The sequence below is a fragment of the Saccoglossus kowalevskii genome, chromosome 2 (assembly GCF_978046115.1).
Source record: "Saccoglossus kowalevskii chromosome 2, keSacKowa6.1, whole genome shotgun sequence".
NCBI classification, from domain to species: Eukaryota; Metazoa; Hemichordata; class Enteropneusta; family Harrimaniidae; genus Saccoglossus; species Saccoglossus kowalevskii.
In genome coordinates, this window is record NC_140642.1 from 22,254,842 (window position 1) to 22,534,782 (window position 279,941).

The 279,941-nt window shown below is 39.4% G+C and overlaps 1 protein-coding gene, 193 non-coding genes and 1 pseudogene across 195 annotated transcripts; all 195 read right to left on the reverse strand.

Moving 5' to 3' along the window:
- Positions 1-10,725: 10,725 nt before the first annotated feature.
- LOC144342583 (uncharacterized) lies at positions 10,726-12,676 on the reverse strand (annotated as a pseudogene).
- A 2,746-nt stretch (positions 12,677-15,422) lies between these two features.
- Positions 15,423-15,496, reverse strand: TRNAI-AAU (transfer RNA isoleucine (anticodon AAU)). The gene has a single exon. It is a non-coding gene; the product is annotated as a tRNA-Ile (tRNA).
- Positions 15,497-16,776: 1,280 nt separating this feature from the next.
- On the reverse strand, positions 16,777-16,850 carry TRNAI-AAU (transfer RNA isoleucine (anticodon AAU)). Its single transcript has one exon. It is a non-coding gene; the product is annotated as a tRNA-Ile (tRNA).
- A 4,144-nt stretch (positions 16,851-20,994) lies between these two features.
- On the reverse strand, positions 20,995-21,068 carry TRNAI-AAU (transfer RNA isoleucine (anticodon AAU)). Its single transcript has one exon. It is a non-coding gene; the product is annotated as a tRNA-Ile (tRNA).
- A 1,316-nt stretch (positions 21,069-22,384) lies between these two features.
- Positions 22,385-22,458, reverse strand: TRNAM-CAU (transfer RNA methionine (anticodon CAU)). The gene has a single exon. It is a non-coding gene; the product is annotated as a tRNA-Met (tRNA).
- A 1,786-nt stretch (positions 22,459-24,244) lies between these two features.
- On the reverse strand, positions 24,245-24,318 carry TRNAI-AAU (transfer RNA isoleucine (anticodon AAU)). The gene has a single exon. It is a non-coding gene; the product is annotated as a tRNA-Ile (tRNA).
- Positions 24,319-25,994: 1,676 nt separating this feature from the next.
- TRNAI-AAU (transfer RNA isoleucine (anticodon AAU)) lies at positions 25,995-26,068 on the reverse strand. The gene has a single exon. It is a non-coding gene; the product is annotated as a tRNA-Ile (tRNA).
- A 1,617-nt stretch (positions 26,069-27,685) lies between these two features.
- On the reverse strand, positions 27,686-27,759 carry TRNAI-AAU (transfer RNA isoleucine (anticodon AAU)). The gene has a single exon. It is a non-coding gene; the product is annotated as a tRNA-Ile (tRNA).
- Positions 27,760-29,867: 2,108 nt separating this feature from the next.
- On the reverse strand, positions 29,868-29,941 carry TRNAI-AAU (transfer RNA isoleucine (anticodon AAU)). The gene has a single exon. It is a non-coding gene; the product is annotated as a tRNA-Ile (tRNA).
- Positions 29,942-30,805: 864 nt separating this feature from the next.
- TRNAI-AAU (transfer RNA isoleucine (anticodon AAU)) lies at positions 30,806-30,879 on the reverse strand. The gene has a single exon. It is a non-coding gene; the product is annotated as a tRNA-Ile (tRNA).
- Positions 30,880-31,743: 864 nt separating this feature from the next.
- TRNAI-AAU (transfer RNA isoleucine (anticodon AAU)) lies at positions 31,744-31,817 on the reverse strand. The gene has a single exon. It is a non-coding gene; the product is annotated as a tRNA-Ile (tRNA).
- A 395-nt stretch (positions 31,818-32,212) lies between these two features.
- Positions 32,213-32,286, reverse strand: TRNAI-AAU (transfer RNA isoleucine (anticodon AAU)). Its single transcript has one exon. It is a non-coding gene; the product is annotated as a tRNA-Ile (tRNA).
- Positions 32,287-32,681: 395 nt separating this feature from the next.
- TRNAI-AAU (transfer RNA isoleucine (anticodon AAU)) lies at positions 32,682-32,755 on the reverse strand. Its single transcript has one exon. It is a non-coding gene; the product is annotated as a tRNA-Ile (tRNA).
- An 864-nt stretch (positions 32,756-33,619) lies between these two features.
- Positions 33,620-33,693, reverse strand: TRNAI-AAU (transfer RNA isoleucine (anticodon AAU)). Its single transcript has one exon. It is a non-coding gene; the product is annotated as a tRNA-Ile (tRNA).
- A 1,074-nt stretch (positions 33,694-34,767) lies between these two features.
- Positions 34,768-34,841, reverse strand: TRNAI-AAU (transfer RNA isoleucine (anticodon AAU)). Its single transcript has one exon. It is a non-coding gene; the product is annotated as a tRNA-Ile (tRNA).
- Positions 34,842-36,014: 1,173 nt separating this feature from the next.
- Positions 36,015-36,088, reverse strand: TRNAI-AAU (transfer RNA isoleucine (anticodon AAU)). Its single transcript has one exon. It is a non-coding gene; the product is annotated as a tRNA-Ile (tRNA).
- An 864-nt stretch (positions 36,089-36,952) lies between these two features.
- TRNAI-AAU (transfer RNA isoleucine (anticodon AAU)) lies at positions 36,953-37,026 on the reverse strand. The gene has a single exon. It is a non-coding gene; the product is annotated as a tRNA-Ile (tRNA).
- Positions 37,027-37,421: 395 nt separating this feature from the next.
- Positions 37,422-37,495, reverse strand: TRNAI-AAU (transfer RNA isoleucine (anticodon AAU)). Its single transcript has one exon. It is a non-coding gene; the product is annotated as a tRNA-Ile (tRNA).
- A 395-nt stretch (positions 37,496-37,890) lies between these two features.
- Positions 37,891-37,964, reverse strand: TRNAI-AAU (transfer RNA isoleucine (anticodon AAU)). The gene has a single exon. It is a non-coding gene; the product is annotated as a tRNA-Ile (tRNA).
- An 864-nt stretch (positions 37,965-38,828) lies between these two features.
- On the reverse strand, positions 38,829-38,902 carry TRNAI-AAU (transfer RNA isoleucine (anticodon AAU)). Its single transcript has one exon. It is a non-coding gene; the product is annotated as a tRNA-Ile (tRNA).
- Positions 38,903-39,976: 1,074 nt separating this feature from the next.
- TRNAI-AAU (transfer RNA isoleucine (anticodon AAU)) lies at positions 39,977-40,050 on the reverse strand. Its single transcript has one exon. It is a non-coding gene; the product is annotated as a tRNA-Ile (tRNA).
- A 1,333-nt stretch (positions 40,051-41,383) lies between these two features.
- On the reverse strand, positions 41,384-41,457 carry TRNAI-AAU (transfer RNA isoleucine (anticodon AAU)). The gene has a single exon. It is a non-coding gene; the product is annotated as a tRNA-Ile (tRNA).
- Positions 41,458-42,790: 1,333 nt separating this feature from the next.
- TRNAI-AAU (transfer RNA isoleucine (anticodon AAU)) lies at positions 42,791-42,864 on the reverse strand. Its single transcript has one exon. It is a non-coding gene; the product is annotated as a tRNA-Ile (tRNA).
- A 394-nt stretch (positions 42,865-43,258) lies between these two features.
- Positions 43,259-43,332, reverse strand: TRNAI-AAU (transfer RNA isoleucine (anticodon AAU)). Its single transcript has one exon. It is a non-coding gene; the product is annotated as a tRNA-Ile (tRNA).
- Positions 43,333-44,195: 863 nt separating this feature from the next.
- Positions 44,196-44,269, reverse strand: TRNAI-AAU (transfer RNA isoleucine (anticodon AAU)). The gene has a single exon. It is a non-coding gene; the product is annotated as a tRNA-Ile (tRNA).
- A 394-nt stretch (positions 44,270-44,663) lies between these two features.
- On the reverse strand, positions 44,664-44,737 carry TRNAI-AAU (transfer RNA isoleucine (anticodon AAU)). Its single transcript has one exon. It is a non-coding gene; the product is annotated as a tRNA-Ile (tRNA).
- An 864-nt stretch (positions 44,738-45,601) lies between these two features.
- On the reverse strand, positions 45,602-45,675 carry TRNAI-AAU (transfer RNA isoleucine (anticodon AAU)). Its single transcript has one exon. It is a non-coding gene; the product is annotated as a tRNA-Ile (tRNA).
- Positions 45,676-46,069: 394 nt separating this feature from the next.
- Positions 46,070-46,143, reverse strand: TRNAI-AAU (transfer RNA isoleucine (anticodon AAU)). Its single transcript has one exon. It is a non-coding gene; the product is annotated as a tRNA-Ile (tRNA).
- A 395-nt stretch (positions 46,144-46,538) lies between these two features.
- Positions 46,539-46,612, reverse strand: TRNAI-AAU (transfer RNA isoleucine (anticodon AAU)). Its single transcript has one exon. It is a non-coding gene; the product is annotated as a tRNA-Ile (tRNA).
- Positions 46,613-47,007: 395 nt separating this feature from the next.
- Positions 47,008-47,081, reverse strand: TRNAI-AAU (transfer RNA isoleucine (anticodon AAU)). The gene has a single exon. It is a non-coding gene; the product is annotated as a tRNA-Ile (tRNA).
- Positions 47,082-47,945: 864 nt separating this feature from the next.
- Positions 47,946-48,019, reverse strand: TRNAI-AAU (transfer RNA isoleucine (anticodon AAU)). The gene has a single exon. It is a non-coding gene; the product is annotated as a tRNA-Ile (tRNA).
- A 2,739-nt stretch (positions 48,020-50,758) lies between these two features.
- On the reverse strand, positions 50,759-50,832 carry TRNAI-AAU (transfer RNA isoleucine (anticodon AAU)). Its single transcript has one exon. It is a non-coding gene; the product is annotated as a tRNA-Ile (tRNA).
- Positions 50,833-52,164: 1,332 nt separating this feature from the next.
- On the reverse strand, positions 52,165-52,238 carry TRNAI-AAU (transfer RNA isoleucine (anticodon AAU)). The gene has a single exon. It is a non-coding gene; the product is annotated as a tRNA-Ile (tRNA).
- Positions 52,239-52,634: 396 nt separating this feature from the next.
- On the reverse strand, positions 52,635-52,708 carry TRNAI-AAU (transfer RNA isoleucine (anticodon AAU)). Its single transcript has one exon. It is a non-coding gene; the product is annotated as a tRNA-Ile (tRNA).
- An 864-nt stretch (positions 52,709-53,572) lies between these two features.
- Positions 53,573-53,646, reverse strand: TRNAI-AAU (transfer RNA isoleucine (anticodon AAU)). The gene has a single exon. It is a non-coding gene; the product is annotated as a tRNA-Ile (tRNA).
- A 2,270-nt stretch (positions 53,647-55,916) lies between these two features.
- TRNAI-AAU (transfer RNA isoleucine (anticodon AAU)) lies at positions 55,917-55,990 on the reverse strand. Its single transcript has one exon. It is a non-coding gene; the product is annotated as a tRNA-Ile (tRNA).
- Positions 55,991-56,385: 395 nt separating this feature from the next.
- Positions 56,386-56,459, reverse strand: TRNAI-AAU (transfer RNA isoleucine (anticodon AAU)). Its single transcript has one exon. It is a non-coding gene; the product is annotated as a tRNA-Ile (tRNA).
- A 395-nt stretch (positions 56,460-56,854) lies between these two features.
- Positions 56,855-56,928, reverse strand: TRNAI-AAU (transfer RNA isoleucine (anticodon AAU)). Its single transcript has one exon. It is a non-coding gene; the product is annotated as a tRNA-Ile (tRNA).
- Positions 56,929-57,792: 864 nt separating this feature from the next.
- On the reverse strand, positions 57,793-57,866 carry TRNAI-AAU (transfer RNA isoleucine (anticodon AAU)). The gene has a single exon. It is a non-coding gene; the product is annotated as a tRNA-Ile (tRNA).
- Positions 57,867-60,137: 2,271 nt separating this feature from the next.
- On the reverse strand, positions 60,138-60,211 carry TRNAI-AAU (transfer RNA isoleucine (anticodon AAU)). Its single transcript has one exon. It is a non-coding gene; the product is annotated as a tRNA-Ile (tRNA).
- Positions 60,212-60,606: 395 nt separating this feature from the next.
- Positions 60,607-60,680, reverse strand: TRNAI-AAU (transfer RNA isoleucine (anticodon AAU)). The gene has a single exon. It is a non-coding gene; the product is annotated as a tRNA-Ile (tRNA).
- A 395-nt stretch (positions 60,681-61,075) lies between these two features.
- Positions 61,076-61,149, reverse strand: TRNAI-AAU (transfer RNA isoleucine (anticodon AAU)). The gene has a single exon. It is a non-coding gene; the product is annotated as a tRNA-Ile (tRNA).
- Positions 61,150-62,013: 864 nt separating this feature from the next.
- On the reverse strand, positions 62,014-62,087 carry TRNAI-AAU (transfer RNA isoleucine (anticodon AAU)). The gene has a single exon. It is a non-coding gene; the product is annotated as a tRNA-Ile (tRNA).
- A 1,802-nt stretch (positions 62,088-63,889) lies between these two features.
- On the reverse strand, positions 63,890-63,963 carry TRNAI-AAU (transfer RNA isoleucine (anticodon AAU)). Its single transcript has one exon. It is a non-coding gene; the product is annotated as a tRNA-Ile (tRNA).
- A 395-nt stretch (positions 63,964-64,358) lies between these two features.
- TRNAS-ACU (transfer RNA serine (anticodon ACU)) lies at positions 64,359-64,432 on the reverse strand. Its single transcript has one exon. It is a non-coding gene; the product is annotated as a tRNA-Ser (tRNA).
- Positions 64,433-65,764: 1,332 nt separating this feature from the next.
- Positions 65,765-65,838, reverse strand: TRNAI-AAU (transfer RNA isoleucine (anticodon AAU)). Its single transcript has one exon. It is a non-coding gene; the product is annotated as a tRNA-Ile (tRNA).
- A 1,333-nt stretch (positions 65,839-67,171) lies between these two features.
- Positions 67,172-67,245, reverse strand: TRNAI-AAU (transfer RNA isoleucine (anticodon AAU)). The gene has a single exon. It is a non-coding gene; the product is annotated as a tRNA-Ile (tRNA).
- Positions 67,246-67,640: 395 nt separating this feature from the next.
- Positions 67,641-67,714, reverse strand: TRNAI-AAU (transfer RNA isoleucine (anticodon AAU)). The gene has a single exon. It is a non-coding gene; the product is annotated as a tRNA-Ile (tRNA).
- A 1,332-nt stretch (positions 67,715-69,046) lies between these two features.
- Positions 69,047-69,120, reverse strand: TRNAI-AAU (transfer RNA isoleucine (anticodon AAU)). The gene has a single exon. It is a non-coding gene; the product is annotated as a tRNA-Ile (tRNA).
- A 395-nt stretch (positions 69,121-69,515) lies between these two features.
- TRNAI-AAU (transfer RNA isoleucine (anticodon AAU)) lies at positions 69,516-69,589 on the reverse strand. The gene has a single exon. It is a non-coding gene; the product is annotated as a tRNA-Ile (tRNA).
- Positions 69,590-72,328: 2,739 nt separating this feature from the next.
- TRNAI-AAU (transfer RNA isoleucine (anticodon AAU)) lies at positions 72,329-72,402 on the reverse strand. Its single transcript has one exon. It is a non-coding gene; the product is annotated as a tRNA-Ile (tRNA).
- Positions 72,403-74,673: 2,271 nt separating this feature from the next.
- Positions 74,674-74,747, reverse strand: TRNAI-AAU (transfer RNA isoleucine (anticodon AAU)). The gene has a single exon. It is a non-coding gene; the product is annotated as a tRNA-Ile (tRNA).
- Positions 74,748-75,142: 395 nt separating this feature from the next.
- TRNAI-AAU (transfer RNA isoleucine (anticodon AAU)) lies at positions 75,143-75,216 on the reverse strand. The gene has a single exon. It is a non-coding gene; the product is annotated as a tRNA-Ile (tRNA).
- Positions 75,217-75,611: 395 nt separating this feature from the next.
- On the reverse strand, positions 75,612-75,685 carry TRNAI-AAU (transfer RNA isoleucine (anticodon AAU)). The gene has a single exon. It is a non-coding gene; the product is annotated as a tRNA-Ile (tRNA).
- Positions 75,686-76,549: 864 nt separating this feature from the next.
- TRNAI-AAU (transfer RNA isoleucine (anticodon AAU)) lies at positions 76,550-76,623 on the reverse strand. The gene has a single exon. It is a non-coding gene; the product is annotated as a tRNA-Ile (tRNA).
- Positions 76,624-78,425: 1,802 nt separating this feature from the next.
- Positions 78,426-78,499, reverse strand: TRNAI-AAU (transfer RNA isoleucine (anticodon AAU)). Its single transcript has one exon. It is a non-coding gene; the product is annotated as a tRNA-Ile (tRNA).
- A 395-nt stretch (positions 78,500-78,894) lies between these two features.
- On the reverse strand, positions 78,895-78,968 carry TRNAI-AAU (transfer RNA isoleucine (anticodon AAU)). The gene has a single exon. It is a non-coding gene; the product is annotated as a tRNA-Ile (tRNA).
- A 1,332-nt stretch (positions 78,969-80,300) lies between these two features.
- TRNAI-AAU (transfer RNA isoleucine (anticodon AAU)) lies at positions 80,301-80,374 on the reverse strand. The gene has a single exon. It is a non-coding gene; the product is annotated as a tRNA-Ile (tRNA).
- A 395-nt stretch (positions 80,375-80,769) lies between these two features.
- TRNAI-AAU (transfer RNA isoleucine (anticodon AAU)) lies at positions 80,770-80,843 on the reverse strand. Its single transcript has one exon. It is a non-coding gene; the product is annotated as a tRNA-Ile (tRNA).
- Positions 80,844-81,238: 395 nt separating this feature from the next.
- TRNAI-AAU (transfer RNA isoleucine (anticodon AAU)) lies at positions 81,239-81,312 on the reverse strand. Its single transcript has one exon. It is a non-coding gene; the product is annotated as a tRNA-Ile (tRNA).
- A 395-nt stretch (positions 81,313-81,707) lies between these two features.
- TRNAI-AAU (transfer RNA isoleucine (anticodon AAU)) lies at positions 81,708-81,781 on the reverse strand. Its single transcript has one exon. It is a non-coding gene; the product is annotated as a tRNA-Ile (tRNA).
- Positions 81,782-83,113: 1,332 nt separating this feature from the next.
- TRNAI-AAU (transfer RNA isoleucine (anticodon AAU)) lies at positions 83,114-83,187 on the reverse strand. Its single transcript has one exon. It is a non-coding gene; the product is annotated as a tRNA-Ile (tRNA).
- A 395-nt stretch (positions 83,188-83,582) lies between these two features.
- TRNAI-AAU (transfer RNA isoleucine (anticodon AAU)) lies at positions 83,583-83,656 on the reverse strand. The gene has a single exon. It is a non-coding gene; the product is annotated as a tRNA-Ile (tRNA).
- An 864-nt stretch (positions 83,657-84,520) lies between these two features.
- TRNAI-AAU (transfer RNA isoleucine (anticodon AAU)) lies at positions 84,521-84,594 on the reverse strand. The gene has a single exon. It is a non-coding gene; the product is annotated as a tRNA-Ile (tRNA).
- A 395-nt stretch (positions 84,595-84,989) lies between these two features.
- Positions 84,990-85,063, reverse strand: TRNAI-AAU (transfer RNA isoleucine (anticodon AAU)). Its single transcript has one exon. It is a non-coding gene; the product is annotated as a tRNA-Ile (tRNA).
- Positions 85,064-86,864: 1,801 nt separating this feature from the next.
- On the reverse strand, positions 86,865-86,938 carry TRNAI-AAU (transfer RNA isoleucine (anticodon AAU)). Its single transcript has one exon. It is a non-coding gene; the product is annotated as a tRNA-Ile (tRNA).
- Positions 86,939-87,333: 395 nt separating this feature from the next.
- On the reverse strand, positions 87,334-87,407 carry TRNAI-AAU (transfer RNA isoleucine (anticodon AAU)). The gene has a single exon. It is a non-coding gene; the product is annotated as a tRNA-Ile (tRNA).
- A 395-nt stretch (positions 87,408-87,802) lies between these two features.
- TRNAI-AAU (transfer RNA isoleucine (anticodon AAU)) lies at positions 87,803-87,876 on the reverse strand. The gene has a single exon. It is a non-coding gene; the product is annotated as a tRNA-Ile (tRNA).
- A 1,802-nt stretch (positions 87,877-89,678) lies between these two features.
- TRNAI-AAU (transfer RNA isoleucine (anticodon AAU)) lies at positions 89,679-89,752 on the reverse strand. Its single transcript has one exon. It is a non-coding gene; the product is annotated as a tRNA-Ile (tRNA).
- A 394-nt stretch (positions 89,753-90,146) lies between these two features.
- TRNAI-AAU (transfer RNA isoleucine (anticodon AAU)) lies at positions 90,147-90,220 on the reverse strand. Its single transcript has one exon. It is a non-coding gene; the product is annotated as a tRNA-Ile (tRNA).
- A 395-nt stretch (positions 90,221-90,615) lies between these two features.
- TRNAI-AAU (transfer RNA isoleucine (anticodon AAU)) lies at positions 90,616-90,689 on the reverse strand. The gene has a single exon. It is a non-coding gene; the product is annotated as a tRNA-Ile (tRNA).
- A 1,332-nt stretch (positions 90,690-92,021) lies between these two features.
- On the reverse strand, positions 92,022-92,095 carry TRNAI-AAU (transfer RNA isoleucine (anticodon AAU)). The gene has a single exon. It is a non-coding gene; the product is annotated as a tRNA-Ile (tRNA).
- Positions 92,096-92,490: 395 nt separating this feature from the next.
- Positions 92,491-92,564, reverse strand: TRNAI-AAU (transfer RNA isoleucine (anticodon AAU)). Its single transcript has one exon. It is a non-coding gene; the product is annotated as a tRNA-Ile (tRNA).
- Positions 92,565-94,834: 2,270 nt separating this feature from the next.
- Positions 94,835-94,908, reverse strand: TRNAI-AAU (transfer RNA isoleucine (anticodon AAU)). Its single transcript has one exon. It is a non-coding gene; the product is annotated as a tRNA-Ile (tRNA).
- A 1,774-nt stretch (positions 94,909-96,682) lies between these two features.
- TRNAI-AAU (transfer RNA isoleucine (anticodon AAU)) lies at positions 96,683-96,756 on the reverse strand. The gene has a single exon. It is a non-coding gene; the product is annotated as a tRNA-Ile (tRNA).
- A 1,306-nt stretch (positions 96,757-98,062) lies between these two features.
- On the reverse strand, positions 98,063-98,136 carry TRNAI-AAU (transfer RNA isoleucine (anticodon AAU)). Its single transcript has one exon. It is a non-coding gene; the product is annotated as a tRNA-Ile (tRNA).
- Positions 98,137-98,531: 395 nt separating this feature from the next.
- TRNAN-AUU (transfer RNA asparagine (anticodon AUU)) lies at positions 98,532-98,605 on the reverse strand. The gene has a single exon. It is a non-coding gene; the product is annotated as a tRNA-Asn (tRNA).
- Positions 98,606-99,937: 1,332 nt separating this feature from the next.
- On the reverse strand, positions 99,938-100,011 carry TRNAI-AAU (transfer RNA isoleucine (anticodon AAU)). The gene has a single exon. It is a non-coding gene; the product is annotated as a tRNA-Ile (tRNA).
- Positions 100,012-102,281: 2,270 nt separating this feature from the next.
- Positions 102,282-102,355, reverse strand: TRNAI-AAU (transfer RNA isoleucine (anticodon AAU)). Its single transcript has one exon. It is a non-coding gene; the product is annotated as a tRNA-Ile (tRNA).
- A 2,739-nt stretch (positions 102,356-105,094) lies between these two features.
- TRNAI-AAU (transfer RNA isoleucine (anticodon AAU)) lies at positions 105,095-105,168 on the reverse strand. The gene has a single exon. It is a non-coding gene; the product is annotated as a tRNA-Ile (tRNA).
- A 2,740-nt stretch (positions 105,169-107,908) lies between these two features.
- TRNAI-AAU (transfer RNA isoleucine (anticodon AAU)) lies at positions 107,909-107,982 on the reverse strand. Its single transcript has one exon. It is a non-coding gene; the product is annotated as a tRNA-Ile (tRNA).
- A 158-nt stretch (positions 107,983-108,140) lies between these two features.
- TRNAI-AAU (transfer RNA isoleucine (anticodon AAU)) lies at positions 108,141-108,214 on the reverse strand. The gene has a single exon. It is a non-coding gene; the product is annotated as a tRNA-Ile (tRNA).
- Positions 108,215-109,078: 864 nt separating this feature from the next.
- On the reverse strand, positions 109,079-109,152 carry TRNAI-AAU (transfer RNA isoleucine (anticodon AAU)). The gene has a single exon. It is a non-coding gene; the product is annotated as a tRNA-Ile (tRNA).
- Positions 109,153-110,016: 864 nt separating this feature from the next.
- Positions 110,017-110,090, reverse strand: TRNAI-AAU (transfer RNA isoleucine (anticodon AAU)). Its single transcript has one exon. It is a non-coding gene; the product is annotated as a tRNA-Ile (tRNA).
- A 395-nt stretch (positions 110,091-110,485) lies between these two features.
- On the reverse strand, positions 110,486-110,559 carry TRNAI-AAU (transfer RNA isoleucine (anticodon AAU)). Its single transcript has one exon. It is a non-coding gene; the product is annotated as a tRNA-Ile (tRNA).
- Positions 110,560-111,891: 1,332 nt separating this feature from the next.
- TRNAI-AAU (transfer RNA isoleucine (anticodon AAU)) lies at positions 111,892-111,965 on the reverse strand. Its single transcript has one exon. It is a non-coding gene; the product is annotated as a tRNA-Ile (tRNA).
- Positions 111,966-113,766: 1,801 nt separating this feature from the next.
- On the reverse strand, positions 113,767-113,840 carry TRNAI-AAU (transfer RNA isoleucine (anticodon AAU)). Its single transcript has one exon. It is a non-coding gene; the product is annotated as a tRNA-Ile (tRNA).
- Positions 113,841-115,642: 1,802 nt separating this feature from the next.
- On the reverse strand, positions 115,643-115,716 carry TRNAI-AAU (transfer RNA isoleucine (anticodon AAU)). The gene has a single exon. It is a non-coding gene; the product is annotated as a tRNA-Ile (tRNA).
- A 158-nt stretch (positions 115,717-115,874) lies between these two features.
- On the reverse strand, positions 115,875-115,948 carry TRNAI-AAU (transfer RNA isoleucine (anticodon AAU)). Its single transcript has one exon. It is a non-coding gene; the product is annotated as a tRNA-Ile (tRNA).
- Positions 115,949-116,812: 864 nt separating this feature from the next.
- Positions 116,813-116,886, reverse strand: TRNAI-AAU (transfer RNA isoleucine (anticodon AAU)). Its single transcript has one exon. It is a non-coding gene; the product is annotated as a tRNA-Ile (tRNA).
- Positions 116,887-117,750: 864 nt separating this feature from the next.
- Positions 117,751-117,824, reverse strand: TRNAI-AAU (transfer RNA isoleucine (anticodon AAU)). Its single transcript has one exon. It is a non-coding gene; the product is annotated as a tRNA-Ile (tRNA).
- Positions 117,825-118,219: 395 nt separating this feature from the next.
- On the reverse strand, positions 118,220-118,293 carry TRNAI-AAU (transfer RNA isoleucine (anticodon AAU)). The gene has a single exon. It is a non-coding gene; the product is annotated as a tRNA-Ile (tRNA).
- Positions 118,294-119,626: 1,333 nt separating this feature from the next.
- Positions 119,627-119,700, reverse strand: TRNAI-AAU (transfer RNA isoleucine (anticodon AAU)). The gene has a single exon. It is a non-coding gene; the product is annotated as a tRNA-Ile (tRNA).
- Positions 119,701-119,858: 158 nt separating this feature from the next.
- Positions 119,859-119,932, reverse strand: TRNAI-AAU (transfer RNA isoleucine (anticodon AAU)). Its single transcript has one exon. It is a non-coding gene; the product is annotated as a tRNA-Ile (tRNA).
- An 864-nt stretch (positions 119,933-120,796) lies between these two features.
- TRNAI-AAU (transfer RNA isoleucine (anticodon AAU)) lies at positions 120,797-120,870 on the reverse strand. The gene has a single exon. It is a non-coding gene; the product is annotated as a tRNA-Ile (tRNA).
- Positions 120,871-121,734: 864 nt separating this feature from the next.
- TRNAI-AAU (transfer RNA isoleucine (anticodon AAU)) lies at positions 121,735-121,808 on the reverse strand. The gene has a single exon. It is a non-coding gene; the product is annotated as a tRNA-Ile (tRNA).
- A 395-nt stretch (positions 121,809-122,203) lies between these two features.
- TRNAI-AAU (transfer RNA isoleucine (anticodon AAU)) lies at positions 122,204-122,277 on the reverse strand. The gene has a single exon. It is a non-coding gene; the product is annotated as a tRNA-Ile (tRNA).
- A 3,208-nt stretch (positions 122,278-125,485) lies between these two features.
- Positions 125,486-125,559, reverse strand: TRNAI-AAU (transfer RNA isoleucine (anticodon AAU)). Its single transcript has one exon. It is a non-coding gene; the product is annotated as a tRNA-Ile (tRNA).
- Positions 125,560-127,361: 1,802 nt separating this feature from the next.
- Positions 127,362-127,435, reverse strand: TRNAN-AUU (transfer RNA asparagine (anticodon AUU)). The gene has a single exon. It is a non-coding gene; the product is annotated as a tRNA-Asn (tRNA).
- An 863-nt stretch (positions 127,436-128,298) lies between these two features.
- On the reverse strand, positions 128,299-128,372 carry TRNAI-AAU (transfer RNA isoleucine (anticodon AAU)). The gene has a single exon. It is a non-coding gene; the product is annotated as a tRNA-Ile (tRNA).
- Positions 128,373-130,642: 2,270 nt separating this feature from the next.
- On the reverse strand, positions 130,643-130,716 carry TRNAI-AAU (transfer RNA isoleucine (anticodon AAU)). Its single transcript has one exon. It is a non-coding gene; the product is annotated as a tRNA-Ile (tRNA).
- A 2,271-nt stretch (positions 130,717-132,987) lies between these two features.
- Positions 132,988-133,061, reverse strand: TRNAI-AAU (transfer RNA isoleucine (anticodon AAU)). The gene has a single exon. It is a non-coding gene; the product is annotated as a tRNA-Ile (tRNA).
- A 158-nt stretch (positions 133,062-133,219) lies between these two features.
- Positions 133,220-133,293, reverse strand: TRNAI-AAU (transfer RNA isoleucine (anticodon AAU)). Its single transcript has one exon. It is a non-coding gene; the product is annotated as a tRNA-Ile (tRNA).
- An 864-nt stretch (positions 133,294-134,157) lies between these two features.
- On the reverse strand, positions 134,158-134,231 carry TRNAI-AAU (transfer RNA isoleucine (anticodon AAU)). Its single transcript has one exon. It is a non-coding gene; the product is annotated as a tRNA-Ile (tRNA).
- Positions 134,232-135,095: 864 nt separating this feature from the next.
- Positions 135,096-135,169, reverse strand: TRNAI-AAU (transfer RNA isoleucine (anticodon AAU)). Its single transcript has one exon. It is a non-coding gene; the product is annotated as a tRNA-Ile (tRNA).
- A 394-nt stretch (positions 135,170-135,563) lies between these two features.
- On the reverse strand, positions 135,564-135,637 carry TRNAI-AAU (transfer RNA isoleucine (anticodon AAU)). Its single transcript has one exon. It is a non-coding gene; the product is annotated as a tRNA-Ile (tRNA).
- A 349-nt stretch (positions 135,638-135,986) lies between these two features.
- On the reverse strand, positions 135,987-136,060 carry TRNAI-AAU (transfer RNA isoleucine (anticodon AAU)). Its single transcript has one exon. It is a non-coding gene; the product is annotated as a tRNA-Ile (tRNA).
- A 1,309-nt stretch (positions 136,061-137,369) lies between these two features.
- On the reverse strand, positions 137,370-137,443 carry TRNAI-AAU (transfer RNA isoleucine (anticodon AAU)). The gene has a single exon. It is a non-coding gene; the product is annotated as a tRNA-Ile (tRNA).
- A 349-nt stretch (positions 137,444-137,792) lies between these two features.
- On the reverse strand, positions 137,793-137,866 carry TRNAI-AAU (transfer RNA isoleucine (anticodon AAU)). Its single transcript has one exon. It is a non-coding gene; the product is annotated as a tRNA-Ile (tRNA).
- Positions 137,867-138,260: 394 nt separating this feature from the next.
- On the reverse strand, positions 138,261-138,334 carry TRNAI-AAU (transfer RNA isoleucine (anticodon AAU)). The gene has a single exon. It is a non-coding gene; the product is annotated as a tRNA-Ile (tRNA).
- A 395-nt stretch (positions 138,335-138,729) lies between these two features.
- TRNAI-AAU (transfer RNA isoleucine (anticodon AAU)) lies at positions 138,730-138,803 on the reverse strand. Its single transcript has one exon. It is a non-coding gene; the product is annotated as a tRNA-Ile (tRNA).
- Positions 138,804-140,118: 1,315 nt separating this feature from the next.
- On the reverse strand, positions 140,119-140,192 carry TRNAI-AAU (transfer RNA isoleucine (anticodon AAU)). The gene has a single exon. It is a non-coding gene; the product is annotated as a tRNA-Ile (tRNA).
- An 857-nt stretch (positions 140,193-141,049) lies between these two features.
- Positions 141,050-141,123, reverse strand: TRNAI-AAU (transfer RNA isoleucine (anticodon AAU)). The gene has a single exon. It is a non-coding gene; the product is annotated as a tRNA-Ile (tRNA).
- Positions 141,124-141,518: 395 nt separating this feature from the next.
- On the reverse strand, positions 141,519-141,592 carry TRNAI-AAU (transfer RNA isoleucine (anticodon AAU)). The gene has a single exon. It is a non-coding gene; the product is annotated as a tRNA-Ile (tRNA).
- A 388-nt stretch (positions 141,593-141,980) lies between these two features.
- On the reverse strand, positions 141,981-142,054 carry TRNAI-AAU (transfer RNA isoleucine (anticodon AAU)). Its single transcript has one exon. It is a non-coding gene; the product is annotated as a tRNA-Ile (tRNA).
- A 394-nt stretch (positions 142,055-142,448) lies between these two features.
- TRNAI-AAU (transfer RNA isoleucine (anticodon AAU)) lies at positions 142,449-142,522 on the reverse strand. The gene has a single exon. It is a non-coding gene; the product is annotated as a tRNA-Ile (tRNA).
- An 857-nt stretch (positions 142,523-143,379) lies between these two features.
- On the reverse strand, positions 143,380-143,453 carry TRNAI-AAU (transfer RNA isoleucine (anticodon AAU)). Its single transcript has one exon. It is a non-coding gene; the product is annotated as a tRNA-Ile (tRNA).
- Positions 143,454-143,848: 395 nt separating this feature from the next.
- Positions 143,849-143,922, reverse strand: TRNAI-AAU (transfer RNA isoleucine (anticodon AAU)). The gene has a single exon. It is a non-coding gene; the product is annotated as a tRNA-Ile (tRNA).
- A 388-nt stretch (positions 143,923-144,310) lies between these two features.
- Positions 144,311-144,384, reverse strand: TRNAI-AAU (transfer RNA isoleucine (anticodon AAU)). Its single transcript has one exon. It is a non-coding gene; the product is annotated as a tRNA-Ile (tRNA).
- Positions 144,385-145,716: 1,332 nt separating this feature from the next.
- TRNAI-AAU (transfer RNA isoleucine (anticodon AAU)) lies at positions 145,717-145,790 on the reverse strand. The gene has a single exon. It is a non-coding gene; the product is annotated as a tRNA-Ile (tRNA).
- Positions 145,791-146,654: 864 nt separating this feature from the next.
- Positions 146,655-146,728, reverse strand: TRNAI-AAU (transfer RNA isoleucine (anticodon AAU)). The gene has a single exon. It is a non-coding gene; the product is annotated as a tRNA-Ile (tRNA).
- Positions 146,729-147,591: 863 nt separating this feature from the next.
- On the reverse strand, positions 147,592-147,665 carry TRNAI-AAU (transfer RNA isoleucine (anticodon AAU)). Its single transcript has one exon. It is a non-coding gene; the product is annotated as a tRNA-Ile (tRNA).
- An 857-nt stretch (positions 147,666-148,522) lies between these two features.
- On the reverse strand, positions 148,523-148,596 carry TRNAI-AAU (transfer RNA isoleucine (anticodon AAU)). Its single transcript has one exon. It is a non-coding gene; the product is annotated as a tRNA-Ile (tRNA).
- Positions 148,597-149,459: 863 nt separating this feature from the next.
- TRNAI-AAU (transfer RNA isoleucine (anticodon AAU)) lies at positions 149,460-149,533 on the reverse strand. Its single transcript has one exon. It is a non-coding gene; the product is annotated as a tRNA-Ile (tRNA).
- Positions 149,534-150,396: 863 nt separating this feature from the next.
- On the reverse strand, positions 150,397-150,470 carry TRNAI-AAU (transfer RNA isoleucine (anticodon AAU)). The gene has a single exon. It is a non-coding gene; the product is annotated as a tRNA-Ile (tRNA).
- Positions 150,471-151,327: 857 nt separating this feature from the next.
- Positions 151,328-151,401, reverse strand: TRNAI-AAU (transfer RNA isoleucine (anticodon AAU)). The gene has a single exon. It is a non-coding gene; the product is annotated as a tRNA-Ile (tRNA).
- A 1,801-nt stretch (positions 151,402-153,202) lies between these two features.
- Positions 153,203-153,276, reverse strand: TRNAI-AAU (transfer RNA isoleucine (anticodon AAU)). The gene has a single exon. It is a non-coding gene; the product is annotated as a tRNA-Ile (tRNA).
- Positions 153,277-153,670: 394 nt separating this feature from the next.
- Positions 153,671-153,744, reverse strand: TRNAI-AAU (transfer RNA isoleucine (anticodon AAU)). The gene has a single exon. It is a non-coding gene; the product is annotated as a tRNA-Ile (tRNA).
- An 857-nt stretch (positions 153,745-154,601) lies between these two features.
- Positions 154,602-154,675, reverse strand: TRNAI-AAU (transfer RNA isoleucine (anticodon AAU)). The gene has a single exon. It is a non-coding gene; the product is annotated as a tRNA-Ile (tRNA).
- Positions 154,676-155,529: 854 nt separating this feature from the next.
- TRNAI-AAU (transfer RNA isoleucine (anticodon AAU)) lies at positions 155,530-155,603 on the reverse strand. Its single transcript has one exon. It is a non-coding gene; the product is annotated as a tRNA-Ile (tRNA).
- An 863-nt stretch (positions 155,604-156,466) lies between these two features.
- On the reverse strand, positions 156,467-156,540 carry TRNAI-AAU (transfer RNA isoleucine (anticodon AAU)). Its single transcript has one exon. It is a non-coding gene; the product is annotated as a tRNA-Ile (tRNA).
- Positions 156,541-156,935: 395 nt separating this feature from the next.
- On the reverse strand, positions 156,936-157,009 carry TRNAI-AAU (transfer RNA isoleucine (anticodon AAU)). Its single transcript has one exon. It is a non-coding gene; the product is annotated as a tRNA-Ile (tRNA).
- Positions 157,010-157,863: 854 nt separating this feature from the next.
- On the reverse strand, positions 157,864-157,937 carry TRNAI-AAU (transfer RNA isoleucine (anticodon AAU)). The gene has a single exon. It is a non-coding gene; the product is annotated as a tRNA-Ile (tRNA).
- An 863-nt stretch (positions 157,938-158,800) lies between these two features.
- Positions 158,801-158,874, reverse strand: TRNAI-AAU (transfer RNA isoleucine (anticodon AAU)). The gene has a single exon. It is a non-coding gene; the product is annotated as a tRNA-Ile (tRNA).
- Positions 158,875-159,269: 395 nt separating this feature from the next.
- Positions 159,270-159,343, reverse strand: TRNAI-AAU (transfer RNA isoleucine (anticodon AAU)). The gene has a single exon. It is a non-coding gene; the product is annotated as a tRNA-Ile (tRNA).
- A 1,331-nt stretch (positions 159,344-160,674) lies between these two features.
- Positions 160,675-160,748, reverse strand: TRNAI-AAU (transfer RNA isoleucine (anticodon AAU)). Its single transcript has one exon. It is a non-coding gene; the product is annotated as a tRNA-Ile (tRNA).
- A 1,332-nt stretch (positions 160,749-162,080) lies between these two features.
- Positions 162,081-162,154, reverse strand: TRNAI-AAU (transfer RNA isoleucine (anticodon AAU)). The gene has a single exon. It is a non-coding gene; the product is annotated as a tRNA-Ile (tRNA).
- A 395-nt stretch (positions 162,155-162,549) lies between these two features.
- On the reverse strand, positions 162,550-162,623 carry TRNAI-AAU (transfer RNA isoleucine (anticodon AAU)). Its single transcript has one exon. It is a non-coding gene; the product is annotated as a tRNA-Ile (tRNA).
- Positions 162,624-163,485: 862 nt separating this feature from the next.
- On the reverse strand, positions 163,486-163,559 carry TRNAI-AAU (transfer RNA isoleucine (anticodon AAU)). The gene has a single exon. It is a non-coding gene; the product is annotated as a tRNA-Ile (tRNA).
- A 388-nt stretch (positions 163,560-163,947) lies between these two features.
- Positions 163,948-164,021, reverse strand: TRNAI-AAU (transfer RNA isoleucine (anticodon AAU)). The gene has a single exon. It is a non-coding gene; the product is annotated as a tRNA-Ile (tRNA).
- An 863-nt stretch (positions 164,022-164,884) lies between these two features.
- Positions 164,885-164,958, reverse strand: TRNAI-AAU (transfer RNA isoleucine (anticodon AAU)). The gene has a single exon. It is a non-coding gene; the product is annotated as a tRNA-Ile (tRNA).
- Positions 164,959-165,352: 394 nt separating this feature from the next.
- On the reverse strand, positions 165,353-165,426 carry TRNAI-AAU (transfer RNA isoleucine (anticodon AAU)). The gene has a single exon. It is a non-coding gene; the product is annotated as a tRNA-Ile (tRNA).
- An 856-nt stretch (positions 165,427-166,282) lies between these two features.
- TRNAI-AAU (transfer RNA isoleucine (anticodon AAU)) lies at positions 166,283-166,356 on the reverse strand. The gene has a single exon. It is a non-coding gene; the product is annotated as a tRNA-Ile (tRNA).
- Positions 166,357-166,744: 388 nt separating this feature from the next.
- TRNAI-AAU (transfer RNA isoleucine (anticodon AAU)) lies at positions 166,745-166,818 on the reverse strand. Its single transcript has one exon. It is a non-coding gene; the product is annotated as a tRNA-Ile (tRNA).
- A 394-nt stretch (positions 166,819-167,212) lies between these two features.
- TRNAI-AAU (transfer RNA isoleucine (anticodon AAU)) lies at positions 167,213-167,286 on the reverse strand. The gene has a single exon. It is a non-coding gene; the product is annotated as a tRNA-Ile (tRNA).
- Positions 167,287-167,680: 394 nt separating this feature from the next.
- TRNAI-AAU (transfer RNA isoleucine (anticodon AAU)) lies at positions 167,681-167,754 on the reverse strand. The gene has a single exon. It is a non-coding gene; the product is annotated as a tRNA-Ile (tRNA).
- Positions 167,755-168,602: 848 nt separating this feature from the next.
- TRNAI-AAU (transfer RNA isoleucine (anticodon AAU)) lies at positions 168,603-168,676 on the reverse strand. The gene has a single exon. It is a non-coding gene; the product is annotated as a tRNA-Ile (tRNA).
- An 863-nt stretch (positions 168,677-169,539) lies between these two features.
- On the reverse strand, positions 169,540-169,613 carry TRNAI-AAU (transfer RNA isoleucine (anticodon AAU)). The gene has a single exon. It is a non-coding gene; the product is annotated as a tRNA-Ile (tRNA).
- Positions 169,614-170,008: 395 nt separating this feature from the next.
- TRNAI-AAU (transfer RNA isoleucine (anticodon AAU)) lies at positions 170,009-170,082 on the reverse strand. The gene has a single exon. It is a non-coding gene; the product is annotated as a tRNA-Ile (tRNA).
- A 2,260-nt stretch (positions 170,083-172,342) lies between these two features.
- Positions 172,343-172,416, reverse strand: TRNAI-AAU (transfer RNA isoleucine (anticodon AAU)). Its single transcript has one exon. It is a non-coding gene; the product is annotated as a tRNA-Ile (tRNA).
- An 856-nt stretch (positions 172,417-173,272) lies between these two features.
- On the reverse strand, positions 173,273-173,346 carry TRNAI-AAU (transfer RNA isoleucine (anticodon AAU)). Its single transcript has one exon. It is a non-coding gene; the product is annotated as a tRNA-Ile (tRNA).
- Positions 173,347-174,209: 863 nt separating this feature from the next.
- Positions 174,210-174,283, reverse strand: TRNAI-AAU (transfer RNA asparagine (anticodon AUU)). The gene has a single exon. It is a non-coding gene; the product is annotated as a tRNA-Ile (tRNA).
- Positions 174,284-175,140: 857 nt separating this feature from the next.
- Positions 175,141-175,214, reverse strand: TRNAI-AAU (transfer RNA isoleucine (anticodon AAU)). Its single transcript has one exon. It is a non-coding gene; the product is annotated as a tRNA-Ile (tRNA).
- An 863-nt stretch (positions 175,215-176,077) lies between these two features.
- On the reverse strand, positions 176,078-176,151 carry TRNAI-AAU (transfer RNA isoleucine (anticodon AAU)). The gene has a single exon. It is a non-coding gene; the product is annotated as a tRNA-Ile (tRNA).
- A 395-nt stretch (positions 176,152-176,546) lies between these two features.
- TRNAI-AAU (transfer RNA isoleucine (anticodon AAU)) lies at positions 176,547-176,620 on the reverse strand. Its single transcript has one exon. It is a non-coding gene; the product is annotated as a tRNA-Ile (tRNA).
- Positions 176,621-177,477: 857 nt separating this feature from the next.
- Positions 177,478-177,551, reverse strand: TRNAI-AAU (transfer RNA isoleucine (anticodon AAU)). Its single transcript has one exon. It is a non-coding gene; the product is annotated as a tRNA-Ile (tRNA).
- A 1,304-nt stretch (positions 177,552-178,855) lies between these two features.
- On the reverse strand, positions 178,856-178,929 carry TRNAI-AAU (transfer RNA isoleucine (anticodon AAU)). Its single transcript has one exon. It is a non-coding gene; the product is annotated as a tRNA-Ile (tRNA).
- Positions 178,930-179,324: 395 nt separating this feature from the next.
- On the reverse strand, positions 179,325-179,398 carry TRNAI-AAU (transfer RNA isoleucine (anticodon AAU)). Its single transcript has one exon. It is a non-coding gene; the product is annotated as a tRNA-Ile (tRNA).
- Positions 179,399-179,793: 395 nt separating this feature from the next.
- On the reverse strand, positions 179,794-179,867 carry TRNAI-AAU (transfer RNA isoleucine (anticodon AAU)). The gene has a single exon. It is a non-coding gene; the product is annotated as a tRNA-Ile (tRNA).
- A 395-nt stretch (positions 179,868-180,262) lies between these two features.
- Positions 180,263-180,336, reverse strand: TRNAI-AAU (transfer RNA isoleucine (anticodon AAU)). The gene has a single exon. It is a non-coding gene; the product is annotated as a tRNA-Ile (tRNA).
- Positions 180,337-180,731: 395 nt separating this feature from the next.
- TRNAI-AAU (transfer RNA isoleucine (anticodon AAU)) lies at positions 180,732-180,805 on the reverse strand. Its single transcript has one exon. It is a non-coding gene; the product is annotated as a tRNA-Ile (tRNA).
- A 395-nt stretch (positions 180,806-181,200) lies between these two features.
- TRNAI-AAU (transfer RNA isoleucine (anticodon AAU)) lies at positions 181,201-181,274 on the reverse strand. The gene has a single exon. It is a non-coding gene; the product is annotated as a tRNA-Ile (tRNA).
- Positions 181,275-181,669: 395 nt separating this feature from the next.
- Positions 181,670-181,743, reverse strand: TRNAI-AAU (transfer RNA isoleucine (anticodon AAU)). Its single transcript has one exon. It is a non-coding gene; the product is annotated as a tRNA-Ile (tRNA).
- Positions 181,744-182,135: 392 nt separating this feature from the next.
- TRNAI-AAU (transfer RNA isoleucine (anticodon AAU)) lies at positions 182,136-182,209 on the reverse strand. The gene has a single exon. It is a non-coding gene; the product is annotated as a tRNA-Ile (tRNA).
- Positions 182,210-183,514: 1,305 nt separating this feature from the next.
- Positions 183,515-183,588, reverse strand: TRNAI-AAU (transfer RNA isoleucine (anticodon AAU)). The gene has a single exon. It is a non-coding gene; the product is annotated as a tRNA-Ile (tRNA).
- Positions 183,589-185,386: 1,798 nt separating this feature from the next.
- On the reverse strand, positions 185,387-185,460 carry TRNAI-AAU (transfer RNA isoleucine (anticodon AAU)). The gene has a single exon. It is a non-coding gene; the product is annotated as a tRNA-Ile (tRNA).
- A 395-nt stretch (positions 185,461-185,855) lies between these two features.
- On the reverse strand, positions 185,856-185,929 carry TRNAI-AAU (transfer RNA isoleucine (anticodon AAU)). Its single transcript has one exon. It is a non-coding gene; the product is annotated as a tRNA-Ile (tRNA).
- Positions 185,930-186,324: 395 nt separating this feature from the next.
- Positions 186,325-186,398, reverse strand: TRNAI-AAU (transfer RNA isoleucine (anticodon AAU)). The gene has a single exon. It is a non-coding gene; the product is annotated as a tRNA-Ile (tRNA).
- A 395-nt stretch (positions 186,399-186,793) lies between these two features.
- Positions 186,794-186,867, reverse strand: TRNAI-AAU (transfer RNA isoleucine (anticodon AAU)). Its single transcript has one exon. It is a non-coding gene; the product is annotated as a tRNA-Ile (tRNA).
- An 861-nt stretch (positions 186,868-187,728) lies between these two features.
- On the reverse strand, positions 187,729-187,802 carry TRNAI-AAU (transfer RNA isoleucine (anticodon AAU)). Its single transcript has one exon. It is a non-coding gene; the product is annotated as a tRNA-Ile (tRNA).
- A 395-nt stretch (positions 187,803-188,197) lies between these two features.
- TRNAI-AAU (transfer RNA isoleucine (anticodon AAU)) lies at positions 188,198-188,271 on the reverse strand. The gene has a single exon. It is a non-coding gene; the product is annotated as a tRNA-Ile (tRNA).
- An 861-nt stretch (positions 188,272-189,132) lies between these two features.
- On the reverse strand, positions 189,133-189,206 carry TRNAI-AAU (transfer RNA isoleucine (anticodon AAU)). Its single transcript has one exon. It is a non-coding gene; the product is annotated as a tRNA-Ile (tRNA).
- Positions 189,207-189,598: 392 nt separating this feature from the next.
- TRNAI-AAU (transfer RNA isoleucine (anticodon AAU)) lies at positions 189,599-189,672 on the reverse strand. The gene has a single exon. It is a non-coding gene; the product is annotated as a tRNA-Ile (tRNA).
- Positions 189,673-190,977: 1,305 nt separating this feature from the next.
- On the reverse strand, positions 190,978-191,051 carry TRNAI-AAU (transfer RNA isoleucine (anticodon AAU)). The gene has a single exon. It is a non-coding gene; the product is annotated as a tRNA-Ile (tRNA).
- Positions 191,052-192,380: 1,329 nt separating this feature from the next.
- TRNAI-AAU (transfer RNA isoleucine (anticodon AAU)) lies at positions 192,381-192,454 on the reverse strand. The gene has a single exon. It is a non-coding gene; the product is annotated as a tRNA-Ile (tRNA).
- A 392-nt stretch (positions 192,455-192,846) lies between these two features.
- TRNAI-AAU (transfer RNA isoleucine (anticodon AAU)) lies at positions 192,847-192,920 on the reverse strand. Its single transcript has one exon. It is a non-coding gene; the product is annotated as a tRNA-Ile (tRNA).
- Positions 192,921-194,250: 1,330 nt separating this feature from the next.
- On the reverse strand, positions 194,251-194,324 carry TRNAI-AAU (transfer RNA isoleucine (anticodon AAU)). The gene has a single exon. It is a non-coding gene; the product is annotated as a tRNA-Ile (tRNA).
- A 1,801-nt stretch (positions 194,325-196,125) lies between these two features.
- TRNAI-AAU (transfer RNA isoleucine (anticodon AAU)) lies at positions 196,126-196,199 on the reverse strand. Its single transcript has one exon. It is a non-coding gene; the product is annotated as a tRNA-Ile (tRNA).
- A 1,801-nt stretch (positions 196,200-198,000) lies between these two features.
- TRNAI-AAU (transfer RNA isoleucine (anticodon AAU)) lies at positions 198,001-198,074 on the reverse strand. The gene has a single exon. It is a non-coding gene; the product is annotated as a tRNA-Ile (tRNA).
- A 394-nt stretch (positions 198,075-198,468) lies between these two features.
- Positions 198,469-198,542, reverse strand: TRNAI-AAU (transfer RNA isoleucine (anticodon AAU)). Its single transcript has one exon. It is a non-coding gene; the product is annotated as a tRNA-Ile (tRNA).
- Positions 198,543-199,403: 861 nt separating this feature from the next.
- TRNAI-AAU (transfer RNA isoleucine (anticodon AAU)) lies at positions 199,404-199,477 on the reverse strand. Its single transcript has one exon. It is a non-coding gene; the product is annotated as a tRNA-Ile (tRNA).
- Positions 199,478-201,270: 1,793 nt separating this feature from the next.
- On the reverse strand, positions 201,271-201,344 carry TRNAI-AAU (transfer RNA isoleucine (anticodon AAU)). Its single transcript has one exon. It is a non-coding gene; the product is annotated as a tRNA-Ile (tRNA).
- Positions 201,345-201,739: 395 nt separating this feature from the next.
- TRNAI-AAU (transfer RNA isoleucine (anticodon AAU)) lies at positions 201,740-201,813 on the reverse strand. The gene has a single exon. It is a non-coding gene; the product is annotated as a tRNA-Ile (tRNA).
- Positions 201,814-202,207: 394 nt separating this feature from the next.
- TRNAI-AAU (transfer RNA isoleucine (anticodon AAU)) lies at positions 202,208-202,281 on the reverse strand. Its single transcript has one exon. It is a non-coding gene; the product is annotated as a tRNA-Ile (tRNA).
- Positions 202,282-202,675: 394 nt separating this feature from the next.
- On the reverse strand, positions 202,676-202,749 carry TRNAI-AAU (transfer RNA isoleucine (anticodon AAU)). Its single transcript has one exon. It is a non-coding gene; the product is annotated as a tRNA-Ile (tRNA).
- Positions 202,750-203,606: 857 nt separating this feature from the next.
- Positions 203,607-203,680, reverse strand: TRNAI-AAU (transfer RNA isoleucine (anticodon AAU)). Its single transcript has one exon. It is a non-coding gene; the product is annotated as a tRNA-Ile (tRNA).
- Positions 203,681-204,075: 395 nt separating this feature from the next.
- On the reverse strand, positions 204,076-204,149 carry TRNAI-AAU (transfer RNA isoleucine (anticodon AAU)). The gene has a single exon. It is a non-coding gene; the product is annotated as a tRNA-Ile (tRNA).
- Positions 204,150-206,875: 2,726 nt separating this feature from the next.
- On the reverse strand, positions 206,876-206,949 carry TRNAI-AAU (transfer RNA isoleucine (anticodon AAU)). The gene has a single exon. It is a non-coding gene; the product is annotated as a tRNA-Ile (tRNA).
- Positions 206,950-207,813: 864 nt separating this feature from the next.
- On the reverse strand, positions 207,814-207,887 carry TRNAI-AAU (transfer RNA isoleucine (anticodon AAU)). The gene has a single exon. It is a non-coding gene; the product is annotated as a tRNA-Ile (tRNA).
- Positions 207,888-210,927: 3,040 nt separating this feature from the next.
- On the reverse strand, positions 210,928-211,001 carry TRNAI-AAU (transfer RNA isoleucine (anticodon AAU)). The gene has a single exon. It is a non-coding gene; the product is annotated as a tRNA-Ile (tRNA).
- A 2,519-nt stretch (positions 211,002-213,520) lies between these two features.
- Positions 213,521-213,594, reverse strand: TRNAN-AUU (transfer RNA asparagine (anticodon AUU)). Its single transcript has one exon. It is a non-coding gene; the product is annotated as a tRNA-Asn (tRNA).
- A 1,117-nt stretch (positions 213,595-214,711) lies between these two features.
- Positions 214,712-214,785, reverse strand: TRNAN-AUU (transfer RNA asparagine (anticodon AUU)). The gene has a single exon. It is a non-coding gene; the product is annotated as a tRNA-Asn (tRNA).
- Positions 214,786-215,522: 737 nt separating this feature from the next.
- Positions 215,523-215,596, reverse strand: TRNAI-AAU (transfer RNA isoleucine (anticodon AAU)). Its single transcript has one exon. It is a non-coding gene; the product is annotated as a tRNA-Ile (tRNA).
- Positions 215,597-215,991: 395 nt separating this feature from the next.
- Positions 215,992-216,065, reverse strand: TRNAI-AAU (transfer RNA isoleucine (anticodon AAU)). The gene has a single exon. It is a non-coding gene; the product is annotated as a tRNA-Ile (tRNA).
- Positions 216,066-217,740: 1,675 nt separating this feature from the next.
- LOC102800800 (uncharacterized) lies at positions 217,741-227,882 on the reverse strand. 2 transcript variants are annotated; one of them, XM_006812989.3, is made up of 3 exons: positions 227,725-227,882; positions 222,836-222,994; positions 217,741-221,330 (listed from the first exon to the last, which is right to left on the reverse strand). In XM_006812989.3, the coding sequence occupies exon 3, from the start codon at positions 221,320-221,322 to the stop codon at positions 220,534-220,536; it is 789 nt and encodes a 262-aa protein (XP_006813052.1). In that variant the 5' UTR covers positions 221,323-221,330; positions 222,836-222,994; positions 227,725-227,882; the 3' UTR covers positions 217,741-220,533. The 2 variants fall into 2 exon arrangements, with proteins under 2 accessions (XP_006813052.1, XP_085349067.1); XM_085492941.1 differs by lacking the exon at positions 227,725-227,882 and having other exon boundaries at positions 222,836-223,053.
- Between the last annotated feature and the right edge of the window lie 52,059 nt (positions 227,883-279,941).

A 279,941-nucleotide genomic window follows, 5' to 3' on the forward strand; every position in this document is an offset into this window, starting at 1 on the left:
TGTGGTTATATGTGAATGATTAAAAAGTTGACAAAACAGTTAAATTACAATGACAGGAATGTATTATTGGTAGTATGAATTTTGGGAAAGCCCATATCCTGGAATTTATTTATCAAATTGATTCATATTTGGATTTTTTTAAACGACGGTGGTCGTCGCGCTGCGCAACATTTATGTTGATAAACATTGATTTTCCCACAATCCAATGCGCTCTTCTATCGGAACCACATGTATGAGGTTTGTCCTGGGCACGACTTTCACTAAACACCGCTGGTGACTCCTTCGATACCTTCCAATCACCGGAAAACACCTAACCTAATCTTCGTAACGTCTCGGTTTATACTCGTTGATCTAGGCAACACTCAAAGTCGCCATCATTGTTTATATCTCGCGCATGCGTGGGTGGCGCAACGACTACCGTCCTATAATAGAATTTTTTTAAATCAAATGTATATATTTTCAAACTTCATATATATAATATTATTCAAAACAATTTGGAATTGTAATAATTGTTTTAAACTGTGGAGGAAAATCCAGCCAGGAAATGAATCACATATATTTCATTTCTGAGATACACAAATAATAAATCGTACATGCAAATACAGCATGAATCACAAGATTCATATTTTTTCAAAGTTATCTTACAGGATGCATCCTCACCATTCAAGATTCATTTATTTGGCCATCACCCTCACACCTTGGCAGGCAGATTCTTTTCAGCGAGTGCGTATTTAAGTTTTTTGGCAATGTTAACATCCTACCGTTTTGTTTCATAACCATCGCCACGCGTTATGGTAACTCTGATTAGCCACTCATTTTTTAGGTTATATCATTCAGTTGTTATATCATTCCACAAAGGTAAAATTAATGCCCTCTAGTTAGAACCATGCATGACTTTCTGTGGTGTGTTGTTTGTGATTTCAGCAATGTAGATGAGAACGAAAACCTTGATTTATTTATGATTATATGGATTCACAACATATTAAATGGCTGGGCAGTAAGTGGTGAACGAGAGTGGATTTGTGATAACCACTACACCAGAAGTGATTCAGTAATCCCACATACCTATTTTTATAGTTCCGACCAAGAAAAAAACTGCACTTATGTACGATTTCAAGTGTTATATTCTCTCAAGCATTCCCAGAGTGTGAAGATGTTCATAGTCTGCATATGTACACACTATAAGTGGCTGGTTAATTACACAAGAAAAAAATCAAACAAATCATGATTGAGAGTGAAGGCAGCCTGGTGTCTTCACTATCTAATTTTATCTGATAATACAATTTTCAACCAATGCCTAAATCTATCCAACTCAAACCTGTTGGTGTCTCTAATCTGTACTTCAAACATGCATTTTGAATATCATAAAGCTTTGATAGTTTGAAAACTAAAGTTTTATATTCTTAATTTTACGTATACTGCTATGTTCATATATGATACATATTTTACTAGCATTTGAAAAAGTGGAAAATTAATGCACGCAAGTAAATTTTAAAATATAATTAAACTGCAAATCATTTGCAATTTGTAATGTTCGCTAGCCCCAAAACACAAATAAACAGTTACTGGTTATTTATTGATTAGCAGCAACAATGTGATTGCATGTGTGCACACAAGATAGCAAACTGTGAAAACACGGTGGACCAAAAGTAACTAATAAGTATGCAGACATGAGCTCAAACTGAATAATAATTTATTTAACACATAAATGCCACAAAACAATTTGAGTTGTTTAGTTGCGTTGCAATTACATTTGCATTTCAGATTATTTGCAAAATATAAAACTGCTTTAAAATACACACAATCAAGTATAAATGGTGATTGCATTTCATTGACTGAGAATAGTAATCGTAAATTTAGATGTAACAGTACAGTGTCAGTGCGTTGATGATCTGTGTAGCGCCTGTCTATCCCACCATATGTTCTAGCTTGAGCATATTTTATTAGCATGGGCCTTATTTACAAAATACTAATGGTACGCTTGGATTTGTGTCAAAATCGTAATGACATTTGCCACACTTGCATTCGTCACTCAATTCAGTAGAAGCGCTTCTTCCAAAACGAGAAATTATTGTGTTTGTGAAAGTGCTCTAGTAATAATGTGTAATTCCGCATTGCCCAGCTATCAACAGTTATTTTCCTCAAAATTTCAGGAATATTACTGATACAAAAATTGTTGACTCTTCCTGTAGTATGCCATGCTATACTGGACGTAACTAAGTTGACTTCGTATTGTTTCTTGTCAAACGTTTGCTGCTTAACTTAACAATATTACTGCTATGTGTAAAATTAACCACTATTACGTGAATAATTCATTCCCATAAAGTTATATATTGATTAAGTGGTTAATTTCACCGCTTTTTTTAGACGTTTTGCTCATTTAGTTTCTAGCTTTTTGATCCAAATTAATAATAAAATAAATTCAATTGAACTTAATCAGCGAAAGCGTGATTCTGGTTAAGGTAGAATAGTGACTGATATATATGAAACACAACAGTTAGTTTTTGAAAATATGATTTGACCATTGTGAGAGTAGGGCAGAAGAGATTCAGTAGCTTAGAAATAACTATACAACAAGGCAGTGGTAAGGTCAATCTGATTAAAATAATGATGTAGTGAACGGGCTTTTATTACTTTTGTTATTAATGCCTTTTTATTTTTTTTATTTTGTGTTTTTTTTAATTCCGCCCTACATACATCTGACCCGATGCCTATGTAATGAGATTTCAACGAGACCCGCTATCGACGATTTTAGTCAACGAATCACATACCTCCTTCTATAGCGCACATGATGACGTCACCGGGAACAGTCAGGTGGTAAACACACTCAAATAAAATGGCGGATTATACCGACGTTAGCGACCGGCAAAAACACGGCTTTTCGGTAAGTTTATCATTGTCAAATGGCGAAAATAAGAGATCGGCTAATTTGTCCATAGTAATATGGAAATTATGCTCCAAAACAATTGTATAAAAACATATAAAAACATAAAAACATATATAAAAACATATATATATATATATTCTCAACTCGTTTACCTTAAATTTTCCACTGTATCTCCAAACTTGATCTAAAATATCTTGTACATTTACAACTGATGTGAATAGGAGTGACTCTACACTCATTCTAAGATTTTCCTTTGTATAATGTATCTTATTTCTATGCTGGCAATCACCTGCAAGTTTGTCATTTGGCCACCTGAGAGTAGATTACGAATGTCTGAAAGTAAAACAACAAATGATCATCTTACACTGTTAAACTTACACTGATTATTTTCCCTTATGAAATTCACAACAAAATTGAAGGCAGTTTACAGTAAAAGTTGTAATGTGGATTGCAATCATTGCACCTCTGCATTAATTTTGGATTTATACACATTTTTCAACATTTGGAAAAATCAAAATAACCTTACCTTTTTGCTAAAAGTAGAGCTACTGTAGAATAGTGTGGCGAGAGAAGGAGATGATATGTGTTCTTTCTGTTAAATATTTCTCAAATGTGCAATTTATAGCGTATAGAGTATTCTTAAATAATAATTGTCCCAGTTTTTTTAAAAATATAAGCTAGTATACTCATTTTGTTCTCCATTGAATGAACAAATACCCAATAAAAGGTTACAATTGAACTAATATAGACATCACATATTGCCATTAAAATAATATAAATATTTCAACACTGAGTATGTATTTGTTTTATTAGCAATTGAAAATTTATAAGTGTTTGTTATGCCTGTGTTGTATGTAAAAAAAATATTATACATTACCATATATTCAGCAAAGTTAAGAGTAGATTGCTTAAATGGCATTCTCCGTACAACATATTTTGGTATCAAGATTTCATCAATGACATTTTGGTTTGGAAATTAATCAATTGTTAATGCTTTGCGTGAAGGAAATTTAGTTGGACGTTTAGTTCAGGCATTTTCATCATAGCTGAATATGATTGATATGAAATAAAATATGTTGGAGAAAACAATCTAAGATTAATATGTACTGATAGAGCTTAGATTTTGAAGAAGGGACTAAAAACCCCGGGACAATTCTGAATGTGAACTATGAGCCTACAAACTCTATAAAGTATAATAAAGTAATTCGAGCACTGATTATCAATATATGAAATATTCTCCAATAAAATGAGAATTGTATATATTTTTTATGATATTCAAGTAAACGACCATGAACAGGGTTAATCAAGTATAGCAAACAAACAATTATATGATTTTATATACCCCAGACCATTCGTCCCGGTGTTATCGCTATCGCCACACGAGACTCCAGCTTGTCTCCTATACAATTTGACTGCGCACATCCAGAAAGTAGATGTAGCTGTGATTGGTGGAATACTAATGAGTTGAGTGTCAATCAAACGCCCACGCTATCTTTAGTAAACAAAGTCACGTGACACGCGCCATTTTAGTTTTGATTCGTTCATCGGATCGGAGTGTCGGTGCTCGCCATCCATAAATCAAATCAAAATGATTTCTAAGGAAATTGTCGCGTCAGCAGTGGACAGTGTCTTAAAACACATCGATGGCATCAACTCTATCAAAGAAGAACAATTGTCCGCAATTGAAGCTATATGTAACAGGAAAGATACTGTCGCTTTTTTGCCGACTGGTTTCGGAAAATCGCTTATTTTCCAAATTCTTCCACTTGTCATCAAATAACTAGGGTTAGATCCAAACCCAATAATACTGGTAATTTCACCGCTAGTTGCGCTAATTGAGGATCAGGTGAATGCGGCAACGAAACTTGGAGTTAGTTCCAGTACACTGACAGTGAAAGCCGAACATAGAATTATTGAGGGGAACTACTCATTGTTGTTTGCCAATGCGGAAACGTGGTTAAACGTGCCGCCGGCGCAATTTTTCACCCAACTCGCGATTCTGTTTTGCAACATTTTATCAATATTCCCTTTGACAAAATCGCCGACAAAAGCACCGCTTTGCTGATCTTTTGTTCTATAATTCTTAATGCAAACACCGACCCTAGTAGTAATTAGTAACGTCGCCTAGTACATATGAACGGTCGTCATTGCAAATCGAACATCCTTTTGAAATTTGGACGTCGGGCAGGCGATTTCAAGGCACCGCACTTAAATATTAGCAACATATTTTTCTGAGCGGTTGTTTATTCTCTTTCAAACGAGACATAAATGTGACGACATAGTCGATCCCTTATCCACCGCTAAGAATGCCGCAATGTTTCGTTCGTTTTGCAACATGCCACAAATCGTCGAAAAAAACACCACTTCGACGGAAGCTTGCGTAATAAGGGGGTTAAAACAAGAAAACAAATGCCATGTTTAATACATATCGACCTGTTTTACTTGCGAAAGATAACGGAACATGAACTCGTTTCGTGCGACTTCGGAACCCGAAGGAACACACCAACAACGTTGAATTTACCCGCTATCTTCCAAATATGGTATATTAATTTATTCAGTTGTTTATTTAGAGTGACGTCCGCGGTCGAATGCGATTGGCTATCGATGTCAGTGCAAAGGTCATATGAATATTAAAATTAAGTGGGCGGAAGGAAAATTGTATAGGAGACAAGCTGGAGTCTCGTGTGGCGATAGCGATAACACCGGGACAAGTGGTCTGGGGTAGATTTTATAAAATATTTTGAAGAAAACTGAATTACAAAAAAAAAATATTTTTGATGAACACAAATTGGTATCAGTTAAATAGGTCACCTAATTATTGCTATTAATCATGCAACTTCAAGTTTTTAGCTCGACTCACAAGTCGACTAGTGTTTTTGAATGTACACAAGATGTAAAGACATTAAATTAAAGACCATTTAAAGATCAGTCGACTTGTGAGTCCAGCTAAACATTTCTTAGCTCCATGGTCCATGCCATCGCGCGATTCACATGACCTAAAACCGAAAACGGCATCCTTAATTATTCTCAAACTGGTAAATGAAAGAAATATACTATATTTAGGCACAATGTAGAAGAATTGAGACTACTACGAACCACGAGAAAATTGTGTTTCCCCTGAGTTGTCTAATCCCGGCTAATGAAAATCGATCTATAAAATGGTTCAACAGTTAAAGTCGACCACAAAACTTAACGTATCGCAATAAATATTCAATATCATCATCATCAGGACCCGGGTAGGTCGTTGGTGCGCCCATGACTTAACATACTTGTGCCAAGTCTTTTAGCTACTGAACTGTCATACCATAATACCGCCATTTTCGCTTTGGTCTCAATTGATCGAATTGTGAATCCATTTCAACAGGAAACATTGTTTCTGGGGTTGAAGCTGTCAATGCTTTATGTAGCCATATACCGACATTAATCTTATTAATCTTTGTTTTTTTTTGTGTTTAATCTTGAACATATACCACGAAGACATTAAATTAAGATTTGTCTCAGTAAATATACATTAAATACAGTAAATACAAGTAAATATGTCTATGTTTGATTATAATTGTCACATTTGGGTAATGCGTATCGAAATCAAACATTTACCCAAAATTAAACATTTCGTCAACAATATTTCCTCAATGATGAAAAGAAAACTAATTGTCTCTAAATAATGTGTCGGTCGTGGCGTCATCGGTAGAGTTGATTAATGTACCACGGCCAGGAAACAAATATTTTATATGTTATTTGATAATTCATCATACTATGAGTTTATTACGAGGATACCTCAAAGTATGCACGAAGACAGTACAGTAGTATCGACCGACGTGCTGCGGTTTAGAACAGAATCAGCGAACTTCTCTGTGTGGAGTCCGGTAAAACCCTGGAGGCAGCCATGTTTGTTTTTATTATTAGAAAACGCTTACGCGCGTAATCATTTCATATTTGGAATTCGCATTTCCTAATATGGTAGGATGAAAATATCCCGTAAAATACTGCAAAATTACGGCACGCTGTAACATATGGCGTTACGGTGACAGATGTATAATAATATATTGTATAATATAGTTCATACTTGTTGATGATGGATATGTTTTTTGTGAATATTTGTCCTACATTAACATATTAAAGGTTCAAATGTTAAATGAAATCACACGTTCATACATAATAAAGTCAGCTGAATGTTTCAAATTAGAAAAACATTTCTGATCTGAAACGGTTTATTTTTCAAATTTACATATAGAAATTGAGGCAATAAATACACCAATGTAATCTTAGTTTCGTGTTTGTAGTCACCTGATTACAACACTGTTCTCAAACATTCACTTCATTTATGATACGTTGCAAATGTTGGAAGCTACAATTAGAAATGTAGTTATGGTATTTATTTTAAGAGGGGGTCCTGACCCCCAAAGAACCCAGTAGTTCGTTAATTTACTTTTATTCATTTTAAATTGATTCAACTAGAACAAGATGTCGAAGCTGGTGAGACCCCAGCACCACTAATAATATATTTAAAGTGTAGTTCTTATAATTAAAATGTTACTAGTTGAGGCGATTTTGGTAATCCTTTAATAATTTTGACTTGTTTCTCTGCAAGATCGTATCCCGTGTGGTAGGCGAGATTATAGTCACACTTATGTTTGAAAACGACGCATGACCATGTTCATACAATTTGAAGTGAATTCCCAGTAGTAGTTGAGGATGATGCATTCGTGCAATGAATAACATTGCAGTTACTACAATGAGAAAGAGAAAAAGTCCTTTTTTTTGGATGAAAAAAGCTAGTATGTCTGCAAATATATTGGATGCCATTTCCATGCCAGGTAAGATATGACCCCACATCGAGAGGGCAACTGGACATAAATGTGGATGAAGTATTTCATGTGCGTTCCATCATAATAGACGACAGCAAATTGCAACAGATGGGGTTATCCATAGTAACTGATTGTCGAACATGGAAAATTAGTGTTTCCTTCCTAACATATGACATATTATACGTTTGAAAGTTTAAATGCTAAAGGTCGGTCGACTGAACATAAATGTTGACGCAGTATTTCGTGTGCGTTTCAACAGAAGGGGTTATCCACAGTGACTGTGTGTCGAACACGGGGATTAGTTTCCCCATCTGGTTTGAGTGGCAATCTGTGAATTTTTATCAGTGAAGATATTAACCCGTGTCGTCGAGTGACATATTATATCCTTGACAACAGTAAATTTCGAACTTTGACTATTCGATTATTCTCATTAAAGAGAGTTTTACAACATTTGTTCCCCACACTCTTGTATCATCCTGACGTTGTATGTTGATAACAGAAAAGTATATACATTTTCACCGCAGAATAATGAATTCCTTCATTTTCTAGAGTTATGTAAAACAGCACATTTGGTCGGCAGATTCGGTCTCACGTAAATTACAAAGAATGTTGGCAGTAGCAGCATTTCACGGCTGCTATGGGAAAGACGGTTATTCAGTGGCACTATAATACATTATAACATTTATTGCTTGCAAAATACAATACTTAGTGATTTTACATCCTGTAAAAATTCGATACCACAATCTTAGTTTTTTCCAAATTTTTGACGGTGATAAATTTACAGAATATTGTGTTCACATGCTTCACCATTATTGACTGTTCACGTAATATGACATGGTGACGGTATTGTAATTTCATATCTGCTACATACTGTTTTGAAAATGTACTGGGTGAACCAGTACAATAAAACGAAACACGTCTGTAACGTCAAAATGATTATACTATTATACCCCTTGACTATCTCCATAGTAATATTACATGGTGACTATATTGTAACTTCATATCTGCTAGTTCTGACAATGTAATGGGTGAAATATTCCTGTAAGTCGCTTCCCAGTGATGGTACGCGTCTGTGACGTCATAATTATGTATATGGTGAAGGTAATGGCGTGTTTGGTTGTGTAGTCATTTAACATCTAAAATACAGTAGAAACTTACAACATACAATTTGAACTTAAATTGCTGAACAAATGTGTATTGAGGACCGCATATACAGAATATTGGTAAAGCTTAACTTTGGGAAACATAGTTTTATTGAAAAATACTTGTGTTACAGGATAACATTTTATGTTCAAGAAAGCCCCCATCAATGGTTAACCAATATAGAGCGGCTTCGGTCAATCTGACAATAATGTGGCATATTTTTATGAATCCTTATCATGGTTAGAAAAGAAAGAATATTGGTAAGGGCACAGTTTCGTGTGGGTTTGATAACTTCGAGGGTGTCAAATTACGCATGTTCTCGCCAAAATAATGTTTTTTACCACAAATTATTGATTGTAACAACATCTATAACGTGCTACATCACATAAAAGGTATTTGAATGTAGACCCCAAAACTGAAATAAAATCATTTATAAGTAATACATTTGAGATAACATTCGTACAAACTCATATTTCTGCTCAAACACTTGATATCTCAATTTTGGCTTGTATAGGAGCAAATATTAGACCCAGTGTGACAAATATTAGACCAAATGTTACCAATTCTATACACAACCGATGTATCCATTTATATAGACTAAATATACTAAAACACGTAAACTAAAACCAAATCTTATATTAACTATGACCAATATTAGGGATATAAATATGTGAACTAAATATGTTCAATCCTGTACACAACCAATGTGTCCATTATATAGACAAAATGTGACAAATAGGAAGGTAAATATGGCCACCCCCACACACAACGAACGGGTGCAATCCTAGATACATTTTGCCACACTCGACAGCAGCGTGTCTTTATTGGTGATACTATATTAATGTCACAAAGACATTTGTGGTAGTAGGAAATTGGTTTGTAAGTATAGCCACTGCATAATGTAGCAGGGACAATAGCGTAGACTGTCGTTTATTCAATGGTCAAACAGGAAACACTTGAAAATGCATCGCTACCTTGTTTCTCATGACCTGTGACCCTATAAACTATGATCTTGATGTGTGATACGTCAATTTGAGAGCCTATCAATTTCTTACTTGACGTCACATAAAACCACACAATTATAACAAACATAAGTTACTGTTATGTATTTTATTATGTGTGAATAGTTCATGAATAAACCCAAGATGATGATCCTAATCAAATTGTTACATCAGATGTGGATGGTGGAGGCAGGTCCCGCAAGAGAAAAACAAGGAAGAGAAAATTGAAAGGTACCCCAAGAAGTTACATGATTAATAGCAATACTACTGTAACAAAGATATTTTCATAAGGGGACTTTTCAATAAATTGTTACAGTGTTACTTATGTATGGTAAACACTTCAATAAACTCGACTACTGTAAAAAATATTTTCAATTATTGTTCAGTGTTATTCTCTCGGGTGGGGCTTACTCGTGTATGGAACATATTTTATGAGGGCTGTACTAGGAAGATATTTTGCGTACAGGGAAAACATTCTGTTCCTCGTTTCATGGAAATTTTTGTTTTTAATACTGACCTAAAATTTAAGACAAGTGCGAGTACAAGTGCATTTTGGAATGCATTAGAAGGGGAAAAAACGAGAAAAAGATATTTTTCTCGACCTAATTTATATACAATTACAATAGAGATTAATTTACTTGTATCACTGTGTTTATTTACAAAAAATGCCAGCAATAAATAAAACTATCCTGAGCAGTACAGATTCCAATGCCTGTCAAGCACAGAAAAAAATCAGACTGTTTACTGTCAAAATTGCACATAATTAGATTCATTCCAGTTAGAGTGAAAACAAGATCCATCATAACAATGCCTAAACATTATTATGTGAAGTATTTTACAATCTGTTGTACGTCCCAGTGAAAGTGTTCAATTAGCAGCATCACCCTCAACGGCGTCCTTTCGGTAAAGGTGTATGGTCAACTTCAGCATCAGCAACTGGCCCCCTGACGTTACTTCCATGCACTCTGAGCAGATTTTAAGTTTGCATCCTTAATGCATTGGCACAATATCCAAACTGAAGAACTGATGGGGCTTCATTACCACCTTTCATCTGCCTCTGTTTTTCAAAGTAGCTCTCCAAGGGATCCTGGTTAAATTTCTCAGATAATATAAAAAAACACGCCAGGTTGACTCAGTAGGTACTTTGTTACATCAACAAAGGAGTTCACTGTGAAAACAAAAAAGAAAAAAAAGTGTAATAGTCAGCCCACATAAAGGGTCTAGGAAATTACGGTAGGAGTAAAAAAAAACTCTCAGTACCCTTGGTCATGCCAAGCTGAAATTTTTACATTTTAGATTTGTAGGCACCGAATTATATATACCCATGTAATAAAACACGAATCTGAGTCTACTCTACCATCAGGAACAATAATGTCAAATCCCAATGTTGGTACAACTTGAAAATAGTAAAATATTTGCCAACTAAAATGGTAAATTGCATATAATGGGGAAATACAAAAAAATCATATACTAGTATCTTTGTGATATATTAATAACTACACTGTCAGCAAACTGAAATAAAAAAAATCACCAATCCAACAAAAACTCTCTTAGTTACTGACAACACTCACCTGTCATGAAAACGCCTTCATTGGTCTGACTACTAAGTTTCATTTTGTTTTTCTGACTCCGAGATAATCCATCTCTGTTATCAACTCTTTCAGACCATTCTTTCAAATACCCCAGGAAGTCCTCTTTCAACCACTGTTTTAAAAGTAAAATACATTTGAATGAGGTTATAAAATGCTTCCCTGCCATGTGAAATTGCGGTACTTCCCCTGATTTATGTTTCTAACCCTCTTTTAGAGGGTATACAGTTACACTTAAGTATATTATTAAAACTATTTATGAAGCAGTACAGATATGATGTCTCACATTATTCTGATTTTTATCCAGGAACTGAAAACAGGGCTGCGGACAAGTAAGCAAACTTATAAGTGCATCAGCATGTCCAGCTGAACTTGTATAAATGTATTTACAACATTACTGAAATTCATGATAATTTTGGTAATGAATCAGGGATATATTTTGTTAATTACCTGTAATCTTGGATCATCAGGAGATCTGTAAGGCATCAGGTTTGGTTTTCTTTTTCTCACACTTTCGGTCATGCTTCTAACATTCAAGCAGTCGAAGAATTTATCAAAATTTCGAATAAATTCAACAGTAGGGGCTACATGTGGACCTTTTTGTCCAAAAAGTGACACAGCATTTGCCACAGTGGAACTCAAAACCTGAAACAGACAAAAAATAACAATGCATTGTAATTCCAAAAGGGCTGGTCCCAGTAAAAACTGTCAATAATATTCTCCCACTTCAAAGCCATGTTATTAGCACCGCGCTCTATCCAACTGAGCTAACCGGCCTTTGCGACACGCTCAAATTTCGGTAATCGAGTTTTGAAAACAAATGCAATAGCACATTATAAAATCTGTGCGTTTCGAAGTGCTTATTGAAGGCTGTTGTTACGTAATTTGAAATTCGCTGTTTTATTCAAACTATTTTAAAGTCGCATAACTAAGTGCTTGCAGAATGCAACGTCTATTACCCACAAGATGCTGGTAGTAGAATCAGCTAATAGCGTTCAAGAGTACGCAAAGCATTTTGAGTGACCTACATGCAGATGATTCCCATGATGCCATTCGTCGCACAATTCTCACAATTTTACACTCGAGCAACAGCGGATTTCAAATTTCAATATCCAAACGTTGATGCAACCAAATGCCGCCAATGGTGTTCAACAGACACACAAAATAAAGACTGGCCGATATGGGGATCGAACCAACGACCTCAGCATTATTAGCCCCGCGCTCTAAACGACTGAGCAAACCGGTCATTACGTCATGCTATAATTTCGGTAATCGGGTTTGGAAAAAACAAATGCAATAGCACATTATTAAATCTGTGCGTTTCGAAGTGGATATTGAAGGCTGTTGCTTCGTAATTTGAAATTCGCTGTTTTATTCTAACTATTTTAAGGTCGCATAACTAAGTGCTTGCAAAATGCAACGTCTATTACCCACAAGATGCTGGTAGTGAAATCAGCCAACAGCGTTCAAATGAACGCGAAGCATTTTGAGTGACCTATATGCAGATGATCCCCACGATGCCATTCGTCGCACTATTCTCACAATTTTACATTCGAGCAACAGCGGATTTCAAATTTCATTTTTCAAACGTTGATGTAACCGAATGCCGACAATGGTGTTCAACAGACACACAAACTAAAGACTGGCCGATATGGGGATCGAACTCACAACCTCAGCAATATTAGCACCGCGCTCTAACAAACTGAGTTAACCGGCCAATACGACATGCTAAAATTTCGGTAATCGTGTTTTGAAAACAAATGCAATAGCACATTATAAAATCTGTGCGTTTCGAAGTGGTTATTGAAGGCTGTTGTTTCGTAATTTGATATTCGCTGTTTCATTCTAACTATTTTAAGTTCGCATAACTAAGTGCTTGCAGAATGCAACGTCTATTACCCACAAGATGCTGGTAGTAAAATAAGCCAATAGCGTTCAAGAGAACGCGAAGCATTTTGAGTGACCTACATGCAGATGATTCCCACAACGCCATTCGTCGCACTATTCTCACAATTTTACATTCGAGCAACAGCGGATTTCAAATTTCATTTTTCAAACGTTGATGTAACCGAATGCCGACAATGGTGTTCAACAGACACACAAACTAAAGACTGGCCGATATGGGGATCGAACTCACAACCTCAGCAATATTAGCACCGCGCTCTAACAAACTGAGCTAACCGGCCATTACGTAATGCTAAAATTTCGGTAATCGTGTTCTGAAAACAAATGCAATAGCACATTATAAAATCTGTGCGTTTCGAAGTGCTTATTGAAGGCTGTTGTTACGTAATTTGAAATTCGCTGTGTTATTCTAACTATTTTAAAGTCGCATAACTAAGTGCTTGCAGAATGCAACGTCTATTACCCACAAGATGCTGGTAGTAAAATAAGCCAATAACGTTCAAGAGAACGCAAAGCATTTTGAGTGACCGACATGCAAATGATTCCCACGATGCCATTCGTTGCACTATTATCACAATTTTACACTCGAGCAACAGCGGATTTCAAATTTCAATATCCAAACGATGATGCAATCAAATGCCGCCAATGGTGTTCAACAGACACACAAAATAAAGACTGGCCGATATGGGGATCGAACTAACGACCTCAGCGTTATTAGCACCGCGCTCTAAACGACTGAGCTAACCGGTCATTACGTCATGCTATAATTTCGGTAATCGGGTTTGGAAAAAACAATTGTAATAGCACATTATTAAATCTGTGCGTTTCGAAGTGGTTATTGAAGGCTGTTGCTTCGTAATTTGAAATTCGCTGTTTCATTCTAACTATTTTAAGGTCGCATAACTAAGTGCTTGCAGAATGCAACTTCTATTAACCACAAGATGCTGGTAGTAAAGTCAGCCAATAGCGTTCAAGAGAACGCAAAGCATTTTGAGTGACCTTCATGCAGATGATTCCCAGAATGCCATTCGTCGCACTATTCTCACAATTTTACATTCGAGCAACAGCGGATTTCAAATTTCATTTTCCAAACGATGATGCAACCGAATGCCGCCAAAGGTGTTCAACAGATACACAAAATAAAGACTGACCGATATGGGGATCGAACTCACAACCTCAGCAATATTAGCACCGCGCTCTAACCAACTGACCTAACCGGCCATTACGTCTTGCTAAAATTTCGGTAATCGTGTTTTGAAAACAAATGCAATAGCACATTATAAAATCTGTGCGTTTCGAAGTGGTTATTGAATGCTGTTGTTTCGTAATTTGAAATTCGCTGTTTCATTCTAACTATTTTAAGGTCGCATAACTAAGTGCTTGCAGAATGCAACTTCTATTAACCACAAGATGCTGGTAGTAAAGTCATCCAATAGCGTTCAAGAGAACGCAAAGCATTTTGAGTGACCTTCATGCAGATGATTCCCACAATGCCATTCGTCGCACTATTCTCACAATTTTACATTCGAGCAACAGCGGATTTCAAATTTCATTTTCCAAACGTTGATGCAACCGAATGCCGCCAAAGGTGTTCAACAGATACACAAAATAAAGACTGACCGATATGGGGATCGAACTCACAACCTCAGCAATATTAGAACCGCGCTCTAACCAACTGAGCTATCCGGTCATTACGTCATGCTATAATTTCCGTAATCGGGTTTGGAAAAAAACAAATGCAATAGCATATTATTAAATCTGTGCGTTTCGAAGTGGTTATTGAAGGCTGTTGTTTCGTAATTTGAAATTCCCTGTTTCATTCTAACTATTTTAAGGTCGCATAACTAAGTGCTTGCAGAATGCAACGTCTATTACCACACAAGATGCTGGTAGTGAAATCAGCCAATAGCGTTCAAGAGAACGCGAAGCATTTTGAGTGACCTACATGCAGATGATCCCCACGATGCCATTCGTCGCACAATTCTCACAATTTTACACTCGAGCAACAGCAGATTTCCAATTTCATGATCCAAATGTTGATGCAACCCAATGCCGCCAATGGTGTTCAACAGACACACAAAATAAAGACTGGCCGATATGGGGATCGAACCCACGACCTCAGCGTTATTAGCACCGCGCTCTAACCAACTGAGCTAACTGGCCATTACGTCATGCTAGAATTTCGATAATCGTATTTTGAAAACAAATGCAATAGCACATTATCAAATCTCTGCGTTTCAAACTAGTTATTGACGGCTGTTGTTACATAATTTGAAATACAGAGTTTAAGTCTAACTAGTTCAAGGTCGCATAACTAAGTGCTTGCAGAATGCAACGTCTATTACCCACAAGATGCTGGGAGTGAAATCAGCCAACAGCGTTCAAGAGAACCAAAGCATGTTGAGTGATCTACATGCAGATGATTCCCACAATGCCATTCGTCGCACTATTCTCACAATTTTACATTTGAGCAACAGCGGATTTCAAATTCCATTTTCTAAACGTTGATGCAACCGAATGCCGCCATTGGTGTGCAAAAGATACACAAAATAAAGACTGGCCGATATGGGGATCGAACCCACGACCTCAGCGTTATTAGCACCGCGCGCTAACCAACTGAGCTAACCGGCCATTACGTCATGTTAAAATTTCGGTAATCGTGTTTTGAAAACAAATACAACAGCACACTATTAAATCTGTGCGTTTCGAAGTGGTTATTGAAGGCTGTTGTTTTGTAATTTGAAATTCGCTGTTTTATTCTAACTATTTTAAGGTCGCATAACTAAGTGCTTGCAGAATGCAACTTCTATTACCCACAAGATGCTGGTAGTAGAATCAGCCAAAAGCGTTCAAGAGAACGCAAAGCATTTTGAGTGACCTACATGCAGATGATTCCCACGATGCCATTCGTCGCACTATTCTCAAATTTTACATTCGAGCAACAGCGGATTTCAAATTTTGTTATCTAAACGTTGATGCAACCGAATGCCGCCAATGGTGTTCAACAGATACACAAAACAAAGATCGAACCCACGACCTCAACCGGCTATTACGTCATACTAGCATTTCGATAATCGTGTTTTGAAAAGAAATGCAATAGCACATTATCAAATCCCTGCATTTACAACTGGTTATTGAAGGCCGTTGTTAGAAAATTTCAAATACAGAGTTTTATTCTAACTAGTTCAAGGTCGCATATATCAGTGCTTGCAGAATGCAACTTCTATTATCCACAAGATGCTGCTAGTAAAGTCAGCCAATAGCGTTCAAGAGAACGCAAAGCATTTTGAGTGACCTACATGCAGATGATTCCCACAACGCCATTCGTCGCACTATTCTCACAATTTTGCACTCGAGCAACAGCGGATTTCCAATTTCAATATCCAAACGTTGATGCAACCAAATGCCGCCAGTGGTGTTCAACAGACACACAAAATAAAGACTGGCCGATATGGGGATTGAACCCAAGACCTCAGCGTTATTAGCACCGCGCTCTAACCAACTGAGCTAACCGGCCATTATGTCATGCTAGAATTTCGATAATCGTATTTTGAAAGCAAATGCAATAGCACATTATCAAATCTCTGCGTTTCAAACTAGTTATTGACGGCTGTTGTTACATAATTTGAAATACAGAGTTTTATTCTAACTAGTTCAAGGTCGCATATCTCAGTGTTTGCAGAATGCAACTTCTATTATCCACAAGATGCTGCTAGTAAAGTCAGCCAATAGCGTTCAAGAGAACGCAAAGCATTTTGAGTGACCTACATGCAGATGATTCCCACAACGCCATTCGTCGCACTATTCTCACAATTTTGCACTCGAGCAACAGCGGATTTCCAATTTCAATATCCAAACGTTGATGCAACCAAATGCCGACAGTGGTGTTCAACAGACACACAAAATAAAGACTGGAAGATATGGGGATCGTACCCACGTCCACAGCGTTATTAGCACCGCGCTCTAAACGACTGAGCTAACCGGCCATTTCGTCATGCTATAATTTTGGTAATCGGGTTTGGGAATAAACAAATGCAATAGCACATTATGAAATCTGTGCCTTTCGAAGTGGTTATTGAAGGCTGTTGTTTCGTAATTTCAAATTCGCTGTTTCATTCTAACTATTTGAAGATCTTATAACTAAGTGCTTGCAGAATGCAACGTCTATTACCCACAAGATGCTGTTAGTGAAATCAGCCAATAGCGTTCAAGAGAACGCGAAGCATTTTGAGTGACCTACATGCAGATGATTCCCACAATGCCATTCGTCGCACAATTCTCACAATTTTACACTCGAGCAACAGCGGATTTCAAATTTCAATATCCAAACGTAAATGCAACCAAATGCCGCCAATGGTGTTCAACAGACACACAAAATTAAGACTGGCCGATATGGGGATCGAACCTACGACCTCAGCGTTATTAGCACCGTGCTCTAACCAACTGAGCTAACCGGCCATTACGTCATTCTATAATTTCGATAATCGTATTTGGAAAAAACAAATGCAATAGCACATTATTAAATCTCTCCCGGTTTCAAACCGGTTATTGAACGCTGTTGTTACATAAGTTGAAATACAGAGTTTTATTCTAACTAATTCAAGTTCGCATAACTCAGTGCTTGCAGAATGCAACTTCTATTAACCACAAGATGCTGGTAGTAAAGTCAGCCAATAGCGTTCAAGAGAACGCAAAGCATTTTGAGTGACCTACATGCAGATGATTCCCACAACGCCATTCGTCGCACTATTCTCACAATTTTTGCACTCGAGCAACAGCGGATTTTAAATTTCAATATCCAAACGTTGATGCAACCAAATGCCGCCAATTTTGTTCAACAGACACACAAAATAAAGACTGGCCGATATGGGGATCGAACCCACGACCTCAGCGTTATTAGCACCGCGCTCTAACCCACTGAGTTAACCGGCCTTTGCGACACGCTCAAATTTCGGTAATCGTGTTTTGAAAACAAATGCAATAGCACATTATAAAATCTGTGCGTTCCGAAGTGCTCATTGAAGGCTGTTGTTACGTAATTTGAAATTCGCTGTTTTATTCTAGCTATTTTAAAGTCGCATAACTAAGTGCTTGCAGAATGCAACGTCTATTACCCACAAGATGCTGGTAGTAGAATCAGCCAATAGCGTTCAAGAGTAGGCAAAGCTTTTTGAGTGACCTACATGCAGATCATTCCCATGATGCCATTCGTCGCACAATTCTCACAATTTTACACTCGAGCAACAGCGGATTTCAAATTTCAATATCCAAACGTTGATGCAATCAAATGCCGCCAATGGTGTTCAACAGACACACAAAATAAAGACTGGCCGATATGGGGATCGAACCAACGACCTCAGGGTTATTAGCACCGCGCTCTAAACGACTGAGCTAACCGGTCATTACGTCATGCTATAATTTCGGTAATCGGGTTTGGAAAAAACAAACGTAATAGCACATTATTAAATATGTGCGTTTCGAAGTGGTTATTGAAGGCTGTTGCTTTGTAATTTGAAATTCGCTGTTTCATTCTAACTATTTTAAGGTCGCATAACTCAGTGCTTGCAGAATGCAACTTCTATTAACCACAAGATGCCGGTAGTAAAGTCAGCCAATAGCGTTCAAGAGAACGCAAAGCATTTTGAGTGACCTTCATGCAGATGATTCCCACGATGTCATTCGTCGCACGATTCTCACAATTGTACATTCGAGCAACAGCGGATTTCAAATTTCATTTTCCAAACGTTGATGCAACCGAATGCCGCCAATCGTGTTCAACAGACACACAAAATTAAGACTGGCCGATATGGGGATCGAACCTACGACCTCTGCGTTATTAGCACCGTGCTCTAACCAACTGAGCTAACCGGCCATTACGTAATGTTAAAATTTCGATAATCATGTTCTGAAAACAAATGCAATAGCACATTATCAAATCTCTGCATTTCAAACTGGCTTTCAAAGGCTGTTTTTACATAATTTGAAATACAGATTTTTATTCTAATTAGTTCAAGGTCGCATAACTAAGTGCTTGCAGAATGCAACGTCTATTACCCACAAGATGCTGGTAGTAAAATCAGCCAATAGCGTTCAAGAGAACGCAAAGCACCTTGAGTGACCTACATGTAGATGATTCCCACAACGCCATTCGTCGCACTATTCCCACAATTTTACATTCGAGCAACAGCGGATTTCAAATTTCATTTTCTAAACGTTGATACAACCGAATGCCGCCAATGGTGTTCAACAGACACACAAAATAAAGAACCCACGACTTCAGCGTTATTAGCACCGCGCTCTAACCAACTGAGCTAACCGGCCATTAAGTCAAGCTAAAATTTCGGTAATCGTGTTTTGAAAATAAATGCAATAGTACATTATTAAATCTGTGCGTTTCGAAGTGGTTATTGATAGCTGATGTTTCGTAATTTGAAATTCGCTGTTTTATTCTAACTATTTTATGGACGCATAACTAATATAAGTGCTTGCAGAATGCAACGACTATTACCCACAAGATGCTGGTAGTAAAGTCTGCAAATAGCGTTCAAGAGAACGCAAAGCATTTTGAGTGACCTACATGCAGATGATCCCCACGATGCCATTCGTCGCACAATTCTCACAATTTTACACTCGAGCAACAGCGGATTTCAAATTTCAATATCCAAACGTTGATGCAATCAAATGCCGCCAATGGTGTTCAACAGACACACAAAATAAAGACTGGCCGATATGGGGATCGAACCAACGACCTCAGCGTTATTAGCACCGCGCTCTAAACGACTGAGCTAACCGGTCATTACGTCATGCTATAATTTCGGTAATCGGGTTTGGAAAAAACAAATGTAATAGCACATTATTAAATCTGTGCGTTTCGAAGTGGTTATTGAAGGCTGTTGCTTCGTAATTTGAAATTCGCTGTTTCATTCTAACTATTTTAAGGTCGCATAACTAAGTGCTTGCAGAATGCAACTTCTATTAACCACAAGATGCTGGTAGTAAAGTCAGCCAATAGCGTTCAAGAGAACGCAAAGCATTTTGAGTGACCTTCATGCAGATGATTCCCACAATGCCATTCGTCGCACTATTCTCACAATTTTACATTCGAGCAACAGCGGATTTCAAATTTCATTTTCCAAACGTTGATGCAACCGAATGCCTCCAAAGGTGTTCAACAGATACACAAAATAAAGACTGACCGATATGGGGATCGAACTCACAACCTCAGCAATATTAGCACCGCGCTCTAACCAACTGACCTAACCGGCCATTACGTCTTGCTAAAATTTCGGTAATCGTGTTTTGAAAACAAATGCAATAGCACATTATAAAATCTGTGCGTTTCGAAGTGGTTATTGAAGGCTGTTGTTTCGTAATTTGAAATTCGCTGTTTCATTCTAACTATTTTAAGGTCGCATTACTCAGTGCTTGCAGAATGCAACTTCTATTAACCACAAGATGCTGGTAGTAAAGTCAGCCAATAGCGTTCAAGAGAACGCAAAGCATTTTGAGTGACCTACATGCAGATGATTCACACAACGCCATTCGTCGCACTATTCTCACAATTTTACACTCGAGCAACAGCGGATTTTAAATTTCAATATCCAAACGTTGATGCAACCAAATGCCGCCAATTTTGTTCAACAGACACACAAAATAAAGACTGGCCGATATGGGGATCGAACCCACGACCTCAGCGTTATTAGCACCGCGCTCTAACCAACTGAGCTAACCGGCCTTTGCGACACGCTCAAATTTCGGTAATCGTGTTTTGAAAACAAATGCAATAGCACATTATAAAATCTGTGCGTTGCGAAGTGCTTATTGAAGGCTGTTGTTACGTAATTTGAAATTCGCTGTTTTATTCTAACTATTTTAAAGTCGCATAACTAAGTGCTTGCAGAATGCAACGTCTATTACCCACAAGATGCTGGTAGTAAAATAAGCCAATAACGTTCAAGAGAACGCAAAGCATTTTGAGTGACCTACATGCAAATGATTCACACGATGCCATTCGTCGCACTATTATCACAATTTTACACTCGAGCAACAGCGGATTTCAAATTTCAATATCCAAACGTTGATACAATCAAATGCCGCCAATGGTGTTCAACAGACACACAAAATAAAGACTGGCCGATATGGGGATCGAACCAACGACCTCAGCGTTATTAGCACCGCGCTCTAAACGACTGAGCTAACCGGTCATTACGTCATGCTATAATTTCGGTAATCGGATTTGGAAAAAACTAATGTAATAGCACATTATTAAATCTGTGCGTTTCGAAGTGGTTATTGAAGGCTGCTGCTTCGTAATTTGAAATTCGCTGTTTCATTCTAACTATTTTAAGGTCGCATAACTAAGTGCTTGCAGAATGCAACTTCTATTAACCACAAGATGCTGGTAGTAAAGTCATCCAATAGCGTTCAAGAGAACGCAAAGCATTTTGAGTGACCTTCATGCAGATGATTCCCACAATGCCATTCGTCGCACTATTCTCACAATTTTACATTCGAGCAACAGCGGATTTCAAATTTCATTTTCCAAACGTTGATGCAACCGAATGCCGCCAAAGGTGTTCAACAGATACACAAAATAAAGACTGACCGATATGTGGGTCGAACTCACAACCTCAGCAACATTAGCACCGCGCTTTAACCATCTGACCTAACCGGCCATTACGTCTTGCTAAAATTTTGGTAATCGTGTTTTGAAAACAAATGCAATAGCACATTATAAAATCTGTGCGTTGCGAAGTGCTTATTGAAGGCTGTTGTTACGTAATTTGAAATTCGCTGTTTTATTCTAACTATTTTAAAGTCGCATAACTAAGTGCTTGCAGAATGCAACGTCTATTACCCACACGATGCTGGTAGTAAAATAAGCATATAACATTTTGAGTGACCTACATGCAGATCATTCCCATGATGCCATTCGTCGCACAATTCTCACAATTTTACACTCGAGCAACAGCGGATTTCAAATTTCAATATCCAAACGTTGATGCAACCAAATGCCGCCAATTTTGTTCAACAGACACACAAAATAAAGACTGGCCGATATGGGGATCGAATCCACGACCTCAGCGTTATGAACACCGCGCTCTAACCAACTGAGCTAACCGGCCTTTGCGACACGCTCAAATTTCGGTAATCGTGTTTTGAAAACAAATGCAATAGCACATTATAAAATCTGTGCGTTGCGAAGTGCTTATTGAAGGCTGTTGTTACGTAATTTGAAATTCGCTGTTTTATTCTAACTATTTGAAAGTCGCATAACTAAGTGCTTGCAGAATGCAACGTCTATTACCCACAAGATGCTGGTAGTAAAATAAGCCAATAACGTTCAAGAGAACGCAAAGCATTTTGAGTGACCTTCATGCAGATGATTCCCACGATGTCATTCGTCGCACGATTCTCACAATTGTACATTCGAGCAACAGCGGATTTCAAATTTCATATTCCAAACGTTGATGCAACCGAATGCAGCCAATCGTGTTCAACAGACACACAAAATTAAAACTGGCCGATATGGGGATCGAAACAACGACCTCAGCGTTATTTGGACCGCGCTCAAACCAACTGAGCTAACCGGCCATTACGTCATGCTAGAATTTCGATAATCGTGTTTTGAAAACAAATGCAATAGCAATTATCAAATCTCTGCATTTCAAACTGCCTTTCAAAGGCTGTTGTTACATAATTTGAAATACAGATTTTTATTCTAATTAGTTGAAGGTCGCATAACTAAGTGCTTGCAGAATGCAACGTCTATTACCCACAAGACGCTGGTAGTAAAATCAGCCAATAGCGTTCAAGAGAACGCAAAGCACCTTGAGTGACCTACATGTAGATGATTCCCACAACGCCATTCGTCGCACTATTCCCACAATTTTACATTCGAGCAACAGCGGATTTCAAAATTCATTTTCTAAACGTTGATACAACCGAATGCCGCCAATGGTGTTCAACAGACACACAAAATAAAGAACCCACGACTTCAGCGTTATTAGCACCGCGCTCTAACCAACTGAGCTAACCGGCCATTAAGTCAAGCTAAAATTTCGGTAATCGTGTTGTGAAAATAAATGCAATAGTACATTATTAAATCTGTGCGTTTCGAAGTGGTTATTGATAGCTGATGTTTCGTAATTTGAAATTCGCTGTTTTATTCTAACTATTTTATGGACGCATAACTAATATAAGTGCTTGCAGAATGCAACGACTATTACCCACAAGATGCTGGTAGTAATATCAGCCAATAGCGTTCAAGAGAACGCAAAGCATTTTGAGTGACCTACATGCAAATGATTCCCACGATGCCATTCGACGCACTATTATCACAATTTTACACTCGAGCAACAGCGGATTTCAAATTTCAATATCCAAACGTTGATGCAATCAAATGCCGCCAATGGTGTTCAACAGACACACAAAATAAAGACTGACCGATATGAGGATCGAACTCACAACCTCAGCAATATTAGCACCGCGCTCTAACCAACTGATCTAACCGGCCATTACGACATGCTAAAATTTCGGTAATCGTGTTTTGAAAACAAATGCAATAGCACATTATAAAATCTGTGCGTTTCGAAGTGGTTATTGAAGGCTGTTGCTTCGTAATTTGAAATTCGCTGTTTCATTCTAACTATTTTAAGGTCGCATAACTCAGTGCTTGCAGAATGCAACTTCTATTAACCACAAGATGCTGGTAGTAAAGTCAGCCAATAGCGTTCAAGAGAACGCAAAGCATTTTGAGTGACCTACATGCAGATGATTCACACAACGCCATTCGTCGCACTATTCTCACAATTTTACACTCGAGCAATAGCGGATTTTAAATTTCAATATCCAAACGTTGATGCAACCAAATGCCGCCAATTTTGTTCAACAGACACACAAAATAAAGACTGGCCGATATGGGGATCGAACCCACGACCTCAGCGTTATTAGCACCGCGCTCTAACCAACTGAGCTAACCGGCCTTTGCGACACGCTCAAATTTCGGTAATCGTGTTTTGAAAACAAATGCAATAGCACATTATAAAATCTGTGCGTTTCGAAGTGCTCATTGAAGGCTGTTGTTACGTAATTTGAAATTCGCTGTTTTATTCTAGCTATTTTAAAGTCGCATAACTAAGTGCTTGCAGAATGCAACGTCTATTACCCACAAGATGCTGGTAGTAGAATCAGCCAATAGCGTTCAAGAGTACGCAAAGCATTTTGAGTGACCTACATGCAGATCATTCCCATGATGCCATTCGTCGCACAATTCTCACAATTTTACACTCGAGCAACAGCGGATTTCAAATTTCAATATCCAACCGTTGATGCAATCAAATGCCGCCAATGGTGTTCAACAGACACACAAAATAAAGACTGGCCGATATGGGGATCGAACTCACAACCTCAGCAATATTAGCACCGCGCTCTAAACGACTGAGCTAACCGGTCATTACGTCATGCTAGAATTTCGATAATCGTATTTTGAAAACAAATGCAATAGCACATTATCAAATCTCTGCGTTTCAAACTAGTTATTGACGGCTGTTGTTACATAATTTGAAATACAGAGTTTAATTCTAACTAGTTCAAGGTCGCATAACTAAGTGCTTGCAGAATGCAACGTCTATTACCCACAAGATGCTGGGAGTGAAATCAGCCAACAGCGTTCAAGAGAACCAAAGTATTTTGAGTGATCTACATGCAGATGATTCCCACAATGCCATTCGTCGCACTATTCTCACAATTTTACATTCGAGCAACAGCGGATTTCAAATTCCATTTTCTAAACGTTGATGCAACCGAATGCCGCCATTGGTGTGCAAAAGATACACAAAATAAAGACTGGCCGATATGGGGATCGAACCCACGACCGGCCATTACGTCATGTTAAAATTTCGGTAATCGTGTTTTGAAAACAAATGCAATAGCATATTATTAAATCTGTGCGTTTCAAAGTGGTTATTGAAGGCAGTTGTTTCGTAATTTGAAATTCGCTGTTTTATTCTAACTATTTTAAGGTCGAATAACAAAGTGCTTGCAGAATGCAACGTCTATTACCCACAAGATGCTGGTAGTAAAATCAGCCAAAAGCGTTCAAGAGAACGCAAAGCATTTTGAGTGACCTACATGCAGATGATCCCACGATGTCATTCGTCTCACTATTCTCAAAATTTTACATTCGAGCAACAGCGGATTTCAAATCGCATTATCCAAACGTTGATGCAACCGATTGCCGCCAATGGTGTTCAACAGATACACAAAATAAAGATCGAACCCACGATCTCAGCGTTATTAGCACCGCGCTCTAACCAACTGAACTAACCGGCAATTACGTCATGCTAGAATTTCGATAATCGTGTTTTCAAAACAAGTGCAATAGCACATTATCAAATCTCTGCGTTTCAAACTGGTTATTGAAGGCTGTTGTTACATAATTTCAAATACAGAGTTTTATTCTAACTAGTTCAAGGTCGCATAACTAAGTGCTTGCAAAATGCAACTTCTATTAACCACAAGATAATGGTAGTAAAGATCATTCGTCGCACTATTCTCACAATTTTATATTCGAGCAACAGCGGATTTCAAATTTCAATATCCAAACGTTGATGCAACCAAATGCAGCCAATGGTGTTCATCACACACACAAAATAAAGACTGGCCGATATGGGGATCGAACCCACGCCCTCAGCGTCATTAGCACCGCGCTCTAACCAACTGAGCTAACCGGCCATTACGTCATGCTATAATTTCTATAATCGTATTTTGAAAACAAATGCAATAGCACATTATCAAATCTCTGCGTTTTAAAAAGGTTATTGACGACTGTTGTTACATAATTTGAAATAAAGAGTTTTATTCTAACTATTTTAAGGTCGCATAACTAAGTGCTTGCAGAATGCAACGTCTATTACCCACAAGATGCTGGTAGTAAAATAAGCCAATAGCGTTCAAGAGAACGCAAAGCATTTTGAGTGACCAACATGCAGATGATTCCCACGATGCCATTCGTCGCACTATTCTATGACCGATATGGGGCTCGAACCAACAACCTCAGCGTTATTAGCACCGCGCTCTAGACGACTGAGCTAACCGGTCATCACGTCATGCTATAATTTCGGTAATCAGGTTTGGAAAAAACAAATGCAGTCGCATATTATTAAATCTGTGCGTTTCGAAGTGGTTATTGAAGGCAATTGTTTCGTAATTTGAAATTCGCTGTTTCATTCTAACTATTTTAAGGTCGCATAACTAAGTGCTTGCAGAATGCAACGTCTATTCCGCACAAGATGCTGGGAGTGAAATCACCCAACAGCGATCAAGAGAACGCGAAGCCTTTTGAGTGACCTACATGCAGATGATTCCCACAACGCCATTCATCGCACTATTCTCACAATTTTACACTCGAGCAACAGCGGATTTCCAATTTCAATATCCAAACGTTGATGCAACCAAATGCCGCAAATGGTGTTCAACACACACACAAAATAAAGACTGGCCGATATGGGGATCGAACCCACGACCTCAGCGTTATTAGCACCGCGCTCTAACCAACTGAGCTAACCGGTCATTACGACATGCTAAAATTTCGGAAATCGTGTTTTGAAAATAAATGCAATAGCACATTATTAAATCTGTGCGTTTCGAAGTGGTCATTGAAGGCAGTTGTTTCGTAATTTGAAATTCGCTGTTTTATTCTAACTATTTTAAGGTCGCATAACAAAGTGCTTGCAGAATGCAACGTCTATTACCCATAAGATGCTGGTAGTAAAATCAGCCAAAAGCGTTCAAGAGAACGCAAAGCATTTTGAGTGACCTACATGCAGATGATCCCACAATGTCATTCGTCTCACTATTCTCAAAATTTTACATTCGAGCAACAGCGGATTTCAAATTTCATTATCCAAACGTTGATGCAACCGATTGCCGCCAATGGTGTTCAACAGATACACAAAATAATGATCGAACCCACGACCTCAGCGTTATTAGCACCGCGCTCTAACCAACTGAGCTAACCGGCAATTACGTCATGCTAGAATTTCGATAATCGTGTTTTCAAAACAAGTGCAATAGCACATTATCAAATCTCTGCGTTTCAAACTGGTTATTGAAGGCTATTGTTACATAATTTCAAATACAGAGTTTTATTCTAACTAGTTCAAGGTCGCATAACTAAGTGCTTGCAGAATGCAACTTCTATTAACCACAAGATGATGGTAGTAAAGATTATTCGTCGCACTATTCTCACAATTTTATATTCGAGCAACAGCGGATTTCAAATTTCAATATCCAAACGTTGATGCAACCAAATGCCGCCAATGGTGTTCATTAGACACACAAAATAAAGACTGGCCGATATGGGGATCGAACCTACGACCTCAGCGTTATTAGCACCGCGCTCTAACCAACTGAGCTAACCGGCCATTACAACATGCTAGAATTTCTATAATCGTATTTTGAAAACAAATGCAATAGCACATTAGCAAATCTCTGCGTTTCAAAATTGTTATTGACGACTGTTGTTACATAATTTGAAATACAGAGTTTTATTCTAACTATTTTAAGGTCGCATAACTAAGTGCTTGCAGAATGCAACGTCTATTACCCACAAGATGCTGGTAGTAGAATCAGCCAATAGCGTTCAAGAGTACGCAAAGCATTTTGAGTGACCTACATGCAGATGATTCCCACGATGCCATTCGTCGCACCATTCTCACATTTTACACTCGAGCAACAGCGGATTTCCAATTTCATTATCCAAACGTTGATGCAACCAAATGCGCAAATGGTGTTCAACAGACACATAAAATAAAGACTGGCCGATATGGGGATCGAACCCACGACCTCAGCGTTATTAGCACCACGTTCTAACCAACTGAGTTAACCGGCCATTACGTCATGCTAGAATTTCGATAATCGTATTTTGAAAACAAATGCAATAGCACATTATCAAATCTCTGCGTTTCAAACTAGTTATTGACGGCTGTTGTTATATATTTGAAATACAGAGTTTTATTCTAACTAGCTCAAGGTCGCATAACTCAGTGCTTGCAGAATGCAACTTCTATTAACCACAAGATGCTGGTAGTAAAGTCAGCCAATTGCGTTCAAGAGAACGCAAAGCATTTTGAGTGACCTACATGCAGATGATTCCCACAACGCCATTCGTCGCACTATTCTCACAATTTTACACTCGAGCAACAGCGTATTTTTAATTTCAATATCCAAACGTTGATGCAATCAAATTCCGCCAATGGTGTTCAACAGACACACAAAATAAAGACTGGCCGATATGGGGATCGAACCAACAACCTCAGCGTTATTAGCACCGCGCTCTAACCAACTGAGCTAACCGGCCATTACAACATGCTAGAATTTCTATAATCGTATTTTGAAAACAAATGCAATAGCACATTAGCAAATCTCTGCGTTTCAAAATTGTTATTGACGACTGTTGTTACATAATTTGAAATACAGAGTTTTATTCTAACTATTTTAAGGTCGCATAACTAAGTGCTTGCAGAATGCAACGTCTATTACCCACGAGATGCTGGTAGTAGAATCAGCCAATAGCGTTCAAGAGTACGCAAAGCATTTTGAGTGACCTACATGCAGATGATTCCCACGATGCCATTCGTCTCACAATTCTCACAATCAGCTAACCGGTCATTACGTCATGCTAAAATTTCGGTAATCGTGTTTTGAAAACAAATACAATAGCACAATATAAAAGCTGTGCGTTTCGAAGTGGTTCGTGAAGGCTGTTGTTTACTAATTTGAAATTCACTGTTTTATTCTAACTATTTTAAGGTCGTATAACTAAGTGCTTGCAGAATGCAACGTTTATTACCCACAAGATGCTGGTACTAAAGTCCGCTAATAGCATTCAAGAGAACGCAAAGCATTTTGAGTGACCTACATGCAGATGATTCCCTCAATGCCATTCGTCGCACTATTCTCACAATTTTGCATTCGAGCAACAGCGGATTTCAAATTTCATTTTCCAAACTTTGATGCAACCGAATGCCGCCATTGGTTTTCAAAAGATACACAAAATAAAGACTGGCCATATGGGGATCGAACACACGACCTCAGCGTTATTAGCACCGCGCTCTAACCAACTGAGCTAACCGGCCATTACGACATGCTAAAATTTCGATAATCGTGTTTTGAAAACAAATAGGATAGCACATTATTAAATCTGTCTCGTTCGAAGTGGTTATTGAAGGCTGATATTTCGTAATTTGAAATTCGCTGTATTATTTTAACTAGTTTAAGGACGCATAACTAAGTGCTTGCAGAATGCAACGTCTGTTACCCACAAGATGCTGGTAGTAAAATAAGCCAATAGCGTTCAAGATTACGCAAAGCATTTTGAGTAACCTACATGCAGATGATTCCCACAAGGCCATTCGTCGCACAATTCTCACAATTTTACACTCAAGCAACAGCGGATTTTAAATTTCAATATCCAAACGTTGATGCAACCAAATGCCGCCAATGGTGTTCAACAGACACACAAAATAAAGATTGGCCGATATGGGGATCGAACCCACGACCTCAGCGTTATTAGCACCGCGCTCTAACCAACTGAGCTAACCGGCCATTACGTCATGCTCGAATTTCTATAATCGTATTTTGAAAACAAATGCAATAGCACATTATCAAATCTCTGCGTTTCAAAAAGGTTATTGACGACTGTTGTTACATAATTTGAAATACAGAGTTTTATTTTAACTATTTTAAGGTCGCATAACTAAGTGCTGGCAGAATGCAACGTCTATTACCCACAAGATGCTGGTAGTAAAGTAAGCCAATAGCGTTCAAGAGTACGCAAAGCATTTTGAGTGACCTACATGCAGATAATTCCCACAACGCCATTCGTTGCACTATTATCACAATTTTACATTCAAGCAACAGCGGATTTCAAATTTCATTTTCCAAACGTTGATGCAACCGAATGCCGCCAATGGTGTTCAACAGATCCGCAAAATAAAGACTGGCCGATATGGGGATCGAACCCACGACCTCAGCGTTATTAGCAGCGCGCTCTAAACAAATGAGCTAACCGGCCGTTACGTCATGCTATAATATCGGTAATCGTGTTTTGAAAACAAATACAAGAGCATATTATTAAATCTGTGCTGTTCGAAGTGGTTATTGAAGGCTGTTGTTTTGTAATTTAAAATTCGCTGTTTCATTCTAACTATTTTAAGGTCGCATAACTAAGTGCTTGGAGAATGCAACGTCTATTACCCACAAGATGCTGGTAGTAAAAGCAGCCAATAGCGTTCAAGAGAACGCAAAGCATTTTGAGTGACCTACATGCAGATGATTCCCACGATGCCATTCGTCGCACCATTCTCACAATTTTACACTAGAGCAACAGCGGATTTTAAATTTCAATATCCAAACGTTTATGCAATCAAATGCCGCCAATGGTGTTCAACAGACACACAAAATAAAGACTGGCCGATATGGGGATCGAACCCACGCCCTCAGCGTTATTAGCACCGCGCTCTAACCAACTGAGCTAACCGGCCATTACGTCATGCTAGAATTTCTATAATCGTATTTTGAAAACAAATGCAATAGCACATTATCAAATCTCTGCGTTTCAAAAAGGTTATTGACGACTGTTGTTACATAATTTGAAATACAGAGTTTTATTCTAACTATTTTAAGGTCGCATAACTAAGTGCTTGCAGAATGCAACGTCTATTACCCACAAGATGCTGGTAGTAAAATAAGCCAATAGCGTTCAAGAGAACGCAAAGCATTTTGAGTGACCAACATGCAGATGATTCCCACGATGCCATTCGTCGCACTATTCTCACAATTTTACATTCGAGCAACAGCGGATTTCAAATTTCATTTTCCAAACGTTGATGCAACCGAATGCCGCCAATGGTGTTCAACAGATCCGCAAAATAAAGACTGGCCGATATGGGGATCGAACCCACGACCTCAGCGTTATTAGCAGCGCGCTCTAAACAAATGAGCTAACCGGCCGTTACGTCATGCTATAATTTCGGTAATCGTGTTTTGAAAACAAATACAATAACATATTATTAAATCTGTGCGGTTCGAAGTGGTTATTGAAGGCTGTTGTTTTGTAATTTAAAATTCGCTGTTTCATTCTAACTATTTTAAGGTCGCATAACTAAGTGCTTGGAGAATGCAACGTCTATTACCCACAAGATGCTGGTAGTAAAATCAGCCAATAGCGTTCAAGAGAACGCAAAGCATTTTGAGTGACCTACATGCAGATGATTCCCACGATGCCATTCGTCGCACCATTCTCACAATTTTACACTAGAGCAACAGCGGATTTTAAATTTCAATATCCAAACGTTGATGCAATCAAATGCCGCCAATGGTGTTCAACAGACACACAAAATAAAAACTGGCCGATATGGGGATCGAACCCACGACCTCAGCGTTATTAGCACCGCGCTCTAACCAACTGAGCTAACCGGCCATTACGTCATGCTAGAATTTCTATAATCGTATTTTGAAAACAAATGCAATAGCACATTATAAAATCTGTGCGTTTGGAAGTGGTTATTGAAGGCTGTTGTTTCGTAATTTGAAATTCGCTGTTTTATTCTAACTATTTCAAGGTCGCATAACTAAGTGCTTGCAGAATGCAACGTCTATTACCCACAAGATGCTGGTAGTAGAATCAGCCAATAGCGTTCAAGAGTACGCAAAGCATTTTGAGTGACCTACATGCAGATGATTCCCACGATGCCATTCGTCGCACCATTCTCACAATTTTACACTCGAGCAACAGCGTATTTTTAATTTCAATATCCAAACGTTGATGCAATCAAATGCCGCCAATGGTGTTCAACAGACACACAAAATAAAGACTGGCCGATATGGGGATCGAACCCACGACCTCAGCGTTATTAGCACCGCGCTCTAACCAACTGAGCTAACCGGCCATTAGAACATGCTAGAATTTCTATAATCGTATTTTGAAAACAAATGCAATAGCACATTAGCAAATCTCTGCGTTTCAAAATTGTTATTGACGACTGTTGTTACATAATTTGAAATACAGTGTTTTATTCTAACTATTTTAAGGTCGCATAACTAAGTGCTTGCAGAATGCAACGTCTATTACCCACAAAATGCTGGTAGTAGAATCAGCCAATAGCGTTCAAGAGTACGCAAAGCATTTTGAGTGACCTACATGCAGATGATTCCCACGATGCCATTCGTCGCACCATTCTCACAATTTTACACTCGAGCAACAGCGTATTTTTAATTTCAATATCCAAACGTTGATGCAACCAAATGCCGCCAATGGTGTTCAACAGACACACAAAATAAAGACTGGCCGATATGGGGATCTAACCCACGACCTCAGCGTTATTAGCACCGCGCTCTAACCAACTGAGCTAACCGGCCATTACGTCATGCTAGAATTTCTATAATCGTATTTTGAAAACAAATGCAATAGCACATTATCAAATCTCTGCGTTTCAAAAAGGTTATTGACGACTGTTGTTACATAATTTGAAATACAGAGTTTTATTCTAACTAGTTTAAGGTCGCATAACTAAGTGCTTGCCGAATGCAACGTCTATTACCCACAAGATGCTGGTAGTAAAATAAGCCAATAGCGTTCAAGAGAACGCAAAGCATTTTGAGTGACCTACATGCAGATGATTCCCACGATGCCATTCGTCGCACTATTCTCACAATTTTACATTCGAGCAACAGCGGATTTCAAATTTCATTTTCCAAACGTTGATGCAACCGAATGCCGCCAATGGTGTTCAACAGACACACAAAATAAAGACTGGCCGATATGGGGATCGAACCAACGACCTCAGCGTTATTAGCACCGCGCTCTAACCAACTGAGCTAACCGGCCATTACGACATGCTAAAATTTCGGTAATCGTGTTTTGAAAACAAATACGATAGCACATTATTAAATCTGTGTCGTTCGAAGTGGTTATTGAAGGCTGATATTTCGTAATTTGAAATTCGCTGTATTATTTTAACTAGTTTAAGGACGCATAACTAAGTGCTTGCAGAATGCAACGTCTATTACCCACAAGATGCTGGTAGTAGAATCAGCCAATAGCGTTCAAGAGTACGCAAAGCATTTTGAGTGACCTACATGCAGATGATTTCCACGATGCCATTCGTCGCACCATTCTCACAATTTTACACACGAGCAACAGCGTATTTTAAATTTCAATATCCAAACGTTGATGCAATCAAATGCCGCCAATGGTGTTCAACAGACACACAATATAAAGACTGGCCGATATAGGGATCGAACCCACGACCTCAGCGTTATTAGCACCGCGCTCTAACCAACTGAGCTAACCGGCCATTAGAACATGCTAGAATTTCTATAATCGTATTTTGAAAACAAATGCAATAGCACATTAGCAAATCTCTGCGTTTCAAAATTGTTATTGACGACTGTTGTTACATAATTTGAAATACAGAGTTTTATTCTAACTATTTTAAGGTCGCATAACTAAGTGCTTGCAGAATGCAACGTCTATTACCCACAAGATGCTGGTAGTAGAATCAGCCAATAGCGTTCAAGAGTACGCAAAGCATTTTGAGTGACCTACATGCAGATGATTCCCACGATGCCATTCGTCGCACCATTCTCACAATTTTACACTCGAGCAACAGCGTATTTTTAATTTCAATATCCAAACGTTGATGCAATCAAATGCCGCCAATGGTGTTCAACAGACACACAAAATAAAGACTGGACGATATGGGGATCGAACCAACGACCTCAGCGTTATTAGCACCGCGCTCTAACCAACTGAGCTAACCGGCCATTACGACATGCTAAAATTTCGGTAATCGTGTTTTGAAAACAAATACGATAGCACATTATTAAATCTGTGTCGTTCGAAGTGGTTATTGAAGGCTGATATTTCGTAATTTGAAATTCGCTGTATTATTTTAACTACTGTAAAATGACTAATTTTCACTGGGTTTAAATTTCACTGATTTACCATTTCAGGCATATTCAGTGGGTTTCAAATTCACGGTTTCGTCATTTAGATAATGTGTTCTATGCTAAATTTTACATATTCACTGTGTTTTAATTTAGCGCATTTTTCCAGTCAGCGAAATAAGCTAAATTAAAACCCAGTGAATAATTACCCCCTTTACAGTAGTTTAAGGACGCATAACTAAGTGCTTGCAGAATGCAACGTCTATTACCCACAAGATGCTGGGAGTAGAATCAGACAATAACGTTCAAGAGTACGCAAAGCATTTTGAGTGACCTACATGCAGATGATTGCCACGATGCCATTCGTCGCACCATTCTCACAATTTTACACTCGAGCAACAGCGTATTTTAAATTTCAATATCCAAACGTTGATGCAATCAAATGCCGCCACTGGTGTTCAACAGACACACAAAATAAAGACTGGCCGATATGGGGATCGAACCCACGACCTCAGCGTTATTAGCACCGCGCTCTAACCAACTGAGCTAACCGGCCATTACGTCATGCTAGAATTTCTATAATCGTATTTTGAAAACAAATGCAATAGCACATTATCAAATCTCTGCGTTTCAAAAAGGTTATTGACGACTGTTGTTACATAATTTGAAATACAGAGTTTTATTCTAACTAGTTTAAGGTCGCATAACTAAGTGCTTGCAGAATGCAACGTCTATTACCCACGAGATGCTGGTAGTAGAATCAGCCAATAGCGTTCAAGAGTACGCAAAGCATTTTGAGTGACCTACATGCAGATGATTCCCACGATGCCATTCGTCTCACAATTCTCACAATCAGCTAACCGGTCATTACGTCATGCTAAAATTTCGGTAATCGTGTTTTGAAAACAAATACAATAGCACAATATAAAAGCTGTGCGTTTCGAAGTGGTTCGTGAAGGCTGTTGTTTACTAATTTGAAATTCACTGTTTTATTCTAACTATTTTAAGGTCGTATAACTAAGTGCTTGCAGAATGCAACGTTTATTACCCACAAGATGCTGGTACTAAAGTCCGCTAATAGCATTCAAGAGAACGCAAAGCATTTTGAGTGACCTACATGCAGATGATTCCCTCAAAGCCATTCGTCGCACTATTCTCACAATTTTGCATTCGAGCAACAGCGGATTTCAAATTTCATTTCCCAAACTTTGATGCAACCGAATGCCGCCATTGGTTTTCAAAAGATACACAAAATAAAGACTGGCCATATGGGGATCGAACACACGACCTCAGCGTTATTAGCACCGCGCTCTAACCAACTGAGCTAACCGGCCATTACGACATGCTAAAATTTCGATAATCGTGTTTTGAAAACAAATAGGATAGCATATTATTAAATCTGTGCTGTTCGAAGTGGTTATTGAAGGCTGTTGTTTTGTAATTTAAAATTCGCTGTTTCATTCTAACTATTTTAAGGTCGCATAACTAAGTGCTTGGAGAATGCAACGTCTATTACCCACAAGATGCTGGTAGTAAAAGCAGCCAATAGCGTTCAAGAGAACGCAAAGCATTTTGAGTGACCTACATGCAGATGATTCCCACGATGCCATTCGTCGCACCATTCTCACAATTTTACACTAGAGCAACAGCGGATTTTAAATTTCAATATCCAAACGTTTATGCAATCAAATGCCGCCAATGGTGTTCAACAGACACACAAAATAAAGACTGGCCGATATGGGGATCGAACCCACGCCCTCAGCGTTATTAGCACCGCGCTCTAACCAACTGAGCTAACCGGCCATTACGTCATGCTAGAATTTCTATAATCGTATTTTGAAAACAAATGCAATAGCACATTATCAAATCTCTGCGTTTCAAAAAGGTTATTGACGACTGTTGTTACATAATTTGAAATACAGAGTTTTATTCTAACTATTTTAAGGTCGCATAACTAAGTGCTTGCAGAATGCAACGTCTATTACCCACAAGATGCTGGTAGTAAAATAAGCCAATAGCGTTCAAGAGAACGCAAAGCATTTTGAGTGACCAACATGCAGATGATTCCCACGATGCCATTCGTCGCACTATTCTCACAATTTTACATTCGAGCAACAGCGGATTTCAAATTTCATTTTCCAAACGTTGATGCAACCGAATGCCGCCAATGGTGTTCAACAGATCCGCAAAATAAAGACTGGCCGATATGGGGATCGAACCCACGACCTCAGCGTTATTAGCAGCGCGCTCTAAACAAATGAGCTAACCGGCCGTTACGTCATGCTATAATTTCGGTAATCGTGTTTTGAAAACAAATACAATAACATATTATTAAATCTGTGCGGTTCGAAGTGGTTATTGAAGGCTGTTGTTTTGTAATTTAAAATTCGCTGTTTCATTCTAACTATTTTAAGGTCGCATAACTAAGTGCTTGGAGAATGCAACGTCTATTACCCACAAGATGCTGGTAGTAAAATCAGCCAATAGCGTTCAAGAGAACGCAAAGCATTTTGAGTGAACTACATGCAGATGATTCCCACGATGCCATTCGTCGCACCATTCTCACAATTTTACACTAGAGCAACAGCGGATTTTAAATTTCAATATCCAAACGTTGATGCAATCAAATGCCGCCAATGGTGTTCAACAGACACACAAAATAAAAACTGGCCGATATGGGGATCGAACCCACGACCTCAGCGTTATTAGCACCGCGCTCTAACCAACTGAGCTAACCGGCCATTACGTCATGCTAGAATTTCTATAATCGTATTTTGAAAACAAATGCAATAGCACATTATAAAATCTGTGCGTTTGGAAGTGGTTATTGAAGGCTGTTGTTTCGTAATTTGAAATTCGCTGTTTTATTCTAACTATTTCAAGGTCGCATAACTAAGTGCTTGCAGAATGCAACGTCTATTACCCACAAGATGCTGGTAGTAGAATCAGCCAATAGCGTTCAAGAGTACGCAAAGCATTTTGAGTGACCTACATGCAGATGATTCCCACGATGCCATTCGTCGCACCATTCTCACAATTTTACACTCGAGCAACAGCGTATTTTTAATTTCAATATCCAAACGTTGATGCAATCAAATGCCGCCAATGGTGTTCAACAGACACACAAAATAAAGACTGGCCGATATGGGGATCGAACCCACGACCTCAGCGTTATTAGCACCGCGCTCTAACCAACTGAGCTAACCGGCCATTAGAACATGCTAGAATTTCTATAATCGTATTTTGAAAACAAATGCAATAGCACATTAGCAAATCTCTGCGTTTCAAAATTGTTATTGACGACTGTTGTTACATAATTTGAAATACAGTGTTTTATTCTAACTATTTTAAGGTCGCATAACTAAGTGCTTGCAGAATGCAACGTCTATTACCCACAAAATGCTGGTAGTAGAATCAGCCAATAGCGTTCAAGAGTACGCAAAGCATTTTGAGTGACCTACATGCAGATGATTCCCACGATGCCATTCGTCGCACCATTCTCACAATTTTACACTCGAGCAACAGCGTATTTTTAATTTCAATATCCAAACGTTGATGCAACCAAATGCCGCCAATGGTGTTCAACAGACACACAAAATAAAGACTGGCCGATATGGGGATCTAACCCACGACCTCAGCGTTATTAGCACCGCGCTCTAACCAACTGAGCTAACCGGCCATTACGTCATGCTAGAATTTCTATAATCGTATTTTGAAAACAAATGCAATAGCACATTATCAAATCTCTGCGTTTCAAAAAGGTTATTGACGACTGTTGTTACATAATTTGAAATACAGAGTTTTATTCTAACTAGTTTAAGGTCGCATAACTAAGTGCTTGCCGAATGCAACGTCTATTACCCACAAGATGCTGGTAGTAAAATAAGCCAATAGCGTTCAAGAGAACGCAAAGCATTTTGAGTGACCTACATGCAGATGATTCCCACGATGCCATTCGTCGCACTATTCTCACAATTTTACATTCGAGCAACAGCGGATTTCAAATTTCATTTTCCAAACGTTGATGCAACCGAATGCCGCCAATGGTGTTCAACAGACACACACAATAAAGACTGGCCGATATGGGGATCGAACCAACGACCTCAGCGTTATTAGCACCGCGCTCTAACCAACTGAGCTAACCGGCCATTACGACATGCTAAAATTTCGGTAATCGTGTTTTGAAAACAAATACGATAGCACATTATTAAATCTGTGTCGTTCGAAGTGGTTATTGAAGGCTGATATTTCGTAATTTGAAATTCGCTGTATTATTTTAACTAGTTTAAGGACGCATAACTAAGTGCTTGCAGAATGCAACGTCTATTACCCACAAGATGCTGGTAGTAGAATCAGCCAATAGCGTTCAAGAGTACGCAAAGCATTTTGAGTGACCTACATGCAGATGATTTCCACGATGCCATTCGTCGCACCATTCTCACAATTTTACACACGAGCAACAGCGTATTTTAAATTTCAATATCCAAACGTTGATGCAATCAAATGCCGCCAATGGTGTTCAACAGACACACATAATAAAGACTGGCCGATATAGGGATCGAACCCACGACCTCAGCGTTATTAGCACCGCGCTCTAACCAACTGAGCTAACCGGCCATTAGAACATGCTAGAATTTCTATAATCGTATTTTGAAAACAAATGCAATAGCACATTAGCAAATCTCTGCGTTTCAAAATTGTTATTGACGACTGTTGTTACATAATTTGAAATACAGAGTTTTATTCTAACTATTTTAAGGTCGCATAACTAAGTGCTTGCAGAATGCAACGTCTATTACCCACAAGATGCTGGTAGTAGAATCAGCCAATAGCGTTCAAGAGTACGCAAAGCATTTTGAGTGACCTACATGCAGATGATTCCCACGATGCCATTCGTCGCACCATTCTCACAATTTTACACTCGAGCAACAGCGTATTTTTAATTTCAATATCCAAACGTTGATGCAATCAAATGCCGCCAATGGTGTTCAACAGACACACAAAATAAAGACTGGACGATATGGGGATCGAACCAACGACCTCAGCGTTATTAGCACCGCGCTCTAACCAACTGAGCTAACCGGCCATTACGACATGCTAAAATTTCGGTAATCGTGTTTTGAAAACAAATACGATAGAACATTATTAAATCTGTGTCGTTCGAAGTGGTTATTGAAGGCTGATATTTCGTAATTTGAAATTCGCTGTATTATTTTAACTACTGTAAAATGACTAATTTTCACTGGGTTTAAATTTCACTGATTTACCATTTCAGGCATATTCAGTGGGTTTCAAATTCACGGTTTCGTCATTTAGATAATGTGTTCTATGCTAAATTTTACATATTCACTGTGTTTTAATTTAGCGCATTTTTCCAGTCAGCGAAATAAGCTAAATTAAAACCCAGTGAATAATTACCCCCTTTACAGTAGTTTAAGGACGCATAACTAAGTGCTTGCAGAATGCAACGTCTATTACCCACAAGATGCTGGTAGTAGAATCAGACAATAACGTTCAAGAGTACGCAAAGCATTTTGAGTGACCTACATGCAGATGATTGCCACGATGCCATTCGTCGCACCATTCTCACAATTTTACACTCGAGCAACAGCGTATTTTAAATTTCAATATCCAAACGTTGATGCAATCAAATGCCGCCACTGGTGTTCAACAGACACACAAAATAAAGACTGGCCGATATGGGGATCGAACCCACGACCTCAGCGTTATTAGCACCGCGCTCTAACCAACTGAGCTAACCGGCCATTACGACATGCTAAAATTTCGGTAATCGTGCTTTGAAAACAAATACGATAGCACATTATTAAATTTGTGTCGTTCGAAGTGGTTATTGAAGGCTGATATTTCGTAATTTGAAATTCGCTGTATTATTTTAACTAGTTTAAGGACGCATAACTAAGTGCTTGCAGAATGCAACGTCTATTACCCACGAGATGCTGGTAGTAGAATCAGCCAATAGCGTTCAAGAGTACGCAAAGCATTTTGAGTGACCTACATGCAGATGATTCCCACGATGCCATTCGTCGCACCATTCTCACAATTTTACACTCGAGCAACAGCGTATTTTAAATTTCAATATCCAAACGTTGATGCAATCAAATGCCGCCAATGGTGTTCAACAGACACACAAAATAAAGACTGGCCGATATGGGGATCGAACTCACCACCTCAGCGTTATTAGCACCGCGCTCTAACCAACTGAGCTAACCGGCCATTGTGACATGCTCAAATTTCGGTAATCGTGTTTTGAAAACAAATCCAATAGCACATTATAAAATCTGTGCGATTCGAAGTGCTTATTGAAGACTGTTGTTTCGTAATTTGAATTTCGCTGTTTTATTCTAACTATTTCAAGGTCGCATAACTAAGTGCTTGCAGAATGCAACGTCTATTACACACAATATGCAGGTAGTAGAATCAGCCAATAGCGTTCAAGAGTACGCAAAGCATTTTGAGTGACCTACATGCAGATGATTCCCACGATGCCATTCGTCGCACTATTATCACAATTTTACATTCGAGCAACAGCGGATTTCAAATTTCATTTTCCAAACGTTGATGCAACCGAATGCCGCCAATGGTGTTCAACAGATCCGCAAAATAAAGACTGGCCGATATGGGGATCGAAACCACGACCTCAGCGTTATTAGCAGCGCGCTCTAAACAAATGAGCTAACCGGCCGTTACGTCATGCTATAATTTCGGTAATCGTGTTTTGAAAACAAATACAATAGCATATTATTAAATCTGTGCGGTTCGAAGTGGTTATTGAAGGCTGTTGTTTTGTAATTTAAAATTCGCTGTTTCATTCTAACTATTTTAAGGTCGCATAACTAAGTGCTTGGAGAATGCAACGTCTATTACCCACAAGATGCTGGTAGTAAAATCAGCCAATAGCGTTCAAGAGAACGCAAAGCATTTTGAGTGACCTACATGCAGATGATTCCCACGATGCCATTCGTCGCACCATTCTCACAATTTTACACTAGAGCAACAGCGGATTTTAAATTTCAATATCCAAACGTTGATGCAATCAAATGCCGCCAATGGTGTTCAACAGACACACAAAATAAAGACTGGCCGATATGGGGATCGAACCCACGCCCTCAGCGTTATTAGCACCGCGCTCTAACCAACTGAGCTAACCGGCCATTACGTCATGCTAGAATTTCTATAATCGTATTTTGAAAACAAATGCAATAGCACATTATCAAATCTCTGCGTTTCAAAAAGGTTATTGACGACTGTTGTTACATAATTTGAAATACAGAGTTTTATTCTAACTATTTTAAGGTCGCATAACTAAGTGCTTGCAGAATGCAACGTCTATTACCCACAAGATGCTGGTAGTAAAATAAGCCAATAGCGTTCAAGAGAACGCAAAGCATTTTGAGTGACCTACATGCAGATGATTCCCACGATGCCATTCGTCGCACTATTCTCACAATTTTACATTCGAGCAACAGCGGATTTCAAATTTCATTTTCCAAACGTTGATGCAACCGAATGCCGCCAATGGTGTTCAACAGATCCGCAAAATAAAGACTGGCCGATATGGGGATCGAACCCACGACCTCAGCGTTATTATCAGCGCGCTCTAAACAAATGAGCTAACCGGCCGTTACGTCATGCTATAATATCGGTAATCGTGTTTTGAAAACAAATACAATAGCATATTATAAAATCTGTGCGTTTGGAAGTGGTTATTGAAGGCTGTTGTTTCGTAATTTGAAATTCGCTGTTTTATTCTAACTATTTCAAGGTCGCATAACTAAGTGCTTGCAGAATGCAACGTCTATTACCCACAAGATGCTGGTAGTAGAATCAGCCAATAGCGTTCAAGAGTACGCAAAGCATTTTGAGTGACCTACATGCAGATGATTCCCACGATGCCATTCGTCGCACCATTCTCACAATTTTACACTCGAGCAACAGCGTATTTTTAATTTCAGTATCCAAACGTTGATGAAATCAAATGCCGCCAATGGTGTTCAACAGACACACAAAATAAAGACTGGCCGATATGGGGATCGAACCAACGACCTCAGCGTTATTAGAACCGCGCTCTAACCAACTGAGCTAACCGGCCATTACGACATGCTAAAATTTCGGTAATCGTGTTTTGAAAACAAATACGATAGCACATTATTAAATCTGTGTCGTTCGAAGTGATTATTGAAGGCTGATATTTCGTAATTTGAAATTCGCTGTATTATTGTAACTAGTTTAAGGACGCATAACTAAGTGCTTGCAGAATGCAACGTCTATTACCCACAAGATGCTGGTAGTAGAATCAGCCAATAGCGTTCAAGAGTACGCAAAGCATTTTGAGTGACCTACATGCAGATGATTCCCACGATGCCATTCGTCGCACCATTCTCACAATTTTACACTCGAGCAACAGCGTATTTTAAATTTCAATATCCAAACGTTGATGCAATCAAATGCCGCCAATGGTGTTCAACAGACACACAAAATAAAGACTGGCCGATATGGGGATCGAACCCACGACCTCAGCGTTATTAGCACCGCGCTCTAACCAACTGAGCTAACCGGCCATTACGACATGCTAAAATTTGGGTAATCGTGTTTTGAAAACAAATACAATAGCACATTATAAAATCTGTGCGTTTGGAAGTGGTTATTGAAGGCTGTTGTTTTGTAATTTGAAATTCGCTGTTTTATTCTAACTATTTCAAGGTCGCATAACTAAGTGCTTGCAGAATGCAACTTCTATTAACTACAAAATGCTGGGAGTAAATTCAGCCAATAGCGTTCAAGAGAACGCAAAGCATTTTGAGTGACCTACATGCAGATGATTCCCATGATGCCATTCGTCGCACTATTCTCACAATTTTACATTCGAGCAACATCGGATTTCAAATTTCATTTTCTAAACGTTGATGCAACCGATGCCGCCAATGGTGTTCAACAGACACACAAAATAAAGACTGGCCGATATGGGGATCGAACCCACGACCTCAGCGTTATTAGCACCGCGCTCTAACCAACTGAGCTAACCGGCCATTGTGACATGCTCAAATTTCGATAATCGTGTTTTGAAAACAAATCCAATAGCACATTATAAAATCTGTGCGATTCGAAGTGCTTATTGAAGACTGTTGTTTCGTAATTTGAATTTCGCTGTTTTATTCTAACTATTTCAAGGTCGCATAACTAAGTGCTTGCAGAATGCAACGTCTATTACACACAAGATGCAGGTAGTAGAATCAGCCAATAGCGTTCAAGAGTACGCAAAGCATTTTGAGTGACCTACATGCAGATGATTCCCACGATGCCATTCGTCGCACTATTATCACAATTTTACATTCGAGCAACAGCGGATTTCAAATTTCATTTTCCAAACGTTGATGCAACCGAATGCCGCCAATGGTGTTCAACAGATCCGCAAAATAAAGACTGGCCGATATGGGGATCGAACCCACGACGTCAGCGTTATTAGCAGCGCGCTCTAAACAAATGAGCTAACCGGCCGTTACGTCATGCTATAATTTCGGTAATCGTGTTTTGAAAACAAATACAATAGCATATTATTAAATCTGTGCGGTTCGAAGTGGTTATTGAAGGCTGTTGTTTTGTAATTTAAAATTCGCTGTTTCATTCTAACTATTTTAAGGTCGCATAACTAAGTGCTTGGAGAATGCAACGTCTATTACCCACAAGATTCTGGTAGTAAAATCAGCCAATAGCGTTCAAGAGAACGCAAAGCATTTTGAGTGACCTACATGCAGATGATTCCACGATGCCATTCGTCGCACCATTCTCACAATTTTACACTAGAGCAACAGCGGATTTTAAATTTCAATATCCAAACGTTGATGCAATCAAATGCCGCCAATGGTGTTCAACAGACACACAAAATAAAGACTGGCCGATATGGGGTTCGAACCCACGCCCTCAGCGTTATTAGCACCGCGCTCTAACCAACTGAGCTAACCGGCCATTACGACATGCTAAAATTTCGGTAATCGTGCTTTGAAAACAAATACGATAGCACATTATTAAATCTGTGTCGTTCTAAGTGGTTATTGAAGGCTGATATTTCGTAATTTGAAATTCGCTGTATTATTTTAACTAGTTTAAGGACGCATAACTAAGTGCTTGCAGAATGCAACGTCTATTACCCACAAAATGCTGGGAGTAAATTCAGCCAATAGCGTTCAAGAGAACGCAAAGCATTTTGAGTGACCTACATGCAGGTGATTCCCATGATGCCATTCGTCGCACTATTCTCACAATTTTACATTCGAGCAACATCGGATTTCAAATTTCATTTTCTAAACGTTGATGCAACCGATGCCGCCAATGGTGTTCAACAGACACACAAAATAAAGACTGGCCGATATGGGGATCGAACCCACGACCTCAGCGTTATTAGCACCGCGCTCTAACCAACTGAGCTAACCGGCCATTACGTCATGCTAGAATTTCTATAATCGTATTTTGAAAACAAATGCAATAGCACATTATAAAATTTGTGCGATTCGAAGTGCTTATTGAAGACTGTTGTTTCGTAATTTGAATTTCGCTGTTTTATTCTAACTATTTCAAGGTCGCATAACTAAGTGCTTGCAGAATGCAACGTCTATTACACACAAGATGCAGGTAGTAGAATCAGCCAATAGCGTTCAAGAGTACGCAAAGCATTTTGAGTGACCTACATGCAGATGATTCCCACGATGCCATTCGTCGCACTATTATCACAATTTTACATTCGAGCAACAGCGGATTTCAAATTTCATTTTCCAAACGTTGATGCAACCGAATGCCGCCAATGGTGTTCAACAGATCCGCAAAATAAAGACTGGCCGATATGGGGATCGAACCCACGACGTCAGCGTTATTAGCAGCGCGCTCTAAACAAATGAGCTAACCGGCCGTTACGTCATGCTATAATTTCGGTAATCGTGTTTTGAAAACAAATACAATAGCATATTATTAAATCTGTGCGGTTCGAAGTGGTTATTGAAGGCTGTTGTTTTGTAATTTAAAATTCGCTGTTTCATTCTAACTATTTTAAGGTCGCATAACTAAGTGCTTGGAGAATGCAACGTCTATTACCCACAAGATTCTGGTAGTAAAATCAGCCAATAGCGTTCAAGAGAACGCAAAGCATTTTGAGTGACCTACATGCAGATGATTCCCACGATGCCATTCGTCGCACCATTCTCACAATTTTACACTAGAGCAACAGCGGATTTTAAATTTCAATATCCAAACGTTGATGCAATCAAATGCCGCCAATGGTGTTCAACAGACACACAAAATAAAGACTGGCCGATATGGGGTTCGAACCCACGCCCTCAGCGTTATTAGCACCGCGCTCTAACCAACTGAGCTAACCGGCCATTACGACATGCTAAAATTTCGGTAATCGTGCTTTGAAAACAAATACGATAGCACATTATTAAATCTGTGTCGTTCTAAGTGGTTATTGAAGGCTGATATTTCGTAATTTGAAATTCGCTGTATTATTTTAACTAGTTTAAGGACGCATAACTAAGTGCTTGCAGAATGCAACGTCTATTACCCACAAAATGCTGGGAGTAAATTCAGCCAATAGCGTTCAAGAGAACGCAAAGCATTTTGAGTGACCTACATGCAGGTGATTCCCATGATGCCATTCGTCGCACTATTCTCACAATTTTACATTCGAGCAACATCGGATTTCAAATTTCATTTTCTAAACGTTGATGCAACCGATGCCGCCAATGGTGTTCAACAGACACACAAAATAAAGACTGGCCGATATGGGGATCGAACCCACGACCTCAGCGTTATTAGCACCGCGCTCTAACCAACTGAGCTAACCGGCCATTACGTCATGCTAGAATTTCTATAATCGTATTTTGAAAACAAATGCAATAGCACATTATAAAATTTGTGCGATTCGAAGTGCTTATTGAAGACTGTTGTTTCGTAATTTGAATTTCGCTGTTTTATTCTAACTATTTCAAGGTCGCATAACTAAGTGCTTGCAGAATGCAACGTCTATTACCCACAAGATGCTGGTAGTAGAATCAGCCAATAGCGTTCAAGAGTACGCAAAGCATTTTGAGTGACCTACATGCAGATGATTCCCACGATGCCATTCGTCGCACCATTCTCACAATTTTACACGAGAGCAACTGCGGATTTTAAATTTCAATATCGAAACGTTGATGCAATGAAATGCCGCCAATGGTGTTCAACAGACACACAAAATAAAGACTGGCCGATATGGGGATCGAACCCACGACCTCAGCGTTATTAGCACCGCGCTCTAACCAACTGAGCTAACCGGCCATTACGTAATGCTAGAATTTCTATAATCGTATTTTGAAAACAAATGCAGTAGCACATTATCAAATCTCTGCGTTTCAAAAAGGTTATTGACGACTGTTGTTACATAATTTGAAATACAGAGTTTTATTCTAACTATTTTAAGGTCGCATAACTAAGTGCTTGCAGAATGCAACGTCTATTACCCACAAGATGCTGGTAGTAAAATAAGCCAATAGCGTTCAAGAGAACGCAAAGCATTTTGAGTGACCTACATGCAGATGATTCCCACGATGCCATTCGTCGCACTATTCTCACAATTTTACACTCGAGCAACAGCGGATTTTAAATTTCAATATCCAAACGTTGATGCAACCAAATGCCGCCAATGGTGTTCAACAGACACACAAAATAAAGACTGGCCGATATGGGGATCGAACCCACGACCTCAGCGTTATTAGCACCGCGCTCTAACCAACTGAGCTAACCGGCCATTGTGACATGCTCAAATTTCGGTAATCGTGTTTTGAAAACAAATCCAATAGCACATTATAAAATCTGTGCGATTCGAAGTGCTTATTGAAGACTGTTGTTTCGTAATTTGAATTTCGCTGTTTTATTCTAACTATTTCAAGGTCGCATAACTAAGTGCTTGCAGAATGCAACGTCTATTACACACAAGATGCAGGTAGTAGAATCAGCCAATAGCGTTCAAGAGTACGCAAAGCATTTTGAGTGACCTACATGCAGATGATTCCCACGATGCCATTCGTCGCACTATTATCACAATTTTACATTCGAGCAACAGCGGATTTCAAATTTCATTTTCCAAACGTTGATGCAACCGAATGCCGCCAATGGTGTTCAACAGATCCGCAAAATAAAGACTGGCCGATATGGGGATCGAACCCACGACGTCAGCGTTATTAGCAGCGCGCTCTAAACAAATGAGCTAACCGGCCGTTACGTCATGCTATAATTTCGGTAATCGTGTTTTGAAAACAAATACAATAGCATATTATTAAATCTGTGCGGTTCGAAGTGGTTATTGAAGGCTGTTGTTTTGTAATTTAAAATTCGCTGTTTCATTCTAACTATTTTAAGGTCGCATAACTAAGTGCTTGGAGAATGCAACGTCTATTACCCACAAGATTCTGGTAGTAAAATCAGCCAATAGCGTTCAAGAGAACGCAAAGCATTTTGAGTGACCTACATGCAGATGATTCCCACGATGCCATTCGTCGCACCATTCTCACAATTTTACACTAGAGCAACTGCGGATTTTAAATTTCAATATCCAAACGTTGATGCAATCAAATGCCGCCAATGGTGTTCAACAGACACACAAAATAAAGACTGGCCGATATGGGGATCGAACCCACGCCCTCAGCGTTATTAGCACCGCGCTCTAACCAACTGAGCTAACCGGCCGTTACGTCATGCTAGAATTTCTATAATCGTATTTTGAAAACAAATGCAATAGCACATTATCAAATCTCTGCGTTTCAAAAAGGTTATTGACGACTGTTGTTACATAATTTGAAATACAGAGTTTTATTCTAACTATTTTAAGGTCGCATAACTAAGTGCTTGCAGAATGCAACGTCTATTACCCACAAGATGCTGGTAGTAAAATAAGCCAATAGCGTTCAAGAGAACGCAAAGCATTTTGAGTGACCTACATGCAGATGATTCCCACGTTGCCATTCGTCGCACTATTCTCACAATTTTACATTCGAGCAACAGCGGATTTCAAATTTCATTTTCCAAACGTTGATGCAACCGAATGCCGCCAATGGTGTTCAACAGATCCGTAAAATAAAGACTGGCCGATATGGGGATCGAACCCACGACCTCAGCGTTATTAGCAGCGCGCTCTAAACAAATGAGCTAACCGGCCATTACGACATGCCAAAATTTCAGTAATCGTGTTTTGAAAACAAATGCAATTGCACATTATTAAATCTGTGCGTTTCGAAGTGGTTATTGAAGGCTGTTGTTTTGTAATTTGAAATTCGCTGTTTCATTCTAACTATTTTAACGTCGCATAACTAAGTACTTGGAGAATGCAACGTCTATTACCCACAAGATGCTGGTTGTAGTATCAGCCAATAGCGTTCAAGAGTACGCAAAGCATTTTGAGTGACCTACATGCAGATGATTCCCACGATGCCATTCGTCGCACCACTCTCACAATTTTACACTCGAGCAACAGCGTATTTTTAATTTCAGTATCCAAACGTTGATGAAATCAAATGCCGCCAATGGTGTTCAACAGACACACAAAATAAAGACTGGCCGATATGGGGATGGAACCAACGACCTCAGCGTTATTAGCACCGCGCTCTAACCAACTGAGCTAACCGGCCATTACGACATGCTAAAATTTCGGTAATCGTGTTTTGAAAACAAATACGATAGCACATTATTAAATCTGTGTCGTTCGAAGTGGTTATTGAAGGCTGATATTTCGTAATTTGAAATTCGCTGTATTATTGTAACTAGTTTAAGGACGCATAACTAAGTGCTTGCAGAATGCAACGTCTATTACCCACAAGATGCTGGTAGTAGAATCAGCCAATAGCGTTCAAGAGTACGCAAAGCATTTTGAGTGACCTACATGCAGATGATTTCCACGATGCCATTCGTCGCACCATTCTCACAATTTTACACTCGAGCAACAGCGTATTTTAAATTTCAATATCCAAACGTTGATGCAATCAAATGCCGCCACTGGTGTTCAACAGACACGCAAAATAAAGACTTGCCGATATGGGGATGGAACCCACGACCTCAGCGTTATTAGCACCGCGCTCTAACCAACTGAGCTAACCGGCCATTACGACATGCTAAAATTTCGGTAATCGTGCTTTGAAAACAAATACGATAGCACATTATTAAATCTGTGTCGTTCGAAGTGGTTATTGAAGGCTGATATTTCGTAATTTGAAATTCGCTGTATTATTTTAACTAGTTTAAGGACGCATAACTAAGTGCTTGCAGAATGCAACGTCTATTACCCACAAAATGCTGGGAGTAAATTCAGCCAATAGCGTTCAAGAGAACGCAAAGCATTTTGAGTGACCTACATGCAGATGATTCCCATGATGCCATTCGTCGCACTATTCTCACAATTTTACATTCGAGCAACATCGGATTTCAAAATTCATTTTCTAAACGTTGATGCAACCGACGCCGCCAATGGTGTTCAACAGACACACAGAATAAAGACTGGCCGATATGGGGATCGAACACACGACCTCAGCGTTATTAGCACCGCGCTCTAACCAACTGAGCTAACCGGCCATTACGTCATGCTAGAATTTCTATAATCGTATTTTGAAAACAAATGCAATAGCACATTATCAAATCTCTGCGTTTCAAAAAGGTTATTGACGACTGTTGTTACATAATTTGAAATACAGAGTTTTATTCTAACTATTTTAAGGTCGCATAACTAAGTGCTTGCAGAATGCAACGTCTATTACCCACAAGATGCTGGTAGTAGAATCAGCCAATAGCGTTCAAGAGTACGCAAAGCATTTTGAGTGACCTACATGCAGATGATTCCCACGATGCCATTCGTCGCACCACTCTCACAATATTACACTCGAGCAACAGCGTATTTTTAATTTCAATATCCAAACGTTGATGCAATCAAATGCCGCCAATGGTGTTCAACAGACACACAAAATAAAGACAGGCCGATATGGGGATCGAACCAACGACCTCAGCGTTATTAGCACCGCGCTCTAACCAACTGAGCTAACCGGCCATTACGACATGCTACAATTTCGGTAATCGTGTTTTGAAAACAAATACGATAGCACATTATTAAATCTGTGTCGTTCGAAGTGGTTATTGAAGGCTGATATTTCGTAATTTGAAATTCGCTGTATTATTGTAACTAGTTTAAGGACGCATAACTAAGTGCTTGCAGAATGCAACGTCTATTACCCACAAGATGCTGGTAGTAGAATCAGCCAATAGCGTTCAAGAGTACGCAAAGCGTTTTGAGTGACCTACATGCAGATGATTTCCACGATGCCATTCGTCGCACCATTCTCACAATTTTACACTCGAGCAACAGCGTATTTTAAATTTCAATATCCAAACGTTGATGCAATCAAATGCCGCCACTGGTGTTCAACAGACACACAAAATAAAGACTGGCCGATATGGGGATCGAACCCACGACCTCAGCGTTATTAGCACCGCGCTCTAACCAACTGAGCTAACCGGCCATTACGACATGCCAAAATTTCAGTAATCGTGTTTTGAAAACAAATGCAATTGCACATTATTAAATCTGTGCGTTTCGAAGTGGTTATTGAAGGCTATTGTTTTGTAATTTGAAATTCGCTGTTTCATTCTAACTATTTTAAGGTCGCATAACTAAGTACTTGGAGAATGCAACGTCTATTACCCACAAGATGCTGGTAGTAGAATCAGCCAATAGCGTTCAAGAGTACGCAAAGCATTTTGAGTGACCTACATGCAGATGATTCCCACGATGCCATTCGTCGCACCACTCTTACAATTTTACACTCGAGCAACAGCGTATTTTAAATTTCAATATCCAAACGTTGATGCAATCAAATGCCGCCACTGGTGTTCAACAGACACACAAAATAAAGACTTGCCGATATGGGGATGGAACCCACGACCTCAGCGTTATTAGCACCGCGCTCTAACCAACTGAGCTAACCGGCCATTACGACATGCTAAAATTTCGGTAATCGTGCTTTGAAAACAAATACGATAGCACATTATTAAATCTGTGTCGTTCGAAGTGGTTATTGAAGGCTGATATTTCGTAATTTGAAATTCGCTGTATTATTGTAACTAGTTTAAGGACGCATAACTAAGTGCTTGCAGAATGCAACGTCTATTACCCACAAGATGCTGGTAGTAGAATCAGCCAATAGCGTTCAAGAGTACGCAAAGCATTTTGAGTGACCTACATGCAGATGATTTCCACGATGCCATTCGTCGCACCATTCTCACAATTTTACACTCGAGCAACAGCGTATTTTAAATTTCAATATCCAAACGTTGATGCAATCAAATGCCGCCACTGGTGTTCAACAGACACGCAAAATAAAGACTTGCCGATATGGGGATGGAACCCACGACCTCAGCGTTATTAGCACCGCGCTCTAACCAACTGAGCTAACCGGCCATTACGACATGCTAAAATTTCGGTAATCGTGCTTTGAAAACAAATACGATAGCACATTATTAAATCTGTGTCGTTCGAAGTGGTTATTGAAGGCTGATATTTCGTAATTTGAAATTCGCTGTATTATTTTAACTAGTTTAAGGACGCATAACTAAGTGCTTGCAGAATGCAACGTCTATTACCCACAAAATGCTGGGAGTAAATTCAGCCAATAGCGTTCAAGAGAACGCAAAGCATTTTGAGTGACCTACATGCAGATGATTCCCATGATGCCATTCGTCGCACTATTCTCACAATTTTACATTCGAGCAACATCGGATTTCAAATTTCATTTTCTAAACGTTGATGCAACCGACGCCGCCAATGGTGTTCAACAGACACACAGAATAAAGACTGGCCGATATGGGGATCGAACCCACGACCTCAGCGTTATTAGCACCGCGCTCTAACCAACTGAGCTAACCGGCCATTACGTCATGCTAGAATTTCTATAATCGTATTTTGAAAACAAATGCAATAGCACATTATAAAATTTGTGCGATTCGAAGTGCTTATTGAAGACTGTTGTTTCGTAATTTGAATTTCGCTGTTTTATTCTAACTATTTCAAGGTCGCATAACTAAGTGCTTGCAGAATGCAACGTCTATTACCCACAAGATGCTGGTAGTAGAATCAGCCAATAGCGTTCAAGAGTACGCAAAGCATTTTGAGTGACCTACATGCAGATGATTCCCAAGATGCCATTCGTCGCACCATTCTCACAATTTTACACTAGAGCAACAGCGGATTTTAAATTTCAATATCCAAACGTTGATGCAATCAAATGCCGCCAATGGTGTTCAACAGACACGCTAAAATAAAGACTGGCCGATATGGGGATCGAACCCACGCCCTCAGCGTTATTATCACCGCGCTCTAACCAACTGAGCTAACCGGCCATTACGTCATGCTAGAATTTCTATAATCGTATTTTGAAAACAAATGCAATAGCACATTATCAAATCTCTGCGTTTCAAAAAGGTTATTGACGACTGTTGTTACATAATTTGAAATACAGAGTTTTATTCTAACTATTTTAAGGTCGCATAACTAAGTGCTTGCAGAATGCAACGTCTATTACCCACAAGATGCTGGTAGTAGAATCAGCCAATAGCGTTCAAGAGTACGCAAAGCATTTTGAGTGACCTACATGCAGATGATTCCCACGATGCCATTCGTCGCACCACTCTCACAATATTACACTCGAGCAACAGCGTATTTTTAATTTCAATATCCAAACGTTGATGCAATCAAATGCCGCCAATGGTGTTCAACAGACACACAAAATAAAGACAGGCCGATATGGGGATCGAACCAACGACCTCAGCGTTATTAGCACCGCGCTCTAACCAACTGAGCTAACCGGCCATTACGACATGCTACAATTTCGGTAATCGTGTTTTGAAAACAAATACGATAGCACATTATTAAATCTGTGTCGTTCGAAGTGGTTATTGAAGGCTGATATTTCGTAATTTGAAATTCGCTGTATTATTGTAACTAGTTTAAGGACGCATAACTAAGTGCTTGCAGAATGCAACGTCTATTACCCACAAGATGCTGGTAGTAGAATCAGCCAATAGCGTTCAAGAGTATGCAAAGCGTTTTGAGTGACCTACATGCAGATGATTTCCACGATGCCATTCGTCGCACCATTCTCACAATTTTACACTCGAGCAACAGCGTATTTTAAATTTCAATATCCAAACGTTGATGCAATCAAATGCCGCCACTGGTGTTCAACAGACACACAAAATAAAGACTGGCCGATATGGGGATCGAACCCACGACCTCAGCGTTATTAGCACCGCGCTCTAACCAACTGAGCTAACCGGCCATTACGACATGCCAAAATTTCAGTAATCGTGTTTTGAAAACAAATGCAATTGCACATTATTAAATCTGTGCGTTTCGAAGTGGTTATTGAAGGCTATTGTTTTGTAATTTGAAATTCGCTGTTTCATTCTAACTATTTTAAGGTCGCATAACTAAGTACTTGGAGAATGCAACGTCTATTACCCACAAGATGCTGGTAGTAGAATCAGCCAATAGCGTTCAAGAGTACGCAAAGCATTTTGAGTGACCTACATGCAGATGATTCCCACGATGCCATTCGTCGCACCACTCTCACAATTTTACACTCGAGCAACAGCGTATTTTAAATTTCAATATCCAAACGTTGATGCAATCAAATGCCGCCACTGGTGTTCAACAGACACACAAAATAAAGACTTGCCGATATGGGGATGGAACCCACGACCTCAGCGTTATTAGCACCGCGCTCTAACCAACTGAGCTAACCGGCCATTACGACATGCTAAAATTTCGGTAATCGTGCTTTGAAAACAAATACGATAGCACATTATTAAATCTGTGTCGTTCGAAGTGGTTATTGAAGGCTGATATTTCGTAATTTGAAATTCGCTGTATTATTTTAACTAGTTTAAGGACGCATAACTAAGTGCTTGCAGAATGCAACGTCTATTACCCACACAATGCTGGGAGTAAATTCAGCCAATAGCGTTCAAGAGAACGCAAAGCATTTTGAGTGACCTACATGCAGATGATTCCCATGATGCCATTCGTCGCACTATTCTCACAATTTTACATTCGAGCAACATCGAATTTCAAATTTCATTTTCTAAACGTTGATGCAACCGATGCCGCCAATGGTGTTCAACAGACACACAAAATAAAGACTGGCAGATATGGGGATGGAACCCACGACCTCAGCGTTATTAGCACCGCGCTCTAACCAACTGAGCTAACCGGCCATTACGTCATGCTAGAATTTCTATAATCGTATTTTGAAAACAAATGCAATAGCACATTATAAAATCTGTGCGATTCGAAGTGCTTATTGAAGACTGTTGTTTCGTAATTTGAATTTCGCTGTTTTATTCTAACTATTTCAAGGTCGCATAACTAAGTGCTTGCAGAATGCAACGTCTATTACCCACAAGATGCTGGTAGTAGAATCAGCCAATAGCGTTCAAGAGTACGCATAGCATTTTGAGTGACCTACATGCAGATGATTCCCACGATGCCATTCGTCGCACCACTCTCACAATATTTCACTCGAGCAACAGCGTATTTTTAATTTCAATATCCAAACGTTGATGCAATCAAATGCCGCCAATGGTGTTCAACAGACACACAAAATAAAGACTGGCCGATATGGGGATCGAACCAACGACCTCAGCGTTATTAGCACCGCGCTCTAACCAACTGAGCTAACCGGCCATTACGACATGCTAAAATTTCGGTAATCGTGTTTTGAAAACAAATACGATAGCACATTATTAAATCTGTGTCGTTCGAAGTGGTTATTGAAGGCTGATATTTCGTAATTTGAAATTCGCTGTATTATTGTAACTAGTTTAAGGACGCATAACTAAGTGCTTGCAGAATGCAACGTCTATTACCCACAAGATGCTGGTAGTAGAATCAGCCAATAGCGTTCAACAGTACGCAAAGCGTTTTGAGTGACCTACATGCAGATGATTTCCACGATGCCATTCGTCGCACCATTCTAACAATTTTACACTCGAGCAACAGCGTATTTTAAATTTCAATATCCAAACGTTGATGCAATCAAATGCCGCCACTGGTGTTCAACAGACACACAAAATAAAGACTGGCCGATATGGGGATCGAACTAACGACCTCAGCGTTATTAGCACCGCCCTCTAACCAACTGAGCTAACCGGCCATTACGAAATGCTAAAATTTCGGTAATAGTGCTTTGAAAACAAATACGATAGCACATTATTAAATCTGTGTCGTTCGAAGTGGTTATTGAAGGCTGATATTTCGTAATTTGAAATTCGCTGTATTATTTTAACTAGTTTAAGGACGCATAACTAAGTGCTTGCAGAATGCAACGTCTATTACCCACAAGATGCTGGTAGTAGAATCAGCCAATAGCGTTCAAGAGTATGCAAAGCATTTTGAGTGACCTACATGCAGATGATTCCCACGATGCCATTCGTCGCACCATTCTCACAATTTTACACTCGAGCAACAGCGTATTTTAAATTTCAATATCCAAACGTTGATGCAATCAAATGCCGCCAATGGTGTTCAACAGACACACAAAATAAAGACTGGCCGATATGGGGATCGAACCCACGACCTCAGCGTTATTAGCACCGCGCTCTAACCAACTGAGCTAACCGGCCATTACGACATGCTATAATTTCGGTAATCGTGTTTTGAAAACAAATACAATAGCATATTATTAAATCTGTGCGGTTCGAAGTGGTTTTTGAAGGCTGTTGTTCTGTAATTTAAAATTCGCTGTTTCATTCTAACTATTTTAAGGTCGCATAACTAAGTGCTTGCAGAATGCAACGTCTATTACCCACAAGATGCTGGTAGTAAAATAAGCCAATAGCGTTCAAGAGAACGCAAAGCATTTTGAGTGACCTACATGCAGATGATTCCCACGATGCCATTCGTCGCACCATTCTCACAATTTTACACTAGAGCAACTGCGGATTTTAAATTTCAATATCCAAACGTTGATGCAATGAAATGCCGCCAATGGTGTTCAACAGACACACAAAATAAAGACTGGCCGATATGGGGATCGAACCCACGACCTCAGCGTTATTAGCACCGCGCTCTAACCAACTGAGCTAACCGGCCATTACGTCATGCTAGAATTTCTATAATCGTATTTTGAAAACAAATGCAGTAGCACATTATCAAATCTCTGCGTTTCAAAAAGGTTATTGACGACTGTTGTTACATAATTTGAAATACAGAGTTTTATTCTAACTATTTTAAGGTCGCATAACTAAGTGCTTGCAGAATGCAACGTCTATTACCCACAAGATGCTGGTAGTAAAATAAGCCAATAGCGTTCAAGAGAACGCAAAGCATTTTGAGTGACCTACATGCAGATGATTCCCACGATGCCATTCGTCGCACTATTCTCACAATTTTACACTCGAGCAACAGCGGATTTTAAATTTCAATATCCAAACGTTGATGCAACCAAATGCCGCCAATGGTGTTCAACAGACACACAAAATAAAGACTGGCCGATATGGGGATCGAACCCACGACCTCAGCGTTATTAGCACCGCGCTCTAACCAACTGAGCTAACCGGCCATTGTGACATGCTCAAATTTCGGTAATCGTGTTTTGAAAACAAATCCAATAGCACATTATAAAATCTGTGCGATTCGAAGTGCTTATTGAAGACTGTTGTTTCGTAATTTGAATTTCGCTGTTTTATTCTAACTATTTCAAGGTCGCATAACTAAGTGCTTGCAGAATGCAACGTCTATTACACACAAGATGCAGGTAGTAGAATCAGCCAATAGCGTTCAAGAGTACGCAAAGCATTTTGAGTGACCTACATGCAGATGATTCCCACGATGCCATTCGTCGCACTATTATCACAATTTTACATTCGAGCAACAGCGGATTTCAAATTTCATTTTCCAAACGTTGATGCAACCGAATGCCGCCAATGGTGTTCAACAGATCCGCAAAATAAAGACTGGCCGATATGGGGATCGAACCCACGACGTCAGCGTTATTAGCAGCGCGCTCTAAACAAATGAGCTAACCGGCCGTTACGTCATGCTATAATTTCGGTAATCGTGTTTTGAAAACAAATACAATAGCATATTATTAAATCTGTGCGGTTCGAAGTGGTTATTGAAGGCTGTTGTTTTGTAATTTAAAATTCGCTGTTTCATTCTAACTATTTTAAGGTCGCATAACTAAGTGCTTGGAGAATGCAACGTCTATTACCCACAAGATTCTGGTAGTAAAATCAGCCAATAGCGTTCAAGAGAACGCAAAGCATTTTGAGTGACCTACATGCAGATGATTCCCACGATGCCATTCGTCGCACCATTCTCACAATTTTACACTAGAGCAACTGCGGATTTTAAATTTCAATATCCAAACGTTGATGCAATCAAATGCCGCCAATGGTGTTCAACAGACACACAAAATAAAGACTGGCCGATATGGGGATCGAACCCACGCCCTCAGCGTTATTAGCACCGAGCTCTAACCAACTGAGCTAACCGGCCATTATGTCATGCTAGAATTTCTATAATCGTATTTTGAAAACAAATGCAATAGCACATTATCAAATCTCTGCGTTTCAAAAAGGTTATTGACGACTGTTGTTACATAATTTGAAATACAGAGTTTTATTCTAACTATTTTAAGGTCGCATAACTAAGTGCTTGCAGAATGCAACGTCTATTACCCACAAGATGCTGGTAGTAAAATAAGCCAATAGCGTTCAAGAGAACGCAAAGCATTTTGAGTGACCTACATGCAGATGATTCCCACGTTGCCATTCGTCGCACTATTCTCACAATTTTACATTCGAGCAACAGCGGATTTCAAATTTCATTTTCCAAACGTTGATGCAACCGAATGCCGCCAATGGTGTTCAACAGATCCGTAAAATAAAGACTGGCCGATATGGGGATCGAACCCACGACCTCAGCGTTATTAGCAGCGTGCTCTAAACAAATGAGCTAACCGGCCATTACGACATGCCAAAATTTCAGTAATCGTGTTTTGAAAACAAATGCAATTGCACATTATTAAATCTGTGCGTTTCGAAGTGGTTATTGAAGGCTGTTGTTTTGTAATTTGAAATTCGCTGTTTCATTCTAACTATTTTAAGGTCGCATAACTAAGTACTTGGAGAATGCAACGTCTATTACCCACAAGATGCTGGTAGTAGTATCAGCCAATAGCGTTCAAGAGTACGCAAAGCATTTTGAGTGACCTACATGCAGATGATTCCCACGATGCCATTCGTCGCACCACTCTCACAATTTTACACTCGAGCAACAGCGTATTTTTAATTTCAGTATCCAAACGTTGATGAAATCAAATGCCGCCAATGGTGTTCAACAGACACACAAAATAAAGACTGGCCGATATGGGGATGGAACCAACGACCTCAGCGTTATTAGCACCGCGCTCTAACCAACTGAGCTAACCGGCCATTACGACATGCTAAAATTTCGGTAATCGTGTTTTGAAAACAAATACGATAGCACATTATTAAATCTGTGTCGTTCGAAGTGGTTATTGAAGGCTGATATTTCGTAATTTGAAATTCGCTGTATTATTGTAACTAGTTTAAGGACGCATAACTAAGTGCTTGCAGAATGCAACGTCTATTACCCACAAGATGCTGGTAGTAGAATCAGCCAATAGCGTTCAAGAGTACGCAAAGCATTTTGAGTGACCTACATGCAGATGATTCCCACGATGCCATTCGTCGCACCACTCTCACAATTTTACACTCGAGCAACAGCGTATTTTTAATTTCAGTATCCAAACGTTGATGAAATCAAATGCCGCCAATGGTGTTCAACAGACACACAAAATAAAGACTGGCCGATATGGGGATGGAACCAACGACCTCAGCGTTATTAGCACCGCGCTCTAACCAACTGAGCTAACCGGCCATTACGACATGCTATAATTTCGGTAATCGTGTTTTGAAAACAAATACAATAGCATATTATTAAATCTGTGCGGTTCGAAGTGGTTTTTGAAGGCTGTTGTTCTGTAATTTAAAATTCGCTGTTTCATTCTAACTATTTTAAGGTCGCATAACTAAGTGCTTGGAGAATGCAACGTCTATTACCCACAAGATGCTGGTAGTAAAATAAGCCAATAGCGTTCAAGAGAACGCAAAGCATTTTGAGTGACCTACATGCAGATGATTTCCACGATGCCATTCGTCGCACCATTCTAACAATTTTACACTCGAGCAACAGCGTATTTTAAATTTCAATATCCAAACGTTGATGCAATCAAATGCCGCCACTGGTGTTCAACAGACACACAAAATAAAGACTGGCCGATATGGGGATCGAACTAACGACCTCAGCGTTATTAGCACCGCCCTCTAACCAACTGAGCTAACCGGCCATTACGAAATGCTAAAATTTCGGTAATAGTGCTTTGAAAACAAATACGATAGCACATTATTAAATCTGTGTCGTTCGAAGTGGTTATTGAAGGCTGATATTTCGTAATTTGAAATTCGCTGTATTATTTTAACTAGTTTAAGGACGCATAACTAAGTGCTTGCAGAATGCAACGTCTATTACCCACAAGATGCTGGTAGTAGAATCAGCCAATAGCGTTCAAGAGTATGCAAAGCATTTTGAGTGACCTACATGCAGATGATTCCCACGATGCCATTCGTCGCACCATTCTCACAATTTTACACTCGAGCAACAGCGTATTTTAAATTTCAATATCCAAACGTTGATGCAATCAAATGCCGCCAATGGTGTTCAACAGACACACAAAATAAAGACTGGCCGATATGGGGATCGAACCCACGACCTCAGCGTTATTAGCACCGCGCTCTAACCAACTGAGCTAACCGGCCATTACGACATGCTATAATTTCGGTAATCGTGTTTTGAAAACAAATACAATAGCATATTATTAAATCTGTGCGGTTCGAAGTGGTTTTTGAAGGCTGTTGTTCTGTAATTTAAAATTCGCTGTTTCATTCTAACTATTTTAAGGTCGCATAACTAAGTGCTTGGAGAATGCAACGTCTATTACCCACAAGATGCTGGTAGTAAAATAAGCCAATAGCGTTCAAGAGAACGCAAAGCATTTGGAGTGACCTACATGCAGATGATTCCCACGATGCCATTCGTCGCACCATTCTCACAATTTTACACTAGAGCAACTGCGGATTTTAAATTTCAATATCCAAACGTTGATGCAATGAAATGCCGCCAATGGTGTTCAACAGACACACAAAATAAAGACTGGCCGATATGGGGATCGAACCCACGACCTCAGCGTTATTAGCACCGCGCTCTAACCAACTGAGCTAACCGGCCATTACGTCATGCTAGAATTTCTATAATCGTATTTTGAAAACAAATGCAGTAGCACATTATCAAATCTCTGCGTTTCAAAAAGGTTATTGACGACTGTTGTTACATAATTTGAAATACAGAGTTTTATTCTAACTATTTTAAGGTCGCATAACTAAGTGCTTGCAGAATGCAACGTCTATTACCCACAAGATGCTGGTAGTAAAATAAGCCAATAGCGTTCAAGAGAACGCAAAGCATTTTGAGTGACCTACATGCAGATGATTCCCACGATGCCATTCGTCGCACTATTCTCACAATTTTACACTCGAGCAACAGCGGATTTTAAATTTCAATATCCAAACGTTGATGCAACCAAATGCCGCCAATGGTGTTCAACAGACACACAAAATAAAGACTGGCCGATATGGGGATCGAACCCACGACCTCAGCGTTATTAGCACCGCGCTCTAACCAACTGAGCTAACCGGCCATTGTGACATGCTCAAATTTCGGTAATCGTGTTTTGAAAACAAATCCAATAGCACATTATAAAATCTGTGCGATTCGAAGTGCTTATTGAAGACTGTTGTTTCGTAATTTGAATTTCGCTGTTTTATTCTAACTATTTCAAGGTCGCATAACTAAGTGCTTGCAGAATGCAACGTCTATTACACACAAGATGCAGGTAGTAGAATCAGCCAATAGCGTTCAAGAGTACGCAAAGCATTTTGAGTGACCTACATGCAGATGATTCCCACGATGCCATTCGTCGCACTATTATCACAATTTTACATTCGAGCAACAGCGGATTTCAAATTTCATTTTCCAAACGTTGATGCAACCGAATGCCGCCAATGGTGTTCAACAGATCCGCAAAATAAAGACTGGCCGATATGGGGATCGAACCCACGACGTCAGCGTTATTAGCAGCGCGCTCTAAACAAATGAGCTAACCGGCCGTTACGTCATGCTATAATTTCGGTAATCGTGTTTTGAAAACAAATACAATAGCATATTATTAAATCTGTGCGGTTCGAAGTGGTTATTGAAGGCTGTTGTTTTGTAATTTAAAATTCGCTGTTTCATTCTAACTATTTTAAGGTCGCATAACTAAGTGCTTGGAGAATGCAACGTCTATTACCCACAAGATTCTGGTAGTAAAATCAGCCAATAGCGTTCAAGAGAACGCAAAGCATTTTGAGTGACCTACATGCAGATGATTCCCACGATGCCATTCGTCGCACCATTCTCACAATTTTACACTAGAGCAACTGCGGATTTTAAATTTCAATATCCAAACGTTGATGCAATCAAATGCCGCCAATGGAGTTCAACAGACACACAAAATAAAGACTGGCCGATATGGGGATCGAACCCACGCCCTCAGCGTTATTAGCACCGAGCTCTAACCAACTGAGCTAACCGGCCATTATGTCATGCTAGAATTTCTATAATCGTATTTTGAAAACAAATGCAATAGCACATTATCAAATCTCTGCGTTTCAAAAAGGTTATTGACGACTGTTGTTACATAATTTGAAATACAGAGTTTTATTCTAACTATTTTAAGGTCGCATAACTAAGTGCTTGCAGAATGCAACGTCTATTACCCACAAGATGCTGGTAGTAAAATAAGCCAATAGCGTTCAAGAGAACGCAAAGCATTTTGAGTGACCTACATGCAGATGATTCCCACGTTGCCATTCGTCGCACTATTCTCACAATTTTACATTCGAGCAACAGCGGATTTCAAATTTCATTTTCCAAACGTTGATGCAACCGAATGCCACCAATGGTGTTCAACAGATCCGTAAATTAAAGACTGGCCGATATGGGGATCGAACCCACGACCTCAGCGTTATTAGCAGCGTGCTCTAAACAAATGAGCTAACCGGCCATTACGACATGCCAAAATTTCAGTAATCGTGTTTTGAAAACAAATGCAATTGCACATTATTAAATCTGTGCGTTTCGAAGTGGTTATTGAAGGCTGTTGTTTTGTAATTTGAAATTCGCTGTTTCATTCTAACTATTTTAAGGTCGCATAACTAAGTACTTGGAGAATGCAACGTCTATTACCCACAAGATGCTGGTAGTAGTATCAGCCAATAGCGTTCAAGAGTACGCAAAGCATTTTGAGTGACCTACATGCAGATGATTCCCACGATGCCATTCATCGCACCACTCTCACAATTTTACACTCGAGCAACAGCGTATTTTTAATTTCAGTATCCAAACGTTGATGAAATCAAATGCCGCCAATGGTGTTCAACAGACACACAAAATAAAGACTGGCCGATATGGGGATGGAACCAACGACCTCAGCGTTATTAGCACCGCGCTCTAACCAACTGAGCTAACCGGCCATTACGACATGCTAAAATTTCGGTAATCGTGTTTTGAAAACAAATACGATAGCACATTATTAAATCTGTGTCGTTCGAAGTGGTTATTGAAGGCTGATATTTCGTAATTTGAAATTCGCTGTATTATTGTAACTAGTTTAAGGACGCATAACTAAGTGCTTGCAGAATGCAACGTCTATTACCCACAAGATGCTGGTAGTAGAATCAGCCAATAGCGTTCAAGAGTACGCAAAGCATTTTGAGTGACCTACATGCAGATGATTCCCACGATGCCATTCGTCGCACCACTCTCACAATTTTACACTCGAGCAACAGCGTATTTTTAATTTCAGTATCCAAACGTTGATGAAATCAAATGCCGCCAATGGTGTTCAACAGACACACAAAATAAAGACTGGCCGATATGGGGATGGAACCAACGACCTCAGCGTTATTAGCACCGCGCTCTAACCAACTGAGCTAACCGGCCATTACGACATGCTATAATTTCGGTAATCGTGTTTTGAAAACAAATACAATAGCATATTATTAAATCTGTGCGGTTCGAAGTGGTTTTTGAAGGCTGTTGTTCTGTATTTTAAAATTCGCTGTTTCATTCTAACTATTTTAAGGTCGCATAACTAAGTGCTTGGAGAATGCAACGTCTATTACCCACAAGATGCAGGTAGTAAAATAAGCCAATAGCGTTCAAGAGAACGCAAAGCATTTTGAGTGACCTACATGCAGATGATTCCCACGATGCCATTCGTCGCACCATTCTCACAATTTTACACTAGAGCAACTGCGGATTTTAAATTTCAATATCCAAACGTTGATGCAATGAAATGCCGCCAATGGTGTTCTACAGACACACAAAATAAAGACTGGCCGATATGGGGATCGAACCCACGACCTCAGCGTTATTAGCACCGCGCTCTAACCAACTGAGCTAACCGGCCATTACGTCATGCTAGAATTTCTATAATCGTATTTTGAAAACAAATGCAGTAGCACATTATCAAATCTCTGCGTTTCAAAAAGGTTATTGACGACTGTTGTTACATAATTTGAAATACAGAGTTTTATTCTAACTATTTTAAGGTCGCATAACTAAGTGCTTGCAGAATGCAACGTCTATTACCCACAAGATGCTGGTAGTAAAATAAGCCAATAGCGTTCAAGAGAACGCAAAGCATTTTGAGTGACCTACATGCAGATGATTCCCACGATGCCATTCGTCGCACTATTCTCACAATTTTACACTCGAGCAACAGCGGATTTTAAATTTCAATATCCAAACGTTGATGCAACCAAATGCCGCCAATGGTGTTCAACAGACACACAAAATAAAGACTGGCCGATATGGGGATCGAACCCACGACCTCAGCGTTAGTAGCACCGCGCTCTAACCAACTGAGCTAACCGGCCATTGTGACATGCTCAAATTTCGGTAATCGTGTTTTGAAAACAAATCCAATAGCACATTATAAAATCTGTGCGATTCGAAGTGCTTATTGAAGACTGTTGTTTCGTAATTTGAATTTCGCTGTTTTATTCTAACTATGTCAAGGTCGCATAACTAAGTGCTTGCAGAATGCAACGTCTATTACACACAAGATGCAGGTAGTAGAATCAGCCAATAGCGTTCAAGAGTACGCAAAGCATTTTGAGTGACCTACATGCAGATGATTCCCACGATGCCATTCATCGCACTATTATCACAATTTTACATTCGAGCAACAGCGGATTTCAAATTTCATTTTCCAAACGTTGATGCAACCGAATGCCGCCAATGGTGTTCAACAGATCCGCAAAATAAAGACTGGCCGATATGGGGATCGAACCCACGACGTCAGCGTTATTAGCAGCGCGCTCTAAACAAATGAGCTAACCGGCCGTTACGTCATGCTATAATTTCGGTAATCGTGTTTTGAAAACAAATACGATAGCACATTATTAAATCTGTGTCGTTCGAAGTGGTTATTGAAGGCTGATATTTCGTAATTTGAAATTCGCTGTATTATTGTAACTAGTTTAAGGACGCATAACTAAGTGCTTGCAGAATGCAACGTCTATTACCCACAAGATGCTGGTAGTAGAATCAGCCAATAGCGTTCAAGAGTACGCAAAGCATTTTGAGTGACCTACATGCAGATGATTTCCACGATGCCATTCGTCGCACCATTCTCACAATTTTACACTCGAGCAACAGCGTATTTTAAATTTCAATATCCAAACGTTGATGCAATCAAATGCCGCCACTGGTGTTCAACAGACACGCAAAATAAAGACTTGCCGATATGGGGATGGAACCCACGACCTCAGCGTTATTAGCACCGCGCTCTAACCAACTGAGCTAACCGGCCATTACGACATGCTAAAATTTCGGTAATCGTGCTTTGAAAACAAATACGATAGCACATTATTAAATCTGTGTCGTTCGAAGTGGTTATTGAAGGCTGATATTTCGTAATTTGAAATTCGCTGTATTATTTTAACTAGTTTAAGGACGCATAACTAAGTGCTTGCAGAATGCAACGTCTATTACCCACAAAATGCTGGGAGTAAATTCAGCCAATAGCGTTCAAGAGAACGCAAAGCATTTTGAGTGACCTACATGCAGATGATTCCCATGATGCCATTCGTCGCACTATTCTCACAATTTTACATTCGAGCAACATCGGATTTCAAATTTCATTTTCTAAACGTTGATGCAACCGATGCCGCCAATGGTGTTCAACAGACACACAAAATAAAGACTGGCCGATATGGGAATCGAACCCACGACCTCAGCGTTATTAGCACCGCGCTCTAACCAACTGAGCTAACCGGCCATTACGTCATGCTAGAATTTCTATAATCGTATTTTGAAAACAAATGCAATAGCACATTATAAAATTTGTGCGATTCGAAGTGCTTATTGAAGACTGTTGTTTCGTAATTTGAATTTCGCTGTTTTATTCTAACTATTTCAAGGTCGCATAACTAAGTGCTTGCAGAATGCAACGTCTATTACCCACAAGATGCTGGTAGTAGAATCAGCCAATAGCGTTCAAGAGTACGCAAAGCATTTTGAGTGACCTACATGCAGATGATTCCCAAGATGCCATTCGTCGCACCATTCTCACAATTTTACACTAGAGCAACAGCGGATTTTAAATTTCAATATCCAAACGTTGATACAATCAAATGCCGCCAATGGTGTTCAACAGACACACAAAATAAAGACTGGCCGATATGGGGATCGAACCCACGCCCTCAGCGTTATTATCACCGCGCTCTAACCAACTGAGCTAACCGTCCATTACCTCATGCTAGAATTTCTATAATCGTATTTTGAAAACAAATGCAATAGCACATTATCAAATCTCTGCGTTTCAAAAAGGTTATTGACGACTGTTGTTACATAATTTGAAATACAGAGTTTTATTCTAACTATTTTAAGGTCGCATAACTAAGTGCTTGCAGAATGCAACGTCTATTACCCACAAGATGCTGGTAGTAGAATCAGCCAATAGCGTTCAAGAGTACGCAAAGCATTTTGAGTGACCTACATGCAGATGATTCCCACGATGCCATTCGTCGCACCACTCTCACAATATTACACTCGAGCAACAGCGTATTTTTAATTTCAATATCCAAACGTTGATGCAATCAAATGCCGCCAATGGTGTTCAACAGACACACAAAATAAAGACAGGCCGATATGGGGATCGAACCAACGACCTCAGCGTTATTAGCACCGCGCTCTAACCAACTGAGCTAACCGGCCATTACGACATGCTACAATTTCGGTAATCGTGTTTTGAAAACAAATACGATAGCACATTATTAAATCTGTGTCGTTCGAAGTGGTTATTGAAGGCTGATATTTCGTAATTTGAAATTCGCTGTATTATTGTAACTAGTTTAAGGACGCATAACTAAGTGCTTGCAGAATGCAACGTCTATTACCCACAAGATGCTGGTAGTAGAATCAGCCAATAGCGTTCAAGAGTACGCAAAGCGTTTTGAGTGACCTACATGCAGATGATTTCCACGATGCCATTCGTCGCACCATTCTCACAATTTTACACTCGAGCAACAGCGTATTTTAATTTTCAATATCCAAACGTTGATGCAATCAAATGCCGCCACTGGTGTTCAACAGACACACAAAATAAAGACTGGCCGATATGGGGATCGAACCCACGACCACAGCGTTATTAGCACCGCGCTCTAACCAACTGAGCTAACCGGCCATTACGACATGCCAAAATTTCAGTAATCGTGTTTTGAAAACAAATGCAATTGCACATTATTAAATCTGTGCGTTTCGAAGTGGTTATTGAAGGCTGTTGTTTTGTAATTTAAAATTCGCTGTTTCATTCTAACTATTTTAAGGTCGCATAACTAAGTGCTTGGAGAATGCAACGTCTATTACCCACAAGATACTGGTAGTAAAATCAGCCAATAGCTTTCAAGAGAACGCAAAGCATTTTGAGTGACCTACATGCAGATGATTCCCACGATGCCATTCGTCGCACCATTCTCACAATTTTACACTAGAGCAACTGCGGATTTTAAATTTCAATATCCAAACGTTGATGCAATCAAATGCCGCCAATGGTGTTCAACAGACACAAAAAATAAAGACTGGCCGATATGGGGATCGAACCCACGCCCTCAGCGTTATTAGCACCGCGCTCTAACCAACTGAGCTAACCGGCCATTACGTCATGCTAGAATTTCTATAATCGTATTTTGAAAACAAATGCAATAGCACATTATCAAATCTCTGCGTTTCAAAAAGGTTATTGACGACTGTTGTTACATAATTTGAAATACAGAGTTTTATTCTAACTATTTTAAGGTCGCATAACTAAGTGCTTGCAGAATGCAACGTCTATTACCCACAAGATGCTGGTAGTAAAATAAGCCAATAGCGTTCAAGAGAACGCAAAGCATTTTGAGTGACCTACATGCAGATGATTCCCACGTTGCCATTCGTCGCACTATTCTCACAATTTTACATTCGAGCAACAGCGGATTTCAAATTTCATTTTCCAAACGTTGATGCAACCGAATGCCGCCAATGGTGTTCAACAGATCCGTAAAATAAAGACTGGCCGATATGGGGATCGAACCCACGACCTCAGCGTTATTAGCAGCGCGCTCTAAACAAATGAGCTAACCGGCCATTACGACATGCCAAAATTTCAGTAATCGTGTTTTGAAAACAAATGCAATTGCACATTATTAAATCTGTGCGTTTCGAAGTGGTTATTGAAGGCTGTTGTTTTGTAATTTGAAATTCGCTGTTTCATTCTAACTATTTTAAGGTCGCATAACTAAGTACTTGGAGAATGCAACGTCTATTACCCACAAGATGCTGGTAGTAGTATCAGCCAATAGCGTTCAAGAGTACGCAAAGCATTTTGAGTGACCTACATGCAGATGATTCCCACGATGCCATTCGTCGCACCACTCTCACAATTTTACACTCGAGCAACAGCGTATTTTTAATTTCAATATCCAAACGTTGATGAAATCAAATGCCGCCAATGGTGTTCAACAGACACACAAAATAAAGACTGGCCGATATGGGGATGGAACCAACGACCTCAGCGTTATTAGCACCGCGCTCTAACCAACTGAGCTAACCGGCCATTACGACATGCTAAAATTTCGGTAATCGTGTTTTGAAAACAAATACGATAGCACATTATTAAATCTGTGTCGTTCGAAGTGGTTATTGAAGGCTGATATTTCGTAATTTGAAATTCGCTGTATTATTTTAACTAGTTTAAGGACGCATAACTAAGTGCTTGCAGAATGCAACGTCTATTACCCACAAAATGCTGGGAGTAAATTCAGCCAATAGCGTTCAAGAGAACGCAAAGCATTTTGAGTGACCTACATGCAGATGATTCCCATGATGCCATTCGTCGCACTATTCTCACAATTTTACATTCGAGCAACATCGGATTTCAAATTTCATTTTCTAAACGTTGATGCAACCGATGCCGCCAATGGTGTTCAACAGACACACAAAATAAAGACTGGCCGATATGGGAATCGAACCCACGACCTCAGCGTTATTAGCACCGCGCTCTAACCAACTGAGCTAACCGGCCATTACGTCATGCTAGAATTTCTATAATCGTATTTTGAAAACAAATGCAATAGCACATTATAAAATTTGTGCGATTCGAAGTGCTTATTGAAGACTGTTGTTTCGTAATTTGAATTTCGCTGTTTTATTCTAACTATTTCAAGGTCGCATAACTAAGTGCTTGCAGAATGCAACGTCTATTACCCACAAGATGCTGGTAGTAGAATCAGCCAATAGCGTTCAAGAGTACGCAAAGCATTTTGAGTGACCTACATGCAGATGATTCCCAAGATGCCATTCGACGCACCATTCTCACAATTTTACACTAGAGCAACAGCGGATTTTAAATTTCAATATCCAAACGTTGATGCAATCAAATGCCGCCACTGGTGTTCAACAGACACACAAAATAAAGACTGGCCGATATGGGGATCGAACCCACGACCTCAGCGTTATTAGCACCGCGCTCTAACCAACTGAGCTAACCGGCCATTACGACATGCCAAAATTTCAGTAATCGTGTTTTGAAAACAAATGCAATTGCACATTATTAAATCTGTGCGTTTCGAAGTGGTTATTGAAGGCTATTGTTTTGTAATTTGAAATTCGCTGTTTCATTCTAACTATTTTAAGGTCGCATAACTAAGTACTTGGAGAATGCAACGTCTATTACCCACAAGATGCTGGTAGTAGAATCAGCCAATAGCGTTCAAGAGTACGCAAAGCATTTTGAGTGACCTACATGCAGATGATTCCCACGATGCCATTCGTCGCACCACTCTCACAATTTTACACTCGAGCAACAGCGTATTTTAAATTTCAATATCCAAACGTTGATGCAATCAAATGCCGCCACTGGTGTTCAACAGACACACAAAATAAAGACTTGCCGATATGGGGATGGAACCCACGACCTCAGCGTTATTAGCACCGCGCTCTAACCAACTGAGCTAACCGGCCATTACGACATGCTAAAATTTCGGTAATCGTGCTTTGAAAACAAATACGATAGCACATTATTAAATCTGTGTCGTTCGAAGTGGTTATTGAAGGCTGATATTTCGTAATTTGAAATTCGCTGTATTATTTTAACTAGTTTAAGGACGCATAACTAAGTGCTTGCAGAATGCAACGTCTATTACCCACACAATGCTGGGAGTAAATTCAGCCAATAGCGTTCAAGAGAACGCAAAGCATTTTGAGTGACCTACATGCAGATGATTCCCATGATGCCATTCGTCGCACTATTCTCACAATTTTACATTCGAGCAACATCGAATTTCAAATTTCATTTTCTAAACGTTGATGCAACCGATGCCGCCAATGGTGTTCAACAGACACACAAAATAAAGACTGGCAGATATGGGGATGGAACCCACGACCTCAGCGTTATTAGCACCGCGCTCTAACCAACTGAGCTAACCGGCCATTACGTCATGCTAGAATTTCTATAATCGTATTTTGAAAACAAATGCAATAGCACATTATAAAATCTGTGCGATTCGAAGTGCTTATTGAAGACTGTTGTTTCGTAATTTGAATTTCGCTGTTTTATTCTAACTATTTCAAGGTCGCATAACTAAGTGCTTGCAGAATGCAACGTCTATTACCCACAAGATGCTGGTAGTAGAATCAGCCAATAGCGTTCAAGAGTACGCAAAGCATTTTGAGTGACCTACATGCAGATGATTCCCACGATGCCATTCGTCGCACCACTCTCACAATATTTCACTCGAGCAACAGCGTATTTTTAATTTCAATATCCAAACGTTGATGCAATCAAATGCCGCCAATGGTGTTCAACAGACACACAAAATAAAGACTGGCCGATATGGGGATCGAACCAACGACCTCAGCGTTATTAGCACCGCGCTCTAACCAACTGAGCTAACCGGCCATTACGACATGCTAAAATTTCGGTAATCGTGTTTTGAAAACAAATACGATAGCACATTATTAAATCTGTGTCGTTCGAAGTGGTTATTGAAGGCTGATATTTCGTAATTTGAAATTCGCTGTATTATTGTAACTAGTTTAAGGACGCATAACTAAGTGCTTGCAGAATGCAACGTCTATTACCCACAAGATGCTGGTAGTAGAATCAGCCAATAGCGTTCAACAGTACGCAAAGCGTTTTGAGTGACCTACATGCAGATGATTTCCACGATGCCATTCGTCGCACCATTCTAACAATTTTACACTCGAGCAACAGCGTATTTTAAATTTCAATATCCAAACGTTGATGCAATCAAATGCCGCCACTGGTGTTCAACAGACACACAAAATAAAGACTGGCCGATATGGGGATCGAACTAACGACCTCAGCGTTATTAGCACCGCCCTCTAACCAACTGAGCTAACCGGCCATTACGAAATGCTAAAATTTCGGTAATAGTGCTTTGAAAACAAATACGATAGCACATTATTAAATCTGTGTCGTTCGAAGTGGTTATTGAAGGCTGATATTTCGTAATTTGAAATTCGCTGTATTATTTTAACTAGTTTAAGGACGCATAACTAAGTGCTTGCAGAATGCAACGTCTATTACCCACAAGATGCTGGTAGTAGAATCAGCCAATAGCGTTCAAGAGTATGCAAAGCATTTTGAGTGACCTACATGCAGATGATTCCCACGATGCCATTCGTCACACTATTATCACAATTTTACATTCGAGCAACAGCGGATTTCAAATTTCATTTTCCAAACGTTGATGCAACCGAATGCCGCCAATGGTGTTCAACAGATCCGCAAAATAAAGACTGGCCGATATGGGGATCGAACCCACGACGTCAGCGTTATTAGCAGCGCGCTCTAAACAAATGAGCTAACCGGCCGTTACGTCATGCTATAATTTCGGTAATCGTGTTTTGAAAACAAATACAATAGCATATTATTAAATCTGTGCGGTTCGAAGTGGTTATTGAAGGCTGTTGTTTTGTAATTTAAAATTCGCTGTTTCATTCTAACTATTTTAAGGTCGCATAACTAAGTGCTTGGAGATTGCAACGTCTATTACCCACAAGATGCTGGTAGTAAAATCAGCCAATAGCGTTCAAGAGAACGCAAAGCATTTTGAGTGACCTACATGCAGATGATTCCCACGATGCCATTCGTCGCACCATTCTCACAATTTTACACTAGAGCAACTGCGGATTTTAAATTTCAATATCCAAACGTTGATGCAATCAAATGCCGCCAATGGTGTTCAACAGACACACAAAATAAAGACTGGCCGATATGGGGATCGAACCCACGCCCTCAGCGTTATTAGCACCGAGCTCTAACCAACTGAGCTAACCGGCCATTATGTCATGCTAGAATTTCTATAATCGTATTTTGAAAACAAATGCAATAGCACATTATCAAATCTCTGCGTTTCAAAAAGGTTATTGACGACTGTTGTTACATAATTTGAAATACAGAGTTTTATTCTAACTATTTTAAGGTCGCATAACTAAGTGCTTGCAGAATGCAACGTCTATTACCCACAAGATGCTGGTAGTAAAATAAGCCAATAGCGTTCAAGAGAACGCAAAGCATTTTGAGTGACCTACATGCAGATGATTCCCACGTTGCCATTCGTCGCACTATTCTCACAATTTTACATTCGAGCAACAGCGGATTTCAAATTTCATTTTCCAAACGTTGATGCAACCGAATGCCGCCAATGGTGTTCAACAGATCCGTAAAATAAAGACTGGCCGATATGGGGATCGAACCCACGACCTCAGCGTTATTAGCAGCGTGCTCTAAACAAATGAGCTAACCGGCCATTACGACATGCCAAAATTTCAGTAATCGTGTTTTGAAAACAAATGCAATTGCACATTATTAAATCTGTGCGTTTCGAAGTGGTTATTGAAGGCTGTTGTTTTGTAATTTGAAATTCGCTGTTTCATTCTAACTATTTTAAGGTCGCATAACTAAGTACTTGGAGAATGCAACGTCTATTACCCACAAGATGCTGGTAGTAGTATCAGCCAATAGCGTTCAAGAGTACGCAAAGCATTTTGAGTGACCTACATGCAGATGATTCCCACGATGCCATTCGTCGCACCACTCTCACAATTTTACACTCGAGCAACAGCGTATTTTTAATTTCAGTATCCAAACGTTGATGAAATCAAATGCCGCCAATGGTGTTCAACAGACACACAAAATAAAGACTGGCCGATATGGGGATGGAACCAACGACCTCAGCGTTATTAGCACCGCGCTCTAACCAACTGAGCTAACCGGCCATTACGACATGCTAAAATTTCGGTAATCGTGTTTTGAAAACAAATACGATAGCACATTATTAAATCTGTGTCGTTCGAAGTGGTTATTGAAGGCTGATATTTCGTAATTTGAAATTCGCTGTATTATTGTAACTAGTTTAAGGACGCATAACTAAGTGCTTGCAGAATGCAACGTCTATTACCCACAAGATGCTGGTAGTAGAATCAGCCAATAGCGTTCAAGAGTACGCAAAGCATTTTGAGTGACCTACATGCAGATGATTCCCACGATGCCATTCGTCGCACCACTCTCACAATTTTACACTCGAGCAACAGCGTATTTTTAATTTCAGTATCCAAACGTTGATGAAATCAAATGCCGCCAATGGTGTTCAACAGACACACAAAATAAAGACTGGCCGATATGGGGATGGAACCAACGACCTCAGCGTTATTAGCACCGCGCTCTAACCAACTGAGCTAACCGGCCATTACGACATGCTATAATTTCGGTAATCGTGTTTTGAAAACAAATACAATAGCATATTATTAAATCTGTGCGGTTCGAAGTGGTTTTTGAAGGCTGTTGTTCTGTAATTTAAAATTCGCTGTTTCATTCTAACTATTTTAAGGTCGCATAACTAAGTGCTTGGAGAATGCAACGTCTATTACCCACAAGATGCTGGTAGTAAAATAAGCCAATAGCGTTCAAGAGAACGCAAAGCATTTTGAGTGACCTACATGCAGATGATTTCCACGATGCCATTCGTCGCACCATTCTAACAATTTTACACTCGAGCAACAGCGTATTTTAAATTTCAATATCCAAACGTTGATGCAATCAAATGCCGCCACTGGTGTTCAACAGACACACAAAATAAAGACTGGCCGATATGGGGATCGAACTAACGACCTCAGCGTTATTAGCACCGCCCTCTAACCAACTGAGCTAACCGGCCATTACGAAATGCTAAAATTTCGGTAATAGTGCTTTGAAAACAAATACGATAGCACATTATTAAATCTGTGTCGTTCGAAGTGGTTATTGAAGGCTGATATTTCGTAATTTGAAATTCGCTGTATTATTTTAACTAGTTTAAGGACGCATAACTAAGTGCTTGCAGAATGCAACGTCTATTACCCACAAGATGCTGGTAGTAGAATCAGCCAATAGCGTTCAAGAGTATGCAAAGCATTTTGAGTGACCTACATGCAGATGATTCCCACGATGCCATTCGTCGCACCATTCTCACAATTTTACACTCGAGCAACAGCGTATTTTAAATTTCAATATCCAAACGTTGATGCAATCAAATGCCGCCAATGGTGTTCAACAGACACACAAAATAAAGACTGGCCGATATGGGGATCGAACCCACGACCTCAGCGTTATTAGCACCGCGCTCTAACCAACTGAGCTAACCGGCCATTACGACATGCTATAATTTCGGTAATCGTGTTTTGAAAACAAATACAATAGCATATTATTAAATCTGTGCGGTTCGAAGTGGTTTTTGAAGGCTGTTGTTCTGTAATTTAAAATTCGCTGTTTCATTCTAACTATTTTAAGGTCGCATAACTAAGTGCTTGGAGAATGCAACGTCTATTACCCACAAGATGCTGGTAGTAAAATAAGCCAATAGCGTTCAAGAGAACGCAAAGCATTTGGAGTGACCTACATGCAGATGATTCCCACGATGCCATTCGTCGCACCATTCTCACAATTTTACACTAGAGCAACTGCGGATTTTAAATTTCAATATCCAAACGTTGATGCAATGAAATGCCGCCAATGGTGTTCAACAGACACACAAAATAAAGACTGGCCGATATGGGGATCGAACCCACGACCTCAGCGTTATTAGCACCGCGCTCTAACCAACTGAGCTAACCGGCCATTACGTCATGCTAGAATTTCTATAATCGTATTTTGAAAACAAATGCAGTAGCACATTATCAAATCTCTGCGTTTCAAAAAGGTTATTGACGACTGTTGTTACATAATTTGAAAAACAGAGTTTTATTCTAACTATTTTAAGGTCGCATAACTAAGTGCTTGCAGAATGCAACGTCTATTACCCACAAGATGCTGGTAGTAAAATAAGCCAATAGCGTTCAAGAGAACGCAAAGCATTTTGAGTGACCTACATGCAGATGATTCCCACGATGCCATTCGTCGCACTATTCTCACAATTTTACACTCGAGCAACAGCGGATTTTAAATTTCAATATCCAAACGTTGATGCAACCAAATGCCGCCAATGGTGTTCAACAGACACACAAAATAAAGACTGGCCGATATGGGGATCGAACCCACGACCTCAGCGTTATTAGCACCGCGCTCTAACCAACTGAGCTAACCGGCCATTGTGACATGCTCAAATTTCGGTAATCGTGTTTTGAAAACAAATCCAATAGCACATTATAAAATCTGTGCGATTCGAAGTGCTTATTGAAGACTGTTGTTTCGTAATTTGAATTTCGCTGTTTTATTCTAACTATTTCAAGGTCGCATAACTAAGTGCTTGCAGAATGCAACGTCTATTACACACAAGATGCAGGTAGTAGAATCAGCCAATAGCGTTCAAGAGTACGCAAAGCATTTTGAGTGACCTACATGCAGATGATTCCCACGATGCCATTCGTCGCACTATTATCACAATTTTACATTCGAGCAACAGCGGATTTCAAATTTCATTTTCCAAACGTTGATGCAACCGAATGCCGCCAATGGTGTTCAACAGATCCGCAAAATAAAGACTGGCCGATATGGGGATCGAACCCACGACGTCAGCGTTATTAGCAGCGCGCTCTAAACAAATGAGCTAACCGGCCGTTACGTCATGCTATAATTTCGGTAATCGTGTTTTGAAAACAAATACAATAGCATATTATTAAATCTGTGCGGTTCGAAGTGGTTATTGAAGGCTGTTGTTTTGTAATTTAAAATTCGCTGTTTCATTCTAACTATTTTAAGGTCGCATAACTAAGTGCTTGGAGAATGCAACGTCTATTACCCACAAGATTCTGGTAGTAAAATCAGCCAATAGCGTTCAAGAGAACGCAAAGCATTTTGAGTGACCTACATGCAGATGATTCCCACGATGCCATTCGTCGCACCATTCTCACAATTTTACACTAGAGCAACTGCGGATTTTAAATTTCAATATCCAAACGTTGATGCAATCAAATGCCGCCAATGGAGTTCAACAGACACACAAAATAAAGACTGGCCGATATGGGGATCGAACCCACGCCCTCAGCGTTATTAGCACCGAGCTCTAACCAACTGAGCTAACCGGCCATTATGTCATGCTAGAATTTCTATAATCGTATTTTGAAAACAAATGCAATAGCACATTATCAAATCTCTGCGTTTCAAAAAGGTTATTGACGACTGTTGTTACATAATTTGAAATACAGAGTTTTATTCTAACTATTTTAAGGTCGCATAACTAAGTGCTTGCAGAATGCAACGTCTATTACCCACAAGATGCTGGTAGTAAAATAAGCCAATAGCGTTCAAGAGAACGCAAAGCATTTTGAGTGACCTACATGCAGATGATTCCCACGTTGCCATTCGTCGCACTATTCTCACAATTTTACATTCGAGCAACAGCGGATTTCAAATTTCATTTTCCAAACGTTGATGCAACCGAATGCCACCAATGGTGTTCAACAGATCCGTAAAATAAAGACTGGCCGATATGGGGATCGAACCCACGACCTCAGCGTTATTAGCAGCGTGCTCTAAACAAATGAGCTAACCGGCCATTACGACATGCCAAAATTTCAGTAATCGTGTTTTGAAAACAAATGCAATTGCACATTATTAAATCTGTGCGTTTCGAAGTGGTTATTGAAGGCTGTTGTTTTGTAATTTGAAATTCGCTGTTTCATTCTAACTATTTTAAGGTCGCATAACTAAGTACTTGGAGAATGCAACGTCTATTACCCACAAGATGCTGGTAGTAGTATCAGCCAATAGCGTTCAAGAGTACGCAAAGCATTTTGAGTGACCTACATGCAGATGATTCCCACGATGCCATTCATCGCACCACTCTCACAATTTTACACTCGAGCAACAGCGTATTTTTAATTTCAGTATCCAAACGTTGATGAAATCAAATGCCGCCAATGGTGTTCAACAGACACACAAAATAAAGACTGGCCGATATGGGGATGGAACCAACGACCTCAGCGTTATTAGCACCGCGCTCTAACCAACTGAGCTAACCGGCCATTACGACATGCTAAAATTTCGGTAATCGTGTTTTGAAAACAAATACGATAGCACATTATTAAATCTGTGTCGTTCGAAGTGGTTATTGAAGGCTGATATTTCGTAATTTGAAATTCGCTGTATTATTGTAACTAGTTTAAGGACGCATAACTAAGTGCTTGCAGAATGCAACGTCTATTACCCACAAGATGCTGGTAGTAGAATCAGCCAATAGCGTTCAAGAGTACGCAAAGCATTTTGAGTGACCTACATGCAGATGATTCCCACGATGCCATTCGTCGCACCACTCTCACAATTTTACACTCGAGCAACAGCGTATTTTTAATTTCAGTATCCAAACGTTGATGAAATCAAATGCCGCCAATGGTGTTCAACAGACACACAAAATAAAGACTGGCCGATATGGGGATGGAACCAACGACCTCAGCGTTATTAGCACCGCGCTCTAACCAACTGAGCTAACCGGCCATTACGACATGCTATAATTTCGGTAATCGTGTTTTGAAAACAAATACAATAGCATATTATTAAATCTGTGCGGTTCGAAGTGGTTTTTGAAGGCTGTTGTTCTGTATTTTAAAATTCGCTGTTTCATTCTAACTATTTTAAGGTCGCATAACTAAGTGCTTGGAGAATGCAACGTCTATTACCCACAAGATGCAGGTAGTAAAATAAGCCAATAGCGTTCAAGAGAACGCAAAGCATTTTGAGTGACCTACATGCAGATGATTCCCACGATGCCATTCGTCGCACCATTCTCACAATTTTACACTAGAGCAACTGCGGATTTTAAATTTCAATATCCAAACGTTGATGCAATGAAATGCCGCCAATGGTGTTCTACAGACACACAAAATAAAGACTGGCCGATATGGGGATCGAACCCACGACCTCAGCGTTATTAGCACCGCGCTCTAACCAACTGAGCTAACCGGCCATTACGTCATGCTAGAATTTCTATAATCGTATTTTGAAAACAAATGCAGTAGCACATTATCAAATCTCTGCGTTTCAAAAAGGTTATTGACGACTGTTGTTACATAATTTGAAATACAGAGTTTTATTCTAACTATTTTAAGGTCGCATAACTAAGTGCTTGCAGAATGCAACGTCTATTACCCACAAGATGCTGGTAGTAAAATAAGCCAATAGCGTTCAAGAGAACGCAAAGCATTTTGAGTGACCTACATGCAGATGATTCCCACGATGCCATTCGTCGCACTATTCTCACAATTTTACACTCGAGCAACAGCGGATTTTAAATTTCAATATCCAAACGTTGATGCAACCAAATGCCGCCAATGGTGTTCAACAGACACACAAAATAAAGACTGGCCGATATGGGGATCGAACCCACGACCTCAGCGTTATTAGCACCGCGCTCTAACCAACTGAGCTAACCGGCCATTGTGACATGCTCAAATTTCGGTAATCGTGTTTTGAAAACAAATCCAATAGCACATTATAAAATCTGTGCGATTCGAAGTGCTTATTGAAGACTGTTGTTTCGTAATTTGAATTTCGCTGTTTTATTCTAACTATGTCAAGGTCGCATAACTAAGTGCTTGCAGAATGCAACGTCTATTACACACAAGATGCAGGTAGTAGAATCAGCCAATAGCGTTCAAGAGTACGCAAAGCATTTTGAGTGACCTACATGCAGATGATTCCCACGATGCCATTCATCGCACTATTATCACAATTTTACATTCGAGCAACAGCGGATTTCAAATTTCATTTTCCAAACGTTGATGCAACCGAATGCCGCCAATGGTGTTCAACAGATCCGCAAAATAAAGACTGGCCGATATGGGGATCGAACCCACGACGTCAGCGTTATTAGCAGCGCGCTCTAAACAAATGAGCTAACCGGCCGTTACGTCATGCTATAATTTCGGTAATCGTGTTTTGAAAACAAATACGATAGCACATTATTAAATCTGTGTCGTTCGAAGTGGTTATTGAAGGCTGATATTTCGTAATTTGAAATTCGCTGTATTATTGTAACTAGTTTAAGGACGCATAACTAAGTGCTTGCAGAATGCAACGTCTATTACCCACAAGATGCTGGTAGTAGAATCAGCCAATAGCGTTCAAGAGTACGCAAAGCATTTTGAGTGACCTACATGCAGATGATTTCCACGATGCCATTCGTCGCACCATTCTCACAATTTTACACTCGAGCAACAGCGTATTTTAAATTTCAATATCCAAACGTTGATGCAATCAAATGCCGCCACTGGTGTTCAACAGACACGCAAAATAAAGACTTGCCGATATGGGGATGGAACCCACGACCTCAGCGTTATTAGCACCGCGCTCTAACCAACTGAGCTAACCGGCCATTACGACATGCTAAAATTTCGGTAATCGTGCTTTGAAAACAAATACGATAGCACATTATTAAATCTGTGTCGTTCGAAGTGGTTATTGAAGGCTGATATTTCGTAATTTGAAATTCGCTGTATTATTTTAACTAGTTTAAGGACGCATAACTAAGTGCTTGCAGAATGCAACGTCTATTACCCACAAAATGCTGGGAGTAAATTCAGCCAATAGCGTTCAAGAGAACGCAAAGCATTTTGAGTGACCTACATGCAGATGATTCCCATGATGCCATTCGTCGCACTATTCTCACAATTTTACATTCGAGCAACATCGGATTTCAAATTTCATTTTCTAAACGTTGATGCAACCGATGCCGCCAATGGTGTTCAACAGACACACAAAATAAAGACTGGCCGATATGGGAATCGAACCCACGACCTCAGCGTTATTAGCACCGCGCTCTAACCAACTGAGCTAACCGGCCATTACGTCATGCTAGAATTTCTATAATCGTATTTTGAAAACAAATGCAATAGCACATTATAAAATTTGTGCGATTCGAAGTGCTTATTGAAGACTGTTGTTTCGTAATTTGAATTTCGCTGTTTTATTCTAACTATTTCAAGGTCGCATAACTAAGTGCTTGCAGAATGCAACGTCTATTACCCACAAGATGCTGGTAGTAGAATCAGCCAATAGCGTTCAAGAGTACGCAAAGCATTTTGAGTGACCTACATGCAGATGATTCCCAAGATGCCATTCGTCGCACCATTCTCACAATTTTACACTAGAGCAACAGCGGATTTTAAATTTCAATATCCAAACGTTGATGCAATCAAATGCCGCCAATGGTGTTCAACAGACACACAAAATAAAGACTGGCCGATATGGGGATCGAACCCACGCCCTCAGCGTTATTATCACCGCGCTCTAACCAACTGAGCTAACCGGCCATTACCTCATGCTAGAATTTCTATAATCGTATTTTGAAAACAAATGCAATAGCACATTATCAAATCTCTGCGTTTCAAAAAGGTTATTGACGACTGTTGTTACATAATTTGAAATACAGAGTTTTATTCTAACTATTTTAAGGTCGCATAACTAAGTGCTTGCAGAATGCAACGTCTATTACCCACAAGATGCTGGTAGTAGAATCAGCCAATAGCGTTCAAGAGTACGCAAAGCGTTTTGAGTGACCTACATGCAGATGATTTCCACGATGCCATTCGTCGCACCATTCTCACAATTTTACACTCGAGCAACAGCGTATTTTAATTTTCAATATCCAAACGTTGATGCAATCAAATGCCGCCACTGGTGTTCAACAGACACACAAAATAAAGACTGGCCGATATGGGGATCGAACCCACGACCACAGCGTTATTAGCACCGCGCTCTAACCAACTGAGCTAACCGGCCATTACGACATGCCAAAATTTCAGTAATCGTGTTTTGAAAACAAATGCAATTGCACATTATTAAATCTGTGCGTTTCGAAGTGGTTATTGAAGGCTGTTGTTTTGTAATTTAAAATTCGCTGTTTCATTCTAACTATTTTAAGGTCGCATAACTAAGTGCTTGGAGAATGCAACGTCTATTACCCACAAGATTCTGGTAGTAAAATCAGCCAATAGCTTTCAAGAGAACGCAAAGCATTTTGAGTGACCTACATGCAGATGATTCCCACGATGCCATTCGTCGCACCATTCTCACAATTTTACACTAGAGCAACTGCGGATTTTAAATTTCAATATCCAAACGTTGATGCAATCAAATGCCGCCAATGGTGTTCAACAGACACAAAAAATAAAGACTGGCCGATATGGGGATCGAACCCACGCCCTCAGCGTTATTAGCACCGCGCTCTAACCAACTGAGCTAACCGGCCATTACGTCATGCTAGAATTTCTATAATCGTATTTTGAAAACAAATGCAATAGCACATTATCAAATCTCTGCGTTTCAAAAAGGTTATTGACGACTGTTGTTACATAATTTGAAATACAGAGTTTTATTCTAACTATTTTAAGGTCGCATAACTAAGTGCTTGCAGAATGCAACGTCTATTACCCACAAGATGCTGGTAGTAAAATAAGCCAATAGCGTTCAAGAGAACGCAAAGCATTTTGAGTGACCTACATGCAGATGATTCCCACGTTGCCATTCGTCGCACTATTCTCACAATTTTACATTCGAGCAACAGCGGATTTCAAATTTCATTTTCCAAACGTTGATGCAACCGAATGCCGCCAATGGTGTTCAACAGATCCGTAAAATAAAGACTGGCCGATATGGGGATCGAACCCACGACCTCAGCGTTATTAGCAGCGCGCTCTAAACAAATGAGCTAACCGGCCATTACGACATGCCAAAATTTCAGTAATCGTGTTTTGAAAACAAATGCAATTGCACATTATTAAATCTGTGCGTTTCGAAGTGGTTATTGAAGGCTGTTGTTTTGTAATTTGAAATTCGCTGTTTCATTCTAACTATTTTAAGGTCGCATAACTAAGTACTTGGAGAATGCAACGTCTATTACCCACAAGATGCTGGTAGTAGTATCAGCCAATAGCGTTCAAGAGTACGCAAAGCATTTTGAGTGACCTACATGCAGATGATTCCCACGATGCCATTCGTCGCACCACTCTCACAATTTTACACTCGAGCAACAGCGTATTTTTAATTTCAGTATCCAAACGTTGATGAAATCAAATGCCGCCAATGGTGTTCAACAGACACACAAAATAAAGACTGGCCGATATGGGGATGGAACCAACGACCTCAGCGTTATTAGCACCGGGCTCTAACCAACTGAGCTAACCGGCCATTACGACATGCTAAAATTTCGGTAATCGTGTTTTGAAAACAAATACGATAGCACATTATTAAATCTGTGTCGTTCGAAGTGGTTATTGAAGGCTGATATTTCGTAATTTGAAATTCGCTGTATTATTTTAACTAGTTTAAGGACGCATAACTAAGTGCTTGCAGAATGCAACGTCTATTACCCACAAAATGCTGGGAGTAAATTCAGCCAATAGCGTTCAAGAGAACGCAAAGCATTTTGAGTGACCTACATGCAGATGATTCCCATGATGCCATTCGTCGCACTATTCTCACAATTTTACATTCGAGCAACATCGGATTTCAAATTTCATTTTCTAAACGTTGATGCAACCGATGCCGCCAATGGTGTTCAACAGACACACAAAATAAAGACTGGCCGATATGGGAATCGAACCCACGACCTCAGCGTTATTAGCACCGCGCTCTAACCAACTGAGCTAACCGGCCATTACGTCATGCTAGAATTTCTATAATCGTATTTTGAAAACAAATGCAATAGCACATTATAAAATTTGTGCGATTCGAAGTGCTTATTGAAGACTGTTGTTTCGTAATTTGAATTTCGCTGTTTTATTCTAACTATTTCAAGGTCGCATAACTAAGTGCTTGCAGAATGCAACGTCTATTACCCACAAGATGCTGGTAGTAGAATCAGCCAATAGCGTTCAAGAGTACGCAAAGCATTTTGAGTGACCTACATGCAGATGATTCCCAAGATGCCATTCGACGCACCATTCTCACAATTTTACACTAGAGCAACAGCGGATTTTAAATTTCAATATCCAAACGTTGATGCAATCAAATGCCGCCAATGGTGTTCAACAGACACACAAAATAAAGACTGGCCGATATGGGGATCGAACCCACGCCCTCAGCGTTATTATCACCGCGCTCTAACCAACTGAGCTAACCGGCCATTACCTCATGCTAGAATTTCTATAATCGTATTTTGAAAACAAATGCAATAGCACATTATCAAATCTCTGCGTTTCAAAAAGGTTATTGACGACTGTTGTTACATAATTTGAAATACAGAGTTTTATTCTAACTATTTTAAGGTCGCATAACTAAGTGCTTGCAGAATGCAACGTCTATTACCCACAAGATGCTGGTAGTAGAATCAGCCAATAGCGTTCAAGAGTACGCAAAGCATTTTGAGTGACCTACATGCAGATGATTCCCACGATGCCATTCGTCGCACCACTCTCACAATATTACACTCGAGCAACAGCGTATTTTTAATTTCAATATCCAAACGTTGATGCAATCAAATGCCGCCAATGGTGTTCAACAGACACACAAAATAAAGACAGGCCGATATGGGGATCGAACCAACGACCTCAGCGTTATTAGCACCGCGCTCTAACCAACTGAGCTAACCGGCCATTACGACATGCTACAATTTCGGTAATCGTGTTTTGAAAACAAATACGATAGCACATTATTAAATCTGTGTCGTTCGAAGTGGTTATTGAAGGCTGATATTTCGTAATTTGAAATTCGCTGTATTATTGTAACTAGTTTAAGGACGCATAACTAAGTGCTTGCAGAATGCAACGTCTATTACCCACAAGATGCTGGTAGTAGAATCAGCCAATAGCGTTCAAGAGTACGCAAAGCGTTTTGAGTGACCTACATGCAGATGATTTCCACGATGCCATTCGTCGCACCATTCTCACAATTTTACACTCGAGCAACAGCGTATTTTAATTTTCAATATCCAAACGTTGATGCAATCAAATGCCGCCACTGGTGTTCAACAGACACACAAAATAAAGACTGGCCGATATGGGGATCGAACCCACGACCTCAGCGTTATTAGCACCGCGCTCTAACCAACTGAGCTAACCGGCCATTACGACATGCCAAAATTTCAGTAATCGTGTTTTGAAAACAAATGCAATTGCACATTATTAAATCTGTGCGTTTCGAAGTGGTTATTGAAGGCTGTTGTTTTGTAATTTAAAATTCGCTGTTTCATTCTAACTATTTTAAGGTCGCATAACTAAGTGCTTGGAGAATGCAACGTCTATTACCCACAAGATTCTGGTAGTAAAATCAGCCAATAGCTTTCAAGAGAACGCAAAGCATTTTGAGTGACCTACATGCAGATGATTCCCACGATGCCATTCGTCGCACCATTCTCACAATTTTACACTAGAGCAACTGCGGATTTTAAATTTCAATATCCAAACGTTGATGCAATCAAATGCCGCCAATGGTGTTCAACAGACACACAAAATAAAGACTGGCCGATATGGGGATCGAACCCACGCCCTCAGCGTTATTAGCACCGCGCTCTAACCAACTGAGCTAACCGGCCATTACGTCATGCTAGAATTTCTATAATCGTATTTTGAAAACAAATGCAATAGCACATTATCAAATCTCTGCGTTTCAAAAAGGTTATTGACGACTGTTGTTACATAATTTGAAATACAGAGTTTTATTCTAACTATTTTAAGGTCGCATAACTAAGTGCTTGCAGAATGCAACGTCTATTACCCACAAGATGCTGGTAGTAAAATAAGCCAATAGCGTTCAAGAGAACGCAAAGCATTTTGAGTGACCTACATGCAGATGATTCCCACGTTGCCATTCGTCGCACTATTCTCACAATTTTACATTCGAGCAACAGCGGATTTCAAATTTCATTTTCCAAACGTTGATGCAACCGAATGCCGCCAATGGTGTTCAACAGATCCGTAAAATAAAGACTGGCCGATATGGGGATCGAACCCACGACCTCAGCGTTATTAGCAGCGCGCTCTAAACAAATGAGCTAACCGGCCATTACGACATGCCAAAATTTCAGTAATCGTGTTTTGAAAACAAATGCAATTGCACATTATTAAATCTGTGCGTTTCGAAGTGGTTATTGAAGGCTGTTGTTTTGTAATTTGAAATTCGCTGTTTCATTCTAACTATTTTAAGGTCGCATAACTAAGTACTTGGAGAATGCAACGTCTATTACCCACAAGATGCTGGTAGTAGTATCAGCCAATAGCGTTCAAGAGTACGCAAAGCATTTTGAGTGACCTACATGCAGATGATTCCCACGATGCCATTCGTCGCACCACTCTCACAATTTTACACTCGAGCAACAGCGTATTTTTAATTTCAGTATCCAAACGTTGATGAAATCAAATGCCGCCAATGGTGTTCAACAGACACACAAAATAAAGACTGGCCGATATGGGGATGGAACCAACGACCTCAGCGTTATTAGCACCGCGCTCTAACCAACTGAGCTAACCGGCCATTACGACATGCTAAAATTTCGGTAATCGTGTTTCGAAAACAAATACGATAGCACATTATTAAATCTGTGTCGTTCGAAGTGGTTATTGAAGGCTGATATTTCGTAATTTGAAATTCGCTGTATTATTGTAACTAGTTTAAGGACGCATAACTAAGTGCTTGCAGAATGCAACGTCTATTACCCATAAGATGCTGGTAGTAGAATCAGCCAATAGCGTTCAAGAGTACGCAAAGCATTTTGAGTGACCTACATGCAGATGATTTGCACGATGCCATTCGTCGCACCATTCTCACAATTTTACACTCGAGCAACAGCGTATTTTAAATTTCAATATCCAAACGTTGATGCAATCAAATGCCGCCACTGGTGTTCAACAGACACGCAAAATAAAGACTTGCCGATATGGGGATGGAACCCACGACCTCAGCGTTATTAGCACCGCGCTCTAACCAACTGAGCTAACCGGCCATTACGACATGCTAAAATTTCGGTAATCGTGTTTTGAAAACAAATACGATAGCACATTATTAAATCTGTGTCGTTCGAAGTGGTTATTGAAGGCTGATATTTCGTAATTTGAAATTCGCTGTATTATTTTAACTAGTTTAAGGACGCATAACTAAGTGCTTGCAGAATGCAACGTCTATTACCCACAAAATGCTGGGAGTAAATTCAGCCAATAGCGTTCAAGAGAACGCAAAGCATTTTGAGTGACCTACATGCAGATGATTCCCATGATGCCATTCGTCGCACTATTCTCACAATTTTACATTCGAGCAACATCGGATTTCAAATTTCATTTTCTAAACGTTGATGCAACCGATGCCGCCAATGGTGTTCAACAGACACACAAAATAAAGACTGGCCGATATGGGGATCGAACCCACGACCTCAGCGTTATTAGCACCGCGCTCTAACCAACTGAGCTAACCGGCCATTACGTCATGCTAGAATTTCTATAATCGTATTTTGAAAACAAATGCAATAGCACATTATAAAATTTGTGCGATTCGAAGTGCTTATTGAAGACTGTTGTTTCGTAATTTGAATTTCGCTGTTTTATTCTAACTATTTCAAGGTCGCATAACTAAGTGCTTGCAGAATGCATCGTCTATTACCCACAAGATGCTGGTAGTAGAATCAGCCAATAGCGTTCAAGAGTACGCAAAGCATTTTGAGTGACCTACATGCAGATGATTCCCACGATGCCATTCGTCGCACCATTCTCACAATTTTACACTCGAGCAACAGCGTATTTTAAATTTCAATATCCAAACGTTGATGCAATCAAATGCCGCCAATGGTGTTCAACAGACACACAAAATAAAGACTGGCCGATATGGGGATCGAACCCACGACCTCAGCGTTATTAGCACCGCGCTCTAACCAACTGAGCTAACCGGCCATTACGACATGCTATAATTTCGGTAATCGTGTTTTGAAAACAAATACGATAGCACATTATTAAATCTCTGCGTTTCAAAAAGGTTATTGACGACTGTTGTTACATAATTTGAAATACAGAGTTTTATTCTAACTATTTTAAGGTCGCATAACTAAGTGCTTGCAGAATGCAACGTCTATTACCCACAAGATGCTGGTAGTAAAATAAGCCAATAGCGTTCAAGAGAACGCAAAGCATTTTGAGTGACCTACATGCAGATGATTCCCACGATGCCATTCGACGCACTATTCTCACAATTTTACACTCGAGCAACAGCGGATTTTAAATGTCAATATCCAAACGTTGATGCAACCAAATGCCGCCAATGGTGTTCAACAGACACACAAAATAAAGACTGGCCGATATGGGGATCGAACCCACGACCTCAGCGTTATTAGCACCGCGCTCTAACCAACTGAGCTAACCGGCCATTGTGACATGCTCAAATTTCGGTAATCGTGTTTTGAAAACAAATCCAATAGCACATTATAAAATCTGTGCGATTCGAAGTGCTTATTGAAGACTGTTGTTTCGTAATTTGAATTTCGCTGTTTTATTCTAACTATGTCAAGGTCGCATAACTAAGTGCTTGCAGAATGCAACGTCTATTACACACAAGATGCAGGTAGTAGAATCAGCCAATAGCGTTCAAGAGTACGCAAAGCATTTTGAGTGACCTACATGCAGATGATTCCCACGATGCCATTCGTCGCACTATTATCACAATTTTACATTCGAGCAACAGCGGATTTCAAATTTCATTTTCCAAACGTTGATGCAACCGAATGCCGCCAATGGTGTTCAACAGATCCGCAAAATAAAGACTGGCCGATATGGGGATCGAACCCACGACGTCAGCGTTATTAGCAGCGCGCTCTAAACAAATGAGCTAACCGGCCATTACGTCATGCTAGAATTTCTATAATCGTATTTTGAAAACAAATGCAATAGCACATTATAAAATTTGTGCGATTCGAAGTGCTTATTGAAGACTGTTGTTTCGTAATTTGAATTTCGCTGTTTTATTCTAACTATTTCAAGGTCGCATAACTAAGTGCTTGCAGAATGCAACGTCTATTACCCACAAGATGCTGGTAGTAGAATCAGCCAATAGCGTTCAAGAGTACGCAAAGCATTTTGAGTGACCTACATGCAGATGATTCCCAAGATGCCATTCGTCGCACCATTCTCACAATTTTACACTAGAGCACCAGCGGATTTTAAATTTCAATATCCAAACGTTGATGCAATCAAATGCCGCCAATGGTGTTCAACAGACACACAAAATAAAGACTGGCCGATATGGGGATCGAACCCATGACCTCAGCGTTATTAGCACCGCGCTCTAAACAAATGAGCTAACTGGCCATTACGTCATGCTAGAATTTCTATAATCATATTTTGAAAATAAATGCAATAGCACATTATCAAATCTCTGCGTTTCAAAAAGGTGATTGACGACTGTTGTTACATAATTTGAAATACAGAGTTTTATTCTAACTATTTTAAGGTCGCATAACTAAGTGCTTGCAGAATGCAACGTCTCTTACCCACAAGATGCTGGTAGTAATATCAGCCAATAGCGTTCAAGAGTACGCAAAGCATTTTGAGTGACCTACATGCAGATGATTCCCACGATGCCATTCGTCGCACCACTCTCACAATATTACACTCGAGCAACAGCGTATTTTTAATTTCAATATCCAAACGTTGATGCAATCAAATGCCGCCAATGGTGTTCAACAGACACACAAAATAAAGACAGGCCGATATGGGGATCGAACCAACGACCTCAGCGTTATTAGCACCGCGCTCTAACCAACTGAGCTAACCGGCCATTACGACATGCTACAATTTCGGTAATCGTGTTTTGAAAACAAATACGATAGCACATTATTAAATCTGTGTCGTTCGAAGTGGTTATTGAAGGCTGATATTTCGTAATTTGAAATTCGCTGTATTATTGTAACTAGTTTAAGGACGCATAACTAAGTGCTTGCAGAATGCAACGTCTATTACCCACAAGATGCTGGTAGTAGAATCAGCCAATAGCGTTCAAGAGTACGCAAAGCGTTTTGAGTGACCTACATGCAGATGATTTCCACGATGCCATTCGTCGCACCATTTTCACAATTTTACACTCGAGCAACAGCGTATTTTAATTTTCAATATCCAAACGTTGATGCAATCAAATGCCGCCACTGGTGTTCAACAGACACACAAAATAAAGACTGGCCGATATGGGGATCGAACCCACGACCTCAGCGTTATTAGCACCGCGCTCTAACCAACTGAGCTAACCGGCCATTACGACATGCTAAAATTTCGGTAATCGTGTTTTGAAAACAAATACGATAGCACATTATTAAATCTGTGTCGTTCGAAGTGGTTATTGAAGGCTGATATTTCGTAATTTGAAATTCGCTGTATTATTGTAACTAGTTTAAGGACGCATAACTAAGTGCTTGCAGAATGCAACGTCTATTACCCACAAGATGCTGGTAGTAGAATCAGCCAATAGCGTTCAAGAGTACGCAAAGCATTTTGAGTGACCTACATGCAGATGATTCCCATGATGCCATTCGTCGCACTATTCTCACAATTTTACATTCGAGCAACATCGGATTTCAAATTTCATTTTCTAAACGTTGATGCAACCGATGCCGCCAATGGTGTTCAACAGACACACAAAATAAAGACTGGCCGATATGGGGATCGAACCCACGACCTCAGCGTTATTAGCACCGCGCTCTAACCAACTGAGCTAACCGGCCATTACGTCATGCTAGAATTTCTATAATCGTATTTTGAAAACAAATGCAATAGCACATTATAAAATTTGTGCGATTCGAAGTGCTTATTGAAGACTGTTGTTTCGTAATTTGAATTTCGCTGTTTTATTCTAACTATTTCAAGGTCGCATAACTAAGTGCTTGCAGAATGCAACGTCTATTACCCACAAGATGCTGGTAGTAGAATCAGCCAATAGCGTTCAAGAGTACGCAAAGCATTTTGAGTGACCTACATGCAGATGATTCCCAAGATGCCATTCGTCGCACCATTCTCACAATTTTACACTAGAGCACCAGCGGATTTTAAATTTCAATATCCAAACGTTGATGCAATCAAATGCCGCCAATGGTGTTCAACAGACACACAAAATAAAGACTGGCCGATATGGGGATCGAACCCACGCCCTCAGCGTTATTATCACCGCGCTCTAACCAACTGAGCTAACCGGCCATTACCTCATGCTAGAATTTCTATAATCGTATTTTGAAAACAAATGCAATAGCACATTATCAAATCTCTGCGTTTCAAAAAGGTTATTGACGACTGTTGTTACATAATTTGAAATACAGAGTTTTATTCTAACTATTTTAAGGTCGCATAACTAAGTGCTTGCAGAATGCAACGTCTATTACCCACAAGATGCTGGTAGTAGAATCAGCCAATAGCGTTCAAGAGTACGCAAAGCATTTTGAGTGACCTACATGCAGATGATTCCCACGATGCCATTCGTCGCACCACTCTCACAATATTACACTCGAGCAACAGCGTATTTTTAATTTCAATATCCAAACGTTGATGCAATCAAATGCCGCCAATGGTGTTCAACAGATCCGCAAAATAAAGACTGGCCGATATGGGGATCGAACCCACGACGTCAGCGTTATTAGCAGCGCGCTCTAAACAAATGAGCTAACCGGCCGTTACGTCATGCTATAATTTCGGTAATCGTGTTTTGAAAACAAATACGATAGCACATTATTAAATCTGTGTCGTTCGAAGTGGTTATTGAAGGCTGATATTTCGTAATTTGAAATTCGCTGTATTATTGTAACTAGTTTAAGGACGCATAACTAAGTGCTTGCAGAATGCAACGTCTATTACCCACAAGATGCTGGTAGTAGAATCAGCCAATAGCGTTCAAGAGTACGCAAAGCATTTTGAGTGACCTACATGCAGATGATTTCCACGATGCCATTCGTCGCACCATTCTCACAATTTTACACTCGAGCAACAGCGTATTTTAAATTTCAATATCCAAACGTTGATGCAATCAAATGCCGCCACTGGTGTTCAACAGACACGCAAAATAAAGACTTGCCGATATGGGGATCGAACCCACGACCTCAGCGTTATTAGCACCGCGCTCTAACCAACTGAGCTAACCGGCCATTACGACATGCTAAAATTTCGGTAATCGTGCTTTGAAAACAAATACGATAGCACATTATTAAATCTGTGTCGTTCGAAGTGGTTATTGAAGGCTGATATTTCGTAATTTGAAATTCGCTGTATTATTTTAACTAGTTTAAGGACGCATAACTAAGTGCTTGCAGAATGCAACGTCTATTACCCACAAAATGCTGGGAGTAAATTCAGCCAATAGCGTTCAAGAGAACGCAAAGCATTTTGAGTGACCTACATGCAGATGATTCCCATGATGCCATTCGTCGCACTATTCTCACAATTTTACATTCGAGCAACATCGGATTTCAAATTTCATTTTCTAAACGTTGATGCAACCGATGCCGCCAATGGTGTTCAACAGACACACAAAATAAAGACTGGCCGATATGGGGATCGAACCCACGACCTCAGCGTTATTAGCACCGCGCTCTAACCAACTGAGCTAACCGGCCATTACGTCATGCTAGAATTTCTATAATCGTATTTTGAAAACAAATGCAATAGCACATTATAAAATTTGTGCGATTCGAAGTGCTTATTGAAGACTGTTGTTTCGTAATTTGAATTTCGCTGTTTTATTCTAACTATTTCAAGGTCGCATAACTAAGTGCTTGCAGAATGCAACGTCTATTACCCACAAGATGCTGGTAGTAGAATCAGCCAATAGCGTTCAAGTGTACGCAAAGCATTTTGAGTGACCTACATGCAGATGATTCCCAAGATGCCATTCGTCGCACCATTCTCACAATTTTACACTAGAGCAACAGCGGATTTTAAATTTCAATATCCAAACGTTGATGCAATCAAATGCCGCCAATGGTGTTCAACAGACACACAAAATAAAGACTGGCCGATATGGGGATCGAACCCACGCCCTCAGCGTTATTATCACCGCGCTCTAACCAACTGAGCTAACCGGCCATTACGTCATGCTAGAATTTCTATAATCGTATTTTGAAAACAAATGCAATAGCACATTATCAAATCTCTGCGTTTCAAAAAGGTTATTGACGACTGTTGTTACATAATTTGAAATACAGAGTTTTATTCTAACTATTTTAAGGTCGCATAACTAAGTGCTTGCAGAATGCAACGTCTATTACCCACAAGATGCTGGTAGTAGAATCAGCCAATAGCGTTCAAGAGTACGCAAAGCATTTTGAGTGACCTACATGCAGATGATTCCCACGATGCCATTCGTCGCACCACTCTCACAATATTACACTCGAGCAACAGCGTATTTTTAATTTCAATATCCAAACGTTGATGCAATCAAATGCCGCCAATGGTGTTCAACAGACACACAAAATAAAGACTGGCCGATATGGGGATCGAACCAACGACCTCAGCGTTATTAGCACCGCGCTCTAACCAACTGAGCTAACCGGCCATTACGACATGCTAAAATTTCGGTAATCGTGTTTTGAAAACAAATACGATAGTACATTATTAAATCTGTGTCGTTCGAAGTGGTTATTGAAGGCTGATATTTCGTAATTTGAAATTCGCTGTATTATTGTAACTAGTTTAAGGACGCATAACTAAGTGCTTGCAGAATGCAACGTCTATTACCCACAAGATGCTGGTAGTAGAATCAGCCAATAGCGTTCAAGAGTACGCAAAGCGTTTTGAGTGACCTACATGCAGATGATTTCCACGATGCCATTCGTCGCACCATTCTCACAATTTTACACTCGAGCAACAGCGTATTTTAAATTTCAATATCCAAACGTTGATGCAATCAAATGCCGCCACTGGTGTTCAACAGACACACAAAATAAAGACTGGCCGATATGGGGATCGAACCCACGACCTCAGCGTTATTAGCAGCGCGCTCGAAACAAATGAGCTAACCGGCCATTACGACATGCCAAAATTTCAGTAATCGTGTTTTGAAAACAAATGCAATTGCACATTATTAAATCTGTGCGTTTCGAAGTGGTTATTGAAGGCTGTTGTTTTGTAATTTGAAATTCGCTGTTTCATTCTAACTATTTTAAGGTCGCATAACTAAGTACTTGGAGAATGCAACGTCTATTACCCACAAGATGCTGGTAGTAGAATCAGCCAATAGCGTTCAAGAGTACGCAAAGCATTTTGAGTGACCTACATGCAGATGATTCCCACGATGCCATTCGTCGCACCACTCTCACAATTTTACACTCGAGCAACAGCGTATTTTTAATTTCAGTATCCAAACGTTGATGAAATCAAATGCCGCCAATGGTGTTCAACAGACACACAAAATAAAGACTGGCCGATATGGGGATGGAACCAACGACCTCAGCGTTATTAGCACCGCGCTCTAACCAACTGAGCTAACCGGCCATTACGACATGCTAAAATTTCGCTAATCGTGTTTTGAAAACAAATACGATAGCACATTATTAAATCTGTGTCGTTCGAAGTGGTTATTGAAGGCTGATATTTCGTAATTTGAAATTCGCTGTATTATTGTAACTAGTTTAAGGACGCATAACTAAGTGCTTGCAGAATGCAACGTCTATTACCCACAAGATGCTGGTAGTAGAATCAGCCAATAGCGTTCAAGAGTACGCAGAGCATTTTGAGTGACCTACATGCAGATGATTTCCACGATGCCATTCGTCGCACCATTCTCACAATTTTACACTCGAGCAACAGCGTATTTTAAATTTCAATATCCAAACGTTGATGCAATCAAATGCCGCCACTGGTGTTCAACAGACACACAAAATAAAGACTTGCCGATATGGGGATGGAACCCACGACCTCAGCGTTATTAGCACCGCGCTCTAACCAACTGAGCTAACCGGCCATTACGACATGCTAAAATTTCGGTAATCGTGCTTTGAAAACAAATACGATAGCACATTATTAAATCTGTGTCGTTCGAAGTGGTTATTGAAGGCTGATATTTCGTAATTTGAAATTCGCTGTATTATTTTAACTAGTTTAAGGAAGCATAACTAAGTGCTTGCAGAATGCAACGTCTATTACCCACAAAATGCTGGGAGTAAATTCAGCCAATAGCGTTCAAGAGAACGCAAAGCATTTTGAGTGACCTACATGCAGATGATTCCCATGATGCCATTCGTCGCACTATTCTCACAATTTTACATTCGAGCAACATCGGATTTCAAATTTCATTTTCTAAACGTTGATGCAACCGATGCCGCCAATGGTGTTCAACAGACACACAAAATAAAGACTGGCCGATATGGGGATCGAACCCACGACCTCAGCGTTATTAGCACCGCGCTCTAACCAACTGAGCTAACCGGCCATTACGTCATGCTAGAATACGATAGTACATTATTAAATCTGTGTCGTTCGAAGTGGTTATTGAAGGCTGATATTTCGTAATTTGAAATTCGCTGTATTATTGTAACTAGTTTAAGGACGCATAACTAAGTGCTTGCAGAATGCAACGTCTATTACCCACAAGATGCTGGTAGTAGAATCAGCCAATAGCGTTCAAGAGTACGCAAAGCGTTTTGAGTGACCTACATGCAGATGATTTCCACGATGCCATTCGTCGCACCATTCTCACAATTTTACACTCGAGCAACAGCGTATTTTAAATTTCAATATCCAAACGTTGATGCAATCAAATGCCGCCACTGGTGTTCAACAGACACACAAAATAAAGACTGGCCGATATGGGGATCGAACCCACGACCTCAGCGTTATTAGCAGCGCGCTCTAAACAAATGAGCTAACCGGCCATTACTACATGCCAAAATTTCAGTAATCGTGTTTTGAAAACAAATGCAATTGCACATTATTAAATCTGTGCGTTTCGAAGTGGTTATTGATGGCTGTTGTTTTGTAATTTGAAATTCGCTGTTTCATTCTAACTATTTTAAGGTCGCATAACTAAGTACTTGGAGAATGCAACGTCTATTACCCACAAGATGCTGGTAGTAGAATCAGCCAATAGCGTTCAAGAGTACGCAAAGCATTTTGAGTGACCTACATGCAGATGATTCCCACGATGCCATTCGTCGCACCACTCTCACAATTTTACACTCGAGCAACAGCGTATTTTTAATTTCAGTATCCAAACGTTGATGAAATCAAATGCCGCCAATGGTGTTCAACAGACACACAAAATAAAGACTGGCCGATATGGGGATGGAACCAACGACCTCAGCGTTATTAGCACCGCGCTCTAACCAACTGAGCTAACCGGCCATTACGACATGCTAAAATTTCGCTAATCGTGTTTTGAAAACAAATACGATAGCACATTATTAAATCTGTGTCGTTCGAAGTGGTTATTGAAGGCTGATATTTCGTAATTTGAAATTCGCTGTATTATTGTAACTAGTTTAAGGACGCATAACTAAGTGCTTGCAGAATGCAACGTCTATTACCCACAAGATGCTGGTAGTAGAATCAGCCAATAGCGTTCAAGAGTACGCAGAGCATTTTGAGTGACCTACATGCAGATGATTTCCACGATGCCATTCGTCGCACCATTCTCACAATTTTACACTCGAGCAACAGCGTATTTTAAATTTCAATATCCAAACGTTGATGCAATCAAATGCCGCCACTGGTGTTCAACAGACACACAAAATAAAGACTTGCCGATATGGGGATGGAACCCACGACCTCAGCGTTATTAGCACCGCGCTCTAACCAACTGAGCTAACCGGCCATTACGACATGCTAAAATTTCGGTAATCGTGCTTTGAAAACAAATACGATAGCACATTATTAAATCTGTGTCGTTCGAAGTGGTTATTGAAGGCTGATATTTCGTAATTTGAAATTCGCTGTATTATTTTAACTAGTTTAAGGAAGCATAACTAAGTGCTTGCAGAATGCAACGTCTATTACCCACAAAATGCTGGGAGTAAATTCAGCCAATAGCGTTCAAGAGAACGCAAAGCATTTTGAGTGACCTACATGCAGATGATTCCCATGATGCCATTCGTCGCACTATTCTCACAATTTTACATTCGAGCAACATCGGATTTCAAATTTCATTTTCTAAACGTTGATGCAACCGATGCCGCCAATGGTGTTCAACAGACACACAAAATAAAGACTGGCCGATATGGGGATCGAACCCACGACCTCAGCGTTATTAGCACCGTGCTCTAACCAACTGAGCTAACCGGCCATTACGTCATGCTAGAATACGATAGTACATTATTAAATCTGTGTCGTTCGAAGTGGTTATTGAAGGCTGATATTTCGTAATTTGAAATTCGCTGTATTATTGTAACTAGTTTAAGGACGCATAACTAAGTGCTTGCAGAATGCAACGTCTATTACCCACAAGATGCTGGTAGTAGAATCAGCCAATAGCGTTCAAGAGTACGCAAAGCGTTTTGAGTGACCTACATGCAGATGATTTCCACGATGCCATTCGTCGCACCATTCTCACAATTTTACACTCGAGCAACAGCGTATTTTAAATTTCAATATCCAAACGTTGATGCAATCAAATGCCGCCACTGGTGTTCAACAGACACACAAAATAAAGACTGGCCGATATGGGGATCGAACCCACGACCTCAGCGTTATTAGCAGCGCGCTCTAAACAAATGAGCTAACCGGCCATTACGACATGCCAAAATTTCAGTAATCGTGTTTTGAAAACAAATGCAATTGCACATTATTAAATCTGTGCGTTTCGAAGTGGTTATTGATGGCTGTTGTTTTGTAATTTGAAATTCGCTGTTTCATTCTAACTATTTTAAGGTCGCATAACTAAGTACTTGGAGAATGCAACGTCTATTACCCACAAGATGCTGGTAGTAGAATCAGCCAATAGCGTTCAAGAGTACGCAAAGCATTTTGAGTGACCTACATGCAGATGATTCCCACGATGCCATTCGTCGCACCACTCTCACAATTTTACACTCGAGCAACAGCGTATTTTTAATTTCAGTATCCAAACGTTGATGAAATCAAATGCCGCCAATGGTGTTCAACAGACACACAAAATAAAGACTGGCCGATATGGGGATGGAACCAACGACCTCAGCGTTATTAGCACCGCGCTCTAACCAACTGAGCTAACCGGCCATTACGACATGCTAAAATTTCGCTAATCGTGTTTTGAAAACAAATACGATAGCACATTATTAAATCTGTGTCGTTCGAAGTGGTTATTGAAGGCTGATATTTCGTAATTTGAAATTCGCTGTATTATTGTAACTAGTTTAAGGACGCATAACTAAGTGCTTGCAGAATGCAACGTCTATTACCCACAAGATGCTGGTAGTAGAATCAGCCAATAGCGTTCAAGAGTACGCAAAGCATTTTGAGTGACCTACATGCAGATGATTTCCACGATGCCATTCGTCGCACTATTCTCACAATTTTACACTCGAGCAACAGCGTATTTTAAATTTCAATATCCAAACGTTGATGCAATCAAATGCCGCCACTGGTGTTCAACAGACACACAAAATAAAGACTGGCCGATATGGGGATCGAACCCACGCCCTCAGCGTTATTATCACCGCGCTCTAACCAACTGAGCTAACCGGCCATTACGTCAAGCTAGAATTTCTATAATCGTATTTTGAAAACAAATGCAATAGCACATTATCAAATCTCTGCGTTTCAAAAAGGTTATTGACGACTGTTGTTACATAATTTGAAATACAGAGTTTTATTCTAACTATTTTAAGGTCGCATAACTAAGTGCTTGCAGAATGCAACGTCTATTACCCACAAGATGCTGGTAGTAGAATCAGCCAATAGCGTTCAAGAGTACGCAAAGCATTTTGAGTGACCTACATGCAGATGATTCCCACGATGCCATTCGTCGCACCACTCTCACAATATTACACTCGAGCAACAGCGTATTTTTAATTTCAATATCCAAACGTTGATGCAATCAAATGCCGCCAATGGTGTTCAACAGACACACAAAATAAAGACTGGCCGATATGGGGATCGAACCAACGACCTCAGCGTTAATAGCACCGCGCTCTAACCAACTGAGCTAACCGGCCATTACGACATGCTAAAATTTCGGTAATCGTGTTTTGAAAACAAATACGATAGTACATTATTAAATCTGTGTCGTTCGAAGTGGTTATTGAAGGCTGATATTTCGTAATTTGAAATTCGCTGTATTATTGTAACTAGTTTAAGGACGCATAACTAAGTGCTTGCAGAATGCAACGTCTATTACCCACAAGATGCTGGTAGTAGAATCAGCCAATAGCGTTCAAGAGTACGCAAAGCGTTTTGAGTGACCTACATGCAGATGATTTCCACGATGCCATTCGTCGCACCATTCTCACAATTTTACACTCGAGCAACAGCGTATTTTAAATTTCAATATCCAAACGTTGATGCAATCAAATGCCGCCACTGGTGTTCAACAGACACACAAAATAAAGACTGGCCGATATGGGGATGGAACCAACGACCTCAGCGTTATTAGCACCGCGCTCTAACCAACTGAGCTAACCGGCCATTACGACATGCTAAAATTTCGCTAATCGTGTTTTGAAAACAAATACGATAGCACATTATTAAATCTGTGTCGTTCGAAGTGGTTATTGAAGGCTGATATTTCGTAATTTGAAATTCGCTGTATTATTGTAACTAGTTTAAGGACGCATAACTAAGTGCTTGCAGAATGCAACGTCTATTACCCACAAGATGCTGGTAGTAGAATCAGCCAATAGCGTTCAAGAGTACGCAGAGCATTTTGAGTGACCTACATGCAGATGATTTCCACGATGCCATTCGTCGCACCATTCTCACAATTTTACACTCGAGCAACAGCGTATTTTAAATTTCAATATCCAAACGTTGATGCAATCAAATGCCGCCACTGGTGTTCAACAGACACACAAAATAAAGACTTGCCGATATGGGGATGGAACCCACGACCTCAGCGTTATTAGCACCGCGCTCTAACCAACTGAGCTAACCGGCCATTACGACATGCTAAAATTTCGGTAATCGTGCTTTGAAAACAAATACGATAGCACATTATTAAATCTGTGTCGTTCGAAGTGGTTATTGAAGGCTGATATTTCGTAATTTGAAATTCGCTGTATTATTTTAACTAGTTTAAGGAAGCATAACTAAGTGCTTGCAGAATGCAACGTCTATTACCCACAAAATGCTGGGAGTAAATTCAGCCAATAGCGTTCAAGAGAACGCAAAGCATTTTGAGTGACCTACATGCAGATGATTCCCATGATGCCATTCGTCGCACTATTCTCACAATTTTACATTCGAGCAACATCGGATTTCAAATTTCATTTTCTAAACGTTGATGCAACCGATGCCGCCAATGGTGTTCAACAGACACACAAAATAAAGACTGGCCGATATGGGGATCGAACCCACGACCTCAGCGTTATTAGCACCGCGCTCTAACCAACTGAGCTAACCGGCCATTACGTCATGCTAGAATTTCTATAATCGTATTTTGAAAACAAATGCAATAGCACATTATAAAATTTGTGCGATTCGAAGTGCTTATTGAAGACTGTTGTTTCGTATTTTGAATTTCGCTGTTTTATTCTAACTATTTCAAGGTCGCATAACTAAGTGCTTGCAGAATGCAACGTCTATTACCCACAAGATGCTGGTAGTAGAATCAGCCAATAGCGTTCAAGAGTACGCAAAGCATTTTGAGTGACCTACATGCAGATGATTCCCACGATGCCATTCGTCGCACCACTCTCACAATATTACACTCGAGCAACAGCGTATTTTTAATTTCAATATCCAAACGTTGATGCAATCAAATGCCGCCAATGGTGTTCAACAGACACACAAAATAAAGACTGGCCGATATGGGGATCGAACCAACGACCTCAGCGTTATTAGCACCGCGCTCTAACCAACTGAGCTAACCGGCCATTACGACATGCTAAAATTTCGGTAATCGTGTTTTGAAAACAAATACGATAGTACATTATTAAATCTGTGTCGTTCGAAGTGGTTATTGAAGGCTGATATTTCGTAATTTGAAATTCGCTGTATTATTGTAACTAGTTTAAGGACGCATAACTAAGTGCTTGCAGAATGCAACGTCTATTACCCACAAGATGCTGGTAGTAGAATCAGCCAATAGCGTTCAAGAGTACGCAAAGCGTTTTGAGTGACCTACATGCAGATGATTTCCACGATGCCATTCGTCGCACCATTCTCACAATTTTACACTCGAGCAACAGCGTATTTTAAATTTCAATATCCAAACGTTGATGCAATCAAATGCCGCCACTGGTGTTCAACAGACACACAAAATAAAGACTGGCCGATATGGGGATCGAACCCACGACCTCAGCGTTATTAGCAGCGCGCTCTAAACAAATGAGCTAACCGGCCATTACGACATGCCAAAATTTCAGTAATCGTGTTTTGAAAACAAATGCAATTGCACATTATTAAATCTGTGCGTTTCGAAGTGGTTATTGAAGGCTGTTGTTTTGTAATTTGAAATTCGCTGTTTCATTCTAACTATTTTAAGGTCGCATAACTAAGTACTTGGAGAATGCAACGTCTATTACCCACAAGATGCTGGTAGTAGAATCAGCCAATAGCGTTCAAGAGTACGCAAAGCATTTTGAGTGACCTACATGCAGATGATTCCCACGATGCCATTCGTCGCACCACTCTCACAATTTTACACTCGAGCAACAGCGTATTTTTAATTTCAGTATCCAAACGTTGATGAAATCAAATGCCGCCAATGGTGTTCAACAGACACACAAAATAAAGACTGGCCGATATGGGGATGGAACCAACGACCTCAGCGTTATTAGCACCGCGCTCTAACCAACTGAGCTAACCGGCCATTACGACATGCTAAAATTTCGCTAATCGTGTTTTGAAAACAAATACGATAGCACATTATTAAATCTGTGTCGTTCGAAGTGGTTATTGAAGGCTGATATTTCGTAATTTGAAATTCGCTGTATTATTGTAACTAGTTTAAGGACGCATAACTAAGTGCTTGCAGAATGCAACGTCTATTACCCACAAGATGCTGGTAGTAGAATCAGCCAATAGCGTTCAAGAGTACGCAAAGCATTTTGAGTGACCTACATGCAGATGATTTCCACGATGCCATTCGTCGCACCATTCTCACAATTTTACACTCGAGCAACAGCGTATTTTAAATTTCAATATCCAAACGTTGATGCAATCAAATGCCGCCACTGGTGTTCAACAGACACACAAAATAAAGACTTGCCGATATGGGGATGGAACCCACGACCTCAGCGTTATTAGCACCGCGCTCTAACCAACTGAGCTAACCGGCCATTACGACATGCTAAAATTTCGGTAATCGTGCTTTGAAAACAAATACGATAGCACATTATTAAATCTGTGTCGTTCGAAGTGGTTATTGAAGGCTGATATTTCGTAATTTGAAATTCGCTGTATTATTTTAACTAGTTTAAGGAAGCATAACTAAGTGCTTGCAGAATGCAACGTCTATTACCCACAAAATGCTGGGAGTAAATTCAGCCAATAGCGTTCAAGAGAACGCAAAGCATTTTGAGTGACCTACATGCAGATGATTCCCATGATGCCATTCGTCGCACTATTCTCACAATTTTACATTCGAGCAACATCGGATTTCAAATTTCATTTTCTAAACGTTGATGCAACCGATGCCGCCAATGGTGTTCAACAGACACACAAAATAAAGACTGGCCGATATGGGGATCGAACCCACGACCTCAGCGTTATTAGCACCGCGCTCTAACCAACTGAGCTAACCGGCCATTACGTCATGCTAGAATTTCTATAATCGTATTTTGAAAACAAATGCAATAGCACATTATAAAATTTGTGCGATTCGAAGTGCTTATTGAAGACTGTTGTTTCGTATTTTGAATTTCGCTGTTTTATTCTAACTATTTCAAGGTCGCATAACTAAGTGCTTGCAGAATGCAACGTCTATTACCCACAAGATGCTGGTAGTAGAATCAGCCAATAGCGTTCAAGAGTACGCAAAGCATTTTGAGTGACCTACATGCAGATGATTCCCAAGATGCCATTCGTCGCACCATTCTCACAATTTTACACTAGAGCAACAGCGGATTTTAAATTTCAATATCCAAACGTTGATGCAATCAAATGCCGCCAATGGTGTTCAACAGACACACAAAATAAAGACTGGCCGACATGGGGATCGAACCCACGACTTCAGCGTTATTAGCACCGCGCTCTAACCAACTGAGCTAACCGGCCATTACGTCATGCTAGAATTTCTATAATCGTATTTTGAAAACAAATGCAATAGCACATTATTAAATCTGTGTCGTTCTAAGTGGTTATTGAAGGCTGATATTTCGTAATTTGAAATTCGCTGTATTATTTTAACTAGTTTAAGGACGCATAACTAAGTGCTTGCAGAATGCAACGTCTATTACCCACAAAATGCTGGTAGTAGAATCAGCCAATAGCGTTCAAGAGTACGCAAAGCATTTTGAGTGACCTACATGCAGATGATTCCCAAGATGCCATTCGTCGCACCATTCTCACAATTTTACACTAGAGCAACAGCGGATTTTAAATTTCAATATCCAAACGTTGATGCAATCAAATGCCGCCAATGGTGTTCAACAGACACACAAAATAAAGACTGGCCGACATGGGGATCGAACCCACGACTTCAGCGTTATTAGCACCGCGCTCTAACCAACTGAGCTAACCGGCCATTACGTCATGCTAGAATTTCTATAATCGTATTTTGAAAACAAATGCAATAGCACATTATCAAATCTCTGCGTTTCGAAAAGGTTATTGACGACTGTTGTTACATAATTTGAAATACAGAGTTTTATTCTAACTATTTTAAGGTCGCATAACTAAGTGCTTGCAGAATGCAACGTCTATTACCCACAAGATGCTGGTAGTAAAATAAGCCAATAGCGTTCAAGAGAACGCAAAGCATTTTGAGTGACCTACATGCAGATGATTCCCACGATGCCATTCGTCGCACTATTCTCACAATTTTACACTCGAGCAACAGCGGATTTTAAATTTCAATATCCAAACGTTGATGCAATCAAATGCCGCCACTGGTGTTCAACAGACACACAAAATAAAGACTGGCCGATATGGGGATCGAACCCACGACCTCAGCGTTATTAGCAGCGCGCTCTAAACAAATGAGCTAACCGGCCATTACGACATGCCAAAATTTCAGTAATCGTGTTTTGAAAACAAATGCAATTGCACATTATTAAATCTGTGCGTTTCGAAGTGGTTATTGAAGGCTGTTGTTTTGTAATTTGAAATTCGCTGTTTCATTCTAACTATTTTAAGGTCGCATAACTAAGTACTTGGAGAATGCAACGTCTATTACCCACAAGATGCTGGTAGTAGAATCAGCCAATAGCGTTCAAGAGTACGCAAAGCATTTTGAGTGACCTACATGCAGATGATTCCCACGATGCCATTCGTCGCACCACTCTCACAATTTTACACTCGAGCAACAGCGTATTTTTAATTTCAGTATCCAAACGTTGATGAAATCAAATGCCGCCAATGGTGTTCAACAGACACACAAAATAAAGACTGGCCGATATGGGGATGGAACCAACGACCTCAGCGTTATTAGCACCGCGCTCTAACCAACTGAGCTAACCGGCCATTACGACATGCTAAAATTTCGCTAATCGTGTTTTGAAAACAAATACGATAGCACATTATTAAATCTGTGTCGTTCGAAGTGGTTATTGAAGGCTGATATTTCGTAATTTGAAATTCGCTGTATTATTGTAACTAGTTTAAGGACGCATAACTAAGTGCTTGCAGAATGCAACGTCTATTACCCACAAGATGCTGGTAGTAGAATCAGCCAATAGCGTTCAAGAGTACGCAAAGCATTTTGAGTGACCTACATGCAGATGATTTCCACGATGCCATTCGTCGCACCATTCTCACAATTTTACACTCGAGCAACAGCGTATTTTAAATTTCAATATCCAAACGTTGATGCAATCAAATGCCGCCACTGGTGTTCAACAGACACACAAAATAAAGACTTGCCGATATGGGGATGGAACCCACGACCTCAGCGTTATTAGCACCGCGCTCTAACCAACTGAGCTAACCGGCCATTACGACATGCTAAAATTTCGGTAATCGTGCTTTGAAAACAAATACGATAGCACATTATTAAATCTGTGTCGTTCGAAGTGGTTATTGAAGGCTGATATTTCGTAATTTGAAATTCGCTGTATTATTTTAACTAGTTTAAGGAAGCATAACTAAGTGCTTGCAGAATGCAACGTCTATTACCCACAAAATGCTGGGAGTAAATTCAGCCAATAGCGTTCAAGAGAACGCAAAGCATTTTGAGTGACCTACATGCAGATGATTCCCATGATGCCATTCGTCGCACTATTCTCACAATTTTACATTCGAGCAACATCGGATTTCAAATTTCATTTTCTAAACGTTGATGCAACCGATGCCGCCAATGGTGTTCAACAGACACACAAAATAAAGACTGGCCGATATGGGGATCGAACCCACGACCTCAGCGTTATTAGCACCGCGCTCTAACCAACTGAGCTAACCGGCCATTACGTCATGCTAGAATTTCTATAATCGTATTTTGAAAACAAATGCAATAGCACATTATAAAATTTGTGCGATTCGAAGTGCTTATTGAAGACTGTTGTTTCGTATTTTGAATTTCGCTGTTTTATTCTAACTATTTCAAGGTCGCATAACTAAGTGCTTGCAGAATGCAACGTCTATTACCCACAAGATGCTGGTAGTAGAATCAGCCAATAGCGTTCAAGAGTACGCAAAGCATTTTGAGTGACCTACATGCAGATGATTCCCAAGATGCCATTCGTCGCACCATTCTCACAATTTTACACTAGAGCAACAGCGGATTTTAAATTTCAATATCCAAACGTTGATGCAATCAAATGCCGCCAATGGTGTTCAACAGACACACAAAATAAAGACTGGCCGACATGGGGATCGAACCCACGACTTCAGCGTTATTAGCACCGCGCTCTAACCAACTGAGCTAACCGGCCATTACGTCATGCTAGAATTTCTATAATCGTATTTTGAAAACAAATGCAATAGCACATTATTAAATCTGTGTCGTTCTAAGTGGTTATTGAAGGCTGATATTTCGTAATTTGAAATTCGCTGTATTATTTTAACTAGTTTAAGGACGCATAACTAAGTGCTTGCAGAATGCAACGTCTATTACCCACAAAATGCTGGTAGTAGAATCAGCCAATAGCGTTCAAGAGTACGCAAAGCATTTTGAGTGACCTACATGCAGATGATTCCCAAGATGCCATTCGTCGCACCATTCTCACAATTTTACACTAGAGCAACAGCGGATTTTAAATTTCAATATCCAAACGTTGATGCAATCAAATGCCGCCAATGGTGTTCAACAGACACACAAAATAAAGACTGGCCGACATGGGGATCGAACCCACGACTTCAGCGTTATTAGCACCGCGCTCTAACCAACTGAGCTAACCGGCCATTACGTCATGCTAGAATTTCTATAATCGTATTTTGAAAACAAATGCAATAGCACATTATCAAATCTCTGCGTTTCGAAAAGGTTATTGACGACTGTTGTTACATAATTTGAAATACAGAGTTTTATTCTAACTATTTTAAGGTCGCATAACTAAGTGCTTGCAGAATGCAACGTCTATTACCCACAAGATGCTGGTAGTAAAATAAGCCAATAGCGTTCAAGAGAACGCAAAGCATTTTGAGTGACCTACATGCAGATGATTCCCACGATGCCATTCGTCGCACTATTCTCACAATTTTACACTCGAGCAACAGCGGATTTTAAATTTCAATATCCAAACGTTGATGCAACCAAATGCGGCCAATGGTGTTCAACAGACACACAAAATAAAGACTGGCCGATATGGGGATCGAACCGACAACCTCAGCGTTATTAGCACCGCGCTCTAACCAACTGAGCTAACCGGCCATTACAACATGCCAAAATTTCAGTAATCGTGTTTTGAAAACAAATGCAATAGCACATTATAAAATCTGTGCGTTTGGAAGTGGTTATTGAAGGCTGTTGTTTCGTAATTTGAAATTCGCTGTTTTATTCTAACTATTTCAAGGTCGCATAACTAAGTGCTTGCAGAATGCAACGTCTATTACCCACAAGATGCTGGTAGTAGAATCAGCCAATAGCGTTCAAGAGTACGCAAAGCATTTTGAGTGACCTACATGCAGATGACTCCCACGATGCCATTCGTCGCACCATTCTCACAATTTTACACTCGAGCAACAGCGTATTTTAAATTTCAATATCCAAACGTTGATGCAATCAATTGCCTCCAATGGTGTTCAACAGACACACAAAATAAAGACTGGCCGATATGGGGATCGAAGCCACGACCTCAGCGTTATTAGCACCGCGCTCTAACCAACTGAGCTAACCGGCCATTACGACATGCTAACATTTCGGTAATCGTGTTTTGAAAACAAATACAATAGCACATTATAAAATCTGTGCGTTTGGAAGTGGTTATTGAAGGCTGTTGTTTCGTAATTTGAAATTCGATGTTTTATTCTAACTATTTCAAGGTCGCATAACTAAGTGCTTGCAGAATTCTAACTTCTATTAACCACAAAATGCTGGGAGTAAAGTCAGCCAATAGCGTTCAAGAGAACGCAAAGCATTTTGAGTGACCTACATGCAGATGATTCCCATGATGCCATTCGTCGCACTATTCTCACAATTTTACATTCGAGCAACATCGGATTTCAAATTTCATTTTCTAAACGTTGATGCAACCGATGCCGCCAATGGTGTTCAACAGACACACAAAATAAAGACTGGCCGATATGGGGATGGAACCCATGACCTCAGCGTTATTAGCACCGCGCTCTAAACAAATGAGCTAACTGGCCATTACGTCATGCTAGAATTTCTATAATCATATTTTGAAAATAAATGCAATAGCACATTATCAAATCTCTGCGTTTCAAAAAGGTGATTGACGACTGTTGTTACATAATTTGAAATACAGAGTTTTATTCTAACTATTTTAAGGTCGCATAACTAAGTGCTTGCAGAATGCAACGTCTCTTACCCACAAGATGCTGGTAGTAATATCAGCCAATAGCGTTCAAGAGTACGCAAAGCATTTTGAGTGACCTACATGCAGATGATTCCCACGATGCCATTCGTCGCACCATTCTCACAATTTTACACTCGAGCAACAGCGTATTTTAAATTTCAATATCCAAACGTTGATGCAATCAAATGCCGGCAATGGTGTTCAACAGACACACAAAATAAAGACTGGCCGATATGGGGATCGAACCCACGACCTCAGCGTTATTAGCACCGCGCTCTAACCAACTGAGCTAACCGGCCATTACGACATGCTAACATTTCGGTAATCGTGTTTTGAAAACAAATGCAATAGCACATTATCAAATCTCTGCGATTTAAAAAATTTCAAATTTCATTTTCCAAACGTAGATGCAACCGAATGCCGCCAATGGTGTTCAACAGACACACAAAATTAAGACTGGCCGATATGGGGATCGAACCCATGACCTCAGCGTTATTAGCACCGCGCTCTAACCAACTGAGCTAACCGGCCATTGTGACATGCTCAAATTTCGGTAATCGTGTTTTGAAAACAAATGCAATAGCACATTATAAAATCTGTGCGATTCGAAGTGCTTATTGAAGACTGTTGTTTCGTAATTTTAGTTTCGCTGTTTTATTCTAACTATTTCAAGGTCGCATAACTAAGTGCTTGCAGAATGCAACGTCTATTACACACAAGATGCAGGTAGTAGAATCAGCCAATAGCGTTCAAGAGTACGCAAAGCATTTTGAGTGACCTACATGCAGATGATTCCCACGATGCCAGTCGTCGCACTATTATCACAATTTTACATTCGAGCAACAGCGGATTTTAAATTTCATTTTCCAAACGTTGATGCAACCGAATGCCGCCAATGGTGTTCAACAGATCCGCAAAATGAAGACAGGCCGGTATGGGGATCGAACCCACGACCTCAGCGTTATTAGCAGCGCGCTCTAAACAAATGAGCTAACCGGCCGTTACGTCATGCTATATTTTCGGTAATCGTGTTTCGAAAACAAATACAATAGCATATTATTAAATCTGTGCGGTTCGAAGTGGTTATTGAAGGCTGTTGTTTCGTAATTTAAAATTCGCTGTTTCATTCTAACTATTTTAAGGTCGCATAACTAAGTGCTTGGAGAATGCAACGTCTATTACCCACAAGATGCTGGTAGTAAAATCAGCCAATAGCGTTCAAGAGAACGCAAAGCATTTTGAGTGACCTACATGCAGATAATTCCCACGATGCCATTCGTCGCACCATTCTCACAATTTTACACTAGAGCAACAGCGGATTTTAAATTTCAATATCCAAACGTTGTTGCAATCAAATGCCGCCAATGGTGTTCAACAGACACACAAAATAAAGACTGGCCGATATGGGGATCGAACCCACGACCTCAGCGTTATTAGCACCGCGCTCTAACCAACTGAGCTAACCGGCCATTGTGACATGCTCAAATTTCGGTAATCGTGTTTTGAAAACAAATCCAATAGCACATTATAAAATCTGTGCGATTCGAAGTGCTTATTGAAGACTGTTGTTTCGTAATTTTAGTTTCGCTGTTTTATTCTAACTATTTCAAGGTCGCATAACTAAGTGCTTGCAGAATGCAACGTCTATTACACACAAGATGCAGGTAGTAGAATCAGCCAATAGCGTTCAAGAGTACGCAAAGCATTTTGAGTGACCTACATGCAGATGATTCCCACGATGCCAGTCGTCGCACTATTATCACAATTTTACATTCGAGCAACAGCGGATTTTAAATTTCATTTTCCAAACGTTGATGCAACCGAATGCCGCCAATGGTGTTCAACAGATCCGCAAAATGAAGACAGGCCGGTATGGGGATCGACCCACGACCTCAGCGTTATTAGCAGCGCGCTCTAAACAAATGAGCTAACCGGCCGTTACGTCATGCTATATTTTCGGTAATCGTGTTTCGAAAACAAATACAATAGCATATTATTAAATCTGTGCGATTCGAAGTGCTTATTGAAGACTGTTGTTTCGTAATTTTAGTTTCGCTGTTTTATTCTAACTATTTCAAGGTCGCATAACTAAGTGCTTGCAGAATGCAACGTCTATTACACACAAGATGCAGGTAGTAGAATCAGCCAATAGCGTTCAAGAGTACGCAAAGCATTTTGAGTGACCTACATGCAGATGATTCCCACGATGCCATTCGTCGCACCATTCTCACAATTTTACACTCGAGCAACAGAGTATTTTAAATTTCAATATCCAAACGTTTATGCAATCAAATGCCGCCAATGGTGTTCAACAGACACACAAAATAAAGACTGGGCCGATATGGGGATCGAACCCACGACCTCAGCGTTATTAGCACCGCGCTCTAACCAACTGAGCTAACCGGCCATTACGACATGCTAACATTTCGGTAATCGTGTTTTGAAAACAAATACAATAGCACATTATAAAATCTGTGCGTTTGGAAGTGGTTATTGAAGGCTGTTGTTTCGTAATTTGAAATTCGCTGTTTTATTCTAACTATTTCAAGGTCGCATAACTAAGTGCTTGCAGAATGCAACTTCTATTAACCACAAAATGCTGGGAGTAAAGTCAGCCAATAGCGTTCAAGAGTACGCAAAGCATTTTGAGTGACCTACATGCAGATGATTCCCACGATGCCATTCGTCGCACTATTCTCACAATTTTACACTCGAGCAACAGCGGATTTTAAATTTCAATATCCAAACGTTGATGCAACCAAATGCCGCCAATGGTGTTCAACAGACACACAAAATAAAGACTGGCCGATATGGGGATCGAACCCACGACCTCAGCGTTATTAGCACCGCGCTCTAACCAACTGAGCTAACCGGCCATTGTGACATGCTCAAATTTCGGTAATCGTGTTTTGAAAACAAATCCAATAGCACATTATAAAATCTGTGCGATTCGAAGTGCTTATTGAAGACTGTTGTTTCGTAATTTGAATTTCGCTGTTTTATTCTAACTATGTCAAGGTCGCATAACTAAGTGCTTGCAGAATGCAACGTCTATTACACACAAGATGCAGGTAGTAGAATCAGCCAATAGCGTTCAAGAGTACGCAAAGCATTTTGAGTGACCTACATGCAGATGATTCCCACGATGCCATTCGTCGCACTATTATCACAATTTTACATTCGAGCAACAGCGGATTTCAAATTTCATTTTCCAAACGTTGATGCAACCGAATGCCGCCAATGGTGTTCAACAGATCCGCAAAATAAAGACTGGCCGATATGGGGATCGAACCCACGACGTCAGCGTTATTAGCAGCGCGCTCTAAACAAATGAGCTAACCGGCCGTTACGTCATGCTATAATTTCGGTAATCGTGTTTTGAAAACAAATACGATAGCACATTATTAAATCTGTGTCGTTCGAAGTGGTTATTGAAGGCTGATATTTCGTAATTTGAAATTCGCTGTATTATTGTAACTAGTTTAAGGTCGCATAACTAAGTGCTTGCAGAATGCAACGTCTATTACCCACAAGATGCTGGTAGTAGAATCAGCCAATAGCGTTCAAGAGTACGTAAAGCATTTTGAGTGACCTACATGCAGATGATTTCCACGATGCCATTCGTCGCACCATTCTCACAATTTTACACTCGAGCAACAGCGTATTTTAAATTTCAATATCCAAACGTTGATGCAATCAAATGCCGCCACTGGTGTTCAACAGACACGCAAAATAAAGACTTGCCGATATGGGGATCGAACCCACGACCTCAGCGTTATTAGCACCGCGCTCTAACCAACTGAGCTAACCGGCCATTACGACATGCTAAAATTTCGGTAATCGTGCTTTGAAAACAAATACGATAGCACATTATTAAATCTGTGTCGTTCGAAGTGGTTATTGAAGGCTGATATTTCGTAATTTGAAATTCGCTGTATTATTTTAACTAGTTTAAGGACGCATAACTAAGTGCTTGCAGAATGCAACGTCTATTACCCACAAAATGCTGGGAGTAAATTCAGCCAATAGCGTTCAAGAGAACGCAAAGCATTTTGAGTGACCTACATGCAGATGATTCCCATGATGCCATTCGTCGCACTATTCTCACAATTTTACATTCGAGCAACATCGGATTTCAAATTTCATTTTCTAAACGTTGATGCAACCGATGCCGCCAATGGTGTTCAACAGACACACAAAATAAAGACTGGCCGATATGGGGATCGAACCCACGACCTCAGCGTTATTAGCACCGCGCTCTAACCAACTGAGCTAACCGGCCATTACGTCATGCTAGAATTTCTATAATCGTATTTTGAAAACAAATGCAATAGCACATTATAAAATTTGTGCGATTCGAAGTGCTTATTGAAGACTGTTGTTTCGTAATTTGAATTTCGCTGTTTTATTCTAACTATTTCAAGGTCGCATAACTAAGTGCTTGCAGAATGCAACGTCTATTACCCACAAGATGCTGGTAGTAGAATCAGCCAATAGCGTTCAAGAGTACGCAAAGCATTTTGAGTGACCTACATGCAGATGATTCCCAAGATGCCATTCGTCGCACCATTCTCACAATTTTACACTAGAGCAACAGCGGATTTTAAATTTCAATATCCAAACGTTGATGCAATCAAATGCCGCCAATGGTGTTCAACAGACACACAAAATAAAGACTGGCCGATATGGGGATCGAACCCACGCCCTCAGCGTTATTATCACCGCGCTCTAACCAACTGAGCTAACCGGCCATTACGTCATGCTAGAATTTCTATAATCGTATTTTGAAAACAAATGCAATAGCACATTATCAAATCTCTGCGTTTCAAAAAGATTATTGACGACTGTTGTTACATAATTTGAAATACAGAGTTTTATTCTAACTATTTTAAGGTCGCATAACTAAGTGCTTGCAGAATGCAACGTCTATTACCCACAAGATGCTGGTAGTAGAATCAGCCAATAGCGTTCAAGAGTACGCAAAGCATTTTGAGTGACCTACATGCAGATGATTCCCACGATGCCATTCGTCGCACCACTCTCACAATATTACACTCGAGCAACAGCGTATTTTTAATTTCAATATCCAAACGTTGATGCAATCAAATGCCGCCAATGGTGTTCAACAGACACACAAAATAAAGACTGGCCGATATGGGGATCGAACCAACGACCTCAGCGTTATTAGCACCGCGCTCTAACCAACTGAGCTAACCGGCCATTACGACATGCTAAAATTTCGGTAATCGTGTTTTGAAAACAAATACGATAGCACATTATTAAATCTGTGTCGTTCGAAGTGGTTATTGAAGGCTGATATTTCGTAATTTGAAATTCGCTGTATTATTGTAACTAGTTTAAGGACGCATAACTAAGTGCTTGCAGAATGCAACTTCTATTACCCACAAGATGCTGGTAGTAGAATCAGCCAATAGCGTTCAAGAGTACGCAGAGCATTTTGAGTGACCTACATGCAGATGATTTCCACGATGCCATTCGTCGCACCATTCTCACAATTTTACACTCGAGCAACAGCGTATTTTAAATTTCAATATCCAAACGTTGATGCAATCAAATGCCGCCACTGGTGTTCAACAGACACACAAAATAAAGACTTGCCGATATGGGGATGGAACCCACGACCTCAGCGTTATTAGCACCGCGCTCTAACCAACTGAGCTAACCGGCCATTACGACATGCTAAAATTTCGGTAATCGTGCTTTGAAAACAAATACGATAGCACATTATTAAATCTGTGTCGTTCGAAGTGGTTATTGAAGGCTGATATTTCGTAATTTGAAATTCGCTGTATTATTTTAACTAGTTTAAGGAAGCATAACTAAGTGCTTGCAGAATGCAACGTCTATTACCCACAAAATGCTGGGAGTAAATTCAGCCAATAGCGTTCAAGAGAACGCAAAGCATTTTGAGTGACCTACATGCAGATGATTCCCATGATGCCATTCGTCGCACTATTCTCACAATTTTACATTCGAGCAACATCGGATTTCAAATTTCATTTTCTAAACGTTGATGCAACCGATGCCGCCAATGGTGTTCAACAGACACACAAAATAAAGACTGGCCGATATGGGGATCGAACCCACGACCTCAGCGTTATTAGCACCGCGCTCTAACCAACTGAGCTAACCGGCCATTACGTCATGCTAGAATTTCTATAATCGTATTTTGAAAACAAATGCAATAGCACATTATAAAATTTGTGCGATTCGAAGTGCTTATTGAAGACTGTTGTTTCGTATTTTGAATTTCGCTGTTTTATTCTAACTATTTCAAGGTCGCATAACTAAGTGCTTGCAGAATGCAACGTCTATTACCCACAAGATGCTGGTAGTAGAATCAGCCAATAGCGTTCAAGAGTACGCAAAGCATTTTGAGTGACCTACATGCAGATGATTCCCACGATGCCATTCGTCGCACCACTCTCACAATATTACACTCGAGCAACAGCGTATTTTTAATTTCAATATCCAAACGTTGATGCAATCAAATGCCGCCAATGGTGTTCAACAGACACACAAAATAAAGACTGGCCGATATGGGGATCGAACCAACGACCTCAGCGTTATTAGCACCGCGCTCTAACCAACTGAGCTAACCGGCCATTACGACATGCTAAAATTTCGGTAATCGTGTTTTGAAAACAAATACGATAGTACATTATTAAATCTGTGTCGTTCGAAGTGGTTATTGAAGGCTGATATTTCGTAATTTGAAATTCGCTGTATTATTGTAACTAGTTTAAGGACGCATAACTAAGTGCTTGCAGAATGCAACGTCTATTACCCACAAGATGCTGGTAGTAGAATCAGCCAATAGCGTTCAAGAGTACGCAAAGCGTTTTGAGTGACCTACATGCAGATGATTTCCACGATGCCATTCGTCGCACCATTCTCACAATTTTACACTCGAGCAACAGCGTATTTTAAATTTCAATATCCAAACGTTGATGCAATCAAATGCCGCCACTGGTGTTCAACAGACACACAAAATAAAGACTGGCCGATATGGGGATCGAACCCACGACCTCAGCGTTATTAGCAGCGCGCTCTAAACAAATGAGCTAACCGGCCATTACGACATGCCAAAATTTCAGTAATCGTGTTTTGAAAACAAATGCAATTGCACATTATTAAATCTGTGCGTTTCGAAGTGGTTATTGAAGGCTGTTGTTTCGTAATTTGAAATTCGATGTTTTATTCTAACTATTTCAAGGTCGCATAACTAAGTGCTTGCAGAATTCTAACTTCTATTAACCACAAAATGCTGGGAGTAAAGTCAGCCAATAGCGTTCAAGAGAACGCAAATTATTTTGAGTGACCTACATGCAGATGATTCCCATGATGCCATTCGTCGCACTATTCTCACAATTTTACATTCGAGCAACATCGGATTTCAAATTTCATTTTCTAAACGTTGATGCAACCGATGCCGCCAATGGTGTTCAACAGACACACAAAATAAAGACTGGCCGATATGGGGATGGAACCCATGACCTCAGCGTTATTAGCACCGCGCTCTAAACAAATGAGCTAACTGGCCATTACGTCATGCTAGAATTTCTATAATCATATTTTGAAAATAAATGCAATAGCACATTATCAAATCTCTGCGTTTCAAAAAGGTGATTGACGACTGTTGTTACATAATTTGAAATACAGAGTTTTATTCTAACTATTTTAAGGTCGCATAACTAAGTGCTTGCAGAATGCAACGTCTCTTACCCACAAGATGCTGGTAGTAATATCAGCCAATAGCGTTCAAGAGTACGCAAAGCATTTTGAGTGACCTACATGCAGATGATTCCCACGATGCCATTCGTCGCACCATTCTCACAATTTTACACTCGAGCAACAGCGTATTTTAAATTTCAATATCCAAACGTTGATGCAATCAAATGCCGGCAATGGTGTTCAACAGACACACAAAATAAAGACTGGCCGATATGGGGATCGAACCCACGACCTCAGCGTTATTAGCACCGCGCTCTAACCAACTGAGCTAACCGGCCATTACGACATGCTAACATTTCGGTAATCGTGTTTTGAAAACAAATGCAATAGCACATTATCAAATCTCTGCGATTTAAAAAATTTCAAATTTCATTTTCCAAACGTAGATGCAACCGAATGCCGCCAATGGTGTTCAACAGACACACAAAATTAAGACTGGCCGATATGGGGATCGAACCCATGACCTCAGCGTTATTAGCACCGCGCTCTAACCAACTGAGCTAACCGGCCATTGTGACATGCTCAAATTTCGGTAATCGTGTTTTGAAAACAAATGCAATAGCACATTATAAAATCTGTGCGATTCGAAGTGCTTATTGAAGACTGTTGTTTCGTAATTTTAGTTTCGCTGTTTTATTCTAACTATTTCAAGGTCGCATAACTAAGTGCTTGCAGAATGCAACGTCTATTACACACAAGATGCAGGTAGTAGAATCAGCCAATAGCGTTCAAGAGTACGCAAAGCATTTTGAGTGACCTACATGCAGATGATTCCCACGATGCCAGTCGTCGCACTATTATCACAATTTTACATTCGAGCAACAGCGGATTTTAAATTTCATTTTCCAAACGTTGATGCAACCGAATGCCGCCAATGGTGTTCAACAGATCCGCAAAATGAAGACAGGCCGGTATGGGGATCGAACCCACGACCTCAGCGTTATTAGCAGCGCGCTCTAAACAAATGAGCTAACCGGCCGTTACGTCATGCTATATTTTCGGTAATCGTGTTTCGAAAACAAATACAATAGCATATTATTAAATCTGTGCGGTTCGAAGTGGTTATTGAAGGCTGTTGTTTCGTAATTTAAAATTCGCTGTTTCATTCTAACTATTTTAAGGTCGCATAACTAAGTGCTTGGAGAATGCAACGTCTATTACCCACAAGATGCTGGTAGTAAAATCAGCCAATAGCGTTCAAGAGAACGCAAAGCATTTTGAGTGACCTACATGCAGATAATTCCCACGATGCCATTCGTCGCACCATTCTCACAATTTTACACTAGAGCAACAGCGGATTTTAAATTTCAATATCCAAACGTTGTTGCAATCAAATGCCGCCAATGGTGTTCAACAGACACACAAAATAAAGACTGGCCGATATGGGGATCGAACCCACGACCTCAGCGTTATTAGCACCGCGCTCTAACCAACTGAGCTAACCGGCCATTGTGACATGCTCAAATTTCGGTAATCGTGTTTTGAAAACAAATCCAATAGCACATTATAAAATCTGTGCGATTCGAAGTGCTTATTGAAGACTGTTGTTTCGTAATTTTAGTTTCGCTGTTTTATTCTAACTATTTCAAGGTCGCATAACTAAGTGCTTGCAGAATGCAACGTCTATTACACACAAGATGCAGGTAGTAGAATCAGCCAATAGCGTTCAAGAGTACGCAAAGCATTTTGAGTGACCTACATGCAGATGATTCCCACGATGCCAGTCGTCGCACTATTATCACAATTTTACATTCGAGCAACAGCGGATTTTAAATTTCATTTTCCAAACGTTGATGCAACCGAATGACGCCAATGGTGTTCAACAGATCCGCAAAATGAAGACAGGCCGGTATGGGGATCGACCCACGACCTCAGCGTTATTAGCAGCGCGCTCTAAACAAATGAGCTAACCGGCCGTTACGTCATGCTATATTTTCGGTAATCGTGTTTCGAAAACAAATACAATAGCATATTATTAAATCTGTGCGATTCGAAGTGCTTATTGAAGACTGTTGTTTCGTAATTTTAGTTTCGCTGTTTTATTCTAACTATTTCAAGGTCGCATAACTAAGTGCTTGCAGAATGCAACGTCTATTACACACAAGATGCAGGTAGTAGAATCAGCCAATAGCGTTCAAGAGTACGCAAAGCATTTTGAGTGACCTACATGCAGATGATTCCCACGATGCCATTCGTCGCACCATTCTCACAATTTTACACTCGAGCAACAGAGTATTTTAAATTTCAATATCCAAACGTTTATGCAATCAAATGCCGCCAATGGTGTTCAACAGACACACAAAATAAAGACTGGGCCGATATGGGGATCGAACCCACGACCTCAGCGTTATTAGCACCGCGCTCTAACCAACTGAGCTAACCGGCCATTACGACATGCTAACATTTCGGTAATCGTGTTTTGAAAACAAATACAATAGCACATTATAAAATCTGTGCGTTTGGAAGTGGTTATTGAAGGCTGTTGTTTCGTAATTTGAAATTCGCTGTTTTATTCTAACTATTTCAAGGTCGCATAACTAAGTGCTTGCAGAATGCAACTTCTATTAACCACAAAATGCTGGGAGTAAAGTCAGCCAATAGCGTTCAAGAGTACGCAAAGCATTTTGAGTGACCTACATGCAGATGATTCCCACGATGCCATTCGTCGCACTATTCTCACAATTTTACACTCGAGCAACAGCGGATTTTAAATTTCAATATCCAAACGTTGATGCAACCAAATGCCGCCAATGGTGTTCAACAGACACACAAAATAAAGACTGGCCGATATGGGGATCGAACCCACGACCTCAGCGTTATTAGCACCGCGCTCTAACCAACTGAGCTAACCGGCCGTTACGTCATGCTATATTTTCGGTAATCGTGTTTCGAAAACAAATACAATAGCATATTATTAAATCTGTGCGATTCGAAGTGCTTATTGAAGACTGTTGTTTCGTAATTTTAGTTTCGCTGTTTTATTCTAACTATTTCAAGGTCGCATAACTAAGTGCTTGCAGAATGCAACGTCTATTACCCACAAGATGCTGGTAGTAGAATCAGCCAATAGCGTTCAAGAGTACGCAAAGCATTTTGAGTGACCTACATGCAGATGACTCCCACGATGCCATTCGTCGCACCATTCTCACAATTTTACACTCGAGCAACAGCGTATTTTAAATTTCAATATCCAAACGTTGATGCAATCAATTGCCTCCAATGGTGTTCAACAGACACACAAAATAAAGACTGGCCGATATGGGGATCGAAGCCACGACCTCAGCGTTATTAGCACCGCGCTCTAACCAACTGAGCTAACCGGCCATTACGACATGCTAACATTTCGGTAATCGTGTTTTGAAAACAAATACAATAGCACATTATAAAATCTGTGCGTTTGGAAGTGGTTATTGAAGGCTGTTGTTTCGTAATTTGAAATTCGATGTTTTATTCTAACTATTTCAAGGTCGCATAACTAAGTGCTTGCAGAATTCTAACTTCTATTAACCACAAAATGCTGGGAGTAAAGTCAGCCAATAGCGTTCAAGAGAACGCAAATTATTTTGAGTGACCTACATGCAGATGATTCCCATGATGCCATTCGTCGCACTATTCTCACAATTTTACATTCGAGCAACATCGGATTTCAAATTTCATTTTCTAAACGTTGATGCAACCGATGCCGCCAATGGTGTTCAACAGACACACAAAATAAAGACTGGCCGATATGGGGATGGAACCCATGACCTCAGCGTTATTAGCACCGCGCTCTAAACAAATGAGCTAACTGGCCATTACGTCATGCTAGAATTTCTATAATCATATTTTGAAAATAAATGCAATAGCACATTATCAAATCTCTGCGTTTCAAAAAGGTGATTGACGACTGTTGTTACATAATTTGAAATACAGAGTTTTATTCTAACTATTTTAAGGTCGCATAACTAAGTGCTTGCAGAATGCAACGTCTCTTACCCACAAGATGCTGGTAGTAATATCAGCCAATAGCGTTCAAGAGTACGCAAAGCATTTTGAGTGACCTACATGCAGATGATTCCCACGATGCCATTCGTCGCACCATTCTCACAATTTTACACTCGAGCAACAGCGTATTTTAAATTTCAATATCCAAACGTTGATGCAATCAAATGCCGGCAATGGTGTTCAACAGACACACAAAATAAAGACTGGCCGATATGGGGATCGAACCCACGACCTCAGCGTTATTAGCACCGCGCTCTAACCAACTGAGCTAACCGGCCATTACGACATGCTAACATTTCGGTAATCGTGTTTTGAAAACAAATGCAATAGCACATTATCAAATCTCTGCGATTTAAAAAATTTCAAATTTCATTTTCCAAACGTAGATGCAACCGAATGCCGCCAATGGTGTTCAACAGACACACAAAATTAAGACTGGCCGATATGGGGATCGAACCCATGACCTCAGCGTTATTAGCACCGCGCTCTAACCAACTGAGCTAACCGGCCATTGTGACATGCTCAAATTTCGGTAATCGTGTTTTGAAAACAAATGCAATAGCACATTATAAAATCTGTGCGATTCGAAGTGCTTATTGAAGACTGTTGTTTCGTAATTTTAGTTTCGCTGTTTTATTCTAACTATTTCAAGGTCGCATAACTAAGTGCTTGCAGAATGCAACGTCTATTACACACAAGATGCAGGTAGTAGAATCAGCCAATAGCGTTCAAGAGTACGCAAAGCATTTTGAGTGACCTACATGCAGATGATTCCCACGATGCCAGTCGTCGCACTATTATCACAATTTTACATTCGAGCAACAGCGGATTTTAAATTTCATTTTCCAAACGTTGATGCAACCGAATGCCGCCAATGGTGTTCAACAGATCCGCAAAATGAAGACAGGCCGGTATGGGGATCGAACCCACGACCTCAGCGTTATTAGCAGCGCGCTCTAAACAAATGAGCTAACCGGCCGTTACGTCATGCTATATTTTCGGTAATCGTGTTTCGAAAACAAATACAATAGCATATTATTAAATCTGTGCGGTTCGAAGTGGTTATTGAAGGCTGTTGTTTCGTAATTTAAAATTCGCTGTTTCATTCTAACTATTTTAAGGTCGCATAACTAAGTGCTTGGAGAATGCAACGTCTATTACCCACAAGATGCTGGTAGTAAAATCAGCCAATAGCGTTCAAGAGAACGCAAAGCATTTTGAGTGACCTACATGCAGATAATTCCCACGATGCCATTCGTCGCACCATTCTCACAATTTTACACTAGAGCAACAGCGGATTTTAAATTTCAATATCCAAACGTTGTTGCAATCAAATGCCGCCAATGGTGTTCAACAGACACACAAAATAAAGACTGGCCGATATGGGGATCGAACCCACGACCTCAGCGTTATTAGCACCGCGCTCTAACCAACTGAGCTAACCGGCCATTGTGACATGCTCAAATTTCGGTAATCGTGTTTTGAAAACAAATCCAATAGCACATTATAAAATCTGTGCGATTCGAAGTGCTTATTGAAGACTGTTGTTTCGTAATTTTAGTTTCGCTGTTTTATTCTAACTATTTCAAGGTCGCATAACTAAGTGCTTGCAGAATGCAACGTCTATTACACACAAGATGCAGGTAGTAGAATCAGCCAATAGCGTTCAAGAGTACGCAAAGCATTTTGAGTGACCTACATGCAGATGATTCCCACGATGCCAGTCGTCGCACTATTATCACAATTTTACATTCGAGCAACAGCGGATTTTAAATTTCATTTTCCAAACGTTGATGCAACCGAATGCCGCCAATGGTGTTCAACAGATCCGCAAAATGAAGACAGGCCGGTATGGGGATCGACCCACGACCTCAGCGTTATTAGCAGCGCGCTCTAAACAAATGAGCTAACCGGCCGTTACGTCATGCTATATTTTCGGTAATCGTGTTTCGAAAACAAATACAATAGCATATTATTAAATCTGTGCGATTCGAAGTGCTTATTGAAGACTGTTGTTTCGTAATTTTAGTTTCGCTGTTTTATTCTAACTATTTCAAGGTCGCATAACTAAGTGCTTGCAGAATGCAACGTCTATTACACACAAGATGCAGGTAGTAGAATCAGCCAATAGCGTTCAAGAGTACGCAAAGCATTTTGAGTGACCTACATGCAGATGATTCCCACGATGCCATTCGTCGCACCATTCTCACAATTTTACACTCGAGCAACAGAGTATTTTAAATTTCAATATCCAAACGTTTATGCAATCAAATGCCGCCAATGGTGTTCAACAGACACACAAAATAAAGACTGGGCCGATATGGGGATCGAACCCACGACCTCAGCGTTATTAGCACCGCGCTCTAACCAACTGAGCTAACCGGCCATTACGACATGCTAACATTTCGGTAATCGTGTTTTGAAAACAAATACAATAGCACATTATAAAATCTGTGCGTTTGGAAGTGGTTATTGAAGGCTGTTGTTTCGTAATTTGAAATTCGCTGTTTTATTCTAACTATTTCAAGGTCGCATAACTAAGTGCTTGCAGAATGCAACTTCTATTAACCACAAAATGCTGGGAGTAAAGTCAGCCAATAGCGTTCAAGAGTACGCAAAGCATTTTGAGTGACCTACATGCAGATGATTCCCACGATGCCATTCGTCGCACTATTCTCACAATTTTACACTCGAGCAACAGCGGATTTTAAATTTCAATATCCAAACGTTGATGCAACCAAATGCCGCCAATGGTGTTCAACAGACACACAAAATAAAGACTGGCCGATATGGGGATCGAACCCACGACCTCAGCGTTATTAGCACCGCGCTCTAACCAACTGAGCTAACCGGCCGTTACGTCATGCTATATTTTCGGTAATCGTGTTTCGAAAACAAATACAATAGCATATTATTAAATCTGTGCGATTCGAAGTGCTTATTGAAGACTGTTGTTTCGTAATTTTAGTTTCGCTGTTTTATTCTAACTATTTCAAGGTCGCATAACTAAGTGCTTGCAGAATGCAACGTCTATTACCCACAAGATGCTGGTAGTAGAATCAGCCAATAGCGTTCAAGAGTACGCAAAGCATTTTGAGTGACCTACATGCAGATGACTCCCACGATGCCATTCGTCGCACCATTCTCACAATTTTACACTCGAGCAACAGCGTATTTTAAATTTCAATATCCAAACGTTGATGCAATCAATTGCCTCCAATGGTGTTCAACAGACACACAAAATAAAGACTGGCCGATATGGGGATCGAAGCCACGACCTCAGCGTTATTAGCACCGCGCTCTAACCAACTGAGCTAACCGGCCATTACGACATGCTAACATTTCGGTAATCGTGTTTTGAAAACAAATACAATAGCACATTATAAAATCTGTGCGTTTGGAAGTGGTTATTGAAGGCTGTTGTTTCGTAATTTGAAATTCGATGTTTTATTCTAACTATTTCAAGGTCGCATAACTAAGTGCTTGCAGAATTCTAACTTCTATTAACCACAAAATGCTGGGAGTAAAGTCAGCCAATAGCGTTCAAGAGAACGCAAATTATTTTGAGTGACCTACATGCAGATGATTCCCATGATGCCATTCGTCGCACTATTCTCACAATTTTACATTCGAGCAACATCGGATTTCAAATTTCATTTTCTAAACGTTGATGCAACCGATGCCGCCAATGGTGTTCAACAGACACACAAAATAAAGACTGGCCGATATGGGGATCGAACCAACGACCTCAGCGTTATTAGCACCGCGCTCTAACCAACTGAGCTAACCGGCCATTACGACATGCTAGAATTTCTATAATCGTATTTTGAAAACAAATGCAATAGCACATTATCAAATCTCTGCGTTTCAAAAAGATTATTGACGACTGTTGTTACATAATTTGAAATACAGAGTTTTATTCTAACTATTTTAAGGTCGCATAACTAAGTGCTTGCAGAATGCAACGTCTATTACCCACAAGATGCTGGTAGTAGAATCAGCCAATAGCGTTCAAGAGTACGCAAAGCATTTTGAGTGACCTACATGCAGATGATTCCCACGATGCCATTCGTCGCACCACTCTCACAATATTACACTCGAGCAACAGCGTATTTTTAATTTCAATATTCAAACGTTGATGCAATCAAATGCCGCCAATGGTGTTCAACAGACACACAAAATAAAGACTGGCCGATATGGGGATCGAACCAACGACCTCAGCGTTATTAGCACCGCGCTCTAACCAACTGAGCTAACCGGCCATTACGACATGCTAAAATTTCGGTAATCGTGTTTTGAAAACAAATACGATAGTACATTATTAAATCTGTGTCGTTCGAAGTGGTTATTGAAGGCTGATATTTCGTAATTTGAAATTCGCTGTATTATTGTAACTAGTTTAAGGACGCATAACTAAGTGCTTGCAGAATGCAACGTCTATTACCCACAAGATGCTGGTAGTAGAATCAGCCAATAGCGTTCAAGAGTACGCAAAGCGTTTTGAGTGACCTACATGCAGATGATTTCCACGATGCCATTCGTCGCACCATTCTCACAATTTTACACTCGAGCAACAGCGTATTTTAAATTTCAATATCCAAACGTTGATGCAATCAAATGCCGCCACTGGTGTTCAACAGACACACAAAATAAAGACTGGCCGATATGGGGATCGAACCCACGACCTCAGCGTTATTAGCAGCGCGCTCTAAACCAATGAGCTAACCGGCCATTACGACATGCCAAAATTTCAGTAATCGTGTTTTGAAAACAAATGCAATTGCACATTATTAAATCTGTGCGTTTCGAAGTGGTTATTGAAGGCTGTTGTTTTGTAATTTGAAATTCGCTGTTTCATTCTAACTATTTTAAGGTCGCATAACTAAGTACTTGGAGAATGCAACGTCTATTACCCACAAGATGCTGGTAGTAGAATCAGCCAATAGCGTTCAAGAGTACGCAAAGCATTTTGAGTGACCTACATGCAGATGATTCCCACGATGCCATTCGTCGCACCACTCTCACAATTTTACACTCGAGCAACAGCGTATTTTTAATTTCAGTATCCAAACGTTGATGAAATCAAATGCCGCCAATGGTGTTCAACAGACACACAAAATAAAGACTGGCCGATATGGGGATGGAACCAACGACCTCAGCGTTATTAGCACCGCGCTCTAACCAACTGAGCTAACCGGCCATTACGACATGCTAAAATTTCGCTAATCGTGTTTTGAAAACAAATACGATAGCACATTATTAAATCTGTGTCGTTCGAAGTGGTTATTGAAGGCTGATATTTCGTAATTTGAAATTCGCTGTATTATTGTAACTAGTTTAAGGACGCATAACTAAGTGCTTGCAGAATGCAACGTCTATTACCCACAAGATGCTGGTAGTAGAATCAGCCAATAGCGTTTAAGAGTACGCAGAGCATTTTGAGTGACCTACATGCAGATGATTTCCACGATGCCATTCGTCGCACCATTCTCACAATTTTACACTCGAGCAACAGCGTATTTTAAATTTCAATATCCAAACGTTGATGCAATCAAATGCCGCCACTGGTGTTCAACAGACACACAAAATAAAGACTTGCCGATATGGGGATGGAACCCACGACTTCAGCGTTATTAGCACCGCGCTCTAACCAACTGAGCTAACCGGCCATTACGACATGCTAAAATTTCGGTAATCGTGCTTTGAAAACAAATACGATAGCACATTATTAAATCTGTGTCGTTCGAAGTGGTTATTGAAGGCTGATATTTCGTAATTTGAAATTCGCTGTATTATTTTAACTAGTTTAAGGAAGCATAACTAAGTGCTTGCAGAATGCAACGTCTATTACCCACAAAATGCTGGGAGTAAATTCAGCCAATAGCGTTCAAGAGAACGCAAAGCATTTTGAGTGACCTACATGCAGATGATTCCCATGATGCCATTCGTCGCACTATTCTCACAATTTTACATTCGAGCAACATCGGATTTCAAATTTCATTTTCTAAACGTTGATGCAACCGATGCCGCCAATGGTGTTCAACAGACACACAAAATAAAGACTGGCCGATATGGGGATCGAACCCACGACCTCAGCGTTATTAGCACCGCGCTCTAACCAACTGAGCTAACCGGCCATTACGTCATGCTTGAATTTCTATAATCGTATTTTGAAAACAAATGCAATAGCACATTATAAAATTTGTGCGATTCGAAGTGCTTATTGAAGACTGTTGTTTCGTATTTTGAATTTCGCTGTTTTATTCTAACTATTTCAAGGTCGCATAACTAAGTGCTTGCAGAATGCAACGTCTATTACCCACAAGATGCTGGTAGTAGAATCAGCCAATAGCGTTCAAGAGTACGCAAAGCGTTTTGAGTGACCTACATGCAGATGATTTCCACGATGCCATTCGTCGCACCATTCTCACAATTTTACACTCGAGCAACAGCGTATTTTAAATTTCAATATCCAAACGTTGATGCAATCAAATGCCGCCACTGGTGTTCAACAGACACACAAAATAAAGACTGGCCGATATGGGGATCGAACCCACGACCTCAGCGTTATTAGCAGCGCGCTCTAAACCAATGAGCTAACCGGCCATTACGACATGCCAAAATTTCAGTAATCGTGTTTTGAAAACAAATGCAATTGCACATTATTAAATCTGTGCGTTTCGAAGTGGTTATTGAAGGCTGTTGTTTTGTAATTTGAAATTCGCTGTTTCATTCTAACTATTTTAAGGTCGCATAACTAAGTACTTGTAGAATGCAACGTCTATTACCCACAAGATGCTGGTAGTAGAATCAGCCAATAGCGTTCAAGAGTACGCAAAGCATTTTGAGTGACCTACATGCAGATGATTCCCACGATGCCATTCGTCGCACCACTCTCACAATATTACACTCGAGCAACAGCGTATTTTTAATTTCAATATCCAAACGTTGATGCAATCAAATGCCGCCAATGGTGTTCAACAGACACACAAAATAAAGACTGGCCGATATGGGGATCGAACCAACGACCTCAGCGTTATTAGCACCGCGCTCTAACCAACTGAGCTAACCGGCCATTACGACATGCTAAAATTTCGGTAATCGTGTTTTGAAAACAAATACGATAGTACATTATTAAATCTGTGTCGTTCGAAGTGGTTATTGAAGGCTGATATTTCGTAATTTGAAATTCGCTGTATTATTGTAACTAGTTTAAGGACGCATAACTAAGTGCTTGCAGAATGCAACGTCTATTACCCACAAGATGCTGGTAGTAGAATCAGCCAATAGCGTTCAAGAGTACGCAAAGCGTTTTGAGTGACCTACATGCAGATGATTTCCACGATGCCATTCGTCGCACCATTCTCACAATTTTACACTCGAGCAACAGCGTATTTTAAATTTCAATATCCAAACGTTGATGCAATCAAATGCCGCCACTGGTGTTCAACAGACACACAAAATAAAGACTGGCCGATATGGGGATCGAACCCACGACCTCAGCGTTATTAGCAGCGCGCTCTAAACCAATGAGCTAACCGGCCATTACGACATGCCAAAATTTCAGTAATCGTGTTTTGAAAACAAATGCAATTGCACATTATTAAATCTGTGCGTTTCGAAGTGGTTATTGAAGGCTGTTGTTTTGTAATTTGAAATTCGCTGTTTCATTCTAACTATTTTAAGGTCGCATAACTAAGTACTTGGAGAATGCAACGTCTATTACCCACAAGATGCTGGTAGTAGAATCAGCCAATAGCGTTCAAGAGTACGCAAAGCATTTTGAGTGACCTACATGCAGATGATTCCCACGATGCCATTCGTCGCACCACTCTCACAATTTTACACTCGAGCAACAGCGTATTTTTAATTTCAGTATCCAAACGTTGATGAAATCAAATGCCGCCAATGGTGTTCAACAGACACACAAAATAAAGACTGGCCGATATGGGGATGGAACCAACGACCTCAGCGTTAATAGCACCGCGCTCTAACCAACTGAGCTAACCGGCCATTACGACATGCTAAAATTTCGCTAATCGTGTTTTGAAAACAAATACGATAGCACATTATTAAATCTGTGTCGTTCGAAGTGGTTATTGAAGGCTGATATTTCGTAATTTGAAATTCGCTGTATTATTGTAACTAGTTTAAGGACGCATAACTAAGTGCTTGCAGAATGCAACGTCTATTACCCACAAGATGCTGGTAGTAGAATCAGCCAATAGCGTTTAAGAGTACGCAGAGCATTTTGAGTGACCTACATGCAGATGATTTCCACGATGCCATTCGTCGCACCATTCTCACAATTTTACACTCGAGCAACAGCGTATTTTAAATTTCAATATCCAAACGTTGATGCAATCAAATGCCGCCACTGGTGTTCAACAGACACACAAAATAAAGACTTGCCGATATGGGGATGGAACCCACGACCTCAGCGTTATTAGCACCGCGCTCTAACCAACTGAGCTAACCGGCCATTACGACATGCTAAAATTTCGGTAATCGTGCTTTGAAAACAAATACGATAGCACATTATTAAATCTGTGTCGTTCGAAGTGGTTATTGAAGGCTGATATTTCGTAATTTGAAATTCGCTGTATTATTTTAACTAGTTTAAGGAAGCATAACTAAGTGCTTGCAGAATGCAACGTCTATTACCCACAAAATGCTGGGAGTAAATTCAGCCAATAGCGTTCAAGAGAACGCAAAGCATTTTGAGTGACCTACATGCAGATGATTCCCATGATGCCATTCGTCGCACTATTCTCACAATTTTACATTCGAGCAACATCGGATTTCAAATTTCATTTTCTAAACGTTGATGCAACCGATGCCGCCAATGGTGTTCAACAGACACACAAAATAAAGACTGGCCGATATGGGGATCGAACCCACGACCTCAGCGTTATTAGCACCGCGCTCTAACCAACTGAGCTAACCGGCCATTACGTCATGCTAGAATTTCTATAATCGTATTTTGAAAACAAATGCAATAGCACATTATAAAATTTGTGCGATTCGAAGTGCTTATTGAAGACTGTTGTTTCGTATTTTGAATTTCGCTGTTTTATTCTAACTATTTCAAGGTCGCATAACTAAGTGCTTGCAGAATGCAACGTCTATTACCCACAAGATGCTGGTAGTAGAATCAGCCAATAGCGTTCAAGAGTACGCAAAGCATTTTGAGTGACCTACATGCAGATGATTCCCACGATGCCATTCGTCGCACCACTCTCACAATATTACACTCGAGCAACAGCGTATTTTTAATTTCAATATCCAAACGTTGATGCAATCAAATGCCGCCAATGGTGTTCAACAGACACACAAAATAAAGACTGGCCGATATGGGGATCGAACCAACGACCTCAGCGTTATTAGCACCGCGCTCTAACCAACTGAGCTAACCGGCCATTACGACATGCTAAAATTTCGGTAATCGTGTTTTGAAAACAAATACGATAGTACATTATTAAATCTGTGTCGTTCGAAGTGGTTATTGAAGGCTGATATTTCGTAATTTGAAATTCGCTGTATTATTGTAACTAGTTTAAGGACGCATAACTAAGTGCTTGCAGAATGCAACGTCTATTACCCACAAGATGCTGGTAGTAGAATCAGCCAATAGCGTTCAAGAGTACGCAAAGCGTTTTGAGTGACCTACATGCAGATGATTTCCACGATGCCATTCGTCGCACCATTCTCACAATTTTACACTCGAGCAACAGCGTATTTTAAATTTCAATATCCAAACGTTGATGCAATCAAATGCCGCCACTGGTGTTCAACAGACACACAAAATAAAGACTGGCCGATATGGGGATCGAACCCACGACCTCAGCGTTATTAGCAGCGCGCTCTAAACAAATGAGCTAACCGGCCATTACGACATGCCAAAATTTCAGTAATCGTGTTTTGAAAACAAATGCAATTGCACATTATTAAATCTGTGCGTTTCGAAGTGGTTATTGAAGGCTGTTGTTTTGTAATTTGAAATTCGCTGTTTCATTCTAACTATTTTAAGGTCGCATAACTAAGTACTTGGAGAATGCAACGTCTATTACCCACAAGATGCTGGTAGTAGAATCAGCCAATAGCGTTCAAGAGTACGCAAAGCATTTTGAGTGACCTACATGCAGATGATTCCCACGATGCCATTCGTCGCACCACTCTCACAATTTTACACTCGAGCAACAGCGTATTTTTAATTTCAGTATCCAAACGTTGATGAAATCAAATGCCGCCAATGGTGTTCAACAGACACACAAAATAAAGACTGGCCGATATGGGGATGGAACCAACGACCTCAGCGTTATTAGCACCGCGCTCTAACCAACTGAGCTAACCGGCCATTACGACATGCTAAAATTTCGCTAATCGTGTTTTGAAAACAAATACGATAGCACATTATTAAATCTGTGTCGTTCGAAGTGGTTATTGAAGGCTGATATTTCGTAATTTGAAATTCGCTGTATTATTGTAACTAGTTTAAGGACGCATAACTAAGTGCTTGCAGAATGCAACGTCTATTACCCACAAGATGCTGGTAGTAGAATCAGCCAATAGCGTTCAAGAGTACGCAAAGCATTTTGAGTGACCTACATGCAGATGATTTCCACGATGCCATTCGTCGCACCATTCTCACAATTTTACACTCGAGCAACAGCGTATTTTAAATTTCAATATCCAAACGTTGATGCAATCAAATGCCGCCACTGGTGTTCAACAGACACACAAAATAAAGACTTGCCGATATGGGGATGGAACCCACGACCTCAGCGTTATTAGCACCGCGCTCTAACCAACTGAGCTAACCGGCCATTACGACATGCTAAAATTTCGGTAATCGTGCTTTGAAAACAAATACGATAGCACATTATTAAATCTGTGTCGTTCGAAGTGGTTATTGAAGGCTGATATTTCGTAATTTGAAATTCGCTGTATTATTTTAACTAGTTTAAGGAAGCATAACTAAGTGCTTGCAGAATGCAACGTCTATTACCCACAAAATGCTGGGAGTAAATTCAGCCAATAGCGTTCAAGAGAACGCAAAGCATTTTGAGTGACCTACATGCAGATGATTCCCATGATGCCATTCGTCGCACTATTCTCACAATTTTACATTCGAGCAACATCGGATTTCAAATTTCATTTTCTAAACGTTGATGCAACCGATGCCGCCAATGGTGTTCAACAGACACACAAAATAAAGACTGGCCGATATGGGGATCGAACCCACGACCTCAGCGTTATTAGCACCGCGCTCTAACCAACTGAGCTAACCGGCCATTACGTCATGCTAGAATTTCTATAATCGTATTTTGAAAACAAATGCAATAGCACATTATAAAATTTGTGCGATTCGAAGTGCTTATTGAAGACTGTTGTTTCGTATTTTGAATTTCGCTGTTTTATTCTAACTATTTCAAGGTCGCATAACTAAGTGCTTGCAGAATGCAACGTCTATTACCCACAAGATGCTGGTAGTAGAATCAGCCAATAGCGTTCAAGAGTACGCAAAGCATTTTGAGTGACCTACATGCAGATGATTCCCAAGATGCCATTCGTCGCACCATTCTCACAATTTTACACTAGAGCAACAGCGGATTTTAAATTTCAATATCCAAACGTTGATGCAATCAAATGCCGCCAATGGTGTTCAACAGACACACAAAATAAAGACTGGCCGACATGGGGATCGAACCCACGACTTCAGCGTTATTAGCACCGCGCTCTAACCAACTGAGCTAACCGGCCATTACGTCATGCTAGAATTTCTATAATCGTACTTTGAAAACAAATGCAATAGCACATTATCAAATCTCTGCGTTTCGAAAAGGTTATTGACGACTGTTGTTACATAATTTGAAATACAGAGTTTTATTCTAACTATTTTAAGGTCGCATAACTAAGTGCTTGCAGAATGCAACGTCTATTACCCACAAGATGCTGGTAGTAAAATAAGCCAATAGCGTTCAAGAGAACGCAAAGCATTTTGAGTGACCTACATGCAGATGATTCCCACGATGCCATTCGTCGCACTATTCTCACAATTTTACACTCGAGCAACAGCGGATTTTAAATTTCAATATCCAAACGTTGATGCAACCAAATGCGGCCAATGGTGTTCAACAGACACACAAAATAAAGACTGGCCGATATGGGGATCGAACCGACAACCTCAGCGTTATTAGCACCGCGCTCTAACCAACTGAGCTAACCGGCCATTACAACATGCCAAAATTTCAGTAATCGTGTTTTGAAAACAAATGCAATAGCACATTATAAAATCTGTGCGTTTGGAAGTGGTTATTGAAGGCTGTTGTTTCGTAATTTGAAATTCGCTGTTTTATTCTAACTATTTCAAGGTCGCATAACTAAGTGCTTGCAGAATGCAACGTCTATTACCCACAAGATGCTGGTAGTAGAATCAGCCAATAGCGTTCAAGAGTACGCAAAGCATTTTGAGTGACCTACATGCAGATGACTCCCACGATGCCATTCGTCGCACCATTCTCACAATTTTACACTCGAGCAACAGCGTATTTTAAATTTCAATATCCAAACGTTGATGCAATCAATTGCCTCCAATGGTGTTCAACAGACACACAAAATAAAGACTGGCCGATATGGGGATCGAAGCCACGACCTCAGCGTTATTAGCACCGCGCTCTAACCAACTGAGCTAACCGGCCATTACGACATGCTAACATTTCGGTAATCGTGTTTTGAAAACAAATACAATAGCACATTATAAAATCTGTGCGTTTGGAAGTGGTTATTGAAGGCTGTTGTTTCGTAATTTGAAATTCGATGTTTTATTCTAACTATTTCAAGGTCGCATAACTAAGTGCTTGCAGAATTCTAACTTCTATTAACCACAAAATGCTGGGAGTAAAGTCAGCCAATAGCGTTCAAGAGAACGCAAATTATTTTGAGTGACCTACATGCAGATGATTCCCATGATGCCATTCGTCGCACTATTCTCACAATTTTACATTCGAGCAACATCGGATTTCAAATTTCATTTTCTAAACGTTGATGCAACCGATGCCGCCAATGGTGTTCAACAGACACACAAAATAAAGACTGGCCGATATGGGGATGGAACCCATGACCTCAGCGTTATTAGCACCGCGCTCTAAACAAATGAGCTAACTGGCCATTACGTCATGCTAGAATTTCTATAATCATATTTTGAAAATAAATGCAATAGCACATTATCAAATCTCTGCGTTTCAAAAAGGTGATTGACGACTGTTGTTACATAATTTGAAATACAGAGTTTTATTCTAACTATTTTAAGGTCGCATAACTAAGTGCTTGCAGAATGCAACGTCTCTTACCCACAAGATGCTGGTAGTAATATCAGCCAATAGCGTTCAAGAGTACGCAAAGCATTTTGAGTGACCTACATGCAGATGATTCCCACGATGCCATTCGTCGCACCATTCTCACAATTTTACACTCGAGCAACAGCGTATTTTAAATTTCAATATCCAAACGTTGATGCAATCAAATGCCGGCAATGGTGTTCAACAGACACACAAAATAAAGACTGGCCGATATGGGGATCGAACCCACGACCTCAGCGTTATTAGCACCGCGCTCTAACCAACTGAGCTAACCGGCCATTACGACATGCTAACATTTCGGTAATCGTGTTTTGAAAACAAATGCAATAGCACATTATCAAATCTCTGCGATTTAAAAAATTTCAAATTTCATTTTCCAAACGTAGATGCAACCGAATGCCGCCAATGGTGTTCAACAGACACACAAAATTAAGACTGGCCGATATGGGGATCGAACCCATGACCTCAGCGTTATTAGCACCGCGCTCTAACCAACTGAGCTAACCGGCCATTGTGACATGCTCAAATTTCGGTAATCGTGTTTTGAAAACAAATGCAATAGCACATTATAAAATCTGTGCGATTCGAAGTGCTTATTGAAGACTGTTGTTTCGTAATTTTAGTTTCGCTGTTTTATTCTAACTATTTCAAGGTCGCATAACTAAGTGCTTGCAGAATGCAACGTCTATTACACACAAGATGCAGGTAGTAGAATCAGCCAATAGCGTTCAAGAGTACGCAAAGCATTTTGAGTGACCTACATGCAGATGATTCCCACGATGCCAGTCGTCGCACTATTATCACAATTTTACATTCGAGCAACAGCGGATTTTAAATTTCATTTTCCAAACGTTGATGCAACCGAATGCCGCCAATGGTGTTCAACAGATCCGCAAAATGAAGACAGGCCGGTATGGGGATCGAACCCACGACCTCAGCGTTATTAGCAGCGCGCTCTAAACAAATGAGCTAACCGGCCGTTACGTCATGCTATATTTTCGGTAATCGTGTTTCGAAAACAACTACAATAGCATATTATTAAATCTGTGCGGTTCGAAGTGGTTATTGAAGGCTGTTGTTTCGTAATTTAAAATTCGCTGTTTCATTCTAACTATTTTAAGGTCGCATAACTAAGTGCTTGGAGAATGCAACGTCTATTACCCACAAGATGCTGGTAGTAAAATCAGCCAATAGCGTTCAAGAGAACGCAAAGCATTTTGAGTGACCTACATGCAGATAATTCCCACGATGCCATTCGTCGCACCATTCTCACAATTTTACACTAGAGCAACAGCGGATTTTAAATTTCAATATCCAAACGTTGTTGCAATCAAATGCCGCCAATGGTGTTCAACAGACACACAAAATAAAGACTGGCCGATATGGGGATCGAACCCACGACCTCAGCGTTATTAGCACCGCGCTCTAACCAACTGAGCTAACCGGCCATTGTGACATGCTCAAATTTCGGTAATCGTGTTTTGAAAACAAATCCAATAGCACATTATAAAATCTGTGCGATTCGAAGTGCTTATTGAAGACTGTTGTTTCGTAATTTTAGTTTCGCTGTTTTATTCTAACTATTTCAAGGTCGCATAACTAAGTGCTTGCAGAATGCAACGTCTATTACACACAAGATGCAGGTAGTAGAATCAGCCAATAGCGTTCAAGAGTACGCAAAGCATTTTGAGTGACCTACATGCAGATGATTCCCACGATGCCAGTCGTCGCACTATTATCACAATTTTACATTCGAGCAACAGCGGATTTTAAATTTCATTTTCCAAACGTTGATGCAACCGAATGCCGCCAATGGTGTTCAACAGATCCGCAAAATGAAGACAGGCCGGTATGGGGATCGACCCACGACCTCAGCGTTATTAGCAGCGCGCTCTAAACAAATGAGCTAACCGGCCGTTACGTCATGCTATATTTTCGGTAATCGTGTTTCGAAAACAAATACAATAGCATATTATTAAATCTGTGCGATTCGAAGTGCTTATTGAAGACTGTTGTTTCGTAATTTTAGTTTCGCTGTTTTATTCTAACTATTTCAAGGTCGCATAACTAAGTGCTTGCAGAATGCAACGTCTATTACACACAAGATGCAGGTAGTAGAATCAGCCAATAGCGTTCAAGAGTACGCAAAGCATTTTGAGTGACCTACATGCAGATGATTCCCACGATGCCATTCGTCGCACCATTCTCACAATTTTACACTCGAGCAACAGAGTATTTTAAATTTCAATATCCAAACGTTTATGCAATCAAATGCCGCCAATGGTGTTCAACAGACACACAAAATAAAGACTGGGCCGATATGGGGATCGAACCCACGACCTCAGCGTTATTAGCACCGCGCTCTAACCAACTGAGCTAACCGGCCATTACGACATGCTAACATTTCGGTAATCGTGTTTTGAAAACAAATACAATAGCACATTATAAAATCTGTGCGTTTGGAAGTGGTTATTGAAGGCTGTTGTTTCGTAATTTGAAATTCGCTGTTTTATTCTAACTATTTCAAGGTCGCATAACTAAGTGCTTGCAGAATGCAACTTCTATTAACCACAAAATGCTGGGAGTAAAGTCAGCCAATAGCGTTCAAGAGAACGCAAAGCATTTTGAGTGACCTACATGCAGATAATTCCCATGATGCCATTCGTCGCACTATTCTCACAATTTTACATTCGAGCAACATCGGATTTCAAATTTCATTTTCTAAACGTTGATGCTACCGATGCCGCCAATGGTGTTCAACAGACACACAAAATAAAGTCTGGCCGCTATGGGGATCGAACCCACGACCTCAGCGTTATTAGCACCGCGCTCTAACCAACTGAGCTAACCGGCCATTACGTCATGCTAGAATTTCTATAATCGTATTTTGAAAACAAATGCAATAGCACATTATCCAATCTCTGCGTTTCAAAAAGGTTATTGACGACTGTTGTTACATAATTTGAAATACAGAGTTTTATTCTAACTATTTTAAGGTCGCATAACTAAGTGCTTGCAGAATGCAACGTCTATTACACACACTATGCTGGTAGTAAAATAAGCCCATGATTCCCATGATGCCATTCGTCGCACTATTCTCACAATTTTACACACGAGCAACAGAGTATTTTAAATTTCAATATCCAAACGTTTATGCAATCAAATGCCGCCAATGGTGTTCAACAGACACACAAAATAAAGACTGGCCGATATGGGGATCGAACCCACGACCTCAGCGTTATTAGCACCGCGCTCTAACCAACTGAGCTAACCGGCCATTACGACATACTAACATTTCGGTAATCGTGTTTTGAAAACAAATACAATTGCACATTATAAAATCAGTGCGTTTGGAAGTGGTTATTGAAGGCTGTTGTTTCGTAATTTGAAATTCGCTGTTTTATTCTAACTATTTCAAGGTCGCATAACTAAGTGCTTGCAGAATGCAACTTCTATTAACCACAAAATGCTGGGAGTAAAGTCAGCCAATAGCGTTCAAGAGAACGCAAAGCATTTTGAGTGACCTACATGCAGATAATTCCCATGATGCCATTCGTCGCACTATTCTCACAATTTTACATTCGAGCAACATCGGATTTCAAATTTCATTTTCTAAACGTTGATGCAACCGATGCCGCCAATGGTGTTCAAAATAAAGTCTGGCCGATATGGGGATCGAACCCACGACCTCAGCGTTATTAGCACCGCTCTCTAACCAACTGAGCTAACCGGCCATTACGACATGCTAACATTTCGGTAATCGTGTTTTGAAAACAAATACGATAGCACATTATTAAATCTGTGTCGTTCGAAGTGGTTATTGAAGGCTGATATTTCGTAATTTGAAATTCGCTGTATTATTTTAACTAGTTTAAGGACGCATAACTAAGTGCTTGCAGAATGCAACGTCTATTACCCACAAGATGCTGGTAGTAGAATCAGCCAATAGCGTTCAAGAGTACGCAAAGCATTTTGAGTGACCTACATGCAGATGATTCCCACGATGCCATTCGTCGCACTATTCTCACAATTTTACATTCGAGCAACATCGGATTTCAAATTTCATTTTCTAAACGTTGATGCAACCGATGCCGCCAATGGTGTTCAAAATAAAGTCTGGCCGATATGGGGATCGAAGCCACGATCTCAGCGTTATTAGCACCGCGCTCTAACCAACTGAGCTAACCGGCCATTACGACATGCTAACATTTCGGTAATCGTGTTTTGAAAACAAATACGATAGCACATTATTAAATCTGTGTCGTTCGAAGTGGTTATTGAAGGCTGATATTTCGTAATTTGAAATTCGCTGTATTATTTTAACTAGTTTAAGGACGCATAACTAAGTGCTTGCAGAATGCAACGTCTATTACCCACAAGATGCTGGTAGTAGAATCAGCCAATAGCGTTCAAGAGTACGAAAAGCATTTTGAGTGACCTACATGCAGATGATTCCCACGATGCCATTCGTCGCACCATTCTCACAATTTTACACTCGAGCAACAGAGTATTTTAAATTTCAATATCCAAACGTTTATGCAATCAAATGCCGCCAATGGTGTTCAACAGACACACAAAATAAAGACTGGCCGATATGGGGATCGAACCCACGACCTCAGCGTTATTAGCACCGTGCTCTAACCAACTAAGCTAACCGGCCATTACGACATGCTAACATTTCGGTAATCGTGTTTTGCAAACAAATACAATAGCACATTATAAAATCTGTACGTTTGGAAGTGGTTATTGAAGGCTGTTGTTTCGTAATTTGAAATTCGCTGTTTTATTCTAACTATTAACCACAAAATGCTGGGAGTAAAGTCAGCCAATAGCGTTCAAGAGAACGCAAAGCATTTTGAGTGACCTACATGCAGATGATTCCCATGATGCCATTCGTCGCACTATTCTCACAATTTTACATTCGAGCAACATCGGATTTCAAATTTCATTTTCTAAACGTTGATGCAACCGATGCCGCCAATGGTGTTCAACAGACACAAAATAAAGTCTGGCCGATATGGGGATCGAACCCACGACCTCAGCGTTATTAGCACCGCGCTCTAACCAACTGAGCTAACCGGCCATTACGACATGCTAAAATTTCGGTAATCGTGTTTTGAAAACAAATACGATAGCACATTATTAAATCTGTGTCGTTCGAAGTGGTTATTGAAGGCTGTTGTTTCGTAATTTGAAATTCGCTGTTTTATTCTAACTATTTCAAGGTCGCATAACTAAGTGCTTGCAGAATGCAACGTCTGTTACCCACAAGATGCTGGTAGTAATATCAGCCAATAGCGTTCAAGAGTACGCAAAGCATTTTGAGTGACCTACATGCAGATGATTCCCACGATGCCATTCGTCGCACCATTCTCACAATTTTACATTCGAGCAACATCGGATTTCAAATTTCATTTTCTAAACGTTGATGCAACCGATGCCGCCAATGGTGTTCAACTGACACACAAAGTAAAGTCTGGCCGATATGGGGTTCGAACCCACGACCTCAGCGTTATTAGCACCGCGCTCTAACCTACTGAGCTAACCGGCCATTACGACATGCTAAAATTTCGGTAATCGTGTTTTGAAAACAAATACGATAGCATATTATTAAATCTGTGTCGTTCGAAGTGGTTATTGAAGGCTGATATTTCGTAATATGAAGTTCGCTGTATTATTTTAACTAGTTTAAGGACGCATAACTAAGTGCTTGCAGAATGCAACGTCTATTACCCACAAGATGCTGGTAGTAGAATCAGCCAATAGCGTTCAAGAGTACGCAAAGCATTTTGAGTGACCTTCATGCAGATGATTGCCACGATGCCATTCGTCGCACCATTCTCACAATTTTACACTCGAGCAACAGCGTATTTTAAATTTCAATATCCAAACGTTGATGCAATCAAATGCCGCCAATGGTGTTCAACAGACACACAAAATAAAGACTGGCCGATATGGGGATCGAACCCACGACCTCAGCGTTATTAGCACCGCGCTCTAACCAACTGAGCTAACCGGCCATTACGACATGCTAACATTTCGGTAATCGTGTTTTGAAAACAAATACAATAGCACATTATAAAATCTGTGCGTTTGGAAGTGGTTATTGAAGGCTGTTGTTTCGTAATTTGAAATTCGCTGTTTTATTCTAACTATTTCAAGGTCGCATAACTAAGTGCTTGCAGAATGCAACTTCTATTAACCACAAAATGCTGGGAGTAAAGTCAGCCAATAGCGTTCAAGAGAACGCAAAGCATTTTGAGTGACCTACATGCAGATGATTCCCATGATGCCATTCGTCGCACTATTCTCACAATTTTACATTCGAGCAACATCGGATTTCAAATTTCATTTTCTAAACGTTGATGCAACCGATGCCGCCAATGGTGTTCAACAGACACACAAAGTAAAGTCTGGCCGGTTAGGGTTAGACCTCAGCGTTATTAGCACCGCGCTCTAACCAACTGAGCTAACCGGCCATTACGACATGCTAAAATTTCGGTAATCGTGTTTTGAAAACAAATACGATAGCACATTATTAAATCTGTGTCGTTCGAAGTGGTTATTGAAGGTTGATATTTCGTAATTTGAAATTCGCTGTATTATATTAACTAGTTTAAGGACGCATAACTAAGTGCTTGCAGAATGCAACGTCTGTTACCCACAAAATGCTGGTAGTGAAATAAGCCAATAGCGTTCAAGAGAACGCAAAGCATTATGAGTGACCTACATGCAGATGATTCCCATGATGTCATTCGTCGCACTATTCTCACAATTTTACACTCGAGCAACAGCGGACTTCAATATCCAAACGTTGATGCAACCAAATGCCGCCAATGGTGTTCAACAGACACACAAAATAAAGACTGGCCAATATGGGAATCGAACCCACGACCTTAGCGTTATTAGCACCGCGCTATAACCACCTGAGGTAACCGGCCATTACGTCATGCTAGAATTTCGATCGTCGTATTATGAAAACAACTGCAATAGCACATTATCAAATCTCTGCGTTTCAAACTAGTTATTGACGGCTGTTGTTGCATAATTTGAAATACAGAGTTTTATCCTAACTAGTTCAAGATCACATAACTAAGTGCTTGCAGAATGCAACTTCTGTTAACCACAAAATGCAGGGAGTAAAGTCAGCCAATAGCGTTCAAGAGAACGCAAAGCATTTTGAGTGACCTACATGCAGATGATTCCCATGATGCCATTCGTCGCACTATTCTCACAATTTTACATTCGAGCAACATCGGATTTCAAATTTCATTTTCTAAACGTTGATGCAACCGATGCCGCCAATGGTGTTCAACAGACACACAAAATAAAGTCTGGCCGATATGGGGTTCGAACCCACGACCTCAGCGTTATTAGCACCGCGCTCTAACCAACTGAGCTAACCGGCCATTACGACATGCTAAAATTTCGGTAATCGTGTTTTGAAAACAAATACGATAGCACATTATTAAATCTGTGTCGTTCGAAGTGGTTATTGAAGGTTGATATTTCGTAATTTGAAATTCGCTGTATTATATTAACTAGTTTAAGGACGCATAACTAAGTGCTTGCAGAATGCATCGTCTGTTACCCACAAAATGCTGGTAGTGAAATAAGCCAATAGCGTTCAAGAGAACGCAAAGCATTATGAGTGACCTACATGCAGATGATTCCCATGATGTCATTCGTCGCACTATTCTCACAATTTTACACTCGAGCAACAGCGGACTTCAATATCCAAACGTTGATGCAACCAAATGCCGCCAATGGTGTTCAACAGACACACAAAATAAAGACTGGCCAATATGGGAATCGAACCCACGACCTTAGCGTTATTAGCACCGCGCTATAACCAACTGAGGTAACCGGCCATTACGTCATGCTAGAATTTCGATCGTCGTATTATGAAAACAACTGCAATAGCACATTATCAAATCTCTGCGTTTCAAACTAGTTATTGACGGCTGTTGTTGCATAATTTGAAATACAGAGTTTTATCCTAACTAGTTCAAGATCACATAACTAAGTGCTTGCAGAATGCAACTTCTGTTAACCACAAAATGCTGGGAGTAAAGTCAGCCAATAGCGTTCAAGAGAACGCAAAGCATTTTGAGTGACCTACATGCAGATGATTCCCATGATGCCATTCGTCGCACTATTCTCACAATTTTACATTCGAGCAACATCGGATTTCAAATTTCATTTTCTAAACGTTGATGCAATCAAATGCCGCCATTGGTGTTCAACAGACACACAAAATAAAGACTGGCCGATATGGGGATCGAACCCACGACCTCAGCGTTATTAGCACCACGCTCTAACCAACTGAGCTAACCGGCCATTACGACATGTTAAAATTTCGGTAATCGTGTTTTGAAAACAAATACGATAGCACATTATTAAATCTGTGTCGTTCGAAGTGGTTATTGAAGGCTGATATTTCGTAATTTGAAATTCGCTGTTTTATTCTAACTATTTCAAGGTCGCATAACTAAGTGCTTGCAGAATGCAACGTCTATTACCCACAAGATGCTGGTAGTAGAATCAGCCAATAGCGTTCAAGAGTACGCAAAGCATTTTGAGTGACCTACATGCAGATGATTCCCACGATGCCATTCGTCGCACCATTCTCACAATTTTACACTCGAGCAACAGCGTATTTTTAATTTCAATATCCAAACGTTGATGCAATCAAATGCCGCCAATGGTGTTCAACAGACACACAAAATAAAGACTGGCCGATATGGGGATCGAACCCACGACCTCAGCGTTATTAGCACCGTGCTCTAACCAACTGAGCTAACCGGCCATTACGACATGCTAACATTTCGGTAATCGTGTTTTGAAAACAAATACGATAGCACATTATTAAATCTGTGTCGTTCGAAGTGGTTATTGAAGGCTGATATTTCGTAATTTGAAATTCGCTGTATTATTTTAACTAGTTTAAGGACGCATAACTAAGTGCTTGCAGAATGCAACGTCTATTACCCACAAGATGCTGGTAGTAGAATCAGCCAATAGCGTTCAAGAGTACGCAAAGCATTTTGAGTGACCTACATGCAGATGATTCCCACGATGCCATTCGTCGCACCATTCTCACAATTTTACACTCGAGCAACAGCGGACTTAAATATCCAAACGTTGATGCAACCAAATGCCGCCAATGGTGTTCAACAGACACACAAAATAAATTCTGGCCGCTATGGGGATCGAACCCACGACCTCAGCGTTATTAGCACCGCGCTCTAACCAACTGAGCTAACCGGCCATTACGTCATGCTAGAATTTCTATAATCGTATTTTGAAAACAAATGCAATAGCACATTATCAAATCTCTGCGTTTCAAAAAGGTTATTGACGACTGTTGTTACATAATTTGAAATACAGAGTTTTATTCTAAATATTTTAAGGTCGCATAACTAAGTGCTTGCAGAATGCAACGTCTATTACCCACAAAATGCTGGTAGTGAAATAAGCCAATAGCGTTCAAGAGAACACAAAGCATTATGAGTGACCTACATGCAGATGATTCCCGCAATGCCATTCGTCGCACTTTTGTCACAATTTTACCTTCGAGCAACATCGGATTTCAAATTTCATTTTCTAAACGTTGATGCAACCGATGCCGCCAATGGTGTTCAACAGACACACAAAATAAAGTCTGGCCGATATGGGGTTCGAACCCACGACCTCAGCGTTATTAGCACCGCGCTATAACCAACTGAGCTAACCGGCCATTACGACATGCTAAAATTTCGGTAATCGTGTTTTGAAAACAAATACGATAGCACATTATTAAATCTGTGTCGTTCGAAGTGGTTATTGAAGGTTGATATTTCGTAATTTGAAATTCGCTGTATTATATTAACTAGTTTAAGGACGCATAACTAAGTGCTTGCAGAATGCATCGTCTGTTACCCACAAAATGCTGGTAGTGAAATAAGCCAATAGCGTTCAAGAGAACGCAAAGCATTATGAGTGACCTACATGCAGATGATTCCCATGATGTCATTCGTCGCACTATTCTCACAATTTTACACTCGAGCAACAGCGGACTTCAATATCCAAACGTTGATGCAACCAAATGCCGCCAATGGTGTTCAACAGACACACAAAATAAAGACTGGCCAATATGGGAATCGAACCCACGACCTTAGCGTTATTAGCACCGCGCTATAACCAACTGAGGTAACCGGCCATTACGTCATGCTAGAATTTCGATCGTCGTATTATGAAAACAACTGCAATAGCACATTATCAAATCTCTGCGTTTCAAACTAGTTATTGACGGCTGTTGTTGCATAATTTGAAATACAGAGTTTTATCCTAACTAGTTCAAGATCACATAACTAAGTGCTTGCAGAATGCAACTTCTGTTAACCACAAAATGCTGGGAGTAAAGTCAGCCAATAGCGTTCAAGAGAACGCAAAGCATTTTGAGTGACCTACATGCAGATGATTCCCATGATGCCATTCTTCGCACTATTCTCATAATTTTACATTCGAGCAACATCGGATTTCAAATTTCATTTTCTAAATGTTGATGCAATCAAATGCCGCCATTGGTGTTCAACAGACACACAAAATAAAGACTGGCCGATATGGGGATCGAACCCACGACCTCAGCGTTATTAGCACCACGCTCTAACCAACTGAGCTAACCGACCATAACGACATGTTAAAATTTCGGTAATCGTGTTTTGAAAACAAATACGATAGCACATTATTAAATCTGTGTCGTTCGAAGTGGTTATTGAAGGCTGATATTTCGTAATTTGAAATTCGCTGTTTTATTCTAACTATTTCAAGGTCGCATAACTAAGTGCTTGCAGAATGCAACGTCTATTACCCACAAGATGCTGGTAGTAGAATCAGCCAATAGCGTTCAAGAGTACGCAAAGCATTTTGAGTGACCTACATGCAGATGATTCCCACGATGCCATTCGTCGCACCATTCTCACAATTTTACACTCGAGCAACAGCGTATTTTTAATTTCAATATCCAAACGTTGATGCAATCAAATGCCGCCAATGGTGTTCAACAGACACACAAAATAAAAACTGGCCGATATGGGGATCGAACCCACGACCTCAGCGTTATTAGCACCGTGCTCTAACCAACTGAGCTAACCGGCCATTACGACATGCTAACATTTCGGTAATCGTGTTTTGAAAACAAATACGATAGCACATTATTAAATCTGTGTCGTTCGAAGTGGTTATTGAAGGCTGATATTTCGTAATTTGAAATTCGCTGTATTATTTTAACTAGTTTAAGGACGCATAACTAAGTGCTTGCAGAATGCAACGTCTATTACCCACAAGATGCTGGTAGTAGAATCAGCCAATAGCGTTCAAGAGTACGCAAAGCATTTTGAGTGACCTACATGCAGATGATTCCCACGATGCCATTCGTCGCACCATTCTCACAATTTTACACTCGAGCAACAGCGGACTTAAATATCCAAACGTTGATGCAACCAAATGCCGCCAATGGTGTTCAACAGACACACAAAATAAATTCTGGCCGCTATGGGGATCGAACCCACGACCTCAGCGTTATTAGCACCGCGCTCTAACCAACTGAGCTAACCGGCCATTACGTCATGCTAGAATTTCTATAATCGTATTTTGAAAACAAATGCAATAGCACATTATCAAATCTCTGCGTTTCAAAAAGGTTATTGACGACTGTTGTTACATAATTTGAAATACAGAGTTTTATTCTAAATATTTTAAGGTCGCATAACTAAGTGCTTGCAGAATGCAACGTCTATTACCCACAAAATGCTGGTAGTGAAATAAGCCAATAGCGTTCAAGAGAACACAAAGCATTATGAGTGACCTACATGCAGATGATTCCCGCAATGCCATTCGTCGCACTTTTGTCACAATTTTACCTTCGAGCAACATCGGATTTCAAATTTCATTTTCTAAACGTTGATGCAATCATATGCCGCCAATGGTGTTCAGCAGACACACAAAATAAAGACTGGCCGATATGGGGATCGAAGCCACGACCTCAGCGTTATTAGCACCGCGCTCTAACCAACTGAGCTAACCGGCCATTACGACATGCTAAAATTTCGGTAATCGTGTTTTGAAAACAAATACGATAGCACATTAATAAATCTGTGTCGTTCGAAGTGGTTATTGAAGGCTGTTGTTTCGTAATTTGAAATTCGCTGTTTTATCCTAACTAGTTCAAGGTCACATAACTAAGTGCTTGCAGAATGCAACTTCTGTTAACCACAAAATGCTGGGAGTAGAATCAGCCAATAGCGTTCAAGAGTACGCGAAGCATTTTGAGTGACCTACATGCAGATGATTCCCATGATGCCATTCGTCGCACTATTCTCACAATTTTACATTCGAGCAACATCGGATTTCAAATTTCATATTCTAAACGTTGATGCAACCGATGCCGCCAATGGTGTTCAACAGACACACAAAATAAAGTCTGGCCGATATGGGTATCGAACCCACCACCTCAGCGTTATTAGCACCGCGCTATAACCAACTGAGGTAACCGGCCATTACGTCATGCTAGAATTTCGATCGTCGTATTATGAAAACAACTGCAATAGCACATTATCAAATCTCTGCGTTTCAAACTAGTTATTGACGGCTGTTGTTGCATAATTTGAAATACAGAGTTTTATCCTAACTAGTTCAAGATCACATAACTAAGTGCTTGCAGAATACAACTTCTGTTAACCACAAAATGCTGGGAGTAAAGTCAGCCAATAGCGTTCAAGAGAACGCAAAGCATTTTGAGTGACCTACATGCAGATGATTCCCATGATGCCATTCGTCGCACTATTCTCACAATTTTACATTCGAGCAACATCGGATTTCAAATTTCATTTTCTAAACGTTGATGCAATCAAATGCCGCCATTGGTGTTCAACAGACACACAAAATAAAGACTGGCCGATATGGGGATCGAACCCACGACCTCAGCGTTATTAGCACCGCGCTCTAACCAACTGAGCTAACCGGCCATTACGACATGTTAAAATTTCGGTAATCGTGTTTTGAAAACAAATACGATAGCACATTATTAAATCTGTGTCGTTCGAAGTGGTTATTGAAGGCTGATATTTCGTAATTTGAAATTCGCTGTTTTATTCTAACTATTTCAAGGTCGCATAACTAAGTGCTTGCAGAATGCAACGTCTATTACCCACAAGATGCTGGTAGTAGAATCAGCCAATAGCGTTCAAGAGTACGCAAAGCATTTTGAGTGACCTACATGCAGATGATTCCCACGATGCCATTCGTCGCGACATTCTCACAATTTTACACTCGAGCAACAGCGTATTTTTAATTTCAATATCCAAACGTTGATGCAATCAAATGCCGCCAATGGTGTTCAACAGACACACAAAATAAAGACTGACCGATATGGGGATCGAACCCACGACCTTAGCGTTATTAGCACCGCGCTCTAACCAAATGAGCTAACCGGCCATTACGACATGCTAACATTTCGGTAATCGTGTTTTGAAAACAAATACGATAGCACATTATTATATCTGTGTCGTTCGAAGTGGTTATTGAAGGCTGATATTTCGTAATTTGAAATTCGCTGTATTATTTTAACTAGTTTAAGGACGCATAACTAAGTGCTTGCAGAATGCAACGTCTATTACCCACAAAATGCTGGTAGTGAAATAAGCCAATAGCGTTCAAGAGAACGCAAAGCATTATGAGTGACCTACATGCAGATGATTCCCGCAATGCCATTCGTCGCACTATTCTCACAATTTTACCTTCGAGCAACATCGGATTTCAAATTTCATTTTCTAAACGTTGATGCAATCATATGCCGCCAATGGTGTTCAGCAGACACACAAAATAAAGACTGGCCGATATGGGGATCGAACCCACGACCTCAGCGTTATTAGCACCGCGCTCTAACCAACTGAGCTAACCGGCCATTACGACATGCTAAAATTTCGGTAATCGTGTTTTGAAAACAAATACGATAGCACATTATTAAATCTGTGTCGTTCGAAGTGGTTATTGAAGGCTGATATTTCGTAATTTGAAATTCGCTGTTTTATTCTAACTATTTCAAGGTCGCATAACTAAGTGCTTGCAGAATGCAACGTCTATTACCCACAAGATGCTGGTAGTAGAATCAGCCAATAGCGTTCAAGAGTATGCAAAGCATTTTGAGTGACCTACATGCAGATGATTCCCACGATGCCATTCGTCGCGCCATTCTCACAATTTTACACTCGAGCAACAGCGTATTTTTAATTTCAATATCCAAACGTTGATGCAATCAAATGCCGCCAATGGTGTTCAACAGACACACAAAATAAAGACTGGCCGATATGGGGATCGAACCCACGACCTTAGCGTTATTAGCACCGCGCTCTAACCAAATGAGCTAACCGGCCATTACGACATGCTAACATTTCGGTAATCGTGTTTTGAAAACAAATACGATAGCACATTATTAAATCTGTGTCGTTCGAAGTGGTTATTGAAGGCTGTTGTTTCGTAATTTGAAATTCGCTGTTTTATCCTAACTAGTTCAAGGTCACATAACTAAGTGCTTGCAGAATGCAACTTCTGTTAACCACAAAATGCTGGGAGTAGAATCAGCCAATAGCGTTCAAGAGTACGCGAAGCATTTTGAGTGACCTACATGCAGATGATTCCCATGATGCCATTCGTCGCACTATTCTCACAATTTTACATTCGAGCAACATCGGATTTCAAATTTCATTTTCTAAACGTTGATGCAACCGATGCCGCCAATGGTGTTCAACAGACACACAAAATAAAGTCTGGCCGATATGGGGATCGAACCCACGACCTCAGCGTTATTAGCACCGCGCTCTAACCAACTGAGCTAACCGGCCATTACGACATGCTAAAATTTCGGTAATCGTGTTTTGAAAACAAATACGATAGCACATTATTAAATCTGTGTCGTTCGAAGTGGTTATTGAAGGCTGATATTTTGTAAATTGAAATTCGCTGTATTATATTAACTAGTTTAAGGACGCACAACTAAGTGCTTGCAGAATGCAACGTCTGTTACCCACAAGATGCTGGTAGTAAAATAAGCCAATAGCATTCAAGAGAACGCAAAGCATTATGAGTGACCTACATGCAGATGATTCCCACGATGTCATTCGTCGCACTATTCTCACAATTTTACACTCGAGCAACAGCGGACTTAAATATCCAAACGTTGGTGCAACCAAATGCCGCCAATGGTGTTCAACAGACACACAAAATAAAGTCTGGCCGCTATGGAGATCGAACCCACGACCTCAGCATTATTAACACCGCGCTCAAACCAACTGAGCTAACCGGCCATTACGTCATGCTAGAATTTCTATAATCGTATTTTGAAAACAAATGCAATAGCACATTATCAAATCTCTGCGTTTCAAAAAGGTTATTGACGACTGTTGTTACATAATTTGAAATACAGAGTTTTATTCTAACTATTTTAAGGTCGCATAACTAAGTGCTTGCAGAATGCAACGTCTATTACCCACAAGATGCTTGTAGTAAAATAAGCCAATAGCGTTCAAGAGTACGCAAAGCATTTTGAGTGACCTACATGCAGATGATTCCCGCAATGCCATTCGACGCACTATTCTCACAATTTTACATTCGAGCAACATCGGATTTCAAATTTCATTTTCTAAACGTTGATGCAATCATATGCCGCCAATGGTGTTCAGCAGACACACAAAATAAAGACTGGCCGATATGGGGATCGAACCCACGACCTCAGCGTTATTAGCACCGCGCTCTAACCAACTGAGCTAACCGGCCATTACGATATGCTAACATTTCGGTAATCGTGTTTTGAAAACAAATACAATAGCACATTATAAAATCTGTGCGTTTGGAAGTGGTTATTGAAGGCTGCTGTTTCGTAATTTGAAATTCGCTGTTTTATTCTAACTATTTCAAGGTCGCATAACTAAGTGCTTGCAGAATGCAACTTCTATTAACCACAAAATGCTGGGAGTAAAGTCAGCCAATAGCGTTCAAGAGAACGCAAAGCATTTTGAGTGACCTACATGCAGATGATTCCCATGATGCCATTCGTCGCACTATTCTCACAATTTTACATTCGAGCAACATCGGATTTCAAATTTCATTTTCTAAACGTTGATGCAACCGATGCCGCCAATGGTGTTCAACAGACACACAAAATAAAGTCCGTCCGATATGGGGATCGTACCCACGACCTCAGCGTTATTAGCACCGCGCTCTAACCAACTGAGCTAACCGGCCATTACGACATGCTAACATTTCGGTAATCGTGTTTTGAAAACAAATACGATAGCACATTATTATATCTGTGTCGTTCGAAGTGGTTATTGAAGGCTGATATTTCGTAATTTGAAATTCGCTGTATTATTTTAACTAGTTTAAGGACGCATAACTAAGTGCTTGCAGAATGCAACGTCTATTACCCACAAAATGCTGGTAGTGAAATAAGCCAATAGCGTTCAAGAGAACGCAAAGCATTATGAGTGACCTACATGCAGATGATTCCCGCAATGCCATTCGTCGCACTATTCTCACAATTTTACCTTCGAGCAACATCGGATTTCAAATTTCATTTTCTAAACGTTGATGCAATCATATGCCGCCAATGGTGTTCAGCAGACACACAAAATAAAGACTGGCCGATATGGGGATCGAACCCACGACCTCAGCGTTATTAGCACCGCGCTCTAACCAACTGAGCTAACCGGCCATTACGACATGCTAAAATTTCGGTAATCGTGTTTTGAAAACAAATACGATAGCACATTATTAAATCTGTGTCGTTCGAAGTGGTTATTGAAGGCTGATATTTCGTAATTTGAAATTCGCTGTTTTATTCTAACTATTTCAAGGTCGCATAACTAAGTGCTTGCAGAATGCAACGTCTATTACCCACAAGATGCTGGTAGTAGAATCAGCCAATAGCGTTCAAGAGTATGCAAAGCATTTTGAGTGACCTACATGCAGATGATTCCCACGATGCCATTCGTCGCGCCATTCTCACAATTTTACACTCGAGCAACAGCGTATTTTTAATTTCAATATCCAAACGTTGATGCAATCAAATGCCGCCAATGGTGTTCAACAGACACACAAAATAAAGACTGGCCGATATGGGGATCGAACCCACGACCTTAGCGTTATTAGCACCGCGCTCTAACCAAATGAGCTAACCGGCCATTACGACATGCTAACATTTCGGTAATCGTGTTTTGAAAACAAATACGATAGCACATTATTAAATCTGTGTCGTTCGAAGTGGTTATTGAAGGCTGTTGTTTCGTAATTTGAAATTCGCTGTTTTATCCTAACTAGTTCAAGGTCACATAACTAAGTGCTTGCAGAATGCAACTTCTGTTAACCACAAAATGCTGGGAGTAGAATCAGCCAATAGCGTTCAAGAGTACGCGAAGCATTTTGAGTGACCTACATGCAGATGATTCCCATGATGCCATTCGTCGCACTATTCTCACAATTTTACATTCGAGCAACATCGGATTTCAAATTTCATTTTCTAAACGTTGATGCAACCGATGCCGCCAATGGTGTTCAACAGACACACAAAATAAAGTCTGGCCGATATGGGGATCGAACCCACGACCTCAGCGTTATTAGCACCGCGCTCTAACCAACTGAGCTAACCGGCCATTACGACATGCTAAAATTTCGGTAATCGTGTTTTGAAAACAAATACGATAGCACATTATTAAATCTGTGTCGTTCGAAGTGGTTATTGAAGGCTGATATTTTGTAAATTGAAATTCGCTGTATTATATTAACTAGTTTAAGGACGCACAACTAAGTGCTTGCAGAATGCAACGTCTGTTACCCACAAGATGCTGGTAGTAAAATAAGCCAATAGCATTCAAGAGAACGCAAAGCATTATGAGTGACCTACATGCAGATGATTCCCACGATGTCATTCGTCGCACTATTCTCACAATTTTACACTCGAGCAACAGCGGACTTAAATATCCAAACGTTGGTGCAACCAAATGCCGCCAATGGTGTTCAACAGACACACAAAATAAAGTCTGGCCGCTATGGAGATCGAACCCACGACCTCAGCATTATTAACACCGCGCTCAAACCAACTGAGCTAACCGGCCATTACGTCATGCTAGAATTTCTATAATCGTATTTTGAAAACAAATGCAATAGCACATTATCAAATCTCTGCGTTTCAAAAAGGTTATTGACGACTGTTGTTACATAATTTGAAATACAGAGTTTTATTCTAACTATTTTAAGGTCGCATAACTAAGTGCTTGCAGAATGCAACGTCTATTACCCACAAGATGCTTGTAGTAAAATAAGCCAATAGCGTTCAAGAGTACGCAAAGCATTTTGAGTGACCTACATGCAGATGATTCCCGCAATGCCATTCGACGCACTATTCTCACAATTTTACATTCGAGCAACATCGGATTTCAAATTTCATTTTCTAAACGTTGATGCAATCATATGCCGCCAATGGTGTTCAGCAGACACACAAAATAAAGACTGGCCGATATGGGGATCGAACCCACGACCTCAGCGTTATTAGCACCGCGCTCTAACCAACTGAGCTAACCGGCCATTACGATATGCTAACATTTCGGTAATCGTGTTTTGAAAACAAATACAATAGCACATTATAAAATCTGTGCGTTTGGAAGTGGTTATTGAAGGCTGCTGTTTCGTAATTTGAAATTCGCTGTTTTATTCTAACTATTTCAAGGTCGCATAACTAAGTGCTTGCAGAATGCAACTTCTATTAACCACAAAATGCTGGGAGTAAAGTCAGCCAATAGCGTTCAAGAGAACGCAAAGCATTTTGAGTGACCTACATGCAGATGATTCCCATGATGCCATTCGTCGCACTATTCTCACAATTTTACATTCGAGCAACATCGGATTTCAAATTTCATTTTCTAAACGTTGATGCAACCGATGCCGCCAATGGTGTTCAACAGACACACAAAATAAAGTCCGTCCGATATGGGGATCGTACCCACGACCTCAGCGTTATTAGCACCGCGCTCTAACCAACTGAGCTAACCGGCCATTACGACATGCTAAAATTTCGGTAATCGTGTTTTGAAAACAAATACGATAGCACATTATTAAATCTGTGTCGTTCGAAGTGGTTATTGAAGGCTGATATTTCGTAATTTGAAATTCGCTGTTTTATTCTAACTATTTCAAGGTCGCATAACTAAGTGCTTGCAGAATGCAACGTCTATTATCCACAAGATGCTGGTAGTAGAATCAGCCAATAGCGTTCAAGAGTACGCAAAGCATTTTGAGTGACCTACATGCAGATGATTCCCACGATGCCATTCGTCGCGCCATTCTCACAATTTTACACTCGAGCAACAGCGTATTTTTAATTTCAATATCCAAACGTTGATGCAATCAAATGCCGCCAATGGTGTTCAACAGACACACAAAATAAAGACTGGCCGATATGGGGATCGAACCCACGACCTTAGCGTTATTAGCACCGCGCTCTAACCAAATGAGCTAACCGGCCATTACGACATGCTAACATTTCGGTAATCGTGTTTTGAAAACAAATACGATAGCACATTATTAAATCTGTGTCGTTCGAAGTGGTTATTGAAGGCTGATATTTCGTAATTTGAAATTCGCTGTTTTATTCAAACTATTTCAAGGTCGCATAACTAAGTGCTTGCAGAATGCAACGTCTATTACCCACAAGATGCTGGTAGTAGAATCAGCCAATAGCGTTCAAGAGTATGCAAAGCATTTTGAGTGACCTACATGCAGATGATTCCCACGATGCCATTCGTCGCGCCATTCTCACAATTTTACACTCGAGCAACAGCGTATTTTTAATTTCAATATCCAAACGTTGATGCAATCAAATGCCGCCAATGGTGTTCAACAGACACACAAAATAAAGACTGGCCGATATGCGGATCGAACCCACGACCTTAGCGTTATTAGCACCGCGCTCTAACCAAATGAGCTAACCGGCCATTACGACATGCTAACATTTCGGTAATCGTGTTTTGAAAACAAATACGATAGCACATTATTAAATCTGTGTCGTTCGAAGTGGTTATTGAAGGCTGTTGTTTCGTAATTTGAAATTCGCTGTTTTATCCTAACTAGTTCAAGGTCACATAACTAAGTGCTTGCAGAATGCAACTTCTGTTAACCACAAAATGCTGGGAGTAGAATCAGCCAATAGCGTTCAAGAGTACGCGAAGCATTTTGAGTGACCTACATGCAGATGATTCCCATGATGCCATTCGTCGCACTATTCTCACAATTTTACCTTCGAGCAACATCGGATTTCAAATTTCATTTTCTAAACGTTGATGCAATCATATGCCGCCAATGGTGTTCAGCAGACACACAAAATAAAGACTGGCCGATATGGGGATCGAACCCACGACCCCAGCGTTATTAGCACCGCGCTCTAACCAACTGAGCTAACCGGCCATTACGACATGCTAAAATTTCGGTAATCGTGTTTTGAAAACAAATACGATAGCACATTATTAAATCTGTGTCGTTCGAAGTGGTTATTGAAGGCTGTTGTTTCGTAATTTGAAATTCGCTGTTTTATCCTAACTAGTTCAAGGTCACATAACTAAGTGCTTGCAGAATGCAACTTCTGTTAACCACAAAATGCTGGGAGTAGAATCAGCCAATAGCGTTCAAGAGTACGCCAAGCATTTTGAGTGACCTACATGCAGATGATTCCCATGATGCCATTCGTCGCACTATTCTCACAATTTTACATTTGAGCAACATCGGATTTCAAATTTCATTTTCTAAACGTTGATGCAACCGATGCCGCCAATGGTGTTCAACAGACACACAAAATAAAGTCTGGCCGATATGGGGATCGAACCCACGACCTCAGCGTTATTAGCACCGCGCTTTAACCAACTGAGCTAACCGGCCATTACGACATGCTAAAATTTCGGTAATCGTGTTTTGAAAACAAATACGATAGCACATTATTAAATCTGTGTCGTTCGAAGTGGTTATTGAAGGCTGATATTTTGTAAATTGAAATTCGCTGTATTATATTAACTAGTTTAAGGACGCACAACTAAGTGCTTGCAGAATGCAACGTCTGTTACCCACAAGATGCTGGTAGTAAAATAAGCCAATAGCATTCAAGAGAACGCAAAGCATTATGAGTGACCTACATGCAGATGATTCCCACGATGTCATTCGTCGCACTATTCTCACAATTTTACACTCGAGCAACAGCGGACTTAAATATCCAAACGTTGGTGCAACCAAATGCCGCCAATGGTGTTCAACAGACACACAAAATAAAGTCTGGCCGCTATGGGGATCGAACCCACGACCTCAGCGTTATTAACACCGCGCTCAAACCAACTGAGCTAACCGGCCATTACGTCATGCTAGAATTTCTATAATCGTATTTTGAAAACAAATGCAATAGCACATTATCAAATCTCTGCGTTTCAAAAAGGTTATTGACGACTGTTGTTACATAATTTGAAATACAGAGTTTTATTCTAACTATTTTAAGGTCGCATAACTAAGTGCTTGCAGAATGCAACGTCTATTACCCACAAGATGCTTGTAGTAAAATAAGCCAATAGCGTTCAAGAGTACGCAAAGCATTTTGAGTGACCTACATGCAGATGATTCCCGCAATGCCATTCGACGCACTATTCTCACAATTTTACATTCGAGCAACATCGGATTTCAAATTTCATTTTCTAAACGTTGATGCAATCATATGCCGCCAATGGTGTTCAGCAGACACACAAAATAAAGACTGGCCGATATGGGGATCGAACCCACGACCTCAGCGTTATTAGCACCGCGCTCTAACCAACTGAGCTAACCGGCCATTACGACATGCTAACATTTCGGTAATCGTGTTTTGAAAACAAATACAATAGCACATTATAAAATCTGTGCGTTTGGAAGTGGTTATTGAAGGCTGTTGTTTCGTAATTTGAAATTCGCTGTTTTATTCTAACTATTTCAAGGTCGCATAACTAAGTGCTTGCAGAATGCAACTTCTATTAACCACAAAATGCTGGGAGTAAAGTCAGCCAATAGCGTTCAAGAGAACGCAAAGCATTTTGAGTGACCTACATGCAGATAATTCCCATGATGCCATTCGTCGCACTATTCTCACAATTTTACATTCGAGCAACATCGGATTTCAAATTTCATTTTCTAAACGTTGATGCAACCGATGCCGCCAATGGTGTTCAACCGACACACAAAATAAAGTCTGGCGGCTATGGGGATCGAACCCACGACCTCAGCGTTATTAGCACCGCGCTCTAACCAACTGAGCTATCCGGCCATTACGTCATGCTAGAATTTCTATAATCGTATTTTGAAAACAAATGCAATAGCACATTATCAAATCTCTGCGTTTCAAAAAGGTTATTGACGACTGTTGTTACATAATTTGAAATACAGAGTTTTATTCTAACTATTTTAAGGTCGCATAACTAAGTGCTTGCAGAATGCAACGTCTATTACCCACAAGATGCTGGTAGTAAAATAAGCCAATAGCGTTCAAGAGTACGCAAAGCATTTTGAGTGACCTACATGCAGATGATTCCCACAATGCCATTCGTCGCACTATTCTCACAATTTTACACTCGAGCAACAGCGAACTTCAATATCCAAACGTTGATGCAACCAAATGCCGCCAATGGTGTTCAACAGACACAAAATGAAGACTGGCCAATATGGGAATCGAACCCACGACCTTAGCGTTATTAGCACCGCGCTCTAACCAACTGAGCTAACCGGCCATTACGACATGCTAACATTTCGGTAATCGTGTTTTGAAAACAAATACAATAGCACATTATAAAATCTGTGCGTTTGGAAGTGGTTATTGAAGGCTGTTGTTTCGTAATTTGAAATTCGCTGTTTTATTCTAACTATTTCAAGGTCGCATAACTAAGTGATTGCAGAATGCAACTTCTATTAACCACAAAATGCTGGGAGTAAAGTCAGCCAATAGCGTTCAAGAGAACGCAAAGCATTTTGAGTGACCTACATGCAGATGATTCCCATGATGCCATTCGTCGCACTATTCTCACAATTTTACATTCGAGCAACATCGGATTTCAAATTTCATTTTCTAAACGTTGATGCAACCGATGCCGCCAATGGTGTTCAACAGACACACAAAATAAAGTCCGTCCGATATGGGGATCGTACCCACGACCTCAGCGTTATTAGCACCGCGCTCTAACCAACTGAGCTAACCGGCCATTACGACATGTTAAAATTTCGGTAATCGTGTTTTGAAAACAAATACGATAGCACATTATTAAATCTGTGTCGTTCGAAGTGGTTATTGAAGGCTGATTTTTCGTAATTTGAAATTCGCTGTTTTATTCTAACTATTTCAAGGTCGCATAACTAAGTGCTTGCAGAATGCAACGTCTATTATCCACAAGATGCTGGTAGTAGAATCAGCCAATAGCGTTCAAGAGTACGCAAAGCATTTTGAGTGACCTATATGCAGATGATTCCCACGATGCCATTCGTCGCACCATTCTCACAATTTTACACTCGAGCAACAGCGTATTTTTAATTTCAATATCCAAACGTTGATGCAATCAAATGCCGCCAATAGTGTTCAACAGACACACAAAATAAAGACTGGCCGATATGGGGATCGAACCCATGACCTCAGCGTTATTAGCACCGCGCTCTAACCAACTGAGCTAACCGGCCATTACGACATGCTAACATTTCGGTAATCGTGTTTTGAAAACAAATACGATAGCACATTATTAAATCTGTGTCGTTCGAAGTGGTTATTGAAGGCTGATATTTCGTAATTTGAAATTCGCTGTATTATTTTAACTAGTTTAAGGACGCATAACTAAGTGCTTGCAGAATGCAACGTCTATTACCCACAAGATGCTGGTAGTAGAATCAGCCAATAGCGTTCAAGAGTACGCAAAGCATTTTGAGTGACCTACATGCAGATGATTCCCACGATGCCATTCGTCGCACCATTCTCACAATTTTACACTCGAGCAACAGCGTATTTTAAATTTCAATATCCAAACGTTTATGCAATCAAATGCCGCCAATGGTGTTCAACAGACACACAAAATAAAGACTGGCCGATATGGGGATCGAACCCACGACCTCAGCGTTATTAGCACCGCGCTCTAACCAACTGAGCTAACCGGCCATTACGACATGCTAACATTTCGGTAATCGTGTTTTGAAAACAAATACAATAGCACATTATAAAATCTGTGCGTTTGGAAGTGGTTATTGAAGGCTGTTGTTTCGTAATTTGAAGTTCGCTGTTTTATTCTAACTATTTCAAGGTCGCATAACTAAGTGCTTGCAGAATGCAACTTCTATTAACCACAAAATGCTGGGAGTAAAGTCAGCCAATAGCGTTCAAGAGAACGCAAAGCATTTTGAGTGACCTACATGCAGATGATTCCCATGATGCCATTCGTCGCACTATTCTCACAATTTTACATTCGAGCAACATCGGATTTCAAATTTCATTTTCTAAACGTTGATGCAACCGATGCCGCCAATGGTGTTCAACCGACACACACAATAAAGTCTGGCGGCTATGGGGATCGAACCCACGACCTCAGCGTTATTAGCACCGCGCTCTAACCAACTGAGCTATCCGGCCATTACGTCATGCTAGAATTTCTATAATCGTATTTTGAAAACAAATGCAATAGCACATTATCAAATCTCTGCGTTTCAAAAAGGTTATTGACGACTGTTGTTACATAATTTGAAATACAGAGTTTTATTCTAACTATTTTAAGGTCGCATAACTAAGTGCTTGCAGAATGCAACGTCTATTACCCACAAGATGCTGGTAGTAAAATAAGCCAATAGCGTTCAAGAGTACGCAAAGCATTTTGAGTGACCTACATGCAGATGATTCCCACAATGCCATTCGTCGCACTATTCTCACAATTTTACATTCGAGCAACATCGGATTTCAATATCCAAACGTTGATGCAACCAAATGCCGCCAATGGTGTTCAACAGACACAAAATGAAGACTGGCCAATATGGGAATCGAACCCACGACCTTAGCGTTATTAGCACCGCGCTCTAACCAACTGAGCTAACCGGCCATTACGACATGCTAACATTTCGGTAATCGTGTTTTGAAAACAAATACAATAGCACATTATAAAATCTGTGCGTTTGGAAGTGGTTATTGAAGGCTGTTGTTTCGTAATTTGAAATTCGCTGTTTTATTCTAACTATTTCAAGGTCGCATAACTAAGTGATTGCAGAATGCAACTTCTATTAACCACAAAATGCTGGGAGTAAAGTCAGCCAATAGCGTTCAAGAGAACGCAAAGCATTTTGAGTGACCTACATGCAGATGATTCCCATGATGCCATTCGTCGCACTATTCTCACAATTTTACATTCGAGCAACATCGGATTTCAAATTTCATTTTCTAAACGTTGATGCAACCGATGCCGCCAATGGTGTTCAACAGACACACAAAATAAAGTCCGTCCGATATGGGGATCGTACCCACGACCTCAGCGTTATTAGCACCGCGCTCTAACCAACTGAGCTAACCGGCCATTACGACATGTTAAAATTTCGGTAATCGTGTTTTGAAAACAAATACGATAGCACATTATTAAATCTGTGTCGTTCGAAGTGGTTATTGAAGGCTGATTTTTCGTAATTTGAAATTCGCTGTTTTATTCTAACTATTTCAAGGTCGCATAACTAAGTGCTTGCAGAATGCAACGTCTATTATCCACAAGATGCTGGTAGTAGAATCAGCCAATAGCGTTCAAGAGTACGCAAAGCATTTTGAGTGACCTATATGCAGATGATTCCCACGATGCCATTCGTCGCACCATTCTCACAATTTTACACTCGAGCAACAGCGTATTTTTAATTTCAATATCCAAACGTTGATGCAATCAAATGCCGCCAATAGTGTTCAACAGACACACAAAATAAAGACTGGCCGATATGGGGATCGAACCCATGACCTCAGCGTTATTAGCACCGCGCTCTAACCAACTGAGCTAACCGGCCATTACGACATGCTAACATTTCGGTAATCGTGTTTTGAAAACAAATACGATAGCACATTATTAAATCTGTGTCGTTCGAAGTGGTTATTGAAGGCTGATATTTCGTAATTTGAAATTCGCTGTATTATTTTAACTAGTTTAAGGACGCATAACTAAGTGCTTGCAGAATGCAACGTCTATTACCCACAAGATGCTGGTAGTAGAATCAGCCAATAGCGTTCAAGAGTACGCAAAGCATTTTGAGTGACCTACATGCAGATGATTCCCACGATGCCATTCGTCGCACCATTCTCACAATTTTACACTCGAGCAACAGCGTATTTTAAATTTCAATATCCAAACGTTTATGCAATCAAATGCCGCCAATGGTGTTCAACAGACACACAAAATAAAGACTGGCCGATATGGGGATCGAACCCACGACCTCAGCGTTATTAGCACCGCGCTCTAACCAACTGAGCTAACCGGCCATTACGACATGCTAACATTTCGGTAATCGTGTTTTGAAAACAAATACAATAGCACATTATAAAATCTGTGCGTTTGGAAGTGGTTATTGAAGGCTGTTGTTTCGTAATTTGAAGTTCGCTGTTTTATTCTAACTATTTCAAGGTCGCATAACTAAGTGCTTGCAGAATGCAACTTCTATTAACCACAAAATGCTGGGAGTAAAGTCAGCCAATAGCGTTCAAGAGAACGCAAAGCATTTTGAGTGACCTACATGCAGATGATTCCCATGATGCCATTCGTCGCACTATTCTCACAATTTTACATTCGAGCAACATCGGATTTCAAATTTCATTTGATAAACGTTGATGCAACCGATGCCGCCAATGGTGTTCAACCGACACACACAATAAAGTCTGGCGGCTATGGGGATCGAACCCACGACCTCAGCGTTATTAGCACCGCGCTCTAACCAACTGAGCTATCCGGCCATTACGTCATGCTAGAATTTCTATAATCGTATTTTGAAAACAAATGCAATAGCACATTATCAAATCTCTGCGTTTCAAAAAGGTTATTGACGACTGTTGTTACATAATTTGAAATACAGAGTTTTATTCTAACTATTTTAAGGTCGCATAACTAAGTGCTTGCAGAATGCAACGTCTATTACCCACAAGATGCTGGTAGTAAAATAAGCCAATAGCGTTCAAGAGTACGCAAAGCATTTTGAGTGACCTACATGCAGATGATTCCCACAATGCCATTCGTCGCACTATTCTCACAATTTTACATTCGAGCAACATCGGATTTCAAATTTCATTTTCTAAACGTTGATGCAACCGATGCCGCCAATGGTGTTCAACAGACACACAAAATAAAGTCCGTCCGATATGGGGATCGTACCCACGACCTCAGCGTTATTAGCACCGCGCTCTAACCAACTGAGCTAACCGGCCATTACGACATGCTAAAATTTCGGTAATCGTGTTTTGAAAACAAATACGATAGCACATTATTAAATCTGTGTCGTTCGAAGTGGTTATTGAAGGCTGATATTTCGTAATTTGAAATTCGCTGTTTTATTCTAACTATTTCAAGGTCGCATAACTAAGTGCTTGCAGAATGCAACGTCTATTATCCACAAGATGCTGGTAGTAGAATCAGCCAATAGCGTTCAAGAGTACGCAAAGCATTTTGAGTGACCTATATGCAGATGATTCCCACGATGCCATTCGTCGCACCATTCTCACAATTTTACACTCGAGCAACAGCGTATTTTTAATTTCAATATCCAAACGTTGATGCAATCAAATGCCGCCAATAGTGTTCAACAGACACACAAAATAAAGACTGGCCGATATGGGGATCGAACCCATGACCTTAGCGTTATTAGCACCGCGCTCTAACCAACTGAGCTAACCGGCCATTACGACATGCTAACATTTCGGTAATCGTGTTTTGAAAACAAATACGATAGCACATTATTAAATCTGTGTCGTTCGAAGTGGTTATTGAAGGCTGATATTTCGTAATTTGAAATTCGCTGTATTATTTTAACTAGTTTAAGGACGCATAACTAAGTGTTTGCAGAATGCAACGTCTATTACCCACAAGATGCTGGTAGTAGAATCAGCCAATAGCGTTCAAGAGTACGCAAAGCATTTTGAGTGACCTACATGCAGATGATTCCCACGATGCCATTCGTCGCACCATTCTCACAATTTTACACTCGAGCAACAGCGTATTTTAAATTTCAATATCCAAACGTTTATGCCATCAAATGCCGCCAATGGTGTTCAACAGACACACACAATAAAGTCTGGCGGCTATGGGGATCGAACCCACGACCTCAGCGTTATTAGCACCGCGCTCTAACCAACTGAGCTATCCGGCCATTACGTCATGCTAGAATTTCTATAATCGTATTTTGAAAACAAATGCAATAGCACATTATCAAATCTCTGCGTTTCAAAAAGGTTATTGACGACTGTTGTTACATAATTTGAAATACAGAGTTTTATTCTAACTATTTTAAGGTCGCATAACTAAGTGCTTGCAGAATGCAACGTCTATTACCCACAAGATGCTGGTAGTAAAATAAGCCAATAGCGTTCAAGAGTACGCAAAGCATTTTGAGTGACCTACATGCAGATGATTCCCACAATGCCATTCGTCGCACTATTCTCACAATTTTACATTCGAGCAACATCGGATTTCAAATTTCATTTTCTAAACGTTGATGCAACCGATGCCGCCAATGGTGTTCAACAGACACACAAAATAAAGTCCGTCCGATATGGGGATCGTACCCACGACCTCAGCGTTATTAGCACCGCGCTCTAACCAACTGAGCTAACCGGCCATTACGACATGCTAAAATTTCGGTAATCGTGTTTTGAAAACAAATACGATAGCACATTATTAAATCTGTGTCGTTCGAAGTGGTTATTGAAGGCTGATATTTCGTAATTTGAAATTCGCTGTTTTATTCTAACTATTTCAAGGTCGCATAACTAAGTGCTTGCAGAATGCAACGTCTATTATCCACAAGATGCTGGTAGTAGAATCAGCCAATAGCGTTCAAGAGTACGCAAAGCATTTTGAGTGACCTATATGCAGATGATTCCCACGATGCCATTCGTCGCACCATTCTCACAATTTTACACTCGAGCAACAGCGTATTTTTAATTTCAATATCCAAACGTTGATGAAATCAAATGCCGCCAATAGTGTTCAACAGACACACAAAATAAAGACTGGCCGATATGGGGATCGAACCCATGACCTCAGCGTTATTAGCACCGCGCTCTAACCAACTGAGCTAACCGGCCATTACGACATGCTAACATTTCGGTAATCGTGTTTTGAAAACAAATACGATAGCACATTATTAAATCTGTGTCGTTCGAAGTGGTTATTGAAGGCTGATATTTCGTAATTTGAAATTCGCTGTATTATTTTAACTAGTTTAAGGACGCATAACTAAGTGCTTGCAGAATGCAACGTCTATTACCCACAAGATGCTGGTAGTAGAATCAGCCAATAGCGTTCAAGAGTACGCAAAGCATTTTGAGTGACCTACATGCAGATGATTCCCACGATGCCATTCGTCGCACCATTCTCACAATTTTACACTCGAGCAACAGCGTATTTTAAATTTCAATATCCAAACGTTTATGCAATCAAATGCCGCCAATGGTGTTCAACAGACACACAAAATAAAGTCTGGCCGATATGGGGATCGAACCCACGACCTCAGCGTTATTAGCACCGCGCTCTAACCAACTGAGCTAACCGGCCATTACGACATGCTAACATTTCGGTAATCGTGTTTTGAAAACAAATACAATAGCACATTATAAAATCTGTGCGTTTGGAAGTGGTTATTGAAGGCTGTTGTTTCGTAATTTGAAATTCGCTGTTTTATTCTAACTATTTCAAGGTCGCATAACTAAGTGCTTGCAGAATGCAACTTCTATTAACCACAAAATGCTGGGAGTAAAGTCAGCCAATAGCGTTCAAGAGAACGCAAAGCATTTTGAGTGACCTACATGCAGATAATTCCCATGATGCCATTCGTCGCACTATTCTCACAATTTTACATTCGAGCAACATCGGATTTCAAATTTCATTTTCTAAACGTTGATGCAACCGATGCCTCCAATGGTGTTCAACCGACACACACAATAAAGTCTGGCGGCTATGGGGATCGAACCCACGACCTCAGCGTTATTAGCACCGCGCTCTAACCAACTGAGCTATCCGGCCATTACGTCATGCTAGAATTTCTATAATCGTATTTTGAAAACAAATGCAATAGCACATTATCAAATCTCTGCGTTTCAAAAAGGTTATTGACGACTGTTGTTACATAATTTGAAATACAGAGTTTTATTCTAACTATTTTAAGGTCGCATAACTAAGTGCTTGCAGAATGCAACGTCTATTACCCACAAGATGCTGGTAGTAAAATAAGCCAATAGCGTTCAAGAGTACGCAAAGCATTTTGAGTGACCTACATGCAGATGATTCCCACAATGCCATTCGTCGCACTATTCTCACAATTTTACATTCGAGCAACATCGGATTTCAAATTTCATTTTCTAAACGTTGATGCAACCGATGCCGCCAATGGTGTTCAACAGACACACAAAATAAAGTCTGGCCGATATGGGGATCGAACCCACGACCTCAGCGTTATTAGCACCGCGCTCTAACCAACTGAGCTAACCGGCCATTACGACATGCTAAAATTTCGGTAATCGTGTTTTGAAAACAAATACGATAGCACATTATTAAATCTGTGTCGTTCGAAGTGGTTATTGAAGGCTGATATTTTGTAAATTGAAATTCGCTGTATTATATTAACTAGTTTAAGGACGCACAACTAAGTGCTTGCAGAATGCAACGTCTGTTACCCACAAGATGCTGGTAGTAAAATAAGCCAATAGCATTCAAGAGAACGCAAAGCATTATGAGTGACCTACATGCAGATGATTCCCACGATGTCATTCGTCGCACTATTCTCACAATTTTACACTCGAGCAACAGCGGACTTAAATATCCAAACGTTGGTGCAACCAAATGCCGCCAATGGTGTTCAACAGACACACAAAATAAAGTCTGGCCGCTATGGGGATCGAACCCACGACCTTAGCGTTATTAGCACCACGCTCTAACCAACTGAGCTAACCGGCCATTACGACATGCTAACATTTCGGTAATCGTGTTTTGAAAACAAATACAATAGCACATTATAAAATCTGTGCGTTTGGAAGTGGTTATTGAAGGCTGTTGTTTCGTAATTTGAAATTCGCTGTTTTATTCTAACTATTTCAAGGTCGCATAACTAAGTGATTGCAGAATGCAACTTCTATTAACCACAAAATGCTGGGAGTAAAGTCAGCCAATAGCGTTCAAGAGAACGCAAAGCATTTTGAGTGACCTACATGCAGATAATTCCCATGATGCCATTCGTCGCACTATTCTCACAATTTTACATTCGAGCAACATCGGATTTCAAATTTCATTTTCTAAACGTTGATGCAACCGATGCCGCCAATGGTGTTCAACCGACACACAAAATAAAGTCTGGCCGCTATGGGGATCGAACCCACGACCTCAGCGTTATTAGCACCGCGCTCCAACCAACTGAGCTAACCGGCCATTACGTCATGCTAGAATTTCTATAATCGTATTTTGAAAACAAATGCAATAGCACATTATCAAATCTCTGCGTTTCAAAAAGGTTATTGACGACTGTTGTTACATAATTTGAAATACAGAGTTTTATTCTAACTATTTTAAGGTCGCATAACTAAGTGCTTGCAGAATGCAACGTCTATTACCCACAAGATGCTGGTAGTAAAATAAGCCAATAGCGTTCAAGAGAACGCAAACCATTTTGAGTGACCTACATGCAGATGATTCCCACAATGCCATTCGTCGCACTATTCTCACAATTTTACCTTCGAGCAACATCGGATTTCAAATTTCATTTTCTAAACGTTGATGCAATCATATGCCGCCAATGGTGTTCAGCAGACACACAAAATAAAGACTGGCCGATATGGGGATCGAACCCACGACCTCAGCGTTATTAGCACTGCGCTCTAACCAACTGAGCTAACCGGCCATTACGACATGCTAAAATTTCGGTAATCGTGTTTTGAAAACAAATACGATAGCACATTATTAAATCTGTGTCGTTCGAAGTGGTTATTGAAGGCTGTTGTTTCGTAATTTGAAATTCGCTGTTTTATCCTAACTAGTTCAAGGTCACATAACTAAGTGCTTGCAGAATGCAACTTCTGTTAACCACAAAATGCTGGGAGTAGAATCAGCCAATAGCGTTCAAGAGTACGCGAAGCATTTTGAGTGACCTACATGCAGATGATTCCCATGATGCCATTCGTCGCACTATTCTCACAATTTTACATTCGAGCAACATCGGATTTCAAATTTCATTTTCTAAACGTTGATGCAACCGATGCCGCCAATGGTGTTCAACAGACACACAAAATAAAGTCTGGCCGATATGGGGATCGAACCCACGACCTCAGCGTTATTAGCACCGCGCTCTAACCAACTGAGCTAACCGGCCATTACGACATGCTAAAATTTCGGTAATCGTGTTTTGAAAACAAATACGATAGCACATTATTAAATCTGTGTCGTTCGAAGTGGTTATTGAAGGCTGATATTTTGTAAATTGAAATTCGCTGTATTATATTAACTAGTTTAAGGACGCACAACTAAGTGCTTGCAGAATGCAATGTCTGTTACCCACAAGATGCTGGTTGTAAAATAAGCCAATAGCATTCAAGAGAACGCAAAGCATTATGAGTGACCTACATGCAGATGATTCCCACGATGTCATTCGTCGCACTATTCTCACAATTTTACACTCGAGCAACAGCGGACTTAAATATCCAAACGTTGGTGCAACCAAATGCCGCCAATGGTGTTCAACAGACACACAAAATAAAGTCTGGCCGCTATGGGGATCGAACCCACGACCTCAGCGTTATTAACACCGCGCTCAAACCAACTGAGCTAACCGGCCATTACGTCATGCTAGAATTTCTATAATCGTATTTTGAAAAAAAATGCAATAGCACATTATCAAATCTCTGCGTTTCAAAAAGGTTATTGACGACTGTTGTTACATAATTTGAAATACAGAGTTTTATTCTAACTATTTTAAGGTCGCATATCTAAGTGCTTGCAGAATGCAACGTCTATTACCCACAAGATGCTGGTAGTAAAATAAGCCAATAGCGTTCAAGAGTACGCAAAGCATTTTGAGTGACCTACATGCAGATGATTCCCACAATGCCATTCGTCGCACTATTCTCACAATTTTACATTCGAGCAACATCGGATTTCAAATTTCATTTTCTAAACGTTGATGCAACCGATGCCGCCAATGGTGTTCAACAGACACACAAAATAAAGTCTGGCCGATATGGGGATCGAACCCACGACCTCAGCGTTATTAGCACCGCGCTCTAACCAACTGAGCTAACCGGCCATTACGACATGCTAAAATTTCGGTAATCGTGTTTTGAAAACAAATACGATAGCACATTATTAAATCTGTGTCGTTCGAAGTGGTTATTGAAGGCTGATATTTTGTAAATTGAAATTCGCTGTATTATATTAACTAGTTTAAGGACGCACAACTAAGTGCTTGCAGAATGCAACGTCTGTTACCCACAAGATGCTGGTAGTAAAATAAGCCAATAGCATTCAAGAGAACGCAAAGCATTATGAGTGACCTACATGCAGATGATTCCCACGATGTCATTCGTCGCACTATTCTCACAATTTTACACTCGAGCAACAGCGGACTTAAATATCCAAACGTTGGTGCAACCAAATGCCGCCAATGGTGTTCAACAGACACACAAAATAAAGTCTGGCCGCTATGGGGATCGAACCCACGACCTTAGCGTTATTAGCACCACGCTCTAACCAACTGAGCTAACCGGCCATTACGACATGCTAACATTTCGGTAATCGTGTTTTGAAAACAAATACAATAGCACATTATAAAATCTGTGCGTTTGGAAGTGGTTATTGAAGGCTGTTGTTTCGTAATTTGAAATTCGCTGTTTTATTCTAACTATTTCAAGGTCGCATAACTAAGTGATTGCAGAATGCAACTTCTATTAACCACAAAATGCTGGGAGTAAAGTCAGCCAATAGCGTTCAAGAGAACGCAAAGCATTTTGAGTGACCTACATGCAGATAATTCCCATGATGCCATTCGTCGCACTATTCTCACAATTTTACATTCGAGCAACATCGGATTTCAAATTTCATTTTCTAAACGTTGATGCAACCGATGCCGCCAATGGTGTTCAACCGACACACAAAATAAAGTCTGGCCGCTATGGGGATCGAACCCACGACCTCAGCGTTATTAGCACCGCGCTCTAACCAACTGAGCTAACCGGCCATTACGTCATGCTAGAATTTCTATAATCGTATTTTGAAAACAAATGCAATAGCACATTATCAAATCTCTGCGTTTCAAAAAGGTTATTGACGACTGTTGTTACATAATTTGAAATACAGAGTTTTATTCTAACTATTTTAAGGTCGCATAACTAAGTGCTTGCAGAATGCAACGTCTATTACCCACAAGATGCTGGTAGTAAAATAAGCCAATAGCGTTCAAGAGAACGCAAACCATTTTGAGTGACCTACATGCAGATGATTCCCACAATGCCATTCGTCGCACTATTCTCACAATTTTACATTCGAGCAACATCGGATTTCAAATTTCATTTTCTAAACGTTGATGCAACCGATGCCGCCAATGGTGTTCAACAGACACACAAAATAAAGTCTGGCCGATATGGGGATCGAACCCACGACCTCAGCGTTATTAGCACCGCGCTCTAACCAACTGAGCTAACCGGCCATTACGACATGCTAAAATTTCGGTAATCGTGTTTTGAAAACAAATACGATAGCACATTATTAAATCTGTGTCGTTCGAAGTGGTTATTGAAGGCTGATATTTTGTAAATTGAAATTCGCTGTATTATATTAACTAGTTTAAGGACGCACAACTAAGTGCTTGCAGAATGCAATGTCTGTTACCCACAAGATGCTGGTAGTAAAATAAGCCAATAGCATTCAAGAGAACGCAAAGCATTATGAGTGACCTACATGCAGATGATTCCCACGATGTCATTCGTCGCACTATTCTCACAATTTTACACTCGAGCAACAGCGGACTTAAATATCCAAACGTTGGTGCAACCAAATGCCGCCAATGGTGTTCAACAGACACACAAAATAAAGTCTGGCCGCTATGGGGATCGAACCCACGACCTCAGCGTTATTAACACCGCGCTCAAACCAACTGAGCTAACCGGCCATTACGTCATGCTAGAATTTCTATAATCGTATTTTGAAAACAAATGCAATAGCACATTATCAAATCTCTGCGTTTCAAAAAGGTTATTGACGACTGTTGTTACATAATTTGAAATACAGAGTTTTATTCTAACTATTTTAAGGTCGCATAACTAAGTGCTTGCAGAATGCAACGTCTATTACCCACAAGATGCTGGTAGTAAAATAAGCCAATAGCGTTCAAGAGTACGCAAAGCATTTTGAGTGACCTACATGCAGATGATTCCCACAATGCCATTCGTCGCACTATTCTCACAATTTTACACTCGAGCAACAGCGAACTTCAATATCCAAACGTTGATGCAACCAAATGCCGCCAATGGTGTTCAACAGACACAAAATGAAGACTGGCCAATATGGGAATCGAACCCACGACCTTAGCGTTATTAGCACCGCGCTCTAACCAACTGAGCTAACCGGCCATTACGACATGCTAACATTTCGGTAATCGTGTTTTGAAAACAAATACAATAGCACATTATAAAATCTGTGCGTTTGGAAGTGGTTATTGAAGGCTGTTGTTTCGTAATTTGAAATTCGCTGTTTTATTCTAACTATTTCAAGGTCGCATAACTAAGTGATTGCAGAATGCAACTTCTATTAACCACAAAATGCTGGGAGTAAAGTCAGCCAATAGCGTTCAAGAGAACGCAAAGCATTTTGAGTGACCTACATGCAGATGATTCCCATGATGCCATTCGTCGCACTATTCTCACAATTTTACATTCGAGCAACATCGGATTTCAAATTTCATTTTCTAAACGTTGATGCAACCGATGCCGCCAATGGTGTTCAACAGACACACAAAATAAAGTCCGTCCGATATGGGGATCGTACCCACGACCTCAGCGTTATTAGCACCGCGCTCTAACCAACTGAGCTAACCGGCCATTACGACATGCTAAAATTTCGGTAATCGTGTTTTGAAAACAAATACGATAGCACATTATTAAATCTGTGTCGTTCGAAGTGGTTATTGAAGGCTGATATTTCGTAATTTGAAATTCGCTGTTTTATTCTAACTATTTCAAGGTCGCATAACTAAGTGCTTGCAGAATGCAACGTCTATTATCCACAAGATGCTGGTAGTAGAATCAGCCAATAGCGTTCAAGAGTACGCAAAGCATTTTGAGTGACCTATATGCAGATGATTCCCACGATGCCATTCGTCGCACCATTCTCACAATTTTACACTCGAGCAACAGCGTATTTTTAATTTCAATATCCAAACGTTGATGCAATCAAATGCCGCCAATAGTGTTCAACAGACACACAAAATAAAGACTGGCCGATATGGGGATCGAACCCATGACCTCAGCGTTATTAGCACCGCGCTCTAACCAACTGAGCTAACCGGCCATTACGACATGCTAACATTTCGGTAATCGTGTTTTGAAAACAAATACGATAGCACATTATTAAATCTGTGTCGTTCGAAGTGGTTATTGAAGGCTGATATTTCGTAATTTGAAATTCGCTGTATTATTTTAACTAGTTTAAGGACGCATAACTAAGTGCTTGCAGAATGCAACGTCTATTACCCACAAGATGCTGGTAGTAGAATCAGCCAATAGCGTTCAAGAGTACGCAAAGCATTTTGAGTGACCTACATGCAGATGATTCCCACGATGCCATTCGTCGCACCATTCTCACAATTTTACACTCGAGCAACAGCGTATTTTAAATTTCAATATCCAAACGTTTATGCAATCAAATGCCGCCAATGGTGTTCAACAGACACACAAAATAAAGACTGGCCGATATGGGGATCGAACCCACGACCTCAGCGTTATTAGCACCGCGCTCTAACCAACTGAGCTAACCGGCCATTACGACATGCTAACATTTCGGTAATCGTGTTTTGAAAACAAATACAATAGCACATTATAAAATCTGTGCGTTTGGAAGTGGTTATTGAAGGCTGTTGTTTCGTAATTTGAAATTCGCTGTTTTATTCTAACTATTTCAAGGTCGCATAACTAAGTGCTTGCAGAATGCAACTTCTATTAACCACAAAATGCTGGGAGTAAAGTCAGCCAATAGCGTTCAAGAGAACGCAAAGCATTTTGAGTGACCTACATGCAGATAATTCCCATGATGCCATTCGTCGCACTATTCTCACAATTTTACATTCGAGCAACATCGGATTTCAAATTTCATTTTCTAAACGTTGATGCAACCGATGCCGCCAATGGTGTTCAACCGACACACACAATAAAGTCTGGCGGCTATGGGGATCGAACCCACGACCTCAGCGTTATTAGCACCGCGCTCTAACCAACTGAGCTATCCGGCCATTACGTCATGCTAGAATTTCTATAATCGTATTTTGAAAACAAATGCAATAGCACATTATCAAATCTCTGCGTTTCAAAAAGGTTATTGACGACTGTTGTTACATAATTTGAAATACAGAGTTTTATTCTAACAATTTTAAGGTCGCATAACTAAGTGCTTGCAGAATGCAACGTCTATTACCCACAAGATGCTGGTAGTAAAATAAGCCAATAGCGTTCAAGAGTACGTTGAGCATTTTGAGTGACCTACATGCAGATGATTCCCACAATGCCATTCGTCGCACTATTCTCACAATTTTACATTCGAGCAACATCGGATTTCAAATTTCATTTTCTAAACGTTGATGCAACCGATGCCGCCAATGGTGTTCAACAGACACACAAAATAAAGTCTGGCCGATATGGGGATCGAACCCACGACCTCAGCGTTATTAGCACCGCGCTCTAACCAACTGAGCTAACCGGCAATTACGACATGCTAAAATTTCGGTAATCGTGTTTTGAAAACAAATACGATAGCACATTATTAAATCTGTGTCGTTCGAAGTGGTTATTGAAGGCTGATATTTTGTAAATTGAAATTCGCTGTATTATATTAACTAGTTTAAGGACGCACAACTAAGTGCTTGCAGAATGCAACGTCTGTTACCCACAAGATGCTGGTAGTAAAATAAGCCAATAGCATTCAAGAGAACGCAAAGCATTATGAGTGACCTACATGCAGATGATTCCCACGATGTCATTCGTCGCACTATTCTCACAATTTTACACTCGAGCAACAGCGGACTTAAATATCCAAACGTTGGTGCAACCAAATGCCGCCAATGGTGTTCAACAGACACACAAAATAAAGTCTGGCCGCTATGGGGATCGAACCCACGACCTTAGCGTTATTAGCACCGCGCTCTAACCAACTGAGCTAACCGGCCATTACGACATGCTAACATTTCGGTAATCGTGTTTTGAAAACAAATACAATAGCACATTATAAAATCTGTGCGTTTGGAAGTGGTTATTGAAGGCTGTTGTTTCGTAATTTGAAATTCGCTGTTTTATTCTAACTATTTCAAGGTCGCATAACTAAGTGATTGCAGAATGCAACTTCTATTAACCACAAAATGCTGGGAGTAAAGTCAGCCAATAGCGTTCAAGAGAACGCAAAGCATTTTGAGTGACCTACATGCAGATAATTCCCATGATGCCATTCTTCGCACTATTCTCACAATTTTACATTCGAGCAACATCGGATTTCAAATTTCATTTTCTAAACGTTGATGCAACCGATGCCGCCAATGGTGTTCAACCGACACACAAAATAAAGTCTGGCGGCTATGGGGATCGAACCCACGACCTCAGCGTTATTAGCACCGCGCTCTAACCAACTGAGCTATCCGGCCATTACGTCATGCTAGAATTTCTATAATCGTATTTTGAAAACAAATGCAATAGCACATTATCAAATCTCTGCGTTTCAAAAAGGTTATTGACGACTGTTGTTACATAATTTGAAATACAGAGTTTTATTCTAACAATTTTAAGGTCGCATAACTAAGTGCTTGCAGAATGCAACGTCTATTACCCACAAGATGCTGGGAGTAAAATAAGCCAATAGCGTTCAAGAGTACGCAAAGCATTTTGAGTGACCTACATGCAGATGATTCCCACAATGCCATTCGTCGCACTATTCTCACAATTTTACATTCGAGCAACATCGGATTTCAAATTTCATTTTCTAAACGTTGATGCAACCGATGCCGCCAATGGTGTTCAACAGACACACAAAATAAAGTCTGGCCGATATGGGGATCGAACCCACGACCTCAGCGTTATTAGCACCGCGCTCTAACCAACTGAGCTAACCGGCCATTACGACATGCTAAAATTTCGGTAATCGTGTTTTGAAAACAAATACGATAGCACATTATTAAATCTGTGTCGTTCGAAGTGGTTATTGAAGGCTGATATTTTGTAAATTGAAATTCGCTGTATTATATTAACTAGTTTAAGGACGCACAACTAAGTGCTTGCAGAATGCAACGTCTGTTACCCACAAGATGCTGGTAGTAAAATAAGCCAATAGCATTCAAGAGAACGCAAAGCATTATGAGTGACCTACATGCAGTTGATTCCCACGATGTCATTCGTCGCACTATTCTCACAATTTTACACTCGAGCAACAGCGGACTTAAATATCCAAACGTTGGTGCAACCAAATGCCGCCAATGGTGTTCAACAGACACACAAAATAAAGTCTGGCCGCTATGGGGATCGAACCCACGACCTTAGCGTTATTAGCACCGCGCTCTAACCAACTGAGCTAACCGGCCATTACGACATGCTAACATTTCGGTAATCGTGTTTTGAAAACAAATACAATAGCACATTATAAAATCTGTGCGTTTGGAAGTGGTTATTGAAGGCTGTTGTTTCGTAATTTGAAATTCGCTGTTTTATTCTAACTATTTCAAGGTCGCATAACTAAGTGATTGCAGAATGCAACTTCTATTAACCACAAAATGCTGGGAGTAAAGTCAGCCAATAGCGTTCAAGAGAACGCAAAGCATTTTGAGTGACCTACATGCAGATAATTCCCATGATGCCATTCTTCGCACTATTCTCACAATTTTACATTCGAGCAACATCGGATTTCAAATTTCATTTTCTAAACGTTGATGCAACCGATGCCGCCAATGGTGTTCAACCGACACACAAAATAAAGTCTGGCCGCTATGGGGATCGAACCCACGACCTCAGCGTTATTAGCACCGCGCTCTAACCAACTGAGCTAACCGGCCATTACGTCATGCTAGAATTTCTATAATCGTATTTTGAAAACAAATGCAATAGCACATTATCAAATCTCTGCGTTTCAAAAAGGTTATTGACGACTGTTGTTACATAATTTGAAATACAGAGTTTTATTCTAACTATTTTAAGGTCGCATAACTAAGTGCTTGCAGAATGCAACGTCTATTACCCACAAGATGCTGGTAGTAAAATAAGCCAATAGCGTTCAAGAGAACGCAAACCATTTTGAGTGACCTACATGCAGATGATTCCCACAATGCCATTCGTCGCACTATTCTCACAATTTTACATTCGAGCAACATCGGATTTCAAATTTCATTTTCTAAACGTTGATGCAATCAAATGCCGCCAATGGTGTTCAGCAGACACACAAAATAAAGACTGGCCGATATGGGGATCGAACCCACGACCTCAGAGTTATTAACACCGCGCTCTGACCAACTGAGCTAACCGGCCATTACGACATGCTAAAATTTCGGTAATCGTGTTTTGAAAACAAATACGATAGCACATTATTAAATCTGTGTCGTTCGAAGTGGTTATTGAAGGCTGTTGTTTCGTAATTTGCAATTCGCTGTTTTATTCTAACTATTTCAAGGTCGCATAACTAAGTGCTTGCAGAATGCAACTTCTATTACCCACAAGATGCTGGTAGTAGAATCAGCCAATAGCGTTCAAGAGTACGCAAAGCATTTTGAGTGACCTACATGCAGATGATTCCCATGATGCCATTCGTCGCACTATTCTCACAATTTTACATTCGAGCAACATCGGATTTCAAATTTCATTTTCTAAACGTTGATGCAACCGATGCCGCCAATGGTGTTCAACAGACACACAAAATAAAGTCTGGCCGATATGGGGATCGAACCCACGACCTCAGCGTTATTAGCACCGCGCTCTAACCAACTGAGCTAACCGGCCATTACGACATGCTAAAATTTCGGTAATCGTGTTTTGAAAACAAATACGATAGCACATTATTAAATCTGTGTCGTTCGAAGTGGTTATTGAAGGCTGATATTTTGTAATTTGAAATTCGCTGTATTATATTAACTAGTTTACGGACGCATAACTAAGTGCTTGCAGAATGCAACGTCTGTTACCCACAAGATGCTGGTAGTAAAATAAGCCAATAGCGTTCAAGAGAACGCAAAGCATTATGAGTGACCTACATGCAGATGATTCCCACGATGTCATTCGTCGCACTATTCTCACAATTTTACACTCAAGCAACAGCGGACTTAAATATCCAAACGTTGATGCAACCAAATGCCGCCAATGGTGTTCAACAGACACACAAAATAAAGACTGGCCAATATGGGAATCGAACCTACGACCTCAGCATTATTAGCACCGCGCTATAACCAACTGAGGTAACCGGCCATTACGTCATGCTAGAATTTCGATCGTCGTATTATGAAAACAACTGCAATAGCACATTATCAAATCTCTGCGTTTCAAACTAGTTATTGACGGCTGTTGTTACATAATTTGAAATACAGAGTTTTATCCTAACTAGTTCAAGGTCACATAACTAAGTGCTTGCAGAATGCAACTTCTGTTAACCACAAGATGTTGGTAGTAGAATCAGCCAATAGCGTTCAAGAGTACGCAAAGCATTTTGAGTGACCTACATGCAGATGATTCCCACGATGCCATTCGTCGCACCATTCTCACAATTTTACACTCGAGCAACAGCGTATTTTTAATTTCAATATCCAAACGTTGATGCAATCAAATGCCGCCAATGGTGTTCAACAGACACACAAAATAAAGACTGGCCGATATGGGGATCGAACCCACGACCTCAGCGTTATTAGCACCGCGCTCTAACCAACTGAGCTAACCGGCCATTACGACATGCTAACATTTCGGTAATCGTGTTTTGAAAACAAATACGATAGCACATTATTAAATATGTGTCGTTCGAAGTGGTTATTGAAGGCTGATATTTCGTAATTTGAAATTCGCTGTATTATTTTAACTAGTTTAAGGACGCATAACTAAGTGCTTGCAGAATGCAACGTCTATTACCCACAAGATGCTGGTAGTAGAATCAGCCAATAGCGTTCAAGAGTACGCAAAGCATTTTGAGTGACCTACATGCAGATGATTCCCACGATGCCATTCGTCGCACCATTCTCACAATTTTACACTCGAGCAACAGCGTATTTTAAATTTCAATATCCAAACGTTTATGCAATCAAATGCCGCCAATGGTGTTCAACAGACACACAAAATAAAGACTGGCCGATATGGGGATCGAACCCACGACCTCAGCGTTATTAGCACCGCGCTCTAACCAAGTGAGCTAACCGGCCATTACGACATGCTAAAATTTCCGTAATCGTGTTTTGAAAACAAATACGATAGCACATTATTAAATCTGTGTCGTTCGAAGTGGTTATTGAAGGCTGTTGTTTCGTAATTTGAAATTCGCTGTTTTATTCTAACTATTTCAAGGTCGCATAACTAAGTGCTTGCAGAATGCAACTTCTATTACCCACAAGATGCTGGTAGTAGAATCAGCCAATAGCGTTCAAGAGTACGCAAAGCATTTTGAGTGACCTACATGCAGATGATTCCCATGATGCCGTTCGTCGCACTATTCTCACAATTTTACATTCGAGCAACATCGGATTTCAAATTTCATTTTCTAAACGTTGATGCAACCGATGCCGCCAATGGTATTCAACAGACACACAAAATAAAGTCTGGCCGATATGGGGATCGAACCCACGACCTCAGCGTTATTAGCACCGCGCTCTAACCAACTGAGCTAACCGGCCATTACGACATGCTAAAATTTCGGTAATCGTGTTTTGAAAACAAATACGATAGCACATTATTAAATCTGTGTCGTTCGAAGTGGTTATTGAAGGTTGATATTTCGTAATTTGAAATTCGCTGTATTATATTAACTAGTTTAAGGACGCATAACTAAGTGCTTGCAGAATGCAACTTCTATTAACCACAAAATGCTGGTAGTGAAATAAGCCAATAGCGTTCAAGAGAACGCAAAGCATTTTGAGTGATCTGCATGCAGATGATTCCCATGATGCCATTCGTCGCACCATTCTCACAATTTTACACTCGAGCAACAGCGTATTTTAAATTTCAATATCCAAACGTTTATGCAATCAAATGCCGCCAATGGTGTTCAACAGACACACAAAATAAAGACTGGCCGATATGGGGATCGAACCCACGACCTCAGCGTTATTAGCACCGCGCTCTAACCAACTGAGCTAACCGGCCATTACGACATGCTAAAATTTCGGTAATCGTGTTTTGAAAACAAATACGATAGCACATTATTAAATCTGTGTCGTTAGAAGTGGTTATTGAAGGCTGATATTTTGTAATTTGAAATTCGCTGTATTATATTAACTAGTTTACGGACGCATAACTAAGTGCTTGCAGAATGCAACGTCTGTTACCCACAAGATGCTGGTAGTAAAATAAGCCAATAGCGTTCAAGAGAACGCAAAGCATTATGAGTGACCTACATGCAGATGATTCCCATGATGTCATTCGTCGCACTATTCTCACAATTTTACACTCGAGCAACAGCGGACTTCAATATCCAAACGTTGATGCAACCAAATGCCGCCAATGGTGTTCAACAGACACACAAAATAAAGACTGGCCAATATGGGAATCGAACCCACGACCTTAGCGTTATTAGCACCGCGCTATAACCAACTGAGGTAACCGGCCATTACGTCATGCTAGAATTTCGATCGTCGTATTATGAAAACAACTGCAATAGCACATTATCAAATCTCTGCGTTTCAAACTAGTTATTGACGGCTGTTGTTGCATAATTTGAAATACAGAGTTTTATCCTAACTAGTTCAAGATCACATAACTAAGTGCTTGCAGAATGCAACTTCTGTTAACCACAAAATGCTGGGAGTAAAGTCAGCCAATAGCGTTCAAGAGAACGCAAAGCATTTTGAGTGACCTACATGCAGATGATTCCCATGATGCCATTCGTCGCACTATTCTCACAATTTTACATTCGAGCAACATCGGATTTCAAATTTCATTTTCTAAACGTTGATGCAATCAAATGCCGCCATTGGTGTTCAACAGACACACAAAATAAAGACTGGCCGATATGGGGATCGAACCCACGACCTCAGCGTTATTAGCACCACGCTCTAACCAACTGAGCTAACCGGCCATTACGACATGTTAAAATTTTGGTAATCGTGTTTTGAAAACAAATACGATAGCACATTATTAAATCTGTGTCGTTCGAAGTGGTTATTGAAGGCTGATATTTTGTAATTTGAAATTCGCTGTATTATATTAACTAGTTTAAGGACGCATAACTAAGTGCTTGCAGAATGCAACGTCTGTTACCCACAAGATGCTGGTAGTAAAATAAGCCAATAGCGTTCAAGAGAACGCAAAGCATTATGAGTGACCTACATGCAGATGATTCCCACGATGTCATTCGTCGCACTATTCTCACAATTTTACATTCGAGCAACATCGTATTTCAAATTTCATTTTCTAAACGTTGATGCAATCAAATGCCGCCAATGGTGCTCAACAGACACACAAAATAAAGACTGGCCGATATGGGGATCGAACCCACGACCTCAGCGTTATTAGCACCGCGATATAACCAACTGAGCCAACCGGCCATTACGACATGCTAAAGTTTCGGTAATCGTATTTTGAAAACAAATGCAATAGCACATTATCAAATCTCTGCGTTTCAAAAAGGTTATTGACGACTGTTGTTACATAATTTGAAATACAGAGTTTTATTCTAACTATTTTAAGGTCGCATAACTAAGTGCTTGCAGAATGCAACGTCTATTACCCACAAGATGCTGGTAGTAAAATAAGCCAATAGCGTTCAAGAGTACGCAAAGCATTTTGAGTGACCTACATGCAGATGATTCCCACAATGCCATTCGTCGCACTATTCTCACAATTTTACACTCGAGCAACAGCGAACTTCAATATCCAAACGTTGATGCAACCAAATGCCGCCAATGGTGTTCAACAGACACAAAATGAAGACTGGCCAATATGGGAATCGAACCCACGACCTTAGCGTTATTAGCACCGCGCTCTAACCAACTGAGGTAACCGGCCATTACGTCATGCTAGAATTTCGATCGTCGTATTATGAAAACAACTGCAATAGCACATTATCAAATCTCTGCGTTTCAAACTAGTTATTGACGGCTGTTGTTACATAATTTGAAATACAGAGTTTTATTCTAACTAGTTCAAGGTCACATAACTAAGTGCTTGCAGAATGCAACTTCTATTGACCACAAGATGCTGGTAGTAAAGTCAGCCAATAGCGTTCAAGAGAACGCAAAGCATTTTGAGTGACCAACATGCAGATGATTCCCATGATGCCAATTTTACATTCGAGCAACATCGGATTTCAAATTTCATTTTCTAAACGTTGATGCAATCAAATGCCGCCAATGGTGTTCAACAGACACACAAAATAAAGACTGGCCGATATGGGGATCGAACCCACGACCTCAGCATTATTAGCACCGCGCTCTAACCAACTGAGCTAACCGGCCATTACGACATGCCAAAATTTCGGTAATCGTGTTTTGAAAACAAATACGATAGCACATTATTAAATCTGTGTCGTTCGAAGTGGTTATTGAAGGCTGATATTTCGTAATTTGAAATTCGCTGTACTATTTTAACTAGTTTAAGGACGCATAACTAAGTGCTTGCAGAATGCAACGTCTATTACCCACAAGATGCTGGTAGTAGAATCAGCCAATAGCGTTCAAGAGTACGCAAAGCATTTTGAGTGACCTACATGCAGATGATTCCCACGATGCCATTCGTCGCACCATTCTCACAATTTTACACTCGAGCAACAGCGTATTTTAAATTTCAATATCCAAACGTTGATGCAATCAAATGCCGCCAATGGTGTTCAACAGACACACAAAATAAAGACTGGCCGATATGGGGATCGAACCCACGACCTCAGCGTTATTAGCACGGCGCTCTAACCAACTGAGCTAACCGGCCATTACGACATGTTAAAATTTCGGTAATCGTGTTTTGAAAACAAATACGATAGCACATTATTAAATCTGTGTCGTTCGAAGTGGTTATTGAAGGCTGATATTTCGTAATTTGAAATTCGCTGTTTTATTCTAACTATTTCAAGGTCGCATAACTAAGTGCTTGCAGAATGCAACGTCTATTATCCACAAGATGCTGGTAGTAGAATCAGCCAATAGCGTTCAAGAGTACGCAAAGCATTTTCAGTGACCTACATGCAGATGATTCCCACGATGCCATTCGTCGCACCATTCTCACAATTTTACACTCGAGCAACAGCGTATTTTTAATTTCAATATCCAAACGTTGATGCAATCAAATGCCGCCAATGGTGTTCAACAGACACACAAAATAAAGACTGGCCGATATGGGGATCGAACCCACGACCTCAGCGTTATTAGCACCGCGCTCTAACCAACTGAGCTAACCGGCCATTACGACATGCTAACATTTCGGTAATCGTGTTTTGAAAACAAATACGATAGCACATTATTAAATCTGTGCGTTTCAAAAAGGTTATTGACGACTGTTGTTACATAATTTGAAATACAGAGTTTTATTCTAACTATTTTAAGGTCGCATAACTAAGTGCTTGCAGAATGCAACGTCTGTTAACCACAAAATGCTGGGAGTAAAGTCAGCCAATAGCGTTCAAGAGAACGCAAAGCATTTTGAGTGACCTACATGCAGATGATTCCCATGATGCCATTCGTCGCACTATTCTCACAATTTTACATTCGAGCAACATCGGATTTCAAATTTCATTTTCTAAACGCTGATGCAATCAAATGCCGCCATTGGTGTTCAACAGACACACAAAATAAAGACTGGCCGATATGGGGATCGAACCCACGACCTCAGCGTTATTAGCACCGCGCTCTAACCAACTGAGCTAACCGGCCATTACGACATGTTAAAATTTCGGTAATCGTGTTTTGAAAACAAATACGATAGCACATTATTAAATCTGTGTCGTTCGAAGTGGTTATTGAAGGCTGATATTTCGTAATTTGAAATTCGCTGTTTTATTCTAACTATTTCAAGGTCGCATAACTAAGTGCTTGCAGAATGCAACGTCTATTACCCACAAGATGCTGGTAGTAGAATCAGCCAATAGCGTTCAAGAGTACGCAAAGCATTTTGAGTGACCTACATGCAGATGATTCCCACGATGCCATTCGTCGCACCATTCTCACAATTTTACACTCGAGCAACAGCGTATTTTTAATTTCAATATCCAAACGTTGATGCAATCAAATGCCGCCAATGGTGTTCAACAGACACACAAAATAAAGACTGGCCGATATGGGGATCGAACCCACGACCTCAGCGTTATTAGCACCGCGCTCTAACCAACTGAGCTAACCGGCCATTACGACATGCTAACATTTCGGTAATCGTGTTTTGAAAACAAATACGATAGCACATTATTAAATCTGTGCGTTTCAAAAAGGTTATTGACGACTGTTGTTACATAATTTGAAATACAGAGTTTTATTCTAACTATTTTAAGGTCGCATAACTAAGTGCTTGCAGAATGCAACGTCTGTTAACCACAAAATGCTGGGAGTAAAGTCAGCCAATAGCGTTCAAGAGAACGCAAAGCATTTTGAGTGACCTACATGCAGATGATTCCCATGATGCCATTCGTCGCACTATTCTCACAATTTTACATTCGAGCAACATCGGATTTCAAATTTTATTTTCTAAACGCTGATGCAATCAAATGCCGCCATTGGTGTTCAACAGACACACAAAATAAAGACTGGCCGATATGGGGATCGAACCCACGACCTCAGCGTTATTAGCACCGCGCTCTAACCAACTGAGCTAACCGGCCATTACGACATGTTAAAATTTCGGTAATCGTGTTTTGAAAACAAATACGATAGCACATTATTAAATCTGTGTCGTTCGAAGTGGTTATTGAAGGCTGATATTTCGTAATTTGAAATTCGCTGTTTTATTCTAACTATTTCAAGGTCGCATAACTAAGTGCTTGCAGAATGCAACGTCTCTTATCCACAAGATGCTGGTAGTAGAATCAGCCAAAAGCGTTCAAGAGTACGCAAAGCATTTTGAGTGACCTACATGCAGATGATTCCCACGATGCCATTCGTCGCACCATTCTCACAATTTTACACTCGAGCAACAGCGTATCTTTAATTTCAATATCCAAACGTTGATGCAATCAAATGCCGCCAATGGTGTTCAACAGACACACAAAATAAAGACTGGCCGATATGGGGATCGAACCCACGACCTCAGCGTTATTAGCATCGCGCTCTAACCAACTGAGCTAACCGGCCATTACGTCATGCTGGCATTTCTATAATCGTATTTTGAAAACAAATGCAATAGCACATTATCAAATCTCTGCGTTTCAAAAATGTTATTGACGGCTGTTACATAATTTGAAATACAGAGTTTTATTCTAACTGTTTCAAGGTCGCATAACTAAGTGCTTGCAGAATGCAACGTCTATTATCCACAAGATGCTGGTAGTAGAATCAGCCAATAGCGTTCAAGAGTACGCAAAGCATTTTGAGTGACCTACATGCAGATGATTCCCACGATGCCATTCGTCGCACCATTCTCACAATTTTACACTCGAGCAACAGCGTATTTTTAATTTCAATATCCAAACGTTGATGCAATCAAATGCCGCCAATGGTGTTCAACAGACACACAAAATAAAGACTGGCCGATATGGGGATCGAACCCACGACCTCAGCGTTATTAGCATCGCGCTCTAACCAACTGAGCTAACCGGCCATTACGTCATGCTGGCATTTCTATAATCGTATTTTGAAAACAAATGCAATAGCACATTATCAAATCTCTGCGTTTCAAAAATGTTATTGACGGCTGTTACATAATTTGAAATACAGAGTTTTATTCTAACTAGTTCAAGGTCGCATAACTAAGTGCTTGCAGAATGCAACTTCTATTAACCACAAGATGCTGGTAGTAAAGTCAGCCAATAGCGTTCAAGAGAACGCAAAGCATTTTGAGTGACCTACATGCAGATGATTCCCACGATCCCATTCGTCTCACTATTCTCACAATTTTACATTCGAGCAACAGCGGATTTCATATTTAATTTTCCAAACGTTGATGCAACCGAATGCCGCTAACGGTGTTCAACAGATACACAAAATAAAGACTGGCCGTTATGGGGATCGAATCCACGACCTTAGCGTTATTAGCACAGCGCTATAACCAACTGAGGTAACCGGCCATTACGTCATGCTAGAATTTCGATCGTCGTATTATGAAAACAACTGCAATAGCACATTATCAAATCTCTGCGTTTCAAACTAGTTATTGACGGCTGTTGTTACATAATTTGAAATACAGAGTTTTATCCTAACTAGTTCAAGGTCACATAACTAAGTGCTTGCAGAATGCAACTTCTGTTAACCACAAAATGCTGGGAGTAAAGTCAGCCAATAGCGTTCAAGAGAACGCAAAGCATTTTGAGTGACCTACATGCAGATGATTCCCATGATGCCATTCGTCGCACTATTCTCACAATTTTACATTCGAGCAACATCGGATTTCAAATTTCATTTTCTAAACGCTGATGCAATCAAATGCCGCCATTGGTGTTCAACAGACACACAAAATAAAGACTGACCTCAGCGTTATTAGCACCGCGCTCTAACCAACTGAGCTAACCGGCCATTACGACATGTTAAAATTTCGGTAATCGTGTTTTGAAAACAAATACGATAGCACATTATTAATTCTGTGTCGTTCGAAGTGGTTATTGAAGGCTGATATTTCGTAATTTGAAATTCGCTGTATTATTTTAACTAGTTTAAGGACGCATAACTAAGTGCTTGCAGAATGCAACGTCTATTACCCACAAGATGCCGTAGTAGAATCAGCCAATAGCGTTCAAGAGTACGCAAAGCATTTTGAGTGACCTACATGCAGATGATTCCCACGATGCCATTCGTCGCACTATTCTCACAATTTTACATTCGAGCAACATCGGATTTCAAATTTCATTTTCTAAACGCTGATGCAATCAAATGCCGCCATTGGTGTTCAACAGACACACAAAATAAAGACTGGCCGATATGGAGATCGAACCCACGACCTCAGCGTTATTAGCACCGCGCTCTAACCAACTGAGCTAACCGGCCATTACGACATGTTAAAATTTCGGTAATCGTGTTTTGAAAACAAATACGATAGCACATTATTAAATCTGTGTCGTTCGAAGTGGTTATTGAAGGCTGATATTTCGTAATTTGAAATTCGCTGTTTTATTCTAACTATTTCAAGGTCGCATAACTAAGTGCTTGCAGAATGCAACGTCTATTACCCACAAGATGCTGGTAGTAGAATCAGCCAATAGCGTTCAAGAGTACGCAAAGCATTTTGAGTGACCTACATGCAGATGATTCCCACGATGCCATTCGTCGCACCATTCTCACAATTTTACACTCGAGCAACAGCGTATTTTTAATTTCAATATCCAAACGTTGATGCAATCAAATGCCGCCAATGGTGTTCAACAGACACACAAAATAAAGACTGGCCGATATGGGGATCGAACCCACGACCTCAGCGTTATTAGCATCGCGCTCTAACCAACTGAGCTATCCGGCCATTACGTCATGCTGGCATTTCTATAATCGTATTTTGAAAACAAATGCAATAGCACATTATCAAATCTCTGCGTTTCAAAAATGTTATTGACGGCTGTTACATAATTTGAAATACAGAGTTTTATTCTAACTAGTTCAAGGTCGCATAACTAAGTGCTTGCAGAATGCAACTTCTATTAACCACAAGATGCTGGTAGTAAAGTCAGCCAATAGCGTTCAAGAGAACGCAAAGCATTTTGAGTGACCTACATGCAGATGATTCCCACGATCCCATTCGTCTCACTATTCTCACAATTTTACATTCGAGCAACAGCGGATTTCATATTTCATTTTCCAAACGTTGATGCAACCGAATGCCGCTAACGGTGTTCAACAGATACACAAAATAAAGACTGGCCGTTATGGGGATCGAATCCACGACCTCAGCGTTATTAGCACTGCGGTCTAACCAACTGAGCTAACCGGCCATTACGACATGCCAAAATTTCGGTAATCGTGTTTTGAAAACAAATACGATAGCACATTATCAAATCTCTGCGTTTCAAAAAGGTTATTGACGACTGTTGTTACATAATTTGAAATACAGAGTTTTATTCTAACTATTTTAAGGTCGCATAACTAAGTGCTTGCAGAATGCAACGTCTATTACCCACAAGATGCTGGTAGTAAAATAAGCCAATAGCGTTCAAGAGTACGCAAAGCATTTTGAGTGACCTACATGCAGATGATTCCCACAATGCCATTCGTCGCACTATTCTCACAATTTTACATTCGAGCAACAGCGGATTTCATATTTCATTTTCCAAACGTTGATGCAACGAATGCCGCCAACGGTGTTCAACAGACACACAAAATAAAGACTGGCCGATATGGGGATCGAATCCACGACCTCAGCGTTATTAGCATCGCGCTCTAACCAACTGAGCTAACCGGCCATTACGACATGTTAAAATTTCGGTAATCGTATTTTGAAAACAAATGCAATAGCACATTATCAAATCTCTGCGTTTCAAAAAGGTTATTGACGACTGTTGTTACATAATTTGAAATACAGAGTTTTATTCTAACTATTTTAAGGTCGCATAACTAAGTGCTTGCAGAATGCAACGTCTGTTAACCACAAAATGCTGGGAGTAAAGTCAGCCAATAGCGTTCAAGAGAACGCAAAGCATTTTGAGTGACCTACATGCAGATGATTCCCATGATGCCATTCGTCGCACTATTCTCACAATTTTACATTCGAGCAACATCGGATTTCAAATTTCATTTTCTAAACGCTGATGCAATCAAATGCCGCCATTGGTGTTCAACAGACACACAAAATAAAGACTGGCCGATATGGGGATCGAACCCACGACCTCAGCGTTATTAGCACCGCGCTCTAACCAACTGAGCTAACCGGCCATTACGACATGTTAAAATTTCGGTAATCGTGTTTTGAAAACAAATACGATAGCACATTATTAATTCTGTGTCGTTCGAAGTGGTTATTGAAGGCTGATATTTCGTAATTTGAAATTCGCTGTTTTATTCTAACTATTTCAAGGTCGCATAACTAAGTGCTTGCAGAATGCAACGTCTATTATCCACAAGATGCTGGTAGTAGAATCAGCCAATAGCGTTCAAGAGTACGCAAAGCATTTTGAGTGACCTACATGCAGATGATTCCCACGATGCCATTCGTCGCACCATTCTCACAATTTTACACTCGAGCAACAGCGTATTTTTAATTTCAATATCCAAACGTTGATGCAATCAAATGCCGCCAATGGTGTTCAACAGACACACAAAATAAAGACTGGCCGATATGGGGATCGAACCCACGACCTCAGCGTTATTAGCACCGCGCTCTAACCAACTGAGCTAACCGGCCATTACGACATGCTAACATTTCGGTAATCGTGTTTTGAAAACAAATACGATAGCACATTATTAAATCTGTGCGTTTCAAAAAGGTTATTGACGACTGTTGTTACATAATTTGAAATACAGAGTTTTATTCTAACTATTTTAAGGTCGCATAACTAAGTGCTTGCAGAATGCAACGTCTGTTAACCACAAAATGCTGGGAGTAAAGTCAGCCAATAGCGTTCAAGAGAACGCAAAGCATTTTGAGTGACCTACATGCAGATGATTCCCATGATGCCATTCGTCGCACTATTCTCACAATTTTACATTCGAGCAACATCGGATTTCAAATTTTATTTTCTAAACGCTGATGCAATCAAATGCCGCCATTGGTGTTCAACAGACACACAAAATAAAGACTGGCCTATATGGGGATCGAACCCACGACCTCAGCGTTATTAGCACCGCGCTCTAACCAACTGAGCTAACCGGCCATTACGACATGTTAAAATTTCGGTAATCGTGTTTTGAAAACAAATACGATAGCACATTATTAAATCTGTGTCGTTCGAAGTGGTTATTGAAGGCTGATATTTCGTAATTTGAAATTCGCTGTTTTATTCTAACTATTTCAAGGTCGCATAACTAAGTGCTTGCAGAATGCAACGTCTATTATCCACAAGATGCTGGTAGTAGAATCAGCCAAAAGCGTTCAAGAGTACGCAAAGCATTTTGAGTGACCTACATGCAGATGATTCCCATGATGCCATTCGTCGCACCATTCTCACAATTTTACACTCGAGCAACAGCGTATCTTTAATTTCAATATCCAAACGTTGATGCAATCAAATGCCGCCAATGGTGTTCAACAGACACACAAAATAAAGACTGGCCGATATGGGGATCGAACCCACGACCTCAGCGTTATTAGCATCGCGCTCTAACCAACTGAGCTAACCGGCCATTACGTCATGCTGGCATTTCTATAATCGTATTTTGAAAACAAATGCAATAGCACATTATCAAATCTCTGCGTTTCAAAAATGTTATTGACGGCTGTTACATAATTTGAAATACAGAGTTTTATTCTAACTAGTTCAAGGTCGCATAACTAAGTGCTTGCAGAATGCAACTTCTATTAACCACAAGATGCTGGTAGTAAAGTCAGCCAATAGCGTTCAAGAGAACGCAAAGCATTTTGAGTGACCTACATGCAGATGATTCCCACGATCCCATTCGTCTCACTATTCTCACAATTTTACATTCGAGCAACAGCGGATTTCATATTTCATTTTCCAAACGTTGATGCAACCGAATGCCGCTAACGGTGTTCAACAGATACACAAAATAAAGACTGGCCGTTATGGGGATCGAATCCACGACCTCAGCGTTATTAGCACTGCGGTCTAACCAACTGAGCTAACTGGCCATTACGACATGCTAAAATTTCGGTAATCGTGTTTTGAAAACAAATACGATAGCACATTATCAAATCTCTGCGTTTCAAAAAGGTTATTGACGACTGTTGTTACATAATTTGAAATACAGAGTTTTATTCTAACTATTTTAAGGTCGCATAACTAAGTGCTTGCAGAATGCAACGTCTGTTAACCACAAAATGCTGGGAGTAAAGTCAGCCAATATCGTTCAAGAGAACGCAAAGCATTTTGAATGACCTACATGCAGATGATTCCCATGATGCCATTCGTCGCACTATTCTCACAATTTTACATTCGAGCAACATCGGATTTCAAATTTTATTTTCTAAACGCTGATGCAATCAAATGCCGCCATTGGTGTTCAACAGACACACAAAATAAAGACTGGCCGATATGGGGATCGAACCCACGACCTCAGCGTTATTAGCACCGCGCTCTAACCAACTGAGCTAACCGGCCATTACGACATGTTAAAATTTCGGTAATCGTGTTTTGAAAACAAATACGATAGCACATTATTAAATCTGTGTCGTTCGAAGTGGTTATTGAAGGCTGATATTTCGTAATTTGAAATTCGCTGTTTTATTCTAACTATTTCAAGGTCGCATAACTAAGTGCTTGCAGAATGCAACGTCTATTATCCACAAGATGCTGGTAGTAGAATCAGCCAAAAGCGTTCAAGAGTACGCAAAGCATTTTGAGTGACCTACATGCAGATGATTCCCACGATGCCATTCGTCGCACCATTCTCACAATTTTACACTCGAGCAACAGCGTATCTTTAATTTCAATATCCAAACGTTGATGCAATCAAATGCCGCCAATGGTGTTCAACAGACACACAAAATAAAGACTGGCCGATATGGGGATCGAACCCACGACCTCAGCGTTATTAGCATCGCGCTCTAACCAACTGAGCTAACCGGCCATTACGTCATGCTGGCATTTCTATAATCGTATTTTGAAAACAAATGCAATAGCACATTATCAAATCTCTGCGTTTCAAAAATGTTATTGACGGCTGTTACATAATTTGAAATACAGAGTTTTATTCTAACTAGTTCAAGGTCGCATAACTAAGTGCTTGCAGAATGCAACTTCTATTAACCACAAGATGCTGGTAGTAAAGTCAGCCAATAGCGTTCAAGAGAACGCAAAGCATTTTGAGTGACCTACATGCAGATGATTCCCACGATCCCATTCGTCTCACTATTCTCACAATTTTACATTCGAGCAACAGCGGATTTCATATTTCATTTTCCAAACGTTGATGCAACCGAATGCCGCTAACGGTGTTCAACAGATACACAAAATAAAGACTGGCCGTTATGGGGATCGAATCCACGACCTCAGCGTTATTAGCACTGCGGTCTAACCAACTGAGCTAACCGGCCATTACGACATGCTAAAATTTCGGTAATCGTGTTTTGAAAACAAATACGATAGCACATTATCAAATCTCTGCGTTTCAAAAAGGTTATTGACGACTGTTGTTACATAATTTGAAATACAGAGTTTTATTCTAACTATTTTAAGGTCGCATAACTAAGTGCTTGCAGAATGCAACGTCTATTACCCACAAGATGCTGGTAGTAAAATAAGCCAATAGCGTTCAAGAGTACGCAAAGCATTTTGAGTGACCTACATGCAGATGATTCCCACAATGCCATTCGTCGCACTATTCTCACAATTTTACATTCGAGCAACAGCGGATTTCATATTTCATTTTCCAAACGTTGATGCAACCGAATGCCGCCAACGGTGTTCAACAGACACACAAAATAAAGACTGGCCGATATGGGGATCGAACCCACGACCTCAGCGTTATTAGCATCGCGCTCTAACCAACTGAGCTAACCGGCCATTACGTCATGCTGGCATTTCTATAATCGTATTTTGAAAACAAATGCAATAGCACATTATCAAATCTCTGCGTTTCAAAAATGTTATTGACGGCTGTTACATAATTTGAAATACAGAGTTTTATTCTAACTGTTTCAAGGTCGCATAACTAAGTGCTTGCAGAATGCAACGTCTATTATCCACAAGATGCTGGTAGTAGAATCAGCCAATAGCGTTCAAGAGTACGCAAAGCATTTTGAGTGACCTACATGCAGATGATTCCCACGATGCCATTCGTCGCACCATTCTCACAATTTTACACTCGAGCAACAGCGTATTTTTAATTTCAATATCCAAACGTTGATGCAATCAAATGCCGCCAATGGTGTTCAACAGACACACAAAATAAAGACTGGCCGATATGGGGATCGAACCCACGACCTCAGCGTTATTAGCATCGCGCTCTAACCAACTGAGCTAACCGGCCATTACGTCATGCTGGCATTTCTATAATCGTATTTTGAAAACAAATGCAATAGCACATTATCAAATCTCTGCGTTTCAAAAATGTTATTGACGGCTGTTACATAATTTGAAATACAGAGTTTTATTCTAACTAGTTCAAGGTCGCATAACTAAGTGCTTGCAGAATGCAACTTCTATTAACCACAAGATGCTGGTAGTAAAGTCAGCCAATAGCGTTCAAGAGAACGCAAAGCATTTTGAGTGACCTACATGCAGATGATTCCCACGATCCCATTCGTCTCACTATTCTCACAATTTTACATTCGAGCAACAGCGGATTTCATATTTAATTTTCCAAACGTTGATGCAACCGAATGCCGCTAACGGTGTTCAACAGATACACAAAATAAAGACTGGCCGTTATGGGGATCGAATCCACGACCTTAGCGTTATTAGCACAGCGCTATAACCAACTGAGGTAACCGGCCATTACGTCATGCTAGAATTTCGATCGTCGTATTATGAAAACAACTGCAATAGCACATTATCAAATCTCTGCGTTTCAAACTAGTTATTGACGGCTGTTGTTACATAATTTGAAATACAGAGTTTTATCCTAACTAGTTCAAGGTCACATAACTAAGTGCTTGCAGAATGCAACTTCTGTTAACCACAAAATGCTGGGAGTAAAGTCAGCCAATAGCGTTCAAGAGAACGCAAAGCATTTTGAGTGACCTACATGCAGATGATTCCCATGATGCCATTCGTCGCACTATTCTCACAATTTTACATTCGAGCAACATCGGATTTCAAATTTCATTTTCTAAACGCTGATGCAATCAAATGCCGCCATTGGTGTTCAACAGACACACAAAATAAAGACTGACCTCAGCGTTATTAGCACCGCGCTCTAACCAACTGAGCTAACCGGCCATTACGACATGTTAAAATTTCGGTAATCGTGTTTTGAAAACAAATACGATAGCACATTATTAATTCTGTGTCGTTCGAAGTGGTTATTGAAGGCTGATATTTCGTAATTTGAAATTCGCTGTATTATTTTAACTAGTTTAAGGACGCATAACTAAGTGCTTGCAGAATGCAACGTCTATTACCCACAAGATGCCGTAGTAGAATCAGCCAATAGCGTTCAAGAGTACGCAAAGCATTTTGAGTGACCTACATGCAGATGATTCCCACGATGCCATTCGTCGCACTATTCTCACAATTTTACATTCGAGCAACATCGGATTTCAAATTTCATTTTCTAAACGTTGATGCAATCAAATGCCGCCATTGGTGTTCAACAGACACACAAAATAAAGACTGGCCGATATGGGGATCGAACCCACGATCTCAGCGTTATTAGCACCGCGCTCTAACCAACTGAGCTAACCGGCCATTACGACATGTTAAAATTTCGGTAATCGTGTTTTGAAAACAAATACGATAGCACATTATTAATTCTGTGTCGTTCGAAGTGGTTATTGAAGGCTGATATTTCGTAATTTGAAATTCGCTGTTTTATTCTAACTATTTCAAGGTCGCATAACTAAGTGCTTGCAGAATGCAACGTCTATTATCCACAAGATGCTGGTAGTAGAATCAGCCAATAGCGTTCAAGAGTACGCAAAGCATTTTGAGTGACCTACATGCAGATGATTCCCACGATGCCATTCGTCGCACCATTCTCACAATTTTACACTCGAGCAACAGCGTATTTTTAATTTCAATATCCAAACGTTGATGCAATCAAATGCCGCCAATGGTGTTCAACAGACACACAAAATAAAGACTGGCCGATATGGGGATCGAACCCACGACCTCAGCGTTATTAGCATCGCGCTCTAACCAACTGAGCTATCCGGCCATTACGTCATGCTGGCATTTCTATAATCGTATTTTGAAAACAAATGCAATAGCACATTATCAAATCTCTGCGTTTCAAAAATGTTATTGACGGCTGTTACATAATTTGAAATACAGAGTTTTATTCTAACTAGTTCAAGGTCGCATAACTAAGTGCTTGCAGAATGCAACTTCTATTAACCACAAGATGCTGGTAGTAAAGTCAGCCAATAGCGTTCAAGAGAACGCAAAGCATTTTGAGTGACCTACATGCAGATGATTCCCACGATCCCATTCGTCTCACTATTCTCACAATTTTACATTCGAGCAACAGCGGATTTCATATTTCATTTTCCAAACGTTGATGCAACCGAATGCCGCTAACGGTGTTCAACAGATACACAAAATAAAGACTGGCCGTTATGGGGATCGAATCCACGACCTCAGCGTTATTAGCACTGCGGTCTAACCAACTGAGCTAACCGGCCATTACGACATGCCAAAATTTCGGTAATCGTGTTTTGAAAACAAATACGATAGCACATTATCAAATCTCTGCGTTTCAAAAAGGTTATTGACGACTGTTGTTACATAATTTGAAATACAGAGTTTTATTCTAACTATTTTAAGGTCGCATAACTAAGTGCTTGCAGAATGCAACGTCTATTACCCACAAGATGCTGGTAGTAAAATAAGCCAATAGCGTTCAAGAGTACGCAAAGCATTTTGAGTGACCTACATGCAGATGATTCCCACAATGCCATTCGTCGCACTATTCTCACAATTTTACATTCGAGCAACAGCGGATTTCATATTTCATTTTCCAAACGTTGATGCAACGAATGCCGCCAACGGTGTTCAACAGACACACAAAATAAAGACTGGCCGATATGGGGATCGAACCCACGACCTCAGCGTTATTAGCATCGCGCTCTAACCAACTGAGCTAACCGGCCATTACGTCATGCTGGCATTTCTATAATCGTATTTTGAAAACAAATGCAATAGCACATTATCAAATCTCTGCGTTTCAAAAATGTTATTGACGGCTGTTACATAATTTGAAATACATAGTTTTATTCTAACTGTTTCAAGGTCGCATAACTAAGTGCTTGCAGAATGCAACGTCTATTATCCACAAAATGCTGGTAGTAGAATCAGCCAATAGCGTTCAAGAGTACGCAAAGCATTTTGAGTGACCTACATGCAGATGATTCCCACGATGCCATTCGTCGCACCATTCTCACAATTTTACACTCGAGCAACAGCGTATTTTTAATTTCAATATCCAAACGTTGATGCAATCAAATGCCGCCAATGGTGTTCAACAGACACACAAAATAAAGACTGGCCGATATGGGGATCGAACCCACGACCTCAGCGTTATTAGCATCGCGCTCTAACCAACTGAGCTAACCGGCCATTACGTCATGCTGGCATTTCTATAATCGTATTTTGAAAACAAATGCAATAGCACATTATCAAATCTCTGCGTTTCAAAAATGTTATTGACGGCTGTTACATAATTTGAAATACAGAGTTTTATTCTAACTAGTTCAAGGTCGCATAACTAAGTGCTTGCAGAATGCAACTTCTATTAACCACAAGATGCTGGTAGTAAAGTCAGCCAATAGCGTTCAAGAGAACGCAAAGCATTTTGAGTGACCTACATGCAGATGATTCCCACGATCCCATTCGTCTCACTATTCTCACAATTTTACATTCGAGCAACAGCGGATTTCATATTTAATTTTCCAAACGTTGATGCAACCGAATGCCGCTAACGGTGTTCAACAGATACACAAAATAAAGACTGGCCGTTATGGGGATCGAATCCACGACCTCAGCGTTATTAGCACTGCGGTCTAACCAACTGAGCTAACCGGCCATTACGTCATGCTGGCATTTCTATAATCGTATTTTGAAAACAAATGCAATAGCACATTATCAAATCTCTGCGTTTCAAAAATGTTATTGACGACTGTTGTTACATAATTTGAAATACAGAGTTTTATTCTAACTAGTTCAAGGTCGCATAACTAAGTGCTTGCAGAATGCAACTTCTATTAACCACAAGATGCTGGTAGTAAAGTCAGCCAATAGCGTTCAAGAGAACGCAAAGCATTTTGAGTGACCTACATGCAGATGATTCCCACGATCCCATTCGTCTCACTATTCTCACAATTTTACATTCGAGCAACAGCGGATTTCATATTTCATTTTCCAAACGTTGATGCAACCGAATGCCGCTAACGGTGTTCAACAGATACACAAAATAAAGACTGGCCGTTATGGGGATCGAATCCACGACCTTAGCGTTATTAGCACCGCGCTATAACCAACTGAGGTAACCGGCCATTACGTCATGCTAGAATTTCGATCGTCGTATTATGAAAACAACTGCAATAGCACATTATCAAATCTCTGCGTTTCAAACTAGTTATTGACGGCTGTTGTTACATAATTTGAAATACAGAGTTTTATCCTAACTAGTTCAAGGTCACATAACTAAGTGCTTGCAGAATGCAACTTCTGTTAACCACAAAATGCTGGGAGTAAAGTCAGCCAATAGCGTTCAAGAGAACGCAAAGCATTTTGAGTGACCTACATGCAGATGATTCCCATGATGCCATTCGTCGCACTATTCTCACAATTTTACATTCGAGCAACATCGGATTTCAAATTTCATTTTCTAAACGCTGATGCAATCAAATGCCGCCATTGGTGTTCAACAGACACACAAAATAAAGACTGGCCGATATGGGGATCGAACCCACGACCTCAGCGTTATTAGCACCGCGCTCTAACCAACTGAGCTAACCGGCCATTACGACATGTTAAAATTTCGGTAATCGTGTTTTGAAAACAAATACGATAGCACATTATTAATTCTGTGTCGTTCGAAGTGGTTATTGAAGGCTGATATTTCGTAATTTGAAATTCGCTGTATTATTTTAACTAGTTTAAGGACGCATAACTAAGTGCTTGCAGAATGCAACGTCTATTACCCACAAGATGCCGTAGTAGAATCAGCCAATAGCGTTCAAGAGTACGCAAAGCATTTTGAGTGACCTACATGCAGATGATTCCCACGATGCCATTCGTCGCACTATTCTCACAATTTTACATTCGAGCAACATCGGATTTCAAATTTCATTTTCTAAACGTTGATGCAATCAAATGCCGCCATTGGTGTTCAACAGACACACAAAATAAAGACTGGCCGATATGGGGATCGAACCCACGATCTCAGCGTTATTAGCACCGCGCTCTAACCAACTGAGCTAACAGGCCATTACGACATGTTAAAATTTCGGTAAACGTGTTTTGAAAACAAATACGATAGCACATTATTAATTCTGTGTCGTTCGAAGTGGTTATTGAAGGCTGATATTTCGTAATTTGAAATTCGCTGTTTTATTCTAACTATTTCAAGGTCGCATAACTAAGTGCTTGCAGAATGCAACGTCTATTATCCACAAGATGCTGGTAGTAGAATCAGCCAATAGCGTTCAAGAGTACGCAAAGCATTTTGAGTGACCTACATGCAGATGATTCCCACGATGCCATTCGTCGCACCATTCTCACAATTTTACACTCGAGCAACAGCGTATTTTTAATTTCAATATCCAAACGTTGATGCAATCAAATGCCGCCAATGGTGTTCAACAGACACACAAAATAAAGACTGGCCGTTATGGGGATCGAATCCACGACCTCAGCGTTATTAGCACAGCGGTCTAACCAACTGAGCTAACCGGCCATTACGTCATGCTGGCATTTCTATAATCGTATTTTGAAAACAAATGCAATAGCACATTATCAAATCTCTGCGTTTCAAAAATGTTATTGACGACTGTTGTTACATAATTTGAAATACAGAGTTTTATTCTAACTAGTTCAAGGTCGCATAACTAAGTGCTTGCAGAATGCAACTTCTATTAACCACAAGATTCTGGTAGTAAAGTCAGCCAATAGCGTTCAAGAGAACGCAAAGCATTTTGAGTGACCTACATGCAGATGATTCCCACGATCCCATTCGTCTCACTATTCTCACAATTTTACATTCGAGCAACAGCGGATTTCATATTTCATTTTCCAAACGTTGATGCAACCGAATGCCGCTAACGGTGTTCAACAGATACACAAAATAAAGACTGGCCGTTATGGGGATCGAATCCACGACCTTAGCGTTATTAGCACCGCGCTATAACCAACTGAGGTAACCGGCCATTACGTCATGCTAGAATTTCGATCGTCGTATTATGAAAACAACTGCAATAGCACATTATCAAATCTCTGCGTTTCAAACTAGTTATTGACGGCTGTTGTTACATAATTTGAAATACAGAGTTTTATCCTAACTAGTTCAAGGTCACATAACTAAGTGCTTGCAGAATGCAACTTCTGTTAACCACAAAATGCTGGGAGTAAAGTCAGCCAATAGCGTTCAAGAGAACGCAAAGCATTTTGAGTGACCTACATGCAGATGATTCCCATGATGCCATTCGTCGCACTATTCTCACAATTTTACATTCGAGCAACATCGGATTTCAAATTTCATTTTCTAAACGCTGATGCAATCAAATGCCGCCATTGGTGTTCAACAGACACACAAAATAAAGACTGGCCGATATGGGGATCGAACCCACGACCTCAGCGTTATTAGCACCGCGCTCTAACCAACTGAGCTAACCGGCCATTACGACATGTTAAAATTTCGGTAATCGTGTTTTGAAAACAAATACGATAGCACATTATTAATTCTGTGTCGTTCGAAGTGGTTATTGAAGGCTGATATTTCGTAATTTGAAATTCGCTGTATTATTTTAACTAGTTTAAGGACGCATAACTAAGTGCTTGCAGAATGCAACGTCTATTACCCACAAGATGCCGTAGTAGAATCAGCCAATAGCGTTCAAGAGTACGCAAAGCATTTTGAGTGACCTACATGCAGATGATTCCCACGATGCCATTCGTCGCACTATTCTCACAATTTTACATTCGAGCAACATCGGATTTCAAATTTCATTTTCTAAACGTTGATGCAATCAAATGCCGCCATTGGTGTTCAACAGACACACAAAATAAAGACTGGCCGATATGGGGATCGAACCCACGATCTCAGCGTTATTAGCACCGCGCTCTAACCAACTGAGCTAACAGGCCATTACGACATGTTAAAATTTCGGTAAACGTGTTTTGAAAACAAATACGATAGCACATTATTAATTCTGTGTCGTTCGAAGTGGTTATTGAAGGCTGATATTTCGTAATTTGAAATTCGCTGTTTTATTCTAACTATTTCAAGGTCGCATAACTAAGTGCTTGCAGAATGCAACGTCTATTATCCACAAGATGCTGGTAGTAGAATCAGCCAATAGCGTTCAAGAGTACGCAAAGCATTTTGAGTGACCTACATGCAGATGATTCCCACGATGCCATTCGTCGCACCATTCTCACAATTTTACACTCGAGCAACAGCGTATTTTTAATTTCAATATCCAAACGTTGATGCAATCAAATGCCGCCAATGGTGTTCAACAGACACACAAAATAAAGACTGGCCGTTATGGGGATCGAATCCACGACCTCAGCGTTATTAGCACAGCGGTCTAACCAACTGAGCTAACCGGCCATTACGTCATGCTGGCATTTCTATAATCGTATTTTGAAAACAAATGCAATAGCACATTATCAAATCTCTGCGTTTCAAAAATGTTATTGACGACTGTTGTTACATAATTTGAAATACAGAGTTTTATTCTAACTAGTTCAAGGTCGCATAACTAAGTGCTTGCAGAATGCAACTTCTATTAACCACAAGATTCTGGTAGTAAAGTCAGCCAATAGCGTTCAAGAGAACGCAAAGCATTTTGAGTGACCTACATGCAGATGATTCCCACGATCCCATTCGTCTCACTATTCTCACAATTTTACATTCGAGCAACAGCGGATTTCATATTTCATTTTCCAAACGTTGATGCAACCGAATGCCGCTAACGGTGTTCAACAGATACACAAAATAAAGACTGGCCGTTATGGGGATCGAATCCACGACCTTAGCGTTATTAGCACCGCGCTATAACCAACTGAGGTAACCGGCCATTACGTCATGCTAGAATTTCGATCGTCGTATTATGAAAACAACTGCAATAGCACATTATCAAATCTCTGCGTTTCAAACTAGTTATTGACGGCTGTTGTTACATAATTTGAAATACAGAGTTTTATCCTAACTAGTTCAAGGTCACATAACTAAGTGCTTGCAGAATGCAACTTCTGTTAACCACAAAATGCTGGGAGTAAAGTCAGCCAATAGCGTTCAAGAGAACGCAAAGCATTTTGAGTGACCTACATGCAGATGATTCCCATGATGCCATTCGTCGCACTATTCTCACAATTTTACATTCGAGCAACATCGGATTTCAAATTTCATTTTCTAAACGCTGATGCAATCAAATGCCGCCATTGGTGTTCAACAGACACACAAAATAAAGACTGGCCGATATGGGGATCGAACCCACGACCTCAGCGTTATTAGCACCGCGCTCTAACCAACTGAGCTAACCGGCCATTACGACATGTTAAAATTTCGGTAATCGTGTTTTGAAAACAAATACGATAGCACATTATTAATTCTGTGTCGTTCGAAGTGGTTATTGAAGGCTGATATTTCGTAATTTGAAATTCGCTGTATTAGTTTAACTAGTTTAAGGACGCATAACTAAGTGCTTGCAGAATGCAACGTCTATTACCCACAAGATGCCGTAGTAGAATCAGCCAATAGCGTTCAAGAGTACGCAAAGCATTTTGAGTGACCTACATGCAGATGATTCCCACGATGCCATTCGTCGCACTATTCTCACAATTTTACATTCGACCAACATCGGATTTCAAATTTCATTTTCTAAACGTTGATGCAATCAAATGCCGCCATTGGTGTTCAACAGACACACAAAATAAAGACTGGCCGATATGGGGATCGAACCCACGATCTCAGCGTTATTAGCACCGCGCTCTAACCAACTGAGCTAACCGGCCATTACGACATGTTAAAATTTCGGTAATCGTGTTTTGAAAACAAATACGATAGCACATTATTAAATCTGTTTCGTTCGAAGTGGTTATTGAAGGCTGATATTTCGTAATTTGAAATTCGCTGTATTATTGTAACTAGTTTAAGGACGCATAACTAAGTGCTTGCAGAATGCAACGTCTGTTAAGCACAAGATACTGGTAGTAAAATAAGCCAATAGCCTTCGAGAAAACGCAAAGCATTTTGAGTGACCTACATGCAGATGATTCCCACAACGACATTCGTCGCACTATTCTCACAATTTTGCATTCGAGCAACAGCGGATTTCATATTTCATTTTCCAAACGTTGATGCAACCGAATGCCGCCAACGGTGTTCAACAGACACACAAAATAAAGACTGGCCGATATGGGGATCGAACCCACGACCACAGCGTTATTAGCATCGCGCTCTAACCAACTGAGCTAACCGGCCATTACGTCATGCTGGCATTTCTATAATCGTATTTTGAAAACAAATGCAATAGCACATTATCAAATCTCTGCGTTTCAAAAATGTTATTGACGGCTGTTACATAATTTGAAATACAGAGTTTTATTCTAACTAGTTCAAGGTCGCATAACTAAGTGCTTGCAGAATGCAACTTCTATTAACCACAAGATGCTGGTAGTAAAGTCAGCCAATAGCGTTCAAGAGAACGCAAAGCATTTTGAGTGACCTACATGCAGATGATTCCCATGATGCCATTCGTCGCACTATTCTCACAATTTTACATTCGAGCAACATCGGATTTCAAATTTCATTTTCTAAACGTTGATGCAATCAAATGCCGCCAATGGTGTTCAACAGACACACAAAATAAAGACTGGCCGATATGGGGATCGAACCCACGACCTCAGCGTTATTAGCACCGCGCTCTAACCAACTGAGCTAACCGGCCATTAGGACATGCTAAAATTTCGGTAATCGTGTTTTGAAAACAAATACGATAGCACATTATTAAATCTGTGTCGTTCGAAGTGGTTATTGAAGGCTGATATTTCGTAATTTGAAATTCGCTGTATTATTTTAACTAGTTTAAGGACGCATAACTAAGTGCTTGCAGAATGCAACGTCTATTACCCACAAGATGCTGGTAGTAGAATCAGCCAATAGCGTTCAAGAGTACGCAAGCATTTTGAGTGACCTACATGCAGATGATTCCCACGATGCCATTCGTCGCACCATTCACACAATTTTACACTCTAGCAACAGCGTATTTTAAATTTCAATATCCAAACGTTGATGCAATCAAATGCCGCCAATGGTGTTCAACAGACACACAAAATAAAGACTGGCCGATATGGGGATCGAACCCACGACCTCAGCTTTATTACCACCGCGCTCTAACCAACTGAGCTAACCGGCCATTACGACATGCTAACATTTCGGTAATCGTGTTTTGAAAACAAATACAATAGCACATTATAAAATCTGTGCGTTTGGAAGTGGTTATTGAAGGCTGTTGTTTCGTAATTTGAAATTCGCTGTTTTATTCTAACTATTTCAAGGTCGCATAACTAAGTGCTTGCAGAATGCAACTTCTATTAACCACAAAATGCTGGGAGTAAAGTCAGCCAATAGCGTTCAAGAGAACGCAAAGCATTTTGAATGACCTACATGCAGATGATTCCCATGATGCCATTCGTCGCACTATTCTCACAATTTTACATTCGAGCAACATCGGATTTCAAATTTAATTTTCTAAACGTTGATGCAACCGATGCCGCCAATGGTGTTCAACAGACACACAAAATAATGTCTGGCCGATATGGGGATCAAACCTACGACCTCAGCGTTATTAGCACCGCGCTCTAACCAACTGAGCTAACCGGCCATTACGACATGCTAAAATTTCGGTAATCGTGTTTTGAAAACAAATACGATAGCACATTATTAAATCTGTGTCGTTCGAAGTGGTTATTGAAGGTTGATATTTCGTAATTTGAAATTCGCTGTATTATATTAACTAGTTTAAGGACGCATAACTAAGTGCTTGCAGAATGCAACGTCTGTTACCCACAAAATGCTGGTAGTGAAATAAGCCAATAGCGTTCAAGAGAACGCAAAGCATTATGAGTGACCTACATGCAGATGATTCCCATGATGTCATTCGTCGCACTATTCTCACAATTTTACACTCGTGCAACAGCGGACTTCAATATCCAAACGTTGATGCAACCAAATGCCGCCAATGGTGTTCAACAGACACACAAAATAAAGACTGGCCAATATGGGAATCGAACCCACGACCTTAGCGTTATTAGCACCGCGCTATAACCAACTGAGGTAACCGGCCATTACGTCATGCTAGAATTTCGATCGTCGTATTATGAAAACAACTGCAATAGCACATTATCAAATCTCTGCGTTTCAAACTAGTTATTGACGGCTGTTGTTACATAATTTGAAATACAGAGTTTTATCCTAACTAGTTCAAGGTCACATAACTAAGTGCATGCAGAATGCAACTTCTGTTAACCACAAAATGCTGGGAGTAAAGTCAGCCAATAGCGTTCAAGAGAACGCAAAGCATTTTGAGTGACCTACATGCAGATGATTCCCATGATGCCATTCGTCGCACTATTCTCACAATTTTACATTCGAGCAACATCGGATTTCAAATTTCATTTTCTAAACGTTGATGCAATCAAATGCCGCCAATGGTGTTCAACAGACACACAAAATAAAGACTGGCCGATATGGGGATCGAACCCACGACCTCAGCGTTATTAGCACCGCGCTCTAACCAACTGGGCTAACCGGCCATTACGACATGCTAAAATTTCGGTAATCGTGTTTTGAAAACAAATACGATAGCACATTATTAAATCTGTGTCGTTCGAAGTGGTTATTCAAGGCTTATATTTCGTAATTTGAAATTCGCTGTATTATTTTAACTAGTTTAAGGACGCATAACTAAGTGCATGCAGAATGCAACGTCTATTACCCACAAGATGCTGGTAGTAGAATCAGCCAATAGCGTTCAAGAGTACGCAAAGCATTTTGAGTGACCTACATGCAGATGATTCCCACGATGCCATTCGTCGCACCATTCTCACAATTTTACACTCGAGCAACAGCGTATTTTAAATTTCAATATCCAAACGTTGATGCAATCAAATGCCGCCAATGGTGTTCAACAGACACACAAAATAAAGACTGGCCGATATGGGGATCGAACCCACGACCTCAGCGTTATTAGCACCGCGCTCTAACCAACTGGGCTAACCGGCCATTACGACATGCTAACATTTCGGTAATCGTGTTTTGAAAACAAATACAATAGCACATTATAAAATCTGTGCGTTTGGAAGTGGTTATTGAAGGCTGTTGTTTCGTAATTTGAAATTCGCTGTTTTATTCTAACTATTTCAAGGTCGCATAACTAAGTGCTTGCAGAATGCAACTTCTATTAACCACAAAATGCTGGGAGTAAAGTCAGCCAATAGCGTTCCAGAGAACGCAAAGCATTTTGAGTGACCTACATGCAGATGATTCCCATGATGCCATTCGTCTCACTATTCTCACAATTTTACATTCGAGCAACATCGGATTTCAAATTTAATTTTCTAAACGTTGATGCAACCGATGCCGCCAATGGTGTTCAACAGACACACAAAATAAAGTCTGGCCGATATGGGGATCAAACCCACGACCTCAGCGTTATTAGCACCGCGCTCTAACCAACTGAGCTAACCAGCCATTACGACATGCTAAAATTTCGGTAATCGTGTTTTGAAAACAAATACGATAGCACATTATTAAATCTGTGTCGTTCGAAGTGGTTATTGAAGGCTGATATTTCGTAATTTGAAATTCGCTGTATTATTTTAACTAGTTTAAGGACGCATAACTACGTGCTTGCAGAATGCAACGTCTATTACCCACAAGATGCTGGTAGTAGAATCAGCCAATAGCGTTCAAGAGTACGCAAAGCATTTTGAGTGACTACATGCAGATGATTCCCACGATGCCAATCGTCGCACCATTCTCACAATTTTACATTCGAGCAAGAGCGTATTTTAAATTTCAATATCCAAACGTTGATGCAATCAAATGCCGCCAATGGTGTTCAACAGACACACAAAATAAAGACTGGCCGATATGGGGATCGAACCCACGACCTCTGCGTTATTAGCACCGCGCTCTAACCAACTGAGCTAACCGGCCATTACGACATGCTAAAATTTCGGTAATCGTGTTTTGAAAACAAATACGATAGCACATTATTAAATCTGTGTCGTTCGAAGTGGTTATTGAAGGTTGATATTTCGTAATTTGAAATTCGCTGTATTATATTAACTAGTTTAAGGACGCATAACTAAGTGCTTGCAGAATGCAACGTCTGTTACCCACAATATGCTGGTAGTGAAATAAGCCAATAGCGTTCAAGAGAACGCAAAGCATTATGAGTGACCTACATGCAGATGATTCCCATGATGTCATTCGTCGCACTATTCTCACAATTTTACACTCGTGCAACAGCGGACTTCAATATCCAAACGTTGATGCAACCAAATGACGCCAATGGTGTTCAACAGGCACACAAAATAAAGACTGGCCAATATGGGAATCGAACCCACGACCTTAGCGTTATTAGCACCGCGCTATAACCAACTGAGGTAACCGGCCATTACGTCATGCTAGAATTTCGATCGTCGTATTATGAAAACAACTGCAATAGCACATTATCAAATCTCTGCGTTTCAAACTAGTTATTGACGGCTGTTGTTACATAATTTGAAATACAGAGTTTTATCCTAACTAGTTCAAGGTCACATAACTAAGTGCTTGCAGAATGCAACTTCTGTTAACCACAAAATGCTGGGAGTAAAGTCAGCCAATAGCGTTCAAGAGAACGCAAAGCATTTTGAGTGACCTACATGCAGATGATTCCCATGATGCCATTCGTCGCACTATTCTCACAATTTTACATTCGAGCAACATCGGATTTCAAATTTCATTTTCTAAACGTTGATGCAATCAAATGCCGCCAACGGTGTTCAACAGACACACAAAATAAAGATTGGCCGATATGGGGATCGAACCCACGACCTCAGCGTTATTAGCACCGCGCTCTAACCAACTGAGCTAACCGGCCATTACGACATGTTAAAATTTCGGTAATCGTGTTTTGAAAACAAATACGATAGCACATTATTAAATCTGTGTCGTTCGAAGTGGTTATTGAAGGCTGATATTTCGTAATTTGAAATTCGCTGTATTATTGTAACTAGTTTAAGGACGCATAACTAAGTGCTTGCAGAATGCATCGTCTGTTAAGCACAAGATACTGGTAGTAAAATAAGCCAATAGCCTTCGAGAAAACGCAAAGCATTTTGAGTGACCTACATACAGATGATTCCCACAACGCCATTCGTCGCACTATTCTCACAATTTTACATTCGAGCAACAGCGGATTTCATATTTCATTTTCCAAACGTTGATGCAACCGAATGCAGCCAACGGTGTTCAACAGACACACAAAATAAAGACTGGCCGATATGGGGATCGAACCCACGACCTCAGCGTTATTAGCATCGCGCTCTAACCAACTGAGCTAACCGGCCATTACGTCATGCTGGAATTTCTATAATCGTATTTTGAAAACAAATACGAGAGCACATTATCAAATCTCTGCGTTTCAAAAATGTTATTGACGGCTGTTACATAATTTGAAATACAGAGTTTTATTCTAACTAGTTCAAGGTCGCATAACTAAGTGCTTGCAGAATGCAACTTCTATTAACCACAAGATGCTGGTAGTAGAATCAGCCAATATCGTTCAAGAGAACGCAAAGCAATTTGAGAGACCTACATGCAGATGATTCCCACGATCCCATTCGTCTCACTATTCTCACAATTTTACATTCGAGCAACAGCGGATTTCATATTTCATTTTCCAAACGTTGATGCAACCGAATTCCGCTAACGGTGTTCAACAGACACACAAAATAAAGACTGGCCGATATGGGGATCGAACCCACGATCTCAGCAATTTAGCACCGCGCTCTAACCAACTGAGCTAACCGTCCATTACGACATGTTAAAATTTCGGTAATCGTGTTTTGAAAACAAATACGATAGCACATTATTAAATCTGTGTCGTTCGAAGTGGTTATTGAAGGCTGATATTTCGTAATTTGAAATTCGCTGTATTATTGTAACTAGTTTAAGGACGCATTACTAAGTGCTTGCAGAATGCAACGTCTGTTAAGCACAAGATACTGGTAGTAAAATAAGCCAATAGCCTTCGAGAAAACGCAAAGCGTTTTGAGTGACCTACATGCAGATGATTCCCACAACGCCATTCGTCGCACTATTCTCACAATTTTACATTCGAGCAACAGCGGATTTCATATTTCATTTTCCAAACGTTGATGCAACCGAATGCCGCCAACGGTGTTCAACAGACACACAAAATAAAGACTGGCCGATATGGGGATCGAACCCACGACCTCAGCGTTATTAGCATCGCGCTCTAACCAACTGAGAAAACCGGCCATTACGTCATGCTGGCATTTCTATAATCGTATTTTGAAAACAAATGCAATAGCACATTATCAAATCTCTGCGTTTCAAAAATGTTATTGACGGCTGTTACATAATTTGAAATACAGAGTTTTATTCTAACTAGTTCAAGGTCGCATAACTAAGTGCTTGCAGAATGCAACTTCTATTAACCACAAGATGCTGGCAGTAAAGTCAGCCAATAGCGTTCAAGAGAAGGCAAAGCATTTTGAGTGACCTACATGCAGATGATTCCCACGATCCCATTCGTCTCACTATTCTCACAATTTTACATTCGAGCAACAGCGGATTTCATATTTCATTTTCCAAACGTTGATGCAACCGAATGCTGCTAACGGTGTTCAACAGATACACAAAATAAAGACTGGCCGTTATGGGGATCGAATCCACGACCTCAGTGTTATTAGCACTGCGGTCTAACCAACTGAGATAACCGGCCATTACGACATGCTAAAATTTCGGTAATCGTGTTTTGAAAACAAATACGATAGCACATTATCAAATCTCTGCGTTTCAAAAAGGTTATTGACGACTGTTGTTACATAATTTGAAATACAGAGTTTTATTCTAACTATTTTAAGGTCGCATAACTAAGTGCTTGCAGAATGCAACGTCTATTACCCACAAGATGCTGGTAGTAAAATAAGCCAATAGCGTTCAAGAGTACGCAAAGCATTTTGAGTGACCTACATGCAGATGATTCCCACAATGCCATTCGTCGCACTATTCTCACAATTTTACACTCGAGCAACAGCGGACTTCAATATCCAAACGTTGATGCAACCAAATGCCGCCAATGGTGTTCAACAGACACACAAAATAAAGACTGGCCAATATGGGGATCGAACCCACGACCTTAGCGTTATTAGCACCGCGCTCTAACCAACTGAGGTAACCGGCCATTACGTCATGCTAGATTTTCGATCGTCGTATTATGAAAACAACTGCAATAGCACATTATCAAATCTCTGCGTTTCAAACTAGTTATTGACGGCTGTTGTTACATAATTTGAAATACAGAGTTTTATTCTAACTAGTTCAAGGTCACATAACTAAGTCCTTGCAGAATGCAACTTCTGTTAACCACAAAATGCTGGGAGTAAATTCAGCCAATAGCGTTCAAGAGAACGCAAAGCATTTTGAGTGACCTTCATGCAGAAGATTCCCATGATGCCATTCGTCGCACTATTCTCACAATTTTACATTCAAGCAACATCGGATTTCAAATTTCATTTTCCAAACGTTGATGCAACCGAATGCCGCCAACGGTGTTCAACAGACACACAAAATAAATACTGGCCAATATGGGGATCGAACCCACGACCTAAGCGTTATTAACATCGCGCTCTAACCAACTGAGCTAACCGGCCATTACGTCATGCTAGAATTTCTATAATCGTATTTTGAAAACAAATGCAATAACACATTATCAAATCTCTGCGTTTCAAAAATGTTATTGACGGCTGTTGTTACATAATTTGAAATACTGAGTTTTATTCTAACTAGTTCAAGGTCGCGTAACTAAGTGCTTGCAGAATGCAACTTCTATTAACCACAAGATGCTGGTAGTAAAGTCAGCCAATAGCGTTCAAGAGAACGCAAAGCATTTTGAATGACCTACATGCAGATGATTCCCATGATGCCATTCGTCGCACTATTCTCACAATTTTACATTCGAGCAACATCGGATTTCAAATTTCATTTTCTAAACGTTGATGCAATCAAATGCCGCCAATGGTGTTCAACAGACACACAAAATAAAGACTGGCCGATATGGGGATCGAACCCACGACCTCAGCGTTATTAGCACCGCGCTCTAACCAACTGAGCCAACCGGCCATTACGACATGCTAAAATTTCGGTAATCGTATTTTGAAAACAAATGCAATAGCACATTATCAAATCTCCGCGTTTCAAAAAGGTTATTGACGACTGTTGTTACATAATTTGAAATACAGAGTTTTATTCTAACTATTTTAAGGTCGCATAACTAAGTGCTTGCAGAATGCAAAGTCTATTACCCACAAGATGCTGGTAGTAAAATAAGCCAATAGCGTTCAAGAGTACGCAAAGCATTTTGAGTGACCTACATGCAGATGATTCCCACAACGCCATTCGTCGCACTATTCTCACAATTTTACATTCGAGCAACATCGGATTTCAAATTTCATTTTCTAAACGTTGATGCAATCAAATGCCGCCAATGGTGTTCAACAGACACACAAAATAAAGACTGGCCAATATGGGGATCGAAACCACGACCTTAGCGTTATTAGCACCGCGCTCTAACCAACTGAGGTAACCGGCCATTACGACATGCTAAAATTTCGGTAATCGTGTTTTGAAAACAAATACGATAGCACATTATTAAATCTGTGTCGTTCGAAGTGGTTATTGAAGGCTGATATTTCGTAATTTGAAATTCGCTGTATTATTTTAACTAGTTTAAGGACGCATAACTAAGTGCTTGCAGAATGCAACGTCTATTACCCACAAGATGCTGGTAGTAAAGTCAGTCAATAGCGTTCAAGAGAACGCAAAGCATTTTGAGTTACCTACATGCAGATGATTCCCACGATGCCATTCGTCGCACTATTCTCACAATTTTACACTCGAGCAACAGCGGATTTTAAATTTCAATATCCAAACGTTGATGCAATCAAATTCCGCCAATGGTGTTCAACAGACACACAAAAGAAAGACTGGCCGATATGGGGATCGAACCCACGACCTCAGCGTTATTAGCACCGCGCTCTAACCAACTGAGCTAACCGGCCATTATGACATGCTAAAATTTCGGTAATCGTGTTTTGAAAACAAATGCAATAGCACATTATAAAATCTGTGCGGTTCGAAGTGGTTATTGAAGGCTGCTGTTTTGTAATTTAAAATTCGCTGTTTCATTCTAACTATTTTAAGGTCGCATATCTAAGTGCTTGGAGAATGCAACGTCTGTTAAGCACAAGATACTGGTAGTAAAATAAGCCAATAGCCTTCGAGAAAACGCAAAGCATTTTGAGTGACCTACATGCAGATGATTCCCATGATGTCATTCGTCGCACTATTCTCACAATTTTACACTCGAGCAACAGCGGACTTCAATATCCAAACGTTGATGCAACCAAATGCCGCCAATGGTGTTCAACAGACACACAAAATAAAGACTGCCCAATATGGGGATCGAACCCACGACCTTAGCGTTATTAGCACCGCGCTCTAACCAACTGAGTTAACCGGCCATTACGTCATGCTAGAATTTCGATCGTCGTATTATGAAAACAACTGCAATAGCACATTATCAAATCTCTGCGTTTCAAACTAGTTATTGACGGCTGTTGTTACATAATTTGAAATACAGAGTTTTATTCTAACTAGTTCAAGGTCACATAACTAAGTGCTTGCAGAATGCAACTTCTGTTAACCACAAAATGCTGGGAGTAAAGTCAGCCAATAGCGTTCAAGAGAACGCAAAGCATTTTGAGTGACCTTCATGCAGATGATTCCCATGATGCCATTCGTCGTACTATTCTCACAATTTTACATTCAAGCAACATCGGATTTCAAATTTCATTTTCCAAACTTTGATGAAACCGAATGCCGCCAACGGTGTTCAACAGACACACAAAATAAATACTGGCCAATATGGGGATCGAACCCACGACCTTAGCGTTATTAGCACCGCGCTCTAACCAACTGAGTTAACCGGCCATTACGTCATGCTAGAATTTCGATCGTCGTATTATGAAAACAACTGCAATAGCACATTATCAAATCTCTGCGTTTCAAACTAGTTATTGACGGCTGTTGTTACATAATTTGAAATACAGAGTTTTATTCTAACTAGTTCAAGGTCACATAACTAAGTGCTTGCAGAATGCAACTTCTGTTAACCACAAAATGCTGGGAGTAAAGTCAGCCAATAGCGTTCAAGAGAACGCAAAGCATTTTGAGTGACCTTCATGCAGATGATTCCCATGATGCCATTCGTCGTACTATTCTCACAATTTTACATTCAAGCAACATCGGATTTCAAATTTCATTTTCCAAACTTTGATGAAACCGAATGCCGCCAACGGTGTTCAACAGACACACAAAATAAATACTGGCCAATATGGGGATCGAACCCACGACCTTAGCGTTATTAGCACCGCGCTCTTACCAACTGAGGTAACCGGCCATTACGACATGCTAAAATTTCGGTAATCGTGTTTTGAAAACAAATGCAATTGCACATTATTAAATCTGTGCGTTTCGAAGTGGTTATTGAAGGCTGTTGTTTTGTAATTTGAAATTCGCTGTTTCATTCTAACTATTTTAAGGTCGCATAACTAAGTACTTGGAGAATGCAACGTCTATTACCCACAAGATGCTGGTAGTGAAATCAGCCAATAGCGTTCAAGAGAACGCAAAGCATTTTGAGTGACCTACATGCAGATGATCCCACGATGCCATTCGTCGCACTATTCTCACAATTTTACATTCGAGCAACAGCGGCTTTTAAATTTCAATATCCAAACGTTGCTGCAACCAAATGCCGCCAATGGTGTTCAACAGACACACAAAATAAAAACTGGCCGATATGGGGATCGTACACACGACCTCAGCGTTATTAGCACCGCGTTCTAACCAACTGAGCTAACCGGCCATTACGACATGCTAAAATTTCGGTAATCGTGATTTGAAAACAAATACGATAGCACATTATTAAATCTGTGTCGTTCGAAGTGGTTATTGAAGGCTGATATTTCGTAATTTGAAATTCGCTGTATTATTTTAACTAGTTTAAGGACGCATAACTAAGTGCTTGCAGAATGCAACGTCTATTACCCACAAGATGCTGGTAGTAAAGTCAGTCAATAGCGTTCAAGAGAACGCAAAGCATTTTGAGTTACCTACATGCAGATGATTCCCACGATGCCATTCGTCGCACTATTCTCACAATTTTACACTCGAGCAACAGCGGATTTTAAATTTCAATATCGTGTTTTGAAAACAAATGCAATAGCACATTATCAAATCTCTGCGTTTCAAACTGGTTATTGACGGCTGTTTTTACATAATTTGAAATACAGAGTTTTATTCTAACTAGTTAAAGGTCGCATAACTAAGTGCTTGCAGAATGCAACTTCTATTAACCACAAGATACTGGTAGTAAAGTCAGCCAATAGCGTTCAGGAGAACGCAAAGCTTTTTGAGTGACCTACATGCAGATGATTCCCACGATGCCATTCGTAGCACTATTCTCACAATTTTACACTCGGGCAACAGCGTTTTTTAAATTTCAATATCCAAACGTTGATGCAACCAAATGCCGCCAATGGTGTTCAACAGACACACAAAATACAGACTGGCCGATAAGGGAATCGAACCCACGACCTCAGCGTTATTAGCACCGCTCTCTAACCAACTGAGCTAACCGGGCATTACGACATGCTAAAATTTCGGTAATCGTGTTTTGAAAACAAATGCAATTGCACATTATTAAATCTGTGCGTTTCGAAGTGTTTATTGAAGGCTGTTGTTTTGTAATTTGAAATTCGCTGTTTCATTCTAACTATTTTAAGGTCGCATAACTAAGTACTTGGAGAATGCAACTTCTATTAACCACAAGATACTGGTAGTAAAGTCAGCCAATAGCGTTCAAGAGAACGCAAAGCATTTTGAGTGACCTACATGCAGATGATTCCCACGATGCCATTCGTAGCACTATTCTCACAATTTTACACTCGGGCAACAGCGGAATTTAAATTTCAATATCCAAACGTTGATGCAACCAAATGCCGCCAATGGTGTTCAACAGACACACAAAATACAGACTGGCCGATATGGGAATCGAACCCACGACCTCAGCGTTATTAGCACCGCGCTCTAACCAACTGAGCTAACCGACCATTACGACATGCTAAAATTTCGGTAATCGTGTTTTGAAAACAAATGCAATAGCACATTATAAAATCTCTGCGTTTCAAACTAGTTATTGACGGCTGTTGTTACATAATTTGAAATACAGAGTTTTATTCCAACTGGTTAAAAGTCGCATAACTAAGTGCTTGCAGAATGCAACTTCTATTAACCACAAGATGCTGATCGAACCCACGACCTCAGCGTTAATAGCACCGTGCTCTAACCAACTGAGCTAACCGGCCATTACGACATGCTAAAGATTCGATAATCGTATTTTGAAAACAAATGCAATAGCACAATATCAAATCTCTGCATTTCAAACTAGTTATTGACGGCTGTTGTTACATAATTTGAAATACAGAGTTTTATTCTAACTATTTCAAGGTCGCATAACTAAGTGCTTGCAGAATGCAACTTCTATTAACCACAAGATACTGGTAGTAAAGTCAGCCAATAGTGTTCAAGAGAACGCAAAGCTTTTTGAGTGGCCTACATGCAGATGATTCCAACGATGCCATTCGTAGCACTATTCTCACAATTTTACATTCGAGCAACAGCAGATTTCAAATTTTATTTCCAAACGTTGATGCAACCGAATGCCACCAATGGTGTTCAACAGATACACAAAATAAAGACTGGCAGATATGGGGGATCGAACCCACAACCTCAGCGTTATTGGCACCGCGCTCTAACCAACTGAGCTAATCGGACATTACGTCATGTTAGAATTTCGATAATCGTGTTCTGAAAACAAATGCAATAGCACTTTATCAAATCTCTGTGTTTCAAACCGGTTATTGAAGGCTGTTGTTTCGTAATTTGAAATTCGCTGTTTTATTCCAAATATTTCAAGGTCGCATAACTAAGTGCTTGCAGAATGCAACGTCTATTACCCACAAGACGCTGGTAGTAGAATCAGCCAATAGCGTTCAAGAGTACGCAAAGCATTTTGAGTGACCTACATGCAGATAATTCCCATGATGTCATTCGTCGCACTATTCTCACAATTTTACATTCGAGCAACGGCGGATTTCAAATTTCATTTTCCAAACGTTGATGCAACCGAATGCCTGCAATGGTGTTCATCAGACACACAAAATAAAGACTGGCCGATATAGGGATCGAACCCACAACCTCAGAGTTATTAGCACCGCGCTCTAACCAACTGAGCTAACCGGCCATTACGTCATGCTGGAATTTCGATAATCGTATTTTGAAAACAAATGCAATAGCACATTATCAAATCTCTGCGTTTCAAACTGGTTATTGACGGCTGTTTTTACATAATTTGAAATACAGAGTTTTATTCTAACTAGTTAAAGGTCGCATAACTAAAGTGCTTGCAGAATGCAACTTCTATTAACCACAAGATACTGGTAGTAAAGTCAGCCAATAGCGTTCAGGAGAACGCAAAGCTTTTTGAGTGACCTACATGCAGATGATTCCCACGATGCCATTCGTAGCACTATTCTCACAATTTTACACTCGGGCAACAGCGTTTTTTAAATTTCAATATCCAAACGTTGATGCAACCAAATGCCGCCAATGGTGTTCAACAGACACACAAAATACAGACTGGCCGATAAGGGAATCGAACCCACGACCTCAGCATTATTAGCACCGCGCTCTAACCAACTGAGCTAACCGGGCATTACGACATGCTAAAATTTCGGTAATCGTGTTTTGAAAACAAATGCAATTGCACATTATTAAATCTGTGCGTTTCGAAGTGGTTATTGAAGGCTGTTGTTTTGTAATTTGAAATTCGCTGTTTCATTCTAACTATTTTAAGGTCGCATAACTAAGTACTTGGAGAATGCAACGTCTATTACCCACAAGATGCTGGTAGTGAAATCAGCCAATAGCGTTCAAGAGAACGCAAAGCATTTTGAGTGACCTACATGCAGATGATCCCACGATGCCATTCGTCGCACTATTCTCACAATTTTACATTCGAGCAACAGCGGCTTTTAAATTTCAATATCCAAACGTTGCTGCAACCAAATGCCGCCAATGGTGTTCAACAGACACACAAAATAAAAACTGGCCGATATGGGGATCGTACACACGACCTCAGCGTTATTAGCACCGCGTTCTAACCAACTGAGCTAACCGGCCATTACGACATGCTAAAATTTCGGTAATCGTGATTTGAAAACAAATACGATAGCACATTATTAAATCTGTGTCGTTCGAAGTGGTTATTGAAGGCTGATATTTCGTAATTTGAAATTCGCTGTATTATTTTAACTAGCTTAAGGACGCATAACTAAGTGCTTGCTGAATGCAACATCTGTTACACACAAGATGCTGGTAGTAAAATAAGCCAATAGCGTTCAAGAGTACGCAAAGCATTTTGAGTGATCTACATGCAGATGATTCCCACAAGGCCATTCGTCGCACAATTCTCACAATTTTACACTCAAGCAACAGCGGACTTCAATATCCAAACGTTGATGCAACCAAATGCCGCCAATGGTGTTCAACAGACACACAAAATAAAGACTGGCCGATATGGTGATCGAACCCACGACCTCAGCGTTAATAGCACCGCGCTCTAACCAACTGAGCTAACCGGCCATTAGGTCATGCTAGAATTTCGATAATCGTATTTTGAAAACAAATGCAATAGCACATTATAAAATCTCTGCGTTTCAAACTAGTTATTGACGGCTGTTGTTACATAATTTGAAATACAGAGTTTTATTCCAACTGGTTAAAGGGTGCATAAATAAGTGCTTGCAGAATGCAACTTCTATTAACCACACGATGCTGATCGAACCCACGACCTCAGCGTTAATAGCGCCGCGCTCTAACCAACTGAGCTAACCGGCCATTACGTCATGCTAGAATTTCGATAATCGTATTTTGAAAACAAATGCAATAGCATATTATCAAAACTCTGCGTTTCAAACTGGTTATTGACGGCTGTTGTTACATAATTTGAAATACTGAGTTTTATTCTAACTAGTTAAAGTTCGCATAACTAAGTGCTTGCAGAATGCAACTTCTATTAACCACAAGATGCTGGTAGTAAAGTCAGCCAATAGCGTTCAAGAGAACCCAAAGCATTTTGATGACCTACACGCAGATTATTCCCATGATGTCATTCGTCGCACTATTCTCACAATTTTACATTCGAGCAACGGCGGATTTCAAATTTCATTTTCCAAACGTTGATGCAACCGAATGCCTGCAATGGTGTTCATCAGACACACACAATAATGACTGGCCGATATGGGGATCGAACCCACAACCTCAGAGTTATTAGCACCACGCTCTAACCAACTGAGCTAACCGGACATTACGCCATGTTAAAATTTCGGTAATCGTGTTTTGAAAACAAATGCAATAGCACATTATAAAATCTGTGCGTTTCGAAGTGGTTATTGAAGGCTGTTGTTTCGTAATTTGAAATTCGCTGTTTTATTCCAACTATTTCAAGGTCGCATAACTAAGTGCTTGCAGAATGCAACGTCTATTACCCACAAGACGCTGGTAGTAGAATCAGCCAATAGCGTTCAAGAGTACGCAAAGCATTTTGAGTGACCTACATGCAGATGATTCCCACGATGCCATTCGTAGCACTATTCTCACAATTTTACACTCGAGCAACAGCGGATTTATATTTCAATATCCAAACGTTGATGTAACCAAATGCCGCCAATTGTGTTCATCAGACACACAAAATAAAGACTGGCCGATATGGGGATCGAACCCACAACCTCAAAGTTAATAGCACCGAGCTCTAACCAACTGAGCTAACCGGCCATTACGCCATGCTAAAATTTCGGTAATCGTGCTTGCAGAATGCAACGTCTATTACCCACAAGACGCTGGTAGTAAAATCAGCCAATAGCGTTCAAGAGAACGCAAAGCATTTTGAGTGACCTACATGCAGATAATTCCCATGATGTCATTCGTCGCACTATTCTCACAATTTTACATTCGAGCAACGGCGGATTTCAAATTTCATTTTCCAAACGTTGATGCAACCGAATGCCTGCAATGGTGTTCAACAGACACACAAAATAAAGACTGGCCGATTTGGGGATCGAACCTACGACCTCAGCTTTATTAGCACCGCGCTCTAACCAACTGATCTAACCGGGCATTACGACATGCTAAAATTTCGGTAATCGTGTTTTGAAAACAAATGCAATAGCACATTATCAAATCTCTGCGTTTCAAACTAGTTATTGACGGCTGTTTTTACATAATTTGAAATACAGAGTTTTATTCTAACTAGTTAAAGGTCGCATAACTTAGTGCTTGCAGAATGCAACTTCTATTAACCGCAAGATACTGGTAGTAAAGTCAGCCAATAGCGTTCAAGAGAACGCAAAGCATTTTGAGTGACCTACATGCAGATGATTCCCACGATGCCATTCGTAGCACTATTCTCACAATTTTACACTCGGGCAACAGCGGATTTTAAATTTCAATATCCAAACGTTGATGCAACCAAATGCCGCCAATGGTGTTCAACAGACACACAAAATACAGACTGGCCGATATGGGAATCGATCCCACGACCTCAGCGTTATTAGCACCGCGCTCTAACCAACTGAGCTAACCGGCCATTACGTCATGCTAGAATATCGATAATCGTATTTTGAAAACAAATGCAATAGCACATTATAAAATCTGTGCGTTTCGAAGTGGTTATTGAAGGCTGTTGTTTCGTAATTTGAAATTCGCTGTTTTATTCTAACTATTTTAAGGTCGCATAACTAAGTGCTTGCAGAATGCAACGTCTATTGCCCACAAGATGCTGGTAGTAAAATCAGCCAATAGCGTTCAAGAGAACGCAAAGCATTTTGAGTGACCTACATGCAAATGATTCCCACGATGCCATTCGTAGCACTATTCTCACAATTTTACATTCGAGAAACAGCGGATTTCAAATTTCATTTCCCAAACGTTGATGCAACCGAATGCCGCCAATGGTGGACAACATATACACAAAATAAAGACTGGCCAATATGGGGATCGAACCCAGGACCTCGGCGTTATTAGCACCGCGCTCTAACCAACCGAGCTAACCGGCCATTACGTCATGCTAGAATTTCGATAATCGTGTTTTGAAAACAAATTCAATAGCACATTATCAAATTTCTGCGTTTCAAACTGGTTATTGAAAGCTGTTGTAACATAATTTGAAATACAGAGTTTTATTCTAACTAGTTCAAGGTCGCATAACTAAGTGCTTGCAGAATGCAACTTCTATTAACCACAAGATGTTGGTAGTAAAGTCAGCCAATAGCGTTGAAGAGAACGCAAAGCATTGTGAGTGACCTACATGCAGAGGATTCCCACGATGCCATTCGTCGCACTATTCTGTCCACCTTAATTGCATAGTTGTTATACAACATGGTTAACTTATATGAAGTTTTACCAAAGGTATTAGTTCTAATTAATATAGTCCTGTGTTATCTGCACTCGGTCTTTGTCTTTAAAACATTTCAATGATTTCGTTGAAATTTATAATTCTTTTCCAATTTAATCAGCTTATTTGAATATGCTACTGTCGATAATTCATTTGGTAGCGTAAGCATTGGCCTAGAATGCCAGTCACTAACGCATACTTCTGTAACTATTGGAGTCGTGATGCAATCAGTATTTTTCCGGTACAAGTTCCCATCTGCAAAGCACGTTTTGTTATCGGCACATTACTTGTTGGCTTTGAGGTCACGTGTTAAAGATGATAGGGCACAACAAATGAAAGTGGAAGTGAAAATCAAAAAGTGGGTTCAAATTGCAAATCAAACAACAAAGTGAAAATACAAAATCTAACGACTTGAGTATGAACTTTTTTTAGTTCAATGTCGAAATGCCGATCTGTCAGAGGGAATATAACATTGAGATACTCTTACTTCATAAAAATGACTCTCAACAAATGTGTATAGCACATTATTAAGTGTTCAAATACCAGTTTTGTATTTGTTGAATACCACGACATGTATTGACGTCACTACAACGCTATGATCTATGTTCGTCCTGTTTTTACTTTCGATTGCAGGAGTAACACAGTACAGGATCTTGCAGTGAACGGGAAATTGTTTATTGAAAAGGGAAAATTGTAAAAGTTGTGGTTTGTTTCCAAAGAGTTAATCATTCATATACAGGTTTATGGATACGTGGTATTTAAAGGGTGAAGTACACCACGTTCCCATGCTTTCAAAAGATAGATTATTAAAATAGTCCAACTGATTGAGACAGTCAAAGATTCATCAAAACTCAGATACTTTACAGAACTTACATCTCCGAATAATAGTCTTTATTTGAATAGACACCTGATTCACGTATGCTTTGTCAGATTACAATACGAGCGTTACTTTTACCCAAACATGTACAACATATACTGAACAACTGTCAGGTTTCATTTACCACAAATTAGCAATAGAGGGCGCTTGTCCACAAAAACATGACCTGTTTCTTTTGAAAGCATGTTAATAGGTCATATTAAGTTTTTCGTGTTTTGCCTTTATATCATCGTATATTCATATCATATGTAGATTGTGTAACCCATCTCACACATTGGAAATCTCGGCTGAATTTCAATTGCTTATTTGTGGTACATCTCGATGCAAAACTTTCAGATTTCACTGTTTGAATTTAGGTAAATTTGTGAATTCCACACACCCACAAGCAGGTGCATACAACTAACACTCAATTCAAATTAGCATACCAGCACACCAGTTATCAAGCAATCACGAGACATCGTTAAGAAAATTACGTAATACATGTTTATTCAGCTAAATTACACATTCACGCGTTATAAAAGTCGATATAAACACAAATAAATAACACCAAAATAGGGACAATTTTCATAGGTATCATGGAAAATCCTAAAGGTCTAGTGAACTTTGTAAACATTGCTATAGAGTTGTACATTTTTCTATGCAGTCATCTACTGTTTTGCAATAATAGAATCGCCAATCTGTCATGGGCTCTTTATCCACACTGAAGACAAATATGTATCAGTCAGTGAAAAACAAATGAAAATGTAATGATGCATACACATATCTGCTAATGGTGTATGGTGTTTGAAACACAATTTGGTCACTGTTAAGTTATTCATAACCACATGGACACGCCTATATGTCTATATTGGTCTTATGTTATTATCACATCAAAATCCTATAGTTTTTAATATATATGCATTCAAGTCTCATTACAATGCGTGATGTATTGTAGGTTAGCAGATATATAGACACTGATTATTTAGAAGGATATATTTGCACATAGTTTCTAACATATTATTTTTGCAGCAATTTGTGATGGTCACCGAAACAGGAAAATTACATATATTGATACGCTGTCTGAATGAGTCGATTGTTACGCAAGGGAGTATTGGTCTTCCAACGTCTTGGAATTTACCACATTTTGATACCAGCTTGAACAAATTCTTCATTCTAAACAAGGAAGTCGTTAAGCCCCAAGATATGATTTTTTAATTGAGCTGACCGTTATTATTTTCTCAACTATAATGAATTACATAATGTGGTGAAAAATAATGAATTCTGAAAGTGTTAATAATGTAATATGAACGAGAACATATATTGGTATTGTTGTTTGATACTGTATATCGACAGATGGACATTGGACTGTGATATATCATGAACTGAAATCATTGTTCTTGTAGCATACGTCTTAGTATTCGCTCACTGAAACAATAGAATTTTCAAATACGCATGCTCACTCGTTGTTCTAGTACGTACAACAACAATCACTGCACATGTGAATAAGTGTTTTTCATCATTGATTTTCATCCTAAGAATACTGCCTCATGTCCTGCAAACGCTGAATGTTCAGTTTATGATAAATTATAATCCGATTTAGTCCACTGTTTCCGTCCATGTAGCATTTTAAAAAACTGTGTTTATAACAATAGCAACATTTGCCCTCAGTTAAACCTTTGGGCAATGGTTCTTTTGCATTGCAGTGACTTTTGATCAGTCAACAGACAAAGAACTACCCTGCAGTTGACACTATTTAAGTCAACCGAATTCATTTATGTTACAGTGGCAGGTGAAAAGGATGTCAAATGTAACATAGTTATAAATAATGTTAATATCAAAGCTATGACGTTTAGGTATGCACTTCATTCATATGTAAACGTGATACGTGATTTCAAATTAACGTAATCAGTATTTTGATCACACTGATTACCTCAGTTATCAACATTATTATAAAATATTATTGATAAAAACGCAATTTAAACAGCATATTGTTGTCCGTCAGATAGATTGCCAGACAAAGCAATCTCGGGTCAATAAATGTCCTATAGCTTGTTGGCTGGGCGAATTTTATTCATACATATTTGAGTGCGTCCTATCCCGAAACATGATATAAGCAAATGAAGATATATTTTTCAATAAGCTAAACCTTACAGTGTGTATGATTATTGAATATTTGCGGGATTTTTTCAAATAATTAAAATGTTCTGTTGAAGACAAAGAACAAAATTCAAAATTGCAATTCTATATAGTGAAGCAATTTAATTACAATTCAATGAAACTGTGTCTTGTTAAAATAACTCAACGACACTTGCCATTGTTATCCTAAATTCAGCTATGCTTCTTGATCCCACCGTTTTTTGTGCTAGGTGTATAAATTGTCACCCAAATGAAAACAACAAACCCAATGAAATATCACTGTCATTTTAAAAAAACAATCAGGCTTAAATATTTTTTTAACAATACTATAAAAACATCAAAACAAATACCAAAATGTAATACTCATTATTACATTATATGCAATATGTAATTATTTATACACCTTTATTGCAATTCTATAGTATTCTGTCTAAATTGTGTATATTCCCTGGTTAAATAATAACTTGGCATGAGCTGATGTTAATAGCATGCGATTGTTTTTTTAATTATTAAATAGATATAAGTTGCCCAGATCGAAGATATTTTGTTATCGATGTTCTGAGTAACTATTTAGATTAGCTTGGCATTTCTGTCAAGAGGTATTTAGTATACCTGGCATAGACTTCACGACGTGCAGTCTTGGGCGCTATATTCTGGAACCAAAACTATATCTTGAAACTGGAAATCCCTAAATAATCAGATATACAAAACATATAATAACGCCTAGTCAACGCTTGGAGGACCTGGACAATTAATATTATCATAAATAATGAAAGGTGTCACGTTTGGAGGGCAACCAACATGCCTGACATACGACCTAAAATAATGGGATGTGTATATGCATTGGTGAAGGCCCTGATTGGATGGTACCTATTAATGAGTGCATATTGCACATGTAAATAAATTAGTGGAACCCACTGAATCCAAGGTATATTCAAACAAGTACATTTAGTAGATGGGCACTGTGCCCAGTTTGCTACCAAAAGTGGATTATTTGTTCAATGCTACATGAATAATAAACATTAATAACATATTATCTAATATGTCATGGCGTTTTACTAAACTCTTGGATTCGTGAACATTTTAATTCAACATTATTACAGACACTCTGCAAACGTTACATTGTTGGTGTAGCATACTAGTAATACCGTGAATCATTAGATTGAATCTCATCTACAACCCTCTCGAGGTCATCAAGTTGTGTTTCTAGCTCCCTCATTAATTCTCTGATTTTATCTCCCGTTTTGGACTTTCTTTTCTTTGCCAATTCTATAGCAGTTTTCACCAGTTGATAAATATCAAAACCAATTGAAAATGAGCTTAATACAATATTTACTTTGGCCAGTGTGCGTGCAATATTCAGGCTTATTTTGAGAGTACCTATGCCAATACTTGAGGTCCCACTAACTGCAAGTGGCTTTAATGTGGTTTTAATGTCTTTATAGGCATTATATCCGGTCTTTACTATTGTAATGCCGTTTTTTATATGTGAACCTTCTGATGTATACTCGGAAATAATTTGTTCAAGTTTGTGACTTTGTTTGGAAACTTCATCCCTAGCTTGTAGTTCTTTCTGTACAAGTGCAGCTGCTTCTTTGAATGTTTTTCCATCGATGATTTTTTTGGCGATCATGGACCCAGTTGAAGTAAGAGTACCACCCACTCCAACACCAATACCTACTGCAGCAACTATCGGCGCAGCGGCGCCAGCAGTGAGAATAGTGGCTAAGATTCCTCCAATAGCCAGACCTCCCCCAACTATAGCACCCGAAAATCCAACTGTCTTAGATATATTTACATTTGTGTTTACATTATCCAACTCATTCGCCAACTCATTCAATTTTCCAATTGTTTTCTTTCTTGTAGCCACCAACACCTTGATGTGATTAAGATATGTTGATTGTGCTTCTACAAGTTCAACATTCATCTTGGTAGCTGAATAAAAAGTAAGTATACGTTAATTAATTGCTATGTGTTATGATATTGTGAAATATGTATAATCCTTAATAATGTTTTACTGTAAATGCTTTGGTTATTATATAGTTTGATATATATACTTAAATATAAATATAGGCTAACGTATTTGTTTTCCGGTTCAAGAAAAGAATCCACATTTCTCTAAAATATTCTGAAATAATTAAATTCAAATTGAGACACTTTGAGATATTGCTTGTTAATTGGATTATAACAACTTATAGAAAGATATTGTGAAACTATTACTATCAATTAATCACATTTTTAATTTAGTTTTCACGCAATAGTTATAATGAATTACAATGATCAATTGTGATACGTATTCTTCTGTTTCCTAATTTAGAGTGTCTTCAATACAATAGGAATTTATTTTACACCTACATCACACACTTTAACTTAACACTAAATTACAAATTAAGGGTGACAGATTTCAAAATGGCTCTTCATTTGCATATTGATTTATCAACACTAGTCTTACAAATCTCGTTCGACATGCTGAGTGAAAAATAGGTATTATTGGTTTTACTTGGTCTCCTATATAATAGGTGCTGATTGCTCAAAGAAATTGTGTGTAGTGAGATTTATGGAGAGTAGACATGCCTACCAGAATTGTACATATATTGATATTAAAATTAGTTGTTATTTAAACTTAACTATCTATTCGTTCTGGCTATTTGCACTTTGTAAGGACCACTTATGACTGGCCTAATTAATAGAATTTTTATTGCAAATACTTTTCAGAACATGGTCGCACATAATGTACAATTAATTAAATAATAGGTGAGCATAGTGGAAGCACATTCATCAGGAGGTGTATTTAAAATTTATTTTAAAACAATACATGCACAATACTTCAGAGAGATATTTTAAATCTAGGCTACATATGAGTACACCATTGCATTGCTTAATTTTTTTGGTGAGTAGGTAAATATATATACAACTGGATTGAATAAACATTACTTATATAACTGTCTTAAATATATAACTGTAGAAGATTGTAGAGATGTAAAGAATCAATCGAGATAGTAGAGTTGCTGTGAGAGTGATACAATCGGGATATTCATTTATAGAGACATCGGATAGTGATAATACATGTAGTAATAAGAACTTGGTTCCCAGGCGCTGGCTTGGCAGCCAAGCCTAGAGACACACAACCCGTGGAACCACAGTTCCCTTCTCATGCTCCTCTTAAGAGTCCTCCCTCTATAATAAGTGAAACCACGCGATATTGTGACGTCACTATGACGCCAAGCACAAGTCAACGTGGTGAGTCAGAACTTAATAACATGCCAAATAAGGAGTGCTAGACAGTTGTGATGACATTTGACATGGCGCGTATGAAAGTGTGAAATGGTCCAGGCTTAAACAATACATTAGAAAAATACATATAGGTGCTGGAATGTGGAGATTAAAGTAGCATTGCATGGGATTACTAGCAGTCTTGCATTATACATGTCACTACTTACCTTACCTGTGACCAACCAGGGAAAACAATATGTATGATGGGTAAATGTACTTTTCTGATGCCTGGGAACGCAGGGTATATATCTTGGCCAATTTCGATTGTTGTCAAGGATAATCGAAGATAATTATGAGGGGCAGCGTAGAGTTGACGAACACGCTTTCTGCAACAAGAAGAGAAACTTTGATAAGGTAATGAAATTATCTGCAAACATAACTGCCACTCCCATCATTTTATCACTGAATCATGACTAGCATATTAAATAATTTCGTAACTTTCATTTAAATTTCACAACGACATGCATTGCTCTCATTGGAAAGGGGAATAATGAAGTCATGGCTTCTGGGTGAATCTTGTACGTGCTGGAATGTGTTACATATTCAGACATTTTAACTAGGTCTATAACAAATACCGCGTTCAAGCAGTACAGAATCACCTCAATAGCCATGTGAGTGTTTATATTGTGGTATTCACATAATAGTCTCATATTATAATGAATCTTGCCTTTTCGCTTTGTAAAGAAATGCGTACCTTTTTCCAGGTTGAAGAAAAATACCCTTTTCTGTATTCGTTGACAATTTGCGAGAAATTAGAAATGCTCAATATGTAAATGTGTGATGAAATACACAGTAATAATTGTCATCACAGAGTAGTTGTAATGTAACAGCTGGTTGTAATGATATCTTTCACATACATATTATTGTTTATTAAATATCCGCCATGAGAGTTTTATAGTTTTATGATCTTTCGCAATCCTTCAAATAATTAAGGTCAACCATGCCTCAGAAGTGCATCTGCCTATCGGAATTGTGTACATATTAATATTAATATTAAAACTAGCTGGTTATTTTCACTTTGTAAGGATCACTTATGACTGGACTAGTCACCGTACTTCCCCGAGTATAAGCCCAGGGGCCTGAACATGTAAAAGACAGGAAAATTAGGGAGTGGGCTTATACTCGAGAACCACCTCAAAAAAGATAATGTTTTGGTGGGTTTAAAATTGTAACCATCTTCTCAACAACGAAAAATTATCCAAATTAAATTTTTCGTTCACAGCGCCGGTCTTGGAAAAATATTATGTCTTTTTTGAGGAAAAAATGTGAAATGAGTTGTCATTGAATGAAGAAACAAATATGTTCATAAAAATACACACATTTGATTACAATAAGGTTTTTATGCCGTCTGAATTTACGGTGTAAAAATGGCTAGGGTCTGTGGGTAGGGTCTTCGTTGTGGAATGTTATCGATCATTCGCAAACTCTCGATACAAAGCAATTTCCGCAATGGCGTTTTTCATCATGATTTGACCTGAACAACTTCATTTGACCTAACAGGTCACGTATTTCGTTAACCAATCAAAATGCTGTGTCATATACATGACATTTTCCGATTATTGACGAAGTAATTTTTTCAACGTAATGCGGAAGTGAATAACCGCGATGTGCGATCTATCTATCTATTATTTCTACCAAAAAAAACGGTGATTTTTTTCCCTAAAAGCTGTTGATTTGCAATTTTCGAAAGGTAAACTGCAGGTAGAGGAAGTATTTAAACCTTTAACGATCACCAACAAGTAATGTTGAGGGAATAGTTTGCTCGTTCACACCAAATTAACGATAATCTCAATGAACACGATTATTCGGAAAAGTAAAACAATGTTCTTTGACCAGGTTTCTCGACTTGACTATCACATGTTGGCGTTTCGAAAACTAACACTCAAAAAAAAATATGGATTACTTCAGTATTGCAACCTCGTGCTTCATCCTTGGTAAATAACAGAATAGAAAATGTGCGAACCATGTTCAGTACGTTCGCCCGCCATGCCATGAGTTTTCTCGTAAAAGCAGGAACCAAACTACCGTACCAACCACAGTCGAACAGCCATGACCTCATTAGCATAATTCAAACAGTATTCCAATTTGACTATTTAGGCCAGTACACATTACACTCTGTACCATTGAGGGACACTGTGTCACGGTTCATATTTTTTTGAAACAACGGATTTTGTTAGAAATATTAATCAGATCAAAACGATTTTTGCTGGTTGACAAGTTAGTTATTGTGATTTTTTGAAAGAAGGCTATATTTACAATATGGCGACCAGTCAGTGACCTCAATATGCACCCATCAAACAAAAATATGGTGAACTGTAGTTTATTTTCACACTTGTTATGGGTCAATGAGAAATTAAATTCATTATTTGTCTTAAGAATAAATTCACTGTTTATTTTTGACATGCACATGAAAATACAGCATGGTTGACCGATAGAATTGTCATGTGCTGCAGGTCAATTGAATAGCTGTATTGCATTTAACAACTAATTTCCAAAGTCCCAACTTCGCCAGTCTAAATTCACACATGTATTTCATTTAGGCTTACCTAAACATTTTGTTTACTGAGTAAACAGGAAATAAAAAAACTTCACAAATTCACAAAGAAAAATACATGTATGTGCCCAATTTGTTATATTTCTGGAATTCTACATTTTTCTACTTTTTTATTTAGTCAGTCGATCCTCAGATAAATATCTTAATTATTGGTTTCACATATACTGGAATGGCACAGTTTAGCTAAGCCTACACTCTCCAATAAACTTTTTTTTACATTCCAACTGCCTTTCCGCAGGGACACGGTTCAATGGAGTCTTACTTCGACTTGATGTCGGATCTCTATCTTTAATTTTGCGCTCTACCATTACACTCACTCATAAAAATACAGTATGTAGACTTTTCGGGTTAATATCCTACTTTCTTTCACCGATACGTTTTTTGTGGGTTTTTTTGTACTTCTGCGGATTTTTGAGAAATTTGACCAATTTGAATTTCAGACTTTTTCATATGTCCACATTTCTTGCCTTTGTAGTAATTTATTTGTTGCTTATTTTGACAATAAAACACTGGGGTATTACTAACCATAAACTAAAGTGACCATGTGTGTGGACTTTATGTAAAATTCGTATATTTATTGCTTAGGTTTCATCATTGAAAAAAGTCTAACTTCAGTGAAGCTGTCGCCATAGTTCAAAGTGTAACGGTCGTTCCACACTTGATAATGGGTATGCAAATTAGGTCATGGCCGTTCGACTGTCATGGATATTTAAAGAAAATGAAATATTTCAGGAAATAGTCTGGGTCTGGAGAAGGGAATCAATTTGCATTTTTCATATATAGTCCTATGCATGGCAAACATATTTGTTCACCTTGTTGTTAGTGTTACAGGTGAAAATAAATCACACTAAATCAGTACCATTTTAAGTGTCTCGTGTCCTTTATTCCAAGCTTTAATTTAATTTAATTTAATTTTATTTAATTTTATTTAATTTTATTTAATTTTATTTAATTTTATTTAATTTTATTTAATTTAATTTAATTTAATTTTGACAAAGCCGTGTCTCAGTTTCTTCCATAAACTTCTCTAAACAGTTAGCTTGTATCGTTTAATTAAAATTATTAATTTCTAGTTTTAATTGTATGTGGGACAAAGTTTTACTAGGGCATTATGCTCACAATTATAGCTTGGATGTTTCTGATTGTGCTTAATTGCCGCATCATGGGTGGATGAGCAGTATACTATTAGTATAGTAGTATATATTAGAATATATGTGTAGGGGTGCAGTTAGTAATGTTAAAGGTTTAAATATTTAATTTATTTAATTTGAAGTTTCTGTCATTGTTTAAGTATTGGAATTATTACTGATTTTTCGAACATACTTGTGACTGGAATGGTTCTGCAATTTGTATTTACAACTATTCAAACGATAGGAAGAATCACTCCGACCAAGGAGGCAACTATCGAACTACCACCAAAGGCTTACCTGATTTGCGGAGACATAGTTACACCGACTTCATGGGTGATTGCTCTTTGAATATTATAATAGCTAGGGTGAACTTTCGCAAAAGAATATTTGATCAAGCTTATTGTATATCATGCTGGAATGATTCTAATGCAAATGGCGATGGGTGCTGGTCTTCACTTGCATACTTACCAAATGAATACTCAGGTTTAAATATGTGTGAATATATTACGCTGGCGTAAAGGGGTTTAAATACGGTAAAGTTCAAGCCCCTTGTAAGAAGGCAGTGCTAACGGCTATTCGAAAGCGGCGCTGGAATTCTAAATTGAATTAGATTGTCACAGAAAACATGATTTACGTCTATATTATTTAATAGTACAGTGTTAATGTCAATATGCTATCTGTGGGAATGAATGTGTACACATCAATAGAGAAATACCAAGGCGTATCAGGTTTAGCAAACCATTAATTCTCCGAACCTAAGTGAACAACACAATCGGTGTTCTGTGCTCTGCGGGCATTGCGACTCTGCATGAGATGTAATAGAGTGGCGGCGGCACAGAGGTGGCGGGGCGGGGCAATCGTGCCCTCGAAAAAAAATCAGGCTGAAATTCTTTGTGCTAGCAAAATTTGTCCCTCAAAATGCAGGAAATAGCGTTTCAGAGGATCTAGATTACAAACATTTTAAGGGATAGCATGCCCTCGGAACTCCTAGAAAGGAGTGGTTAGGAGTTCTCGTCCCCCCCCAATGCATTGCAACATGGAGGTAAAAGATGATTGCAACTATGTGCATTCCAAATAGATCACAGTATGCTAAATATGCCACTTCTCTAAGCTTTTTACAGTTCGAATTCAAGTATGTTATACTTTTGATAAACATAAATGTCAAATCGATAGTCTTACCAAAAAAGAAATAGATTTGTAAGGAATATGATTTGCTAGGACCCGGTTTAAACCGATTTGGGAACCGATTTAGGTGCATACAATGTACGTGGTAAATAATATACAAGATGAGCCAGTATTAAACCAAAACCTGGCAGGAAATACTAATAAAACCAGTCCTGGTTATATGACAAAATCAGCTACAAAGCCTTACCTCTTAGAAAGAACAATTCCTCTTCACACTTTCCAACAGTTTTTACAACCTGCAAGAAACTACGTCAGACGTCAGATGCAGGTCCAGCTAAGCTCATTCGGTTATGTAGCAGCGATTCTCTGAAACACTGTCGTCTAACAATTGGATTGGAACGGTACGGTACACCCACATACCTCTTACAACAAAGCAAAGTGTAATGAATAAGGTTTTGCATTGAGGTTTATAAAGCGGAACACAATTGATAAACGGGCTTTCGAATAGTCCAGACCACTTAGCTGCAAAGGTCCACGAACTATGAAGGGACGAGAATATACATGGAGTACCAAAATTCTAGTTTGCAAATCTGCCATATAAATGGCAATTTTACGAAGGCGTTGTACTACATGTTACCATTGTTGTCAGAGAAGGAATTTGCTTAATTGTGAAAGCAAGAGATACTGCCACAGTCTAATGTTTATACCATATAATGAGTGTAATATCCAGACTTTAAACGATAGTTTTAGTATTGTTTAATGTGGATGTGTTTCTTCATTCATTAATATTACTTGTTGTTTATTCAGTCTTATTATTCAGTTTTATTATGTGCCATGTTCAGTCTTGATGAGGGGGCAATGTCAGCATCCATTAATTCATGTTTTTGTCATATTACCCCAAACCCTGCAAATGGAAGTGTGCATGGAATCATGGGGATAAACGGTGTGCTTTGTGATAACTGTCATAAAGGTGATTGACAGGTCAAACTTGTTTTCAACTCTGGAAGGACAGTTGATTCTACCAGGTGTGCTTGTAATTTACATAACAAAGGGTGTTTACAACTTTGGAAGGAGAATTAGAATCAATCAGGTGTGCTGTTATTTGAATAACAAAGGATGTTTATGATCTACTGAGTTGCCTCCGTGACCCAGCTGCTAGCAAGATCACATTCTGATTGGCTTATGTGGAAACCCAGGTGGTGACATTGAATCATGCCTATAAATTGCACAGACTCAGGACAGTTTAAATCGATATTTTGGTGTATGTGTATTTCATTTCCAGTACTATTGTCTTGTCTACCCCATTATAGCAGTAAAAGAACCCCCTGTTCAGTGTGAGCTCTATGGGTGGCCCACTCAGTTGTGATAAGCAGGCCTTACACTGTGACATATTTGCGAGTTAGTGATATTATTAGACTATATTTTACTGTATCTTTTCGTCCTTATTTTATACAATTCCAAGCTATATTATCGGCAGAGCTCCAGAAGGAGTACCTACACTTTACAATTTTTTTAAAATTATGCTAATTTATTCATGACGTAGCAGTTTCTGTGCTCATGAATATTCATTAATTTGTGGGTCAATACATTTTAAAAGGGGCGATATATTATTTTGGGGGGAAGAGTTAGAAAGGGGGATTAGCAATCCTTAGGGGGTCAATACAAAAGAAGGGACCCATTTGGAGAGCAGCCATGCTCCTCGTGTCTGTTGTTGCACGTGACCTACAGCTGTCAACAGTGTTCGTTCTTCGACTGTGTTCGTTCTTCGACGACTTCGACTGGCTTCCATGTGGGGTAGTATTCTGTTTGACTTGAATTTTTGAATCCGCTGTTTATGTTTTTAACGTCTTTCATGTCTTTTGTAGGAGTGTCCAATCCGTGATTCGAACTTGCAATCTTTGAGTTCCCAGCGCACTGTCTTGTCCTCTGTACCACGAGTGTCTTCACACAGGAGTTAGGATTTAAGTCCTATTCATAGGAGCACTGTCTTCACTAGCATTCAAAAATCTAACTAAACATACTGGATTCGAACCAGCGATGATGACTATGTGGGTAGTCAGGCAAATTAAATAATTTGTTGTCATATTTAGCTTTATTGCCAAATGGCGTTTGCGAGAAAAAGATGGGCAGGCAAGGGAATTGAACCCAGGTCCTCCTGATCACTATGCAGAGAACTGACCAACAAGACCACATTGGATTGACTGGATGTGTTTGCATTTGATAAGACTATATAGTGTGTATATATATAGAAATACAACATATTTCTATTATTGAGTTACAATTGTCCAAAAAATTGCCAATTTTGTGTTTTTACTTGTGTAAACTATATGCATGCCATAACCCGTTAGTGTACATCTTGCCAATTGGGTGTTTGCCATTTGCGTTGCCCATACCTGACCCGACCCTAACCCTAATGTCAAGACACATTCCTGTTAATAATTCCGTTGCCCATACCTGACCCGACCCTAACCCTAATGCCAAGACACGTTCTTGTTTATAATTGCTCAATAATGATACTCTGTTGTGCACTGTCTGCGGGTAAGTTGCATTGATGTCAACTGATTAAACAAGTCGCATTTAAGTAATTTCCACTATTAACAAGTGGTTAAATTGTGACAATAAATGTGTGGACAAATATTTGAGATTAATTTTGGTGTAGACAACTCTCGTTTAATTATTTTACACCATTACAAGTTGTTAAATTGAGAGAATAAATGTCTCAACAAATATTAAATACTTAGTTTGATGTAAACAACTCACGTTTGATTAATTCCCATAATTACAGGTTGTTAAATTGAAAGAATAAATGTGCGGACAAATATTTTAGACTTATTTTTGTGTAGACATCTCTCGTTTGATTAATTCCCACAATTACATGTTGTTAAATTGAGAAAATAAATGTGCGGACAAATATTTGAAACTTATTTTGGTGTAGACAACTCTCATTTGATTAATTCCAACAATTACAAGTTCTTAAATTGACAGAATGAATGTATGGACAAATATTGACCATTATATTTGTGAGTAAATACCTGTTGTTTAATTAATTTCCACCTCTACAAGGTTGAGAGAATAAATGTGTCGACAAATATTTGATACTTATTTAGGTGTAAGAACTCGTGTTTGACCAACTTCCACCATTGCAAGTTGTTAAAATAATGAAATAAATATACTGGTATCATTGGATATTTGATTTAATTGTGAAAATTTCTAACAAAATGTTAACTGCTGGCTTCGAACCCTCAATCAACAATTCCGCAGACACGGTATAAATTCAACAACACCACAGAATATATTCGTCTGTTGCCTGAATTGTTTTCGTAATATAGGGAACGCCATCGACACTTTAACAAAACTTACCTTGACATGGGTCTTGTTTATCTCTTGTCACAATCTGGAAACTGTTGAACAAATTGCGCGTCGTCCAGTTTAAGACGTTAGTTATTTTGTTATTTATTCATTCAGTTTTGTATGGTGGAGTTTTGTGAGGTTTATTATTTTTTTGCGACGTTCTTTGTTTACTTGTTTACGGTTTGAGAGATTTCAGTTTATTTGATTTACGTTTTTACGGTAGCTCTGAGCGGGACTCGAACGGAAAAGCCAAAACGATTGCTGGTTTCTGATTGCTTCGGTTCTGGTGAGTGTGTATCTAGTGTGATTCGAACCCATGTCGTTTGTATTGGGCGTTTTTTATTTCCCATGTTAGCTACGCCGTAATATGCAAGCACTTCCCCGTTTTATTGTGATTTTGAGTGTTTAATGATGTCTTCCTCACGCGTCACGCCATGACCCAGTTTCAACCACACGGCCATTTTGCAACACAGTTCGTGACCCTCGGCGTCACCCGACTGACTATATGAGCGTTCTCTTCAACTGTTAAGCTAGTAGGATTTATTACCGTTATTATCATTATATTGTCACGTGATTTGTTTTACCTTATGTGTAATGTCTTAAGTATCTTTATTGTAATTTGTATATACCAATTCGTATATACCGAGGAAACGACCCCGATTGAAGGTCATGTATTTTATGACGTCACCAATTCGTGTGTAGGTACTGCTTCTAGATCTGTGCCATATTATCTGCGATACAACAATCGAAAGTTGTTACATGTCTGAAATTATACCGTAATGCATGTATCTCTAGATCTATTGTAAAGAAACACAGATTCGTGTTACATAAGCCACTTAGTAATAACTACCATCAGCAAGAACGTTATGGAAATCAGTTGCAAGGTCAAGTTAAAGCTGATATATCAATATTAATATCCAATCATTGTGTTTTCCTCCAATCTTTAATTCTACTCAGCCCTATAAAAGGACACCTCATTGTATATTTCTTTAGTTGCATCCTTGTTACATTGTAGATCTTTTGTTGTAACACTGTACGAATAAATAGTGTATTGTTTAGATGTACTTTACGCTGTCTTTATTATCTGAAGCTGATCGAATGTGAGCGAATATCATCCACATTTCTGCCGTTTGGCGCTTGTTATATCTTTGCTATGTATGACGTCATTGAGACGCGCATTACATTGTGTGTTTTTTCTAATCAAAAGAAGCACACAGTAGTTGCAGACTTTGTTCCTAATTTTGCAGACTTTGTTCCTAATTGTTAATTTATGAGTCAATTCGTCATCATAAAGGTGGGACAACTATTAATAACATAACATATGAAAATTAGGAATTGTTGAAGTACCACCAGAGGAAAAGTAACTTCTGGTTAATATCTGGTTAAAACAAATGCAATAGCACATTGTCAAATCTGTGCGTTTCAAACTGGTTATTGAAGGCAGTTGTTACATAATTTGAAATATTCTAACTTGTTCAAGGTCGCATAACTAAGTGCTTGCAGAATGCAACTTCTATTAACCACACGATGCTGGTAGTAAAATTAGCCAATAGCGTTCAAGAGAACGCAAAGCATTTCGAGTGACCTACATGCAGATAATCCCCACGGTGTCATTCGTCGCACTATTCTCACAATTTTACATTCGAGCAACAGCGGATTTCAAATTTCATTATCCAAAAGTTGATGCAACCGAATACGCCAATAGTGTTCAACAGACACACAAAATTAAGACTGGCCGATATGGGGATCGAACCCATGACCTCATCGTTATTAGCACCCCACAAAATGCTGGTAGTGAAATCAGCCAAAAGCGTTCAATAGCGCGCAAAGCATTTTGAGTGACCTTCATGCATATTATTCCTACGATGTTATTCGTCTCACTTTTCTCACAATTTTAAATTCGAGCAATTGCGGATTTCAAATTTCATTACCCACATTTTGATGCAACTGAATGCCATTAATGATGTTCAACATATATATATTTCGATTCTATCCATACTCTTATTTGTGTCTTGAATTTGTTTTTTATCAAATTATATGAAAAACGAAAGTATTTACATGTTATCGTCATTGGGCATGTTCATATAAATATTATGTATTTTATTGTTGTAATATACAAATTGCGATCACCTTCTTTATTATAACGAATACTATGCCGGATGTAACTTATTTTTAAAACCCAGATTTCACAATGAAGATGTTTTTTACTATGTGCGTATCTATGATGATTTTTTTCCCCGATATCTGAAAGCATATTCTTGTTTCGTTGGGTATTTATTTCTAATCAAAAGAAGCACACAGTAGTTGCAGACTTTGTCCCTAATTGTTAATTTATGAGTCAATTAGTCACCATAAAGGTGGGACAACTTTTAATAACATAATATATGAAAATTAGGAATCGTTGAAGTACCACCAGAGGAAAAGCAACTTCTGCTTAATATCCAGTGTAACCATAAATGTGAAAGAGCATCAGCCCCCTGATTGCTCAAACCGGATACAAATACTAAACAGAATATGAAAAATAAAGTAACCACTTCCAAATATTTCCTGTCTAAGGAAACGTTTAATAACAATCATTACAATATTGTATTCCGTCCGATTTAGCATTGAATTCTGGAAGCGTCAGCTTGCCGTTTATTGACTGTCCACCTTAATTGCATAGTTGTTATACAACATGGTTAACTTATATGAAGTTTTACCAAAGGTATTAGTTCTAATTGATATGGTGCTGTGTTATCTGCACTCGGTCTTTGTCTTTGAAACATTTCAATGATTTCGTTGAAATTTATAATTCTTTTTCAATTTAATCAGTGTAACTGCTTATTTGAGTATGCTACTTTCGATGATTCATTTGGTATCGTAAGCATTAGCCTAGAATGCCAGTCACTCAACGCATACTTCTGTAACTATTGGAGTCGTGATGCCATCAGTATTTTTCCGGTACAAGTTCCCATCTGCAAAGCACGTTTTGTTATTGACACATTACTTGTTGGCTTTGAGGTCACGTGTTAAAGATGATAGGGCACAACAAATGAAAGTGGAATTGAAAATCAAAAGTGGGTTTAAATTGCAAATCAAACAACAGAGTGAAAATACAAAATCTAACGACTCTTACTTCATAAAAAATGACTCTCAACAAATGTGTATAGCACATTATTAAGTGTTCAAATACCAGTTTTGTATTTGTTGAATACCACTGCATGTATTGACGTCACTACAACACTATGATCTATGTTCGTCTTGTTTTTACTTTCGATTTCAGGATTAACACAGTACAGGATCTTACAGTGAACGGGAAATTGTTTATTGAAAAGGAAGCATTGTAAAAGTTGTGGTTTGTTTCCAAAGAGTCTTGAATATAAAGGGAAGTTTGTCATCATATACAGGTTTATGGATACGACCTTTAGTACTGGTATTTAAAGGGTGAAGTATACCACGTCTGGGCTTGTCCCATGCTTTCAAAAGACAGATTATTAAAATAGTCCTACTGATTGAGACAGTCAAAGATTCATCAAAAATCAGATACTTTACAGAACTTACATCTCCGAATAATAGTCTTTATTTGAATAGACACCTGATTCACGTATGCTTTGTCAGATTACAATACGAGCGTTACTTTTACCCAAACATGTACAACATATACTGAACAACTGTCAGGTTTCATTTACCACAAATTAGCAATAGAGGGCGCTTGTCCACAAAAACATGACCTGTTTCTTTTGAAAGCATGTTAATAGGTCATATTAAGTTTTTCGTGTTTTGCCTTTATATCATCGTATATTCATATCATATGTAGATTGTGTAACCCATCTCACACATTGGAAATCTCGGCTGAATTTCAATTGCTTATTTGTGGTATCTCTCGATGCAAAACTTTCAGATTTCACTGTTTGAATTTAGGTAAATTTGTTTTTGATTATATGTGTATTGGCAGTTCTAGTGAATTCCACACAGCCACAAGCAGGTGCATACAACTAACACTCATTTCAAATTAGCATACCAGCACACCAGTTATCAAGCAATCACGAGACGTCGTTAAGCAAATTACGTAATATATGTTTATTCAGCTAAATTACACATTCACGCGTTATAAAAGTCGATATAAACACAAATAAATAACACCAAAATAGGGACAATTTTCATAGGTATCATGGAAAATCCTAAAGATCTAGTGAACTTTGCAAACATCGATAAAGAGTGGTACATTTTTCTCTGCAGTTATCTACTGTTTTGCAATAATAGAATTGCCAATCTGTCATGGGCTCTTTATCCACACTGAAGACAAATATGTATTTGTCAGTGAAAAACAAATGAAAACGTAATGATGCATACACATATCTGCTTATGGTGTATGATGTATGAAATACAATTTGGTCACTGTGTTATTCATAACCACATGGACACACCTATATGTCTACATTGGTCTCATGTTATTATCACATCAAAATCCTATAGTTTTTAATATATATGCATTCAAATCTCATTACAATGCGTGATGTATTGTAGGTTAGCAGATATATAGTCACTGATTATTTAGAAGGATATATTTGCACATAGTTTCTAACATATTACTTTTGCAGCAATTTGTGATGGCCACCGAAACGGGAAAATTACATATATTGATACGCTGTGTCTGAATGAGTCGATTGTTACGCAAGGAAGTATTGGTCTTCCAACGTCTTGGAATTTACCAACATTTTGATACCAGCTTGAACAAATTCTTCATTCTAATCAAGGAAGTCGTTAAGCCCCAAGATATGATTTTTTAATTGAGCTGACTGTTATTATTTTCTCAACTATAATGAACTATATAATGTGGTGAAAAATAATGAATTCTGAAAGTGTTAATAATGTAATATGGACGAGAACATATATTGGTATTGTTGTTTGATACTGTATATCGACAGATGGACATTGGACTGTGATTTATCATGAACTGAAAACATTGTTCTTGTAGCATACGTCTTAGTATTCACTCACTGAAACAATAGAATTTTCAAATACGCATGCTCACTCGTTGTTCTAGTACGTACAACAACAATCACTGCACATGTGATTAAGTGTTTTTCATCATTGATTTTTATTCTAAGAATACTGCCTCATGTCCTGCAAACGCTGAATGTTCAGTTTATGATAAATTATAATCCGATTTGGTCTACTGTTTCCGTCCATGTAGCATTTAAAAAAACAATAGCAATGTTTGCCCTCAGTTAAACCTTTAGGCAATGGTTCTTTTGCATCGCAGTGACTTTTGATCAGTCAACAGACAAAGAACTACCCTTTAATTGACACTATTTAAGTCAACCGAATTCATTTATGTTACAATAGCAGGTGAAAAAGAGGTCAGATGTAACATAGTTATAAATAACGTTAATATCAAAACCACGACGTTTAGGTATGCACTTCATTCATATGTAAACGTGATACGTGATTTCAAATTAACGTAATCAGTATTTTGATCACACTGATTATCCCAAAACATGATATAAGCAAGTGAAGAGATATTTTTCAATGAGCTAAACCTTACAGTGTGTATGATTATTGAATATTTGCGGGATTTGATATTTTTTCAAATAATTAAAATTATCTGTTGGAGACAAAGAACAAAATTCAAAATTGCAATTCTATATAGTAAAGCAATTTAATTACAATTCAATGAAACTGTGTCTTGTTAAAAATAACTCAAAGATACTTGTCATTGTTATCCCAAATTCAGCTCCGCTTCTTGATCCCACCGTATTTTGTGTGTGCTAGGACTAGGAGTATAAATTGTCACCACAAATGAAACCAACAAACCCAATGAAATATCACTGTCATTTTAAAAAAACAATCAGGCTTAAATATTTTTTTCAACAATGCTATAAAAACATCAAAACAAATACCAAAATGTAATACTCATTATTACATTATATGCAATATGTAATTATTTATACACCTTTATTGCTTTCACACAATTCTATAGTATTTTGTTTAAATTGTGTATATTCCCTGGTTAAATAATAGAATTGAATTTACGGTGTAAAAATGGCTAGGGTCTGTGGGTTGGGTCTTCGTTGTGGAATGTTATCGATCATACGTAAACTCTAGATACAAAGCAATTTCCGCAATGGCGTTTTTCATCATGACCTGAACAACTTCATTTGACCTAACAGGTCACGTATTTCGTTAACCAATCAAAATGATGTGTCATATGCATGACATTTTCAGATTATTGACGAAGTAATTTTTTCAACGTAATGCGGAAGTGAATAACCGCGATGTGCGATCTATTAACACTGATTTCTACCAAAAAAAACGGTGATTTTTTTCCCTAAAAGCTGTTGATTTGCAATTTTCAAAAGGTAAACTGCGGGTAGAATAAGTAATTAAACCTTTAAAGTGCCTGTGAAATGGCTGCTATTTTCACACCTAAAATTATCAATTGATACATAAATATTATTAATTTTTATGTTTCTAAGCATGAATTATTTTTTTTAAGTGAAAAAATGTGTTTTAAACCCAGTCTACGGCAACTTTATTTTTGTGTATTTTAAAACGAGGCTCCTCATTAACTTCTCATTTGCATACAGAAATTCCCCTTGTGACGTCAGAAGGGGAAGTCGCATGGCAGCTTGCATTGCCGATACGTGTAAATAAGGCAAATTTCTTGTGCAGTTTTCTCGTCTTTGACTATATTGTCACTTATGTACTTGTTCGTCGAGGAAGGATGGACCATAATGAACACATAGTATCATTTTTTGTTGCATGGGGTTGAGTTATATGCGAAATATGTCCGTTCTGGTGTAGCTGGTCACCGTGATCGTCACCGACACCGGCGCACGTTTGTACACTGTTGCTGGACAAAATAGAATTTGACGTCGGAATTATCTCGTTATTTAGCAGGTTACTAGGCACGTCACTACACTATTTTATTTCATCGATCGTCTGAGTAAAACTTTCAAATTAAAATGAAAGAGAACATATTTTGACATTCTAAACATTAGACTATAGTGATCACTATAAAATAATTAAAAAAACGATAAATCACAGTTACTAAATAAATGACAGCCGCGTGGAAATAAATTGACATTTTATTGAAATATGTGAACGCGTCGGGTCACGGCGAAGCCAAGTGCGTTAAAAGCGGCGTTTAATTGGATAACAAAAATAATCGAGATCGACACACATACAGATAAATTCAGAGTGGATTCGAGTTAGCTTGATCCATGGCGTGATTGTCATAATTATAACATCGTATTAAAACTTTATTTGGTGGAAAGACATTGACCAAGCCCGGATTCTTATTTCATAAATTATTACGCAGATCAAACTGCATTCAACACCAATCACCAAACAATTCAGAAACTTTTAGCCTTCGAAAATGAAAACAGTTAGCAGTGTGTAAGGGCTGTGTAATTTCCTGTTTGTCCGACGTTTCGTTTTCGTGTCACTGTCAAAATTATTGCTACCTTTTACTTAACAGGGACTAAATGGTCTCCATAAAACGATAATCAGGATCGCAAAAAAAGTCAACTGATTTGAAACATTTGCCGGACGTCTCTCTCTCTTCTGAAATCCGCCTTGGTGATCATGCGCTGGTCCGGAATCTATTTCTTTCAAAAGTGTTGCGCCAGGTTTATGTTGTCGGCGTTTCTCTTTAAACCTAGTCGTTTTTTTATGGACGAGGACAGTTGAATGAATCTAAGGTTAAGTGATGTCGCACCTTCGGATCGATTAGAAACGTGTGAATACATACACTATGGCTATACGTTTCACTGCAACTGCCCACAACACAACATCTAAAAACTCTCTCTCAAAAAAATAAATAAAATAGACAAAAAAAAAGAAAATACGCCGACCGAAAAATGTATATCGTTTAAAAGTATACTGAACGACCAGTGTTATTACGGCTCAGGCGTATGACTTCCTCTCACATTTTGTCATTTGGTGGCGCACTTTCGGCGAGAGTCGGAAATCCGGAAACAGTCGACCGCTTCACGATAGGTGGGCGTGGCTACAACACGAGAAATATCCCAAATCTACTTGGATACGAGTAATCATTTTCAGCAAAAAAATCAATAACTACCCTTTTCAGTGGGACACAGATCTAAAATGGGAAACGTGAGGGTGGGCGTTGCACAGGCACTTTAACGATCACCAACAAGTAATGTTGAGGGAATAGTTTGCTCGCTCACACCAATTTAACGATAATCTCAATGAACACGATTTCTCGACTTGACTATCACATGTTGGCGTTTCGAAAACTACTACTCAAAGAAATATGGATTACTTCAGTATTGCAACTTCGTGCTTCATCCTTGGTAAATAACAGAATAGAAAATGTGCGAACCATGTTCAGTACGTTCGCCCGCCATGCCATGAGTTTTCTCGTAAAAGCAGGAACCAAACTACCGTACCAACCACAGTCGAACAGCCATGACCTCATTAGCATAATTCAAACAGTATTCCAATTTGACTATTTAGGCCAGTACACATTACACTCTGTACCATTGAGGGACACTGTGTCACGGTTCATATTTTTTTGAAACAACGGATTTTGTTAGAAATATTAATCAGATCAAAACGATTTTTGCTGATTTACAAGTTAGTATGCTTATCGGACCTGTAGAATATATTGTGATTTTTTTGAAAGAAGGCTATATTTACAATATGGCGACCAGTCAGTGACCTCAATATGCACCCATCAAACAAAAATATGGTGAACTGTAGTTTATTTTCACACTTGTTATGGGTCAATTTGAAATGAAATTCTTTATTTGTCTTTAGAATAAATTCAATGTTTATTTTTGACTTGCACATGAAAATACAGCACGGTTGACCGATAGAATTGTCATGTGCTGCAGGTCAATTGAATAGCTGTATTGCATTTAACAACTAATTCCCAAAGTCCCAACTTCGCCAGTCTAAATTCACACATGTGTTTCATTTATTCTTACCTAAACATTTTGTTTACCTAGTAAACAGGAAATAAAAAACTTCACAAATTCACAAAGAAAAGTACATGTATTTGCCCAATTTGTTATATTTCTGGAATTCTACATTTTTTCCGACTTTCTTATTTAGTCAGTCGATCCTCAGATAAATATCCTAATTATTGGTTTCACATATACTGGAATGGCACAGTTTAGCTAAGCCCACGCACTCCAATAAACTTTGTTTTACATTCCAGCTGCCTTTCCGCAGGGTCACGGTTCAATGGAGTCTTACTTCGACTTGATGTCGGATCTCTATCTTTAATTTTGCGCTCTACCGTTACACTCACTCATAAAAATACAGTATGTAGACTTTTCGGGTTAATATCCTACTTTCTTTCACCGATACGTTTTTTTTTGTTTTTTGTTTTTTTTTTTTTTTTGGTACTTCTGCGGATTTTTGAGAAATTTAACCAGATGTACGTTTTGAATTTCAGACTCTTTCATATGTCCACATGTCTTGCCTTTGTAGTAATTTATTTGTTGCTTATTTTGACAATAAAACACTGGGGTATTACTAACCATAAACTAAAGTGACCATGTGTGTGGACTTTATGTAAAATTCGTATATTTATTGCTTAGGTTTCATCATTGAAAAAAGTCTAACTTCAGTGAAGCAGTCGCCATAGTTCAAAGTGTAACGGTCGTTCCACACTTGATAATGGGTATGCAAATTAGGTCATGGCTGTTCGACTGTCATGGATATTTTAAGAAAATGAAATATTTCAGGAAATAGTCTGGGTCTGCCGAAGGGAATCAATTTGCATTTGTTATATATAGTTCTAAATGCATGGCAAACATATTTGTTCACCTTGTTGTTAGTGTTACAGGTGAAAATAAATCACACTAAATCAGTACCATTTTAAGTGTCTCGTGTCCTTTATTCCAAGCTTTAATTTAATTTAATTTAATTTAATTTAATTTAATTTAATTTAATTTAATTTAATTTAATTTAATTTAATTTAATTTAATTTAATTTAATTTTGACGAACCCGTGTCTCAGTTTCTTCCATAAACTTCTCTAAACAGTTAGCTTGTATCGTTTAAATAAAATTATTAATTTCTAGTTTTAATTGTATGTGGGACAAAGTTTTACTAGGGCATTATGCTCACAATTATAGCTGGGATGTTTCTGATTGTGTATAATTGCTGCATCATGGGTGGATGAGCAGTATACTATTAGTATAGTAGTATATATTAGAATATATGTGTAGGGGTGCAGTTAGTAATGTTAAAGGTTTAAATATTTAATTTATTTAATTTGACGTTTCTGTCATTGTTTACGTATTGGAATTATTATTGATTTTTCGAACATACTTGTGACTGGAATGGTTCTGTAATTTGTATTCACAACTATTCAACCGATAGGAAGAACCACTCCGACCAAGGAGGCAACTATCGAACTACCACCAAAGGCTTACTTGATTTGCGGAGACATAGTTACACCGACTTCATGGGTGATTGGTTTTTGAATATTATATTAGCTAGGGGGAACTTTCGCAAAAGAATATTTGATCAAGCTTATTGTATATCATGCTGGAATGATTCTAATGCAAATGACGATGGGTGCTGGTCTTTACTTGCATACTTATCAAATGAATACCCAGGTTTAAATATGTGTGAATATATTACGCCGGCGTAAAGGGGTTTAAATACGGTAAAGTTCAAGCCCCTTGTAAGAAGGCAGTGCCAACGGCTATTCGAAAGGGGCGCTGGAATCCTAAATTGAATTAGATTGTCACAGAAAACATGATTTACGTCTATATTATTTAATAGTACAGTGTTAATGTCAATATGCTATCTGTGGGAATGAATGTGTACACATCAATAGAGAAATACCAAGGCGTATCATGTTTAGCAAACCATTAATTCTCCGAACCTAAGTGAACAACACAATCGGTGTTCTGTGCTCTGCGGGCATTGCGACTCTGCATGAGATGTAATAGAGTGGCGGTGACACAGAGGTGGCGGGGGGGGGGCAATCGTGCCCTCGAAAAAAATCAGGCTGAAATTCTTTGTGCTAGCAAAATTTGTCCCTCAAAATGCAGGAAATAGCGTTTCAGAAGATCTAGATTACAAACATTTTTAGGGATAGCATGCCCTCGGGACTCCTAGAAAGGAGTGGTTAGGAGTTCTCCCCCCAATGCATTGCAACATGGAGGTAAAAGATGATTGCAACTATGTGCATTCCAAATAGATCACAGTATGCTAAATATGCCACTAAGCTTTTTAAAGTTCGAATTCAAGTATGTTATACTTTTGATAAACATAAATGTCAAATCGATAGTCTTACCAAGAAAGAAATAGATTTGTAAGGAATATGAATTGCTAGGACCCGGTTTAAACCGAGTTGGGAACCGATTCAGGTGCATACAATATACGTGGCAAATAATATACAAGATGAGCCAGTATTAAATCAAAACCTGGCAGGAAATACTAATTAAACCAGTCCTGGTTATATGACAAAATCAGCTACAAAGCCTTACCTCTTCGAAAGGCCAATTCCTCTTCACACTTTCCAACAGTTTTTTACAACCTGCAAGAAACTACGTCAGACGCGATGCAGGTCCAGCTCAGCTCATTCGGTTAAGTAGCAGCGATTCTCTGAAACACTGTCGTCTACACCCACATACCTCTTACAACAAAGCAAAGTGTAATGAATAAGGTTTTGCATTGACGTTTATAAAGCGGAACACAATTGATAAACGGGCTTTCGAATAGTCCAGACCACTTAGCTGCAAAGGTCCACGAACTATGATGGGACGAGAATATTGATGGAGTACCAAAATTCTAGTTTGAAAACTGACATCTGCCATATAAATATCAATTTTACGAAGGCGTTGTACTACATGTTACCATTGTTGTCAGAGAAGGAATTTGCTTAATTGTGCAAGCAAGAGATAATGCCACAATGTTTATACCATATAATGAGTTAATATCTAGACGTTAAACGATAGTTTTAGTATTGTTTATCGTGGATGCTCATCCACATGTGTGTTTCTTCATTCATTAATATTACTTGTTGTTTATTCAGTTTTATTATTCAGTTTTATTATGTGCCATGTTCAGTCTTGATGAGGGGCAATGTCAGCATCCTTTAAGTCATGTTTTTGTCATATTACCCCAAACCCTGCAAATGGAAGTGTGCATGGAATCATGGGAAGAAACGGTGTGCTTTGTCATAACTGTCATAAAGGTGATTGACAGGTCATACTTGTTTTCAACTCTGGATGGACAGTGGGTTCTACCAGGTGTGCTTGTAATTTACATAACAAAGGGTGTTTACAACTTTGGAAGGAGAATTGGAATCTACCAGGTGTGCTGTTACTTGAATAGCAAAGGATGTTTATGATCTACTGAGTTGCCTACGTGACCCAGCTGCTAGCAAGATCACATTCTGATTGGCTTATGTGGAAACCCAGGTGGTGACACTGAATCATGCCTATAAATTAGACAGACTCAGGACAGTTTGGGTCGTCGATCATTTCAACTTGGTGTCCTTCATTTCAACTTGGTATCCGGTGTTTTCTGCTACGATATTGTGTGAGAAGTGATACAGGCTACAGCCATCATTCTGTGAGACTTGTATGAACTGCTCCTGCGATCTCCTGCTTCCAGCGGTGCCCTCCAGAATACCAGCGATCCTCTGCAAGCAAGACTCCTGTATTTCTTTGTTGTTGTGTTGCAGAAGCCATTGACTGTCGTCCATTAATACATCCAATACACACTACCCTAAGAAATCTCCCATTTTAGTGACTTTAGTCATTGTATTTGTATAGACTATATTTTACTGTATCTTTTCGTCTTTATTTTATACAATTCTAAGCTATATTAGCTGCGATACAACAATTGAAAGTTGTTACATGTCTGAAATTATACCGCACTGCATGTATCTCTATTGTAAAGAAACACAGATTCGAGTTACGTAAGCTATTTAGTAATAACTACCATCAGCATGGAAATCAGTTGCAAGGTCAAGTTAAAGCTGATATATCAATATTACTATCCAATCATTGTGTTTCCCTCCAATCTTCAATCCAGAGGTGTGAATTCTACTCAGCCCTATAAAAAGACACCTTATTGTATATTTCTTTAGTTGCATCCTTGTTACATTGTAGTTCTTTTGTTGTAACACTGTACGAATAAGTAGTGTATTGTTTAGATGTACTTTACGCTGTCTTTATTATCTGAACCTGATCGAATGTGAGCGAATATCATCCACATTTCTGCCGTTTGGCGCTTGTTATATCTTTGCTATGTGTGACGTCATTGAGACGCCCATTACATTGTGTGTTGTTACTAAAAATATATAGAATCCAACATGGCTGAATAGCGGGACCGAAACCGAAAGTGTCCACTATTTATTGATAGGGTCAGACATTACAATGAGTATATTCATACGTGCCTGTACTTTTAACACAGTGACTGTACTTTTTGTTTTTGATCAAACTTTTGCTAATTTTACACTCAAAGCCCCCCCCCCCCCCACATTGTGCATGGGAGGTGATATCGTATTGATGTATACAAATCTTGATCCACAGATATCTCAAGAATCTCAAGAAATATATTTTTCATATATAGTCCAAAATGCATGGCAAACATATTTGTTCGCCTTGTTGTTAGTGTTACAGGTGAATATAAATCACACTAAATCAGTACCATTTTAAGTGTCTCGTGTCCTTTATTCCAAAATTGTATTTAATTTAATTTAATTTCAGTTTCTTCCATAAACTTCTCTAAACAGTTAGCTTGTATCGTTTAATTAAAATTATTAATTTCTAGTTTTAATTGTATGTGGGACAAAGTTTTACTAGGGCATTATGCTCACAGTTATAGCTAGGATGTTTTTGATTGTGTATAATTGCTGCACCATGGGTGGATGAGCAGTATACTATTAGTATAGTAGTATATATTAGAATACATGCGTAGGGGTGCAGTTAGTAATGTTAAAGGTTTAAATATTTAATTTATTTAATTTTACGTTTCTGTCATTGTTTAAGTATTAGAATTATTATTGATTTTTCGAACATACTTGTGACTGGAATGGTTCTGTAATTTGTATTCACAACTATTCAACCGATAGGAAGAATCACTCCGACCAAGGAGGCAACTATCGAACTACTACCAAAGGCTTACCTGATTTGCGGAGACATAGTTACACCGACTTCATGGGTGATTGGTCTTTGAATATTATATTAGCTAGGGGGAACTTTCGCAAAAGTCTATTTGATCAAGCTTATTGTTTATGATGCTGGAATGATTCTAATGCAAATGACGATGGGTGCTGGTCTTTACTTGCATACTTATCAAATGAATACCCAGGTTTAAATATGTGTGAATATATTACGCCGGCGTAAAGGGGTTTAAATACGGTAAAGTTCAAGCCCCTTGTAAGAAGGCAGTGCCAACGGCTATTCGAAAGGGGCGCTGGAATCCTAAATTGAATTAGATTGTCACAGAAAACATGATTTACGTCTATATTATTTAATAGTACAGTGTTAATGTCAATATGCTATCTGTGGGAATGAATGTGTACACATCAATAGAGAAATACCAAGGCGTATCATGTTTAGCAAACCATTAATTCTCCGAACCTAAGTGAACAACACAATCGGTGTTCTGTGCTCTGCAGGCATTGCGACTCTGCATGAGATGTAATAGAGTGGCGGCGACACAGAGGTGGCGGGGGGGGGGCAATCGTGCCCTCGAAAAATAATCAGGCTGAAATTCTTTGTGCTAGTAAAATTTGTCCCTCAAAATGCAGGAAATAGCGTTTCAGGGGATCTAGATTACAAACATTTTTAGGGATAGCATGCCCTCGGGACTCCTAGAAAGGAGTGGTTAGGAGTTCCCCCCCCCCCAATGCATTGCAACATGGAGGTAAAAGATGATTGCAACTATGTGCATTCCAAATAGATCACAGTATGCTAAATATGCCACTAAGCTTTTTAAAGTTCGAATTCAAGTATGTTATACTTTTGATAAACATAAATGTCAAATCGATAGTCTTACCAAGAAAGAAATAGATTTGTAAGGAATATGAATTGCTAGGACCCGGTTTAAACCGATTTGGGAACCGATTCAGGTGCATACAATATACGTGGCAAATAATATACAAGATGAGCCAATATTAAACCAAAACCTGGCAGGAAATACTAATTAAACCAGTCCTGGTTATATGACAAAATCAGCTACAAAGCCTTACCTCTTAGAAAGACCAATTCCTCTTCACACTTTCCAACAGTTTTTTACAACCTGCAAGAAACTACGTCAGACGCGATGCAGGTCCAGCTCAGCTCATTCGGTTATGTAGCAGCGATTCTCTGAAACACTGTCGTCTACACCCACATACCTCTTACAACAAAGCAAAGTGTAATGAATAAGGTTTTGCATTGACGTTTATAAAGCGGAACACAATTGATAAACGGGCTTTCGAATAGTCCAGACCACTTAGCTGCAAAGGTCCACGAACTATGATGGGACGAGAATATTGATGGAGTACCAAAGTTCTAATTTGAAAACTGACATCTGCCATATAAATATCAATTTTACGAAGGCGTTGTACTACATGTTACCATTGTTGTCAGAGAAGGAATTTGCTTAATTGTGCAAGCAAGAGATAATGCCACAATGTTTATACCATATAATGAGTTAATATCCAGTCGTTAAACGATAGTTTTAGTATTGTTTATCGTGGATGCTCATCCACATGTGTGTTTCTTCATTCATTAATATTACTTGTTGTTTATTCAGTTTTATTATTCAGTTTTATTATGTGCCATGTTCAGTCTTGATGAGGGGCAATGTCAGCATCCTTTAATTCATGTTTTTGTCATATTACCCCAAACCCTGCAAATGGAAGTGTGCATGGAATCATGGGAAGAAACGGTGTGCTTTGTCATAACTGTCATAAAGGTGATTGACAGGTCATACTTGTTTTCAACTCTGGATGGACAGTGGGTTCTACCAGGTGTGCTTGTAATTTACATAACAAAGGGTGTTTATGATCTACTGAGTTGCCTACGTGACCCAGCTGCTAGCAAGATCACATTCTGATTGGCTTATGTGGAAACCCAGGTGGTGACACTGAATCATGCCTATAAATTGGACAAACTCAGGGCAGTTTGGGTCGTCGATCATTTCAACTTGGTGTCCTTCATTTCAACTTGGTATCCGGTGTTTTCTGCTACGATATTGTGTGAGAAGTGATACAGGCTACAGCCATCATTCTGTGAGACTTGTATGAACTGCTCCTGCGATCTCCTGCTTCCAGCGGTGCCCTCCAGAATACCAGCGATCCTCTGCAAGCAAGACTCCTGTATTTCTTTGTTGTTGTGTTGCAGAAGCCATTGACTGTCGTCCATTAATACATCCAATACACACTACCCTAAGAAATCTCCCATTTTAGTGACTTTAGTCATTGTATTTGTATAGACTATATTTTACTGTATCTTTTCGTCTTTATTTTATACAATTCTAAGCTATATTAGCTGCGATACAACAATTGAAAGTTGTTACATGTCTGAAATTATACCGCACTGCATGTATCTCTATTGTAAAGAAACACAGATTCGAGTTACGTAAGCTATTTAGTAATAACTACCATCAGCATGGAAATCAGTTGCAAGGTCAAGTTAAAGCTGATATATCAATATTACTATCCAATCATTGTGTTTCCCTCCAATCTTCAATCCAGAGGTGTGAATTCTACTCAGCCCTATAAAAAGACACCTTATTGTATATTTCTTTAGTTGCATCCTTGTTACATTGTAGTTCTTTTGTTGTAACACTGTACGAATAAGTAGTGTATTGTTTAGATGTACTTTACGTTGTCTTTATTATCTGAACCTGATCGAATGTGAGCGAATATCATCCACATTTCTGCCGTTTGGCGCTTGTTATATCTTTGCTATGTGTGACGTCATTGAGACGCCCATTACATTGTGTGTTGTTACTAAAAATATATAGAATCCAACATGGCTGAATAGCGGGACCGAAATCGAAAGTGTCCACTATTTATTGATAGGGTCAGACATTACAATGAGTATATTCATACGTGCCTGTACTTTTAACACAGTGACTGTACTTTTTGTTTTTGATCAAACTTTTGTGCTAATTTTACACTCAAAGCCCCCCCCCCCATTGTGCATGGGAGGTGATATCGTATTGATGTATACAAATCTTGATCCACAGATATCTCAAGAATCACTGCTTTTGTTTGAATGTAATTCTGTGGAACGCCGTAACTGTCTTATGTAATGTTTTATGTTATGCAGTCCCATCTTTATGTCTTGCTGACTCGTATTTATGTTATGCAGTCCCATCTTTATGTCACGCAGTCTCGTATTTATGTTATGCAGTCCCATCTTTATGTCATGTAGTCTCGTATTTATGTTATGCAGACCCATCTTTACGTTTTGCTGTCCCGTATTTATGTCATGCAGTCTCATCTTTATGTTATGCAGTCCCATATTTATGTTATGCAATCTCGTATTTATATTATGTAGTCCCATCCTTATGTTACGCAGTCCCGTATTTATGTTATGCAGTCCCATATTTATGTTATGCAGTCTCGTATTTATATTATATAGTCCCATCTTTATGTTATGCAGTCCCATATTTATGTTATGCAGTCCCATATTTATGTTATGCAGTCCCATATTTATGTTATGCAGTCTCGTATTTATATTATGTAGTCCCATCTTTGTTATGCAGTCCCATATTTATGTTATGCAGTCCCATATTTATGTTATGCAGTCCCATATTTATGTTATGCAGTCTCGTATTTATATTATGTAGTCCGATCTTTATGTTATGCAGTCCCATATTTATGTTATGCTATTCCGTACTTATATTATGTTATGCAGTCCCATATTTATGTTATGCAGTCCCATATTTATGTTATGCAGTTCCGTATTCATGTTATGCATTCCCATCTTTATGTTATGCAGTCTCTTATTTATATTATGTAGTCCAATTGTTATGTTATGTTGTCCAATCTTTATGTTATGCAGTCCCGTATTTTTTTTATTTTTTATGCATTGTCTTGAGTGTAAGCATGATAAAAAAATCAGGAGGCGAGTTGAGGAATTTCATTGCTGGGGGCTAGTTATGAACAGATTCAAATTTTCCCCTCTTTGGTCTAAATTGATCAGGTCAACTTTATAGACCTGAAATATTCGAATTGAACAAAAATTTTAAGAATAATTCGAAAAGTATTGTGTAAGACGACGAATATCTTGAAATATTGGCGTATATATTGATACACGCAAGCCCCAACACAGTCCATACAATTTGCCTTACATGGACGTGCCGTCCTTTAGGCGTGTTTTTTCAGTCATAAAAGGGATCCAGAAGTTTCAGGGATTTGGTCTAAAATGAGGTCCACAATAAATAAGATTATATTGCTTTGCCACCGTGAAAATTATAAAACTGTATTAATTCATAATGGCAAGTTCTCTAGTTCTTTGTCAATATAATTATATATTATGTTTTCCAAAGGCGCATACATGTATGCATTAGTATATGCCATAATCACTAAATGTCAAAATGACTTTCTCAAGAAAATGTTTTAGTCAACCGGAGACTACTCTGTATTCAGCTATCTATAGTTTTTTATGAAATGCACCAAAAATGAGAGCATTTATTAGGATAATTTAGGTATTTTTGAATATGCCAAGATCGCACCTAAACCGAACTTCCATGATAATACGGGATAAAGTTAAAGCGCGGTGGTCGTCGTGCAGCGTGTGTTCGAATTTCATGTAAATAAACAACGTATTTTACACGCGTTGTATACGTCGCCATGAGTCCCATATCGAACAGGACGCGGCGCGACGACTGCCGCCCTTTAATTACTGTATCGAACCATAGAAAGAGCCCGGATCGAAAATGAACATTGGAGTCAACAAATATCGGTATCTTTGATGTTTCGAAACCTTTCACTTAGGTAACCGGGATTCGATTGTTCCCCACGTTGGACTCACAAAAAACACACAGAAGCTCAATTCTGCCCCCGTCTTTTCCTCGAGACAGCTTCAAATCACTGAGTCGAGTTCCGTCCAGGACCTCGTATGAGCCTAAATGATGACAAATATAACACAGCCATTCGCTAGTAATCAGTAAATAAGTCGATCAACAGATACGCGTAAACAAATTCGTCACATATCACCAATCAAAATCAAATTTTGCTGCGGATTAGCTACATCGAAAAATATTAACGCTGCTAAAAAAAATATGCCACCATGAATATGACAGTTTCTCGTATGATAATGCGCATATTACTTTATCTGTGTTGCTCGTGTGAACTACAGAAACGACATTGTTCAGATCGGAAGCGAGGCTCATGTAAACGTATAAAGATAAGACTGTCCAGCATTATAATATCATGTAAAACATGCCATTCACTTCTGAACCTTGGATCAGTGCATAGCTCTACAAAATTCCCCTCAACTGACCAGATGATATGTTCATGGGCATAGCAAACGAAAAAGTCACATAAAATAGCGAGTTACTCCAAAAACAGAGCAAAATTTGATTTGTTTGTCCCCCGGTCGTGGCGTGAACACAATTCACTTTTTAACAGTGATAGACAACTTAAATTCAAATACACTCAAATAATAACCCTTTGCATTGGAATACTCATCAAAAAATGGTATATAGTTTGCATTTATTTTCTTATTATTTGCTGAATGGTCTATATGAAAATTTCTGCTTATAACTCCAGTGGTGATTTTGATTATAACACGCACGATCCAAATCCTACTTTAATACGCGGTTGTCGTCGCGCTGCGCATGTGCCACATTTGTCTTGATAAACATTGATTTTCCCACAAGCCAATGCGCTCTTCAAATAAAAATCACAAGTATGGGGTTTAATCTGGGCGTGACTTGCACTGATTACCGCCGGTGACTTTTTGATACCTTCGAATAACATGAAAATTACCTAATTAAAGCTTGTAAACGTCTCAGTTCATACTCGTTGCTTTGTGCAACAGTCAAAGTCGCCATCTTTGTTTATATGAGACCCATATATCTCGCACATGCGCAGCGCGACGACTACCGCGCTTTAAACAAATGAACTTTCCTTTGTGTTTAGTAGAGTTCATTTGTTAAGTGCATTTGCAAGTACAATTACTGTTGGTGTCTAGAAAGTGAATAGCCATAACACCTTTACGGGAAAACTCGATTATTTACGTTATTAGATGTAATATCAGTATTTGAGGGCTGCTGAACTCAAACACTGAACACTGAATGCAACAAAAAGCACGCGTTAGAGATAGCTCTGCAGATCGCCAGTACTTAATATTTTTAACACCTTGGTTACTCTAGTGACAATGACCTTTGTATTCTGTTGATTTAGCACTAAAGGTAACAAAACTTGCACAGAATGGCCAATTGAAAACTAATTAAAATTATACTAATTAAAACAAACTTGTGATCAGAAATGTCGATGGAAGGCGATTTTTGAGTTTGTGACAGTTAAGTAGAGAATACCCGCAATGCCTTGCTTCATTTTATAATTTTTCTATTGTAATGTTATAATAAGATTATGTTATAATGTAGAATACCTATGATCATGTGCACAGAACGGTTTTGGGTCAGAAGTTATTTTGGTGGAGTGGGGTGCTGCATGAAGCTTCATGACATAAAGATGGGACAGCATAACATAAATACGAGACTCCGTGACATAAAGAACGAACTGCATTACATAAATACGAGACTGTGTGACATAAAAATGGGACTGCATAACATAAATACGAGACCGTGTGACATAAAAATGGGACTGCAGAACAGAAATACGAGACTACATGACGTAAAGATTGGACTGCATAACAGAAATACGAAACTGTGTGACATAAAAATGGGACTGCACAACATAAATACGAGACCGTGTGACATAAAAATGGGACTGCATAACATAAATACGAGACTACATGACATAAAAATGGGACTGCATAACATAAATACAAGACTACGTGACATAAAGATGGGACTGCATAACATAAATACGATTCAGCAAGACATAAAGATGAGACTGCATAACATAAATACGAAATTACATAACATAAAGACGGGACTGCATAACGTAAATACGAGACTACATGACACAAAGATGGGACTGCATGACATAAATACGAGTCAGCAAGACATAAAGATGGAACTGCATAACATAAATACGAGACTACATGACATAAAGATGAGACTGCATAACATAAATACGAGTCAGCAAGACATAAAGATGGGGCTGCATAACATAAATACGAGACTACATGACATAAAGATGGGACTGCATAACATAAATACAAGACTGCAATACATAGGGTTGGGACTGCATAACATAAATACGAGACTACATAACATAAAGATGGGACTGCATAACATAAATACATAAATTAATTAATTAATACATACATACATACGAGACAGCATGACATAAAGATGCGACTGCATAACATAAAAACACGACTGCATGACATAAAGACGGGACTGCATAACATAAATAGGAGACTACATGACATAAAGATGGACCTGCATAACATAAATACATAAATTAATACGTAACATAAATACGAGACTGCATGACATACAGATGGGACTGCGTAACATAAATACGAGACTATGTGACATAAAGATGGGACTGCATAACATAAATACGAGACTACATGACATAAAGACGGGACTGCATAACATAAATAGGAGACTACATGACATAAAGATGGACCTGCATGACATGAATACGAGATTGCATGTCATAAGTACGAGACTGCATAACATAAAGATGGGACTGCATAACATACAAAATTGCATAACATAAATATAAGTCTGCATAACACAGGGGTAGAACCGCACAACAAAGCGACAGAACTACATAACAGAAATCCAAGACAGCATAAAGATGGGACTGTATAACATAAATACGAGACTACATGACATAAAGATGGGACTGCATAACATAAATAAGAGACTGCGTGACATAAGGATGGGACTGCATAACATAAATACGAGTCAGCAAGACATAAAGATGGGATTGCATGACATAAATACGAGACTATGTGACATGAAGATGGGACTGCATAACATAAATACCAGACTGTATGACATAAAGATGGGACTGCATAACATAAATACGAGACTGCATAACATAAAGATGGGACTGCATAACATAAATAGGAGACTACATGACATAAAGATGGGACTACATAACATAAATACACAAATTAATTAATTAATACATAACATAAACACGAGACAGCATGACATAAAGATGGGACTGCATAACATAAATAGGAGACTACATGACATAAAGATGGGACTGCATAACATAAATACATAAATTAATTAACACATAACATAAATACGACCAGCATGACATAAAGATGCGACTGCATCACATAAAAACACGACTGCATGACATAAAGACGGGACTGCATAACATAAATAGGAGACTACATGACATAAAGATGGACCTGCATAACATAAATACATAAATAAATTAATACGTAACATAAGTACGAGACTGCATGACATACAGATGGGACTGCGTAACATATATACGAGACTATGTGACATAAAGATAGGACTGCATAACATAAATACGAGTCAGCAAGACATAAAGATGGGACTGCATAACATAAATACGAGTCTGCATGACAAAAAGATGGGACTCCATCACATAAATACGAGACTGCGTGACATAAGGATGGGACTACATAACATAAATACGAGTCGGCATGACATAAAGATGGAACTGCATAACATAAATACGAGACAGCATGACATAAAGATGGGACTGGATAACATAAATACGAGACAGCATGACATAATGACATAAAGATGGGACTGAATAACATAAATACGAGTTAGCAAGACATAAAGATGGGACTGTATGACCCCAACACGTAGGCGTGTGGGAATAACAGTGATATGCCACTGATTCAATCCACTTTTAAAATGCATAAACAACCCGTTTTATACCACACCGCGGCCAGATTCCAATTTCTAAATAGCATAGAAATACAGGTAGTCATAAGACACAATTAAAATACATTAAATGATAACCACTTTCAGCCCAACCCACTTTTATAGAGCTCTGAAAACAACAATCACTATCGATTCAGTCCCTCGTCACGTGTTGCGTGTGTACTCACGGCAAAGTGCTCAACGCGCACGTAGTTCCCAGCACCAGGCTAGTCAACGACAAATCGGCGAATTCCAAGTTACCATCAAGGCCCGTCGATTGCTCAGCATACCATCGATGGAGGGGCCCCTTAGCGAGTCTTCTGTCGGATCCAGGTCGGCCTCCTTCCTCAATTTCCGCCACTTCACGTGATTTTAGCCACAGCTATGAAAACGCCACTACCACTTTCAAAATGTCGTTCACGCGAAGAGACAGTTTCTTGACAACCTCGTTCACAGGTCACACTTTCTAGCCTCTCTCCTTCACATTCCACACGCCATAAACAGCCCACATTTTAGTCGGTCTTTCAAATACATTACATTCATGACATTCGAACAGAATTCAAATTATCAAAGTAAATAAAGATACATAATCAACTAAGTTCAAACAAAGACTTCTCGTCTCAGTGGAGGAAATAATTAACAAAACACAACCCCTATACTTAACACACACAGTGCAATTGTAATGCTAAACACAGTTATCGGCTGACTAACTGATGAATAACCATTCGAAACAAAACATATACGATCGCCACCAGACGTTGTGTGGTCATAGGTATTTATAATCCCATGAAAACACAAACTCTACACTACAAAATCCTTCATCGCAAAATCAATGCAACGACCCAGGCGGAAATGAAAGCATTACCGTAAAACGCACAATGCCGTTTCAGTAACCCAAACACTAGAACACTCTTTTAACATATTTACAGTGATTTTATATTATTTAAATAAGTAAACAATAACATGGACCATGTCCGGGTTATACTCTCCCCCCACAAATATGAGCGTCCCCGCTCACTGCAGTCGCGAATTCTTGTCTTCGTGATCCTGTGTCTTGCCTAGTGGTCCTCTTCGGCTCACCCGGATGTGGTGCCATTGGCCCCCAAATCTCCATCGAGTGCTCTTGAATCTTAGCCCCTCGATACCCTCATCTCCATCGGGCACCTTTGAATCTTGGTCTCCCGTATACCTCGTCGCTCCATTGAGTGCCCTTGAATCTTGGCCCCTCAATCACCCTGTGTCTTCAGATCACTCCTCTTCTACCAGCTAAATTACACACTTGAATCTACTATTTAATACTAACATGAATGCAACATATGTATAAAGTATAAAGGTAATTCGTAAAAGTAACAAAGTGTACTTGCACACTAAATAAAGCCTTATTAACATATTACACAATGTCATAACCCACATCTCTAGGGCCTAATTCCTTCCCTTCAAACCATCCTTTAGTCAAGGAAATCAGATCATGCAACATCTCTCCTGCAAATCTTTTCTGCTGTGACCATCCATAGCGCTCAGGTGCTTTTCGTGGTCGGCTTGATCTCCTCACAGCTTGTACTTCATCTCCAGTAATCGCAGTCTCCGTTACAGTTACTACTTCAGCCTCAGGAATTGTCACATCCTCATGGCAGGGGATTCTCTCTGGCATAGTCTTGGCCATGGTATCTCTAGAATTATCATCGGATGCCATTGGTCTGCTCTTGCCCGATGATGACATCACTTTTTCACCACCTGAAGAACATGGCGCAGGATTTTCAGTACCTCTAGACATGTCATTGGGGCTACTAACGTTATTCATTTCTTCCCTCTGTATCAAATCATCACTCACTGTAACAGGCACAGCTATCCTCTCTGACTCTACATCTTCCATATGCTCTGGTGTCTTAGTTTGCCACCAGTAAACAAGTTCCTCTTCACTAGAGGTGTCACTACTTGAACTTGTACTGACTGGTCTCTGTCTAGTCTTCATACGGGGGTTCCTGGTAGTCTTTGTGTACGTCTTCCTCATGGGACGCTCAGGGTATAGTATCGGTAACGCATTGCATGGTAAAAGTAAGTTACGATGCAGCGTTCGGATAGCTCCCTCTCCTCTCTCTGGCTTGACCTTGTACACAGGTAAATCAGGATTAACTCTCTCCATCACTAAATATGCCTCTTTCTCCCACTTATCTGCTATTTTATGTTTACCCCGTAGGCCAACATTTCTCACAAGCACTCTATCTCCCTCCACTAGTATAGCCTCTTTAGCTTTCCTGTCATACCTCTTCTTATTGGCATCTTCATGCTTAGCAGCTTCCTTGGTAGCCACTTCGTATGCCTCCTTCAGCCGAGCTTGCCACTTACTCACATAGTCATCAGATCCCTCATTCTCACTCCCTCTGGGTTCTAGTCCAAGATATACATCTACAGGTAGACGTGGATGGTGCCCATACATCAAATAATATGGGGAATAGCCGGTGGCATCATTCCTTGTGCAGTTATATGCATGCACCATAGAACTCACATGTTGCTTCCAATTTTCCTTCTCCTTATTCTCCAGTGTGCCGATCATATCCATTAGTGTACGGTTAAATCGTTCACACTGAGAATTCGATTGCGGATGATACAGGGTAGTCCTAGTCTTTCTTACTCTCAACTTCTTGCATAATTCAGCAATAACACGCGACCCAAAGTTCCTGCCCTGATCAGAGTGAATTCGTGCCGGGAACCCGTAATGAAGTAAGAAATACTCCATCAGAGCATCAGCTGTTGTTCTTGCTGTCTGATCCATGGTAGGTATAGCGATAGCATATCGCGTAAAGTGGTCGGTTATTATCAGGATATCCTTAACACCACCCCTGGAGGGTTCAAGTGTCAGATAATCCATACATACAAGGTCGAGTGGTTGGGTAGACGTCATATGTCCTAGAGGTGCTCTAACCCTGCCCTCTACAGTTACCTTTCGTCTCGTACATCGTTCACAGCTTTTCACCTTCTGTTGGATGTCAGCCAGCATTTTGGGCCAATAAAACCGTGTGCGTAATAAGTCAGTTGTCCTCTCAATCCCAGGATGACCCATGTCGTCATGCAACGCTTCCATGGCCGTGCCACGATAAACAGCAGGCAATACCAGTTGGAAGTATTCATCACCATGAGGGTCAACACGTCGTCGATGTAGAACACCGTTCCGATAACACAAGTTGTCCCATTCTCGCAGGGCAAGCTGAGTCATCCTGTCCTCATTACCATGTTCTCGCGGAGTTGGTTTTCTCTCTCTGTCCAGATACCAACAGACTCTCCCTATCACAGGGTCTCCTTGTTGCGCAGTCCTCCAGTCCTCTGCTACCGTAGTAGGTAGGGATGCTTGATCAGCCCACCTGTTTATGTCTTCACGAGCCTGTGCCATGGGGCTCGGTGACATTCCCAACACTTCAGCTGCAGGCAAAGCAGTCACCAGCTGACTATGGCTGATAGCACTGACAGTCTGTGGATTCATCTTTTCCCTCTCACTGGGTGGCAACCAATCCAACCAGTGGGGTTGTCCTTCATCGTCCGTGGAATATCCTTTACTTGGTCTTCGTGATAATCCATCGGCGTCGCCGTTAAATCTCCCTGGTCTGTACTGAAGCTCAAAATCAAACAGTGCCAGCGCTGACAACCACCTGTGCCCCGTTGCATCTAGCTTTGCTGTGGTCAGGACATACGTCAGGGGATTATTGTCAGTCACCACAGTAAACTTCCGACCATATAAGTAATCCTTAAATTTGTCCACAACAGCCCACTTCAACGCCAGAAATTCCAGCTTGTGTGCTGGGTAATTGCGCTCACTTTTCGATATTCTGCGGCTGGCATAAGCTATCACCCTGTTTGCTGTACCATCATGCTGGTAAAGTGCCGCACCCAACCCCAATAGGCTAGCATCGGTGTGTAGTTCAAAGCTTTTGTTGTAATCTGGATAAGCCAAGATAGGTGGGTTGGTTAACCGATCAATCAGTGTATCGAAGGCTGTCTGGCATTCATCATTCCAGATAAAGGGGGGTTTTTCACATTCTCTCACACGTCTCATTTTTCCATTTCTGTTTACTCGCTTATACAATCCATGAGTTAATTCATTCAACGGCTTAGCTATTTTGGCGTACCCTTGAACATATCGACGGTAGTAACCAGTCACTCCCAATAGCGTCTTGACCTCCTGAGCATTCTTCGGTATTGGCCATGTTCTAAGTGCCTCTGTCTTTGCGGGATCAGTCTGCACACCTGCTGCAGATACCACATGGCCTAGGAATTTAACTTCATCTCGGAAGAACTTACATTTTCGGGGCTTAAGTTTCAGTCCTCCCCTCACAAGTCGTCTAAATACTTCACGCAACCAACTCAGATGCTCATCAAAATTATCTGCGTAGACTATGATGTCATCAAAATAAACGATACAACCATTATACAACATATCACCAAGGCATCTCTCTCCATAATACGCTGAAAACTAGCCGGACTAGTTGCTAACCCCATGGGCAGCTTGAGACACTCGTAATGACCCACCGGGCTTATAAAGGCAGTCTTTTCCACATCATTTGGGTCCATTAAGATTTGCCAATATCCCCGAGTCAAGTCACAAACCGAAAAAACTGTAGCACCCTTCAAAGCATCAAACGTTTCCTCTATCCTAGGTAGAGCATATGCATCTTTTATGATCTTGGCATTCAGACGCCTGTAGTCAATGCATAGGCGGGTACTCCCATCTTTCTTTCCAACCATCACAATAGGAGCTGCATATGGGCTGTGGGAGTCTTGAATTACCCCACTGTCCAGCATACCCCTCAATATACGCTTGAGTTCATCATATTGGGCAGGTGGCAATCGTCTATGTCTCTCTGCCACCGGTATATCATCTGTTAACCTGATACAGTGCGCTTCAATCTCACAGGTACCCAAGTCATTCTCCGACTTCGAAAAAACAGTCTGTTCTTCAGTGAAACACTTCTGTACCTCTTGAATCTGACTGTGTGACAATTCTGACTTAGTAAGGTCAAACCTCACACCATCTATTTCAAATGTATCTTCACCATCAGACACTCCATCCTCTGGCTGGCTCTGCATAATCGCTGACTGCTGACCAGGGTTACCAATCCAACTTACTGCTCTCGCTTCTCCAATAACCTGACCCGGCCTTACAATTATGTTTTTATCTGTAGTATTACTTATGCGAACCGGTACCTGAGACTTCTTTCTAAGACATTTAAGAACTCCAGTTGTTGCACTAGTAGCAATGTTACTGGGAGTGTTTCTACTTGGCTCTACAGCAACAATGTATTCGTCATGTGCTGTGCCTCCTCGTACACTTCCTAAAACCACTCTGTCACTGTCTGGTCTGATGATTAATGGCTTCGGCACAGCAGCCTTCACATCACCCAGATACCCATCTTCTCCTATAAAACGCTCACGGGCTGCCAATATGCTGCATGTCTTCTGTCCAACTTCCGACATTCTCATAGATCGCACAGTCTTCTCTCTGTAAGACAGTGTACTATTATTCATAAAACAATTCAAAAGATTGGTGCCCGCAGTGACTGGTACATTTCTATTGTATTCATTATTGACGGCTACCAACACCAACGTCTCATGCTCCTCAAGGGAATCAAACAAAGCACGAGGAAACGCCATAGTCACTTCAACATATCCCAAATAGGGCAAAGTCTCTCCTCCGGCTCCAGTGACCCGGAAAGACTCATCTAGTAACATCAAAGAAATCGAAGACAACTTTTTCTTATAGTAGTCGTAAGATATAGTGGTAACCTGTGATCCAGTATCAATTAAGCAGGGTACCAAGTCACCATTAACATACACTGACTCTTCTGGGGCTCTGCCCACCAGTCTCTTCCAAACGTCTTCTTTCATCATAAAAGGTTTCCTTCCCTGCTTTGCCGCAATCACTTGTTTCACCTTATGTTTTCTGTGCCATGCCTTTGATCCTTGATTCACTGAAGGGGGTGGTCCCTGTTGTTCCTGTCCCAGTGTTGCCTTTCTTTTTGGATGAGGGCAATCAGGGGAAATGTGGTCTTTCTCTCCACAATTATAACAGGTTACTGGTCCCTTCCTTCTGACTCCGCCCCTAGAGCGACATTGTCTACGTAGGTGTCCCAACAATCCACACTCATAACAGGGCCCAACCCTTGCTGGTGCAGTCACGTTCGTGGCTGGCCCTGCCGAATACACTGGAGTAGGCTGAACCAATGGATTTGTTACACTCAATGGCGGTGCCATAACAGGTGGTGCCTCCCTCCGACCTACCATTTCCTCTTCCAATTGCGACTGTTTAACCATCATTTTATCTATCTGCTCTTTTATGAGGGAAACAGCAAGTGTAGTAGCCTGAAGATGTTTCATTATGTTATCAGATTTATGATCACCTACTGTCTGTTGGTGACTGTTAGAAGGCTCCTCCTCATCACCAGCCACTGTCTGATGTGCTCTAGCAAGAGATGGCTTACTTCTGGTCTTTCCTCCACCCCATTCAAAATTCTCCTGTTCAGCTCTCCTAGCTTCACTCCACAACTGCCTAAATGTCGATATGCCATCATATATATTTATGCCTTAGGGCCTGCTTGATGTCTTTGTCTCTCATATGAAACCAAAAAGCAGTGCATAACGTTCTATCAACATCTTCAGCTCGTATGCCCCCTCTCTCTTTCACATTATTCAAAACCAGTTGTAACCGCAGTCCATAAGACTTCATATCCTCCATCTCACGTTGAGCACTCTCTCTGTGGAATCTTTCCATTAACATAGGACCTGATTCGACCTCACCATACGGAACCTCCAATTCCTCAAATATTTCCTCAAGGGTGGCATCTTCCCCCAAGTTCATAACAAAATCACCTGCATCTCCTTTTAACGACCTCTTAACTGCTGCAGTCAACGTGCTGAGAGATAGATGCTTGTCCTTTTGTAAACATCTAATATGGTATTTCCAACTACGAAAAGAAACCTCCCCTTTCTTATCAGAACTACCTGAAAAAGTAGGTACAGGGGGCTTAGCATACGTTCCACTATTTGCAGCAGCAGCAGGTAGAACTGTATTCTCATCAACAACAACACCCCTTGCTCCCAGGTGGCCAACACTTGTCCCCTGTCCAGAGCAATCATATTCAGCTCTAATATCATCCTGGCATCTTCTCTCAATCCTACGCCTCTCTCTTTCCTGCTCTAACAATTCTTGAAATCGCTGTTCAGCTTCCTGTTTCCGTTTCTCTTTCTCCTCAGCTATCAAAGTCAACTCTACCTGTTTCATAAGTTCCTGATCTCTCTCTGCCTCTTCCTCTTCATCCAACCTACGATTTGCTTCAGCCAACATTCTCTTTTTCTCTTCCTTCTCTCTACTCAGTTGCGCTGTATTCCACATGCCTGGTGGAATGGGATTGGCTGGCGTATCATAAATATTCCCTTCAGTACTTCTCTCCTCATCTATCATTTCCTGTTCCCTGTCAGCCATCATGGAACAACTAAACAAACAATCCTCCTATCACAAAGACTTAATAGAAAAAAATAATGACAGAAAAGTTTAAACAACAGTATCCTATATCAATATATATCAACAACAAAACTCAGTGCCTATTACTAGCTGTCATACAATTTGTCAACACTAGATGGCGCACTATACACATCTGTCACTAACTAACACATCACCACAAAGCACCACCAATAAAAACAGTACATCACTCGCTGCATCCACAAAATATCAATTGCAATACTAATCACTACTAACAAAATTGTACCAAAATTTCTAAGTATTTGGAGTAAAAATTAGAAAATTGGGCATAGCTCACGCACTAGGCCTACCATGTTAAATACATATCAACACAGCAATAATCAATGTAAACAACAACAACAACAATCCAATATGGCTGCCCCCAGGTATTTACACACTGAATGCAGGACACTTGAATTTCCGTAAGCAACTCTGCATGAATCTACTGCCAAAAACAATTTTTTTAAATCCACCACAGGCCTCCACGTCGGGCGCCAGTTATATGACCCCAACACGTAGGCGCCAGTTATATAGCATCAACGTCCACGTGTGGGAATAACAGTGATATGCCACTGATTCAATACACTTTTAAAATGCATAAACAACCCGTTTTATACCACACCGCGGCCAGATTCCAATTTCTAAACAACTTGGACATGAACCAGGGCAAACACTTTAATGTGATAGGTCCGGGATGGATCAAGGCAGTTTCACAGTGACTCATACAAATTCACTCACCATCAACAACAATAATTGCACAATTCTACACGTGTTGCAAGTATCAACAATAAACATGGCAAATCTGTATTCTCCACTCAAACAAACATTTCACAATAGCATAGAAATACAGGTAGTCATAAGACACAATTAAAATACATTAAATGATAACCACTTTCAGCCCAACCCACTTTTATAGAGCTCTGAAAACAACAATCACTATCGATTCAGTCCCTCGTCACGTGTTACGTGTGTACTCACGGCAAAGTGCTCAACACGCACGTAGTTCCCAGCACCAGGCTAGTCAACGACAAATCGGCGAATTCCAAGTTACCATCAAGTCCCGTCGATTACTCAGCATACCATCGATGGAGGGGCCCCTTAGCGAGTATTCTGTCGGATCCAGGTCGGCCTCCTTCCTCAATTTCCGCCACTTCACGTGATTTTAGCCACAGCTATGAAAACGCCACTACCACTTTCAAAATGTCGTTCGCGCGAAGAGACAGTTTCTTGACAACCTCGTTCACTGGTCACACTTTCTAGCCTCTCTCCTTCACATTCCACACGCCATAAACAGCCCACATTATAGTCGGTCTTTCAAATACATTACATTCATGACATTCGAACAGAATTCAAATTATCAAAGTAAATAAAGATACATAATCAACTAAGTTCAAACAAAGACTTCTCGTCTCAGTGGAGGAAATAATTAACAAAACACAACCCCTATACTTAACACACACAGTGCAATTGTAATGCTAAACACAGTTATCGGCTGACTAACTGATGAATAACCATTCGAAACAAAACATATACGATCGCCACCAGACGTTGTGTGGTCATAGGTAATTATAATCCCATGAAAACACAAACTCTACACTACAAAATCCTTCATCGCAAAATCAATGCAACGACCCAGGCGGAAATGAAAGCATTACCGTAAAACGCACAATGCCGTTTCAGTAACCCAAACACTAGAACACTCTTTTAACATATTTACAGTGATTTTATATTATTTAAATAAGTAAACAATAACATGGACCATGTCCGGGTTATAACTGCATCACATAAATACGAGACTGCGTGACATAAAGATGGGAGTTTATAACATAAATACTAGACTACATGACATAAAGACGGGACTGCATAACGTAAATACGAGACTACATGACACAAAGATGGGAGTGCATAACATAAATACGAGTCAGCAAGACATAAAGATGGAACTGCATAACATGAATACGAGACAACACGATATAAAGATGGGACTGCATAACATAAATACGAGACTACATGACATAAAGATGGGACTGCATAACATAAATACGAGTCAGCAAGACATAAAGATGGGACTGCATAACATAAATACGAGACTACATGACATAAAGATGGGACTGCATAACATAAATACCAGACTGCAAGACATAGGGTTGCAACTGCATAACATAAATACGAGACTACATAACATGAAGATGGGACTGAATGACATAAATACGAGATTGCAAGACATAAAGATGGGACTGCATAACATAAATACGAGATTACATGACATAAAGATGGGACTGCATAACAAAAACACGAGACTACATAACATAAAGATGGGACTGCATAACATAAATACGAGATTGCAAGACATAAAGATGGGACTGCATAACATAAATACGAGACTACATGACATAAAGATGGGACAGCATAGCATAAATACGAGACTGCGAGACATAAAGATAGGACTGCATAACATAAATACGAGTCAGCAAGACATAAAGATGGGACTGCATAACATAAATACGAGTCTGCATGATATAAAGATGGGACTCCATCACATAAATACATGACTGTGTGACATAAAGATGGGACTACATAACATAAATACGAGTCTGCATGACATAAAGATGGAACTGCATAACATAAATACAAGACTGTGTGACATAAAGATGGGACTACATAACATAAATACGAGACTACATAACATAAAGATGGGACTGGATAACATAAGTACGAGACAGCATGACATAAAGATGGGACTGCATAACATAAATACTAGTTAGCAAGACATAAAGATGGGACTGCATAACATAAATACGAGACTGCGTGACATAAAGATGGGAGTTTATAACATAAATACTAGACTACATGACATAAAGACGGGACTGCATAACGTAAATACGAGTCTACATGACACAAAGATGGGACTGCATAACATAAATACGAGACTACATGATATAAAGATGGGACTGCATAACATAAATACGAGACTACATGACATAAAGATGGGACTGCATAACATAAATACGAGTCAGCAAGACATAAAGATGGGACTGCATAACATAAATACGAGAATACATGACATAAAGATGGGACTGCATAACATAAATACGAGACTGCAAGACATAGGGTTGGAACTGCATAACATAAATACGAGACTACATAACATAAAGATGGGACTGCATGAAATAAATACGAGATTGCAAGACATAAAGATGGGACTGCATAACATAAATACGAGACTACATAACATAAAGATGGGACTGCATGAAATAAATACGAGATTGCAAGACATAAAGATGGGACTGCATAACATAAATACGAGATTACATGACATAAAGATGGGACTGCATAACAAAAATACGAGACTACATAACATAAAGATGGGACAGCATAGCATAAATACGAGAATGCAAGACATAGGGTTGGAACTGCATAACATAAATACGAGACTTCATAACATAAAGATGGGACTGCATAACATAAATACAAGATTGCAAGACATAAAGATGGGACTGCATAACATAAATACGAGACTACATGACATAAAGATGGGACTGCATAACATAAATACGACACTACATGACATAAAGATGGGACTCCATCACATAAATACGAGACTGCGTGACATAAAGATGGGACTACATAACATAAATACGAGTCTGCATGACATAAAGATGGTACTGCATAACATAAATACGAGACTGTGTGACATAAAGATGGGACTACATAACATAAATACGAGACTACATAACATAAAGATGGGACTGGATAACATAAATACGAGACAGCATGACATAAAGATGGGACTGCATAACATAAATACGAGTTAGCAAGACATAAAGATGGGACTGCATAACATAAATACGAGACTGTGTGACATAAAGATGGGAGTTTATAACATAAATACGAGACTACATGACATAAAGACGGGACTGCATAACGTGAATACGAGACTACATGACACAAACATGGGACTTCATAACATAAATACGAGTCAGCAAGACATAAAGATGGAACTGCATAACATAAATACGAGACTACATGACATAAAGATGGGACTGCATAACATAAATACGAGACTACATGACATAAAGACGGGACTGCATAACGTAAATACGAGACTACATGACACAAAGATGGGAGTGCATAACATAAATACGAGTCAGCAAGACATAAAGATGGAACTGCATAACATGAATACGAGACAACACGATATAAAGATGGGACTGCATAACATAAATACGAGACTACATGACATAAAGATGGGACTGCATAACATAAATACGAGTCAGCAAGACATAAAGATGGGACTGCATAACATAAATACGAGACTACATGACATAAAGATGGGACTGCATAACATAAATACCAGACTGCAAGACATAGGGTTGCAACTGCATAACATAAATACGAGACTACATAACATGAAGATGGGACTGAATGACATAAATACGAGATTGCAAGACATAAAGATGGGACTGCATAACATAAATACGAGATTACATGACATAAAGATGGGACTGCATAACAAAAACACGAGACTACATAACATAAAGATGGGACTGCATAACATAAATACGAGATTGCAAGACATAAAGATGGGACTGCATAACATAAATACGAGACTACATGACATAAAGATGGGACAGCATAGCATAAATACGAGACTGCGAGACATAAAGATAGGACTGCATAACATAAATACGAGTCAGCAAGACATAAAGATGGGACTGCATAACATAAATACGAGTCTGCATGATATAAAGATGGGACTCCATCACATAAATACATGACTGTGTGACATAAAGATGGGACTACATAACATAAATACGAGTCTGCATGACATAAAGATGGAACTGCATAACATAAATACAAGACTGTGTGACATAAAGATGGGACTACATAACATAAATACGAGACTACATAACATAAAGATGGGACTGGATAACATAAGTACGAGACAGCATGACATAAAGATGGGACTGCATAACATAAATACTAGTTAGCAAGACATAAAGATGGGACTGCATAACATAAATACGAGACTGCGTGACATAAAGATGGGAGTTTATAACATAAATACTAGACTACATGACATAAAGACGGGACTGCATAACGTAAATACGAGTCTACATGACACAAAGATGGGACTGCATAACATAAATACGAGACTACATGATATAAAGATGGGACTGCATAACATAAATACGAGACTACATGACATAAAGATGGGACTGCATAACATAAATACGAGTCAGCAAGACATAAAGATGGGACTGCATAACATAAATACGAGAATACATGACATAAAGATGGGACTGCATAACATAAATACGAGACTGCAAGACATAGGGTTGGAACTGCATAACATAAATACGAGACTACATAACATAAAGATGGGACTGCATGAAATAAATACGAGATTGCAAGACATAAAGATGGGACTGCATAACATAAATACGAGACTACATAACATTAAGATGGGACTGCATGAAATAAATACGAGATTGCAAGACATAAAGATGGGACTGCATAACATAAATACGAGATTACATGACATAAAGATGGGACTGCATAACAAAAATACGAGACTACATAACATAAAGATGGGACAGCATAGCATAAATACGAGAATGCAAGACATAGGGTTGGAACTGCATAACATAAATACGAGACTTCATAACATAAAGATGGGACTGCATAACATAAATACAAGATTGCAAGACATAAAGATGGGACTGCATAACATAAATACGAGACTACATGACATAAAGATGGGACTGCATAACATAAATACGACACTACATGACATAAAGATGGGACTCCATCACATAAATACGAGACTGCGTGACATAAAGATGGGACTACATAACATAAATACGAGTCTGCATGACATAAAGATGGTACTGCATAACATAAATACGAGACTGTGTGACATAAAGATGGGACTACATAACATAAATACGAGACTACATAACATAAAGATGGGACTGGATAACATAAATACGAGACAGCATGACATAAAGATGGGACTGCATAACATAAATACGAGTTAGCAAGACATAAAGATGGGACTGCATAACATAAATACGAGACTGTGTGACATAAAGATGGGAGTTTATAACATAAATACGAGACTACATGACATAAAGACGGGACTGCATAACGTGAATACGAGACTACATGACACAAACATGGGACTTCATAACATAAATACGAGTCAGCAAGACATAAAGATGGAACTGCATAACATAAATACGAGACTACATGACATAAAGATGGGACTGCATAACATAAATACGAGACTACATGACATAAAGATGGGACTGCATAACATAAATACGAGTCAGCAAGACATAAAGATGGGACTGCATAGCATAAATACGAGACTACATGACAAAAAGATGGGACTGCATAAGATAAATACGAGACTGCAAGACATAGGGTTGGAACTGAATAACATAAATACGAGACTACATAACATAAAGATGGGACTGCATAACATAAATACGAGATTGCAAGACATAAAGATGGGACTGCATAACATAAATACGAGATTACATGACATAAAGATGGGACTGCATAACAAAAATACGAGACTACATAACATAAAGATGGGACTGCGTGATATAAATACGAGATTGCAAGACATAAAGATGGGACTGCATAACATAAATACGAGACTACATGGCATAAAGATGGGACTGCATAACATAAATACGAGACTGCAATACATAGGGTTGGGTCTGCATAACATACATACGAGACTACATAACATAAAGATGGGACTGCATAACATAAATACGAGATTGCAAGACATAAAGATGGGACTGCATACCATAAATACGAGATTACATGACATAAAGATGGGACTGCATAACATAATTACGACACTACATGACATAAAATGGGACTGCATAACATAAATACGAGTCAGCAAGACATAAAGTTGGGACTGCATAACATAAATACGAGACTGCATGACATAAAGATGGGACTGCATAACATAAATACGAGACTGCAAGACATAGTGCTGGGACTGCATAACATAAATACTAGACTACATAAATAAAGATGGGACTGCATAACATAAATACGAGATTGCAAGACATAAAGATGGGACTGCATAACATAAATACGAGATTACATGACATAAAGATGGGACTGCATAACATAAATACGACACAACATGACACAAAGATGAGACTGCATAACATAAATACGAGACTGCGAGACATAAAGTTAGGACTGCATAACATAAATACGAGGCAGCAAGACATAAAGATGGGACTGCATAACATAAATACGAGTCAGCAAGACATAAAGATGGGACTGTATAACATAAATACGAGACTACATGACCTAAAGATGGGACTGCATAACATAAATACGAGACTGCAAGACATAGGGTTGGAACTGCATAACATAAATTCGAGACTACATAACATAAAGATGGGAATGCATAACATAAATACGAGATTGCAAGACATAAAGATGGGACTGCATAACATAAATACGAGATTAAATGACATAAAGATGGGACTGCATAACATAATTACGAGATTACATGACATAAAGATGGGACTACATAACATAAATACGAGACTACATAACATAAAGATGGGACTGGATAACATAAATACGAGACAGCATGACATAAAGATGGGACTGCATAACATAAATACGAGTTAGCAAGACATAAAGATGGGACAGCATAACATAAATACGAGACTGTGTGACATAAAGATGGGAGTTTATAACATAAATACGAGACTACATAACATAAAGTTGGAACTGCATAACATAAATACGAGATTACATGACATAAAGATGTGACTGCATAACATAAATACGAGATTGCAAGACAGAAAGATGGGACTGCATAACATAAATACGAGATTACATGACATAAAGATGGGACTGCATAACATAAATACGAGACTGCAAGACAAAAAGATGGGACTGCATAACATAAATACGAGTCAGCAAGACATAAAGATGGAACTGCGTAACATAAATACTAGACTACATGACATAAAGATGGGACTGCATAACATAAATACGAGTCAGCAAGACATTAAGATGGGACTGCATAACATAAATACGAGACTACATGACACCAAGATGGGACTGCATAACATAAATACGAGTCAGCAAGACATAAAGATGGGACTGCATAACATAAATACGAGACTACATGACATAAAGATGGGACTGCATAACATAAATACGAGACTACATAACATAAAGATGGGACTGGATAACATAAATACGAGACTGCATGACATAAAGATGGGACTGCATAACATAAATACGAATCTGCATGACATAAAGATGGGACTGCATAACATAAATACGAGACTGCGTGACATCAAGATGGGACTGCATAACATAAATACGAGACTACATGACATAAAGATGGGACTGCATAACATAAATACGAGACTGCAAGACATAGGGTTGGGACAGCATAACATAAATACGAGACTACATAACATAAAGATGGGACTGCATAACATAAATACGAGATTGCAAGACATAAAGATGGGACTGCATAACATAAATACGAGATTACATGACATAAAGATGGGACTGCATAACATAAATACGACACTACATGACATAAAATGGGACTGCATAACATAAATACGAGTCAGCAAGACATAAAGATGGGACTGCATAACATAAATACGAGACTGCAAGACATAGGGTTGGGACTGCATAACATAAATACGAGACTACATAACATAAAGATGGGACTGCATAACATAAATACGAGATTACAAGACATAAAGATGGGACTGCATAACATAAATACGACACTACATGACATAAAATGGGACTGCATAACATAAATACGAGTCAGCAAGACATAAAGATGGGACTGTATAACATAAATACGAGACTACATGACATAAAGATGGGACTACATAACATAAATACGATACTGCAAGACATAGTGTTGGGACTGCATAACATAAATACGAGACAACATAACATAAAGATGGGACTGCATAACAAAAATACGTGATTGCAAGACATAAAGATGGGACTGCATAACATAAATACGAGATTACATGACATAAAGATGTGACTGCATAACATAAATACGAGATTGCAAGACATAAAGATGGGACTGCATAACATAAAAACAAGACTACGTGACATACAAATGGGACTGCATAACATAAATACGAATCAGCAGGACATAAAGATGAGACTGCATAACATAAATACGAGACTACATGACATAAAGACGGGACTGCATAACATAAATACTAGACTACATGACATAAAGATGGGACTGCATAACATAAATACGAGTCAGCAAGACATAAAGATGGGACTGCATAACATAAATACGAGACTACGTGACATAAAGATGGGACTACATAACATAAATACGAGACTACATGACATAAAGATGGGACTGCATAACATAAATACGAGACTACATGACATAAAGATGGGACTGCATAACATAAATACGAGTCAGCAAGACATAAAGATGGGACTGAATAACATAAATACGAGACTACATGACATAAAGATGGGACTGCATAACATAAATACGAGACTGCAAGACATAGGGTTGGGACTGCATAACATAAATACGAGACTACATAACATAAAGATGGGACAGCATAACATAAACACGAGATTGCAAGACATAAAGATGGGACTGCATAACATAAATACGAGATTACATGACATAAAGATGGGATTGCATATCATAAATACGACACTACATGACATAAAATGGGACTGCATAACATAAATACGAGTCAGCAAGACATAAAGATGGGACTGCATAACATAAATACGAGACTACATGACATAAAGATGGGACTGCATAACATAAATACGAGATTACATGACATAAAGATGGGATTGCATATCATAAATACGACACTACATAACATAAAGATGGGACTGCATAACATAAATACGAGATTACAAGACATAAAGATGGGACTGCATAACATAAATACGACACTACATGACATAAAATGGGACTGCATAACATAAATACGAGTCAGCAAGACATAAAGATGGGACTGTATAACATAAATACGAGACTACATGACATAAAGATGGGACTACATAACATAAATACGATACTGCAAGACATAGTGTTGGGACTGCATAACATAAATACGAGACAACATAACATAAAGATGGGACTGCATAACAAAAATACGTGATTGCAAGACATAAAGATGGGACTGCATAACATAAATACGAGATTACATGACATAAAGATGTGACTGCATAACATAAATACGAGATTGCAAGACATAAAGATGGGACTGCATAACATAAAAACAAGACTACGTGACATACAAATGGGACTGCATAACATAAATACGAATCAGCAGGACATAAAGATGAGACTGCATAACATAAATACGAGACTACATGACATAAAGACGGGACTGCATAACATAAATACTAGACTACATGACATAAAGATGGGACTGCATAACATAAATACGAGTCAGCAAGACATAAAGATGGGACTGCATAACATAAATACGAGACTACGTGACATAAAGATGGGACTACATAACATAAATACGAGACTACATGACATAAAGATGGGACTGCATAACATAAATACGAGACTACATGACATAAAGATGGGACTGCATAACATAAATACGAGTCAGCAAGACATAAAGATGGGACTGAATAACATAAATACGAGACTACATGACATAAAGATGGGACTGCATAACATAAATACGAGACTGCAAGACATAGGGTTGGGACTGCATAACATAAATACGAGACTACATAACATAAAGATGGGACAGCATAACATAAACACGAGATTGCAAGACATAAAGATGGGACTGCATAACATAAATACGAGATTACATGACATAAAGATGGGATTGCATATCATAAATACGACACTACATGACATAAAATGGGACTGCATAACATAAATACGAGTCAGCAAGACATAAAGATGGGACTGCATAACATAAATACGAGACTACATGACATAAAGATGGGACTGCATAACATAAATACGAGACTGCAAGACATAGGGTTGGGACTGCATAACATAAATACGAGACAACATAACATAAAGATGGGACTGCATAACATAAATACGAGACTGCAAGACATAGGGTTGGGACTGCCTAACATAAATACGAGACTACATAACATAAAGATAGGACTGCATAACATAAATACGACTCAGCAAGACATAAAGATGGGACTGCATAACATAAATACGATTCTGCATGACATAAAGATGGGACTGCATAACATAAATACGAGACTATGTGACATAAAGATGGGACTGCATAACATAAATACGAGACTACATGACATAAAGATAGGACTGCATAACATAAATACGACTCAGCAAGACATAAAGATGGGACTGCATAACATAAATACGATTCTGCATGACATAAAGATGGGACTGCATAACATAAATACGAGACTGCGTGACATAAAGATGGGACTACATAACATAAATACGAGACTACATAACATAAAGATGGGACTGGATAACATAAATACGAGACAGCATGACATAAAGATGGGACTGCATAACATAAATACGAGTTAGCAAGACATAAAGATGGGACTGCATAACATAAATACGAGACTGCGTGACATAAAGATGGGAGTTTATAACATAAATTCTAGACTACATGACATAAAGACGGGACTGCATAACGTAAATACTAGACTACATGACGCAAAGATGGGACTGCATAACATAAATACGAGTCAGCAAGACATAAAGATGGAACTGCATAACATAAATACGAGCCTACATGATATAAGATGGGACTGCATATCATAAATACGAGACTACATGACATAAAGATGGGACTGCATAACATAAATACGAGACTACATGACATAAAGATGGGATTCCATAACATAAATACGAGACTGCAAGACATAGGGTTGGAACTGCATAACATAAATACGAGACTACATAACATAAAGATGGGACTGCATGACATAAATACGAGATTGCATGACATAAAGATGGTACTGCATAACATAAATACGAGTTAGCAAGACATAAAGATGGGACTGCATAACATAAATACGAGACTGCGTGACATAAAGATGGGAGTTTATAACATAAATACGAGACTACATAACATAAAGTTGGAACTGCATAACATAAATACGAGATTACATGACATAAAGATGTGACTGCATAACATAAATACGAGATTGCAAGACATAAAGATGGGACTGCATAACATAAATACGAGATTACATGACATAAAGATGGGACTGCATAACATAAATACGAGACTGCAAGACAAAAAGATGGGACTGCATAACATAAATACGAGACTACATGACATGAAGATGGGACTGCATAACATAAATACGAGTCAGCAAGACATAAAGATGGAACTGCGTAACATAAATACTAGACTACATGACATAAAGATGGCACTGCATAACATAAATACGAGTCAGCAAGACATTAAGATGGGACTGCATAACATAAATACGAGACTACATGACACCAAGATGGGACTGCATAACATAAATACGAGTCATCAAGACATAAAGATGGGACTGCATAACATAAATACGAGACTACATGACATAAAGATGGGACTGCATAACATAAATACGAGACTACATAACATAAAGATGGGACTGGATAACATAAATACGAGACTGCATGACATAAAGATGGGACTGCATAACATAAATACGAATCTGCATGACCTAAAGATGGGACTGCATAACATAAATACGAATCTGCATGACATAAAGATGGGACTGCATAACATAAATACGAGACTACATGACATAAAGATGGGACTGCATAACATAAATACGAGACTGCAAGACATAGGGTTGGGACTGCATAACATAAATACGAGACTACATAACATAAAGATGGGACTGCATAACATAAATACGAGATTGCAAGACATAAAGATGGGACTGCATAACATAAATACGAGATTACATGACATAAAGATGGGACTGCATAACATACATACGAGTCAGCAAGACATAAAGATGGGACTGCATAACATAAATACGAGACTGCAAGACATAGGGTTGGGACTGCATAACATAAATACGAGACTACATAACATAAAGATGGGACTGGATAACATAAATACGAGACTGCATGACATAAAGATGGGACTGCATAACATAAATACGAATCTGCATGACATAAAGATGGGACTGCATAAGATAAATACGAATCTGCATGACATAAAGATGGGACTGCATAACATAAATACGAGATTGCAAGACATAAAGATGGGACTGCATAACATAAATACGAGACTACGTAACATTAAGATGGGACTGCATAACATAAATACGAGATTACAAGACATAAAGATGGGACTGCATAACATAAATACGACACTACATGACATAAAATGGGACTGCATAACATAAATACGAGTCAGCAAGACATAAAGATGGGACTGCATAACATAAATACGAGACTACATGACATAAAGATGGGACTACATAACATAAATACGATACTGCAAGACATAGGGTTGGGACTGCATAACATAAATACGAGACTACATAACATAAAGATGGGACTGCATAACAAAAATACGAGATTGCAAGACATAAAGATGGGACTACATAACATAAATACGAGATTACATGACATAAAGATGTGACTGCATAACATAAATAGGAGATTGCAAGACATAGGGTTGGAACTGAATAACATAAATACGAGACTACATAACATAAAGATGGGACTGCATAATATAAATACGAGATTGCAAGACATAAAGATGGGACTGCATAACATAAATACGAGATTACATGACATAAAGATGGGACTGCATAACAAAAATACGAGACTACATAACATAAAGATGGGACTGCGTGATATAAATACGAGATTGCAAGACATAAAGATGGGACTGCATAACATAAATACGAGACTACATGACATAAAGATGGGACTGCATAACATAAATACGAGACTGCAATACATAGGGTTGGGTCTGCATAACATACATACGAGACTACATAACATAAAGATGGGACTGCATAACATAAATACGAGATTGCAAGACATAAAGATGGGACTGCATACCATAAATACGAGATTACATAACATAAAGATGGGACTGCATGACATAAATACGAGATTGCATGACATAAAGATGGTACTGCATAACATAAATACGAGTTAGCAAGACATAAAGATGGGACTGCATAACATAAATACGAGACTGCGTGACATAAAGATGGGAGTTTATAACATAAATACGAGACTACATAACATAAAGTTGGAACTGCATAACATAAATACGAGATTACATGACATAAAGATGTGACTGCATAACATAAATACGAGATTGCAAGACATAAAGATGGGACTGCATAACATAAATACGAGATTACATGACATAAAGATGGGACTGCATAACATAAATACGAGACTGCAAGACAAAAAGATGGGACTGCATAACATAAATACGAGACTACATGACATGAAGATGGGACTGCATAACATAAATACGAGTCAGCAAGACATAAAGATGGAACTGCGTAACATAAATACTAGACTACATGACATAAAGATGGCACTGCATAACATAAATACGAGTCAGCAAGACATTAAGATGGGACTGCATAACATAAATACGAGACTACATGACACCAAGATGGGACTGCATAACATAAATACGAGTCATCAAGACATAAAGATGGGACTGCATAACATAAATACGAGACTACATGACATAAAGATGGGACTGCATAACATAAATACGAGACTACATAACATAAAGATGGGACTGGATAACATAAATACGAGTCTGCATGACATAAAGATGGGACTGCATAACATAAATACGAATCTGCATGACCTAAAGATGGGACTGCATAACATAAATACGAATCTGCATGACATAAAGATGGGACTGCATAACATAAATACGAGACTACATGACATAAAGATGGGACTGCATAACATAAATACGAGACTGCAAGACATAGGGTTGGGACTGCATAACATAAATACGAGACTACATAACATAAAGATGGGACTGCATAACATAAATACGAGATTGCAAGACATAAAGATGGGACTGCATAACATAAATACGAGATTACATGACATAAAGATGGGACTGCATAACATACATACGAGTCAGCAAGACATAAAGATGGGACTGCATAACATAAATACGAGACTGCAAGACATAGGGTTGGGACTGCATAACATAAATACGAGACTACATGACATAAAGATGGGACTGCATAACATAAATACGAGACTACATAACATAAAGATGGGACTGGATAACATAAATACGAGACTGCATGACATAAAGATGGGACTGCATAACATAAATACGAATCTGCATGACATAAAGATGGGACTGCATAAGATAAATACGAGACTACGTAACATTAAGATGGGACTGCATAACATAAATACGAGATTACAAGACATAAAGATGGGACTGCATAACATAAATACGACACTACATGACATAAAATGGGACTGCATAACATAAATACGAGTCAGCAAGACATAAAGATGGGACTGCATAACATAAATACGAGACTACATGACATAAAGATGGGACTACATAACATAAATACGATACTGCAAGACATAGGGTTGGGACTGCATAACATAAATACGAGACTACATAACATAAAGATGGGACTGCATAACAAAAATACGAGATTGCAAGACATAAAGATGGGACTACATAACATAAATACGAGATTACATGACATAAAGATGTGACTGCATAACATAAATAGGAGATTGCAAGACATAGGGTTGGAACTGAATAACATAAATACGAGACTACATAACATAAAGATGGGACTGCATAATATAAATACGAGATTGCAAGACATAAAGATGGGACTGCATAACATAAATACGAGATTACATGACATAAAGATGGGACTGCATAACAAAAATACGAGACTACATAACATAAAGATGGGACTGCGTGATATAAATACGAGATTGCAAGACATAAAGATGGGACTGCATAACATAAATACGAGACTACATGACATAAAGATGGGACTGCATAACATAAATACGAGACTGCAATACATAGGGTTGGGTCTGCATAACATACATACGAGACTACATAACATAAAGATGGGACTGCATAACATAAATACGAGATTGCAAGACATAAAGATGGGACTGCATACCATAAATACGAGATTACATGACATAAAGATGGGACTGCATAACATAATTACGACACTACATGAGATAAAATGGGACTGCATAACATAAATACGAGTCAGCAAGACATAAAGTTGGGACTGCATAACATAAATACGAGACTGCATGACATAAAGATGGGACTGCATAACATAAATACGAGACTGCAAGACATAGTGCTGGGACTGCATAACATAAATACTAGACTACATAAATAAAGATGGGACTGCATAACATAAATACGAGATTGCAAGACATAAAGATGGGACTGCATAACATAAATACGAGATTACATGACATAAAGATGGGACTGCATAACATAAATACGACACAACATGACACAAAGATGAGACTGCATAACATAAATACGAGACTGCGAGACATAAAGTTAGGACTGCATAACATAAATACGAGGCAGCAAGACATAAAGATGGGACTGCATAACATAAATACGAGTCAGCAAGACATAAAGATGGGACCGTATAACATAAATACGAGACTACATGACCTAAAGATGGGACTGCATAACATAAATACGAGACTGCAAGACATAGGGTTGGAACTGCATAACATAAATTCGAGACTACATAACATAAAGATGGGAATGCATAACATAAATACGAGATTGCAAGACATAAAGATGGGACTGCATAAAATAAATACGAGATTACATGACATAAAGATGGGACTGCATAACATAATTACGAGATTACATGACATAAAGATGGGACTACATAACATAAATACGAGACTACATAACATAAAGATGGGACTGGATAACATAAATACGAGACAGCATGACATAAAGATGGGACTGCATAACATAAATACGAGTTAGCAAGACATAAAGATGGGACAGCATAACATAAATACGAGACTGTGTGACATAAAGATGGGAGTTTATAACATAAATATGAGACTACATAACATAAAGTTGGAACTGCATAACATAAATACGAGATTACATGACATAAAGATGTGACTGCATAACATAAATACGAGATTGCAAGACATAAAGATGGGACTGCATAACATAAATACGAGATTACATGACATAAAGATGGGACTGCATAACATAAATACGAGACTGCAAGACAAAAAGATGGGACTGCATAACATAAATACGAGACTACATGACATGAAGATGGGACTGCATAACATAAATACGAGTCAGCAAGACATAAAGATGGAACTGCTTAACATAAATACTAGACTACATGACATAAAGATGGGACTGCATAACATAAATACGAGTCAGCAAGACATTAAGATGGGACTGCATAACATAAATACGAGACTACATGACACCAAGATGGGACTGCATAACATAAATACGAGTCAGCAAGACATAAAGATGGGACTGCATAACATAAATACGAGACTACATGACATAAAGATGGGACTGCATAACATAAATACGAGACTACATAACATAAAGATGGGACTGGATAACATAAATACGAGACTGCATGACATAAAGATGGGACTGCATAACATAAATACGAATCTGCATGACATAAAGATGGGACTGCATAACATAAATACGAGACTGCGTGACATCAAGATGGGACTGCATAACATAAATACGAGACTACATGACATAAAGATGGGACTGCATAACATAAATACGAGACTGCAAGACATAGGGTTGGGACAGCATAACATAAATACGAGACTACATAACATAAAGATGGGACTGCATAACATAAATACGAGATTGCAAGACATAAAGATGGGACTGCATAACATAAATACGAGATTACATGACATAAAGATGGGACTGCATAACATAAATACGACACTACATGACATAAAATGGGACTGCATAACATAAATACGAGTCAGCAAGACATAAAGATGGGACTGCATAACATAAATACGAGACTGCAAGACATAGGGTTGGGACTGCATAACATAAATACGAGACTACATAACATAAAGATGGGACTGCATAACATAAATACGAGATTACAAGACATAAAGATGGGACTGCATAACATAAATACGACACTACATGACATAAAATGGGACTGCATAACATAAATACGAGTCAGCAAGACATAAAGATGGGACTGTATAACATAAATACGAGACTACATGACATAAAGATGGGACTGCATAACATAAATACGAGATTGCAAGACATAAAGATGGGACTGCATAACATAAAAACAAGACTACGTGACATACAAATGGAACTGCATAACATAAATACGAATCAGCAGGACATAAAGATGAGACTGCATAACATAAATACGAGACTACATGACATAAAGACGGGACTGCATAACATAAATACTAGACTACATGACATAAAGATGGGACTGCATAACATAAATACGAGTCAGCAAGACATAAAGATGGGACTGCATAACATAAATACGAGACTACGTGACATAAAGATGGGACTGCATAACATAAATACGAGACTACATGACATAAAGATGGGACTGCATAACATAAATACGAGACTACAT

What these genes read in the sequence shown, in the direction of transcription:
- LOC102800800 (XM_006812989.3), bottom strand. Translation starts at nt 221,322, where the DNA reads ATGAATGTTGAACTTGTAGAAGCACAATCAACATATCTTAATCACATC.